The sequence below is a fragment of the Bos indicus genome, chromosome X, assembly GCF_029378745.1.
Source record: "Bos indicus isolate NIAB-ARS_2022 breed Sahiwal x Tharparkar chromosome X, NIAB-ARS_B.indTharparkar_mat_pri_1.0, whole genome shotgun sequence".
In the NCBI taxonomy this organism is placed as follows: Eukaryota; Metazoa; Chordata; class Mammalia; order Artiodactyla; family Bovidae; genus Bos; species Bos indicus.
This window is the reverse complement of record NC_091789.1, coordinates 59,791,782-60,080,139: the sequence shown is the minus strand read 5'-3', so window position 1 is coordinate 60,080,139 and position 288,358 is coordinate 59,791,782. Positions and strand designations below refer to the sequence as shown.

General features: G+C 37.6%; 3 protein-coding genes and 1 non-coding gene across 17 annotated transcripts; 3 read left to right on the top strand and 1 right to left on the bottom strand.

The window, feature by feature from the left end:
• The first annotated feature begins 23,133 nt into the window (after positions 1-23,133).
• TRNAY-AUA (transfer RNA tyrosine (anticodon AUA)) lies at positions 23,134-23,205 on the top strand. Its single transcript has one exon. It is a non-coding gene; the product is annotated as a tRNA-Tyr (tRNA).
• A 31,191-nt stretch (positions 23,206-54,396) lies between these two features.
• DNAAF6 (dynein axonemal assembly factor 6) lies at positions 54,397-102,391 on the bottom strand. Of its 3 annotated transcripts, none has more exons than XM_070784618.1 (7): positions 102,167-102,391; positions 95,274-95,414; positions 90,442-90,505; positions 88,108-88,213; positions 85,266-85,362; positions 59,645-59,730; positions 54,397-54,595 (listed from the first exon to the last, which is right to left on the bottom strand). In XM_070784618.1, the coding sequence occupies exons 2-7, from the start codon at positions 95,409-95,411 to the stop codon at positions 54,466-54,468; spliced, it is 621 nt and encodes a 206-aa protein (XP_070640719.1). In that variant the 5' UTR covers positions 95,412-95,414; positions 102,167-102,391; the 3' UTR covers positions 54,397-54,465. The 3 variants fall into 3 exon arrangements, with proteins under 3 accessions (XP_070640719.1, XP_070640718.1, XP_070640717.1); XM_070784617.1 differs by having other exon boundaries at positions 95,277-95,414; positions 102,167-102,298; XM_070784616.1 differs by lacking the exon at positions 102,167-102,391 and adding an exon at positions 101,452-101,583.
• On the top strand, positions 102,387-206,715 carry NUP62CL (nucleoporin 62 C-terminal like). 6 transcript variants are annotated; one of them, XR_011565352.1, is made up of 12 exons: positions 102,387-102,553; positions 114,737-114,819; positions 153,463-153,566; positions 155,103-155,201; positions 159,930-160,086; positions 162,509-162,692; positions 162,950-162,999; positions 163,140-163,271; positions 166,485-166,596; positions 177,535-178,489; positions 179,746-179,812; positions 205,578-205,646. XR_011565352.1 is itself a non-coding variant. In XM_070784613.1 (10 exons), exons 2-10 carry the CDS (start codon positions 153,509-153,511, stop codon positions 205,664-205,666), a joined length of 948 nt encoding a protein of 315 aa, XP_070640714.1. In that variant the 5' UTR covers positions 102,391-102,553; positions 153,463-153,508; the 3' UTR covers positions 205,667-206,715. The 6 variants fall into 6 exon arrangements, 2 of the variants coding, with proteins under 2 accessions (XP_070640714.1, XP_070640715.1); XR_011565351.1 differs by lacking the exon at positions 114,737-114,819 and having other exon boundaries at positions 102,388-102,553; XR_011565354.1 differs by lacking the exon at positions 114,737-114,819 and having other exon boundaries at positions 102,391-102,553; positions 162,542-162,692.
• A 4,073-nt stretch (positions 206,716-210,788) lies between these two features.
• On the top strand, positions 210,789-286,388 carry RBM41 (RNA binding motif protein 41). Of its 7 annotated transcripts, none has more exons than XM_070784121.1 (9): positions 210,789-210,866; positions 214,087-214,203; positions 214,765-214,957; positions 215,429-215,633; positions 217,494-217,565; positions 251,388-251,791; positions 276,525-276,672; positions 279,160-279,340; positions 285,680-286,388. In XM_070784121.1, exons 1-8 carry the CDS (start codon positions 210,859-210,861, stop codon positions 279,324-279,326), a joined length of 1,314 nt encoding a protein of 437 aa, XP_070640222.1. In that variant the 5' UTR covers positions 210,789-210,858; the 3' UTR covers positions 279,327-279,340; positions 285,680-286,388. The 7 variants fall into 7 exon arrangements, with proteins under 7 accessions (XP_070640222.1, XP_070640221.1, XP_070640224.1 ...); XM_070784120.1 differs by lacking the exon at positions 285,680-286,388 and adding an exon at positions 280,377-285,604; XM_070784123.1 differs by lacking the exon at positions 285,680-286,388 and having other exon boundaries at positions 276,597-276,672; positions 279,160-285,604.
• Positions 286,389-288,358: the final 1,970 nt, after the last annotated feature.

Genomic DNA, 288,358 nt, shown 5'->3' with positions numbered 1-288,358 from the left:
ATGTTTTTTATTATAATTGGGACAATTTTGGCAATTATTTCTTCAAATATTCTTTCTACACCACCATCTCCTTCAGTGACCACTCTTATGCATATGATTGTACACTTAACAGTGTTCCATAGGTCTCCAAGTCATCATTCATTTTTCTTCATTCCCTTTTCTTTTTGCTCCTCAGACTAGATAAGTTCAATTGTCCTATCTTCACCTATTCATTTTCTTGAATGAATTGAAATTTCAATTCATAGTTGATTAAATAGTGCTATGAAATCTACTGATTGAAAATCTACTATTTGAAACTGATTGAAATCTACTATTCAACTCCTCTAGTGAATTTCTAATTTCAGTTGTTATAATTTTTAACCTGAGAATTCCCATCTGGTTCCTTTTTATAATTTCAATCTCTTTATTCATATTATCTATTTGGTGAGACAGGGCTTCCCAGGTGGCACTAGTGGTAAAGAATCTGTCTGCCAATGAAGGAGATGTAAGAGACATGGATTCATTCCCTGGGTTGGGAAGATCAGATCCCCTGGAGAAGGAAATGGCAACCCACTCCAGTATTCTTGCCTGTAGAATTCCATGGACAGAGGAGCCTGGTAGGCTACAGTCCATGGGGCCACAAAGAGTTGGAGATGACTGAGGGACTGAGAACATTTGATGAGACATCATTCTCGTGGTTTCCTTTATTTTGTTATACATGGTTTCCTTTATCTCTTCAGTATATTTAAGTTAGTTGATTTAGTCTTATTCTAATAAGCTCAGTGTTTGGGCTTCTGCAGGGACAGATTCTATTAATTCCTTTTTTTTTCTTGTAAGAGATCTACTTTTATGTATGCATGCATTTATTTATTTTGCATGCCTTGTAATTTTTTTTGTTGAACACTAAACATTTTGACTATTATGGAAACTCTTGAAATTATGTGTCCCCTCTCCTATGCCACATAGTTTTCTGTTGTTCCTTGTTGTGTTTGCTCTTGTTTGCTTGTTTAGTGACTTTTCTGAACTAATTTTGTAAACTCTATATCCATTGTTCTACATGGCTATTGAAGTTAAAAGTGAAAGTAAAAGTCACTCAGTTGTGTCTGACTGTTTGCAACCCTATGGACTATACAGTCCATGGAATTCTCCCAGCCAGAATACTGCAGTGGGTAGCCTTTCCCTTCTCCAGAGGATCTTCCCAACCCAGGTATCGAACCCAGGTCTCCCACATTGCAGGCGGATTCTTTACCAGCTGAGCCACAAGGGAAGCCCAAGAATACTGGAGTGGGTAGCCTATCCCTTCTCCAGGGGATGTTCCCAACCCAGGAATCGAACCAGGGTCCCCTGCATTGCAGGCTGATTCTTTACCAACTGCACTATGACGGAAGCCCATGGCTATTGAAGTTTCTGTTAATTTAGCTTAGTAGTTGGTTAGTGAATAGAAAGTCACAAAGCTCTTCTACAAAGATTCATTCCCCAGTTTTTCTTGATTAAGCACTTGCTTGGTTGCTATAAACATTTGATTAGGTTCCAGAGCTCCAGTAGAGTAGCTTCTGACACTTTTTGCCCATTTATTTGCTGTTTTGGTGGAAGGATGGGCCCTTGAAATTCCCTACTCTGACATTTTCACTGATAAATTTAACTTGTTCAGTTTACTTCACCTCTCTGGCCTCAGTTTATTTATCTGACAAATAGGAAGAATGTAACATCTCACCAGGTTGTTGTAAAAATTAAACAGTGCAATTTAGCATGGTAAGCTAGCAATGTACGTTTTCCAAAATGCTATTTGGAAAGAGTATCCACACTAAGCCACAGTTGGTAAAGAATCTGCCTGCAATGCAGGACACCTGGGTTTGATCCCTGGGTCAGGAAGATCCCCTGGAGAAGGAAATGGCAATCCACTCTAGTACTCTTTCTTGCTTGGAAAATTCCATGGACAGAGGAGCCTGGAGGGCTACAATCCATGCGATCACAAGGGTTGGACACAACTTAGCCACTAAATCACCACCACCATCACACTAAGACTTAGAGATCATAACCACTTTAGCTTTAATTGGTTTCCAAGGAGAAGGTGGATTTTGAGAAAAATGTGGACATAGGACAGGTGAGTTGGGTTAAATAGAGGGCAACAACTTGGATGCTATCCCTTATCTCCTAGCTATCTTAAGAAGTATTAGACACTGTCTAGGGAAAAGGATAGAATGAAAAGGCAGGGAAGACAAATTTTTACTTTATAATTTTGCACTAGATCAATTACCAGTGGCCATCACTTGTGACTTGGCCTCACAGTAAACCTTTGAGACACACAAAAAACATTCATTCTTTGCTTATTAACACCTCATTTAATTTCTTATCCCCAAAACTTTTCTGATTTGTCCCATCCACAGAGATTTCTCCATTTTTATCCTGACTTGTTTGTATTATTTTTCTGTCACTAAATCATGAATTGCTTTTGTACCATTGTAGTGTTAACACTTCACGTATGCCAATTCAACTCATCCTCTACTGCCCCTCCTGAATTGTACTATAATCTCCTTGAGAATATATTTTGACATCTATTTCTTTGTATTTGTTATAGAATTCAAGAAGTGCTATGCACATAGTGGGTCTCCAATAAACATTTAAAAATATTTCTAGCCTGATAAAAACTGTCTCAAAAAATAGATGAAATTCAACATCTCCATGTTAAGGCAAATCATTTGAGTGATAATTAGTTTTCTGAGCTCAGTTACCAGCTTTGACATGCTTTAGCAGAGAGCAAGCATCCTATATAATACTCAGATTGGAGCAAAATTCATGACTCAAATCAAAGAAATTCTATTTCAAGGAGAACCCTTCAATCTCTAAGTCCTTCTGCTGTCTGTTAATTGAGAGTTACCTCCTGCTAGTTTCAAAAGCTCCAGAAGCTCTTTTAGTCCAAACAACCCTGGTTTCAAAGTCAAAATTCCCAGTATGTTGTGTTGTTTCTCTATCTCAGACCTTTTAGGAAGCAAGAGAAACTTTGCAATTGTCCGTTTCTCCACAGCCTATCAAGTCAGTTAACTCTGGGATGCATCTGTCCATTTCTCTAATATTCAGGCAGTCAGAAAGTGATAATAATGATAGGGGCTCCTCCCCAGCCTGTTGGCTTCATGACCCTTCTTCATTATATAGGGCAACCTGGCCCATTCTACAGAGCTTCTTCCTGCCATCATTTTATTGGCCCTTAGTTATGAAAGCTTTTGCCTGGAAAGCTGTGTCAGAGGTTAATGTGGCTATTTTTTTCTCCTCAGATTCACTTTACTGGAAACAAACTCCCTAGAATGTGGCTTAGATAGTTATTTATCTTTATAACTTGAAAAGGCCATGTTCCTGCTAGGGGCTTTGGGTGAATCTTACTATTGTTATTTTCCCTCTGTCACCTCCCACTAGTATCATCAGCTAAAAAAGAACCAGAACAGACTGTGAAAGAGAGTAGGTCAATGGGATGCAGGGCTTGGCCTTCTAAAGGGCATGCTTTTTTTCCCAAAATGTTTTGTCACTGAACACTGGAAGACAAGGACATGGATGTCTCTCTAAGGGCTTTTCCATTTTGAATTTGAATGAGTCTGGTCCAGGGTAAATCAATAATGGTCTTTGCTTTATGTTTTTCATCCACCCTAATATGCTGCTCAGAGCATCATAACTGTTAAAACACAGGATGGAGGGCAGTTTCTTTCTATTGGAAGGACAGTCACATTTTCTTTCCAATTCAATCTTCACCTCAGGATTTCAGCTTTCTAAGGCTTGAAGTTTGGGGGACTAATAGGTGACCCACTCTACTATTTAAGAAACCACATTGTAGCTTCTCTGGAGATGCCTCTGTCATCTGAAAGGACAAGGATACAAAAAAAATTGAGCTATGTTCTAGACATGGTAGAGCCACAGGGCTGGATGTAGAGCAAAGACTAGGAGAGCCCCAAAGCCTGGTTCAAAAGCTACCTCTTCTGCAAAGATTTAATGTTCTTTCCTTTGTATTTCCAGAGTACTTAAAAAATCTTAAAATAGCATTTCTTTCTTTTTAGTTGCTCAATTAATATATGAATATATTCTTAAAGGATTCAAATAGTTCAGGAAAAGATAAAGGCTCATTTATCTACCTCCTTACCCTGCAAACTAACCCCTTATCCAGAAGTAACCCCTATTATCAGAGATGTATTATATATACCTACAAGTATATATATGTATGTATATTAAAATACATATTGAAAGCATTCAGTTAAGGTTAAGTCAGTGGTTTTAAATGAAATTTGAAAGTGAAATTTAGTCACTCAGTCATGTCTGACTCTTTGCAACCCTGTGGACTGTAACCCACCAGGCTCCTCTGTTCACAAAATTCACCAGGCAAGAATGCTGGAGTGGGTTGCCATTTCCTTCTCCAGGGGATCTTCCAAACCCAGGGATTGAACCCGGATTTCCTGCATTGCAGGCAGATTCTTTACTGTTTGAGCCACAGGGAAGCCCCTACACACACACACACACACACACACACACACACACACACATATGTAGAATCACACTATTTCATTCCATAGCCTTGTTCCTTTTAAAGTAGTGATTCTCAAATATTAGTATGCATAAGAAACACTTGGAGTGGTTTGTTAAAACACAAATTTCTGACTCCCACCTCCAGAATTTCTGATTCAGTAAGTCTGTGATGAGACTCAAGAACTTGCATTTCTAAAAAATTCTCTGATGAGCTGAAACTGATGGTTTAGGGACCACACTTTGAGAACCACTGCCTTAAATTTCACTTTATTCTAAAAACTGCTACACCACATTTCATAATAACATGATGGACATAGACCTTCTTTAGTGTTTATCATGCAGCATTATAGTGAATAATCTCTGCCATCATTGCCACCCCCCAACACACAAACACACTCGCAATATATTGAGCTCTGTGAGAAAAGAGATTGCATCTTTGATTTTTATAGCCTTCATAGTGCCTGACATATAATATATACCAAATAAATTAGTGAATGAAAAGAATGAATGACCAACTGATCTGAAGGGTTATTTGAAGCTGAGTATTTGTGTTTGGGTATAGGTCCGGTAAGATTTAGGAGCACTAGACATCTTAGACTTCATTTGAACTCTGATGAATCAATCACTGATGTATTGATGGAAAGAGTGTGTGTGTGTGTGTGTGTGTGTGTGTGTGTGTGTGTGCATGCATGTGCACGCTTGTGTGTGATAGAGTGGGGATGGAGAATGTACACTAGGAAAATAAACTGTAAGTTGATTTCTTCTCTCCACCACATTTTCCTCACCCTAACACCCCCTCCAACACTGTCCACTGTCTTGTTTTTGTTTTTGTTTTGAAAAGCAGTGGCTTATATGAGGCAAAATAAATGGCCTCTGTCTGTGCTCAGATGCTAATAATTTGCTGATTACACATTTCCAGAGGCAGAAATCACTCATCTTGTACTTTAATATTCTCATCTATAAAATGGAATGGCAGTGGAAAAGGATACTCATTTTACACTTTGAATTTAGCACTTTTCATTTTAGAATCATAAGGCATTCTTATCACTTTGGTCCTTATCTCCTTTGCCTGAGGTCTGATAATTTGCTATCAGAGAAACATTTACAGCAGTCATATGCAGATGGCTGACATATCTCCAGTGGACTTGCGGTATGTTTCTCAGTCACATTTCTTTACTAAAGTGTGAATTACAACCCTATGCACATTCTATGATGCAATCAAAATCACTTATTCATGCTATTACCTTCTATTAGCATTGCTGTTGTTCAGTCACACTAAGTCATGTCTGACTCTTTGTGACCCCATAAACTGCAGCACACCAGGCTTCCCTGTCCTTCATATGTCCTGGAGTTTCCTCAAACTCATGTCCATTGAATCAGTGATGCCATCCAACCATCTTATTCTCTGTTGCACCCTTCTCCTCCTGCCCTCAATCTTCCCCAGCATCAGGGTCTTTCCCAATGACTCAGTTCTTCATATCCAGTGGCCAAAGTATTGGAGCTTCAGCTTCAGCATCAGTCCTGCCAATGAATGTTCAGGGTTGATTTCTTTCAGGATTGACTGGTTTGATCTCCTTGCTGTCCAAGGGACTCTCAAGCGTCTTCTCCAGCAACACAATTCTAAAGTGTCAATTTTTCAGCACTTAGCCTTCTTTAAGGTCCAACTCTGATATCCGTACAAAATTACTAGAAAAACCACAGCTTTGACTAGATGGACCTTTGTCGGAAAAGTAATGTCTCTGCTTTTTAATACGCTGTCTAGGTTTCTCACAGTTTTTCTTCCAAGAGGCAAGTGTCTTTTAATTTCGTGGCTGTAGTCACCATCTGCAGTGATTTTGGAGTCCAAGAAAATAAAATATGTCACTGTTTCCACTTTTTCCCCTTCTATTTGCCATTAAGATGGTAGGTGTTGCAAGAGGGCATCAGAGGGCAGACACACTGAAACCATACTCACAGAAAACTAGTCAATCTAATCACACTAGGACCACAGCCTTGTCTAACTCAATGAAACTAAGCCATGCTCATGGGGCAACCCAAGATGGGCGGGTCATGGTGGAGAGATCTGACAGAATGTGGTCCACTGGAGAAGGGAATGGCAAACCACTTCAGCATTCTTGCCTTGAGAACCCCATGAACAGTATGAAAAGGCAAAATGATAGGATACTGCAAAAGGAACTCCCCAGGTCAGTAGGTGCCCAATATGCTACTGGAGATCAGTGGAGAAATAACTCCAGAAAGAATGAAGGGATGGAGCCAAAGCAAAAAGAATACCCAGCTGTGGATGTGACTGGTGATAGAAGCCAGGTCCAATGCTGTAAAGAGCAATATTGCATAGGAACCTGGAATGTTAGGTCTATGAATCAAGGCAAATTGGAAGTGGTCAAACAAGAGATGGCAAGAGTGAATGTCGACATTCCAGGAATCAGTGAACTAAAATGGACCGGAATGGGTGAATTTAACTCAGATGACCATTATGTCTACTACTGCGGGCAGGAATCCCTTAGAAGAAATGGAATAGCCATCATGGTCAACAAAAGAGTCCGAAATGCAGTACTTGGATGCAATCTCAAAAACGACAGAATGATCTCTGTTCGTTTCCAAGGCAAACCATTCAATATCACAGTAATCCAAGTCTATGCCCCAACCACTAACGCTGAAGAAGCTGAAGTTGAACAGTTCTATGAAGACCTATAAGACCTTTTAGAACTAACACCCAAAAAAGATGTCCTTTTCATTATAAGTGACTGGAATGCAAAAGTAGGAAGTCAAGAAACACCTAGAGTAACAGACAAATTTGGCCTTGGAATACAGAATGAAGCAGGGCAAAGACTAATAGAGTTTTGCCACGAAAATGCACTGGTCATAACAAACACCCTCTTCCAACAACACAAGACAAGACTCTACACATGGACATCACCAGATGGTCAACATCGAAATCAGATTGATTATATTCTTTGCAGCCAAAGATGGAGAAGCTCTATACAGTCAGCAAAAACAAGACCAGGAGCTGACTGTGGCTCAGATCATGGACTCCTTATTGCCAAATTCAGATTTAAATTGAAGAAAATACGGAAAACCACTAGACCATTCAGGTATGACCTAAATCAAATCCCTTATGATTATACAGTGGAAGTGAGAAATAGATTTAAGGGCCTAGATCTTACAGATAGAGTGCCTGATGAACTATGGAATGAGGTTCATGATATTGTACAGGAGACAGGGATCAAGACCATCCCCATGGAAAAGAAATGCAAAAAAGCAAAATGGCTGTCTGGGGAGGCCTTACAAATAGCTGTGAAAAGAAGAGAAGCAAAAAGCAAAGGAGAAAAGGAAAGATATAAGCACCTGAATGCAGAGTTTCAAAGAATAGCAAGAAGAGATAAGAAAGCCTTCTTCAGCGATCAATGCAAAGAAACAGAGGAAAACAACAGAATGGGAAAGACTAGAGATCTCTTCAAGAAAATTAGAGATAGCAAGGGAACATTTCATGCAAAGATGGGCTCAATAAAGGACAGAAATGGTATGGACCTTACAGAAGCAGAAGATATTAAGAAGAGATGGCAAGAATACACAGAAGAACTGTATAAAAAAGATCCTCATGACCCAGATAATCACGATGGTGTGATCACTGACCTAGAGCCAGACATCCTGGAACGTGAAGTCAAGTGGGCCTTAGAAAGCATCACTACGAACAAAGCTAGTGGAGGTGATGGAACTCCAGTTGAGCTATTTCAAATCCTGAAAGATGATGCTGTGAAAGTGCTGCACTCAATATGCCAGCAAATTTGGAAAACTCAGCAGTGGCCACAGGACTGGAAAAGGTCAGTTTTCATTCCAATCCCAAAGAAAGGCAATGCCAAAGAATGCTCAAACTACTGCACAGTTGCACTCATCTCACACACTAGTAAAGTAATGCTCAAAATTCTTCAAGCCAGGCTTCAGCAATACATGAACCGTGAACTTCCAGATGTTCAAGCTGGTTTTAGAAAAGGCAGAGCAACCAGAGATCAAATTGCCAACATCTATTGGATCATCGAAAAAGCAAGAGAGTTCCAGAAAAACACCTATTTCTGCTTTATTGACTATGCCAAAGCCTTTGACTGTGTGGATCACAATAAACTGTGGAAAATTCTGAAAGAGATGGGAATACCAGACCACCTGATCTGCCTCTTGAGCAATTTGTATGCAGGTCAGGAAGCAATAGTTAGAACTGGACATGGAACAACAGACTGGTTCCAAATAGGAAAAGGAGTACGTCAAGGCTGTATATTGTCACCCTGCTTATTTAACTTCTATGCAGAGTACATCATGAGAAACGCTGGACTGGAAGAAGCACAGGCTGGAATCAAGATTGCCGGGAGAAATCTCAATAACCTCAGATATGCAGATGACACCACCCTTATGGCAGAAAGTGAAGAGGAACTAAAAAGCCTCTTGATGAAAGTGAAATTGAACAGTGAAAAAGTTGGCTTAAAGCTCAACATTCAGAAAACGAAGATCATGGCATCTGGTCCCATCACTTCATGGCAAATAGATGGGGAAACAGTGAAAACAGTGTCAGACTTTATTTTTCTGGGCTCCAAAATCACTGCAGATGGTGACTGCAGCCATGAAATTAAAAGACGCTTACTCCTTGGAAGGAAAGTTATGACCAACCTAGACAGCATATTCAAAAGCAGAGACATTGCTTTGCCAACAAAGGTTTGTCTAGTCAAGCCTATGGTTTTTCCTGTGGTCATGTATGGATGTGAGAGTTGAACTGTGAAGAAGGCTGAGTGCCGAAGAATTGATGCTTTTGAACTGTGGTGTTGGAGAAGACTCTTGAGAGTCTCTTGGACTGCAAGGAGATCCAACCAGACCATTCTGAAGGAGATCAACCCTGGGATTTCTTTGGAAGGAATGATGCTAAAGCTGAAACTCCAGGACTTTATAGCTACCTCATGCAAAGAGTTGACTCATTGGAAAAGACTCTGATGCTGGGAGGGATTGGGGGCAGGAGGAGAAGGGGACGACAGAGGATGAGATGGCTGGATGGCATCACTGACTTGATGGACGTGAGTCTGGGTGAACTCCAGGAGTTGGTGATGGACAAGGAGGCCTGGCGTGCTGTGATTCATGGGGTCGCAAAGAGTCAGACATGACTGAGCGACTGAACTGAACTGAACTGAACGGAATGGGACCGGATGCCATGATCTTAATTTACTGAATGTTGAGTTTTAAGCCAGCTTTTTCTCTCTCCTCTTTCACCCTCATCAAAAGGCTCTTTAGTTCCTCTTCGATTTCTCCCATTACAGTGGTACCATCTGCATATCTGAGATTGTTGATATTTTTCCTGGCAATCTTGAGTCCAGCTTGTGAATCTTCCAGCCTAGCATTTCACATTATGTACCCTGCATATAAGTTAAATAAGCATGGGGACAATATACAGCCTTGATGTACTCCTTTCCCAATTTTGAACCAGTTCATTGTTCTCTATCTGGTTCTAACTGTTGCTTCTTGTCCTGCATACAGGTTTCTCAGGAAATAGGTAAGGTGGTCTGGTATTCCCTTCTCTCTTTAAGAATTTTCCACAGTTTGTTGTGATCCACACAGTCAAAGGCTTTACCATAGTCAATAAAGCAGAAGTAGATTTTTTTTTAATTCCCTTGGTTTTTCTATGATCCAATGGATATTGGCAATTTGATCTCTGGTTCCTCTGCCTTTTCTAAATCCAGCTTGTACATCTGGAAGTTCTTGGTTCACATACTGTTGAAGCCTAGCTTGAAGGATTTTGAGCATTACCTTGCTTCTGCTGCTGCTGCTGCTGCTGCTGCTAAGTCGCTTCAGTAGTGTCTGGCTCTGTGCAACCCCAGAGACGGCAGCCCACCAGGCTCTGCCATCCCTGGGATTCTCCAGGCAAGAACACTGGAGTGGGTTGCCGTTTCCTTCTCCAATGCATGAAAGTGAAAAGTGAAAGTGAAGTCGCTCAGTCATGTCCAACTCCTAGTGACCCCATGGTCTGCAGCCTACCAGGCTCCTCTGTCCATGGGATTTGCCAAGCAAGAGTACTGGAGTGGGTTGCCATTGCCTTCTCCATTACCTTGCTAGCATGTGAAATGAGCACAATTGTGTGGTAGTTTGAACATTCTTTGGCACTGCCCTTCTTTGGGATTGGAACGAAAACTGACCTTTCCAGTCCTTTGGCCACTGCTGAGTTTTCCAAATTTGCTGGCACATTGAGTGCAGCACTTTAACAGCATCATCTTTTAGATTTAAAATAGCTCAGCTGGAATTCCATCCCCTCCACCAGCTTTGTTTGTAGTAATGCTTCCTAAGGCACACTTGACTTCACACTCCAGGATGTCTGGTTCTAGGTGAGTGACCACCATCATTGTTATCTGGGTCATTAAGACTGTTTTGTATAGTTCTTCTGTGTATTCTTGCCACCTGTTCTTAATCTCTTCTGCTTCTCTTAGGTTCTTGCTGTTTCTGTCCTTCATTGTGCCCACCTTGCATGAAATAGTCTCTTGGTATATCCAATTTTCTTGATGAGACCTCTAGTCTTTCCCATTCTATTGTTTTTGTCTATTTCTTTGCATTGCTCACTTAAGAAGGGTTTCTTGACTCTCCTAGCTCTTCGCTAAGTCTGCTTTCAGTTGGGTATATCTTTCCTTTTCTCCTTTGCCTTTCACTTCTCTTCTTTTCTCAGCTATTTGTAAGGCCTCCTTGGACAATCATTTTGCCTTCTTGCATTTCTTTTTCTTGGGGATGGTTTTGGCCACTGCCTCCTGTACAATGTTACAAACCTCTGCACATAGTTCTTTAGGCACTCTATCTATCAGATCGAATCCACTGAATCTATTTGTCACTTCCACTGTATAATCATAAGGAATTTGATTTAAGTCATACCTGAATGGCCTAGTGGTTTTCCCTGTTTTATCCTATTTAAGCCTGAATTTTGCAATAAAGAGCTGATGATTTGAATCACAGTCAGCTTCAGGTCTTATTTTTCCTTACTATATAGAGCTTCTCCGTCTTTGGCTGCAAAGAATATAATCCATCTGATTTCAGTATTGACCGTCTGGTGATATCCACGTGTAGAGTCATCTCTTGTGTTGCTGGAAGAGGGTATTTGCTATGACCAGTGCATTCTCTTGGCAAAACTCTTTGGCCTTTGCCCTGCTTCATTTTTGTACTCCCAGGCCAAACTTTTCTGTTACTCCAGGTATTTCTTGACTTTCTACTTTTTTAGTGTAATACCATGCTAAAATTTATTTTTAAATTTTTGTGAGGTATAGTTGATTTACAATGCTGTGTTAGTTTCAGGTGTACAGTGAAATAAGTCTGTTATACATATACATATATACACAGTTTTAAAGATTCTTTTCCCATATAGGCCATTACAGAATATTGAGTAGAGTTCCCTGTGCTATGCAGTAGGCCCTTAGTAGTTATCTATTTTAAATATAGTAGTATATATGTGTCAATACCAATTTTCCAATATATCCCTCTCCCCCTACCCCCTGGTAATCACAAGTTTATTTTCTACATCTGTAACTCTATTTCTGTTCCGTAGATAAGTTCATTTGTAGCCTTTTTTTTTTTTGATTCCACACATCAGCTATATAATATGATACTTGTCTTTCTGTGTCTGACTCACTTCCCTCAGTATAACAATCTCTAGGTCCATCCATGTTGCTGCAAATGGCATTGATTTGTTCTTTGTATGGCTGAATAATATTCCATTGTATATATGTACCATAGCTTCTTTACTTTTCTTCTGCTGATGGACATTTAGATTACTTCCATATCCTAGCTACTGGAAATAGTGCTGCCATGAACATTAGGGTGCATGTATCTTTTTGAATTATGGTTTTCTCTGGATATATGCCCAGAAGCGTGCCATAAAATAGTTTTAAGGTGACATTTCTGTTCTCAAGGAGCTTACATGTTAGGTGGAAAAGTTACACATTTACACATGAAACATTTAAGTAGCAATATATCATGATATATGATTAGGTGCCAATGTATATAGTATAAATTTGTGCGGTTTAATATGTAGCCATGGCTATTCAGCAACAGACATGTGACTAGTTAAAACTGAGTTGTGCCATAAATATAAAATTCACACCAGATTTCAAAGATTCAGGACAAAGAATGTAAACCATCTAAGAATTTTTATATTGGTTATAGTTTAAAATGATAATTTTAAAATATATTGGCTTAAATAAAATATGTTGAATGTATTTCTCCTGTTTCCTTTCATTTTAAAAAATGTAGCTATTAGAAAAATTAAAGTTATATATAAATGTGGTCATTGCCCTTCTATTGAACAGAGCTAGGAGCCTGGTAGGCTGCAGTGCATGGGGTCGCTGAGGGTCGGATGTGACTGAGCAACTTCACTTTCACTTTTCACTATCATGCATTGGAGAAGGAAATGGCAACCCACTCCAGTGTTCTTGCCTGGAGAATCCCAGGGACGGGGCAGCCTGGTGGGCTGCCATCTATGGGGTCGCACAGAGTCAGACACGACTGAAGTGACTTAGCAGCAGCAGCAGTATAGATAGTTGGGTTGTAAGAATTCATAGAAAGCTGAAGCAGTCACAGAAGAGATGGGGCTCTTGGTAACAAATGATGAAAACTCAACTCATCTTAATTAAACACACACACACAGAAGATGGGGATGATACTTTATTGGCTCAATTAACTGGGAAACCTACTGCAGGAAGCCATCTCATGCACCATGTGAATATAACATAGCCAAGACTGCAACAGCTCTGATGATGCTATAGGAGCCCCAGACTCGCAATGTCCTAGGTAAGCTACCCGAGAAGGGAAAAGAGTCTCTTTTCCTCTAGCTTTAACAAGCAAGTCCTAGTTCTATTTTGTATATAAATTCATTTGTATCTTTTTTTTTTTGTTTCCACATCTAAGCGGTATCATATGTTTGTCTTTCTCTGTCTCACTTACTTCACTTAGTATGATAATCTCTAGTTGGATTCATGCTGCCGCAAATAGCGTGATTTCATTCTTTTTTCATGGCTGATACAAAAAACAGAAATAGACCCACAGACATAGAAAACAAACATATGGTTACCAAAGGGGAAAAGTCGTGGAGGCATAAATTAGGAGCTTGGCATTAACATATATACATAACTATATATAAAATACAAAGCCAACAAAGACCAAGTGTATAGTGCAGAGGACTGTACTTAATATTTTGTAATAACCTATAAGGGAAAAAGATCTGAAAAAGGATATATATGTGTGTGTGTGTATAAATGAACCACAGCGCTATATACCAAGAATTAACACAACATTGTAAATCAATTATACTTCAAAAAAAAAAAAAAAAACAAGACAGGTCCTGAGAAGGATCCTCACTGGCTCAACTACACCTGTGGTTGGGGGAGGCCAGAGCCCTTGTGAGCTTTACTAGGGTCATATGGAGAGGGAGAAGTGTTCTCCAATGGAACCAGAAGAAGAGAAGTAGGAAAAAGTAGACCAAAACCATAGTTAATATGTCCACTACAGCTGGACTATATGTAAATATAATTTAGATAAGAATATAAATATATTTAGATAAGCTAATGTGCTACACAATGCCAGAGGCAGACTTGTTTTTCCTTTTAGTTAACTTTATTTTTTGAAAATCAATGTTAAGGTTGGGAATTCCCTGGTGGTCCAGTAGTTAGGACTCAGTGCTTCCACTGCAGGGAGCACTGGTTTGATCCCTGGTCAGGGAACTAAAATCCTGCAAACCATGTGGCACAGCCAAAAAAAAAAAAAGAAAATTAACATCAAGGAAAATTTTTAAGTTTTGCCTCATTACTTCTCTCTGATATATAATGTCTCCTCCTCTCTAGAGAGCCAGTGTATTGAGTTTAGACTATATTGAGCAAGACTGAATTAGGGCTCGGATATTTACTTGACATGTAACATTAATAATATACTTAATGTCTTGGAAATTCCCTGATGGTTCAGTGGTTAGGCTTGGTACTTTCACTGCCATGGGCCCTGGTTCTATCCCTGGTCAAGGAACTAAGTTCTTGTAAGCCATAAGGCATGGCCAAAAACAAGCAAAGAAACAAAACGTAATGTCTTTAATCTCAGTTTCCTAATCTGCAATATGATAAAATAATACCTATCTCATAAAGTTGTCATGAGAATTATATGAGCTAACAAATATAGTAGGTGCTCAATTAATATGTCCTTATCTTCTTCCTTTTAATGATTGAGAACATGCTTTGGAAAGAAATGCACAACATTGTGCTAATTAATGTTTACCAACCAATTCCCTGGATAAAAAAGGTGCTCGGATTTGTTGTGTTTACCAATTTCTGTGGTGTAAATACTCCCACCATGGCAGTTACCAACACAAGGTCACTGAATACACAGTTCAGAATACATGTGCAGAATCAGCTCTCTTCATGTTGCCTTTACAACTCAGTTCTCTCCTGGAGCATATAAACCATCCTGCTGTCCCCCTCAGAGGAGAATATGGAATAAAATGGGGAAGTTATCATTTGTGAATATAGTCCTGGAAAATCTTTCCTGATATCCCTTCTTTGCCTGGCTCTTCTGATTACCTCAGATGAATCTCCTGTAGTTTGCTCAGTTTTTCTTTGGGCCTAGTAGAAGCTACGGAGAAGGCAATGGCACCCCACTCCAGTACTCTTGCTTGGAAAATCCCATGGACAGAGGAGCCTGGTAGGCTGTAGTCCATGGGGTCGCTAAGAGTCAGACACGATTGAGCAACTTCACTTTCACCTTTCACTTTCATGCATTAGAGAAGGAAATGGCAACCCACTCCAGTGTTCTTGCCTGGAGAATCCCAGGGATGGCGGAGCCTGGTGGGCTGCCATCTATGGGGTTGCACAGAGTCGGACACGACTGACGCGACTTAGCAGCAGTAGCAGCAGTAGAAGCTAAGCAATTAGTTTGTGGTTTTAGGGCTCCTGGCTCCTGAACGAGTGGAGATCTTTAATTGCAAAGTTCAAAATGGCTTCCCAGCCAAAACCAGTCAGGATGCTTAAACTGAAACAATAAGAGGTCTTATCTCAAAGGAATTTCAAAACAGCTTCTCCTTTCAAGTCTGTTTTTAAAAAATAAAATATTGACATCACTACACATGTATTCAAATGACTAACAACAACAGCAATGACAACAAAAAGGTAGTGAGACCACCAAATACTGGTGAAGATGTAGAGAAACTGGATCACTCATACATTGCTGATGGGTATATAAAATGCTACAGCTACTCTGGAAAACATTTGGCATTTTCTTAAGAAATTAAACATGCCACTATAAAACCACCCAGTGAGTGCACTTCTGGGCATTTATCCCAGAGAAATGAAAATTTATATTCACACTCAAACCTGTGCATGAATGTTCATAGCAGCTTTTTTCATAATAGCCAAAAATTGGAAACGCAGATGTCCTTCAACAGATGAATCGTTAAACAAACTGTCATACATCTATACCATGGAATACTACTCATCAATAGAAAGAAGTAAACTATTGATATACACAGTAACTTGAATGAATCTCCAGGGAAATTATACTGAGTAAAAAAAGCCAATCACGAAAACTTGCACACTATACGATTTCATTTATATGACATTCCTGACAAAAGTATGGAGATGGAGAACAGGTTAGTGATTGCCAGGGATCGGGGATGGGACTATGGTGAAAGGTGAAGGTGAGCTTGGCTATCAGTGGCCATAGGAAGGATCTTTATGGTGGTGGAAGTTCAGTGTCTTGAGTGTGATGATGAATACATGGCCTTACACAAATGATGAAATTGTATACAACTATACACACACACCGGAGAAGGCAATGGCACCCCACTCCAGTACTCTTGCCTGGAAAATCCCATGGACAGAGGAGCCTGGTAAGGTACAGTCCATGGGGCCCCTAAGAGTCGGACATGACTGAGCAACTTCACTTTCACTTTTCACTTTCATGCATTGGAGAAAGAAATGGCAACCCACTCCAGTGTTCTTGCCTGGAGAATCCCAGGGACGGGGGAGCTTCTATGGGGTCACACAGGGTCGGACACGACTGAAGAGACTTAGCAGCAGCATACACACACACACACACACACAAAATTGGGGAAATCTGAGTAAGATTGGTAGATTATATCAATGTTGACATTTTGATTGTAATATTATAATTTTGCAAGATGTCACCCTTTGGAGAAACCAAAGTATTATTTCTTACAACTGCATGTGAATTTACAATTCTGAATTAAATGTCCAATTAAAATGTCAGAGAAGCTTAAAAAAAAGAAAGAAGAAAAGAAGGTGCTTGACCTCAGAGTTCTCCAATGTAATAAAGTCCCTTCATCTATTTGCTTCTGCCAGATGTCTCATCCTCTAGCGCCGACCTTTTTCTTCATTAATGTCTTCACTTATGTGCCTATACTTTTTCAGTTGCCTTCATTTTGCTGATGTGTGTTGTGTGCATCTTGCCAAGCATTTCTTGGTCATGTTTCCTGTCTCATTTCACACACTTCTTACATATAGTATTCTTATTGATGAACTCTGTCTTTCTATAAATCTAGTGATTTTAAAACAACGACAGTATAGAAGTCACTGGCCCAGGGTCTTGCACTGACAGGCTATCTCAGATAGATCTGGCAGCCTTACTTAGTCTTCCAGGCTAGTCCTTTCTTAAGCCATTCTGCTTTCCTGCATTTTATTTATACAGAGGTCATCTAGAAAATACTGTTTTTTCATCATTTTTAGAGCGTACTGTTTTAGAACAAGAGCTTTGGCATTAGATCTAGGTTTGAATGAAGGGTTTGGCACTTTCTAGCTGTGACCTTCGGAGAAGGCAATGGCACCCCACTCCAGTACTCTTGCCTAGAAAATCCCATGGACGGAGAAGCCTGGTAGGCTGCAGTCCATGGGGTCTCGAAGAGTCGGAAACGACTGAACGACTTCACTTTCACTTTTCACTTTCATGCATTGGAGAAGGAAATGGCAACCCACTCCAGTGTTCTTGCCTGGAGAATCCCAGGGACAGGGGAGCCTGGTGGGCTGCCGTCTATGGGGTCTCACAGAGTCGGACACGACTGAAGAGACTTAGCAGCAGCAGAAGCACCAACTGTAACTTTAGGCTACTGAGTCTGTTTCCTCATCTGTGAATGAGGGTAATATTAATATCTACCTCATAAGTTGCTTTGAGGATGAAATGAGATAACATATGTTAAATGCCTAGCATACAGTAAGTGCTCATTTACTATTTTCTGAAATCTTGAATCATCTTTACTATCATTAAATTCTTTTTTAGGTTGGTTGCCTATCTCCTCTTCATTTATTTGTTCTTGTGGAGTTTTATCTTGTTCCTTTGAAACACATTTATCTGTCATCTCATTTTGTCTAATTTTCTGTGTTTGTGGTCTCCTTTCTGCTGGCTGGATGCTCATAGTTCCTCCTGCTTCTGATATCTGCCCTCTGGTGGGTGAGGTTGGTTCTGAGGCTTGTACAGGACTCTTGGTGGGAGGGACTGGTGCCTGCCCACTGGTCGGTGGATCTGGGTCTTGTCCCTCTGGTGTACAATGCTGTGTCAAGGGGGGATGTTTATAGGTGGCTGTGAGCTCAGTATCGCTTCAGGCACTCTGTCTGCTGATGGGTGGATTTTCGTTCTTATCCTGCTGGTTGTCTGGCATGGGTCATTCCAGCACTGGAGGCTGTAGGTTGTTGGGTAGGTCTGGGTCTGATGCAACCTCCTGGGGGCTCACACTGATCACTATTCTCTGGGGCCTCTGTCAGCAGTGTCCTTGCCCCCTCTAGTGAGTGTTCATTTATGATTATTCAATTACTCTTGAACTTTCTGCCTTTAAACTTCACAGCATGCCAGTTTTTCCCTCAGGCTTTTGGCATGTGTATCCTAGGCCAGGATCAATTTTTCCAGTCTTCTGCCTCCCACTGCCCTGCATGCTTTTGCTACTTAGTGCCTTTATAAAGCTGAAACAGATGACTATGAGCAGTGTAGAGGAAGGATGTGACAACTGTCAAAGGGATATCTTTAGGTTCAGTCCCCTCCTTGTTTGAGTCCTAAGACAAGACTACCCTGAAGCCTTTACTTGCCTTCTCAGGCTTTGGATTGGTTTAGCAGTGTCCCATCTAGGTTATCGTAGGAGTGGAGTAAACATCAAGGAGCTGGTAGGCACATCATTTTCCCGAGTCCCATCATATCCCTCAGGCCCTAGAGCTCAACTGATCTCTCCTATACTAGTCAGAAATATGGGTGCTTTACTCAGATACTTCTAGACAGGATGGTATGCTAATTCTTCCCCCACAAACTAAGGGAGAAACTTTCAAAGCTAGTTGGAGAAAGCAAGCAACACCAACGTTATCACAATGTATAGAAGATGTGCGAGATAATGTACAGAAGGATGGTCATTCTCAAGGTGTGGTCTTGGACCAGCAGCATCAGTATAACTTGGGAGTCTGTTAGAGAAGCAAGATCTTGGGCCCCATCCAAGACCTTCTGAATCAGAAACTCTGGAGGTGGGGTTCAGCAATCTGTTAACAAGTCATTCACATGACTGATAACACTACAGTTGGAGAACCACAGATGTAGTGGTTTGGAACACAGACTCTGCAGTCAGACTGCTTGGGCTTAACTCCCTCTCCTCTGTTACTAGCTATGTGACATTGGGCAGATTACTAATACCCTCATGCCTCAGTTTCCTTACCTATAAAATGGAAATAATTGTATTCTCTCTCCTTGAAACTCTCACTTTTTTTTTTCCTCCAGGCTTCCTCTTGTTTTCTCCAACTAGCTTTGAAAGTTTCTCCCTTAGTTTGTGGGGGAAGAATTAGCATACCATCCTGTCTAGAAGTATCTGAGTAAAGCACCCATATTTCTGACTATGCTTTTCTGGTTCCTCTTACACCTTACTGCCCCTCAGCCTCTTTTGCTGTTTACTTGACGAGCAAAGTAACTCTTTGCTGTAACCGCTCAAAGTGCTCTGCTTGACCTCTAAATGTTAGAGGCTCCACAGTTCAGTCCAGGAACCTATTCCTTTTCTCTGTTCCATTCTCTTCCTAGACAAGGTCACTTAATCACAGGGCTTTAGCTATTATCTACCTGTTGTTGACTCCAAATTTAATTTGTATCTCCAACTCTCATATCACCCAGAAGTCAGAATGTATATCTGATTATTTGACACCTCAATTTAAATTTTATTAGGCACCTCAACCTTTACATGTCTAAAGCTGAATTTTTGATACCTGACCAACTCTTCTTTGAGTCTTTCCATTTTGGTAAACGATCTCACCACTCACCCAAGTCTTCTATTTTCTTTTAGAGCCAACATCCAGACCATCACCAAACCCTAACTCCAAAATACATACAGAATAATTGTCCTTTGCTCTACTCCCTATCACCTTACTCCAAGCCACCACCACCTCTGACATTGGCTACTGCCAATAGTCCCCTAACTGGTTTCTCTGCTTCTGCTCTCACTCTATGATGATTTATTCTCTGAAAATATCAAAGAGATCTTTAAAAATGTCAATCTGGCCATTTCACTCCTCTGCTTCAGACCTTCCAATATCTTTTCTGAACAAGTATTCAGAAAAAGAATGAAATCCAGGCCTCCAGATTTAGACACTTCCTGCCTCCCCAGACTTCTCTCATATGACTCTTCCTGTTGTTCATGACACTCCTCTCACACCAGCTTTCTTTGTATTTCTCCAACACGTTAAGCGCTTTCCTGCCTTCAGGCTCCTGTACCAGCTATTCCCTCTGTCTGGAACATTTCTCTCCCAGCCTGCAAATGTCTGGCTTTCTATCATTTAGAGCTTGGCTCAAATGTCACCTCCTCAGAGAACCATTCCCTTATCAGCCAATCAAAAGTAGATTCTCCATCTCAATCTTGTTACTCTATTTTATTTTGTTCATAGCATTTATCAAAGCTCCTGTCATAATATATTTCTTTGTGGATTGTTTCCAGGACCCCTGGCAGATACCACAATCTGCTGATGCTCAAGTCCCTTATATAAAATGGTGTAGTATTGGCATATGTCCTATGCACATCCTCCTATATACTTTAAATCATGTCTAGGTTATAATGCCTAATAACAATGTAAATATTATGCAAATAGTTGCCAGTACATGGCAAATTCAAGTTTTGCTTTATGGAACTTTCTGGAATTTTTTCAAATATTTTTCAATATGTGGTTGGTTGAATATGCAGAGGCAGAACCTGTGGATGTGAAAGGCTAACTGTAGTTGTAGTTCTAGGAAAGTTCTCCATCTGTATGCTGGAACATGCCAGACATAAATCCCTACATAGATGCCTATATTCACACCTCAACTTAGGCTCTTTTCTCTGAGGAACTTATGGCTCTCTCTCTCTCTCTCTCTCACTCCATATATATATATATACTAAAATATATATACATATTCATATACATACATACATATATATTATACATCTTTTCCAGTAAATATTCCTAGAATGAATAGATGAAAGAATGAACTTCTACAATCTCTTCTCTGTTTCACCTCACACGTAGATACAAGCAACAGTGATGATTCTGATATTTGCTTGGTCATTATATTTCCCTAAAAGCACCATCCTCCAAATGAAGGAGGAGGGCCACCTACATGTCAGTTAAAGCAATTAGCCAAGGCAGTGAGTGCCACAGTGAGCCAGCTGCAGGCTTTGTGTGTGTGTGTAGGCAGTGGTCTTCAGTGGGGAGAGAAGGAGGTGGAGTGCTTTGCTCCTTGCAGTGGTTCTCAAACTTCAGTATTGATAAGAAAGAAGTGATTCTGATTCAGGAGACCTGGGGTAGGGGTGACGACCCATGAAGGTTTGTCTGACACTTTCCCAGTTTTAGTACTGAAAGTCCAACGTTTGGGTAAGCCCCTTCGTCTTGGGAAAACCCAGATGATTGGTCACTCTGGTTCTGAATGAGTTGTTTTAAAACAACAGCCCCAGGTGTTCCTGGCGCAGGTTGTCCCCAGGCCACACTCTGAGGCACTGCAACAGGAATCAAAAGGTTTGGTGGAGGCCCAACTTGCCTCACTAACTCTGATCTCCATTCTGATACCAAATAATAGGGTTGGCTCAGCTGCTGCTGTTCTCTTTCCAACCTTAGCTAAAAGGAACACTTTGTAAGGCTTCAATTGATTCAAGAAGATTGAAAATGCAGGGCTAAGTGATTAAACCTCTTACAGATGGAAGAACATTTAAATGCCTAAATTGCCTGAGTACTTTAAAAATAGGGAGAAATGGCCAAATTGTATCACCAAAAAGGTCTAAAATAATCAGCTAAAAGGAACCACTCAGAATGTGAGTGGCAGAGTGTCGTTTCTTCCCAGTCTGCTGACCTCTTCACTTCAATGGCTATGGGCAGAGTTGTTAAGTGATCTATGAAATGTTAACCTTTCTATCACGGCTGCAGATGCTGTCACCGGAATAAATTTGAATTCCGTTGATGAAAGGGTGTCAAAGGACACCAATCTCTCTTTCCTCAATCATCTCCAATTCTTTCAAAGATTTTCTGCTCAGTTGTCACTATGACCTGAAATCCATTTCAGTTTTTCCACCTTAGATTTCGTGGTTGAAATGTGTACAATTAAGGATACCATCTTTAGTTTTAGGTAAGCCAGTCTGGATAGTAAAGGTGTATTTTCCAATACAGGTGCTATCCACAGTTTGTGGTATGTGTTGGTGAGGATGTGGAGAAATTGGAGCCCTCGTGCATTGTTGGTGGGAATGCAAAATGGTGCAGCTGCTATAGAAAAGCTTTGCAGTTCCTCAAACAGTTCAACACAGAATTACCATATAACCCCAAAATTCTTTTCCTAGGTATATGCCTCAAAGAACTGAAAACAGACTCAAACAAATACTTATATGCAAATGCTCACAATGGCCAAAGGGTAAAAACAATCCAAATGTCCATAGATGGATAAATGGATAAATAAATTATGGTATATTATGGTATATATATACATACAATGGAATATTATTTGGCCATAAAAAGAAATGAAATCCCTTCAAGCAGAGTGGAGATAAGACACATGTTACAACATGTGTGTGTGTGTGTGTGTGTGTGCATTTACTCATGTCCAGCTCTTTGCAACCCCATGGACTGTAGCCCTCCAGGCCCCTCTGTTCATGGAATTTTCCAGGCAAGAAAACTGGACTGGACTGTCGTTTCCTACTCCAAACATACATGAACCTTAAAGACATTATTCTGAATGAAATAGGACAGACACAACAGGACAAATATGGTATGATTCCACTTATATGAAATATCTACAATAGGCAAATTCATAGAGATGGAAAGTAGACTAGAGGCTACCAGGGGCTAGAGTAAGGGAGAAATGGGGTTATTGTTCAGTGGGTGCAGAGTTTCTGTTTGGGGTGATGAAAATATTTTAGAGATAGGTTGTAGTAATCATTGTACAATAATTTGAGTGTAGTTAGTGGCACTGATTGTATACTTAAACACGGTTAACATTTTATGCTATATGTATTTTACTTCAATTAACAACAACAACAACAAAACCCTGATAATGAGTAGGCACTAGGTAGTCGGGGTGGTGGTAAGTTGGAGGAGAGGATGGGAAGCATGATGCCCTGAATGTAGTTGCCTGATAAGCCTGAAGCTTTGAAGATAAGGATTATGTAGGGCCTGGACTTCCCTGGTGGCTCAGATGGTAAAGTGTCTGCCTATAATGCGGGAGACCTGGGTTCGAACCCCGGGTTGGGAAGATCCTCTGGAGAAGGAAATGGCAACCCACTGCAGTACTCTTGCCTGGAAAATCCCATGGACGGAGGAGCTTGGTTAAGCTACAGTGTGTGGGGTCGCAAAGAGTCGGACATGACTGAGCCACCTCACCTTACCTTACCTCACCTCAGGGCCTGGAACACTGCAACAAAAATACAGAAGTTAGTATATGAGATGCCACTTAGGTGAGTGGTGCAGGTAGTCCTTGGAGCACATTTCCATAAGCTACAGAGTACAATGATGGGTAAGTGATCAGCAAAGTCTTGTTAAGTGGAAATCTGGGTGAATGAACAAGCATCTAAGAGCCTAGCACAGCACCCAGTAGATGCTCTAAAAATTGTGTGGCATCATTTTTTAACCTTTTATTTTATATTGGAGTGTTGCCAATTAACAATGTTGTGATAGTTACAAGTGGACAGGAAAGGAGCTCAGCCATACATGTATCCCTCCTCACCTAAACTCCCCTCCATCCAGGCTGCCACAATAACATTAAGCAGAGTTCCCTGCACTATAAAAATTGTGTTGCATTACTGACTGATGGGAGAAAAAGGAATGCTCAATAAATATTTTTGAATAAATAATTTCATATTATTGCTTCTTTTTGAGATGCCTTTTTCTTCCATCTCTGGGGAAATGCCCTCCTCCCTCAAAACTTGATATAAACACAGCCTCCTTTGTGAAGCCTTTCCTGATTCCATGTCCTCTACCTTAAATGGATGTGACCTCTCCTGTGACCATGAGGAGTTATGGCAGGGCATTAGTGCTAGGGTTCAAGGGAGTATTGACACTGGGAGAGCTAGGCTAGAAAGGTCAGGAAGGAGCACAGCTTTGCATATAGTTTGTACACAGAAGTTAGGGTTGCTCTAAGGGAAGGGAGTTGAGGGGCAACCAACAACAAAGTTAGTGAGCACAAGTTCCCACCTCAGTGCTGATTAGAAAAATGAACATAAACTACAATTGGAAGGAAACCAATAACGAAGTAACCCAGGCCTAGCCTCCCGATTTGTTCCAGTGACAAATTCAGTTTCTGCAGCAACCCCTCTCTTTACATTAATGTTTTTGGCCTTAGCTCCTTTCTCCTTCTGAAACATTCTTTCTTTTCCCATCTCTGCATGTGGAAATCCTGTTTGTTTTCCAAGGCCCAGTCCAGGTTGAAGCCCCTGTTATGAAGCTTCTCTGTTTTCATATCTCCCATCCCCAATAGGAAGATGAGCCCACTCAAAATGCAATGAAAAGGAGAAATAGGGGCACCAGACCCGGGGTGCAGGGCATTGTTGGAGGCACTGGGATAAGAGAGATGAGATAGTGCTGGAAGGAAGGACTTAGGTTTTGCATTAAGATTTTGCACCTGGGTTTATTCATTTACATTGTGGTCCCTGTATATAACAAGTAATCAACCCTGGTCTCAGAGGGTAAGAACTAAGCCAGTGAGATAGGAACACAGATGTGAAGGCAGGGAATTAGCAGTGACACCTAAAAAGAGAAGGTAAAACTACTAATTGGCAGAGCTGAGATTTGAACCCAAGTTCTTCTGGCTCTAAAGCCCATGTAGTTGTTCTTTACATCAGTTGTTCTCAGACTTCAGTATGCATTTGAATTACTTAGGGAGCTAGTTAAAATGCAGATTCCTGAGCCTCAAACCTGATTCACTATATTAGGGCCCAGGAATTGGCATTTAATTTTTTTTAACTTTTATTTTATATTGGAGTATAGTCGATGGGTTTCCCTGGTGGCTCAGATGGTAAAGAATCCACCTGCAATGCAGGAGACCTGGGTTTGATCCCTGGGTTGGAAAGATCCCCTGGAGGAGGGCATGGCAACCCACTCCAGTATTCTTGCCTGGAGAATCCCCGTGGACAGAGGAGCCTGGCGGGCTACAGTCCACAGGGTCACGAAGAATCAAACATGACTGAGCGACTAAGCACATCACAGCAGAGTTGATTAGGGCTTCCCAGGTGGCACTAGTGGTAAGGAACCCACCTGCTAATATGCAGGAGACATAGAAGACTCAGGTTTGATCCCTGGGTCAGGAAGATTCCCCAGAGGAGGGCATGGCAACCCACTCCAGTATTCTTGCCTGGAGAATCCCTCACAGAGAGGAACCTGACAGGCTACAGTCCACAGTGTCTCAAAGAGTCAGACACAACTGAAGTGACTTAGCATACACACATGCGTAACTGATTAACCATGTTGTGTTAGTTTCAAGTGTACACCAAAGTGACTGTTATGCATATACATTTATCTATTCTTTTTCAAATTCTTTTCCCATTTAGGTTATTACAGGATATTGAGCAGAGTTTCCTGAGCCATACAGTGTTTTTTTTTTTTTTTAACTTTTTATTTTGTATTGGGGTATAGCCAATTAACAATGTAATGATAGTTTCACGTGGCCTGTGAAGGGACTCAGTTATACATATACATGTATCCATTCTCCTCTAAACTCCCCTCCCATCCAGGCTGCCACATAATATTGAGCAGGGTTCCCTGTGCTATACAGTAGGTCCTTATTGGTAATCCATTTTAAATATAGCAGTGTGTACATGTCCTTCCCAAACTCCCAATCTGTCCCCAACTGATTCTGAACTCAGTTGTCCAAGGACCACATTCTGAGAATCTTTCTCTTTCATGGTGCTGTGACCTCAATCCTCAACCCATCTTCATCATTTATCTTTAGCAATGTGATAGACACCTCATTTTTTTCCCCATTGATGGGTCTTCGCACTGTTGTAGGAAATCAATTGACCACATATGTACTGGTCTATTACTGAACTCTCAATTCTTTCTCAATGTATGCATGCATGCTAAGTCTCTTCTGTAATGTCTGACTCTGCAAACCCAGGGACTATAAACCACCAGGCTCTTCTGTCCATGGGACTCTGCAGGCAAGAATGCTGGAGTGGGCTGGAATGTCCTCCTCCATAAGATCTTCCCAATGCAGGGATCAAAACTGCATCTCTTATGTCTTCTGCATTGGCAGACAGGTTTTTACCAATCTCAATTATCTATATGTCTATCTTTTTGCCAGTACCACATATCCTTTTTATATTGAGGTAGAGTTCACATCACTTATAAATCACCATTATAGCCACTTTAAGTATACATTTCAAATGCTTTTAGTTTATTTACAATATTGTGAAACTGTTACCAACATCTAATTCCAAAACATTTTTCACCTACCAAAAAGAAACCTGTACCCATTAAGCCATCAGTGTGCATTCCTCTTTGTCTACCCCCAGCTCCTGGAAAGCACTAATCTGCTTTCTGTGTCTATGGACTTGCCTACTCTGGATATTTCATATTAAAACAGAATCATATACTGTATAAACTTTTGTGTTTTCAAGGTTCATCCATGTTGTATCAATAACATGTATCGATACTTTATTCCTTCTTGTTACTGGATAATATGCCACTGCATGTAACATACCCTATCATAGGCAATTGAATTATTTCTGCTTTTTCACTTTTGTGAATAATGCAGCTATTAATGTACAAGTTTTTGAGTGGACATATGTTTTCATTTCTCTAGGAGTGGAATTGCTGGGTCAGATGGTAACTCTATGTTTAACTTATTGCTGCTGCTAAGTCGCTTCAGTCGTGTCCGACTCTGTGCGACCCCATAGATGGCAGCCCACCAGGCTCCCCCGTCCCTGGGATTCTCCAGGCAAGAACACTGGAGTGGGTTGCTATTTCCTTCTCCAATGCATGAAAGTGAAAAGTGAAAGTGAAGTTGCTCAGTCGTGTCCGACTCTTCGAGACCCCATGGACTGCAGCCTACTAGGCTCCTCCACCCATGAGATTTTCCAGGCAAGAGTACTGAAGTGGGGTGCCATCGCCACAATGGCTCCCCTACTTTACATTCCTATCAACTGTGTGTGAGAGATCCAATTTCTCCACATCCTTGCCAGCACTTGTTATTTTCTCTTTTTGGTTTTAATTATAGCCATCCTTCCAGGTGCAAGATGGTATCCGAGTGTAGTTTTGATTTGCATTTCCCTAATGACCTTGATGCTGCGAGGGATTGGGGGCAGGAGGAGAAGGGGATGACAGAGGATGAGATGGCTGGATGGCATCACTGACTCACTCGATGGACATGAGTCTGAATGAACTCCGGGAGTTGGTGATGGACAGGGAGGCCTGGCGTGCTGCAATTCATGGGGTCGCAAAAAGTCGGACACGACTGAGCAACTGAACTGAACTGAACTGAACTGAATGACTAATGGTGTTGAACATCTCTTCATGTGTTTATTGGCCACTGGTATACTTTATTTCAATAAGAAACTATTCAACTCCTTTGCCCATTTAGAAATTGAGTTGTCTTTTTTTGTTGTTAATCAGATCAGATCAGATCAGATCAGTCACTCAGTCGTGTCCGACTCTTTGCGACCCCATGAATCGCAGCACGCCAGGCCTCCCTGTCCATCACCAACTCCCAGAGTTCATTCAGACTCACGTCCATTGAGTCAGTGATGCCCCCCAGCCATCTCATCCTCTGTCGTCCCCTTTTCCTCCTGCCCCCAATCCCTCCCAGCATCAGAGTCTTCCAATGAGTCAGCTCTTCGCATCAGGTGGCCAAAGTACTGGAGTTTCAGCTTTAGCATCATTCCTTCCAAAGAACACCCAGGGCTGATCTCCTTTAGGATGGACTGGTTGGATCTCCTTGCAGTCCAAGGGACTCTCAAGAGTCTTCTCCAACACCACAGTTCAAAAGCATCAATTCTTCGGTGCTCAGCCTTCTTCACAGTCCAACTCTCACATCCATACATGACCACTGGAAAAACCATAGCCTTGACTAGATGAACCTTTGTTGGCAAAGTAACGTCTCTGCTTCTGAATATGCTGTCTAGGTTGGTCATAACTTTCCTTCCAAGGAGTAAGCGTCTTTTAATTTCATGGCTGCAGTCACCATCTGTAGTGATTTTGGAGCCCAGAAAAATAAAGTCTGACACTGTTTTCACTGTTTCCCCATCTATTTCCCATGAAGTGGTGGGACTGGATGTCAACATATGTATATGTTCTTGTGTATAATATATACATATATGTATAATATTTATATATAAATTTATACATAATATTTATGCTAAACCTTTATCAAATATATGATTTGTAAATATTTTCTCTCATTCTATGTGTTGTGTTTTCACTTCCTTGATAGTGTTCTTTGATGCTCCAAAGTTTTAATCTTGTTTAAGTTGAATTTGTGTATTTTTTCTTTCATTATTTATGTTTTTGTCTTATTTAATAATAATTCACTGCCAAATTCAAGGTTATACAGATTTTACCTTTTATGTTTTCTTCTAAGAGACTTATAATTTTAGCTCTTGCATTTAGGCATTTGATCTGCTTTGAGTTAATTTTTGTATGTGATGTGAGATACGGGTCCACCTTCTTTCTTTTGCAGGTGGAAGTTCAATTGCCCCAGCACCACTTGTTGAAGAGACTATTCTTTCCCCATTGCACCATCTTGGCACCTCTTCAAAAATCAGTTGAACATAGAGTGTATGGGTTTCTATCTGACTCTCAATTCTATTTCATTGATCTACATGTCTGTCCTTATGCCAGTAACAGACTATTTTGATTACTATAGTTTGTAGTAAGTTTTGAAATTGAGAAGTGTGACTCCTACAATTTTATTTCAAGATCATTTTGATTATTCAGAGTTTCTTGAAATTCCATATAAAGTTTAGGATAATCTTGTTCAGTTTTGCAAAAAAAAGACAGTTGCCTTTTTAAAAAATTAATTTATTTTTTTATTAAAGGATAATTGCTTTACAGAATTTTGCTGTTTTTTGTCGAACCTCAACATGAATCAGTTGCCTTTTGATAGGGACTGCACTGAATCTGTAGATAGCTTTAAGTGATATTATCATCTTAATAATATTTAGAGTTCCAATTTGTGAACATAGGATGTTTTTCCAATGATTTATGTCTTGTTAATTTCCTTCAACAATGTTTTGTAGTTTTCAGTGTATAAGTCTTATACTTCCTTAGTTATATTTATTTCCAAGTATTTAATTCTTTTTGATCCTATTGTATAATAGTTTCCTTGTTTTCAGATTGTTCATTTCTAGTGTGTATGTGCTTAGTGGCTCAGTTGTTTCTGACTCTTTTCGACTCCATGGACTGTAGCCTGCCAGGCTCCTCCGTCCATGGGGATTCTCCAGGCTAGAATACTGGACTGGATTGCCATGCCCTCCTCCAGGGGATCTTCCCAACCCAGGAATAGAACCCAGGTCTCCTGCATTGCAGGCAGACTCCTCACTGTCTGAACCACCAGGGAATTGTTTCCTTAATTTTTTTTTCAAATTGCTCATTTCTACTGTATAGAAATACAAAGGATTTTGTATGTTTTAAAAATTATTTATTTATTTGGCTGTACCAAGTGTTAGTTGTAGCATGCAAGATCTTCGATCTTTGTTGTGGCATGTGTGTTCTTTTATATTTAGTTGCAGCATGCGAGATCTTTAGTTGTAGATCTTTAGTGGGATCTAGTTCCCTGACCAGGGATCAAACCTGGGCTCCCTGCATTGGAAGCATGGAGTCGTAGCCACTGGACCACCAGGGAAGTTCCATGATTTTGTATGTTGATCTTTTTTTTTTTTTTTAAACTTTACAAAATTGTATTAGTTTTGCCAAATATCGAAATGAATCCACCACAGGTATACATGTGTTCCCCATCCTGAACCCTCCTCCCTCCTCCCTCCCCATACCATCCCTCTGGGTCGTCCCAGTGCACCAGCCCCAAGCATCCTGTATCCTGCATCGAACCTGGACTGGCAACTCGTTTCATACATGATATTATACATGTTTCAATGCCATTCTCCCAAATCTTCCCACCCTCTCCCTCTCCCACAGAGTCCATAAGACTGTTCTATACATCATTGTCTCTTTTGCTGTCTCGTACACAGGGTTATTGTTACCATCTTTCTAAATTCCATATATATGCGTTAGTATACTGTATTAGTATTTTTCTTTCTGGCTTACTTCACTCTGTATAATAGGCTCCAGTTTCATCCACCTCATTAGAACTGATTCAAATGTATTCTTTTTAATGGCTGAGTAATACTCCACTGTGTATATGTACCATAGCTTTCTTATCCATTCATCTGCTGATGGACATCTAGGTTGCTTCCATGTCCTGGCTATTATAAATAGTGCTGTGATGAACACTGGGGTACATGTGTCTCTTTCCCTTCTGGTTTCCTCAGTGTGTATGCCCAGCAGTGGGATTGCTGGATCATAAGGCAGTTCTATTTCCAGTTTTTTAAGGAATCTCCACACTGTTCTCCATAGTGGCTGTACTAGTTTGCATTCCCACCAACAGTGTAAGAGGGTTCCCTTTTCTCCACACCCTCTCCAGCATTTATTGCTTGTAGACTTTTGGATCACAGCCATTCTGACTGGTGTGAAATGGTACCTCACAGTGGTTTTGATTTGCATTTCTCTGATAATGAGTGATGTTGAGCATCTCTTCATGTGTTTGTGAGCCATCTGTATGTCTTCTTTGGAGAAATGTCTATTTAGTTCTTTGGCCCATTTTTTGATTGGGTCATTTATTTTTCTGGAGTTGAGCTGTAGGAGTTGCTTATATTTTTGAGATTAGTTGTTTGTCAGTTGCTTCATTTGCTATTATTTTCTCCCATTCTGAAGGCTGCCTTTTCACCTTGCTAATAGTTTCCTTTGATGTGCAGAAGCTTTTACGTTTAATTAGGTCCCATTTGTTTATTTTTTCATTTCCAGTATTCTGGGAGGTGGGTCATAGAGGATCCTGCTGTGATGTATGTCAGATGAGATGGTTTTTATTTTTCAATTTGTTAATGTGGTATATTACATTGATTGATTTGCGGATATTGAAGAATCCTTGCATCCTTGGGATAAAGCCCACTTGGTCATGGTGTATGATTTTTTTAATGTGTTGTTGGATTCTGATTGCTAGAATTTTGTTAAGGATTTTTGCATCTATGTTCATCAGTGATATTGGACTGTAGTTTTCTTTTTTTGTGGGATCTTTGTCAGGTTTTGGTACTCATATCACATAAAATAGACTTTAAAACAAAGGCTGTGAAAAGAGACAAAGATGGTCATTACATAATGATCAAAGGATCAATCCAAGAAGAAGATATAACAATTATAAATATATATGCACCCAACACGGGAGCACTGCAGTATGTAAGACAAATGCTAACAAGTATGAAAGGAGAAATTAACAATAACACAATAATAGTGGGAGACTTTAACACCCCACTCACACCTATGGATAGATCAACTAAACAGAAAATTAACAAGGAAACACAAACTTTAAACGATACAATAGACCAGTTAGACCTAATTGATATCTTTAGGACATTTCATCCCAAAACAATGAATTTCACCTTTTTCTCAAGTGCAGATGGAACCTTCTCCAGGATAGATCACATCCTGGGCCATAAATCTAGCCTTGGTAAATTCAAAAAAATAGAAATCATTCCAAGCATCTTTTCTGACCACAATGCAGTAAGATTAGATCTCAATTACAGGAGAAAAACTATTAAAAATTCCAACATATGGAGGCTGAACAACACGCTGCTGAATAACCAACAAATCACAGAAGAAATCAAAATTTGCATAGAAACGAATGAAAATGAAAACACAAGAACCCAAAACCTGTGGGACACTGTAAAAGCAGTCCTAAGGGGAAAGTTCATAGCAATACAGGCATACCTCAAGAAACAAGAAAAAAGTCAAATAAATAACCTAAATCTACACCTAAAGCAACTAGAAAAGGAAGAAATAAAGAACCCCAGGGTTAGTAGAAGGAAAGAAATCTTAAAAATTAGAGCAGAAATAATTTGTTTCTTTGCAAAAGAAACAAAAGAGACCATAGCAAAAATCAACAAAGCCAAAAGCTGGTTCTTTGAAAGGATAAATAAAATTGACAAACCATTAGCCAGACTCATCAAGAAACAAAGGGAGAAAAATCAGATCAATAAAATTAGAAATGAAAATGGAGAGATCACAACAGACAACACAGAAATACAAAAGATCATAAAAGACTACTATCAACAATTATATGCCAATAAAATGGACAATGTGGAAGAAATGGACAAATTCTTAGAAAAGCACAATTTTCCAAAACTGGACCAGGAAAAAATAGAAAATCTTAACAGACCCATCACAAGCACGGAAATTGAAACTGTAATCAAAAATCTTCCAGCAAACAAAAGCCCAGGTCCAGACGGCTTCACAGCTGAATTCTATCAAAAATTTAGAGAAGAGCTAACACCTATCCTGCTCAAACTCTTCCAGAAAATTGCAGAGGAAGGTAAACTTCCAAACTCATTGTATGTTGATCTTGTATCTTGAAACTTTGCTTAATTCATTTACTAGATCTAGAAGATTTTTTGTTATTTAGAATTTTCTGTAAGATTGATTCCATCAGTGAATATAGTTTTCTCTAGTTTGGATAACTTTTATTTCTTTTTCTTGATGGACTGCTCTGGTTAGAACTTTCAGCAAATCCTAACCCTAATCTTAACCCTAACCCTAAGTACAGTGTTGAATAGAAGTGGTGAGAATGGACATATTTGTGTTGTTCCTGTTTCACGGGGAAAGCATTTCAGCCTTTCACCATAATATAAGCTGTATTTCATGCATATTCTTTATCAGGTTGAGGGGTTTCCTTTCTATTTCTTGACTGTTGAGTGTTTAAATCAACCTTACATTCATGGGATAAATCCCACTTGGTCATGGTATATATGCCTTTTTATATGTTGTTGGATTCATATTGCTAAGATTTTGTTGAGTATTTTGCTTCTATATTCATAAGGGATATTGGTTTTTAGTTTTATTTTTGTGTGTGATGTCTTTGTGTTCAGTATCAGAGTAATATTTCATAAATCTGTTAGGAAGTTTTCCTTCATTTCAATTTTTTTTAAAAGTTTGAGAAGGATAGGTGTTTATGTTTCTTTAGACATTTGGCAGAATTCACCATTGAGGCCATCTGGTCTTGAATTTTCCTTTGTGGGAAATTTTTTTATTACTAGTTCAATCTCTTTACTTGTTACAGATCTAAACAGATTTACTACTTATTCTTAAATCAGTTTCAGTAGTTTATGTTTCTAGGAATTTGTCTATTTCATCTAGATTATCTACTTTGCTGACATACAGTTATTCATAGTATTCTCTTGTAATAATTACTTCTATGTAGGTTGTTGGTAATACCCCTTCTTTCATTCCAATTTTAGCTCTGTCAGTCTTCTCTCATTCTCTTTTTATTAGTCAGTCTAGCTAAAGGTTTGTCAATTTTGTTTGTATTTTCAAAGAGAAAATTTTGGTTTCGTTGACTTCTATTGTATTTTTATTCTCTATGTTATTTATTTCTCTTTTAATTTTTATTATTTCATTCCTTCTATTTGCTTTTGGTTTAATTTGCACGTGCGTTAGTGTGTGTGTGTGTGTGTGTGTTTCTCAGGATGGAAGGTAAGATTTTTAGTTTGAGATCTTTTTTAATGTAGATATTTACAACTATAAATTTCCTTCTCAGTACTGAGTTAATTCCATCTCTTAAGTTTTTAAATGTTGTGTATTCACTTTCATTCATCTGAAATTCATCTTAAATTCATTCAACTTGCTTTGCAATCCTTTTTTGGTCCATTGGTTGTTTAATTTCAACATAATTGTGAATTTCCCCAAATTTCCTTTGGTTATTGATTTCTAATTTCATTCCACTGTGTTCAGAAAGCACATTTTCTATGATTTAGATACTCTTGAATTTATTGACACTTGTTTTATGACCTAATACATCTTCTATCCTGAAGTATGTTCCATGGACACTTGAGAAGAATGCATATATTTTGTTATTGGATGGAATGTTGTTCCCATGTTTGTCATGTCTGCTTGGTTAATAGTGTTGTACAAATCTTCTTTATCATTGCTGATCTTCTGTTTAGTTATTCTAACCATAATTGATAATGGTGTATTAAAATCTCCAACTATTATTGTTGAATTGTCTATCTTCCCCTCCAATTCTGCCTGTATATGCTTCAAATATTTTTGGATTTCTGTTGTTAGATACATATATATTTGTAACTGTTGTATCTTCTTTTTGGATTAATCATTTTGTTCTTATAAAATATCCTACTTTGTCTTTCTAAATAATATTTGTTTTCATGTCTATTTTGTCTGTTACTAGCCTAGCCACCCTAGCAATCTTTTGGTTACTGTTTGAGTGATATATCTTTCCCATACTTTTACTTTCAACATATTTATCTTTGAATCTAAAATGAGTCTCTAGAAGACAACGTGCAATTGGAGTTTGATTTTTATCCATTCTGCTAATCTCTACCTTTTGATTGGAGAGTTTAGTTCATCTACATTTAATAACTGTTAAGAAAGATGATACTGTGAAAGTGCTGCACTCAATATGCCAGCAAACATGGAAAACTCAGCATTGGCCACAGGACTGGAAAAGGTCAGTTTTCATTCCAATCCCAAAGAAAGGCAATGCCAAAGAATGCTCAAACTACCACACAATTGCACTCATCTCACATGCTAGTAAAGTAATGCTCAAAATTCTCCAAGCCAGGCTTCAGCAATACATGAACCGTGAACTTCCTGATGTTCAAGCTGGTTTTAGAAAAGGCAGAGGAACCAGAGATCAAATTGCCAACATCTGCTGGATCATGGAAAAAGCAAGAGAGTTCCAGAAAAACATCTATTTCTGCTTTATTGACTATGCCAAAGCCTTTGACTGTGTGGATCACAATAAACTGTGGAAAATTCTGAAAGAGATGGGAATACCAGACCACCTGACCTGCCTCTTGAGAAATCTGTATGGGGTCAGGAAGCAACAGTTAGAACTGGGCATTGAACAACAGACTGGTTCCAAATAGGAAAAGGATTACATCAAGGCTGTATATTGTCACCCTGCTTATTTAACTTATATGCAAAGTACATCATGAGAAATGCTTGGCTGGAAAAAGCACAAGCTGGAATCAGGATTGCCGGGAGAAATCTCAATAACCTCAGATATGCAGATGACACCACCCTTATGGCAGAAAGTGAAGAGGAACTAAAAAGCCTCTTGATGAAAGTGAAAGTGGAGAGTGAAAAAGTTGGCTTAAAGCTCAACATTCAGAAAACAAAGATCATGGTATCCATTCCCATCACTTCATGGGAAATAGATGGGGAAACAGTGGAAACAGTGTCAGACTTTATTTTTCTGGGCTCCAAAATCACTGCAGATGGTGACTGCAGCCGTGAAATTAAAAGACACTTACTCCTTGGAAGGAAAGTTATGACCAACCTAGAGAGCATATTCAAAAGCAGAGACATTACTTTGCCAACAAAGGTTCGTCTAGTCAAGGCTATGGTTTTTCCTGTGGTCATATATGGATGTGAGAGTTGGACTGTGAAGAAGGCTGAGCACCGAAGAATTGATGCTTTTGAAGTTGGAGAAGACTCTTGAGAGTCCCTTGGACTGCAAGGAGATCCAACCAGTCCATTCTGAAGGAGATCAGCCCTGAGATGTCTTTGGAAGGAATGATGCTAAAGCTGAAACTCCAGTACTTTGGCCACCTGATGCGAAGAGCTGACTCATTGGAAAAGACTCTGATGCTGGGAGGGATTGAGGGCAGGAGGAGCAGGGGATGACAGAGGATGAGATGGCTGGATGGCATCACTGACTCGATGGATGTGAGTCTGAATGAACTCTGGGAGTTGGTGATGGACAGGGAGGCCTGGCGTGCTGTGATTCATGGGGTGGCAAAGAGTCGGACACGACTGAGTGACTGAAGTGAACTGAACTGAAGATAGGATTGTTTCTGTCACTTAGCTATTTTTTCTGTGTCTTGTGCTTTTTTTATTTCATTATTTCTCAATTAACACATTATTTTGTGTTAAATATTTTCTAGTGTGTTATTTTAATTCCTTGTCTTCTTTTCCCAGTATATATATTTTAGAGTATATTTGTGGTGATTCTAGGGAGTATAATTAATCTCTTAATCTGTAAGAAAATAGTTTAGATTAAAACCAATGGAGGGCTTTCCTGGTGGTTCAGTGGTTAAGAATCCACCTGCCAATGCAGGGGACATGGGTTTGATCCCCAGTTCAGGAAGATTCCACACACTGTGAAACAACTAAACCCATGTGCCACAACTAATGAAGCCCATACATCTTAGAGCCCGTGCTCCACAACAAAAGAAAATACTGCAGTGAAGATTCAGAGCAACAAATTTTTTTAAAAAATATCAAAACCAATGGAATTTCAATAGTATGAAAAACTGCTCCCACATTGCTTCATCCACCCCTCTTTTATTCATATTGTTGTCACAAACTACATCTTTCTATAGTGTGTTCTACATAGATTTATAACTTTTGCTTTATGAAGTTGTCTTTTAAATCAGATATGAAAAAATGGAGTTACATGCAAAAATACATTTGCACTGTCTTTTATAGCTTTTTATATGGTTGTGAGCATCCTTTATTTCTTCATCTTGATTTAAGTTAAAATCTTGTGTCCTTTATTTTCAGCCTGTGAAACGCCATTTCATGTTCTTGGAGAAACAATTCTGCTAGAGATGAATGCTCACGATTTTTGTCTCTCTTTGAATGTCTTCATTTCCCCTTCATTTTGAAGGTAGTTTTGCCAGATATAGAACACTTGGTTGACTTAAAATTTTTCCTTCAGCATTTTGAATGTGTCATCCCACTGCCTTCTTTCTTCCATTGTTTCTGATGAGAAATTGGCTGCTTATCTTATTGAAGAGCTCTTGTATTTGCTTAGTAATTTCTCTCATTCTGATTTCAAAATTCCTTGTCTTTCGACAGTTTGATTATTCTGTGTCTCAGTGTGGATCTCTTAGTTTGTCCTACTTTGATTTCATTGAGCCTCTTTTATGAGCAATACTCTTCATCAAATTCAGAAATTTTTCAGTTATATTTCTTCAAATATTCATTCTGCCTCCTTTTTATCTCTTTCCTTTCCTTCTGGGGCTCACAGTATAAGTATGTTGGTATACTTCATCATATCCCACAGATCTCTGAGGTTCTGTTCAGTTTTCTTCTTTCTTTTTTCTTACTATTCCTCAGACTTCACAATTTCAATATATCTATTATCAGGTGCATTTACTCTTCTATTCTAATATGCTATTGAACCCCTCTAGCAAAAATTTTATTTCACTTATTGTACTTTTCAACTTTAGTGTTTCCATTTGGTTCATTTCTATAATTGCTATCTCTTTATACTATCTATTTAATGAGACACTATTTTCCTAATTTTCTTTAGTTTTTTAAGAAATTGTTTCCATTAGTTCCTTGAACATATTTAAAATAACTGATTAAATGTTTGTCTCTAGTATTGCCAATGTCTGGGCTTCTCATGGACAATTTCTATTGCTTGGTGTTTTGCCTGTGTTATGGCTATAGAATTTTTTTCATATCTTATAATTTTTCATTACATACTAGACATTTTAAATAATATAATTTGACAGTCCTGGGAATTATGTTGTTGTTTCCTCTCTCCAGGGTTTTTTTGTTGTTGTTGCTATTGCTGGTTTTTGTAGTTGTTTGCTTGTTAAGTGAGTTTCCTGAATTAATTCAGTAAGCTCTGTACTCTTTGTCATACATGGCCAGTGAAGTCTGTGCTCAGTTAGCTTAGAAGGCAGCTTAATTGCCTAGATCTAAAAATCTCTGAGTTTTTGCAAAGGGGCTCTGCAAGCATGTTGGGCACACCTTCAACTGTTATTTAAACACTTTACAACAACTCTGCATTAGCTTACACTTCCTGTTTGCACAGAACCACAAATCAGCCGGGAGTGGATGAAAGCTTATGGCTTTCTCAGGTCTTTCCTGGGTATGTGCACAGTTCTACATATGTGCCTGGTCTTCTAGATTACAAGAAATATGTACTAGCTTTTCAAAGTCCCTATGGATGATTCATTTTCCAGTTTTTCCTTTTAAGCTCTTTAGGTAATCTACTGTTTGCTCCAACTGTTATCCATTATCTCAGGCATCTATTCCATTAAAACAATTGCTAAAGTCGTCACAAAATTACTTTCTCAATACTTCAAGGCAATATATCATTTTGTTTACATCATTTCCTAGAAAACCAATGAAAGGTAAATTTTAGCTCAATTCAAGTCAAACTACTTTAAAAAAAAATTTCTAAGCATTTTAAATGTAACCGAGGATCAGGTTAAGCTTTTCCAGGGTCTTGTTGCTAAATCATTTAGGCTTAAAAAAAGAATATTTAAAACAAGCAGTAAGTGGGAGAATGCTAGCACAGTTAATGAGAGAAAGTGACAATGATGTCTTGCCATATCGAGATTCAAAGGCATGACCTAACTTCAATGCTGTGAAATAGTAAAGATACAGTATTCATGGTGGAAATAGTCTGAACCACAATTTAGTTCTAAGTTTCTCTGACTCTACAGGCTATTCTCTTTAATTACTAAGTTATATGTTGCCTCTTCTCTCCATATCATGTCAATTATGTGATAAAAATCTGGATTTACCGAATCAAAGCTAAAGTCTTCTGCTGACTTTCAAACTCCTCTCTAATTTTTCTTCTACCTACCTAGCCAGATTTATTCTCTGCTAATCCCTAAAGCAATCATCTAATTTAGTCAGATCAGTTTGCATATCATGCTTCAAATCTGTCAAATTCACTTCTCATTCTGGGCCAAGAGTGCTCAAATCTCAGCCATCCTTCAAAAGCCAGATCAAGACTCAACTCCTATACTAAGCTTTTCCTGATCTATTCTTCTAAAAACCTATAGAATTTATCATCAATCACATGTAAGTTTTTCATCTGGTCTATTTTTCAATGATTTAAAAATTGAGTTATAATTTACATACCATAAAATCCACTCTTTTAGAGTGTACAGTCCAGTGATTTTTAGTATAATTCACAAAGATGTACAATCATATTTTTATTGCCTGCTCTTCACTCCATTGGGGAGAGAGGGCATCCCACCCCAGGTTTATGGGGATGGCCAAGCACATGACATCTGACACTGGACAAATGAGATTAATAGCAGTTTATTAATCACGTATACTCAGTCCCCATGGGAAGACACAGCATGTCACACAAGGCCACAGAGTTGTTCTTGGGAACAGAATGAATAAGCAGGGACTGTGGGAGACAAGCTTTGTAATATCGGGAGGATGGGGTGATCCTTGATTCCCACATGAGAATGTGATTGATCTGTTTAAATAATTTCACAGACTGGCAGGGAGCTGAAACCTTTTACTTAAAGATAAGCAGGAATTTTGCCTGGTCCCTGTGATAAGGAGGGTTATTTATTCAGGGAACCTTATCCACAGGAGTAGATTGCAGAGGATGACTTACCATTAGACTATTAGATCCACACCTTCCTCCTCATTTTAGATATCAAGGAAGTACATAATACTGAGCACAAGCCATATCCACTTTTTAGAACATTTTTATCATTCCAAAAAGAATCCCCATTCCCATTAGCCCATTCCTCCACATTCCTCCTTTTGTCAGACATAGGCAACCATAAATCTACTTTCTATCTGTAGATTTGAAAATTATTGATCAAAGTAGCTTTCTAGTAAGATTTGAAATTGGAACATGTGAACATGTTCTCCAACTTTGTTTCTCTTCTTCAAGATTGTCTGGGCTATTTTGAGTCCCTTGAATTTCCACATACAGTTTAGAATCAATCTACCAACTTCTGGGATTGGTAGAATCCTAGGTAAATAAGCTACCTGGGATTCTGATAGGATTTGTGTTGAATTTGTAGATTAATTTGAGGGAATATTATCATCCTAACAATATTGTCTTCTAATCCATGACTGTGGATTGTCTTTCCACTTACGTAGGTCTTCTTTAATTTCTTTCAACAGTATTTTATAGTTTTCCATGTACAAGTCTTACAGTTTTTTTTTAATTATTCATAATTTTTTTTTTAATTTTTGATGCCAGGTGGTACAGTCATAAAGAATCCACCTGCCAATGCAGGAGATGCAAGAGACATGGGTTTAATCCCTGGGTTGGGAAGGTCACCTGGGGTACGAAAAGGCAACCCACTCACATATTTTTGCCTGGAAAATCCCATGGACAGAAGAGTCTGATGGACTATAGTCCATAGGGTCGCAAAGAGTCCGACATGACTGAGCACAAATGCATGCCAAAGTAAATGCTAATTGTTTACTTGATTCATTTTCACGTTGTTCATTCCTAGTTTATAGAAATACAACAGGTTTTTGTAGGTTGATCTTATTTCATACAGCTCTGGTTAACTCAGCTATTAACTCTACGAGTTTTTTTGAGGGGTCTTGGTTTTCTATATACAAAAATCTGTCGATCTGGCTCTATATACAAGACCATGTTATCTGCAAATAGTTTTACTACTTCTTTTCCAGTATGGATGACTTTTATCTCTTTTTCTGGAGGTTAGAACTTCCAGTCAACTGTTGAATAGAAGTGGTAAGAGTGGACCTCCTTGTTTTGTTCCAGATCTTAAGGGAAAATCTTTCTGCCTTTCACCATTAAGTATGTTGGCTGAGGGTTTTTCATAGATGCCTTTTATTAGGGCGAGGAAATTTCCTTCTATTTCTGATTTGTTGAATGTTTTTGTCATGAAGAGTATTTAATTTTGTCAAATGCTTTTTCTGTATCTATTGAGATGATCATGTGGTTTTTGTCCTCTATTTTATTAATATGTTATACACTGATTTATTTTCATCTGTTGAACTAACCTTCCATTCCTGGGATGAATCCCACTCAGTCGTGGTGTATGATCCTTTTGATATGTTGCTAGATTTAGTTTGCTACTATTTTGTTCAGAACTTCTACATCTATATTCATAAAGAATATTTATCTGTAGTTTTCCTGTGATGTCTTTGCTTGTTTAGGTATCAGAGTAATACTAGGTGTGGAACTTGAAGCAGTCCTGCATTAATTAGAGCCTTTCTCAGCCTCTGTAATTGTCTAAGCCAATTCCTTATAATAATCTACATCTATACACACAATTGTCTGAGGAATTGGCTTAGACAATTACAGAGGCTGAGAAATCCCATGATCTGTCATCTGCAATGTGGAGACCCAGGAAAGCCAGTAGTATATTTCAATCTGAGTCCTAAGGCTTGAGAACCAGAAGAACTAGTGACATAAATTCCAACCTGAATCTGAAGGCCTGAGAACCACAGGAACACAGGGGACAAGATAAGATTCATGTTCCAGCTCAAGCAATCAGACAAGAAGGGCTGAATTCTTCCTTCACTTTTTTGTTCCATTTAAGCCCTTAATGTATTGGATGATGCGTACCCACACTGGGGAGGGCAAACCACTTTACTGAATCCATAGATTCAAAATGCTAATTTTAACCAGAAATACCCTCACAGACACACCGAGAAATAATGATTAGCCAAATATCTGGACACTCTATGATCCAGTCATGTTGACACATACAATTAATCAACACAAGCTCCAATCTAATTTTGCTCCCTCCACTGACTTCTAGGCTGCTTGTTTTCACCGTGATTTTGGCCACTGATTTTCAAAGTTACTGTGAAATCAGGGAAAAGGTGGAGGTAGGAATACGGTAAGTTATAGTGCCACAAATCTTTCTATTTTTATTCAGATACAGCCATGTTCCTTAAATTCCCTGGATTATTGCAAGGTTTTGTTAAATTTCTAGAGTTCTTAGTTAATCCTTAAGAATTTTTGCTAGTTTTCTCACTGCTTTTATGGAGAAGAGGATTTTCAGCAGTCCTTATACTACCACTTTTGCTGCTGCTGCTGCTGCTAAGTCGCTTCAGTCGTATCTGACTCTGTGCGACCCCATAGACGGCAGCCCACCAGGCTCGCCGTCCCTGGGATTCTCCAGGCAAGAACACTGGAGTGGGTTGCCATTTCCTTCTCCAATGCATGAAAGTGAAAAGTGAAAGTGAAGTCGCTCAGTCGTGTCCGACTCCTAGCAACCCCATGGACTGTAGCCTACCAGGCCCCTCCGTCCATGGGATTTTCCAGGCAAGAGTACTGGAGTGGGTTGCCAGACCACTTTTGCTAACATCCTGAAATTTAACTCACACACACACACACGTGTGTGTGTGTGTGTATAAAATTTGTTTGCTTTTGTATCATGTGCTGCTCCTATTTTCCAAACTATACTGTAGGTTTTTTGACTGTATACTTCTATACAGCACCTCTAAAGTGTCTAGCAAGAATTGAGATTGAGCTCATTGTGTTTTTTTTATGTCTTTGTATTGAACAGATTGTATTTGCAAAATAAAATCAGCTGTCATCTACAAACATATTGGCCGAGTATATTCAGCAAAACTTGAAACACTCCACAGGTAAAAAGGGAAAAAAATAAAGAGAGCCCCAAGCTACAAAAGGCAGACAGAGCAGTGTTGCTATAATTATAATTCTATAGCTGTTTTTCTCCTCCGAAGGTGTTACTCGCTCAGTCATGTCTGACTCTTTGCGATCCCATGGACTGTAGCTTGCCAGGTTGTTCTGTCCTTGGCATTCTCCAGGCAAGAATACTAGAGTGGGTAGCCATTCCCTTCTCCAGTAGATTTTATCCCCTACTGACTTTTTTTAAAAATTGTTTTTATTCATTTATTTGGTTGCACTGGGTCTTAGTTGCAGCATGTGGGATCTTTAGCTGTGGCACATGAATTCTTAATTGCAGCATTTGGGATCTAGTTCCCTGATCAGGGATCGAACCCTGGCCTCCTGCACTGAAAGCACGGAGTCTTAGCCACTGGACCACCAGGGAAGTCCCTCCTCTACTGATTTTTAGAACAAACTTTTTATTTTGAAAGAGTTTTAGACTCACAAGAAGTGTCATAAAAAGTGTAGAGGGTTTTCATAGTTTACCTAGGTTCTCCTAATGTAAAGATCTTGGATTACCATAGTACAATTATCAAAACTGAAATATTAACCTTGGTAAAATAATATTAGGGCTTCTCAGGTGGCACTAGTGGTTAAGAACTTGCCTGCCACTACAGAAGACATAAGAAAAGCAGATTGGATCCTTAGGTCAGGAAGATCCCCTGGAGGAGGACACGGCAATCCACTCCAGTATTCTTGCCAGGAGAATCCCATGGACAGAGGAACCTGGCAGGCTACAGTCCACAGGATTGCACAGAGTTGGACATGACTGAAGTGACCAGTATGTATGCATGCACACTAATATTAACTGAACTATAGACTTCATTCAGATTCCTCAACTGCCTTTTAGTACAACAAGGATTGTAAAGAAAAAAACGGAGGATGTAGAGGAAGAAGGACTGCATGAAGTTGTCTAGGGCCAAAGGCATTGAGTAAAAGGGAGCAAATTGAGCCCCAAATTCATGATAGGCCCTGTATAGTGCCTCTTCCTAATTGGCTTCTGGGGAGTGTGACTTTTTGTTACTGGTCTTTTGGGGAGGATGCTTTTGGGGGGCTTTTTTATCAATGCATGAGGCAGGGTAGCTTTTTCTTATTTGCATAAAGATTCCATGTTAACCTTGATCTTGCCTTTCTCTGTGTCCTCTCAGTTATTCATAAGGTTTTAAACAAAAAAATTACCTTTGCTCTTACTACCTATCTGTTCAACTCCCTCCACCACATACCACTACTAAATGTGGAAATATTCAGACAGTATATTTAGATTAAAACCCTGCTTAGGTTGAAAGGTGATACGGTCCTTTTCAACATGCAGGATGAAACAAACAAAATAATACATAGTCAGGATGAGGAGAAAAGGTTGCTTTTCAGCACCTCTCTAGTTGAGTGTTTATAATGAAGCTTCTTAAATTTGTACTAGTGTAAATTCAGTGTAATACCTATTCATACATATGTGAATGCATTTTAAAGTCAAATAGAAATATTGAAAAATTATCTTGTCAGAAGAGTTGACTAAAAGTGCATTGCAACTCAAATTCTGTTACTGTAATATATTACAAATCATCAACTGTTCTTCTAACAGCATAATTTATGGGTGATTTCATGGTAAAATTAAATGGGAGAAGCCAGAGTGTGACAGTGAATGTTTTAAATGTATCTTATAATGCTCAAATCTAGTATTAGAAGGCTGAAATTTAATTGTTCTAAAATAAACTTCTAACGGCTATAGTTTAAAAGTAGAAGATGAAACCTTAAAAATCACCAAAATAAAATGGATAATCTGTCTACAAAAATGACACATAACAATAAAAACTTTCTACTAAAATACTAAAAATAAAAAGATAAATAATATTCTGGGGGAAATAGGTGATACAGTGGTAAAGAATCCACCTGCCAATGCAGGAGATGCAAGAGATGCAAGTTCAATCCCTGGGTTGGGAAGATCCCCTGGAATAGGAAATGGCAACCCACTCCAGTATTCTTGCCTGGAAAATCCCATGAACAGAGGACCTGGCAAGCTACAGTCCATGGAGTCTCGAAGAGTCAGACATAACTGAGTGACTGAGCATGCACGCATTTTGTAAAATAACCAAATTTGGCTGTGCTGGGTCTTAGTTGCAGCATTCGGGATCTTAGTCCTCCAATCAGGGGGACTGTGCCCACTGCATTAGGAGTGTGGAGTCTTAGCCATTGAACCACCAGGGAGTGTGAGAAAGTCGTTCAGTCATGTCCAACTCTTTGCAACCCCATGCACTATACAGTCCATGGAGTTCTCCAGGCCAGAATACTGGAGTGGGTAGCTTTTGCCTTCTGCAGGGGATCTTCCCAACCCAGGGATGGAACCCAGGTCTCCCACATTGCAGGCAGATTCTTTACCAGCTGAGCCACCACTAGGGAAATCTCTTGATATTTTTAAAATATAAGAAATTTTACAAATCAGTAAGAAAAAGTTAAATAGTCTAATAGTAAAATGATTGAAAGAAAAACAGTCCTCAAAAGCGAGAACATAAACAGCCAATAAATGTTATGAAACACTGTTCAACCTCACGAGTATGTCTGTAGTGTAAATGCCCAACAATTAGCTTTTTTGATTGTAATATGTGCTTGATGTTAAGCTTTCAATTGCTGTGGCATCCATTTCAAAGATATCCATCTTCAATAAACATAGTGCCAGCTCCACAAGTAGATAAAGAGCCAGGCCGCCCCACCTATGAAGTTCTCAATTTAGAAAGCCCTGAGTGACCTAGATAACTGATTGCTTACATTTCCTTTACTGTGCTTTAATTCTTGCTCTCATGTTTACCAATGAAGGATGAATCAAGGGGAACCTTGGGCACTTCATCCTTTAACCCAGCAAAGGCAGAATCCCAGTTCCACACACTCTTTTTACCCATGACTTCTCTCTGTGGCCCTTGGACATGCTGTGTACTGTCCAGAAACTTGTAACCTTGTCTAGAACCTAAGTAACATACCTTGTTTTTTCAAAGTTCCCTGATGGTTGTGGCAGAAGTGTGCCTTGCAATTATAATTATAACCACAAGGGTCAGTCTTGCCACAACTTTGGCTCCGGTTGGGGAATTCTCTGGGGCTTTCCTGGTGGCTCAGGGGTAAAGAATCGGCCTGCAATACAGGAGATGCAGGAGACACAGGTTCTATCTCTGGGTCAGGAAGATCCCCTGGAAGAGGGCATGGCAACCCACTCCAGTATTCTTGCCTGGAGAATCCCATGGACAGAGGAGCCTGGCGGGCTACAGTCCATGGGGTCGCAAACAATCAGAAATGACTGAAATGACAACACATGCATGGGGAACTGTCTATGGGGCCTCCTCACAGGTAGTACAGGCCCAAGTGAGTGCCACAGGCATCACTAGCAATAGGTGGAAAAAAACACAAAACAATGTCAAAGAAGGTCATTTGTGAAAATGACATGATGCTATTTTTTCTTATTAAACTGGAAATGATGAAAAGGCATGATGATTTTTCAGGATTTCTTAGAATGTAGGGAAATGGGTACTCATACATTTTTTTTGGGAAATACACACTAGTATAAGCATTTTGATAGGCAAATTGGCTAAAGAATAAAAATATTTTTAAATGTATGTATCTAATGATTTCAATTCTATGAATTTAACTTAAGGAAACAAGTGGACAAAGAGAAAGTACAATAATGTTCTTATCAGTATTATTGATATAGAAAAATTAGCAATAGCTAGTCCATTATTGACTTCCCTGGTGGCTCAGACAGTAAAGCATCTGTCTACAATGCGGGAAACCCAGGTTCGATCCCTGGATTGGGAAGATCTCCTAAAGAAGGAAATGTCAATCCACTCCAGTACTATTGCTTGGATAATCCCATGGACAGAGGAGCCTGGTAGGCTATAGTCCGTGGGGTCACAAAGAATCAAACACGACTGAGTCCATTATTATTGGTTATGTAGAATCAGTAAATTGTGTTAAATACATGTGATGGGATGCTCTGAAACCATTTAAAATCATTGTCATGGACACTATTATGTGCACACAGATCCTGCTGTAAGACAGAAGGCCTTATTCCTCCAGCAGCTAGCAGAGCTGCTGGCATACTGTCCTCAGCTGTCAGCTTTTTCTGGGAACTCAGCCGAATAGAGTGACCTACCTCAAGGTTACACTCTCTTCCAAGGAGCAGCTTGCATTCAATGACCAGTCAATGATGGAATATAAAGGTTCAGTCTTCTTTCTCCAACTGGGGACAATTCTAGGAGATTATTCCAGATTCAGAGCTCCCTAAGTGGTGTGCTAAGGCCTTGTGACTGCATTGCAGCCCAACTTCTCTCTTTGTCCAATCTGTTTTCCTTTCCTTCCTCCCACAGGTTTGATCCCAAGAGCGCTCGCTAATATACTGTTGCTGAATTGGAGTTTGATTTCTGGGAAATTCAATCTACAACAATTGTGTTGAAGAATATTAACATGGGAAGATATTAAAAATATTTTGCTAAATTAAGAAAGCTGATTGGCCATTTCTGGCAACATGACTGATTAAATTAACTGAAAATCCTTTTGATACAAACCTGTGTGTTCAGTTCAGTTCAGTTGCTCAGTCACGTCCGGCTCTTTGGGACCCCATGGACTGCAGCACGCCAGACGTCCCTGTCCATCACCAACTCCCAAAGCTTGCTCAAACTGACGTCCATCGAGTCGGTGATGCCATCCAACCATCTTATCCTCTGTTGTCCCCTTCTCCTCCCACCTTCAATATTTCCCAGCATCAGGGTCTTTTCCAATGAGTCAGTTCTTCGCATCAGTTGGACAAAGTATTGGAGTTTCAGCTTCAGCATCAGTCCTTCCAATGAACATTCAAGACTGATTTCCTTTAGGACGGACGGGTTGGATCTCCTTGCAGTCCAAGGGACTCTCAAGAGTCTTCTCCAATACCACAGTTCAAAAGCATCAATTCTTCGGCACTCAGCTTTATTATAGTCCAACTCTCACATCCATACATGACTACTGGAGAAACCATAGCTTTGACTGGACAGACCTTTGTTGACAAAGTGATGTCTCTTCATTTTAATATGCTGTCTATGTCTGTTATAGCTTTTCTTCCAAGGAGCAAGTTTTCATGGCTGCAGTCACCATCTGTAGCAATTTTGGAGCCCCCAAAAATAACTTTTGTGAGTGCAAGATAAAATACAAAAACATTTTTTTAATTGAATAACTAACTTCACAAGAAATAAAGGAAAACTCCTAGGTGCCAGAAATGAAGAGGAAACGGAAAATCAGAGTTATAATCTTGTGAGTGAGAGCTGAGGTTACCCTGGGAAGGAAGCTTCAGCTTTTAAGAACCACAAGGGACTTCCCTGGTGGTCCAGTGGTTAAGAGTCCACTTGCCAGTGCAGGGGGTGTGGCTTCAATGCATGGTCTGAGAAGATCCAACATACCACGGGGCAACTCAGCCCATGAGCCACAACTACTAAAGCCCACGTGTCTAGAGCCCATGCTCAGCAACAAGAGAAGCCACCACGATAAGAAGACCTTGCACTGCAACTAAGAGAACTAAGAGTAGCTCCTGATCACTGCAATTAGAGAAAGCCCATGCACAGACCCAGCACAGCCTAAAAAAAAGAAAAAAGAAAAGAAAAGAACCACAGGGATAGGAGATGAGGTCTTGGACCCAAGATCTTGGACCCATCCTAAAGATCCCCTGGAAGGGCTATGCTTTCTATAAAAGGTTGGAGTAGAAACAAAATCTGCATCTTTGGCATAGGCAAACCAGTAAGTTTATCAGCTGGTAAGTCAAAGATGGAAGAAAAAATTTCTTCTGAGAATTTAAAGCACAGGCCTGAAACTCATGTGAGCTTTGGGTTTTAATTTATACTACCTGCATGACCAGGAAAACTGTACCAAGGCTCTTGGAAAAAGCAAAGGTAAAACCACCTTGAAGGGCTGCTCCCTCAACACAGACTAAGAAATATTTTAAAGCCCAATTAAGGAAGATATTGCAAAACCCACAAGAATAAATGATCTACCATGAGTGGGGGGTCAGTGGACACAATCACCAGCAAGATTAGAATCCTGAGAATCACTGAGCTGGGGGATAATAGATTTGAGAACATTACCCAATATTAAGGAAAAATAGAGATGGAAAATATGACTGAGTATAGAATGAAAGGTCCAGCCTAAGAAGAGTTCCAGAAGGAAAACAGAATGGAAGAAAGGAAATATTTGAGTACATAATGGCTGGGGATTTTCCAGGACTGATGAAAGATTTAAAAACAAGTGTTGAACAAAATAAATACAATTAAATATATATTCAGACATATTATAATCAAACTGCAAAACACCCAAAAGAAAGAGAAAAATCTTAAAACTACCAGACAGGAAAGATAGATTACCTTCAAAGGAACAATGAGATTGACAGCAGACTTTTAAATTACAAAATTTAAGCCAGAACACAGGTAAACAGTATCTTCAAAATTCTGAAGGAAAATAACTGTCAACCTAGATTTCTAAGCCCAGCTAAATTATTGTCCAAGAGTGAGGGCAATAAAAACATTTCTAGAAATTAACTGAGAGAATCAAGAACTCATAAGCTGTTGCTGAAAGAAATACTTAAAGTATGCAATTCAGAAAGGAAGCACTGATGTGGAAAAAGGAATGGTGAGCAAAGCATTGATAGACATGTGGGTAGATCTAAATAAGCATTGGCTGTAAAAAAAAAAAAAAAAAAAAAAAAAAAAAAACCAATAATGAGGATGATGGATAATTCGGGGTATGAAAACAAAATTGGAGAGGTACACTTTAGTCAAAACTTTCTATGTCCTTAAATTTTGTTAAAGGTGGGTAGAACTATCAAGAAACTGTAGACATTTGAAGTTTTAAAAAATGTATATGTAACTTTCAAATCAGTAGAAGGAAAAAAAGATTCTGAAAACTAATAGAAAAAAGGCAAGAAAGGAGAAAAAAGGCATAGAAAAAAGCAGAATAAGACAGAAATCCCATGATAAGGTGACAGAAATAAATCGTTAATAAGTCAAGTGTATCATTAATCAAAATAAATGTAACTGGACTAAAACATTGACTTTAAAGACAGAATCTTTGTTGCATTTAAAAATCCAAGGGCTTCCCTGGTGGCTCAGTGGTAAAGAAACTGCCTGCCAATGCAGGAGACACAGGTTCAATCTCTGATCTGGGAAGATCCCACATGCCATGGAACAACTAAGCCCATACGACACAGCTATTGAGCCTGTGCTCTAGAGCCCAGGAGCCACAACTACTGAAGCCTGTGTGCCCTAAAAAGCCTGTGCTCCTCAACAAGAGAAACCACTGCAGTGAGAAGCCCGCATACCACAACTAGAGAGTAGCACCCCCCCTCCCATCACCACTAGAGAAAAGCCTGCACCGCAAAGAAGATCCAGCACAGCCAAAAATAAATACATGAAATTATTAAAGAAGAAGAAAATCGTATAAAATATAAGAGAAATGCTAAAATGTGGAGGATTAAATAATATTAAAAATTGTAAAAATCCAAAATTTGGGACTTCCCTTGTTGTCCAGTGGTTAAGATTCTGTGCTGCCAATGCAAAGGGCCCAGGTTTGATCCCTGGCTGGGGAATAAGATCCTGCATGCTACACAGCACAGCCTCAACCCCCATCCCCAAATCCAGAATGTATCTAAATTCTGTTCATAAACGTCATGCCTAAAACATACAGGCATGGAAAGTGATGGGAAAAGATACGCCAGGCAGGTACTAAAAAGTTGATGTAGCTATGTTATTGTTAATCACAAAATATTTAAAGCAAAAAATATTATTAGAGATAGAGTGTGTCACAGAATATTGATGAAAGGAATAATCCACCAGGAAGATAGAACAATTTTAAGTCTGTCTGCACCTAAATATATTGTCTTAAGATATATAAAGCAAACAAGGAGATTTGACCAAATCTATCATCATTGGTAAATTTTAATACACCTCTTCATGTTGCTACAGAAAGCAGGCCAAAAATTAACAAGAATGTATAAGATTGGAACAACACTGTTTTAAAATATTTAAGTTGAAACACAACATTATAAATAAACTATACTTCAATAAAATTAAAATATTAAAAAAACCTTGAATTTATATATATGTATAGAATTCTGTACCCAATAATTATTGAATATTCATTATTTAATATTCATTCTTTAAAAATACACACGGATCATTTATCACACTCTTTTACCACAATGCAACACAACTGGAATTTCCAGAAACAGATGATAAAAAAGAATGCAGTTGGAAATTAAAAGAATGTAGGTTATAAAACCAGTTTGTGTGTTATCTTCCTATTTGCAGAAAAATAATATCTATATTATGCATTAGAAAAAAGGGTTAGAAAGAAGCATTAAAAATGGTTAAGAGTGGTTATTTATGGTTTGTTTGCTTACAGGTGATTTTAATTTTTGCTTTATTTTTCCTTTATTTCTTTTTCTAAAAGAAAAATAAAACTTTCTGGCCGCTCCCCCTGTCCCAGGACGAAGGGCTCTTTGCACTGGACCCTGGTCCCGACCCATGGTAGGAAATTTTTGCTTTATTTTTGAAGAGCTTTTCTGTATTGTTAAAGTTTCCTGCTTGGACTGTGTAAGCATGCAGTTTTTTTTCTAATTAGAAAAAAATTAACAATGAATTTTACTTAGGATGAAGTGTAGAATAACTTGCCTGGGCTATAGTCTCCTAAGTGGTCTCCCCATTTCCATTCTTGCCTCCCAATACATCCTCTTCTCCAAAACACTTAGAATAAATTCAAATTCCTAACCTTAGCCTGTAAAGTTTACATGACATTGCTGCAGCCTGCATTTCCAACGTTACCACCAGTCATTGCCAGGTTCATTCTACTCCAGCTACACTGACTTTCATTTCCTTGAACTCTGTGCTCCAGGTTGTTTCCATTCTGGGTCTTCACATTTGCTACTCCTAGCATCTAGAAGCCCTATTACCTTCCTTCCCTCAACACTCTCCTTGCATGGTTAAATCCTAGGTGTTCTCCATGTTTCAGTTGAGTATCAAATCTTTTGGGAAGCCTTTTCTTCTCTCCTTTCCCAGACTAGGTTTGGTTTTTCTGATATTCTCAAAAGCACCCTTTCTTTTCCTTCATACTAATAATAAATTTGAAAATATGTGTTTATGTGTTTACTTGGTTATTGTTGGGTCTCCTTTGCTAAACTACTTGCTCCATGAGGACAATGACCACATCTAGTTTGCTCATTGCTATATGCCTAGCATCTAACATAGTGCCCAGCATGTGATAAATGCTAAGTAAATATCTGTTGAAAGAATTAATTAATGAGTGCATGAATGAATGAATCTGTACAAACTCAACCAGAGATTATAAAACCAACAAGGGAGGTAAAGTTCATGAAGGAGAAGGTTAATAATATGCCACAATCCTGGTTTTAACTTCCAGTTCTCTGGGTCATGGCTGAGAGGCCATGAAAAATTCTGAGAAGATAAATTTCCTTTTATATTCTCTTTATCTACACTTGCTTTAGTGGAGGATTTCTATTTAAAGGAGAAAAGTCCTGTGAATTAGTTTAAAAACAAACAACAGTGATAATGAAGTTGTTACTTCTGAAGCCAAAGACAGTGAAGTAGGATGATTTCTGGATGGGTATAAATTACTGGATCACGTTTCATTGTCTTGAAGCTCTGTTTCATTATAAAACTGATACAGTATCACATAACCAAATCCTGATTCAAGTTGACCTGGATATGCTCTATCTTCTCTTCCAGGGACAACTTGCACACATTGTCAGTTTGAATAATAATGGTCTTTGTAATTAGGGCCAGTACACAGGGGAAAAAAAGATACAATTTCCACTGACTCAGTGTTGCTCTCTAGAGAAGAAAAATATTGGTTACTGTTTAGCCTTATTCCAGAGTTTAAAGTTTAGGGCGCAATCTTAAATTCTTAAAATGCAGCTTTTTAAAAAGATCTTATGAAAGCAAAGTAGGACACTCTTCATTCTGTAACATCATGGACTTAAATTCACAGACACCAATTTCCTTTCAGTTAATACCACCCTCAACTCCTGCCTCCAGAGAAGTCATGGTGGTAATTTCAAAGTCAAATTCTCTGCAAGAATTTAGTGTTTTAACACAACCACTTTTCCCAAAATCTCAGTCTTTTCCTTTTACTTGATCTAGTCACAAACTAGATGCTTAATAGTTGTCTGTATAATTAAGCTTAGAAAATATCTGGATGAAACTGGAACCTATTATACAGAGTGAAGTAAGCCAGAAAGAAAAACACCAATACAGTATACTAACGCATATATATGGAATTTAGAAAGATGGTAACAATAAGCCTGTGTACGAGACAGCAAAAGAGACACTGATGTATAGATCAGTCTTATGGACTCTGTGGGAGAGGGAGAGGGTGGGGAGATTTGGGAGAATGGTACTGAAACCTGTATAATATCATGTATGAAACGAGTTGCCAGTCCAGGTTCGATGCACGGTACTGGATGCTTGGGGCTGGTGCACTGGGATGACCCAGAGGGAGGGTAGGGGAGGGAGGAGGGAGGAGGGTTCAGGATGGGGAACGCGGGTATACCTGTGGCGGATTCATTTCGATATTTGGCAAAACTAATACAATTTTGTAAAGTTTAAAAATAAAATAAAATTTTAAAAAAATCAAAAAAAATTAAAAAAAAAAAAGAAAATATCTGCTTGAGTATTTAGCTCACATCACATCATAATAGCTCACATCTTTCCATGATCTCTTTTCAAAACTTACCCCCAGGTAACTCCAGATTTCTGCAATGATGTGTAAGACTAAGCCACGCAAGTTTTAAAATATGATTTATTAATAAATAATTATAAAATAAACTTATGCTATATAGTACAGAAGAGGTAGGGCACATTGACATAATTCACAAAATAAGTATGTCCAATTATGAATAAATATAGGAAATGAGAGAATAGCATTTGTAAATGCACACATTTTTCTTTGTATTCAAGTGTCAAGGAATTCAACTACTAAATATAAACACAGTACCCAAAGAGGCATTGTTAATAATTATTAGTGCACAAAAGGAAAATATTTTAACCTAAATAGATCCAAACACTGAGAACAAGACTGAGGAAGCCGAATAACACTGTGGTTCAAGAGTATTTCTTATTCAAGTAAAACAGGTTGTTAGTATGGTGCATCAAACTATTTATGTGTTAGTTGTGTGTGTTAGTTGCTCAGTCGTGCCTGACTCTTTGTGACCCCATGGACTGCAGCTCAACAGGCTCCTCTGTCCATGAGATTTTCCAGGCGAGGATACTGGAGTGGGTTGCCATTTCCTTCTCCAGGGGATCTTCCAACCCAGTGATCCAACCCTGGTCTCCTGCACTGCAGGCAGATTCTTTACTGACTGAGCTACAAGGGAAGACTTGTATATTTATAATCTTCTGTTATTTGTATGTTCCTGAACAATAGTGAGAGCCTAAACAGAGAACACTAGAAATCCTTTGATTAAATGAAAAAGGAAATCAATTAAACTTTTCTGGTGATCATAATGACCAATTCCTATGTTACTGATTGTATCATGGTATAATCAAATGGCTTAAGGCCTTTAGACTATTGAAGTAAGTGAACCAACCATTTCTTGGTCATATTTCAGTTATTTAATTGGCATGTAGCAATCTAACTGGTTAACCTGTAAATTCCATCCAGCTATCACTATAAAAATGGGATAGCTTATTAGTATGAGAAAACACTATTTCCTACTAGATTAATAGAAATGACTGTAAATGATCAGAATAGCACTAGAATTGAACAGAAGCCCATTTTTCAATATGTCAGAATAATAAAGAGAAGACAGAAAACATTAACTAATTTTGTCAAAGGTTTTTATTTTTTAATCGGTGTTATTTGCCACTTTTCATCCTTCTCCACACCGTTTCATAAGAAATTAATGAAATCCAACTCTCGTTTCATAGTCATGGTGACTTCGAGAGTCTCAACATCAAGTATATAGAAGGCGTTGGCACTGCTGCAGTCCACAGGATGGGGAAGGGTTAGCAGCAGCTTCCTGAAAAACAAAATAAAAACCTAGAACCAGTGACATCAAGAAGATACCACTTTTAATAAAGGCAATGGGAAGCAATATATATCATCGCAATGTTAGGAACCAAAAAACTAGACAGTATGAATACTGGATCAAAAATATGCCTAATTAACACAAATAGTATACCTTTTTTTTTCTTGGCCCTAAAACTCCAAGCAGCGGTTTGGACCACCCCTCAATGCAGGAGACTTAAAAGACTCGGATTTGATCCCTGGGTTGGGAAGATCCCCTGGAGGAGGGCATGGCAACCTACTCCAGTATTCTTGCCTGGAGAATCCCATGAATAGAGGAGCCTGGCGGGCTACAGTCCATAGGGTCACAAAGAGACAGACAAGACTGAAGTGCCTTAGCAAGCAAGCAAGCTTATTTTTTCTAAATTGACCTCATTTTGCATTATATAAACATAGTCTCAGGCTATGTTTATTGGCATAGAAATAGAACCACTGCAACTTTAAGTTGTTTGGACAGATCTCTTGCCAGTCATCCTTATGTGTAGAAGAAATGTGACTGCCTGACAGAAATCTGAAATTCGAATAGTTCTACAATAATTCTGCTAACATTACTTTAAACTGAGTCTCTACTCCAGGTGTAGTTATTGAAATTCAGGCCTGCAGTGATTTCAATACCCAATCAATGAAAGTGCTTTCTTTTGCTTGCCTCTGGTTCTTTCTACTTTACATTGACAGAAATTTCCTGTGAGAGACTGCTGAGTGTAGTTTGTAGTTTATGGCTCAGTTGCTGGATAGCTGTATGCTTCAGACGCATGGCTGGGATGAGACATCCATAAATATGTCATAGTGGTATGAATCGGAATTATGCATGGGGTCAGCACATGCTGGTATCTGAAGAAAATTAAATACATGAAGCACTTGTTACCTCACATTCTCAACAGAGAAGGCTTGAGGATCTCTATAAAAAGTGGACAGAAAAGCTCTTTTAGGAGGTATAAGACCCAAACTGGTAAAGGAATATGGTAATTTGGGTAATTTTTAGGGGGTACTTATTGAATACTTGTACAAAAAACTAGTATTTGAAAACAAAATCCTCGAAAATCAGTCTCCTCATTATTCATTTGCAAAGACCTAAATTCAGGAAACTGGGCTCATTAAAATTATTTATCACACAGCTCTGGAACCTAAAGGAGAAGTTTTCTGTTACTTTTGTTCCATTCCAGATATTTAGGGTAGGAGAAACAATTCTCTCCACTTGAAGTAATGAAATCGCAATGTATTTTAATATACCCTGTAATATTTGGAATCTTAAAAAAAAAAAGTGGGTGCAAAAACCATGTAGAGTCCATCTTTTTTTTTTTTTTTTTGACTGTGCCATGAAGCTTGCAGGATCTTAGTTCCCCGACCAGGGATTAAACCATGCCCTTGGCAGTAAAAGTGCCAAGTTCTAACCACTGGACCTCCAGGGAGTTCCTGAGAGTCCATCTTTTTAAAGTTGTTTACAATATAGGTTGTACTAGAGTTAGATTTGCTTCATCCCTTATTCTACAAATGATAATATATTCACTTTTAAAAGAAAGCAAAGCTCAGTGGTGACAGTTTCATTGCACCAAAAGACAACTATAAATCAGCTGAAGAAGTTCCAATGATAATGTGCACTTCTCTGTCCAGACAGAAATAAATTAAAAAAAAAAAGACAGTTAGTGGCCATTGGAATGATCCATCCATCCCTGCATTTTTGTCTAGTCCTTAGTAGTATAGCTTCACATACAAAAATTTTGAGTAGAAACTGTGTAACTTATTTAGGCTTTTAAAAGAAGGAAAGTATTATTTGTTGAGTGAATGAATAAATGAATTAAAAGCAAATAGGTCACTACAAAATGATATTTGAATAACTAGTATAGATCAGTACTATAATAAAATATGAATGAACATTTAAACCCAATCTCTCTGCCTTTACATTGAAAAATATTTGCTTTTTAAAAAGCTAAAGTTTAGTCACTGATCAAATGTTTATCCAGTGTTAAATGGATAACCAACAAGGTCCTACTATGTAGCACAGGGAACTCTGCTCAATGTTATGTGGTAGCATGGATGGGAGAGAAGTTTGGAGGAGGATGGATACATGCATATTGGCTGAGTCCTTTTGCTGTCCACCTAAAACTATCACAACATTGTTAATTGGCTATACTCCAATACAAAATAAAAAGTAAAAAAACAGTCTCTCCAGTGTTGCTTTTCTTTAGAAATTATTTAAATGCATATAATAATATATGAAAGTAAAAACAAAAAAATATCTATACAGTGAATTCTAGTTTAGAGACTTATATGCTTACATTTATATTAGAGAATTCAAGTTGATGTTTCTTGCCAAGAGATTTAAATATACAACAACCTTGTTCTGTGCATATTCACATAATGTACTTTTTATTTTATGTAGTTTATGAATTATTTGATTTACATATCTGGGCTTAAAAAAGATATGGCCTTTTTAAGGTTTCCTGTTGGAGATATAACTATTTTCAAAGAAAGCAGAAACAGCTACTGAGCTGCAATTCACTATTGCATTTAGAAAACTTTTTTTTAGGTGTTTATGTCTTTGAATATCAGTCAATTCAATCTAAATCAAAGGAGCACAGCAAAAGTGAGATAATCTAAAGTAACAAACAACCAGAAATTAACTCATGTTTATCTTTAGAATGTGTTTTTATTATCACATTCAAGGAATTCATTGAAGATATTCTTAGAATCCATCTTAAAAAATAATGAAACCCCATATGAAGATAAAGTCCAGAGATTTTGAGACATTATACAATTTCACCTATCTTTCTTCCTTTCTACCTACCCTGTTGGGAATCTATATGCCAAAACAACCAGTTTTTTTAAAATGAAGGATTCGGCAAACATTTCTTTTCATTCTATAATGCTAAAAATCTGGGTTTTATTCATAATTTTAATGCAATTGACTATCAATAGATTGATATCTAGTCAATTTAGTTAAAATAATTCCACTCATTTTCCCTTATAGGTACATGAACAGAATGTCCACTGTTATGCTTCTTGAAACCAGTAAGCATAGTGTTACAGGGTGTCAAAGTTAGAAACTAAAGAAAGTAGATGTGAATATCGGCAAACTCAAAGCAAGACACATTTCCAATAATACTAGTTCAGATAATATCAGGGCTCCAAAGAATGTTTGAGTTTTTAGGAAAAGTAATAAAAATTTTAATTCTTTCTTCTCCCTTAATTAATGACCTTTTTCTTAACAGACAGTACTTTTATGTGCTGAGCATTTAATATATTAGTACTGTATGATCCAAATGACCTACTGCAGCCCACATTCTATTTGGAAAAATATCTCTGTGTGAGTCTTTCATTTAGTGGGCTTTGAAAGGTATCTGGAATGACAGCATAGCCAGAGCAGCTGCCTAAAGATTGATGGAGACAGTGAGAACCGCTACGGGAATGGAAATTAACTCCATGGTGTGTAGATGTCTGTGCTTTTAACAAGTGCACAAATATCATGGAAGATTGACTGCTCATTTAACCAACTTCCCTTGCAAAGGTTGTGTGGAAAGAGTAAATGTGTGTATAGCATGTAATGAAAAAATTACTATACTCCTTGATGTCAATGGTGAAAATAAGGAATGTGATTTTCATAACATGAGACAATTTTTGAGTGAATACATTTTTAAAATTATATTAAGGAGAAAATATTTGATATGTATTCCTCTGTAGGTCATTTGTGGTTAAATTCCTCTATTGTAGAAATCAAAGTTAAGCTACTCATGTACATTGGTGTGTTTACACATAGAAGTCTTTTGTAGCAGAGATCGAATTTTGTTATTTTCTCAAAGCCCTATGATCAACAGAGAAGAACTATAGGTACTGATAATGGAAGGAAGATAATATGCTAGCATCTGACTGCTCCCCACACCCATTTTGAAATGTCTATGAGTTAACAAAGGTCCACTGCAGTCAACCAAGTGTGCTAACTGCTATACATCCAGCTGAAAAGTGAACAAAGCAATGAGATATTCAGATATTTTATCTAGCACATGCCAGGTTCTATTGATTCCTTCCTTATATAGTTAGTTTTGAGAGACAGGGTTGATTTATCCAGGTTTCAGGATAAACATTTTATCAGAATTTTACCTTATATACTGTGTTTGGGGAACAGCATATGAACTTGTATAATAACAAGACTATTTTTGAACATATCAAATGTTTAATTGAATTATTCCATTATCATCTGCATTAATTTAAAATGTATTCATGCAACTTGAGGATCCAGTGATAAATTAGCTGTTAGATTTTTGTTTTAGGTAATTGATAAGTCTTTTCATTGATTTTTAGATGAATATAATCAAACAACCTTATGCTATGCTATGCTAAGTCACTTCAGTCGTGTCCGACTCTGTGTGACCCCATAGACGGGAGCCACCAGGCTCCCTCGTCCCTGGGATTCTCCAGGCAAGAACACTGAAGTGGGTTGCCATTTCCTTCTCCAATGCATGAAAGTGAAAAGGGAAAGCGAAGTCGCTCAGTCGTGTCCGACTCTTAGCGACCCCATGCACTGCAGCCTACCAGGCTCCTCCATCCCTGGGATTTTCCAGGCAAGAGTGCTGGAGTGGGGTGCCATTGCCTTCTCCGCAAACAACCTTAGAGCCCCACAATATCCAAAACGCTTAAAGATTGCTTCTTTCATGCCATCACTGTACAAAAAAATATCACACGCAAGACTTACAACTTAAAAGATTTTCACCTCCAGCTGTTTTTCGTCACAGATAAGCAAACTGTATCTGAATGTCAGGGACTATGTTTTGGTGGTATCAACCTACTCCAAATCTATGCATGTAAAGTGGTAAAAAATCTAGGTATTTACAAATATATTTATGTTTATATTAACCAGATCAAACATCTGAATGATTAACTGACTTTTTCACTTTTCTTCTGACTTTGGGGGTGATACAAAATAACTACATACACTTTTATAAAGGATATTGACAAAAGATTCATTAATATTATAACATTCATTATTCTAGCTCCAAGTTTTACTCACTTATTAGGAGTACGGAGGTCAAGGATCGTCTCCTGAATGTCAACTTTAATATCAGAAGGGTTGGTGTTTGGTAGTTTAATTTTCACCTGAAAGAAAAAATGAGAAGAAAAATACTGTTGTCTTGAAGAACAATTTGAAGAGTCCAATAAAATAAGAGGGAATGAGAACTAAAATTTATTTAAATGCCAACTATGTGCCAGACTCTGCTCTTATAACAATCTTGAGAAGCAGTGTTTATTATCTTCATTGTACAGATGGAGAAACCAAGATACAGAGAAGTTTAGTGAGTGAACCAAGGCAACCATCTATAATTTGACTAAGATTCTTCTTCTTCTAAGTCGCTTCAGTCGTGTTCGACTCTGTGCGACCCCATAGATGGCAGCCCACCAGGCTCCCCCGTCCCTGGGATTCTCCAGGCAAGAACACTGGAGTGGGTTGCCATTTCCTTCTCCAATGCATGAAGGTGAAAAGTGAAAGTGAAGTCATTCAGTCCTGTCCGACTCTGAGCAACCCCATGGACTGCAGCCTACCAGGCTCCTCCATCCATGGGATTTTCCAGGCAAGAGTACTAGAGTGGGGTGCCATCACCTTATCTGCCTTCAAAGTTATTATTGAAACACTTTGGTTACATGCCAGTACCTTCATTGCTTGAAGGTGCATGCTAGTACACCTGCTAGAGCTGGGAACCTTCCACTGCCTTTATATCACTGGGTACTTTGTATAAAAAATGGTTAGTTCTCATGTTGGGTGTGGGTTGGTGATGCTATGTTGTAGTCTCCTGGCATTAATTCCCATGCCACATTTCCTAGAGAACTGTAGGAGTCCAGAAAACTTGCTAATATAACAAAAGAGAAATAACAATATGACCACTACTCAAAAAATGGGACTATTTATTGATTTAATAAGATTTCACTCAAAACTTGTCTCATCTCAATTACCACACGGCCCAGCAATTCAACTCCTGAGTATATATATATGTGTGTGTGTGTGTATTCAAGAGCATTAAAAACAACCAAACAAAATTATGTACATAATGTTTTTTGTTCAGGGCAGCATTATTCACAATAGCCAAAAGGCATCAAAGACCCAAATGCACATCAACCAATGAATGGATAAACAAAGTGTAGTCTATCCCTACGGTGGAGTATTATTCAGCTATAAAATGGAATGAAATACTATAACATGTATGATCCTTGAAAACATTAAGCTAAAAAGTCACATATTGTAGGATTCTAGTTATCTGGAATATCCAGAATAGGCAAATCTATAGAGAATGAAAACAGATTAGTGGTTACTGGAGGGACTAGGGAAGGAGAAAAGAGGTGTGACAAAAGGATTTCCTTTTGGGTTGATGCAAATGTTCTGGAATTAGATAGTGGTGATGGTTGTGCAACATTGTGAGCACACTACATGTCACTATGGTAAATTGTATATTATGTGTATTTTATCACAATACAAAGTCTAATCTCTAACTCTAATCCATTCTCTTTTCAATAGAAGTTGATCTCTCTCTCAGCATGTAGTTTCCATAAACAACTTTAAGTTAAATTATGAAGTCTTCACTAATATGAGCTAGAAGACTTGAAATTCTGAACATCTGTTGAGTTCAGAGCTGGAATAACAAGGATAAAAGCAATACATTACAAAGGAAATACCTATCAAATAAATAGTGGGGAAAAAATCAGAATTTCTTACAAGAAGCTTAAAATAGGCGATAGTGTTTTCACAATATAAAGTATGTGAATACATACATGTCTGTGAGTTATATTTTACTTTATTAAATCTGTATATAAACAAACATTTGTAAATAGAACTCTAGAGGTCCTACCATCTAAATGTATCCTTTGGTTCATATTTTCATTAAACAATTACCTCCTAATTTATATTTTGAAAATTCAAATCTACTAAAAAAGAGATGCTTTTAATGAGAGAAACAGAACATTTCTCAAAGAGGAAGTTATAGGGGCTCTACCTCAAATTAAATGAGCAGTCTATTGGATAAGAAAGACCAATTTTTACCACAAAAACATTCAGATAGGATAGTCCGGTTGAGATGTTCTTTAGTTGCCAGATGATTCATTTCACTTGGACTCAGAAATACAAAATTTTTTCTTTAGTTTGAAATGTTTATATCTTTCAAGGTAAAAGATTATTTCCCCAGTGTTGAAATGACATTTGAGTTTAAAAAAATGACTTACATGAAATTTTGATACAACTTTTGGGTAGAAACTTCAAAGTTGTTCTTAAAATTGTTTGCAAGTCTAATTAAGGGTAATTCAGAAACAACTCAGTAATTTTTCCTTTTGAGGAAATTAAAATTGTGTACTAAAATGGTTTCACAGGAGAGACAGGAGAAAGAACAAATTAAGTGGAATGGTACACATTAATATCTCATAAAGTAGAAGATTTGATGAAGAGTCAACAGAAAGACTCCTCCTGAAACATGAATCAGACTTCCTCAAAAATACTTTTAATGAATACCTGGAAAACAGACATGGCTACTATTGACTTAGAACTGACTGTACCCAAGACCTAACGTGTCCAGTATTAGTAAACACAGTATTTCACTGACCAAAGGAATTGATGTTCCTCTCTTTACATAGGATACAAATGGAATTCATTTAAAAATTTATTTTAATAGGTAACTAAGGAAAACTGATAAAAATTTCATTGGCAAATTTTTGACCTTTTGGGAGATCAACCTTTGGAATCAAATTTGGGCTTGAATTCTGGTTCTGTTACCTATTGTTAGGGTGGTGCAAAAGTAACTGTGGTTTCAGACTGAATTTTAAATAATTATAAATAGGCTCAAACACATCTTTATTAATCAAAATAAGAACCATTACAATCAACACATTTTTGCCAACAAGAAATAAGTTGATTTAATCATGTAGCATAAAAATCCATGCTTCGAGATTTGACGAACTCTTGGAAAACATTTTCTACATCCTACTGGTTGTGGAAGCATATTCCCTGCAAAAAACTGTCAAGATGCTTGAAGACAGTTGGCAAGAAGTCAGGGGAATATGGCAGATGAGGCAAAACTTCATAGCCCAATTCGTTCAACTTTTGAAGTGCTGGTTGTGTGACATGTAGTCAGGCATTGTTGTGAAGAATTGGGTCTTTTCTGTTGACCAATGCCTGCTGCAGATGTTGCAATTTTCAGTGCATCTCATTGATTTGCTCTGAGCATACTTCTCAGATGTAATGGTTTTGCCGGATTCAGAAAGATGGATCAGGCTGGCAGCAGACCACCAGTGACCATGACTTATTTTGGTGGAAGTTTGGCTTTGGAAAGTGCACTGAGCTGGTCGTTGCCAGTTTGTCATATACAATTCACTTTTCGTCACACGCCACAATCTGATGGAGAAATGGTTTGTTGTTTCGAAGAATAAGAGAAGACAACACAACAAAATGATTTTTTTATTTGCAATCAGCTCATGAGACACCCACTTATCAAGCTTTTCCACTTTTCCAATTTGCTTCAAATGCTCAACGACCATAGAATGGTCGATGTTGATTTCTTCGACATCTTGTGTAGCTGTAAGAGGATCAGCTTCAATGATCCTTTCAATTGGTTGCTGTCAACTTCTGAAGGGTGGCCACTATGCTTCTCATCTTCAAGGCTCTCATCGCCTTTGCAAAACTCCTGAACCACCAGTGCACTGTACATTCATTAGCAGTTCCTGGGCCAAATGTATCGTTCACGTTGTGAGTTGTCTCTGCTGCTTTACGACTCATTTTGAACTCAAATATGAAAATCACTTGAATTTGCTTTTTGTATAACATTATTCCCATAGTCCAAAATTAATATAAAATAAACAGCAAGTAATAAGTCATTTCCCTGGGTTGAGAAGATTCCCTGGAGAAGGGCATGGCAAGCCACTCCTGTATTCTTGCTTGGAGAATCCCCATGGACAGAGGACCCTGGTAAGCTGCAGTCCATGTGGTCACAAAGAGTCAGACACGACTGAAGTGACTTAGCATGCATGCAAAGTCATTAGCAAAAAAAGCATAAAGTGAGAAATGTACATTGAAATGATGTACAACATAACCACATTTATTAAGAATGTATTTTAACATCAAAAGGCAAATTTCAACAATGCAAAAACTGCAATTATGTTTGTACCAACCTAATAGTTACTGTTTATTAGTTATCTATTGTGGTATAACCAAAACCAATTATACTTCCTCCCTCCTTAATTTATGACTCAAAAACAACAATTAACATTTATTATCTTATATATATTCCATAGGTTAGGAATTCAGAAGAGGCTTAGTTAGGTAGTTCTGTCTTAGGTAGGGTTTATCATGAGTTTGTGTTCAAGATATTGGCTGAGCTGCAGATATCTGAAGGCTTTATTGGGGCTAGAGAATCTGCCTCCAAGATGACTCACTCACATATCTGATGGCAAGAGAACTCAGTGTTAAGGGAATCACTGACCAAAACCACCTACACTGGCTAGGCACCACAGTAACCATGTGTATGAGTTATCTTACAACAGGAGGTCCTGGTAAAGAATGTGGAACTAACAAGCTACCACGAACAGGAAGAATTCAGGAAAGGTCAAAAGGAGAGAGGGGATGCTAGTTCATATGTCCTACCAACCTCCCAGAATCCTTCTCACTGGAATCCATCTTGGCTGAGTGATACACCATTAGGAAGGACCCTGAGTCAGAATGATTGGCCAGAGACTATCCAGAAACTAACTCCATTACTATAAACTGAAGACTGTGAGCCACGTGGCAGAGAAGTTCTTCTATGTTCCCTTACCCTGCTACTCTCCACCCAGGCACCCCTTTCCAATAGTCTCTTGCTTTGTCAGCATGTGTGTCTCTTCAGATAATTCATTTTCAAGTGTTAGACAAGAGCCCATTCTTGGGCCCTTGAAGGAGTCCCCCTTCCTGCAACATCAGTTCTTCAACACATGGACTTCTCAATAGGACTTAGAGCCTTGACTGTCCTTATGACACAACAGCTGTCTTCTCCCCTGAGTGAATGATCCAAAAGTGTGAGACAGAAGGCATGCCTTTTTCAGAAATGTAGCCTCAGAAGATGTATACTTTCATTTCTATAATATCCTAGTGGTTATACAGGTCAGCCCCATTCGATGTGAGAGTGGAATACACAAAGGGAAGAATATCAGAAGGTGAGAATCATTGTGGGCCATCTCAAAGCCTGACTACCGCTGTACCCAAGACTAACTTTAGTTTACACTTCTGCCTTCCAGCCATGTGGATAAAACAGGAAAAGAGTCCACTAATTTAAAGTTTGTGAGATTCCTTCTTTCCACCTTCAGCTTTTCTTCAGGAGAGTAGTCAAAACTACTTCTTCAGGCTCTTTAGGAATTCACTTTGAGGCTTTCCTGGAAATGGGTAAATGTAGGTCAAATTGCTTATCAATTGTTTTCACTGTCTTTCATTTATTCTCCCCTATGTGTTGTAACAGAGCTAGTTTAACATCCCTAAGCTTTTGGGAGTGGGGTCATTAATGTGAGATTTTCATTTTGAGGTTTAGATTTCCTCTTTATTGTCTTATTCCTATGTTAGATTTACATGACAAGATGGTTCTTAAAGACAGTATATTCCTATAATCTGTAGGTGATTAATATAGACTTTCCAGTTCCTCTGATAAGTGTCTTTGATCATATTCTAAGTTGTTTGAAAATCAAAATGAGAAAGTCAAATAGCAAGTGTTTGTTAGAAATCAACGATTTTAGGCTTTCTCCTGAACTATCCCTTCCTGAATGCCAGAACATAAGAATAAGTGATGCATACCTTATATATGTGACTTGACCAATCTATGAGCTCTACTGAAATTTTAGTGAAGCTTAATATATACAGAAAAATTTGAAAAACAGCAGCCATCTCCAGTATATTTGATTCTTGACAAAGAAGTTAAGACTATATGAGTTTCCATTTGAAACACAAAAATATTAGGAGATTTTGATTAACAGAAAAGTTTGGTTAAGTCTCATTTTGAATTGCTTCAGTGATTTAACTTCCCATTGTTTACCTATGGAAACACATGTGAGATATTTTTTTCAGTGCAACCATAGTATTTTATAAAAACTCTCAGGAGCAATGATAATCTATAGGAAAATGAAAAAAAAAATTAAAGGGATAGATCCCCGTACTTTGAAATTGTATAAATATTTACCTCTGGATATAAAAATATGGAGGTATATGTTCTCAAAAACTAAGATATGAAACCAACAGATATCTTTTAAAAGTAGTGGATACATTTTCTATAACATTCCAGTACCATATGGCCATGTCTGTTTCATAAGATCATGAGCATGATTCCTCTCCTTTCACAGGAGTCCAGAGTAAGCCCAGCTCATTCTGGAGTAAGAACACTCATCTAGAGGACCTTCATACTTCTGTTGGTACCCACATTTATCCCCAAACACAGCCTCACTGCCATTATCTGTTTTGAGGCTGTTGGAACTAAATTCATTATACTTTTTATCTCTGCTGCTGCTAAGTCGCTTCAGTCGTGTCCAACTCTGTGCGACCCCATACACGGCAGCCCACCAGGCTCCCCCGTCTCTGGGATTCTCCAGGCAAGAACACCGGAGTGGGTTGCCATTTCCTTCTCCAATGCATGAAAGTGAAAAATGAAAGTGAAGTCGCTCAGTCGTGTCCAACGCTTAGCGACCCCATGGACTGCAGCCTACCAGGCTCCTCCAACCATGGGATTTTCCAGGCAAGAGCACTGGAGTGGGTTGCCATTGCCTTCTCCCTTTTTATCTCTATTTGTCAATAAACACAGGAAGCCTCAGATTTCTAAGTCTTTCCTTATCACTTAATAATTACCATCTGGTCTTCCTAGCTTCTATTTTGTTTCCATTTCCTACCCCTTACCAACTCATGAAACCCTTCCATTAGATCTTCTGGAACACTAGTACAACATCCCTTATCTCATTAGCCTCTCAATATTCTCTGCAATTTTTCTTAAACTGATGGTTTACCTTAGTTTACCTTGATGACACTGATTCCCTTATAGTCTTCTCAATTTGTGCCTGTCTTTTTTTTTCCCCCTCCCAATTTTCGTATATCATTAGGCCTGCCTCCGCTTCCTTGCATCTTTTTAAAAATAAATCTCATGTCTTCATACTATACCACCAATTACCCTCCTTGTTGGCACCATCTACCAATTCCTGAGTCAGATTTCCTATACCTATTTCTCTAAGAATAGTTCTTTGTTCTCTATTGATATTTCTAACATTAACTGGTATCTTAAACATTGGTGATTTAAATATCCACTTAGATAACTTTCCAGCATCCTAGCCTCACTTCCTGATGGGGAGAGATGCCTTCAAGTCTTTGCACAAATTGCCTTCTCAGTAAGGTCTTCCCTGATCACAGAATTTAAAACTGCAGCCACTAGCTTCCCTAGTACATGCTATCACTTCGCCTTGCTTTTTCCCCTTCATAGCATTAATCACCTTCCAATGTAAAATACAATTTTGCATTTATTTTGTTCATTCAACTCTCCCACTGAAAGTATGCTTTGTGAATACAGTGATATTTATGTTTTGTTTATTACTATGGGATGTCATAGGTAATCAATAAATAAGTGTTGAGTAAATGAATTTATATAAAGATGTTTCAATATTAAGAAACTGAATATACCAGTAGATCAAAAAGTAAAAATATCATGCTGTTGCTGCTAAGTCACTTCAGTCGTGTCCAACTCTGTGCAACCCCATAGATGGCAGCCCATCAGGCTTCCCCATCCTTGGGATTCTCCAGGCAAGAACACTGGAGTGGGTTGCATTTCCTTCTCCAATGCATGAAAGTGAAAAATGAAAGTCAAGTCGTTCAGTCATGTCTGACTCTAGCGACCCCATGGACTGCAGCCTACCAGGCTCCTCCATCCATGGGATTTTCTAGGCAAAAGTACTGGAGTGGGGTGCCATTGCCTTCATTAAAAAGGCATTTGATCAATCAGAATAGATGAACAGGTTCTTAACACACAACACAAAAGTTAGTATCAGGGTGAATGAGGAAACATCAGAAATATTCTAAAGGGGAGAAATAAATAAAACCATTATTTACTACTATTATGTAACATAGTTCTGGAGGTACTAACTCATGCAATTCAACAGGAAAGAATTAGGAGGTAATTATCACTGTCTGAAGGAAGAGCGGCAGCAGCTGTACGGTGCTGGAGCTGCTGCAGCTGCGTGGCGCTGGAGCGACTGTGGGGAGATACCCCACACCAAGGGCAGAGAAGCCCCAGCAAGACGGTAGGCACTGGAGCAACTTTGAGGAGATACTCCATGTCCAAGGGCAAAGGAGAAGCCCCAGCAAGACGGTAGGAGGGATGAAATAGCGTTTAGAATTAAACCCCATACCCGCCAGAGACGCTCAGAGGAATCAAACAAACCTTATGCGCACCAGGACCCAGAGACACCACAGAGACCAAGACAGAACTGTGTTTGAGTGTCTCCTGTGAAGGTACGGGTCAGCAGTGGACTGCCGCAGGGGCAGGGGCTCTGGGTGCAGCAGACATGGGCTGAGTGCAGCTGACTTGGGTATGGCATAAGCCCTCTTGGAGGAGGTCACCATTAACCCCACCACAGAGTTGCCAGAACTTACACAGGACTGGGGAAACCAACTCTTGGAGGGCACAAACAGAACCTTGTGTACACCAGGACCCAGGAGAAAGGAGCAGTGACCCTAGAAGAGACTGACCCAGACTTGCCTGTGATTGTCCAGGAGTCTCTGGTGGAGGCGTGGGTTGGCAGTGGCCTGCTGTAGGGTTGGGGGCACTGAGTGTAGCAGTGAGTGCATGGAACCTTTTGAAGGAGGTCGCCATTATCTTCATTATCTCCACCACAGTTTGGTCCCAGGTAAATAACATGGAGGGAACACAGCTTCACCCATCAACAGAAAATTGGATTAAAGATTTACTGGGCATGGCCCTGCCCATCAGAACAAGACCCAGTTTCCCCCTCAGTCAGTCTCTCCCATCAGGAAGCTTGCATAAGTCTCTTATCCTTCTCCATCAGAGGACAGACAGATTAAGAACCACAATCAGAGAAAACTAACCAAACTGATCACATGGACCACAGTCTTGTCTAATTCAATGAAACTATGAGCCATGCCTTGTAGGGCCACCCAAGATGGACGGGTCATGGTAGAGAGTTCTGACAAAACATGGTCCACTGGAGAAGGGAATGGGCAAACCACATCAGTATTCTTGCCTTGAGAACCCCATGAATGGTATGAAAAGGCAAAAAGGTAGGACACTGAAAGATGAACTTCCCAGGTCGATAGGTGCCCATTATGCTGCTGGCGAAGAGTGGAGAAATAACTCCAGAAAGAATGAAGAGACAGAGCCAAAGCAAAAACAACACCCAGTTGTGGATGGGACTGGTGATAGAAGTAAAATCCGATACTGTAAAGAGCAATATTGCATAGGAACCTGGAATGTTAGGTCCATGAATCAAGGCAAATTGGAAGGGGTCAAACAGGAGATGGCAAGAGTGAATGCTGACATTTTAGGAATCAGCGAACTAAAATGGACTAGAATGGGTGAATTTAACATAGATGACCATTACATCTACTACTGTGGGCAAGAATCCCTTAGAAGAAATGGACTAGCCATCACAGTCAACAAGAGTCTGAAATGCAGTATTTGGATGCAATCTCAAAAACGACAGAATGTTCCTTTCCAAGGGAAACCATTCCATATCACAGTAATCCAAGTCAATGACCTGACCAGCAATGCTGAAGAAGCTGAAGTTGGATAGTTCTATGAAGACCTACAAGACATTCTAGAACTAACACCCAAAAAAGATGTCCTTTTCATAATAGGGGACTGGAATGCAAAAGTAGGAAGTCAAGAAATACCTGGAGCAACAGGCAAATTTGGCCTTGGAGTACAGAATGAAGCAGGGCAAAGGCTGATAGAATTTTGCCAAGAGAACTCACTGGTCATAGCAAACACCCTCTTCCAACAACAGAAGAGACGACTCTATACATGGACATCACCAGATGGTCAACATCGAAATCAGACTGAGTATGTTCTTTATAGCCAAAGATAGAGAAGCTCTATACAGTTAGCAAAAATAAGACTGGGAGTGGACTATGGCTCAGATCATGAACTCCTTATTGCCAAATTCAGACTGAAATTGAATAAAGTAGGGAAAACCACTAGACCATTCAGGTATGACCTTACGATTATACAGTGGAACTGAGAAATAGATTCAAGGGATTGAATCTGATAGGCAAAGTGCCTGAAGAACTATGGATGGAGGTTCACGACATTGTACAGGAGGCAGTAATCAAGACCATCCCCAAAAAAAGAAATGCAAAAAGGCAAAAAGGTTGTTTGAGGAGGCCTTAAAAATAGCTTAGAAAAGAAGAGAAGCTAAAGGTAAAGAAGAAAAGGAAAGATATACCCATTTGAATGCAGAGTTCCAAAGAATAGCAAGGAGAGATAAGACCACCTTCCTCAGTGATCAGTGTGAAGAAATAGAGGAAACCAATAGAATGGGAAAGCCTATCTCTTCAAGAAAATTAGAGATAGCAAGGGAACATTTCATGCAAAGATGGGCACAATAAAGGACAGAAATGGTATGGACCTAACAGAAGCAGAAGATATTAAGAAGAGGTGGCAAGAATACACAGAAAAACTATACAAAAAAGATCTTCATGACCCAGATAATCATGATGGTATGATCACTCACCTAGAGCCAGACATTCTGGAGTGCGAAGTTGAGTGGGCCTTAGGAAGCATCACTATGAACAAAGCTAGTGGAGGTGATGGAATTCCAGTTGAGCTACTTCAAATCCTAAAAGATGATGCTATGAAAGTGCTGCACTCAATATGCCAGCAAATTGGGAAAACTCAGCAGTGCCCATAGGACTGGAAAAGGTCAGTTTTCATTCCAATCCCAAAGAAAGGCAATGCCAAAGAATGCTCAAACTACCACACGATTGCACTCATCTCACATGCTAGTAAAGTAATGCTCAAAATTCTCCAAGACAGGCTTCAACAGTATGTGATCCATGAACTTCCTGATGTTCAAGTTGGTTTTAGAAAAGGCAGAGGAACCAGAGATCAAATTGCCAACATCTACTGGATCATCGAAAAAGCAAGAGAGTTCCAGAAAATTATCTATTTCTGCTTTATTGACTATGCCAAAGCCTTTGACTGTGTGGATCACAATCAACTGTGGAAAATTCTTCAAGAGATGGGAATACCATACCACCTGACCTGCCTCCTGAGAAATCTATATGCAGGTCAAGAAATAACAGTTAGAACTGGACATGGACCAACAGACTGGTTCCAAATTGGGAAAGGAGTACGTCAAGGCTGTATATTGTCACCCTGCTTATTTAACTTATATGCAGCGTATATCATGAGAAATGCTGGGCTGGATGAAGCACAAGCTGGAATTAAGATTGCCAGGAGAAATATCAATAACCTCATATATGCAGATGACACCACCCTTATGGCAGAAAGAGAAGCGAAGATCATGGCATCTGGTCCCATCACTTCATGGCAAATAGATGGGAAACAGTGGAAACAGTGTCAGACTTTGTTTTTTTGGGCTCCAAAATCACTGCAGATGGTGACTGCAGCCATGAAATTAAAAGACAATTTCTCCTTGGAAGAAAAGTTATGACCAACCTAGATAGCATATTAAAAAGCAGAGACATCACTTTGCCAACAAAGGTCCATCTAGTCAAAGCTATGGTTTTTCCAGTCGTCATGTATGGATGTAAGAGTTGGACTATAAAGATAGCTGAGCACCGAAGAATCGATGCTTTTGAATTGTGGTGTTGGAGAAGACTCTTGAGAGTCCCTTGGACTGCAAGGAGATCCATCAGTCCATCCTAAAGGAAATCAGTCCTGAATATTCATTGGAAGGACTGATGCTGAAGCTGAAACTCCAATACTTTGGCCATCTGATGAGAAGAGCTAACTCATTTGAAAAGACCCTGATGCTTGGAAAGATTGAAGGCAGGTGGAGTAGGGACGACAGAGGATGAGATGGCTGAGTGGCATCACGGACTCAATGGCATGCTGCTGCTGCTGCTAAGTCGCTTCAGTCGTGTCCGACTCTGTGTGACCCCATAGACGGCAGCCCACCAAGCTCTGCTGTCCCTGGGATTCTCCAGGCAAGAACACTGGAGTGGGTTGCCATTTCCTTCTCCAATGCATGAAAGTGAAAAGTGAAAGCGAAGTTGCTCAGTCCTGTCCGACTCCTAGCGATCCCATGGACTGCAGCCCACCAGGCCCCACCGTCCATGGGATTTTCCAGGCAAGATTGGTACTGGAGTCGGGTGCCATCGCCTTCTCCGACTCAATGGCATAAGTTTGAGTAAACTCTGGGAGTTTGTGATGGACAGGCAGGGCTGGTATGCTGCAGTCCATGGGGTCATAAAGATCGGACATGACTGAGCAACTGAACTTAACTGAAGGAAGAGCCTTCCAACTGGAATGAACAGAAAGAACCAGGTAATAACTTGACATACTGAAGGAACAGAAAGAAGGCCAGGGTGGCTAGAACATAATGAACAAGGAAGAAAATGTGGCATTAGATGAAACTGAAGAGGATGCAGGGGCAGATCATCTAAGACCTCAAGGATTAAGATAAAAAATTTGGATTTTGTCCTAAGTGCAATAAGAATCCACCGGGGGTTCTGAGTGAAGAATTCATGTGATACACTTTTTATTTTTATTTTTTTGTTTTTATTTCAGATCTGTATTCCATCTAGAAAGTATTTTTATTTATGGCATGACATAGATATATAACTTAATTTTTCCCCATATGTTAAACCTATTGTCTTAAAACCATATGTTGAACAGTATACCTTTCCCCATAATTTGTAATAAATGCTGCATTCATTACAAACTGGATTCTACATTTATGTAGGTCTGTTATTTGACTATGCATTGCTCCATTGATCTGGTTTTCTATCCCTGTAGTCTTTCACTTGCCCCTCTGGCAGGCATATCTGGGGCTCTGATTCTCTTTGATTTCATCTCCGTTTATCTAATTCTATACAACAATGAAATTAAAAGACACTTGCTCCTTAGAAGAAAAGTTATGACCTACCTAGACAGCATATTAAAAAGCATAGATGTTACTTTGCCAACAAATTCCATCTAGTCAAAAATATGGTTTTTCCAGTAGTCATGTATGGATGTGAGAGTTGGACTATAAAGAAAGCTGAGTACCAAAGAACTGATGCTTTTGAACTGTGATGCTGGAGAAGTCTCTTGAGAGTCCCTTGGACAGCAAGGAGATCCAACTAATCCATCCTAAAGGAAATCAGTCCTGAATATTCATTGGAAGGACTAACGCTGATGCTGAAATTTCTCTGGACACTGTGGGAAGTTTCCAAAGGAGCAAGAGTGGGAGCAGGGAGATGAATCAAAAGAGAATCATAATGGTCCAGTTGAGAGGTGATGGTGGTTTGAAAGATGATGGTAGTTGTTGTGGTAATAACAATTAGATGGATTTAGAATATATTTTGAAAGCAGAGCCAATGAGACTTGCTGATGAATTGCACATGAGGTATAAAGAAGAGAGAAATAAGAAATGATTTAAATTTTTAGCTTGTGTAATTGGGTGAATGTTGTCTTCTCTTGAGATGAGTAAGATCAATAGGAAATAAGGTTGGGGAAGACAAGAGTTCTGTTTTGGACATGTTAGGTTTGCACTGCCTATTAAACAAGTGGGAGATGTCAAGTGAGAGGTTTGTTATAGGAATCTGAAGCTCACTGAAGGGATTAAGACTATACAGATGAGCAGCATTTAAAACCATGGGACTAGATAGAAATATATTAGAGAAATAATACATAGGTCTTTTTCAGAGACCTAGAGAACTTCAGGCAGGAGAAGAGCCAGTGATCTGGAAGCAAAGGAGATGAGGAATGTCCAGAGATTTTGGAGGAAAACCAGGAGAGTGAGGTCATTAAAGAGAAAAAAAGTGTTTAGGGTAAAATAGAAAGTGTCTTGCTACAGGGAACTAATGAAAAAGTGGTCAACCACAGAGTCTTTAAAAAATAAGAAATTCTCTACCATCTGAAAGTAGTTCTTGTTGGTGCCTTCATTTTAAAAAAGCACTCTTTAAGATTAAAATGAAATGTTTTCTGACAAAATAGACTTCATTTAGTTACAGAGTCTTAATATAAAACAATTAGAAATTGAGTGCTGTTTGTAAAAGAGTAACATCAAATCAGCTAGAGAGATAAATGTATCATGTTTTGAATTAGGTTTTGTGAGTAGACAGATTAAAATTCTATTTTAAATATAAAGTTTATTAAAATAAATACTTTTGTATTCAAAAAAAGAAGGAAGGAGTAATCAACAGGGTAGAATATTGCTGAGTGGTCAGTCTCATGTCTTCAACCTCTCTTTTTCTAATTTTATCTAGGACAACTCTTCATTTTTTAGGATTGTTCCTCTTATTGCAGGATTTAGAGAATTCCTGGCCCCTGAGTACTAAAGGTCAATAACATCCTGTAGCCAAAAATGCCTTTACCCATTTCTGTGTGCATGCTGGTCATGTCCAACTCCTTCCAACCCCATGGACTGCAGCCTTGCCAGATTCCTCTGTCCATGGAATTTTCCAGGCAAGAACACTGGAGTGGGTTGCCACTTCCTACTCCAGGGGATCTTCCCCACCCAGGGACCAAACCTGAGTCTCTTGCATCTGTTGCCTTGGCAGGCAGATTCTTTACCACTGAGCCACCTGAGTAGCCTCTACCCAATTCTAGAAGTCCCCTAAGGGCCTGTACCATGACTACTTCTTTATGGTTTGTTCATTAAGTCTAATGACATATAGTAGTCACTCAATAAATATTATATGAGTAAGTGAATGGATTCCTGTCATTAACTGAAAAGTACTTTCAAAAATCCCTAAATCAGGCCTCCTCTTCACCACCCATCTCCTCTCTCTCCTCCCTTTCACTGGTAAACTGTCTCAAAGAATAATCTATATTTACTGCCTTCTCTTCCTCATTTCTTCTCCACTTCTCAGCTTTCTGCAACCCAGTGTTAACCCCTATCATGCCTCTGAAGCTGCTCTCTTTCAAAAATCACCAGACTTCTTAATCCTGCTTTACTTCTCTGCAGCCGTAGATACTATTATGGTTTTCCCCATCTCTGTATATCCTTTTCTGTTCCTTTCCTTTATCCATCCCTCAAATATTTATATTTTCTATGGTCTATCTGTGAATCCACTTGCATGGATTCAGAAGGTTCTTCCAGTTCTGGTTCAAGAATTCTGGACCATATATTTAAAATATTTGATGAAACCGCCTCCAAATGACATAATCAAAATGTAAAATTACTGATTTTGCTACCAAGTAATATATATAGGACATCTTTCACCCTTATTCAATCCATGACCTTAAGCCCATTTCAAACTCCCTCCCTCCCTCTCTCTCTCTCAATCTATCTATCTATACCTTTCTCATTACAGGGAACTTTTTTTTTATTACATACTGCAGCTAATGGGATCTTCCCTAACCAAGGATCAAACTTGCATTCCCTGCAGTGGGAGTGAGGAGTCTTAACTACTGGACCAGTAGAGAAGTCTTATAGGGGACTTTTATTTTCAACTCTACTAATTTTGGTATTATTTAAAACTTTAAATATATATAACTTCCATCATCAGATATATATTAAGTCTACACAGTTAGATTAGCTATTAAGGAGGTATTCATCCCCCTACCATCATTGTGGAAAAATATTATGATATTAACCATAATGTATGTATATTACTGAAAGAACTATTAGAAATTTAATTGAAGGTTTACTGTGCTGCCTGGAGCTGATAATGAGGAATTGTATTACAGCTCAAATATCTTTCTCCCTGCCACACAGTCTGATATATAACCAATCAAGTAAAGTTAGCATAATCAGAAAGCCTAGAAAAAAAGGTGTCCATTCTCCAGAATTTTAAATGGAAAAGAGAATCCATTCCATTATCAAGCAGCCAAATCTATTTATTTATAAGAAGTAAATGAAAATGACTGTTTTAACCTTGAGAGAAATTGGGATTTGAGAAGCATACCATTCAAAAAACAAGTGAATTCTCAGAGGATGTGCAGACACTTTGCTCAGAATGATTGCTAGCTCCTTCTGAGATGAATACATGTGATAAACATGTGACTCCTGATTGTGTCTGCCAGATGGTGACTGACTCCCATCCTATCCCTGACTCTCACTCCATTCCCAGTTAGATTTAGAGATGGAGTAAGGCTCATATCCCAGTGAGGAGGTGACAATGAAAAATAAAAACAGGCTTAATGTCTTGTTTTCAAAGTCACATCAGCATGTTCCCTTATCAATAGAAATCCATTATAGTAGGAGCACCAAAATATTATATATCCATTGCAGCTCAAAAAGAGTATGAAGCCATCTGCTGGCTTGTTCCTGCTCCTAGAACAAATGATGGGCCATTTGGCAGAAAATCAAGAAACCTAGTCATTCATTTTTGGATTTTAGAGATAGTGAGCTGTTAAACACCCATGGGTAAAGATGGAAATCCACTGACCTACCTCTCCACTGCACCCATCCTCATTCCTGCCATCAACAGTCCTATGGGGAGGCCTCCTTACACATCTTTAACACCTAAAATTCCTTTTTAACACTCCCCAGCTTACACCCAAGAGGTCAGGTACCACAGACATCCCTGTTTGTCAGGGATAGGCAGGCTCCCATTCTTCTCACCTTGCTTCTATGACAGTTTCCTGGCTTCTCCATCATCGTCTGTATCTCTAAAGCCATGCCACAATTCCAACCTCATTTTGTTGACCTAACGTCTCTCAGTTTTCAATACCTAGCCTGGAAATTGACTGATAATTTACAATGTCTATTTGAACTTTGATTATTGAGCCTTCCCAGGGATCATCTATTCTGTCTTCAATTAGTCCCATTTCTGCAAGTTTCCTAGTATCCCTCTCCATACTTCCCCCTCTCCAAACACACACACTTACTACTTAAAAACAGTTCTACTTCATTCCAAGCCAGACGCAAAGCCAGCAAGCAGTCTGTGGTAGTATATTCTAACCCCTACAGAGAATAAACAGCAATCTGAAAATCAACATCTCTAGTCTCTATCTTTGAATTCCATACATATTTGTATTTCAAACTCAGTATAGCCCAAACTTAATATTTTTGTTCTAGAACTTGTCTTCTTTCTTTTGCACTCCATACCCGATCCCTAAAAAACAAATAAAGCCACCTTTTGTTTACTCTCATTCTAGAAGTAATACAGAGTAGTTATACAAAATATAGAAGATTCAGATGAGCAAATATGAATTAAAAAACATAAGCCTGCTATCCAGATATAAACCACTTTACCTTCGCATATCTTGATTAATGCCATCACCATTCACCCAGCCACCCAAGCTAGAAATCTGACTCCTGTTTCTCCCTTGCACACCACATTCAACCACTTTCTAAATACTATCAATACTACAATTGAGAGCTTCCCTGGTGGTTCAGTGGTAAAGAATCCGCCTGCCCATGCAGGAGACACAGTCCAATCCCTATCTGGTAAGACCCCACATGCTGCAGAGCAACGAAGCCCACACACCACAACCACTGAAGCCTGCCCACTTAGAGCCCATGCTCTGCTTCAAGAGCATGGGCTGCATGCAAGCCACCTCAGTGAGAAGCCTGCACACTGCAACAAAGAATAGCCCCTACTCACCACAACTATTAAAAAAAAAAAAAGCCCACGTGGCAACAAAGACCCTGCATAGCCATAAATTAATTAATTAATTCAAAAAATACTACAATTGATCCTTGAACAACATTGAGTTTGAACTGTGTGGGTCCACTTATCTGTGTATTTTTTTTTAAAAATACATACATACTACAGGACTACACATCTGCAGTTGGTTGAATCCATGGGTGCAGATTCACAGATGTAGAGGGCCAACTATAAAGTCAGAATTAGATTTCTGACTGTATGGAGTGTAGGCACCCCAAACCCCCACATTATTCAAGAGTCAACTGTATCTCCAAAATGTCTACTGAAACCACTTTTTCCTCTCTGTCCCCACAGCCATAGTCCAGGCTCTTATTTCTCTTACCTGAACTAGTGCAACTATCAGCTGGTTTTCCTATCACCAGTCTCCCAAACTCACACTCATCTTTTACCATGATGCTGCTGCTACTACTGCTAAGTCGCTTCAGTCGTGTCCGACTCTGTGCGACCCCACAGACAGCAGCCACCAGGCTCCACAGTCCCTGGGATTCTCCAGGCAAGAACACTGGAGTGAGTTGCCATTTCCTTCTCCAATGCATGAAAGTGAAAAGTGAAAAGTGAAAGTGAAGTCGCTCAGTCGTGTCCGACTCTTTGCGACCCCATGGACTGTAGCCTACCAGGCTCCTCCATCCATAATCTCTACCAAATTCTACACCATAATCTGCCAAAATAGAGTTGTTCTGAAATATACATCTACTCATTTAACTCACCCACTTTAAAATGTCTAAGAACTCTAAACCCCACAGTAAGTCCAAATTTCATGGCATCTGAGTCTGCTCAGGCTACCAAAACAAAGTACTATAGACTGGAAGTCTGAGTATGCCAGACATGCCAGCATGATTGGCTTCTGGTGAGAGCTCTCTTTCTGGCTTATAGATGGCTACCTTTTCATTATGCTCACATGGCAGGGATAGAAAGCAAGCAGAGAAAGCACTCTGGTGTCTCTTTTATAATGGCACTAATATCATCATGATGGCCCTACCCATGTGACCTCATCTAAACCTAGTTACCTGCCAAAGGCTCTATCTCTGAATACCATCACGTTGGGAGTTAGGGTTTCAAGATACAAACTGAGGGCGACACAATTCAGTCTGTAACATATGGTATGATATCCAAAGACTTTTACAACTAGCTCTAAGCTGGGTATTCTGTTTTATTACTCCATGCCAAAGAATCTTGGGGCTCGAAGACCATTACAAATAGTTCTCAAAACACATTGTATATTATACTTCCACAGCACTACACCTTTGTTCACCCTATTTACGCTTCTTAGACAGCTCCAACCTGGCAAACCATTATGTCCCTCAGATGTCATCAGATGCCACCTGTATTGTGAAGTTTACCCCAATTTCCTCTTTTTTGTACCCAGATCACTTTGCATACACTTCTATCAAATTCAAACTGGGCCTAGGTTCAAACTGTAGTTCTGCCAGAGTCTAAATGCATGACCTTAAGCAAGTTACTTAACTTCCTTGTGCTTCAGGAACTGTATTTATAAAACAGGAATAATAGCACTTATTTTGTCGAGTTTTGATGTGAAGATTAATGAGTTACTATGTGCAAAGTTCTTAGGGAAATGCCTGGCACATAGTAAGCATTGTATCAATTGTTTGTTGTTATTATATCATGTTAAGTGAAAACAACCAGGATAAAAACTTTTATTTATGGACTGCAAATGTAGGGAAATGGCTTCACCATGGCACTCTGGCAATCTTGCACTATTCACATAGGCCATGTAGGCAAGGCTCAGCTGCAGTCTGCCCGAGGTCTTGGCAGAACATCCTGTAATTATCTTGGAGCTTGAGAAGACAGGTGGTCTTGTGAGGAGCTGTCTCAAGGCTGTTTCTTATCTGTCTTTCCACTTTGTGGGAAGCTCCCTATCTTGCAGGAGGCTGTCATGAGGTTCCAACAAAGCAAAGGACTTTCCACCTCCCTTGCCCTGGGTATAGATGCAAGCTATAAAACCGCTTAGCTGCAGTCTAGAGTTGGTTCTTCAGCAAGAGTGTCTCACTACTCATGTTACCTGTCATCTGGCTCCTGTAGTTCACTGTTGTCCTGTGGGGCAAAGGGACATGGGGATCTGACACCATGGTGATTCTGCTTATGCCATTTGTGTAAATCATAAACTACATCCTTTGGGGCTTATTTCCTTATTGGATGGATCTATGAAAATCTGTGCTGCTTATGGACTGTTTGATCTCTTAACAGTAATCACCTGGAGAGAAGGAGAACCTTATATTTATTTTGTTTAACACTGCAAGTATCTGGCCTACAGTAAATGCTCAATAAGTATGTGTTGAATTTTAAAAATTACAGAAAACAATGATAAATATGTATTCAAAGATAGGTATCAAATCCATTATAGTAGAAGTCTTGTGGGGAGGAATGGAGAGTATAGAAGATAAAAGATAAAATATGATTTAAGATAAAATAAAATAGAAGGATTCTACTCACGAGGATTAAAGAAAAACATGCATGCCATCTAGGAGAAAAGGCCCTCTAGACTCTCTTATGTTAGTATAAGAGACCTTGTAAGCTTGACCTTATTTTCTCAACTGTAATATAAGGAGGAAATCCTAAATCAACATCTTTCAAACTGTGTTCCAAAGAGCCCCAATTTTTCTCCTAGGAGCTGTGTCATGGATGATAGTACCCGTTTAACTAAGGCAGCAGTATTTGTTTTATATGTTTGGCTTTCTCATAGAATTTTGCTTGAAGAAAAGGGCTGGCAACCCAAAACAAAACAAACATGCAAACCACTGGCCTAGTTCTAGCTCTAAAATTAATGTACAGCATGATAATAGTTGATAATGCTGTACTGAATACTGGGAAATTGCTAAGAGAGTAGACTTAAGGTGCTCTGCCCACACACACACACACACATAAATGGTAGGCAAGGAGATGGTATGTTAATTAGCTTGACTGTAGGAATCATTTCACTATGTCTATATATATAAAATTAACATATTATATGCTTTAAATATACACAATTTTATTTAAAAATAAGATGCCTAAATATAGATTAAGGCAAGGGAAGCTTGGTAGCTACAAACTCAGAATTGGAGCAGCAGGCATAATTTGGATAATGGAACTCTCTGGTTGGGGTTAGAAGGAAAGGGTGGAAGGTTTGCTGAAAACATGCATATTCCTAACTCTGATTTTTGTTTAGGACTCACTCTTTGATTTAGGACTCATAAATCTTGCTTTCTTATAAGGAGTCTGGAGAGGGTAAAGGAAAGGTGGCTCTTATACATTTTTAAACCCCAAATCAGTCCTTGTATTTAAATAGATTGTTTATGGTCCTATTATTGGGTTGGCCAAAAAGTTCATTCAGGTTTGCCTGCAAGATGTGATGGAAAACACGAACGAACTTTTTGGACAACCCAGTACCTTCCTCAGCTTTAGCAGATGGCTTCTTCTTAAAGTCTCTGTGTCAGATTGTTACATAGAAATCAGATCCAGGCCCCAAACATCATATTTAGCTAATTCTAAGGTGCTATTTTCCTCACATTTTTATGTTTCTCTTATTGGGATGAATCACACAATCAATGTTCATATTTAATGTGGTAGTATACGTATTTTTCCTTTGTTGCTAAACAAATGGCATATCTACAATTTGATGATGTCGTAGAGTTGAGGAAATGCCATATTATTAACAGAAATACTAAGCTTAAAATTTGTGCAAGAAATGTTTGAGATGAGGTCATCAACCTCTGCAGTCAGAGCCTTCCCAGTGGGGTTAAGTAATGACAGTGGATGTCATCATAAAATTCAAGCAAAAGATTGTTTTTTTTTTTTTTCTTTTTTGAGAGACAGCTTACCAGTACACCATTGTCCACAATTATTCTTTATTCTTGCTTACACTCAATGCTTACCCAAATAGGCCATGCTATTTCATGCCTGGATACCTTACCATGTGCTCTTTCTTCTGCTTGGAATGCTCTTCTTGGAATGTTGTCCATTGGAGAAATCCTATCCACCCAACGTTGATCCCTTTCTACTTTGTCACCAAATACCTGGTATTGCCTCTAAATATGTACTTACCACACTGAACTACAATGATTTATTAGGTTTCCATTCCCTTAACTGTAAATTCCTTGATGGTAATTGACTGTTTATTATTTGTCTTTGCATTCCTAATACTTAAGGACAGTGCCTAATAAGCAGTAGTATTCAATAACTATTTAAAGATTGAATGTATGAATAAAAAGAATGCTATACATGTGGTGTAGTGCCATAGCATGAACAAATATTTCATTTGTTGCTGGCATTCAAAGGTATTCATGTCTTGTCCAAACCTTCTGAACTCCTGGTAAAATTACAATTGTCAACACAGAGCATAATTGTTAGTAATAAAATGAGTTAATTTATGCTAGTTTTATTTCTCCAATCAATTATAAGATCATTAGAGGGGGAGATCAAGTCTTTTTCTGTACATACCTGTTTCAGATAAACTATACACTCCTATTCTGAGGTGTGATTTAGTTTCCAAGATTCTTCACTCAGAATACCTTTATTATTGATGCTAGTCAGGACTGGAAAAGGTCAGTTTTCATTTCAATCCCAAAGAAAGGCAATGCCAAAGAATGCTCAAACTATCGCACAATTGCACTCATCTCACACGCTAGTAAAGTAATGCTCAAAATTCTCCAAGCCAGGCTTCAGCAATACGTGAACCATGAACTTCCAGATGCTCAAGCTGGTTTTAGAAAAGGCAGAGGAACCAGAGATCAAATTACCAACATCTGTTAGATCATCAAAAAAGCAAGAGAGTTCCAGAAAAACATCTACTTCTGCTTTATTGACTATGCCAAAGCCTTTGACTGTGTGGATGACAATAAACTGTGGAAAATTCTGAAAGAGATGGGAATACCAGACCACCTGACCTGCCTCTTGAGAAACCTGTATGCAGGTCCGGAAGCAATAGTTAGAACTGGACATGGAACAACAGACTGGTTCCAAATAGGAAAAGGAGTACGTCAAGGCTGTATATTGTCACCCTGCTTATTCAACTTATATGCAGAGTACATCATGAGAAACGCTGGGCTGGAAGAAGCACAAGCTGGAATCAAGATTGCTGGGAGAAATATCAATAACCTCAGATATGCAGATGACACCACCCTTATAGCAGAAAGTGAAGAGGAACTAAAAAGCCTCTTGATGAAAGTGAAAGAGGAGGGTGAAAAAGTTGCCTTAAAGCTCAACATTCAGAAAACAAAAATCATGGCATCCAGTCCCATCACTTCATGGGAAATAGATAGGGAAACAGTGGAAACAGTGTCAGACTTTATTTTTGGGGACTCCAAAATCACTGCAGATAGTTTGCAGATAATTCTCCAATCAATTATAAGATCATTAGAGGGGGAGATCAAGTCTTTTTCTGTACATACCTGTTTCAGATAAACTATACACTCCTATTCTGAGGTGTGATTATTCTGAGGTGTGAATTTTTCCAAGATTCTTCACTCAGAATACCTTTATTATTGATGCTAGTCAGGACTGGAAAAGGTCAGTTTTCATTCCAATCCCAAAGAAAGGCAATGCCAAAGAATGCTCAAACTACCACACAATTGCACTCATCTCACACACTAGTAAAGTAATGCTCAAAATTACTGGACACCAGATTTACTAGTGTATATTGCCAAAGTGAGTTGCATTTCACACTCTTGGTTAGATCCAGTAAGGTAGTCTCACTGATATCACTGGTATCGCCATTGTTACACAGAAAGAAACATCCTTTGCTTGGCAAATGATTTGATTTAATTTCATTGCTGAGCCATGAAATTAAAAGACGCTTACTCCTTGGAAGAAAAGTTATGACCAACCTAGATAGCATATTCAAAAGCAGAGACATTACTTTGCCAACAAAGGTCCGTCTAGTCAAGGCTATGGTTTTTCCAGTGGTCATGTATGGATGTGAGAGTTGGACTGTGAAGAAAGCTGAGCACCGAAGAATTGATGCTTTTGAACTGTGGTGTTGGAGAAGACTCTTGAGAGTCCCTTGGACTGCAAGGAGATCCAACCAGTCCATTCTAAAGAAGATCAGTCCTGGGTGTTCTTTGGAAGGAATGATGCTAAAGCTGAAACTCCAGTACTTTGGCCACCTGATGTGAAGAGCTGACTCATTGGAAAAGACTCTGATGCTGGGAGGGATTGGGGGCAGGAGGAGTAGGGGACAACAGAGGATGAGATGGCCGAATGGCATCACTGACTAGACGGATGTGAATTTGAGTGAACTCTGGGAGTTGGTGATGGAAAGGGAGGCCTGGCGTGCTGCAATTCATGGGGTCGCAAAGAGTCGGACATGACTGAGCAACTGAACTGAACTGAACTGAGCAATTTTCATGGGAGAAATAGAAAGGCTCATAATAGTTTTATTTATTTAGGGCCTAAAATTTCTTTAGAGTTTAGAGTAATTCGCAATATCAAACATCAAAAACATAATCTTACAGTCATTTAAGAGAGAGAAATTTGAATATTACTGGTAAAACCCTGGGAGCTAATTACTTCAAGATCACTTGAAACCTAACTCATTAGAGCTTGAAAAATCTCCTGAGGTCCTTAAAGATGCTATTCTCATTATTTTATTTGATCCATTGAATGTCTTAGATTTTGTTAATAAGAGAAAACCTGAAATTTATGCAAAAGAGAATCCATTTACCATTTGCTTAAGGAAAAATCTTAAGCATCTCCTATGGGCACCTCAGTATTCTATGTCATAGAGTATTCTAAGAGAGGGATGGGAAAATACAGATGCACAGCCTCTACTCTCAAAAAATAAACTCCCAGCACCAAACACCATAATTACTAGTGTATATTGCCAAAGTGAGTTGCATTTCACAGTCTTGGTTAGATCCAGTAAGGTAGTCTCACTGATATCACTGGTATCGCCATTGTTACACAGAAAGAAACATCCTTTGCTTGGCAAAGGATGCTCTCCAACATGCTGTACGTCATTCAGATAAGGGAGCCAAAAAACAATTTGGATGTCTTTTTAGAGTGTTAAGTCAGTAGTTCAGATCCAAAATTTAAGGGAAAAAAAATCCCCTTTTACATTCCCTAATGTAAGCTGAGTCATTAAAAGATATAGTATATTAATGCATATATATGGAATTTAGAAAGATGGTAACAATAACCGTGTATGTGAGACAGCAAAAGAGACACAGATGTATAGAACAGTCTTTTGGACTCTGTGGGAGAGGGCGAGGGTGGGATGATTTGGGAGAATGGCATTGAAACACGTGTAATATCATATATGAAACGAATCGCCAGTCCAGGTTTGATGCGGGATACAGGATGCTTGGGGCTGGTGCACTGGGATGACCCAGAGGGATGGTATGGGGAGGGAGGTGGGAGAGGGGTTCAGGATGGGGAACACGTGTACACCTGTGGAGGATTCATGTTGATGTATGGCAAAACCAATATAATATTGTAAAGTAATTAGCCCCCAATTAAAATAAATAAATTTAAATTTTAAAAAAGATACAGATATAAGAGATAAGACAGATTCAGGGAAGGAAATATTTCATTCTGATTGACTGTCAACTCATCAGAAATTAATAACCAATCAGATGGTATGGATAGGACAGAACTAGGATGAAAGAAAATTCAGTCCAGATTGGGTGGTGCTATTAGGCTAGAAACAGTGTGTTACATCATACGATTCTATTTATTTGTAAATCTTATCCACATGTGTAAACTTTTTATTTTGTACATGTTTACCAATTTTAAACAAATAGTCTATTCTATTATTTCCTTAGTGCCTCAAACATAGCAACCACTATTTTTAAAGGGCTTACAGCCTTGCATAACAGTCAATTTAACTATAATGGTCATATGGAAAATGGGGAAGAGGGGAGAGGCTTACCACCAGATCTTTGCAACATGCAGTTGACGCATCCTTTCTGGTCAATCCTAGGAACATATCTTCTGTTCCCACTTGCTGTTTGTACACAATTTCATATCTGAAAAAAAGCCAGTGATATAGAGACTCAAATGAAAGAGCAATTTCCTGTCACAGAGCAGAAAACTAGAAACTTATGAGGACATAGTACTACAAAAAATAAAAGGACAAAATAAATAAAGTGCTTGCAGTTTTTCAGGCATAAAGAAAATAGAAGTCAGAAATTTAGTCAAAAACACCTAAAACTGTAAAGCAGGATTTATGTTGTATATACTTAGTTGTCTAAAAATAAAAGTTAACTGTTTCAGAGCTATACAAACAGTAAAAGTAGAAGGAAAAAGGAAGGTCCTTTCCTGGAAAACAATGGCTCAGAAGAATAGTGGGCCCATAATCTAGGGTTTCATGGATAGAAAGAAACCTTATGCCAAATTTAAGCCACAGAGTGAGAAAAAATCCAGGCTTAGTACTCTTTCTGTCATTAACTGTATGATCTTGGTCAAGTCCCAAACTCATGTGGTCTCAGCTTCTGGATTTGTACAATTTATGGAAAGGGGTGAGTTTGAACTAAATGATCTCTATTGTCTTTTCCACCTCAAAAATTCTACAGTAGAAATACTGATCATGTAGACAACACAGCTACAACTACAGTGTTTAGAATCTACAGAATCCTTAGTTCAAGGAATGATTTTCCTGGTATTTTACCTCACACAAGACAATCCACAAACTTTCCTAGGCCCCAAATTTGGGACCCTAGGGATACAGTGGTTTACAGAAACCCCCAGCCATAAGTGAACCCTATCTTTTTAGATGGAATGAAATAAGCAAACATTTACAAATAATCTTGTCTGTTTAATCCTACTCTAATGAAGAAATGGCAAATCTCTGGATAGAAAGACTAAAGGACAACATTGAACTTCTGACCACTTGCGAACTGGAATACCCAAGGATGAAAGAGGGATTTCTCTGAGTTGGAACAGGACTAAGAGTAAACAGCATTTTGAGATGGAACACTTTTTTCTTAATAGACTATAACAGCTCCCAGGTATTTACACAGGTGAAACCGGGTTAAAACAAAACAGAAAGATATTGATCTACATGCCCTGAACTCCCACATGGATTTGCTCTAGCTGTTGCCCTTCCCCTCATCTCCAGATGCAATTTTCCAACTGCCTTCTATGTATATTTGCCTGAAGGTCCCACGGCACCTCACAATCCACACACCCAAAATCAAACTCCCACCACTTCTACTTCACTACATTCCCAATCGCAGTTAATGGCTTCACTCTTCATCCAGTCACCCAAGCGACTAATCTCAGCATCATCTTTGATGTTTTCCTCTTATTCATCATATCTAATCAAATACCAAATCTTCCTTCAAATATCTCTCAGATAAAGACCCTCATATTTCTCCCTAAGGTCAGTGACTTAGCTCAGCTCCTTATTATTTTTATTTGGTAACTTGTTATTCTTCTTTTGTGACCTGCCTGTTCCCATTCTCTATCCATTTTGTTCTTTATCAACTAGGACATTTTGAAATGTATTTGCATAAGATAGAAAATAAAGATTAAAAAATCTTATAAAGCAATTTTCTTCATATCCTTACTGGAGTTCTTGTTCATTTAAAATTTTGAGGGATATTCTTTCGCAGAACATCAAACATCAGGATGAAAAGTAAAAATTTACTCAGATTTGGAGCTTGCCACATATGGCTGTTTGACATTCACTAAACTATATGACAAATGAATGATTTAATTCTTACTTTCACAGGAATGTGTGGGCACTGTATAAACATAACCTGGGATTCACTCCCTTGATATTTAAGATGCAGACAGAAACGTTTTAAAATCCCCTTTGATTTCTCTTTTTATGAGATTTATTTTTTTTAAACATTGTTTATTTGAAAGTTGACTACTTTTTTTCCAGTTAATTATCTGCAGCCTCCCACTGCTTCTATTTTCAGAACTGAGGTAGAAGATAGAGGCACAGTTTTTTTTTTTTTTTAATATTGGACACAGTTTTACAGTTGGAATTAGAAAATTTCTCAGATCACTTACCATAGAAGTTTTCAATAAATTTTAATGTACATTGTAATTCAATAAGTATTGCCTTTGTTTTTCAAGCTATTCTAAATATTCAACCAAGATTTTATTTTAAAATACATATATTTAAAGCTTAGTGTATTTAATTGTTAATTTCAATTATGTATGTAAACATACTTTAATCTTAAAAGAATGAGTGATTTCATTTATTAGTATGCAAGGCTTTTATGATAATTCTAAAATTCATATTTATGATTCCTATTGAAAAGGCTAGAAAGCAAGCCTTTAATCCTGCCTGCAAAATATACTAAACACAATACTAAAATAAGTAGTAAATAGGTCCAGGTAACAGCTGATAATTGGTGGGAGAACATAGCATTTTACTCAGATTATGGAACACTGAGTAATTAAAAGCAAGTCTTTGACACAAAAACATGGCATAATAATTTAGTTTGTATGAATGCCTGTAATTTAATGGGCTGGTTTTATCCACTGTTACACACTATACAACTAAATGATACTAAATTTATAATGGAAGTGACTGTATTTTTCATCTTTTGCTAGATAATAACTGAAAGAAAGGTATTATGTTTTATTGTTTCTGCTCTAGAAGGAAAAAAATAATCAATTACACATGCCTTCTGTGTGTCACCATAGTTTTATCTTTTATGTGGTAGAAATTACTTTGTGAATCTTGTCAAAAATAGAACAGTATTAGATGACACATCTAAAACTCCCAAACATGTTCCTGACTTCATTTGACTTACTCTGGTGTGTCTCTAACATCGCACACATCATGATGCTCTGCTCCTTCTGAAACTTCCTCCGGATTCCAGATTTCTTCACAATTTTCACTACTAGTTTGAGGGATGACTGTGAAGAAAGGGGAGATAACACTGAACCTCCTGCCCCTTTTACTCCTTGAAATTCCCCCTGTCCTTCTTCACATTAAGTTTGGGATCACTGAAGTGAAACATTTTCTATTTGTAATCACTAGCTTGTTTTTTGGTCAAAGGAAGCTAAATTAGTAACAATTGACTTAAAGTTTTTAATTAACACACAACCAATACGTTGAAGAGTTGTAATAATATATGTAGAAAATTTGGAAAAGATATATAAGCAAAAAAGAAGAAAATAAAATAATCTATAATCTATAATCCAACCACTCATGTTAGTCAATGATAGCATTCTGGTGTATATCTTCCTAGTCTCTCTCTGTATATGTGTATATACACATATCTCTCTATATCTACAAATATATATGTACACATACATATATGTGTATATACACATATAAAACATATAATATATAAATATTTAGTACATAAAATAACATTGAATATTAAATATATATTATAGATAATATATTGCACGACATATGTGCAAAGAAATATTACACTGTTTTACAGAAACAAGTAGGATCATATGTAAAATATTTTTACATCAAAGAACAAATCAAACATGCAATCAAGATGATTTGGGTAGAAATATTTTATCTTGTACTAAGCTATATTATTGAAGGCAGGAGAAGGGGACAACAGAGGATGAGATGGTTGGATGGCATCACCAACTCAATGGACATGAGTTTGAGCAAGCTTCAGGAGTTGGTGATGGACAGGGAAGCTTGGCATGCTGCAGTCCTTGGGGTCGCAAAGAGTCAGACATGACTGAGCAACTGAACTGCATGCAAGCCTGATATAATTCTTTAAAAATTCTATCAGTGAAAGAAATTGAAAACAGTTGAGACAATGATCGTTTTTAATCCAGTATTTTACTCATGTAGACGTGAGCTCTAAAGAAAATGTCTTTTACTTGTCTTTTATGTCAAACTGAGCATATTCCTGGGTTTCTACATGTCATATTCGAATGTTTAAAAGTAAATAAGCATGCAAAATCCTAGCTTGAATTTGTTCCAACTATTGGGGCAGCAAATGGCAACTCACATTAGGTGCAGAACAGTATTTTGAGTCTTTCAAGCATTCTCAGAAATGTACCTGGTTGTCAGGTTTTCAATACTGCCAGTTCTTTTGAAATGATCTGTGTCTATTTAACATGGGCTTTGTAAAGCATAATTACAGTTTTATATATAAAGTTTTATGTATGACTCATTGTTCTCAGAATTTCGAGATTATTAGACATAACATTATAAGAAATACAGGCAGCACAGAAATACATCCAAATTTGAACTAGTCTTCTATGAAGTGAATATCTCTTGAATAACGCAAATATACTCTTGAGTATGTAGAATAATAACTAGTGAAATTTTAAAATTGTCCACTCAGACATCATTTTAGTCATTATTTTAAACATTTTTCCAGACAAATTTTTTTACAATTACCTAAGTACTTCATTTCCTTTCCCAGTCCATCCTCTGGTAACTGTGATCATGAGCAATAGAATTAGAACTTTCTAGATTTTTAAAGTTGTGTAAAATGTTCAACTCTGTGAAAATGTACAAGCCAAAACACAAGTAAAACATCCAAAAAATATTTATTCTAGTTTATTGGACCCATGACTTTATAAGTCACCCAATGGGCTTTAATTTATGTTTTTCAACATTAGATGAAATCTTGTGGTTATTTGTTTTATTGTGTTTTCCAGAAGACTATTAGTTCAAAGGGGGCAATGACTCTATTTTGATCTCCATAATAGTCTCAGAGATGACCATACTACTTGGTACATAATAGGCCCTCAACAAATATTTATTTAATGAATTCATGAATGAATTCTGTGAAACTGCCTGAATACAGCAGCACAGAAGGTGAAGAAGCTAAGCATCTTGGTAACTAGACCCTAAATAATTAAAAAAAAGTTCTCTAACCACATGGACTTTCTTGTTTTTCCATCTCAGGAAACATCCCCCAAAATGTGAATAACTCAAGGCAAATTAACTTCAATTACTAGAAAAACAACTTACCTGCAACATAGAGTAAAAACTGCATCTTTATATGTAAATAGCTGTTCATCATCCCCACAATTATTTGAGTTCATCTTTGATAAGTGCTAGTGTTAGCATTACTCTCCCTATAATTTTGCTCCCAAAGAAGAGAGTATACTGATTATATTGATCTATATGCTATACTTCTTATAGTATAACTTACCTGTATTCTCTTCTATTTTTGGTGGTCCAATATTTCCGGGTCCCATGGCTCCCATTGCTGATGACTGGAGGAGAAGAAAAAAGTCCAATGTTCTATAATTACTACTTGTATAACTTATATGACCAGTAATACTTTAAATTTTATAAGATTTCCAGGTACAATTTAATTGAGCTACCCAGTTTAATTATCCATTGTTGTTATACAACCAAGAGACAGATGTCAAGTATTATTTTGAATAGGCAATGGCACCCCACTCCAGTACTCCTGCCTGGAAAATCCCATGGATGGAGGAGCCTGGAAGGTTGAAGTCCATGGGGTTGCTGAGGGTCAGACATGACTGAGTGACTTCACTTTCACTTTGCACTTTCATGCATTGGAGAAGGAAATGGCAACCCACTCTAGTGTTCTTGCCTGGAGAATCCCAGGGACGGGGGAGCCTAGTGGGCTGCCATCTATGGGGTCACACAGAGTCAGACACGACTGAAGTGACTTAGCAGTAGTAGTAGCAGTAATAAGGCAGAATTAATCTTTGATCAGACTAAATCCCCAGTTCCAGACCAGTGAATCATGTATTTCTGGGGATAGGAGAGTGAGCGACATTCATCTCTTTGAAGATTATAACCAAGCATTAGTATAACATGGATTTTGGATTTTGGCAGTTGTCTGGTCATAGTTAGATGGGGAACAGAAGGATGGGAAAGTTTTATAGAAATGGAAACAAACAACTAAATAGAGTCCAACTATTTAGACATCAAACAACTCATTTAAAAGTCTTAATAGCTTTTACTTCTTTCCACCGTGGGTATGAAATACTTCGTCTCACCACCTCATGACATTAAATGAGTGAATTTAAACAGCAATCCCAAAGTAATAGTGTCAAACACATGATGAACCACTTCAGTCTTCATGCAAATTCAGATTTACTTCACCATCTTCTGTACAAGCATACATACCCCCCAACACACAGCTTACAGGACTGCCTCTGGCTCACCAGCAGAACAGTTTTCTTTTTTCAACTAGGTATACCACGCATTCAGTTCAGTTCAGTTGCTAAGTTGTTTCTGAATCTTTTTAACCCCACAGACTGCAGCACGCCAGGCTTCCCTGTCCATCACCAACTCCCGGAGTTTATTCAAACTCATGTCCATCCAGTCGGTGATGCCATACAACCATCTCATCCTCTGTCATCCCCTTCTCCTCCCGCCTTCAATCCTTCTCAGCATCAGGGTCTTTTCCAATGAGTCAGTTCTTCACATCAAGTGGCCAAAGTATTGGAGTTTCAGCTTCAGCATCAGTCCTTCCAATGAATATTCAGGACTGATTTCCTTTAGGATGGACTGGTTGGATCCCCTTGCAGTCCAAGAGACTCTCAAAAGTCTTCTCCAACACCATAGTTCAAAAGCATCAATTCTTCGGCACTCAGCTTTCCTTATAGTCTATCTCTCACATCCAAACATGACTACTGGAAAAACCATAGCTTTGACTAGATGGATCTTCGTTGGCAAAGTGATGTCTCTGCTTTTTAATATGCTGTCTAGGTTGGTCATAGCTTTTCTTCCAAGGAGCAATTGTCTTTTAATTTCATGGCTTCAGTCACCATCTGCAGTGATTTGGAGCCCCCCAAAATAAAGTCTCTCACTGTTTCCATTATTTCCCCATCTATTTGCCATAACACACATTACACCTTCAATATACTGGCAACCACTTCATTGGTCCCTCTCAGGAGTTCTTCGATATTTCAAGAAAATCCCAATTTTTTTTACTTATTGTTCTTGCTGATGTCAGATTCTATGGCTCCAATTCACTCCGTTGCTGGCAGTCAAAACTTCTTATCACTTGGCCCTGGCCAACCAGCACCTCTAACTCTCCCTTTCCAGGATCCTGCCCTTATCTCCCAAGATTTCAGACAAGTACAAAAGTTAAAATGTCCTGTTTGGGCGAGAGAAATAGGGTCTGTCCTTGAAAGGTGGTGGAAAATCTCACCTGTCTTTATTATGCTAAATTATTCCAACAGCTGTAGGTTATTAGTTATAAATTAATCATAACATTCCAACAGTTTCTCAGGCAGTAACTATTCCTTTCCAGAAAGTTGCTTCAAAAGTGCTATGTCTGTGGTTAAGGTGTTGTTGTTTAGTTGCTAAATTGTGTGATTCTTTTGTGACCCCATGGACTGTAGCCCGCCAGGCTCCTCTGTCCATGAGATTCTCCAGGCAAGAATACTGGAGTAGGTTGCCATTTCCTCCTCCAGGGGATCTTCCTGACCCAGGGATTGAGCCCACATCTCTTGTGTCTCCTGCATTGCAGGCAGAATCTTTACTACTAAGCCACCAGGGAAGCCCTTAAGGTGTTACAGGCATTTTAATGTGCAACTCTGTACTTTTTTTTCTTTTAAATCACTAAAGTCATATAAAATTGCAGTGCTTTTCTTAAGTTATTAATCACCAGAATACTAATAATACTAATAGTCAATCAGGGTAAAGAATTTTTTGGAACATGAGGGCCTCTTGTTTTGTTGAGTGCTTCCTTCCATAGCAAATAAAAATCCATAGAAATAAAAACTTGAACATTCCCGACAAATATTGGTATGCCCCCTATGAACACTGATGATTGGATCAGTATATCAGAACAGAGGGGGAGTTTAAGTTGATTAACATAATGAAAATAAATAATTAAAAATAAAATTTTCACGTGAAAAGATGGATCAGGATAATAAAAAACAGTAAAACCATCTGGCAATTGTTTCTATAAGATTATCATTTCAGCCTCTACCATGAATCTACACCCAATTATCAGAGCAATTTATCATTGCAATTCATGCCACCCTGCAATATGTAAGAGAGTTAGAACATCCTTGGTATGTTATCTGTGCAAAGTGGTGAACCTTATTTCCCAAGGTCTTAAAATCCCCTTGTGAGTTTAAAAGATAACAGACACATTCTTTCCCAATCTCCTATATTCTTAACAATTCATGGTGAGGATAGTGTAAATAAACCAATGTGTATGCAACAGTTCTAAATGCTGTTTACAGTAAGTGTATTTTCAAAAAAACATCACTCTTGTAATCATTCTGCAGTTCCCAAGATTAATGCATGTTAAAAAATGAAAAGCTATTTCTCTCCTGGAAAATTTAATAGTTCATTAGAAACATTAATTATTCTCCCACTGTTCTGATACTCCAATTCTATATCCTCTAATGATATCTGTACTGTGGTGTCTGAATGACCAATTATCTCAAAATTGCTTATAACCCAGATATACAGAATTGTACATTATTATAGTAATTTTCCTCTATAAATTGTACAATTTGGTAAAATGATTCTAGTGTCTTTATTCTCATAAGCACTCATCTTTCCCCTGAAAACGCCTCTAGTTGCAAATAAACATCACCATGCATAAATGCCAAAGGAAACAGGCTTTGTAACCAGGATAAATTCTTATCTATGAATCTGTTCCAGTTACAAGTTCCATTTCACTTTATTCAAGATCACTATTTCTCAAGCACTGACTATAATTTTTCTATATGGCATAACCTTACCTTTCCCAGGATGTACCACTCTATCTCAGCTAAGGTAGCAAAAATGAGTTTGCCTTCCCAACTTATTGGTATATTGCTCTTAACTTTTTCTTCTGTGTCTTATTTGTTGTATATCTTCAATGCTGTTACTAATGACCTGATTTTTCTTTCTTTGGCCTCTACTAAGAATTTTCCCTGATTAAAACTTCTTGGTTACTAATTCTGGCTTGGCTCCAAGCCAACTCAGTTCCCCTCTTCTACAAATTTTATTTCCATCTGCAAGTCTTACTTGCCCGGTTCCACCTAACTTCTTCCTGGAGGGTAGAAGCTCAATCCAGTGTCAACCTGAACCACTGAACTGGCTGCCTATTTAGATTATACTATTTGTTTTTCCACACTATGGGAAAAAAGAATTTGGGGAGGAGAAAGTTGATATGTATGTTCATGGGAGATGGTTTATTCATGGTAAACTGGCCATGATAACAAAGAACATTAAAATAATTTAAAGCAAATTGATATATTCTGCTATACTAGGAGATTTATGCCTTCAAAGAAATTTTGTGTGCCTTCACATTGGCAGTCTGATAGTCAAAGTTTGCTAATGTCCACGGAGATGGAGAATGGAGACCAAGGGGTTACATGGAAGTATTTTGAGTATTCTGAGCATACTGGCAGTGAGTGTGAAATAGTCAAAAGTCAATTCATGCAACTCTCCTACCCAAAATGAAGCCCATCTTGCTGCTGCAAGACTCCCCAAGGTTCCCTTTCCTGACCCCAAATGCTATTTGGCTAACTAGATTCTGCAGCTCTATCTGAGCATACAGCTGGAAACCAATTTTAATAGGCTGAAGCTAGTTTGTCCCATTATTTGGCTCAAAATATTTTCTGTTCTGCTTTCATGTGTAGACAAATCAAAAAAATTAAGGGTTTTGGGGGTTTAATTAATACTGCCTAATTAAAATTATTTGTTTTATAGAAATATTGTCTAGGCTTAAAAATCCTAGCTACCACTCTTTGCATTGGTTGTCAAGCATTCTCTGGCCATAAATATAAATGACAAACATTTTGAAATGTGGCTATTGCTACCATAGTTACAGAACTATTTTCCTATTCAGTGTTCAGGTAGTTTAGAAAAAATATAATTATGTTTGCTAGAAAGGTACTAGAGGTTATACTCTCATGCATAATGAGCCCTGCAACCTCCTGTGAATATATTAGATGACACAGCCCTGCTCTCACAGCAAGGTTGGAACAAGTTGTTCAAATACAGTTTCATGACTTAGTGTGATCAGAACTAATTCATCTGTAAGTATACAACCACCTGTCCGGACTCAAAGTCATCCTCTTCAGGATAGAGTAGCTTAGAGAGAGCCTGTAATGCGGAAACGGAAGAAATTGTTTCAAAGTCCATATTTTCTGTTTCCATATTTTCATTTTCTGCATTTTCAGATTCCATATTCTGAGGAAGAAGATAATCAGAAAGAGGTTTTTAGTTTTCTATTTTATTTAAGACATGAAGATTTTTCTAAATTGTCCTATCTCCCTTCTTTCCCTGGGTCACTCCATGATCTCTTATTCCTCCTTGAAAATCCTTGTAAACTCCTTCAAATATATATATTGTGCTGATTCACAGAGACTCACAGACTCACAGGGCATCAAGTAGACAGAAGTATTCAGCTTGCTTTATTAAAACTTCATGCTTAATCTAACAAGCATTTCTTGAGCACCTACCTAGTGGTTCTCAGGTTTTAGAGTGCTTAAGAATCACTGGGGAGTTAACTAAAACTGCACATTCTTAAACTCTATCTCTAGAGAAAAGGTATGTCAGTGTCATGTAGAAAGTACATCATTATTTAGAAAGGAACTTATGTAGACTACCTTTTTACCTTGTCTCTTTTACGCTAAGTTGTATATTCTATTTAGTGAACTGAAAAGGATGTTTGCTGGGGTGAATGTCTCAAGGAAAGTTACTCATTTCACACTTTTGCCTCAGGCAGCCCTGTACTTTCTGTTATTTAAAATTTTAATCAACCCTTGATGATGCCTCGCATTATATGGCTGTTTGAGGCCTCTAGTGAGTTGGTTCATTAATTTTAGTGAAAGTTCATGGAAACATATTTGTTTTCTCTTGATTATAATAGTGATACTATGTATGTCTATTGTGGAAATTTTAGGAAATAATACATTAAAAGTAGAAATAAGAAAATCACAAATACCTGTACTCCTACCAACCAGACATCAGTCTTTCAAAATACTCTCTACCATTGTATTTAGAGTAGGAGTTCAGGATTTTTAAAAATCTCGAAAGTGTCAGACTCTAATGAAAAACCTGAATAAAGACTGTAGAATTAGGCTTATTATTAGTGATTTGGGCATAAATATAATAGGAATCTTTTCTACACTTCTGCTGATATTTTTCAAACATTATTCCATAAAATTAATTGATAGGAAAAATTTCTTTAGCACTTATATTAAATGATCCATTAAAATGTTTCCATTGTGCACAGAAAAGTAATATAAAAGGATTCTCAAAAGAGTGCTGGTACAATCTCCTGTCAAAATCAACTGCATGTAATGGCAGTTTACAAATCTATTGTTTTACTCTTGTGTTTTACCATTATTATGACTTTTCTTTTTAAAAGAAAAACTGATCTGAATACTTATTGGAGATGTCAAGGGTATGAAACAAATGTTAAATAACTCTGTACATCTAGCATAGAGGCAAGTATATCACAGTGGTTAAGGGTAAGGGCTCTGGAGTCATGCTGCCTAGGTATGTATCTATCATTTACTTCCTACTCTGTGACTCTGGACACATCATTTAATCTCTCTATACCTCATTTTCCTTATCTATAAAATGGGAATGATAATAGTGCTACTTCATAGGGTTGTTACAAGCATTAAGTAGCTTAATACACATAAAAGAGCCAGGAAAAGTGCCTGGCACATAGCAAGTACTCAACACATGTTAGCTATTATTGGTTCTTTAAAATTTTAATTTTGCTGGGCATGAATATCATTTCTAATAATGATGTCAAATAACTTAATGATAAAACTCATTACACTGAAAACTCATTAAATTGGAAAAGGTGAAATAAGAGGCAATAAAACAATCTTCTCTCACAGTATGGTCTGGTAGTCTGCTATGGAAATGAATAATTGACACATTAAATTAAATGAAGAGGCTCCTGTTTATATTTTTAAAGTCCTAGCTGATTATGTGTTCATTAAATATTTACTTAACATTAAAAGCAAAAAGTTTACTGAAACATTTTCTACCTTAGACAATGAAAGAGAAAAATGGATCCAGATATCAGATGCAATGATATAAGTGGCATTTTGAGTTGAGATTGTACAATGAGACTTTTAAAAAACAAATATAGCAGAAAGTGCTTTATTATTCCAGCATTATCTACCTCACAGTATTGTTGTGATGGCTATATTATGCAATGTGGGTGAAAGAGTTCGCTAAAATATGAAAAGCTTTCTAAAAATATCATTATTATTTGGTACATAGTGCCAGAACCACAGGTACACAATGATGAAGACTGCTAGAGATCAATGGTGGGCTGGTGAGAGAGGAAGAAACTGGAACCAGTAGAGCTAACCCAGAAGAAGGGCATTCAGAAGTCCCAAATACAGCATCTGAGATAGCAATCAGAACTTCTATTCATGCATGCTCATCAGCTTGACAGTGACATGGCAGCGAGAGTTTCAGGACATGAACACTGTTTCAGCAGAAAGGTTGAATAGCCATGGTTACAGCGAGGTCTATTTAGGTAAAGCAGGACCCTGGTCCACAGGTAGGGGTACAGGAGGCAGGGTGGGGTTCTTGAGGTGGGAGTTGGCAGCCAGAGAAAGGTTCAGAATATGGTAAGGTTCAACATCACAGCTAGAAAAGAGAAGAGGAACCAGAGACTCCATCAGAGGCTTTCTAATGTCCCAGGAGAGGTTATGAAAGAAGGCTGCGGTTCATTAGGTACATTGGATACTGTATTTAGGAAAAGCAGATTAATTCTAAATGCACATCAGTGGGGAAGTACCTCTGGCCTTGTTCTCATTTGGTGAGAGACAGAGCAGTGTGGGCAATGGGAAGCTACACCTGGAAGCTGAGTGTCTTCAGTAACTAGAGCCGGCATGTAGTCAGCAGTTGGTGAATACTGAACAAAACATGATTAAATTCATACAAAAGTTGATTTCCTAGTCATCTTGGAAGGTTATACATTGACGGAAATTATGCTATCAATACTCAAAATATTTTGGAATTGTGCTTCATATGTATCACCAAAAAAACAGGTGTTGCTATGGTATCACTCAGTTTGATTACACATCAGATTTGTCTCCAAGTGATTTCTAGCTATATCTAGATATCACATCTACTTTCAAACTATGAAGATCTGATATTTGAGGATATTCAAAAGAATGAGCTACAAGCCTTAAGGCGATTCTAAAAGAGTAGTTTCAAAAGTAATTTGAGCAATAACAACAGCATTATAATAAGTGGATAGTCTCCCAAAGTGACTGCTTTGAAGGGAATACCACTCCTTGGGATGTAATACAAATCACAATAATTTATAATAATGCTCTTTATATCTGAAGTATATTAGGAATCAGACTTCTTAAATTTCAAATCATGCTGGCATAGAATGGCATAGATTCATACTTAGATAGATTGAAGTAGAAATATCAAAATAAAGTTGGTATGCCAGCAAAAATAATTTTTACCATAGCAACTATAACAATCACCTATAAGCACAAAATAATAAACCATGACAAGCTTCTTGATATTGTATTCCAACAAACAAAAGAATCAGCAATATTAATCAAAGAACAAAGTCTCTAAAGAGAAAAACAAGAATTTGAATTGTTAGAAAACTATATTCTAAGTTCAATGGAAATGAAGATTCTACTAGCTTTTTTAGAAGTCTAACAAATCAAGAATAATTCATTAAACTATTAAAAACTTATTGTAATTCATTTGATATAAATAGATCACATTGGAAAAATCAGAGCAAGATGCCTTTTTATGAGTTATGCACTGTTATTTATTTGTAGGACTATCTTTTATTTGTAAATTTCATATAAAATTCATTTTGAGCCTGGCAATCAAGGACCTTCAGGATATAACCCCAGCCTAATTTTCTGCCTTTGCCTCCTATTATTCTCCTACATGTAATCTGCATTCTGCTAAAAACTGAACTTCTAATTAAACATACCCTATAATCTCCTGCCTTTGTACTTTGGAATGTATTCTTCCTTTTGCTTACAGTAGTTGAGAGCATAGTGATTTTTCTGGCATGCCACTTAAACAGTCCAGGAATAAATTTAAGGCCAGTTTAAGCACGAATTTCATTTTAAAAATATATTGCTAAATGTTTTCTTTGAAGTTTGGTTATATAGAAAATAAATTTTCTAGACCTCCCCCCCTTTTGTTTTCTCTCACTCGCTTTTCAGAGAAGGCAATGGCACCCTACTCCAGTACTCTTGCCTGGAAAATCCCATGGACCGAGGAGGCTAGTGGGCTGCAGTCCATGCGGTCGTGAAGAGTCGGACACAACTGAGCGACTTCACTTTCACTTTTCACTTTCATGCATTGGAGAAGGAAACGGCAACTCACTCCAGTATTCTTGCCTGGAGAATCCCAGGGACGCAGAGCCTGGTGGGCTGCCGTCTATGGGGTCGCACAGAGTCGGACACGACTGAAGCGACTTAAGCAGCTGAAGCAGCAATAGCAGCACTCTCTTTTGTTGGCCAGTTCCAGTGGCAGAGTTTTCTAGACAATACCTTTCATTTTTCCCATATCAACTTGAAACCTTAGGGCCTTCACAGGTAATGGGGGGGATCTCTCTTGGTACTAGCCACAGTGAGCTAAAGGGGCAAATGCTTCAGGATAAGCTCTTTAACCAAAATATTGGAGCCATTTAGGGACTGCTGCTGCTGCTGCTAAGTCGCTTCAGTCGTGTCTGACTCTGTGCGACCCCAGAGACGGCAGCCCATCAGGCTCCCCCATCCCTGGGATTCTCCAGGCAAGAACACTGGAGTGGGTTGCCATTTCCTTCTCCAATGCATGAAAGTGAAAAGTGAAAGTGAAGTCACTCAGGTTGTCTACTTGAAAGTTACACAGTCGTGTCCGACTCCTAGCGACCCCATGGACTGCAGTTTACCAGGCGCCTCCGTCCATGGGATTTTCCAGGCAAGAGTACTGGAGTGGGGTACCATTGCCTTCTCCAATTTAGGGACTAAACAAGATAAAATAGGATTACTCCAGACTCATAGTACTGAAACAATAATATCAATAACTTGAGATTAAGTCAGACTGTAGTTAAGAGGGCTGGGGTCATGCTTCCTTTTTATTTTTACCTTTTATTTCTTTTTATTTTTACAGTGTCAATAGGAATGGCTCTCTGACTTGAACTAATTGGAGGAAAGTCTAGGTTAAATTGGTGAAAACTCTGAACTACACACTATTCAAAAAGAAATGATATCTTATTGATTCAAGTTTATATAGCAAATAAAATTAGAGTAATAAACACTTATCAAATATTATCATTTGGGAACTTGTTTAATAGGTAAACACATATCCCCATGTAGAGTGCTGTTTACAGCTGAATGATTTGAAAACATTAAAAATTCATTTACCCTCAAAATTAGCATATCTTCTGCAACTTTATTTACACAGTGCCTTATTTAACAATTCCTGTATTAAAATTCTTCCAAAAACACAAAAGTAAACATCATCGCTGCCTATGTCTGAGTTAAACTATAATGTACTGGTTAACTGGGTTTTTTTTTTTTTCCTTCCATTTTTGACAACTATACACTTCAATGCTTCCCTATTTTTGTTTTCCTTCTTTTTTGGCTGCACCATGCTTGTGCATGCTTTAGGAACTTCCCAACCAGTGATGGAACTGGTGACCCCTTCAGTGAGAGCATGGAATCTTAACCACTGAACGACCAGGGAAGTCCCTCCCTGACTATTAAAACTAATTCATTTTGACTTTGTTTTTAAAATACCAAGAATAATTTTCTTATTTTAGGTCTCTAACTTTCACTGCCGTCAAGTGTACTAAGTCGTAAGTAACTAAGGGGACTTAACAGAGTTTTAATTACAATTTTAAAATATTTAATGGAAGATGATTTTTGAAAGTACCTGGGATATTTCATAAACATAAAGGTCAAGAAATGAGCTGCTTGATTTAGCATTTCCTATATCCATTATTTTTTATTTTAGCCAAACTTAATACACTTGCCAATAATTTTTGTTCTTTCTGTCCCATTCCCATACTTCATCTTTATCTGAAAAGTTGAGATGGCTCATTGTCCTTTAGTACTTTTAAATTTTCTCCCCAAGTCAACAGGTCTGTTTTATTCATTTCTTCAGGAAATAGACTCTATTCTGAATCAAAGCTCTTAGGAGAAATGACCCCTAACTCTAGGCTCAAATTCTATTCTTTACCCTCACTCAGATTTTATTTTTTGTCACAGTCTGTTTTTACCTTTTGATGCGACCAGTTCAACAACAATATAATGCTATCTCAATCAGCCCTTGGTGAGTAGCAGGTTTGGTAGGTACAAGTAGTCTTTTACACACCACGCTCCAGACCTCCAAGTGCCGTCTGACTGCTTCTCACTCAACTGATCTGACCAACATTCGTCAGAGCTCTCAGGCCACAGCGTTCACATTCCCTCACAAAGGGCATTGTCCACGTAGCAAGGGACAGTCTGAACAGCAAAATATCCCCTAAAAATATATCACAACCAAGCATGCTGGTCCAAGATAAATCATGCCTATACGTATAAAACAAAAAGTACACTGGCTGCTCCAACTTGGAGCACCCAGATCTACATACAAGGAAAAAGTTTTCACTCTCAAATTAGCGATACAACCATTAAGTGCGTGTGAGTGTCTAAAGACATGGGTAAGGCGTCACAGGCTCATTTTGGCCTTCTGACATTCAAGAAGCATCCATCCCTTGTCTAGTAAAACTGGCTCATATCACTCACATTCTAATACACTGAGTTTTGTTAAAGCTGAATCCTGCTTCTAGCAAGGCTGGGGGCATTTAGAACAAGACTGTTCTATCTGCAACTTGTGGCGTTTGCAGGGTATCTCTCAGAGCCATTAGTATTTAGAGGCCTCCCTAGTTTCTCGGATAGCTAAAGTATCTGAGGACCCCTTCTTTTCCCCTCCTAAGGGTCAGGTTTCCTCACCTGTGTCACTTTTGGGGTGACTCTCTTGGCTCCGAAAATAAACTGCGGAGAGCTCTGCGTCGCTCTGTTGCCTGGGTAACAACTTTGTTTCCCAACTCCCCCAACCCCCACCTCCGGGTTCCCGCTTGACTTTGCTGGCCAATCATGGAGGAGTCTTCTTTGACCCCCCTCATGGGAATCAACCAATCGGAGCCCGTGCCTGTTGGGGTCTGTAGCCGCCCTTTCTAATTAACTAGGTCTACCCCTTTAAGCGTCGGTCTCAGTGAGCGTCGCTCCAGAGGGAACGCGCCCACTGCGGAGACCGGTTTTTTCCGGCCCCAGAAGGCCCCGACCCCGCCTCTCTCGCTGTCTCGGCCGCTTCACGATTTACTTCGAAGTGCCACCAGGGTAAGTTTGCGGGGTTTCGTTTGTTACGGGCATCAGCCAGTTCCCTCTTTACTTTTTTCCTGAGCGTGAATTCTAGGTCGGACTGTTTGTTCTCCCGCCGATCTGGAGCAGGGGGATGGAACGGTGGGCTCGGTGGCCCGGGGGTTGAGATTTTGCTGCGGCTTCGCTCGCGCTCTCCACGCCCCCTTTCTGCCCGGTGTTAGAGACGCGTGTTGTGATAACATCCTGATTTAAACCGTTTGTGTGTATGTGATGGCACCCCACTCCAGTACTCTTGCCTGGAAAATCCCATGGATGGAGGAGCCTGGTAGGCTGCAGTCCATGGGGTCGCTAAGGGTCGGACACGACTGAGCGACTTCCCTTTCACTTTTCACTTTCATGCATTGGAGAAGGAAATGGAACCCACTCCAGTGTTCTTGCCTGGAGAATCCCAGGGATGGCAGAGCCTGGCCCGCGGCCGTCTATGGGGTCGCACAGAGTCGGACACGACTGCAGCGACTTAGCAGCAGCAGCAGTGTATATGTGTGTGTAGGGTGGGATCGCGTTCCCCCCACCTCCGCTCTCGTGGTGTGCAAGCCTTTGGGATCCGGAGCCCCATTGGGGAGCGCCTTTTCTGCTGCTGTGAGGCTACTAGAGGGCAGGAGCTACGTGTTGGTCCCACTCCCAGGAACGTCGCCGGACTCTGTGCCCCGCGTTTCCCGCCTTGGAATGGAGAAACGCAGGCATTCCGTGGGTTTGTCATTGCTTGACTATCCGAGTGTTTGCCCTTCGTCTAGAAGTTCCGTTGTGACCCTCGTTTCTCCAGAATCCCGTGGTTTGTTTGGCTTAATAAATATTTGGAGTGTTCGGAACTGACCGGCTATGTTCGCTAGTGGGTCGCTTCATACAGTATTTGTGTGTTGTAAGTGAGGAGAAATAGGGCGGCTTTAATGGATGGTTACTGTTGGTTTTCCAGGGCTTGGAATTCAGTTATAAATTAACTAAATTGTTTTTCTTCTTTCTGCTCTCTGGTAAATAGTAAAGCTTGAGTAATTTGTCTATTCTACTTGTTATTAGCACAGAAAACAAAAAGCGAACGTAGAACATTTAAGTTTTGCCTAACTTTTGGCTTTTTGGCCAAGTTACCTATGCCGTAATTCCCTTTATTACTGTAGGTGATCAGAGTTGAAGTGTATTAAATATTATGTCTCTCAGGTACTTGTGGAGCTTAAGTTATGTAAGCTATGCTGTCTCTTCTTTCTTGATTGCTTTTATCTTTCTTGTTCTCCCGCCGACCTGGAGCAGGGGGACTGAAGGGTATAGGCTTGGTGGCCTGGGGGCTGAGGAGATTTTGCTGTGGTTTCTTTTTTTTTCATTATTATTATTTTTTAATTTAAATTTATTACTTTACAATATTGTATTGGTTTTGCCATACATCAACATGAATCAGCCACGAGTGTACAGGTGTTCCCAATCCTGAACCCCTCTTCCACCTCCCTCCGTGTACCATCCCTCTGGGTCATCCCAGTGCACCAGCCCAGAGCATCCTGTATCCTGCATCGAACCTTGACTGGAGATTCGTTTCTTATAAGATATTATACATGTTTCAATGCCATTCTCCCAAATAATACCACCCTCACCCTCTCCCACAGAGTCCAAAAGACTGTTCTATACATCTGTGTCTCTTTTGCTGTCTCGCATACAGGGTTATCGTTACCATCTTTCTAAATTCCATATATATGCATTAGTATACTGTATTGGTGTTTTTATTTCTGGCTTACTTCACTCTGTATAATAGGCTCCAGTTTCATCCACCTCATTAGAACTGATTCAAATGTATTCTTTTTAATGGCTGAGTAATACTCCATTGTGTATATGTACTACAGCTTCCTTATCCATTCATCTGCTGATGGACATCTAGGTTGCTTCCATGTCCTGGCTATTATAAACAGTGCTGCGATTAACATTGAGGTACACGAGTCTCTTTCAGTTCTGGTTTCCTTGGTATGTATGCCCAGAAGTGGGATTTCTGGGTCATAAGGCAGTTCTATTTCCAGTTTTTTAAGGAGTCTCCACACTGTTCTCCATAGTGGCTGTACTAGTTTGCATTCCCACCAACAGTGTAAGAGGGTTCCCTTTTCTCCACACCCTCTCCAGCATTTATTGCTTGTAGACTTTTGGATCACAGCGATTCTGACTGGCATGAAATGGTGCCTCATTGTGGTTTTGATTTGCATTTCTCTGATAATGAGTGATGTTGAGCATCTTTTCATGTGTTTGTTAGCCATCTGTATGTCTTCTCTGGAGAAATGTCTATTTAGTTCTTTGGCCCATTTTTTGATTGGGTTGTTTATTTTTCAGGAATTGAGCTGCAGGAGTTGCTTGTATATTTTTGAGATGAGTTGTTTGTCAGTTGCTTCATTTGCTATTATTTTCTCCCATTCTGAAGGCTGTCTTTTCACCTTGCTTATAGTTTCCTTTGTTGTGGAGAAGCTTTGAAGTTTAATTAGGTCCCGTTTGTTTATTTTTGCTTTTATTTCCAGTATTCTGGGAGGTGGGTCATAGAGGATCCTGCTGTGATGTATGTCGGAGAGTGTTTTGCCTATGTTCTCCTCTAGGAGTTTTATAGTTTCTGGTCTTACGTTTAGATCTTTAATCCATTTTGAGTTTATTTTTGTGTATGGTGTTAGAAAGTGTTCTAGTTTCATTCTTTTACAAGTGGTTGACCAGTTTTCCCAGCGCCACTTGTTAAAGAGATTGTCTTTAATCCATTGTATATTCTTGCCTCCATTGTCAAAGATAAGGTGTCCATAGATGTGTGGGTTTATCTCTGGGCTTTCTATTTTGTTCCGTTGATCTATATTTCTGTCTTTGTGCCAGTACCATACTGTCTTGATGACTGTGGGTTTGTAGTATAGTCTGAAGTCAGGCAGGTTGATTCCTCTAGTTCCATTCTTCTTTCTCAAGATTGCTTTGGCTATTCGAGGTTTTTTGTATTTCCATACAAATTGTGAAATCATTTGTTCTAGCTGTGTGAAAAATACTGTTGGTAGCTTGATAGGGATTGCATTGAATCTATAAATTGCTTTGGGTAGTATACTCATTTTCACTATATTGATTCTTCCGATCCATGAACAGGGTATATCTCTCCATCTATTAGTGTCCTCTTTGATTTCTTTCACCAGTGTTTTATAGTTTTCTATATATAGGTCTTTAGTTTCTTTAGGTAGATATATTCCTAAATATTTTATTCTTTTCGTTGCAATGGTGAATGGAATTGTTTCCTTAATTTCTTTTTCTATTTTCTCATTATTAGTGTATAGGAATTCAAGGGATTTCTGTGTGTTGATTTTATATCCTGCCACTTTACTATATTCACTGATAAGCTCTAGTAATTTTCTGGTGGAGTCTTTAGGGTTTTCTATGTAGAGGATCATGTCATCTGCAAACAGTGAGTTTTACTTCTTCTTTTCCAATCTGGATTCCTTTTATTTCTTTTTCTTCTCTGATTGCTGTGGCCAAAACTTCCAAAACTATGTTGGATAGTAGTGGTGAGAGTGGGCACCCTTGTCTTGTTCCTGACTTTAGGGGAAATGCTTTCAATTTTTCACCTTTGAGGATAATATTTGCTGTGGGTTTGTCATATATAACTTTTATTATGTTGAGGTATGTTCCTTCTATTCCTGCTTTCTGGAGAGATTTTATCATAAATGGATGTTGAATTTTGTCAAAGGCTTTGTCTGCATCTATTGAGATACTCATATGGCTTTTATTTTTCGATTTGTTAATGCGGTGTATTACATTGATTGATTTGCAGATATTGAAGAATCCTTGTATCCCTGGGATAAAGCCCACTTGGTCATGGTGTATTACCTTTTTAATATGTTGTTGAATTCTGATTGCTAGAATTTTGTTAAGGATTTTTGCATCTATGTTCATCAGTGATATTGGCCTGTAGTTTTCTTTTTTTGTGGCATCTTTGTCAGGTTTTGGTATTAGGGTGATGATGGCCTCATAGAATGAGTTTGGAAATTTACCTTCGTCTGCAATTTTCTGGTCGAGTTTGAGTAGAATAGGTGTTAGCTCTTCTCTAAATTTTTGGTAGAATTCAGCTGTGAAGCTGTCTGGACCTGGGCTTTTGTTTGCTGGAAGATTTCTGATTACAGTCTCAATTTCCATGCTTGTGATGGGTCTGTTAATATTTTCTATTTCTTGCTGATTCAGTTTTGGAAAGTTGTACTTTTCTAAGAATTTGTCCATTTCTTCCACGTTGTCCATTTTATTGGCATAAAATTGCTTATAGTAGTCTCTTATGATCCTTTGTATTTCTGTGTTGTCTGTTGTGATCTCTCCATTTTCATTTCTAATTTTATTGATATAATTTTTCTCCCTTTTTTTCTTGATAAGTCTGGCTAATGGTTTGTCAATTTTATTTATCCTTTCAAAGAACCAGCTTTTGACTTTGTTGATTTTTGCTATGGTTTCTTTTGTTTCTTTTGCATTTATTTCTGCCCTAATTTTTAAGATTTCTTTCCTTCTACTAACCCTGGGGTTCTTCATTTCTTCCTTTTCTAGTTGCTTTAGGTGTAGAGTTAGGTTATTTATTTGACTTTTTTCTTGTTTCTTGAGGTATGCCTGTATTGCTATGAACTTTCCCCTTATCACTGCTTTTACAGTTGCTGCGGTTTCACTCGCTCTCCCCATGCCCCCTTTCTGCCTGGTGTTAACAGACGTGTGTTGTGGAATTCTGGAAAATTCTCTGAAACTTCCAATTTTATATGTGTGTGTGTATATATATATGTGTGTGTGTATATATATATATATATATATATATATATAATATGTATATTTAAATGTGGACCACTACCCACTAATGAATTGTCATTCACACTTTGAAAACTCTGGTCTTAAATCATTGGTTTTCAAACTTATGTGTGTTTAGGAATTATTTAAGATGTTTGTTACAAATGCAGGTTTCCCTAGCTTACTATAGGAACTGGTTCTGTCCCTCTGTGGTGGGCTCCCCCCAAAGGTTCATATAACAAATATAAAGTGCTGGGCAAGGTACTAGATGCACAAATATTTAACAAATAATAGTTTTCTTCTTGGGAAACAAATGCTATTTATGTTTAGGGCTATAACTGTCTCTTCATTTTGCCCCTGCAAGGTTGAATCCATCAGTTCAGTTCAGTTGCTCAGTTGTGTCCAAGTCTTTGCTACCCCATGGACTACAGCTGCCAGGCTTCCCTGTCCATCACCAACTCCCAGAACTTGGAAATAATTCAAATTCATGTCCATCCAGTCGGTGATGCCATGCATCTATCTCATCCTCTGCCGTCCCCTTTTCCTCCCACCCTCAATCTTTCCCAGCATCAGGGTCTTTTCAAATGAGTCAGTTCTTCCCATCAAGTGGCAAAAGTATTGGAGTTTCAGCTTCAGCATCAGTCCTTCCAATGAATATTCAGGACTGCTTTCCTTTAGGATTGACTGGTTTGATCTCCTTGCAGCCCAAGGGACTCTCAAGAGTCTCTCCAACACCACAGTTCAAAAGCATCAATTCTTTGGCGCTCAACTTTCTTTGTAGTCCAACTCTCACATCCATACGTGACTATTGGAAAAACCGTAGCTTTGACTAGACAGACCTTTCTTGGCAAAGTAATGTGTCTGCTTTTAAATATGCTGTCTAGGTTGGTCATAACTTTCCTTCCAAGGAGTAAGCATCTTTTAATTTCATGGCTGCAATCACCACCTGCAATGATTTTGGAACCTCAAAAAACAACGTCTCTCACTGTTTCCATTGTTTCCCCATCTACTTGCCATGAAGTCATGGGACCGGATGCCATGATCTGAGTTTTCTGAACGTTGAGTTTTAAGCCAACTTTTTCACTCTCCCTTTTCACTTTCATCAAGAGGCTCTTTCGTTCTTTTTCACTTTCTGCCATAAGGGTGGTGTCATCTGCATATCTGAGGTTATTGATATTTCTCCCAGCAATCTTGATTCCAGTTTGTGCTTCTTCCAGCCCAGCATTTCTCATGATGTACTCTGAGTATAAGTTAAATAAGCAGGGTGACAATATACAGCCTTGATGTACTTCTTTCCCAATTTGGAACTGGTCTGTTGTTCCATGTCCAGTTCTAACTGTTACTTCTTGACCTGCATACAGATTTCTCAGGAGGCAGGTCAGGTGGTCTGGTATTCCCATTTCTTTAAGAATTTTCCACAGTTTATTGTGATCCACACAGTCAAAGGCTTTGGCGTAGTCAATAAAGCAGAAGTAGATGTTTTTCTGGAACTCTCTTGCTTTTTCAATGATCCAACGGGTGTTGGCAGTTTGATCTCTGGTTCCTCTGCCTTTTCTAAGTCTAGCTTGAACATTTGAAGTTCACAGTTCATGTAATGTTGAAGCCTGGCTTGGAGAATTTTGAGCATTACTTTGCTAGCGTGTGAGATGAGTGCAATTGTGCGGTAGTTTGAGCATTCTTTGGCATTGCCTTTCTTTCTGGCTTTGACTGCTAGTTTGATCTTAAAGTAGGGAAACTTGAGAGATCCGAAAGATAAAAAAGACAACTAAACGTTTCTGTGAGTTATAGGTGTGACAAAGGGATATAGTTTAGCTAATTGTAATTCTTTTATAATATATAAACTGTTCTGAAACACTAATTAAATAATTTATTAAACCAGAATTAAAAGAAATTAAAGACGAAAGATTTCCCTCAATTCTGTTACCAAGATAGAACTGATATTTCTGTTTCTCTCCTATTTTATCCAAATGTATTGATTTTTTTTGCATGACCTTAATCCCTGTTTATACAATGCTTTGTTCCTTTTATTTAATACAGTTCTGGGAATTTTTTCTGTGTTGTTTATAGTCCTCATGTTTTTCATTATTGATGGCACCTTGATATTCCATAAAGTGAGATGTCCATAATTTACTCAGCCTAACTAAACCAACAACAGAAGATTTAGTTCTGATTATTCCATGTTATTGATAACACTATAAAGTCTTGACTATTTAAAATCATTTGTATAGCTTTTACCTTCCATACACTCAAGAGGAATCCTAACAGGAAGGCCAGTGATCTGGACCTGAGCTGTGAGTTTTTGCCCCGTTGGATGTATGGATTTGCCCATCTATGTTTCTATGTGCTGGAGCAGCGGTTATCAACCAGGATATTCATTTTACGTATGAGTTAGGTTGAATATATTTTTAAACTAATAAATATGGACATTTTTAAAAGGATACACTTTAAGAAAATATATGAATCAAAGCAGATTCAAGTGCCGTAATAACAGTCATGGTGATTAGCTTTCTTTTTGAATATCTTTTCCAAAGATTATATGAGTGTGTATTCATTTGTAATTTAAATTTTTATAAAGGAAGCAATTAAGTTGACTGGGAGAATAAAATCTGTAATTGGTCTGTATTAACACATTCCCCGTTTTCAAAGCATACGAACTGTCTTGTTTTCTGTCATTCTAAAACATTAACTAGCCACTCTTTCTAAAGTTGTAAAATATTTCAAACAAAAAAGTACAGGCTGTTATACATTATCATCCATGTACTACCAAAGATTTAGCAAGTGTTAACCTTTTGCTATATTTTCATTAGGTACTGTTTTTTTTTTAAAGAACCAAGCATTACACTAAAATTAAACATAAAGCTAAAACACTACTTCTTTGTACCCCTTCCCAGCCACATTTCCTTCCCATCCCAGAGATATTTGTCCTTCCGAAGTTATTAAATATTTTTCCTTGTTTTTAAGTGCTCTCAAATATAGATGACCCATAATTGATTTGTAATATATTGTTTTGTATGTCCTTTAACATTTACAAAAACAGTCTACTGTATTTACTCTTCTGCAACTTTTTTAAGGTCAACATTGTTTTTGAGATTTATCTGATATTTATCAGTTTATATTGATAAATGTAGATAAAGTTAGTAATCTGGGGGTAAGATAGATTGGTAGATTGGGATTGACTTATACACACACTACTATATATAAAAGATAACAAGAACCTATTCTCTATATAGCACAGGGAACTCTATTTGGTGCTCTGTAATGACCTGTATCAGAGAAGGCAATGGCACCCCACTCCAGTACTCTTGCCTGGAAAATCCCATGGATGGAGGAGCCTGGTAGGCTCCAGTCCATGGGGTCTCTAAGAGTCAGACACGACTGAGCGACTTCACTTTCACTTTTCACTTTCCTGCATTGGAGAAGGAAATGGCAACCCACTCCAGTGTTCTTGCCTGGAGAATCCCAGGGACGGGGGGCCTGGTGGGCTGCTGTCTATGGGGTCCCACAGAGTCGGACACGACTGAGCAACTTCACTTTCACTTTCACTAATGACCTGTGTAGGGTTCCCAGGTGGTGCTAGTGGTAAATAACTCGCAGGTTTGATCCCTGGGTTGGGAAGATTACCTGGAGGAGGGCATGGCAATACACTCCAGTATTCTTGCCTGGGAAATCCCATGGACAGAGGAGCCTGGCAGGATACAGTCCGTAGCATCGCAAAGAGTTGGATACCACTGAAGTGACTTAGCTCGCAATGACCTATATGGGAAAGAAATCTGAAAGAGTGTGGATATATATACACTATAATCATGTATAATTGATTCACTTTGCTATACAACAGAAACTAACACAACATTGTTAATCAACTATATGCCAATAAAAATTAATTAAATAAAAATTTTAAATTATATAACATATATATAACTCACATAAATACTAAAATGTGAAGTGGTTTTTTATTTTTCAAACAGTTATTTCCATAACACAAAATATTCAAAAATGCTATCTTGCCATTTAATATGTACAATCTTCATAGGCTTCTCCCAGTGAAGTTATTGCACAATCCAGGAATAAAGCTTAAAACAGAAAATCACTTAGGAGTAATAAAATCTAAATTAACTAAAAAAACACTTAGTTATTTTTATTACTGTAAGGTAGTCTTTATATAACTATGCCACTTAAAAATTCCACTGTTGTTGTTAGACATTTAGGTTGTTTCAGGTATACAAATGTTCATGTAAATCATACAAATATTGTATGATTCCACTAAAAGAGGTCCCTAAAATAGGCAAATTCATAGAGACAGAAAGTAAAATAGAGGTTACCAGGGGCTGGAGGAGTGGGCAATAGGGAGTTATTGTTCAATTGGTGCAAAGTTTCTGTTTGCAGTGATAAAAAAGTTCTTAAATAGGTAGTGGTGATGGTTGAGCAATGTTGTGAATGTATTAATACTTAATGCCACTGAATTGTATACTTAAAAATGGTTAAAAGGGTAAATTTTACATTATGTATATTTTGCCACAATAAAAAGTTACAAACATAAGAATTACACTTATTTTTTGGAGACATATACTCTATGACTTGTTTTTTGTGGAGTAAAGCCCTGAGAAAAGTGAAATGTATTTTAAAAATAAACAAATTAAGTTGTATTAGCCAGATCTGTTTTTCCTGGTAAAATCAAATTTTTTGAAATCTTTAGATAATGCTTGTGAAATCTTTACACAATGCTTGTGTAAGATTTTTATGAATACTGTACTTCAGAAGTCTCCAGTTTTTTTTTTGGTTCTTTTTGCTTTTTTCCCTCTAAGGTTTTGTGGGAGGATACTTCTGAAAGTGAGTAGGCCTTTGAGGCTGTATTTTGCATTAGAATACCATTCCTCTTTCATTTCTTGGGCTAGTTTTCTCCAGTGATTTACTTTCCTTTCTCCTCCCCTCTCCCCCAACCCTGTTCTTTCATTGCTGCCCCCGCCCCATACTCTGCCAGTGCCTCCCCCAAGCTCTGCCCTTTTGGATCCCTCTGCCTTCTTTCCACTTAGCCCAGCCTTCTCTTTGGGTTTCTCCACTCTCCACTCTCGTCCTCTCTTGAGTACCACCCCCATCCCCCCACCCTTCCCCACTCCTGCATCCTTCTCAGCTCCTCCCAGATTTCCCCTCTCTTGAGTCCTTCTGCTCACCCTCCCCTTTGATCCCATCTCTGGTCTTTTCCAATTTTGTAACTGCTGAAGGCATTTGCTGAAAATAAGACCTGTTTTATGGAAAGTTACAGTCTTCTGAGGTGTCAGACTTGTAATATTTGGAAAATTTGGTCTTAATTTGGGGATTTGAAAAACTCTTTCTAGTCCTTCCCTTCAAGGGGGCTTCCCTTGTGCCTCAGCTGGTAAAGAAACCGCCTGCAATGCGGGAGACCTGGGTTTGATCCCTGGGTTGGGAAGATCTCCTGGAGAAGGGAAAGGCTACCACTCCAGTATTCTGACCTGGAGAATTCCATGGACTGTGTAGTCCATGGGGTTGCAGAGAGTTGGACATGATTGAGCAGCTTTCACTCACTTCTAGCCCTTAAAATAAGATTCAGACATTATGGCCTTGACAAGTTAAAGTAAAAAGGAAGAGAAAAGCACTTAATGTGAATGATAATTAATGTGTTACATTGCTTAAGATGTTTAATATGAACTGAAATCATTTTCAGTAGCTCTATATTTTAGTTTGGCATAAAGTACAAATGATCACCATTAGAAGTTTGACCCCTTCCTATTTCCTTTACAGTGGCTGTACCGATCTCACCTCTCCCTATCCATTTCTCTTTGGGGACTCAAACATTTAGGATAAAATATTGGTAACTCAGTTTATACTTCCAGAGTTGGCATCAATGACTGTCAGTGCAAATAAGGACCCTGCTGTACTTTGAGGCTTCAATTTTCCTAGTTTTTTCTTTAGTTCCATTTCTGTAAGGCTTTTCTTGGTGGAACAAGAGGTTTCTTCAGTGATTTTGTACTTTTCCTTTGCTTCTCTGCGTTTCTCCTTAGTTTGATAATTAATGATATGTTAAGGAACTGTATGTATCATCAGAAGTGACTATTTATAGGAATGGTTTTATAACATGACTAATCACATTGCATGAATTTTCAGACCAGATCGTTTAGTCATGATGTTCTTGAGAAGGTGAAGTGAATTCATGACACTTAATGGTTATCAAGTAACTAGGCATTTTAGGGAGAATACTGTCTCCAAAGATTTGCTTCCAAGAAGGTGGGGAAGTTTTTAAATCAGTTACAGGGCTGAACTTTTATACTAGTCATGTCTTGACAGTCATTTCTCAAAGTAATGTAGGGAAATAATGGCATGAGTGATCCCCCCAAATCATTTGTACTTTGTGAGACAGACGCCTGTAAACATTTATGCTGAAATGGCTTATAATAGGTACCCAGACTTGAACTTACTTTGAATCTGCCCTTTGAGAATCAAATTTATCTTCCTAATCTGTGTTACTTAAACTAATATCACAGTGAAAGTATTATGTCCAGTTCCTTCACTTGCTACTTGTTTGACCTTCGGAAAGTGATTTAGTATCTTAGAGCCTCAGTTTCTTCAGCTATAATATGGAGATCAAAATAGTTTGTTGTAGGTAATTCAAAGATGAGGAATTTTAGATTCAATAAGTGATTTTGTCATTTTCCTTTTATATAAGAGATTCAAGAACTTAAGAGAAAAATGGTGTATCCTGAAATGACCTACCATTATTTACTGATCCTCAGTCAGATTTCTTACTACCCAAAAGACTCCCGGGATCTATAAATGACGATTGATAGTATACAGAGAAGATAATTTGCATGCTGATAAATGAGATAGTCATGTAGTAATATTTTTAAATTGTAATTTGAAATGCAATTTATGTTCACTCTCTGGGCCAGCTCAGAGAGTGTTCAGTAAATATCCCTGATTGACTAATGCTTCACTGATAGTGAGGAGAACCCCAGCATTATATTTTGGAAAACTTTCGTATAGCACTTTACATTAGACAAGACAATATATGTGGAGGGCCCTTTGTAAACTTATTTTTAAGAAAACATTTTGGTTTCTTACTTAGTGGAATTGCCAGAATTTTAGAGGTGATTAAACTGAGATTCTAATGCATTTAAATGACTAGCATGGTCAGATAAGCAGTGTTACTCAGTTGTGTCTGACTCTTTGTAATCCCATGGACTGTAGCCTGCCAGGCTTCTCCTCTCCATGGAATTCTCCAGGCAAGAATACTGGAGTGGGTTGCCGTTCCCTTCTCCAGGGGATCTTCCCAACCCAGGGATCAAACCCGGGTCTCCTGCATTGCAGGCAGATTCTTTACTGTCTGAGCCACCAGAGAAGCCCTACGATAGGCAGTAACACTCATTGAATTGTTTTCTTCCTATCCAGGTATTTAATTAATTAATTGGACTACCAGACAAGGATCATCTGCCCATTTCCAGGAGCCTTTCCAGGGAGCTCTGGTGATTTCTGTATGCCTAGTGATTTTTCTGCAGAAGTCCTTTGCATGTATGAGAGTGTGTGTGTGTGTGGCGGGGGGCGGGGGTGTGTGTAAAGGACTCAGTTGAGTCGTTTACCACTTATCATTTCTTTATTTGAACATGTGTGCTTGCATTAAGGCATCCAGGGTGGAACTGTAAGCTGAGTTCAACATAAAAAGCTGTAGTTTTATGAACTTTAGGCTCCTACTCAGACAGTGTGGATAAGGAGAGAGCTTTGAAGAGGAATAGAAGTTGGCTAGAGGAACTCAACACTGAAAAAGACTCATAGCCTACTCATAGCCACATAAAGGGAGTACAGACTTGTTTTCCATTTTTTTTTATTAAAGCATTGATATGCAGAGAGAAGCTGAAGTGTGCTAAGATCTTTTTTGTTAAAAATGATATAGAATACTCATTGATTTCAGGTTTTGTTAGAAGAACATAAATTTAAACATGTTAAAATAAAGAATTCAAGAGAAACTCATACAAATAAATATACTTAGAATATGTAACTTTTCCAAAGTATGGGGAAAATGAAGGAATACAGAAAATTTCATCAATCCAATTATGCAGAAAAAGATAAAAGATAATCAGTTCAGTTCAGTCGCTCAGTCATACCCAACTCTTTGTGACCCCATGAATCCCAGCACGCCAGGCCTCCCTGTCTATCACCAACTCCCGGAGTTAACTGAGACTCACGTCCATCGAGTCAGTGATGCCATCCAGCCATCTCATCCTCTGTCGTCCCCTTCTCCTCTTGCCCCCAATCCCTCCCAGCATCAGTCTTTTCCAATGAGTCAACTCTTCCCATGAGGTGGCCAAAGTACTGGAGGTTCAGCTTTAGCATCATTCCTTCCAAGAAATCCTAGGGCTGATCTCCTTCAGAATGGACTGGTTGGATCTCCTTGCAGTCCAAGGGACTCTCAAGAGTCTTCTCCAACACCACTGTTCAAAAGCATCAATTCTTCAGCACTCAGCTTTCTTCACAGTCCAACTCTCACATCCATACATGACCACTGGAAAAACCATAGCCTTGACTAGACGGACCTTTGTTGGCAAAGTAATGTCTTTGCTTTTTAATATGCTATCTAGGTTGGTCATAACTTTTCTTCCAAGGAGTAAGTGTCTTTTAATTTCATGGCTGCAGTCATCATCTGCAGTGATTTTGGAGCCCAAAAAAATAAAGTCTGACACTGTTTCCACTGTTTCCCCATCTATTTCCCATGAAGTGATGGGACCAGATGCCGTGATCTTCGTTTTCTGAATGTTGAGCTTTAAGCCAACTTTTTCACTCTCCTCTTTCACTCTCATCAAGAGGCTTTTTAATTCCTCTTCACTTTCTGCCATAAGGGTGGTGTCATCTGCATATCTGAGGTTATTGATATTTCTCCTGGCAGTCTTGATTCCAGCTTGTGGTTCTTCCAGCCCAGTGTTTCTCATGATGTACTCTGCATATAAGTTGAATAAGCAAGGTGACAATATACAGCCTTGACATACTCCTTTTCCTATTTGGAACCAGTCTGTAGTTCCATGTCCAGTTCTAACTGTTGCTTCCTGACCTGCATATAGGTTTCTCAAGAGGCAGGTCAAGTGGTCTGGTATTCCCATCTCTTTCAGAATTTTCCACAGTTTATTGTGATCCACACAGTCAAAGGCTTTGGCATAGTCAATAAAGCAGAAATAGATATTTTTCTGAAACTCTCTTGCTTTTTCGATGATCCAGCGGATGTTAGCAATTTGATCTCTGGTTGCTCTGCCTTTTCTAAAACCAGCTTGAACATCTGGAAGTTCACGGTTCTATAATTCAAGCCACGTTGTAATGTGGCAAATAAATAAGACAAAATAGGGTGGACTAAATAAGTGTCAAGTTGTATCAGTAGTCATATAAATGTGAATAAATTAAACTCAGCTCATTAAATTTCAGTGTCTCTGTCTATTCTATTTGCTATGTTGTATTATCTTTTATCTTTTTCTGCATAATTGGATTGATGAAATTTTCTGTATTCCTTTATTTTTCCTATACTTGGGAAGTTACATATTCTAATATTTGTATGAGTTTCTCTTGAATTCTTTAACATGTTTAAGTTTATGTTCTTCTAACAAAGCCTGAAGTTAATGAGTATTCTATATCCTTTTAAACAAAAAAGACTTTATCACACTTCAGCTTTTCTCTGCATATCAATGTTTTAATTTAAAAAATGGAAAACAACTCTGTACTCCCTCTGGGTGGCTAAGAGTAGGAATATCTGTCTCTGTCAATGTTGAGTTCCTCTAGCCAACTTCTGTTTCTCCTCAAAGCTCTCTCCTTATCCACACTGCCTGACTAGAAGCGTAAAGCTGGCAAAACTACAGCTTTTTATGTGAAACTCAGCTTACATTTCCACCTTGGATGAGATTCTTAGACTATATTTTAGGGTCTCCAAGGTGCCTCAGTGGTAAAGAATCCATCTGCCAAGTAGGAGATGCAGGTTCAGTCTCTGGGTTGGAAAGATTCCCTGGAGAAGGAAATGGCAACCCACTCCAGTATTCTTGCCTGGAAAATCCCCTGGACAGAGGAGGCTGGTGGACTATAGTCCATGGGATTGCAAAAGAGTTGGACATGACTTAGCGATTAAATGACAGCAAAAACAAAACTATATTTAAAAATTTTGAGCTTTGATATTTATAAAAAACACACTGAAAATGACTCAGAGAGATTGAAAACAAAATGATGGGAAAAGATACACTAGGCATATGCTGAACCAAAAGAAAAATGGTGAAGCAACATTAATGTCAGATGAAATACTGTTTAAGGCAATTTAGTATTAAACAGATACTTCACACTGATGAAAGAAGGGAATCTACCAAGAGACTATCGACCATGAATCTGTGGCCCTTACAACATAGTCTTGAAATATATAAAGCAAAAGCAATGGGATTATAAGGAGAAATTGACAATCTCTAATAATAATGAGAGACTTAAAACACTTTTGTCAGAAACTGGTTAAGCAAAATAGATTAAAAAAATTTTTTAAGTACAAAGATGTGACAGATATATGATCTAAATGAGATGGAAAGTAAATAATCTTTAACTCCAAATTCTTAATGACAAAGAGCCATTTTTAATCCAAAGGTGATTTTCATTTATTTTATTTTTCAAATTCCTAAGGAAGAAAAAATTTGAATGTACATGCTACATTAAATAGAGAAATTCTAATAAGATAACTCTTAAATTACTTCCAAATGAAAAGAAAGTCCAGAAATGCAAGAGCACAGAAAAATTCCACCTTTTGGTGGCTACCAGAAGTTTTAATTTGACCTACAGTATCACATTGATGACAGTACCCAGTCTGAAAGGATCAGTTTCTATGACAGTATCAGAACAATGGTTTGACAACAGTAGTTTTTCTATCAGCATTTGTAATATTACCATATACTTGCATATCATAAATATGTATATATAATTATATAACATGATAATGTAATATTATAATTTATAACGTAATGCCTATAATCTCAGGAGATTAGTACCTTTGGGAATAGAAGACTAAATCCATGAGGACTTGCCTGTCAGTCTAGTGGTTAAGACTACACTTTCAGTGCAACGTTTGATCTCTGGTCAGGGAACTAAGATCCCACATGCTGGCCAACAAAAGAGAAAAGAGAAAATACAGCAAGGGCCCTTATTCTGTACAGAATACCTTTCTTTCTATGCCTTTCAGGACTGAGTTATTACATCATTGAAATCACCCTTTGGAGCTCACATTTTAAAAGTTTTAAGATGTGTATGACATAAAAATAAGCATGTCATATTAACATATTTAGATAAATTTTGTCCCTCAGAGTTCCCCTTGGGTAGGTGTTCACTTGTAACACTAACACTACTCAAGATACTGTGTTTAATCAATTTTAAGAGGTACAGTTTTCCATATTTTAACATCTCTGAAATAGAAATGAGTCTTAATAATTGTTAGTGTCTTACAATCCCTTTTGGCTCGGTGGCAGTTGTGAATGTCATAGTTGTTTCCATATGCACATATAATATCAGCACATTTAGGATCAAAATCTGCATAATGGGTGGCTTGAGTGAAAATCCCAGAGAAAATAGGCAATTGCCTGAAACTCCTAGAAACCAGTGGTTGTGGGGAGTCAATGGAGAAGATGGTTAATCAAGTTTAGTTATTGATTATGCTGAAGTGGGAGACAAAAGGAAGCTAGTCTACATACTGGCAAAGCTTACTTGAAAGCACAGCAAAAAATGGCTTTTAGTTCTCTTGTGAGTTCTTTTAAGAATTGCTGCAGCAACAATGCTCCTGGTGGCACAGAAGACCTCAAGAAATTTGAGTTGAAAATTGGATTCTGAATATTTTTCTTAATATATGCACATTTGATTAAAATCTGTGTCTAAACTGAAAGAAGCTCTTTCAAAAAGTGTGGGAAAATGTAAATGATAAGAAATTGTGACAGGTTGGTATATTTCTTTCCTTTTTACTGGTGCATAAAGTAATGGGGCTCTTAAATTTGATGAAATATTTTTGATACTAATTTCTTAGAATAGCCTTTCAGAGCTATTGTGTAAAAATTGATTGTTAGTCACAACCCATTTTATAAATCTTGACTGAGATAAAGTTATAAGTACACAGTGATTTTATCCTTACATTTTAAAGGATATTTAGAGATATTATTTCATCTTCTTCTAACATTTATGTTTGCTAATGAAGAGCCTGCTGGCAACCTGGTTGTTACTCCTTATTAGGTAAGTGTTTTTTTCTCTTTAGTAACTTTTGGATTTTTTTTCTATACTTAATATTCTAGGGTTTCATTGTAAAGGCTGTGTGTGCGTGTGTGTGTATGGTGATGGGAGGGGTTACCTCCTTGCACTTGGTGGGTCTAAACGTGAGCACTCATTTTTCTTCAGTTTTAGCAAACTCATTTATTAACTCTGAATATTGTCTCTGCTATTCTGTTATTTTCCTTCTGATATTTCTTTCTGGATATATATTTGAACTTCTCTGTTATATTCTCATTATCTCTTTCTCTCTCTCTTCTTTCCCATCACTTTATCTGCCCTATGTTCTGGCAGGTTTCTTCTGTTCTCTCTTCCTCTTTAATGATATATTTTTCCTCTTCAGTTATGTCTAGTCTACTATTTAAACCTGTTCTTTGAGCCATTTTATTGCTAATACTGTAACTATTTCTTGGATATCTCCATGGTCCTTTTTCACATTCACTTGTTTGTTTTTATGGATATTATTTCTTTCTTGAGCTCCTTGAACACATAAAACATCTTAATATGCCATTCATATTGGTCTATTATCTCTAATTCCTTAGATGAGAATTTCCTCAATTTTCAGGTCTATAGACTACTTACTTAGATGTTTTATAGTCCTTTTTTAATATAAATTTATTTATTTTAATTGGAGGCTAATTATTTTACAATATTGTATTGGTTTTGCCATACATTGACATGAATCCGCCACGAGTGTACATGTGTTCCCCATCCTGACCCCCTCTCCCACCTCCCTCCCCATACCATCCCTCTGGGTCATCCCAGTGCACCAGCCCCAAGCATCCTGTATGATGCATCGAACCTGGACTGGCAATTTGTTTCACATATGATAATATACATGTTTCAATGCCATTCTCTGAAATCATCCCACCCTCGCCCTCTCCCACAGAGTCCAAAAGACTGTTCTATACATCTGTGTCTCTTTTGCTGTCTCACATACAGGGTTATCGTTACCATCTTTCTAAATTCCATATATATGTGTTAGTATACTGTATTGGTGTTTTTCTTTCTGGCTTACTTCACTCTGTATAATTGGCTCCAGTTTCATCCACCTCATTAGAATTGATTCAGATGTATTCTTTTTAATGGCTGAGTAATACTCCATTGTGTATATGTACTACAGCTTCCTTATCCATTCATCTGCTGATGGGCATCTAGGTTGCTTCCATGTCCTGGCTATTATAAACAGTGCTGCGATTAACATTGGGGTACACGTGTCTCTTTCAGTTCTGGTTTCCTTGGTATGTATGCCCAGAAGTGGGATTTCTGGGTCATAAGGCAGTTCTATTTCCAGTTTTTTAAGGAGTCTCCACACTGTTCTCCATAGTGGCTGTACTAGTTTGCATTCCCACCAACAGTGTAAGAGGGTTCCCTTTTCTCCACACCCTCTCCAGCATTTATTGCTTGTAGACTTTTGGATCACAGCGATTCTGACTGGCGTGAAATGGTGCCTCATTGTGGTTTTGATTTGCATTTCTCTGATAATGAGTGATGTTGAGCATCTTTTCATGTGTTTGTTAGCCATCTGTATGTCTTCTCTGGAGAAATGTCTATTTAGTTCTTTGGCCCATTTTTTGATTGGGTTGTTTATTTTTCAGGAATTGAGCTGCAGGAGTTGCTTGTATATTTTTGAGATTAGTTGTTTGTCAGTTGCTTCATTTGCTATTATTTTCTCCCATTCTGAAGGCTGTCTTTTCACCTTGCTTATAGTTTCCTTTGTTGTGGAGAAGCTTTGAAGTTTAATTAGGTCCCATTTGTTTATTTTTGCTTTTATTTCCAGTATTCTGGGAGGTGGGTCATAGAGGATCCTGCTGTGATGTATGTCAGAGAATGTTTTGCTTATGTTCTCCTCTAAGAGTTTTATAGTTTCTGGTCTTACATTTAGATCTTTAATCCATTTTGAGTTTATTTTTGTGTATGGTGTTAGAAAGTGTTCTAATTTCATTCTTTTACAAGTGGTTGACCAGTTTTCCCAGCATCACTTGTTAAAGAGATTGTTTTCTCTCCATTGTATATTCTTGCCTCCTTTGTCAAAGATAAGGTGGCCATAGGTGCGTGGATTTATCTCTGGGCTTTCTATTTTGTTCCATTGATCTATATTTCTGTCTTTGTGCCAGTACCATACTGTCTTGATGACTGTGGGTTTGTAGTATAGTCTGAAGTCAGGCAGGTTGATTCCTCTAGTTCCATTCTTCTTTCTCAAGATTGCTTTGGCTATTTGAGGCTTTTTGTATTTCCATACAAATTGTGAAATCATTTGTTCTAGCTCTGTGAAAAATACCGTTGGTAGCTTGATAGGGATTGCATTGAATCTATAGATTGCTTTGGGTACTATACTCATTTTCACTATGTTGATTTTTCTGATCCATGAACAGGGTATATTTCTCCATCTATTAGTGTCCTCTTTGATTTCTTTCACCAGTGTTTTATAGTTTTCTATATATAGGTCTTTAGTTTCTTTAGGTAGATATATTCGTAAGTATTTTATTCTTTTCGTTGCAATGGTGAATGGAATTGTTTCCTTAATTTCTCTTTCTATTTTCTCATTATTAGTGTATAGGAATGCAAGGGATTGCTGTGTGTTAACTTTATATCCTGCAACTTTACTATATTCATTGATTAGCTCTAGTAATTTTCTGGTGGAGTCTTTAGGGTTTTCTATGTAGAGGATCACGTCATCTGTAAACAGAGTTTTTTCTTTTCCAATTTAGATTCCTTTTATTTCTTTTTCTTCTCTGATTGCTGTGGCCAAAGCTTCCAAATCTATGTTGAATAGTAGTGGTGAGAGTGGGCACCCTTGTCTTGTTCCTGACTTTAGGGGAAATGCTTTCAATTTTTCACCATTGAGGATAATGTTTGTTGTGGGTTTGTCATATATAGCTTTTATTATGTTGAGGCATGTTCCTTCTATTCCTGTTTTCTGGAGTGTTTTTATCATAAATGGATGTTAAACTTTGTCAAAGGCTTTGTCTGCATCTATTGAGATACTCATATGGCTTTTATTTTTCAATTTGTTAATGTGGTGTATTACATTGATTGATTTGCAGATATTGAAGAATCCTTGCATCCCTGGGATAAAGCCCACTTGGTCATGATGTATGATCTTTTTAATGTGCTGTTGGATTCTGATTGCTAGAATTTTGTTAAGGATAGTCTTTGTCTTTGAGTTAATTTTCTCAGGGCTTTTTGGATTATGGAATTAGAAACATAGAGATACCTCTGATAAGTGATGTCGTGCACAACCTGCTTGGGCCCTGAAAGTTTCATCAGCTCCTAACTAGTGTTTATGCTAACATCTTAGTTTGAAGTTTCCACACCACAAAGGTAAATTGAATTCAGGCCGTCTGTGTATATCTTCTGTATCAGCTTGGGGTTCCTATGTGTCTCCATTGTCTTTTCCATCCTCCTATACGGATTTCTCAGATTTAAGCTTCACTAGGGCTCTATTGATTGAGGAGCCTGTGACCTTACACTGTGGCCTCAGATTTACCCTCAGTCTAGCATAATTCCAGCTTTTAGGGCATATATTCATTCAGGTCACCCCCTTGGATTAAGCAGCTTCAGCTTCTGCTCATAGATATGAATTCCCTGTCTGGCACCTGGAAATTTGTCTTTCTTTCTTTAAAAACTCGGGTTAGTATTTTTAAAATGTCTTTTAGCAAGTGCATTTAAACTGATACTTCATGGAGTTTGGAGTAGAAGAGAGTTGATTCCAGTGTGGATCCCAAAGTCTCCTTGAGATCTCTAGAATTTCTCTTTTTCCACTCCTCTCTTACTCTCATTTAGGGTTTGGAGTCAGGTGCTGGCTTATTTTTGGAGGAACTGGTACCCCTACACGTTGGTTCACTTCTGGCTCTGCAAAGACAACCACTTCAGCTACAGGGTTTGCTTTCTCTACTCCTGGTATAGTAAGATTTAACTTGCGGACTCCATTCCAAACAGTTTCATCTTCTGCCAACCTGTTTTCATTCAGTAACACAACTCCAGATAGGCAGAATACAGGATTCAGCTTTGGAGTACCAGTTGCCTCAACTTCTATCCCAGTAGGAACTTGATTTTCCATGGGGTAAGAAGAGGAATATGATTCTTTTAGTGGCTACAAAGGTAATCATCTTTGAAAGACAAACTTTCAATTCAGAGTGTGGAGAGAGGGTAAAGGGATGGTATGGCATTTCTAAGTAAATTATTAGGAATTATGTCACTCATTCCCAAGATAGCCCTATAAATTGAAGTCATTTCTGATTTGAGACACAAGGCACATTGAATTCTGATCTGTAGTATCCTTTCATTTAATGTGAGCCATAGGAAGAGTATTCACTGGTTTTGAACATATATCATCTTGAAATTAGACCGCTTGCTTGTTAAATGTTTCTCTCTAGAGAGATCTTTGTCTATTGATCATTGTAATGACCTTGGATATACATTCTTTCCTCCTGCATCTCAGAATTTTTAAAGGGAGCATTTTTTAAAATGACTTTCTATGTAAATTCAGTTGGATCCAGCCCTTCCTTTCAGTAATACCTGATAGCGTGACAAAAACTGGAGTATTCCCACTGGAATTCTCCTCTATACTGTTAGTTATCTAATAACTTGTAATTGAGTGTTAAATAACCTTCCTTAGGATGGGTAATTTAAATACTGAAGCACATTTTTTCATGGGTCATGAAATACATTTAAAGTTTTCTAGAAACTCTATTAGAGGTATGCCTCTTGTATGACTTTATGATTCAGTGTCTAAAACAAAAAATTACATTTTTAATAAAATCTGTCAGATTCATAGAAGGAGTGTAGGTTCTTTTGTTGCTACTGAAAATAAACATTTCTGAACTACTCCTTCCCCATTAAAACCTTTAAATCTTTTAGTTCACCTTAAAGTAGACCAAATGAGGTACTTTAAGGTAAACTAAAAGATTTAAAGGTTTTATCTGTGGATGAACCTTTATCTGTGGATGAACAGATAGGGAGCTCTGTACATGTATTCCTGGATTAATATCTGGTTGTCTTTCCTTCTGTATTGAGATGAAATAACCAATAGAGTAAAATCTTATAAAATGTTCATATTTAAAACTTAATTTGGAAGGGAGAACAACATGGTGGAGGTGTAGGTGGAAGTGGAGTACATCTCTCTCCACAGATACAACAGGAATACACCTTCAGACACAGAAGTGCATGCAGAACACCAGCTGAGAGAGGACAGGAGTACCTGACCAGCAGAAAAGAACATATAGACCCATGCAAAACTCGGTAGGATGAAGGAACTAGGGGGAAAAACAGGAGTGTTAGTAGGACTAAATGTGCCCTTGGCAGGTGGGGGAACTGGAGCAGGGGTCCGATCCCCACATTGGGGCAACTGTCTGAATCAGAGGAGAAACATTTAAGGTTGAGGGTGAAACAGCTGATCTGTGGCAGCCTAAATGGAAGGAGAATCAGTCCTTGCTGCAGCCATACATACCCCAGATGGCACAGTGGCTGGGAGCTGGAGTTTAGGGATTGTGGAGCAATCCTAGGGAGAGGGCTGCTGTTGACTGTGGAGAGATGGATTGAGGGGATATGAGGGAGGAGATCGTGTTGGGAAATGCCTTTGGAGGAAAGCCAGGCAGCCATGGAAGCAAGGCGATACTGCTGAGTCACACATGGGGGTGGAGCCATCACCATAGTGGGAGCTTCACCTCTCTCCCACAACAGGCCAGCACTGGCAGTTGAACAATAGAGAGGCTGGCCCATGAAATACCTGATGCAACCTGTAGGGTTGCTTCAGTAGTGTTTGACTCTTTGCGACCCTGTAGATTGTGGCCTCGGAGAAGGCAATGGCAACCCACTCCAGTACTCTTGCCTGGAAAATCCCATGGACAGAGGAGCCTGGTGGGCTCCAGTCCATGGGGTTGCTAGGAGTCGGACATGACTGAGCGACTTCACTTTCACTTTTCACTTTCATGCATTGGAGAAGGAAATGGCAACTCACTCCAGTGTTCTTGCCTGGAGAATCCCAGGGACTGTGGAGCCTTGTGGGCTGCTGTCTATGGGGTCACACAGAGTTGGACACGACTGAAGCGACATAGAAGAAGCAGCAGCAGCAGACTGTGGCCTGCCAGGCTTCTCTGTCAGGGAGGGGAGTTCTCCAGGTAAGAATACTGTAGTGTATTGGCCAATACTGGTTGCCATACCCTTCTAGAGCACTATATTCCCTGTTGCCCTAGCCGCCAACTCCCCTCAGGACCTGATCCTGCCAGAACCCCTGCAACCCAAGCAACTGCACCACCTCCACACCTGGCCTGCACAAAGACAAACTGAAGTCCTCCAGGGAAGCCTCAGGAGCAAATACCAGTGGACAACCCACATACAGAGGTGGAAATAAAACCACAATTGAAACGCAGTGTCAGTGTGACTAAGGAAGAAGACCCAACACCCTCGCACCAGCTGTATCAGTTCAGTTCAGTCACTCAGTCGTGTCCAACTCTTTGCAACCCCACGAACTGCAGCACGCCAGGCCTCCCTGTCCATCACCAACTCCCGGAGTCCACCCAAACCCATGTCCATTGAGTTGGTGATGGCATCCAGACATCTTATCCTCTGTTGTCCCCTTCTTCTCCTGCCCTCAATCTTTCCCAGCATCAGGGTCTTTTCAAATGAGTCAGCTCTTTGCATCAGGTGGCCAAAGTATTGGAGTTTCAGCTTCAACATCAGTCCTTCCAATGAACACCCAGGACTGATATCCTTTAGGATGGACTGGTTGGATCTCCTTGCAGTCCAAGGGACTCTCAAGAGTCTTCTTCAACACCACAGTTCAAAAGCATCACTTCTTCGGCACTCAGTTTTCTTTATAGTCCAACTCTCACATCCATTCATGACCACTGGAAAAACCATAGCCTTGACTGGACGGACCTTTGTCGACAAAGTATTGTCTCTGCTTTTTAATATGCTATCTAGGTTGGTCATAACTTTACTTCCAAGGAGTAAGCGTCGTTTAATTTCATGGCTGCAGTCACCATCTGCAGTGATTTTGGAGCCCAGAAAAATAAAGTCAGCCACTGTTTCCACTGTTCCCCCATCTATTTCTCATGAAGTGATGGGACGGGATGCCATGATCTTAGTTTTCTGAATGTTGAATTTTAAGCCAACTTTTTCACTCTCCCCTTTCATTTTCATCAAGAAGCTCTTTAGTTCTTCGCTTTCTGCCATAAGGGTGGTGTCATCCGCATATCTGAGGATATTGATATTTCTCCTGGCAGTCTTGATTCCAGCTTGTGCTTCCTCCAGCCCAGCGTTTCTCATGATGTACTCTGCATAGAAGTTAAATAAGCAGGGTGACAATATACAGCCTTGATGTACTCCTTTTCCTATTTGGAACCAGTCTGTTGTTCCATGTCCAGTTCTAACTGTTGCTTCCTGGCCTGCATACAGATTTCTCAGGAGGCAGGTCAGGTGGTCTGGTATTCCCATCTCTTGAGGAATTTTCTGCAGTTTATTGTGATCTACACAGTCAAAGGCTTTAGCATACTCAATGAAGCAGAAGTAGACATTTTTCTGAAATTCTCTTGCATTTTCTGTAATCCAGCAGATTTTGACAATTTGATGTCTCTGCCTTTTCTAAAACCAGCTTCAACATCTGGAAGTTCATGGTTCACGTATTGCTGAAGCCTGGCTTGGAGAATTTTAAGTATCACTTTACTAGCATGTGAGATGAGTGCAATTGTGCTGTAGTTTGAGCATTCTTTGGCATTGCCTTTCTTTGGGATTGCAATGAAAACTGACCTTTTGCAGGCTTGTGGCCACTGCTGAGTTTTCCAAATTTGCTGGCGTATTGAGTGTAGCACTTTCACAGCATCATCTTTTAGGATTTGAAATAGCTCAATTGGAATTCCATCACCTCTACTAGCTTTGTTCATAGTGATGCTTCCTAAGGCCCATTTGGCTTCACATTCCAGGATGTCTGGCTCTAGGTGAGTGATCACACCATCGTGATTATCTGGGTCATGAAGATCTTTTTTGTACAGTTGTTCTGTGTATTCTTGCTGTATAAGCTACAGATTAAATCCACATGATCAACTAGGCAGACTCTGTGTCTATGGAATACATAAAATGTCATTGAGAGCTCCCACAAAAGAAAACACACTAGTTCTGATAGCTGTGGACATTGGAGGCAAGAACACAGAGGAGTAGGGCAAGAACAGAATCTGAGCTCCCCCCAACAGCAGGTCCAGAGATCAGCACAGTGTTAGAGGGCATCCTAGGGAGGTGAAGTGGACTATGACTCCCAGCAAGGGAAAGGAATCTGACAGCAGTGGCTCAAGAAAAATATTTATTATTCTTATGTTTTGACTTGTTTTATTGATTCCTTTGGATTTTTTTCCTCCCCTCCCCCCCGCCCCCCCGTTGTAGTTGTCAATTTTATTGGCTGTATGAAATCTAATTAAGCTTTTGAGCTTTCTTTTTTTTCTGTTTTTTTTTTTTTTTTTCTCAGTCACATTTTTTACTGTTGTTATAAACCTCTGCCTCTATCTTTTGCAGTTCTGGGGACTTTTTTTCCCCCCCCTCTCTTTTTTAATTTTAATTTTTTATTTTTTAAACCTATTATTATTTCTTCTGCATTTATTCCCTTGTTTGCTTTTCCTACTGTTCTTTCCCCCTTACAGTTACTCTTTAATATATATAAATCTTCTTTATCTACCACTATTTAACTTTACATATCTATTCTTTCTTTCTTTTCTTTCTTTCCTGTAGTCTCAACATATTTGTTAGTTTTATTTTCATTGCTTTATTCCCCAGTTGACACCTTGCTTTAGTTTTGTTTTCCAGTTTGTGCTTTAGTCTTGTTCTTAACTGGTAAATATAATTTTTTATTTCTTTTGTTCACCATGTCAATCTCTTGTACTTTATTTTTGTTGGTCTCTTTTGACTTTGCTTATGGGTGTGTATGTATATGTGTATGTTCCATTATTTTAATTGTTATTTGCCTTATTTTGTAAATGTAACTTGTCTGGGGTTCATCTTTGGTTTCTCAGTTTTGGATATTTGTTTTAATCTTACTTGATGCCATAACAAACCACACGTGGAATCTTCATACCTGACAAGATCTAGCCCTGAGCCTTTGGAGTGGGAGCACTGACTCCAAGACCCTAGATTACAGAAAACTAACCCTAGGAGGTTATCAAATAGTGAGAACTAACACAGAGGAAACCGCTGGAATACAAGACCTGACATCACCCAGCCACCAGTAGCACTCTGTGCAGGACGCCTCATCTAAACAACAACAAAACAAAAATACAAACCAAATCATCAGCAGACGGGATAACCACCTGACTCAGCATTGCCCATCAGAGGAAAAACAAATGAACAAACAAAAACTCAACTTACACAAACCACTGGACCAAACTTAGGAGGGCAGAAACCAAAAGGAAGAAAGAATTCAACCTTGAAGTCTGGGAAAAGGAGACCTCAAACACAATAAGTTAAAAAAAATAATGAAAAACAAACAAGGGAATACAAACAAGAGAAATAATACATAAATGAAGGAACAAACTAGAAACACAGAAGTCCAAATAAATGAAGAGGAAATAGGCAAACTACCTGAAAAAGAATTCAGAATAATGATAATAAAGATGATAAAAAAAACCTTGAATGCAAAATGGAGAAAATGCGAGAATCAAATAACAAAAACCTAGGAGAATTAAGGTATAAACCTGCAGAGAAAAACAACACAATTACTGAAATTAAAAATACTATAGAAGAAATCAGTAGCAGAATATCTGAAGCAGAAGAATGAATCAGTGAGCTGTAAGATAAAATGGTGGAAATAACTTTTGAAGAGCAGAATAAAATAACAAGAATGAAAAGAACAGAGAATAGTCTCAGAGACCTCTGGGACAATATCAAACACACCAACATTCGAATTATAGGGGTCCCAGAAGAAGAAGAGAAAAAGAAAGGGTATGAGAAATTTCTTGAAGAGATTATAGTTGAAAATTTCCCCAACATGGAAAAGGAAATAGTCAATCAAGTCCAAGAGGCACAAAGAGTCCCATACAGGATAAACCCAAGGAGAAACACGCCAAGACACATATTAATCAAACTAACAAAGACTAAACACAAAGAAAGAATATTAAAAGCAGCAAGGGAGAAGGAACAAGTAACATACAAGGGAAACCTCATACACGTAACAGCTGATCTTTCAGCAGAAACTCTGCAGGCCAGAAGGGAATGGCAGGATATATTTAAAGTACTGAGAGGGAAAAATCTACAACGAAGATTACTGTATCCTGTAAGGATCTCATTCAAAATTGATGGAGAAATAAAAAGCTTTTCAGACAAGGAAAAGTTAAGAGAATTCAGTACCACCAAATAAGCTTTACAACAAAGGTTAAAGGAACTTAGTCAAGAAATACAAGAGAAGAAAAAAGATCTTCAAAATCAACCCCAACAATTAAGAAAATGGCAATAGGAACATATATATCAATAATTACTTTAAATGTAAACAGATTAAATGCTCCAACCAAAAGACACAGACTGGCTGAATGGATACAAAAACAAGACCCATATATATGCTGTCTACAAGAAACCCACTTCAGACCTAAAGACACATATAGACTGAAAGTGAGAAAATGGAAAAGTATATTCCGTGCCAACTGGAAGCAAAAGAAAGCTGGAGTAGCAATCCTCATATCAGACAAAATAGACCTTAAAATAAAGATTACAAGAGATAAGAAAGGACACTACATAATGATCAAGGGATCAATCCAAGAGGAAGACATAACAATTGTAAATATCTATGCACCCAACATAGGAGCACCACAATACATAAGACAAACACTAACAGACATAAAAGGAGAAATTGAGAGTAACACAATAATAGTAGGAGACTTTAACACCCCACTCACACCAATGGACAGAGCATCAAAACAGAAAATTAATAAGGAAATACAAGTCTTAAATGATACATTAGATGAAGTGGATCTCATTGATATCTTTAGGACATTCCATCCAAATGCAGAAGAATACACCTTCTCAAGTGCACATGGATCATTCTCTAGGATAGACCACATCTTGGATCACAAATCAAACCTCAGTAAATTTAACAAAACTGAAATCATATTAAGCATTTTCTCCGACCACAACACTATGAGACTAGATATCAATTACAAGGAAAAAAGTGTAAGAAACACAAACACATGGAGATTAAACAACACGTTTCTAAATAACCAACAGGTTACTGAAGAAATCAAAAGGGAAATAAAAAAATTTCTAGAAACAAATGACAATGAAAACATGACAACTCAAAACCTATGGGATACAGTGCAAGCAGTTTTAAGAGGGAAGTTTATAGCAATACAATCCTACCTCAAGAAACAAGGAAAACATCAAATAGACAAGCTAACTTTACACCTAAAACAACTGGAAAAATAACAACAACAACAACAAAAAAATAGTAGAAGGAAAGAAATAAAGATCCAAGCATAAATAAGTGAAAAAGAAATAAAAGAAACAATATTAAAGATTAATCAAACTAAAATCTGGTTCTATGAGAAGATAAATGAAATTGACAAGCCTTTAGGCAGACTCATCAGGAAAAAAGAGAAGAATCAAATCAACAAACTTAGAAATGAAAAAGGAGAGGTTACACCAGACAATGCAGAAATACAAAGGATTATAGGAGACTGTTATGAACAACTATATGGCAATAAAATGGATAACCTGGAAGAAATGGACAGATTCTTCGAAAAGTTCAATTTTCCAAGACTGAACCAGGAAGAAATAGAAATTATGAACAACCCAATTACAAGCACTGAAATTGAAGCTGTGATTAAAAATCTCACCAAAAACAAAAGCCCAGGACCAGATGGCTTCACAGGAGAATTCTATCAAACGTTTAGAGAAGAGCTAATGCCTATCCTTCTAAACCTCTTTCAAACAATTGCAGAGGAAGGAACATTTCCAAACTCGTTCTATGAGGCCACCATCACCCTGATACCAAAACCAGACAAAGACAACACAAAAAAAGAAAACTACAGGCCAGTATCACTGATGACCATAGATGCAAAAATCGTCAACAAAATTTTAGCAAACAGAATTCAGTTACATGTCAAAAAGCTCATACACCATGATCAAGTTGGGTTTATTCCAGGTCTGCAAGGAGTCTTCAATATATGCAAACCAATCAACATGATATACCATATTAACAAATTGAAAGATAAAAATCATATGATCATCTCAATAGATGCAGAAAAAGCCTTTGACAAAATTCAGCACCCATTTATGATTAAAACTCTTCAAAAAATGGGCATAGAAGGAACCTACTTAAACATAGTAAAGGGTACATATGATAAGCCTACAGCAAACATTATTCTCAATGGTGAAAAACTGAAAGCATTCCCCCTGAGATCAGGAACAAGACAAGGATATCCACTTTTGCCACTATTATTCAGCATAGTTCTGGAAGTCCTAGCTATAGCAGTTAGAAAAGAAAAAGAAATAAAAGGAATCCAGATTGGAAAAGAAGAAGTAAAACTCTCACTGTTTGCACATGACATGGTATTGTACCTAGAAAACCCTAAAGACAGTATCAGAAAATGACTAGAGCTAATCAGTGAATTTAGCAAAGTTGCAGGATACAAAATCAGTACCCAGAAATCACTTGCATTTCTATATACAAACAATGAAAAATCAGAAAGAGAAATTAAGGCATCAATCACATTCACCATTGCAACAAAAAGAATTAAATATCCAGGAATAAACTTACCTAAGGAGACAAAAGATCTATACACAGAAAATTATAAGACACTAGTGGAAGAAATCAAAGACAACATAAACAGATGGAGAGATATTACATGTTCCTACGTAGGAAGAATCAATATTGTGAAAATGACTATACTACCAAAAGCAATCTACAAATTCAGTATGATCCCTATCAAATTACCAATGGCATTTTTCACAGAACTAGAACAAAAAATTTCACAATTCATATGGAAACACAAAAGACCCCGAATAGCCAAAGCAGTCTTGAGAAAGAAGAATAGAGCTGGCGGAATCAACCTTCCTGACTTCAGATTATACTACAAAGCTACAGTCATCAAGACAGTATGGTGATGGCACAAAAACAGAAACACAGACCAGTGGAACAAGATAGAAAGCCCAGAAATAAACCCATGCACCTATGTGTACCTTATTTTTGACAAAGGAGGAAAGAATATACAACAGGGCAAAGAGCCTCTTCAATAAATGGTGCTGGGAAAAGTGGACAGCTACACGTAAAAGAATGAAATTAGAACACTTCCTAACACCATACACAAAGATAAATTCAAAATGGATTAAAAACCTAAATGTAAGACCAGAAACTGTAACAACCCTTAGAGGAAAACATAGGCAGAGCACTCGATGACATAAATCAAAGCAAGATCCTCTCTGACCCACCTCCTAGAGTAATGGAAATAAAAACAAAAGTAAACAAGTGGGACCTGATTAAACTTAAAAGCTTTTGCACAGCAAAGGAAACTATAAGCAAGGTGAAAAGACAACCCTCAGAATGGGAGAAAATAATAGCAAATGAAACAACTGACAAAGGATTCATTTCCAAAATATACAAGCAGCTCATACAACTCAATGCCAGAAAAACAAACAACCCAACCAAACAGTGGGGAAAAGACCTAAACAGACATTTCTCCAAAGCAGACATACAGATGGTTAAACACATGAAAAGATGCTCAATATCACTCATGATTAAAGAAATGCAAATCAAAACCACAATGAGGTATCACCTCACACAGGTCAGAATGGCCACCATCAAAAAGTCTACAAACAATAAATGCTGGAGAGGGTGTGGAGAAAAGGGAACGCTCTCGCGCTGTTGGTGGGAATTGGTGGGAATGTAAATGGATACAGCCACTATGATTCCTTTATTTTTTTTATTTTTTTGAGATTCCTTTATTTTTTTATTTTTTATTTTTTTGAAATTCCTTTAAAAACAAGGAATAAAACCACCGTATGACCAGCATTCCCACTCATAGGTATATATCCTGAGGAAACCAGGGTTAAAAAAGACACATGTATTCTACTGTTCATTGCAGCACTATTTACAGTAGCTAGAACGTGGAAGCAACCTAGACGTCCATCGACATATGAATGGATAAAGAAGCTGTGGTACGTATACATGATGGAATATTAATAAGTATAAAAAGGAACACATTTGAGGCAGCTCTGATAAGGTGGATGAACCTAGAGCCTATTATACAGAGTAAAGTGAGTCAGAAAGAGATAAATATCATATTCTAACACATATATACAGAATCTAGAAAATGGTACAGAAGAATTTATTTACAGGGCAGCAGTGGAGAAACAGACATAGAGAATAGACTTATGGACATGGGGAGAGGGGAGGAGAGGGTGAGATGTATGGAAAGACTAACATGGAAACTTACATTACCATATGTAAAATAGATAGCCAACAGGAATTTGCTGTATGGCTCAGGAAACTCAAGCAGGGGCTCTGTATCACCTATAGGGGTGGGATGGGGAGGGAGATGGGAGGGAGGTTCAAAAGAGAGGGGATATATATATATTCCCATGTCTGAGTCATGTTTAGGTTTGACAGAAAACAACAAAATTCTATAAAGCAATTATCCTTCAATTAAAAAAAATTGACAGGAGCTATGCTATAGTACAGGAGACAGAGATTAAGACCATCCCCATGGAAAAGAAATGCAAAAAAGCAAAATGGCTCTCTGGGGAGGCCTTACAAATAGCTGTGAAAAGAAGAGAAGCAAAAAGCAAAGGAGAAAAGGAAAGATATAAGCACCTGAATGCAGAGTTCCAAAGAATAGCAAGAGATAAGAAAGCCTTCCTCAGCGATCAATGCAAAGAAATAGAGGAAAACAACAGAATGGGAAAGACTAGAGATCTCTTCAAGGAAATTAGAGATCCCAAGGGAACATTTCATGCAAAGATGGGCTCAATAAAGGAAAGAGATGGTATGGACCAAACATAAGCAGAAGATACTAAGAAGAGGTGGCAGGAATACACAGAAGAACTGTACAAAAAATATCTTCATGACCAAGATAATCATGAAGGTATGATCACTCACCTAGAGCCAGGCATCCTGGAATGTGAAGTCAAGTGGGCCTTAGAAAGCATCACTACGAACAAAGCTAGTGGAGGTGATGGAATTCCAGTTGAGCTATTTCAAATCTGAAAGATGATGCTGTGAAAGTGCTGCACTCAATATGCCAGCAAATTTGGAAAACTCAGCAGGGGCCAGAGGACTGGAAAAGGTCAGTTTTCATTTCAATCCTAAAGAAAGGCAATGCCAAAGAATGCTCAAACTACAGCACAATTGCACTCATCTCACATGCTAGTAAAGTAATGCTCAAAATTCTCCAAGCCAGGCTTCAGCAATATGTGAACCGTGAACTTCCTGATGTTCAAGCTGGATTTAGAAAAGGCAGAGGAACCAGAGATCAAATTGCCAACATCTGCTAGGTAATCGAAAAAGCAAGAGAGTTCCAGAAAAACATCTATTTCTGCTTTATTGACTATGCCAAAGCCTTTGACTGTGTGGATCACAATAAACAATGGAAAATTCTTCAAGAGATGGGAATACCAGACCACCTGACCTGCCTCTTGAGAAACCTATATGCAGGTCAGGAAGCAACAGTTAGAACTGGACATAGAACAACAGAATGGTTTCAAATAGGAAAAGGAGTACATTAAGGCTGTATATTGTCACCTTGCTTATTTAACTCATATGCAGAGTACATCATGAGAAATGCTGGGCTGGAAGAAACACAAGCTGGAATCAAGATTGCCAGGAGAAATATAAATAACTTCAGATATGCAGATGACACCACCCTTATGGCAGAAAGTGAAGAGGAACTAAAAAGCCTCTTGATGAGAGTGAAAGAGGAGAGTGAAAAAGTTGGCTTAAAGCTCAACATTCAGAAAACGAAGATCATGGCATCTGGTCCCATCACTTCATGGGAAATAGATGGGGAAACAGTGGAAACAGTGTCAGACTTTATTTTTCTGGGCTCCAAAATCACTGCAGATGGTGACTGCAGCCATGAAATTAAAAGACGCTTACTCCTTGGAAGAAAAGTTGTGACCAACCTAGATAGCATATTGAAAAGCAGAGACATTACTTTGCCAAGAAAGGTCTGTCTAGTCAAGGCTATGGCTTTTCCAGTGGTCATGTATGGATGTGAGAGTTGGACTGTGAAGAAAGCTGAGTGCTGAAGAATTGATGCTTTTGAACTGTGGTGTTGGAGAAGACTCGTGAGAGTCCCTTGTACTGCAAGGAGATCCAACCAGTCGATTCTAAAGGAGATCAGCCCTGGGTGTTCTTTGGAAGGAATGATGCTAAAGCTGAAACTCCAGTACTTTGGCCACCTCATGTGAAGAGTTGACTCACTGGAAAAGACTCTGATGCTGGGAGGGATTGGGGTAGGAGGAAAAGGGGATGACAGAGGATGAGATGGCTAGATGGCATCACCGACTTGTTGGACGTGAGTTTGAGTGAACTCCAGGTGATGGATGGTCAGGGAGGCCTGACGTGCTGCGATTCATGGGGTCGCAAAGAGTCAGACACAACTGAGCGACTGAACTGAATTGAATGAACTGATGCTATCTAGCTGCCATTTAATGTATCAGAGAACTGCTTTATTTTTTTAATTATTTATTTATGGGTGTGCTGAGTCTTTGTTGCTATGCCTGGGCTTTCTGGGCTTTCTCTTGTTGCACGGATGGGGCTGCTCTTCATTGCACTGTGCCAACTTCTCATTGCAGTGGTTTCCCTTGTTTTTGGAGCAGGGCTCTTAGAGCACATGGGATTTAATAGTTGTGTCATGTGGGCCCAGTAGTTGCAGTTCCCCAACTCTAGAGTGGGGGCTCGGTAGTTGTGGCCTACAGGCTTAGTTTGTCCTTAGCATGTGGGATCTTCCCGGACCAGGGATCAAACCCATGTCTCCTGCATTGGCAGGCAGATTCTTAACCACTAGACCACCAAGGAAGTCCGGAGAACTATTATGCTAATTTTTGTTCTTTTTCTATTTAGAATAAATGCACAAAAATAAACAGGCAACACAGTTTTTACACAACCTACAGTAATTATAGGGGCTTTTAGGCTGGGTGAAGTGAATTGAAGTGAAAGTTGCTCCATCGTGGCCGACTCTTTGAACCCCCATGGATTATGCAGTCCATGGAATTCTCTAGGCCAGAATACTGGAGTAGGTAGCCTTTCCTTTCTCCAGGGGAAAATCTTCCCTACCCAGGGACCAAACCCAGGTCTTCTGCCTTGCAGGCAGATTCTTTACCAGCAAAGCCACAAGGGAAGCCCAAGAATACTGGAGTGGGTAGCCTATCTCTTCTCCAGCAGATCGTCCCAACCCAGGAATCGAACCTGGGTTTTGTGGCTCAGCGGATATAGAATCTGTCTGCAATGTGAGAGACCTGGATTCAATCCCTGGATTCGGAAGATCCCCTGGAGAAGGGAAAGGCTACCCACTCCGGTATTCTGGCCTAGAGAATTCCATGGACTATATAGTCCATGGGGTCACAAAGAGTCGGACACGACTGAGCAACTTTCACTTAGTCTGGGTGCCAGCATCCATACTAATGCTATAATAAGCAGAGCCCTATCACCCCAGGTAACAGCATCTACTCCTTTTGTTTTTGGCCCTGCTATCTCTGTTACTCAGTTACTCAGTGTGCAACTGCAACAGGCTTCTTATTCACATTGGTGGAAGTGCACTGCAGACTGGTTGCACCAGTTACAATATAGTCTTGATGAGGAATGCAGCATTTGCAGGATTACTCTTCACTCCTGCTACATGGGCATCTAGTGGAACAATTGTTACATAATCAATTGCTCTTTTCAACCATAGTGGACAGTCCACTGGTAGGGTTTGAACTGTGCTTTCTAATGGAGAAGCACAATATTGGATAATGGAGAAGAAGATTGATTTTGAGATTCTAATTTGATTGACTCATCCAAATATGACTTCCTTCTCTTTTTGGAGATTAGTAGTATTGAAGAATGTGATAGAAATTAAATCTAAACTGCTACTTCTGATTTTGCAGTTTTAGGTTTAGAACCGAGGAATGTTTGAGGGGGAAAGTTACAACCTTCTGAGAATGAGTAGTCTAGAGTCTAGACAAATTTGCCTCTAGTAATAATAGAGTTACCCTGAAGTGTTTTGTTCAACTTGCTTAATGCTTGTATTTACCAAGTATATATTTTTTCACAATCTGTTGCTATGTTCTGTTTTCCTTTTCAAAAATAAAACTTCCTAAATGAAATTGATCAGGAGGTACAATAGAACAGAAAAGAACTTTTTTTTTGCAGTAGTATAAAATTTTAGAGAATATTAAAATAATGATGCAATAATAAAGTGAGTTATATGGCATAGTTGGGAGATGGTAAAATATTTAGGCTAGTAGAGACATCTTACATGCATGGGTTATAGTTTCTAAATAAGTAGGATTCAGTAAAATACATTTAACCTAACTGGAAATTATTAGAAGAGATTTAGGATCTTACTAAAGCAAAATGCAACTAATAAAGAGTACTGGTTTATAAGCCATGTAAGCATGGTTTTACTGTAGATGCCTCAGATATTTTTTTTTCTCACCAACATTATTTGACAATTTATTCTTTTTTTTCCCCCAGTGGACTGTGAAATTTTCCAGTTTTTATTTTTATTTTTGTACTTTACAATATTGTATTGGTTTTGCCATACATTGACATGAATCCACCACGGGTGTACACATGTTCCCCATCTTGAACCCCCCTCCCAACTCCCTCCCCATACCATTCCTCTGGGTCATCCCAGTGCACCAGCCTCGAGCATCCTGTATCATGCATCGAACCTGGACTGGCGATTCGTTTCACATATGATAATATACATGTTTCAATGCCATTCTCCCAAATCATCCCACCCTCACCCTCTCCCACAGAGTCCAAAAGACTCTTCTATACATCTGTGTCTCTTTTGCTGTCTCGCATACAGGGTTATCGTTACCATCTTTCTAAATTCCATATATATGCATTAGTATACTGTATTGGTGTTTTTCTTTCTGGCTTACTTCACTCTGTATAATAGGCTCCAGTTTCATCCACCTCATTAGAACTGATTCAAATGTATTCTTTTTAATGGCTGAGTAATACTCCACTGTGTATATGTACCATAGCTTTCTTATCCATTCTTCTGCTGATGGACATCTAGGTTGCTTCCACGTCCTGCTGAGTGAGATATTTAAGCATTTTACTTTATGGTATATTTTTTTAAATTACATATTCATAGTCATGATTTCAGAGCTTTTAGAATCAACCAAAAAGGTAAAGTATTTTTATAATTACAGATAATAGAGAAATAACTTACTTATCATTTGTAATAGTGGTTATTGAACCAATTTTAATTGATTGGTTTGGCATTGTAGGACACAAAGATATGAAGTAGAGCATTAAAATCATTATGATGCTGAAATAGTTGGTCACTGTCTTGGGGCATTATTTTAATTATGCAGAAATGAATTTTTGATACTACAAATAATACATATCTGTTATCAAAAAAATAGCTACAAAATAAATGTTTGAGTCTTGGCTCTGATATTTACTAGTTCTCTGACCTTGGAAAAGTTACTCTAATCTCTTAATATTCGGTTTGCTCATCAATAAGTGCTCAACATTTTACCTTGTAGGGTTATTGTGAGGATTGGGCATGTTAAGTGAATATAAATAAAGTAAATGCTTAGAACCCTGTCTGACATGCATGTAATAGGTACTCAATAAATAGTAGCTATGTTTGTTATTTTTATGAAAGTATACATTTCCCTGCAGTATTAAATATGTTGGATATTATCCCTTTTGTTTGTTTGTATTTTAAGCTTTGGTAGTTTAACACTGAAAATAGTATCATAGCATCGTGTTCATCTACATTTTCTTTAATTATTAGTAAGACTGACTTCTCTTCAAATTATTGATTAATTGTACTTGTGTTCTTTTTTTTTTATAATTCTTTTTTTTTCTAATTTTATTTTATTTTTAAACTTTACATAATTGTATTAGTTTTGCCAAATATCAAAATGAATCCGCCACAGGTATACATGTGTTCCCCATCCTGAACCCTCCTCCCTCCTCCCTCCCTATACCATCCCTCTGGGTCGTCCCAGTGCACTAGCCCCAAACATCCAGTATCGTGCATCGAACCTGGACTGGCAACTCGTTTCTTACATGATATTTTACATGTTTCAATGCCATTCTCCCAAATCATCCCACCCTCTCCCTCTCCAACAGAGTCCATAAGACTGTTCTATACATCAGTGTCTCTTTTGCTGTCTCGTACACCGGGTTATTGTTACCATCTTTCTAAATTCCATATATATGCGTTAGTATACTGTATTTATGTTTTTCCTTCTGGCTTACTTCACTCTGTATAATAGGCTCCAGTTTCATCCACCTCATTAGAACTGATTCAAATGTATTCTTTTGAATGGCTGAGTAATACTCCATTGTGTATATGTACCACTGCTTTCTTATCCATTCATCTGCTGATGGACATCTAGGTTGCTTCCATGTCCTGGCTATTATAAACAGTGCTGCGATGAACATTGGGGTACACGTGTCTCTTTCCCTTCTGGTTTCCTCAGTGTGTATGCCCAGCAGTGGGATTGCTGGATCATAAGGCAGTTCTATTTCCAGTTTTTTAAGGAATCTCCACACTGTTCTCCATAGTGGCTGTACTAGTTTGCATTTCCACCAACAGTGTAAGAGGGTTCCCTTTTCTCCACACCCTCTCCAGCATTTATTATTTGTAGACTTTTGGATCGCAGCCATTCTGACTGGTGTGAAATGGTACCTCATAGTGGTTTTGATTTGCATTTCTCTGATAATGAGTGATGTTGAGCATCTTTTCATGTGTTTGTTAGCCATCTGTATGTCTTCTTTGGAGAAATGTCTATTTAGTTCTTTGGCCCATTTTTTGATTGGGTCGTTTATTTTTCTGGAGTTGAGCTGTAGGAGTTGCTTGTATATTTTTGAGATTAGTTGTTTGTCAGTTGCTTCATTTGCCATTATTTTCTCCCATTCTGAAGGCTGTCTTTTCACCTTGCTAATTGTTTCCTTTGATGTGCAGAAGCTTTTAAGGTTAATTAGGTCCCATTTGTTTATTTTTGCTTTTATTTCCAATATTCTGTAGAGGAGAACATAGGCAAAACACTCTCCGCCATACATCACAGCAGGATCCTCTATGACTTGTGTTCTTTTGGTATATGTTTGTGTGGGGAGGAGAGTGGGAATTGAATGAATTCCCTTTTCCCTTTTTGTATCTTTTGTTGCTCAGTTTTCTTTCTTTTTTCTTTTTTGGCCATACTGCGTGGCATATGGGATTTTAATTCCCTGACCCAGGATTGAACCTGAGCCCTCAGCAGTGACAGCATGGAGTCCTAAGCATTCAACCACCAGGGATTTCCCTGCTCAGTTTTCTAATATAGTGCTTATCTTTTTTCTTGTTTATATGCAGTTGCAATATCTTAACTCTGATATTTGTATAAGAAGTATTTTCATACCTGTGATTTCTGTTGGTGACAAAAATCACAGGTAATGCTAACCTTTGTAATTTGTTGCCTACCTTTATAATTAAGGGAAATGCTCAATTTCTGCTAGACATTAGTGAAGAGAGATGTAATTCCCCCCCAAAAAAAATAATTATTTTCCCCCATTTGTTTGTTTTATTTTTCTTAGAACTTTATGGATATTAAAATATTTAAAAATTTTAAATTAAGCTTTTTATTTTGATATAGATTCTCATGCAGTTGTATGAAAAAATACAGAGACCCCACCCACATCCCCTTTGTCCATTTTCTTCTGGTGGTAACATATTGCAAAACTACAGTACAGTATCACAACCAGGATGTTGATATTGGTAGTCAAGATATAGAATAGTTCTCACTACTACGATTCCCCATTTTACCCTTTGATAGCAACACCTACTTTTCTACTGCTCCCATACTCTTTAATCCTGGCAGCCATTAATCTGTTCTTCATTACTATGATTTTGTCATTACAAAAATGTTGTATGGGGCTTCTGTGGTGGTGCAGTGGATAAGAATCTCGGGACACAGGTTCGATCCCTGGTCCAGAAGATTCTACATGTCGCAGAGCAACTAAGCCTGTGTGCACCACAACTACTGAGCCCATGCTCTAGAGCCTGAGCCACAACTACTGGGCCCACATGCCCTAAATACTGAAGCCCATGTGCCTAGAGCCTGTGCTCTGCAACAAGAGAAGCCACCTCAGTAAGAAGCCTGCACACCACAACAGAGAGTAGCCCCCACTCGCCACAACTAGAGAAAGCCCACACACAGCAAAGAAGACCCAGTGCAACCAAAAATAATAAATAAATTTTAAAATGTTGTATGAATGGAATCATATGCATATAATCTTTTGGGAATGGCTTTTTTCACTCAGTATACTTTTCTTTAGATCATCCAGATTGTTACATGTGTATTTTTTGTTTTATTGCTTCATGGTGTTCCATGATACGGATGGACCTCAGTTTGTGTAACTATTTGTCATTTGAATGATTTTTCCTCTATAGGTCAGATGCCGGCTTTCTCTTGCTATTTTCAATATTTATTCTTTGTCTTTAATTTTCAGAAATTTAATTGTTATTAAGTGTCTTGGTGTGGATTCCTATCATTCTGTCATCAAGTTCACTAATCTAGGATATCCCCTCTAGTTGACTGCTGAGTCCTTTTGCTTAGCTTTAACTTTGCATTTTGGTTATTGGTTATCTGGTTATCTCAGATTTCCACTTGGCTCTTTTTTCTGTCTTCTGTTTCTCTGTAGAGATTTTTATTTCTTCTTCTTTTTTTTTTTTTTTTTTTGCTAAGGCTATTTTTTCTTGTGTTTTAAGTGTGTTCATAATTTCTTTTTGATGCATTTTTATCATGGATGCTTTAACATTTGTCATCTTGGTATTGTCTTTTAAAATTCCATCTAAGATCTTTCTGGTTCTTGGTAGGATGAGTGATTTTTAACTGAAACTTGGACATATTATGAGACTCTAAATCAGATCAAAGATTTTTGCTTTAGCTGGGTTTATTTGTCATGATAAAGAAGAGTTTCACTGTGTTACTGTAAGGTGGGAGTAGAACTTTGTTTTCCCCAGTTCGTCTCCATTGCTACCCGAGCCAAGTTCTGCTAGTTCTTGCTGGGCAGGAGTGGGAGTTCCTGCTTCTGATGTGGTTTCCACTGACACTGTGAGGACATGGTTCATTAACTGCTGGCAGAGATGACATCCTGGCTCCCTACTTGACCTCCTCTGATACTATCCTGGCTGGGATGTTGAGACACCTCACTGTAGCTTCACAGTGGCAGAAGTTTAGGCTCCTCGCTTACTGTTCTCTGGGATAGGTAGGTTGTGGGGCCACACATCTTTTCTGTGATGTTTGGTTACTGGAGAGTGGTTATTGTCTAAAAGTTTTCTTATTGCTCTGTCTCTTTCTTTGTCTTTTGTCTAAAGAGCAGGCTTTTGTTGGGTTTTGTTTTTCTATACCCATTGTTGTTTCTTGCTGGCCAGCCTGTCTGACTCCATGCCTGGGAAGTATGAGACAGAAAGAAAACCTATGGAATTCGTTACTACAGTGTTTCTTGGGTCTCAAGATCCCTAGCTGATTTGCCTTCTTCTCTCCACCTTTCGGTGTTTTCTTGTTTGTTTTATATATAATGTCCATGGGTTTTAGCTGTATGTAGGAGGAGGAATAGGGAAAAGTACATTTTCCTGGAAATGGAAATCCTTAAGATTTAAATTTTCATGTTTTCAAATCTCTCATTCTTCTGAATTTCTCTCTCTGGACTTCTTTGTATAGACATTTTTCATCTTAAGATTTAATTCTTTTTGTTCTTTTGTGGTTTATATTTTTAGGAATTTCTTGCCTTCCTATTGATTACTTGAACATCTTTAGGAATCTGATTTTTTCTAAATGATCAGTGAATTAAACCATCGTATTTAATTAAATAACCATTCTTTCCCTACTGATTTGAGATGCTGCCTTCCTCATACACCAAATTATTATATATGGTTAGTTCTGCTTCTGGGTGTCCTATTTTGTTCTATTGATTTGTCCTTTCTTGTTCTAGTATCACCATTTTGTTATTGTAGCAAGTGCCACTATCTTGTAAGGTATGGCCACCTTCCCCTATTCTGTTAAAAAAAAATCATGCTTACTTTCTATGGTAAACAATTTATTAAGATAGTTGATATTTTCCTGTGTTCATAAACATGAAGACATTAAGGCTGATTTTCTTACCCTTATAACACTAGATGGATAAAATTGTGATATTGAACTTTTCCTCTTGTCCAGTAGAGGCGATTTTCACCCCCTCTCCCAGAGGATGTTTGGCATTATCTGGAGACAATCTTTTAAAATAATATTATTTATTTATTTATTTTTGGCCACGTCGAGTCTTATTTGGGGCCCTGGGGCTTCTCTCTAATTATGCACATGAGCTTAGCTGCCACGCTGCATATGGTATCTCAGGTCCATGACCAGGGATCAAACTCTCGTCCCCTGCATTGGAAGGTGGATTCTTAACCAGTGGACCACCAGGGCGGTCCCTCTGGAAACATTTTTGGTTTTCCAAACTGTGTAAGTGTTCCTGCATCTAGTGAAGCCCAGGGATGCTGCTAAATACTTTGCAGTGCACATAAAGGAAATTTTTACTGTCCTTGACACACAACACTTTTGACATCAAATATGTGGGGGTTCTTCCCATACCAACTAATTCTCTCAACTCTCCAGACTCCATCTGGGTATTCTACAGTTCAGTTATGATGCTCACCACCTCAAAGAACTCTGGAAAACACTTGACTTACAATTTCTGGTTCATTATATATGCTGCAGTTTAGGAACAGCCAAATAGAGAGATGCTGTAAGGCTGAGTATGGGGGAGCAGCACAGATCTTTCGTGTCCTCTCCAGGCACCAACACCGTCCTAGCACCTACACCAACCCAGAAGCTCTCCAAACCCCTTCCTTTAGGGTTTTGATGGAGGTTCCATTATGTTGGCATGAATGATTAAATCTTTTGCCTCTGATGATTAGACTCAGTCTCCAGTTCCTCTCCTCTCCAGGGAGGTCAGAGGGTTAGGCTAAAAGTTCCAACCCTCTAATCACTTTGTTGGTTCCTCTGGTAACCAGCCTCTCAGCCTGAGGGGCTTTCTAAAGTTCACCTTTTTAACATAAATCAGATGTGGTTGAAACCTTTATTGCTCTTGGAGCTGTTTCTGGAACTGTGAAGAAAACTCAAATAAGCTTCTGTCTCTCTCATTACTTAGGAAGTTACAAGGGGTTTAGGATCTTTGTCCCAGAAAGGGGACAAGACCAAATATACATGCCTTATATCTTACCATGGGACAGCCCTCTGCCATAAAGAATTATTGGGTCCAATGTCACCAGTGCCATGTTGAAAAACTCTGCTGTAGTCCTATGATTAGGAAAATGAGACTTTGTTTTTTAAAAGAAGAGCTATTGGTTTTGCATTATTTATTTAGTAACTGGCCCGTATTACTGAAACCTCTTCAATAAAGAGTAAGGCTTTAGCTTGAAAGCAAGTCTTATTAAACGGTATTTGTTTCCTTAGTTACCTCTGGGTATGTGATTTAAGGTCAGGCTCCTGAAATTATGCCAGTATCCGAGACACATGATCAAGATTTTAAAATATGGGCATAAATCAAGTGTAAATTTAATTAGTGCTAGTGAAGAGGTTTAAGTAATGCAGCCAGTTACAAAATAAATAATGCAAAAAACAATAGCTTTCCCATGTTTAAGCAGTAGTAATTGGGAAATATAATGGAGGAAGTTCCCATTAACAATTTCAACCAAAAGTATGAAGTACCTAAGAGTGAACTTTAAAAATGTGCATAACCTATATGAAGATGACCATAAAAGTTTACTGAGGCATATAAGAAAAGACATGAATAAATGAAGACTACACGGACTCAATAGTATAAGAATGTCATCTAGCTCCAAATTAATCAATGCATTTAATATCATTCTTATAAAACCACAGTGGGAATCTTTGGGGGAAGGAAAAGAAGGAGGGTCTCGACAAGATTCTGAAGTTTAAATGGAGGGGATAAATGCATGAGATTAGTGATCTCTTGTTTTTTAAGGAAAGTAATGATAGCTTGCTTGTAGAAAAACATGAAAATATAAGTTTATTATCTGACTGTAAATTTAAAATATTTGCTATAAAACTAAATGAGTTCTAGTGCTTCAATAATTGGAAATCTCTTGTAGAACAAGGATAGAAAGAAAAATCAGTGAAAAATTTTAAAGTACAGAATCAAACCTGGGTTTATGAAGATGACATTTCCATTCTGGAGAGAAAGGATGGAATAGTGAATAAATCAATTGCAGTAGCAGGCTAGCCAGGTGATCTGGGGGAAGCGGGTTATGTTTTGCCTAAAGAGGTTAACTGAAATAAATACTAGGTGAATTAAAGCTAGAAAATGAAACCATAAATATTTAAATTGTATAAATATGAATATGAAAATGTATAAATAATAATTGTTGGGTTGGAGAGAGGACCACTTATTGAAGTATAATTTAAAAATATATAATATAGTCAGTCAAATGGTTCAAGAATAAGACTATAAACATAGTATAAATAGGTATACTGTCCCCCATCTACCTTGTATTACTCCCTCCCCCCTCCCCCCATCTATTCGGCTAACCACTGTAATTGTATATATCCTTCAAAAGTTTCTTTATGGCTTTGCTAGCAAATAAAAATATGTATTCTTAGCCCTCTGCTTGTTTTAAAAATATAAATAATAGTATATTCTACACACTGTACCTTGCTTTTTATTTTTTTTATTTTTTTCTACTTTAAGTTTATTTATTTTAATTGGAGGCTAATTACTTTACAATATTGTATTGGTTTTGCCATACATCAATATGTACCTTGCTTTTTAAACTTAAAGCTTTATACACTTATTTTAAACATTTTGTAGCTCTTTTCACATCAGTCAGTATATGAAGAGCTTCATCAGAATTTTTATAGCATCACACATTGTCTGCATGTGCTATAGTTTATCTAGACCCTTGCCGGTGGGTGTTTGGGTTGTTTCCTCTTCTGCTAATATAAACAGTGGTGCAATGGATATCATTTTACATGTCATTTTACAGATGTATATCTTTGTAGATAAATTTCCAAAAGAAGTATTACTGGTTCAAAAGATAGATGCATTTGTACTTCTTAAAACATTGGCCACTTATTTTCCATAGGGATTATACCAGTTTACACAACCATTAGAAGTCACAGAAGTTGCCCCTTTCTTCACAGTGTCCTCAAACAGTATATTACTAGATTTTTAAAAAAATATTTCTTCCCATATATTAGGTAAAATTGTTCTTAAGGTAGACATAATTTGTGGTTTTCTCCTAAAAATGAGGTTGAACATTTCATGTTTGAAGGAATTTTGAAACATGATATGGAGACATAAACCATAAAGGAGAAAACAGTGGAAAGATTTGACTACATAAAAAATAAAAACAAAATAAGAAAAGCAAATGACAAACTGGGGTTGGGAAATACTTGCAACATTTGACTAAATAGTTAAAAATCAGTAATAAGAAGATATTAATCCAGTGAGAAAATGGGCAGATGATATGAATAGGCAATTTTGAATGAAGAAATTAAAGTAACCATTAAACCTATGATAAAAATTTAGTCTCACTGATAGGTATTGAATTAGAAATATTAAAACACCTTTGTGATAATTGGTTATTTCTTTAAAAGTATATATGTTATACATGTGGTGCTTCTCTTAAGTGAAACATAGGGATATTCTATGATATACATTTTATTTTATTATATTTTTAAATAATGCAATGCTACCATTAAAATTTTTTTCTTGTTATTATTTTATTGAAGGATAATTGGTTTAGAGAATTTTATTGTTTTCTGTCAAGCCCCAACATGAATCAGCCATAGGTATACATATATCCTCTCCCTTTTGAACCTCCCTCCCACCTCCCTCCCACCTCCCTCCCAATCCCACCCCTCTAGGTTGATACAGAGCCCCTGTTTGAGTTTCCTGAGCCATACAGCAAATTCCCGTTGGCTATCTATTTTACAGATGGTAATATAAGTTTCCATGTTACTCTTTCCATACCTCTCACCCTCTCCTCCCCTCTCCCCATGTCCATAAGTCTATTTTCTATGTCTGTTTCTCCATTGCTGCCCTGTAAATAAATTCTTCTGTACCATTTTTCTAGATTCTGTATATGTGCATTAGAATATGCTATTTATCTTTCTCTTTCTGACTCACTTTACTCTGTATAATAGGCTCTAGGTTGATCCACCTTATCAGAGCTGACTCAAATGTGTTCCTTTTTATACTTATTAATATTCCATCGTGTATATGTACCACAGCTTCTTTATCCATTCATATGTCGATGGACATGTAGGTTGCTTCCATATTCTAGCTATTGTAAATAGTGCTGCAATGAACAGTGGGATATGTGTATCTTTTTTAACCCTGGTTTCCTCAGGATATATGCCTACGAGTGGAAATGCTGGTCATATGGTGGTTTTGTTCCTTGTTTTTAAAGGAATCTCCATACCATCTTCCATAGTGGCTGTATCCATTTACATTCCCACCAATTCCCACCAACAGCGCGAGAGCGTTCCCTTTTCTCCACACCCTCTCCAGCATTTATTGTTTGTAGACTTTTGGATGATGGCCATTCTGACCTGTGTGAGGTGATACCTCATTGTGGTTTTGATTTGCATTTCTTTAATAATGAGTGATGTTGAGCATCTTTTCATGTGTTTGTTAACCATCTGTATGTCTGCTTTGGAGAAATGTCTGTTTAGGTCTTTTCCCCACTGTTTGGTTGGGTTGTTTGTTTTTCTGGCATTGAGTTGTATGAGCTGCTTGTATATTTTGGAAATGAATCCTTTGTCAGTTGTTTCATTTGCTATTATTTTCTCCCATTCTGAGGGTTGTCTTTTCACCTTGCTTATAGTTTCCTTTGCTGTGCAAAAGCTTTTAAGTTTAATCAGGTCCCACTTGTTTACTTTTGTTTTTATTTCCATTACTCTAGGAGGTGGGTCAGAGAGGATCTTGCTTTGATTTATGTCATCGAGTGCTCTGCCTATGTTTTCCTCTAAGGGTTGTTTACAGTTTCTGGTCTTACATTTAGGTTTTTAATCCATTTTGAGTTTATCTTTGTGTATGGTGTTAGGAAGTGTTCTAATTTCATTCTTTTACGTGTAGCTGTCCACTTTTCCCAGCACCATTTATTGAAGAGGCTCTTTGCCCTGTTGTATATTCTTTCCTCCTTTGTCAAAAATAAGGTACTAATAGGTGCATGGGTTTATTTCTGGGCTTTCTATCTTGTTCCATTTTGTGTTTTTGTTTTTGTGCCAGTACCATACTGTCTTGAAGACTGTAGCTTTGTAGTATAATCTGAAGTCAGGAAGGTTGATTCCGCCAGCTCTATTCTTCTTTCTCAAGACTGCTTTGGCTATTCGGGGTCTTTTGTGTTTCCATATGAATTGTGAAATTTTTTGTTCTAGTTCTGTGAAAAATGCCATTGGTAATTTGATAGGGATCATATTGAATTTGTAGATTGCTTTTGGTAGTATAGTCATTTTCACAATATTGATTCTTCTTACACAGGAACATGGAATATCTCTCCATTTTTTAAAATTAATCTATTTAAATTGGAGGCTAATTACTTTACAATATTGTAGTGGTTTTTTGCCATACATTGACATGAATCAGCCATGGGTGTACGTGCGTCCCCCATCTTGAATCCCCCTCCCACCTCCTTCCACATCCCATCCCTCAGGGTTGTCCCAGTGCACCAGCTTTGAGTGCCCTGTTTCGTGTGTTGAACTTGGACTGGTGATCCCTTTCCCATGTGGTAATACACATGTTTCAATGCTATTCTCTCAAATCATCCCACTCTCGCCTTCTCCCACAGAGTCCAAAAGTCTGTTCTTTATATCTGTGTCTCTTTTGCTGTCTTGTATATAGGGTCATCATTACCATCTTTCTAAATTCCATATATATGTGTTAATAGACTGTATTGGTGTTTTTCTTTCTGACTTATTTCACTCTGTATAATAGGCTTCAGTTTTTTTAATTAATCTATTTATTTGGCTGCACTGGGTCTTAGTTGTGGCACCCAGGATCTTAGTTGCTGCATGTGGGATCTAGTTTCCTGACCAGGGTTCGAACCCAGGCCCCTCACATTGGGGACTCAGAGTCTTAGTCACTGGGCCACCAGGGAAATTCCCCATGATAGTTTGAGGTTGGTGGTAATGTTCCCAGTTCCTTCCCAGCATCTCCTCCCTGTCCCCAAACCCCCAGTGGCCTTACATGTTTTGGATAGCAGGGTCTTATTTATTGTCATAAATTGTTTAACAGTTGGATGTAGGCAGCAACAGATTCAAATGCAGTTACTTATTAAGAACTTTTTTTCCCTTTGAAAAGGAAGAAGAATATCTGTAATTATGTATTGGAGTCTGGAAACGGTTGGTTAAGGTCAGCACAAATATTTATTGAGCACTTAGTATCATGTGCCCTGTGCAGTGATCTATAGTGAAGATGAAAAGATAAACTGTTTTCTGTTAACCAGTTAATCTTATTTGTGTCTTCATGTACTTGATTTCTCAAACTTTATTTCTTTTATAGTTTTTATTTTAAATTTTCAAGCAAGCGGCCAAGTAATGTTTTCTGAAACTTTATTCCAGACTTCTATTTATTATTTTTTCTCACAGACTTATTGTATAATTCACATACCACATAATCTACCCATTTAGAGTGCACAGTTGATTGGTTTTTAGGATAGTCACAGAGTTATGCAGTCATTGCTGAAGTCCGTTTTACAACATTTTCATCATCCACTGAAGAAACACCATGCACATTATCAGTCACTGCCCATTCTTTCTTCACCCCAGTTCTGGCAATCACAAATCTGCTTTCTGTGTCTCTAGACTGCTCTGTTCTGGACATTTCATATAAATAGAATCATACAATATATGGTATTTTGTGATTAGCCTCAGCATGTTTTCAAGGCTTATCCATGTTTTAGCATATATCAATACTTCTTTTCCTTTTTATGGCCAAATAAAATTCCATTGTATTAATATACTACATTTTATTCATCATCTCCTCAGTTGATATTTATTTGGATTGATTTCTTTCATCTTTTGTTATGAATAATGCTTCTGTGAACATTCATGTACATATTTCAGTGTGGATCTCTATTATCATATCTTTTGTTTGTGTTCCTAGAAGTGGAATTACTGGGTCATATGGTAACTTTATGTTGAACACTTTGAGAAAATGCCATACAATTTTATTGAAGAGACTACACTGTTCTACATTCCTATCAACATTGCATGAGGTTTCCAATTTCTCCATCTCCTTGCCAACACTTGATATTATCTGTCTTTTTTACTTTAGCCACTCTTTTTTATTTTTTGATGTGAAAGTTGCTCGGTTGTGTCTGACTCTTTGCAACCCTGTGGACTATACAGTTCATGGAATTCTGTAGGCCAAAATACTGGAGTGGGTAGCCTTTCCCTTCTCCAGGGGATCTTCCCAACCCAGGTATTGAACTCAGGTCTCCTGCATTGCAGGCAGATTCTTTACCAGCTGAGCCACAAGGGAAGTCCTTAGCCATTCTAGTTGCCATGACATAGTATCTCATTGTGGTTTTGATTTGCAAGTTCCTAATGACTGATGACATTAAGTATGATTTCAAGTGTTAGGTGGCCCTTTGTACCAACAACTTTGCATCTTTCTGACCATTCTTGTTTAGTCACCATCTTCTTCTGACCACAGCCTGGAAAGGATCTCTACATTTAAGGATTCATGTCCTTAGTTTTGCTTACCTGGATAATCCAGGATAAACTCCCTATATCACGTTACTTAACCAATTTGACCATTACCTCATCTGTAAAATCTCTTTTGTCAAATAAGGTAATGTGCTCACAGTCTCTGGGTATTAGGATGTGACCATCTTTGGGGGACCATTTTTCTGTCTACCACACCATCTTAACAATATAAAAATTTCTGATTCATGCACATGAGATCTTTCCACTTATTTAGGATGTCTTTCTTTTAGTACTATTTTATGTTTTTCTGGATACAAGGCTTGCACTTCTTTTGTTAGGGTTGTACATAACTATTTTATTCATTTTGAATAATCATAAATGGAATATTCTTAATTTCATTTTTGGATTGTTCATTGATAATATATAGAATTGAAATTTATTTTTATATTGATCTTGTATCCTGCAACTTTGCAGAACTTGTTTATTGTTCTAATAGATTTTTTATGGATTCCTTAGGTTGTTATGTATTCATGATCATATCATCTGTTAATAGAGATAATTTTATTTCTTCTTTGCAATCTGGTTGCCTTTGTTTTCTTGCTTAATTGTCGTGGCAAAAACTTTCTATGTATTATTGAAGTGGTAAGAGCAGACATCCTTGTTTTGTTTTTGGTGGCAGTGGAAAAGTATTCAGTCTTTCACTATTAAGATTGATGTTAGCTGTAAGTTTTTCATAAATACCCTTAATCATGTGTAAGAAGTTCCCTTCTTTTTCTAGTTTGTTGAGTGTTTTCATCATGAAAAAGTGTTGGATTTTCTCAAATGCTTTTTCTGCTTCTATTGAGATGATCATGTATTTTTAAAATGATGAGATAATTAAGGTATAATTCATATATTTTAAAATTCACCCTTTTGAAATGTACAATTCAGTGTTTTTTTTAATGTATTCACAGAGTGTGTAACTATCACTACTGTGTAATTCAAGAACATTCTCATCACCCCAAGAAGAAACCCTGTAACCGTCAGCAGTCACTCCTCATTACTCTCTCCTCCCAGCTCCTGATAACTAACCATTATTATACTTTCTGTCTATGGATTTGCCTTTTCTGGACATTTCATATAAATAGAATCATACAGTATGTAACCTTTTGTGTTTGAAAGTGAAAGTGTTAGTTGCTCAGTTGTGTCTGACTCTTTGTGACCCCATGGACTGTAGCCACCAGGCTTCTCTGTCCATGGGGTTTTCTAAACAAGAATACTGAGTGGGTTGCCATTTCCTTCTCCAGGGCAATCTTCCCAACCCAAGGATCCAACCCAGGTCTCATGCATTGCAGGCAGATTCTTTACCATATGAGCCACCAAGCCCAAGTATTCTTGCCTGGGAAATCCCATGGACAGAGGAGCCTGGTGGGCTACAATCCATGGGGTTGCAAAGAGTTGAACACAACAGAGTGACTGAGCACACACGTGGACTGTAACCCACCAGGCTTCTCTCAGTGGGATTCTCTAGGCAAGAATACTGGAGTGGGTTGCAATTTCCTTCTTCTGGGGATCTTCCTGACCCAGGGACTGAAGTCACATCTTCTGCACTGGCAGACAGATTCTTTACCACTGAGTCACCTGGGAAGCCAATACTAAGCAGTACTGATGAACTATTTTTTAAATCAGAATTTTACTATGTCATGACAGGACTTTCCCGGTGGCTCAGACGGTAAAGCGTCTGTCTACAATGTGGGAGACCTGGGTTCGATCCCTGGGTCAGGAAGATCCCCTGGAGAAGGAAATGGCAATCCACTCCAGTACTATTGCCTGGAAAACCCTATGGACAGAGGAGCCTGGTAGGCTACAGTCCATGGGGTCGCAAAGAGTCGGACACAACTGAGTGACTTCACTTTTACTATGTCGTATTTATTAATTTTCCTTGCTTTGTTGTTATTTCTCTATATAAGTAAAGTTTGTTATAATTGTGTTACTTGTTAAAAAATGATTTTGACTTTTTCCTTTTGCTTGTTACTTTAATTTAGGGTTACTCCAGCATCTACTTTTGCTGCCACTGCTAGTTCAAACACCATGCTATTTACCCCATTTTCAGATTCTTCTATCTGCACTGCTGCTACTGGGCCCTCATGTAAGTTACTAGTTGCAAAGAAAATACTATTATTTCGTATTAGGCCATTTAACTCAATTTGCCAGTATAAGCTATGGATCTCTGACACCTCATAAGTTATCATTATGCTCGATCCCATCTGTAATTGCTGATATCAGTACTAGCTTTGCTTAAGAACCTAATTGTCATGGCTTCCGTTGTGAATTTTATATTAACATGATTATTACAGCTTAACGTAATGATTTTAAGCATATAATTCATTAACATTGTAATGTTTTGAAACAACTTCTTGAAGCTAATGGGAATAGGAAGAGTGGGAGTTTTGCCAAGTATGTTTGAAGGTTAGAACTCTTATTATCCTTGTGAATCAGATAAAATGGGAAACAAATGTTGGAGCCTTGCTGTATTTTATTCTTCTATATAGACCAGGTTTGTGATCCTTACATTTTACCTATAAGAAGTGTTACATGACAAAAGGACTAGCTGTAGTATTGTACTTTTATGACACTGTGAGATGCCTCCTGTTCTCTCCTCTTAAAGATGAACACCTGGATGTTTTGAGCTGAGAAGTGGGACATTAATTATCTCATAACCCAACTTCTTTGCTACACATCTTCCATTAGTAGAGTAATAACAAATGTTGAGAATATTGAATTCTGTATATATCTTAGGTAATTATTTTTTACAGGTCCACATAAACTGCTGGTGCTTTGGAGGCATCTGCACAGTGCCATGATATTAACCATTAGACTTTGTTATTATAATCCTAGCAGTAATATGGTCCTCCCAAAGCTCTGTTATAGCAAAATTGTCACCATTTCTGGTAATAAAACTTGCCAGGAATTGCTAATACGTAGTTCAGCATGAAAAATGGTGGCTTGCCATTCCCATCATCTTGTGCAGTTGGCATAGGTGAACATTGGTTGAAATTGCAGGTTGCCACTTGAGTTGTATTTTCTTCCAAGTAGGGATGATTTTAATCTTGAGACATGACTGAGATTCTGGAAACCTCTTGATATATAATATCTTTCTCAAGTATAATAGATGTTGTGAATATGACCCTATCTGAGGTTGGGAGTTAGAATTATTGAATGAATTCCATTTTCAAAGTCTTGACTTCTGACCTTTGATAGGTTTTTTTTTTTCTTTCCTGTCCTTGATGTCCTTGCCTAGAAAATGAAAAGAAATCTTGACCACATTGTTTTTTAAAATTAACTTTAATGAGGAGGTATAATCTACATGTCATAAAATTATTTTAAGTGTATATTTCAGTGATTTTTAATAAATTTACTGAATTGTATAACAATCACAATAATCCAGTTTTAGAACATTTGTATCATCCCAATGAGATCTCTCAGCCCCAGACAACTACTGATCTACTTTTTGTCTCTATCTATGCCTTTTCTGCACTTTTCATTTAAATGGGTTGACTATAGTTTTTTTAAGTTTAGCCAAAGTTACTAAAGGACTCCTCAGATGAAAAATACTCTATATAAATTCTTCATTCACTATTTTTGATTAAAAGGGTAATAGGTAGTATTATGTTATTCTCTGCAGTTGATGCCCCAGTAACTTCCACTGGAATGTTTGGTGATACATCTTTGGGATTTGGATTAAGTTTCTCTGGAGCATATGGAGCAGCTGCTGTTGCATCTAGTAAGATTTTACGATTATTGGGATGTATTTGGATGCTCACTGGAAATGTAACAACAGTAAGTAGGTTGTATTCCGTAGTTTCTAGGATTCAGTTGGTTTTGATCATCTCATCAGAGTATCCAAAAGGTACATCAATGTTGAGAATTGTCGAAGCGTGGAAGGACATAGTTGATACCAATGATATTACTTCTTTTAGATGACTATAATCAGAGCTGCTATCAAACTCTTGTCAACTTTGAAGCTTAAACATTTTTATTATTGATCATACTGTTTAAAGTGACCCAATATATTGGGATTCCTAGTTTTAGTCTCTAAAAATTAATCTAAGATTTGACCTGTGTTGATCCTCTCCTAAAGTTAATTACAAGAGTTTCTGTAGATGTATCCTAAATTTATTTCTGCCAGTTAGGTCCTAGGTAGGTTGTAAATTAAAGAAAACTTAGTTATCCATTAGTGAAAGTGTTAGTTGTTCAGTCGTGTCCTACTCTTTGCAACCCCATGGACTGGAGCCCACCAGGCTCCTCTGTCCATGGAATTCTCCAGGCAGGAATACTTAAATGGGTAGCCATTCCCTTCTCCAGGGGATCTTCCCAACCCAGGAATCAAACACAGGTCTCCTGCATTGCAGGCAGGTTCTTTACCATCTGAGTCACCAAGGAAGCCCCTAGTTATCCATTGCCTATTACCTATAGTTATCCATTGACTGTTACCTATTGTGAGCTGGGTGGTTAGAGGTCAGTTACTACTTAAACCTATCATTTAAGTTAGACTCCACTTTAGGGAAGTGTTGTTTGTTTTCACTTTAAAAAGTTTACTTAGGGCTGAAATGAATCTTTCTTCAAACCTGTCATAAGCTAAAAGTCAGCCCCTCTTAAGTTTAAAGTAATTATTCATAAACGGAGATGTACACCATCTTTTGCATGACCAACACTTAACTGAGTTTCTTCTGTGTATTTGGCTAACTGGCCATCCTATGAGCATTATGAAGGGTATGGCTTGAGAACTTTTTAAGTTATTGTATTTACAAAAAAAATGTAACACATAGTTTCCCTTATAAAATGCTGAACAAAAAATTGATTCTTTCAGTCCTGGGTTGAGTCAGTGAAGTATGAATTTGCAAGCTCTTTGATGACTCTGCCGTACCTCACCCCCACCCAAGTCTTCAAATTCCTTCCTGCATACTGGCACCACTGCTACAAGCCCATGTATCTACCATTGCCTTGTGTTGTTAACCCACCTCCCATCAGATATGTTTCAACTCAGTACACCCAGCCCAGAGTTGTTTTTTTCCCTACTCACCTTTCTTTCTCCCCAAGTATATTTACTTGCTCAGATTCATCTCACAAATTAGCCCTGTAGGGCAGCTCTCAGATATCTGGGTCTGTAAATCTATCACTGTTTGGGATTGTTTTCTGTCCTAGATATAATCAGCAAGTTTTAAGAGAAGCTTGTTTGTTGTCAGTCTCATCTTTTGCATGAGTCTTAAGAAAGTGAATCTAAAGTGAGTCTTAAGAAGTGAGTAATGCTGTCCATTCCTAGCATGGAATAAGGTACATAGTTGTTGATCAGACAGGATAGGAAAATTGAATTGTGGGGTCTTTTAAAGGATGGTCTCACTATTTTAGGCTTCCCAGGTGGTGCAGTGGTAAAGAATCCACCTGCCAGTGCAGGAGGTGCAGGAGATGTGGTTCGATCCCTGGGTCAGGAAGATCCCCTGGAGGAGGAAATGGCAACCCACTTCAGTATTCTTGCCTGGAGGATACCATGGACAGGGGAGCCTGGTGGATTACATACAGTCCATGGGATGTCAAAGAGTTGGACACTACTGAGCACACTGAGCATAGCACATTGAGCACTCACTTTGTTATGTATTGATTTTTAAGATGATCAGAATGAGATTTATTTAAATGTAAATCCAAATTTTTTATGTAATTATTTTCTATTATTTGTAGAACAGTGCTTTCCTTTTAGTACACAGATAACATGGAGTTGACTCGTATTTAGTTTTGACCAGAGCTGTAACTTGTAAAATCAGACTGTGATAGAACCTTTATTCTCAAAACTATTGCTTCTTTTGGAATTAGTTGAAATATTATTGTCATTTTAATATTGTATACTATGACAGAGCTAATTTATACCTTTTAAAAATACCATAAAAATAAGGAATAAAAAAATACTATATAAAAAAGTTTAAAATAATCATACTATTTTTTATGACTTGATTCCTTTGTGTTTAGACTGACAGGTATTAATTTTCCTGAAGGTATCACACAGCATCTTTGGAGAGGCATTGATTTATGTTAATTTCTTTGTTTAGTGGTAGTGATGGTAGTTGCTTTTCTAAATATTACAGAAACCATATACACATGCATACATACATATATCACACACTCTAGAGGGAACAGTATGGTTCTTTCCTTAACAGCCTTTTTTCCAAACACATACAAACATACATTAAATGTGTTTGTTGTTGTTGTTGTTGTTGTTGTTGTTTTCAAAAAATGGGATACACACACTTAATCTTAGAATTTGCCATTTTCTTAAGTATATATTATCTTTGGACATCTGTCCATGTCAGGAAGTGCTGACTTAAAAAAATAAAAAAACTTCTTTGGGTGAAGATAAGCTCCTTTACAAGAAAGACTTGTGTTTTTCTTGATGGTTTATCTGTTTTTCTGTCTTGAATGTAGTAATTATACAATGTTAGAATGATTAATCAGTAAAGGGGGGGTCTTGATAATGGCATTAATTTTCAGCATTTCTGAAGAAGGAATTCTTTTCAGATCAGGTTTTTTATTCTTAGATGAAGAAGGTGATGACATGTGTCAGTAAAGAATGCTATGTGGGATCTAGTCTGTAATCTCTGCAGTGTTTTAAGTGATGATGACCCCAGAGATCTTTGGTATTTGGACATGATCTTCTCTTGCCCATTCCACTTTCTAACACAAAGAATGGGAGAATTATTGTAAGGATCCTTGTGGCCAAAAGGGAAATGAAATCTTGTGGAAAGCTAATACAGGTATTATCATGGCAATGAACTTTAAGGAAATTAGAATTTAGAAGTTGTTTTAAAGTCAGCTTTAGGGACCTCCTGAATTTAATGTTGCATAAACATAATTTAGCCATTCTCCTTTTGTCTTTTTTAAAATCTTTTTTAACTTCTTTTTGGTTTCTCTACCCCTTTTTCTGCCATACTATTTTAGCTTATTTTTAATTTTGACTTGCTCATGACTCTTTAATTTTACTTCACGTTTTCCCTCTGTCAGTCCTTTCAGCTCCCCTCTGTCTATTGTCTGATTCTTTCTACATGTTTGGAAATATTTCCAAATTTCTGCTTAGAGTCTGATGCTTTCCATATTTCTGGAAATACTTCCATATTTTTACCTGCCATCTGATTCTTTCCACAGTTCTAAATTTTTGAAACTGAGATTTTGACCCATCTTTTATCCCTGTTTGGCTAGAGCTTTTTGTGCCAGACCCTCTCATAGGCTGCCAGTAGTGTAGATGCCCACTCTTGTGATCTAGGATCAAAGGATAGAGTTTTAGTAACTCTGTCCTTCCCCATGTTTATTGCCCACTTCTCTTCTACCTGTAGTTCTCTCTTAGTTTTCTGAACTTTTATGTCAGTTTTGGTTCCTTCTTACACAATGAGCACTTAACAAACAATGCACAAAACAGTGGGGCTTTTAACTATAATACTGGCTAAGATGTATGCCAATTATGAGCTATGGTGTAGAGAAGCAGCAGTCTTCCCTACTGATAGGAGTACAAATTGGCAATATTTTTTTGACAGGGGAATTTGGAAAGAAATAATTACAATTTAGAGCATGCTGACCCTTTGGTCTAGCAATTTCATTTCTAGGATTAATTACACAGATATATTCAAGTAAGTATGCAAGGTTAGAGATGTACAGAGATTTTGTGTAAGATTGCAATTATTCTTTTCTTCAAAGTTTAGCAGAACTTACCAGTGAGGTTGGATGTGAGAGTTGGACTGTGAAGAAAGCTGAGCACCAAAGAATTGATGCTTTTGAACTGTGGTGTTGGAGAAGACTCTTTGGAGTCACTTGGACTGCAAGGAGATCCAACCAGTCCATTCTAAAGGAGATCAGTCCTGGGTGTTCATTGGAAGGACTGATGCTGAAGCTCAAACTCCAATACTTTGGCCACCTCATGCAAAGAGTTGACTCGTTGGAAAAGACCCTGATGCTGGGAGGGATTGAGGGAAGGAGGAGAAGGGGACTGACTACAGAGGATGAGATGGCTGGATGGCATCACTGACTCGATGGACATGAGTTTGAGTGAACTCCGGGAGTTGGTGATGGACAGGGAGGCCTGGCGTGCTGCGATTCATGGGGTTGCAAAGAGTCGGACACGACTGAGTGACTGAACTGAACTGAATGAACCAGTGAGGTTATCTGGGTCCGGAGTTTTCTTTATGGGAAGAGTTTAGAGGATTGATTCAATTTCTTTAATGGTTATAGGTCTGGTTAGGTTATAAATTTTATTTTTCTACACATTTATCCAAGATTTTCAGTTTTTAGCAGGAAGCTTAATCCAGGTAACTGGCCTGCCATATATTATAACAATGTTGAGTTAAAACCCATTACAACTTTGAATTCAAATTCACATTAAAAAGCACTTCTATGGTTTTTTTATCCTGAATGATCAAGTGCTGAGTTTTAAAATTTCTTACTTATTATTAACATTATACACTTCATTTTCCAGCTATAGCATCAACCACCACTACCACCACTGTTACCACCACCACCACTACTACTGCCACTAGTAGCTTTACCTTGAACCTAAAACCACTGACATCAATTGGGATTAATAACACTGTTCCAGTCAGCATTACATCTATACCTTTTACTCCGACTGTTAAGTAAGTATTCATTTGAAAATTTGTATCATTTTCATTTTATTTGTCATACACAAGACATAGTTTGCTTGTATATCTTTATTTTTTTTTTTTTTTTTTTTGAGTTTCAACTTGGATCAAGTTCTTTTAAGCATATAATTCTTTTTTTTTTTTTTTTTTATTTTTATTTATTTATTTTTTTTAAATTTTATTTTATTTTTAAACTTTACATAATTGTATTAGTTTTGCCAAACATCAAAATGAATCCACCACAGGTATACATGTGTTCCCCATCCTGAACCCTCCTCCCTCCTCCCTCCCCATACCATCCCTCTGGGTCGTCCCAGTGCACTAGCCCCAAGCATCCAGTATCGTGCATCGAACCTGGACTGGCAACTCGTTTCTTACATGATATTTTACATGTTACAATGTCATTCTCCCAAATCTTCCCACCCTCTCCCTCTCCCACAGAGTCCATAAGACTGTTCTATACATCAGTGTCTCTTTTGCTGTCTCGTACACAGGGTTATTGTTACCATCTTTCTAAATTCCATATATATGCGTTAGAATACTGTATTTATGTTTTTCCTTCTGGCTTACTTCACTCTGTATAATAGGCTCCAGTTTCATCCACATTTACCTAACTTTCAAACACTATTCTATATCTTTAGAATAGTGTTTGAAAGTTAGGTAAATGACTCAGAGTCAAGGAGCAGTTAGAGAAAGGCTTTCTGTTTCTTAGAAGTTGAACAACTAAAAGGATACTTTTGTCTTCTGAATATCATTATAATACAATTATTACTGTTGCGAATAATAGATAATATTTATTATGTGATTACTATATGTTGAGCAATATGACAGTGCTTTACACAAACATCATATCATTTAATCCTCACAATAACTTTATGAGTTAGGTACTATTTTGTTCTCACTTTATAGATGAGGAAACTAGACCACATTAAGATTTTATAATCTGCCTCTGGTCATATACTTGGTAATGGTTGAGCCAGGATTAAAATTCAGGCAGTCAAGCTCTAGAGCCTGAATTCTTATAATTTATGCCAGTTTGGGGCTATTATGAGTAAAGCTGCTATGAACATTTGTGTACAGGATTTTGGTGAACCTGGTCTTCTCTGGTAGCTCAGATGGTAAAGAATCTTCCTGCAATGCAGGAGACCCAGGTTCAATCCCTGGGTCGGGAAGATCCCCTGAAGAAAGGAATGACTACCCATTCCAGTATTCTTGCCTGGAGAATTCCATGGACAGAGGATCCTTTGGGGCTATGGTCCATGGGGTTGCAAAGAGTCGGACTTGACTGAACAACTAACACTTTTCGTGAACCTAACTCTCATTTCTCTGTACAGCCCATCTGTACAGTTACTGGGTGGTATGGCAGTTGCAAGTTTCGTTTTTAAGGAAATTGCTATAAATTTTTTCCAGAGTGGCTGTGCCATTTTACCTCTCCAACAACAATGTATGAGAGATCCAGCTTGTCCATATTCTCACCAGGATTTGGTATTGTCACTATTTTTTCATTTTTGTTGTTCAGTTGCTCAGTTGTGTCCGACTCTTTGCCACCCCATGGACTGCAGCCTGCCAGGTTTCCCTGTCCTTCAGTCTCTCCCAGAGTTTGCTCAAACTCATGTCCATTGAGTCGGTGATGCCATCCAGCCATCTTATCCTCTGTTGCCCCCTTCTTCTCCTACCCTCAATCTTTACCAGCATCAGGGTCTTTTCCAGTATTCAACTCTGCATCAGATGGCCAAAGCATTGGAACTTCAGCTTCCAGTATCAGCCCTTCTAATGAATATTCAAGGTTGATTTTCTTTAGGATTGACTTGTTTGATCTCTGCAGTCCAAGGGACTCTCAAGAGTCTTCTCCAGCTCATAGTAGTTTTAATATGCATTCCCCTGATGACTAATGATGTTGGACATCTTTTCATATGTTTATTTCCCATCTGCATATCCTCTTTGATGAAGTGTCTGTTCATACCTTTTGTCCATTTCTACTTGAATTTTGTTTTTACTAAGTTTTGAGAGTTTTATGTATTCTAGATACCTGCCCTTTGTCAGATATGTGGTTTATGAACAGTTTTTTCTAACTCTGTAATTAAAGAGTGTTTCACCAAACAAAACTTAATTGACAAGGTCTGATTTATCACTTTTTCCTTTAATGAATGTGCTTTTAGTGTCAAGTTTAAGAACTCTTTGCCTAGATTCCAAAGATTTTCTCCTAATTTTTTTCTGAAAGATTTATCGTTTTACATTTGCTGTATTTCCTTAGGATAACTTCCAGAGACTTTGAATGGTTGTTTTTGAAATAATCTTTACCAGTTTTGGTGGTTTTGTTAGGGAGCAGGTTGGAGAAATGTCTGTAAAATGTGATATTTTTTCCTCTAAGTTCTTCTGTGTTATACTTTTAAAAATCTGATCATACTTTGGAAAGTATGATCATCCGATCATACTGTATCCTTTTTAGTGCAATCATAACTCCTGTGATGACATATGGTCAGCTGGACGGTCTGGTAAACAAATGGAACCTTGAGTTAGAGGATCAAGAGAAATACTTTCTTCACCAGGCCACCCTGGTCAATGCTTGGGACTATACATTGATGGAGAATGGTGAGAAGGTAAGAAGATGTTCTCATTAATTTACCTGCATTGTGTAAGTATTTTCTGATGAACACAGGAAAATAGACCCATGTTTCATGGTTAATTTTTCTTTTCAATATTAGTGATAAACTTAAAAATATTTTCCTTAGATAATAAGTGCCCTGAATTAGGAACTCTTTCATACTTGAAGTGTGTATTACAAAATAAATATTGCCTTACAGTTACAATATAAATTCAAATATTTATACTATTATATTCTTATTTTCCTTTATAGATAACTGCTTTACATGGAGAAGTAGAAAAAGTGAAACTGCATCAGAAAAGGTAGAACCTTAGCTTCCCTAGGTTGGAAGATTAAAGATCTATGTCTTTGTATGGTTGTTTTTCCTTGTTATGGTTTACTGACATTTATTGTGTCACTCAAAATTCGTTTCATTAGCCTTTCTATTGACTTTTTTTTCCAGGCTGGAACAAGAATTGGATTTTATCCTATCACAGCAGAGGGAACTGGAAGATCTCTTTATCCCTTTGGAGGAGTCTCTAAAGGACCATAGTGGGTCTGTTTATCCACAGTATATAGATGAGCATGAGAAGACGTAAGTAACTAAATAAAGATTGAGGAATAGGGCAGGTCTTAGCTACTAAACAAAGATAAAAATGACTTTGAAGGCAGGGAATAAAAATTGGGAGAAAAGTGCAAGTTCTGGTAGTTGCCATTTATCAACTTATTTGATTGCTGTTTATATTTTCAGGATGCTTGAAAGTGAAGTAGTCATTCTGGCAGTTTTGTTTTGTAGCATTTTGTAAACTGTTATTAATCTCAGGATTAGACATGACCACTGTTAAGTTTTTATATTTGTCAAGTTTGTTCTTAAATTAGAAATACAAATTTTATGTGTGTGGTATCATGATATTACAGAATATTTATGACCTCCTATTTATACTGACTCTTTTAAACCTAATGTTGATGCAGTTGCTTCAGTGATAAGTCCATTTCTTATTCTAAAGGAAATTTGTTAATCTAGGCGCAGACTGTGTGGCTTTTAAACATTGAATGGTTTTGTCGATGTCTTAGATTGAATATATTTTATTTGTGTGTGATTTGGTCTTTACCTGAATATATTTTATTTGTGTGTGATTTGGTCTTTACCTGAATATATTTTATTTGTGTGTGATTTGGTCTTTACCTGAATATATTTTATTTGTGTGTGATTTGGTCTTTACCTTTGGTCAATATATTGCCAATATTCCCACAGTAACTTTATTTCTTTAGAACTGAGATTTGGTAATAAGGCCAAATTATAAAATGTTATTAGAAGAACATGTATGAATGTGCTACGTAAACTAAATCTGATTGATTTTATGAATGGCTTATTAGTGAATTAAGACTGAGCTTATTTTTTAAAACCTTGCAAGTTAACTTTTTGTAGATGTATTAAATGTGGTAAGTACAGCTAATCTGTATGAACTCTAGCTCTCTGTTTCTTCTATTGTATTTCAGCCTTTGTGAATCTTTTCATTTCACTGATTATCCTATGCATTCTATCATTTTCTTGGAAACAGAGTTACATTTTCAGCCATGTGATCCTACCTGTAGGTTGAAGAAACACTCACTTCAATTCAGTTCAGTCGCTCAGTCGTGTCCGACTCTTTGTGACCCCATGAATCATAGCACGCCAGGCCTCCCTGTCCATCACCAACTCCCGGAGTTCACTCAAACTCATGTCCATCGAGTCAGTGATGCCCTCCAGCCATCTCATCCTCTGTCGTCCCCTTCTCCTCCTGCCCCCAATCCCTCCCAGAATCAGGGTCTTTTCCAATGAGTCGGTTCTTCACATCATATGACCAAAGTATTGGAGTTTGAGCTTCAGCATCAGTCCTTCCAATGAATACCCAGGACTGATCTCCTTTAGAATGGACTGGTTGGATCTCCTTGCAGTCCAAGGGACTCTCAAGAGTCTTCTCCAACACCACAGTTCAAAAGCATCAATTATTTGGTGCTCAGCTTTCTTCACAATCCAACTCTCACATCCATGCATGCCTACTTGAAAAACCATAGCCTGGACTAGATGGACCTTTGTTGGCAAAGTAATGTCTCTGCTTTTTAATATGCTATCTAGGTTGGTTATAACTTTGTTCCAATAAGTAAGTGTCTTTTAATTTCATGGCTGCAGTCACCATTTGCAGTGACTTTGGAGCCCAAAAAAATAAAGTCCGGCACTGTTTCCCCATCTATTTGCTATGAAGTGATGGGACCAGATGCCATGATCTTCGTTTTCTGAATGTTGAGCTTTAAGCCAACTTTTTCACTCTCCTCTTTCACTTTCATCAAGAGGGTTTTTAGTTCCTCTTCACTTTCTGCCATCAGGGTGGTGTCATCTGCATATCTGAGGTTATTGATATTTCTCCTGGCAATCTTGATTCCAGCTTGTGCTTCATCCAGCCCACCGTTTCTCATGATGTACTCTGCATAGAAGTTAAATAAGCAGGGTGACAATATACAGCCTTGACGTACTCCTTTTCCTATTTGGAACCAGTCTGTTGTTCCATGTCCAGTTCTAACTGTTGCTTCCTGATCTGCATATTCTTTCTGATTGCTTTTAGGTAGTCAGATTTATATTGCATTGGAATCTTTACTAGAATCTTCAACAATCTAGGCAGCCAATTATCTATAAGTAGTTTGGGACAGAAAGGCAGTAGTTACAAATAAATTTAATTGAATTATTTAGTCTTTATAGACAAAGGTCCGTCTAGTCAAGACTATGGTTTTTCCAGTAGTCATGTATGGATGTGAGAGAGAGACTATAAGGAAAGCTGAGTGCTGAAGAATTGATGCTTTTGAACCATGGTGTTGGAGAAGACTCTTGGGAGTCCCTTGGACTGCAAGGAGATCCAACCATTCCATCCTAAAGGAAATCAGTCCTGAATATTCATTGGAAGGACTGATGCTGAAGCTGAAACTCCAGTACTTTGGCCACTCGATGGGAAGTACTGACTCATTTGAAAAGACCCTGATGCTGGGAAAGATTGAAGGTGGGAAGAGAAGGGGACGACAGAGGACGAGATGATTGTATGGCATCACCAACTCGATGGACATGAGTTTGGGTAAACTCCAGGAATTGGTGATGGACAGGGAGGCCTGGTGTGCTGCAGTCTATGGGGTTGCAAAGAGTCGGATATGACTGAGCAACTGAACTGAACCAAACTGAACTGATAGACATTGAAAAGTCCTTTGCTCACTTTAATTCTCATAAACATATTCATTGACTAGGTTAACTGTGTGTGTGTACACACACAAATACTTGGGATGGAAATCTTGAGAATTTAGCCAAATAATCGACTTGTTGTGAACTCAACAGATTTTTCTGACTTTGATTGTTATGAGTCTCATTTCTTAAAATATCTTTTCTTGGATGATGGTATGTATTTGTATGAGATTTTACTTTGAAAATTTATGTATTCAAAATTGTTGCAGACATTTCAGCATTTCTTAAAATCACTAAACACCAAAATAACTTCTCATATAACTAAGTAACCTATGGATTTATTCTGATATCTAATAGGTGAGGTAATGGGTGACTGTAAAAATGGCAAAGTGCATAAAAGCCTTCATCTATGTAGTCTTTTTAGAATATAGTCGTGAATGTTACATCCATAAAAATGTGCTGTTAGTTGTAACGGAGACACAGTGAGAAGATAGGGGAACGAGGGCAAATTCAATTGGCAGTATCATTCTTTGTATGTCAGTAACAGTGCATAGTGGAGAAAACATTTTTTTGTTAATCCCTTTATTTTACCTTCCTTTTCAGTTACAAGTTTGCAGAAAATGTAGATGCTCAGATGAAACAAATGACCCAAGATCTCAAGGACATCATTGAGTACCTGAATATATTTGAAAGTCCTGCTGACTCTACTGACCTGGTGTGTTAACTGCTTTATCTATTTAGACAACCAAAATTTAGTATGAAATTAGCATTCTGTTGTTCCTTTACCTAGTCACCTTCTCCTGTCCTCTATAGTGTTCCTTACATGCCTCCAGAGGTGCGAAGTTTTGGGTGTAGTTAGTGGAGCAGGAAATATTCAGGAGCACAAAAAGGTTGTGAGTTTTTTGTGATTATTTCCAGGAGGGTAAAAAAATTAATGGTCTCCCAAAATTTTCAGGGTTTTCTTTCTGTTCTTCCAATAAGTATGTCTCTATTCTAATTTTTCTATTCACTTACTCATTAGCTAGTTTATTTGCCCTTTTACATATTCATCTACATGTTGATATAATTGTGAGTATATGTGTGTATATATACATACACATGTTCTGAGTCTTGTAGGTATATCCAGGCAATCCTTAATTTATAATTAGCTTATATTTCAAAAGTTCAAAAAGTCAACTACTCAAGACTTACAGTATATTTTTCCATAGAAATTTTAAGTATAGTTATTAGGTTTCCACCTGCCTTGTGGAATCCTAGTTAACTCATAATGTAAATTTATTATAACATGAGAAAATACAGCCGAGGCTCCAGTTAGAGAGTTGAGATGTTTTAAATTAATTTGGTGGTAAGAAAAGATTGATTTATTTTCCTTTATCTATACTCTAATTAAAGAACTTATTTCCTCTGCCTTTCCCTATTGTCTTAGTAGCTACATGGAGCCCTTTTCCCCACTCCCACCCCATGACAGTAATGGTAAGAGAAGTCTCCTGTTGTGGGAGCTCAGGCTGTACTTTCTTTTTTTGAATACAAATTTATTTATTTTAATTGGAGGCTAATTACTTTACAATATTGTATTTGTTTTGCCATACATCAACATGAATCCACCACGGGTGTACACATGTTCCCCATTCTGAACCTCCCTCCCACCTCCCTCCCCAAACCATCCCTCTGGGTCATCCCAGTGCACCAGCCTCGAGCATCCTGTATCATGCATCAAACCTGGACTGGCGATTCATTTCACATATGATATTATACATGTTTCAATGCCATTCTCCGAAATCATCCCACCCTCGCCCTCTCCCACAGAGTCCATAAGACTGTTCTATATATCTGTGTCTCTTTTGCTGTCGCATACAGGGTTATCGTTACCATCTTTCTAAATTCCATATATATGTGTTAGTATACTGTATTGGTGTTTTTCTTTCTGGCTTACTTCACTCTGTATAATAGGCTCCAGTTTCATCCACCTCATTAGAACTGATTCAAATGTATTCTTTTTAATGGCTGAGTAATACTCCATTGTGTCTATGTACTACAGCTTTCTTATCCATTCATCTGCTGATGGACATCTAGGTTGCTTCCATGTCCTGGCTATTATAAACAGCACTGTGATGAACATTGGGGTACACATGTCTCCTTCAATTCTGTTTTCCTTGGTGTGTATGCCCAGAAGTGGGATTTCTGGGTCATAAGGCAGTTCTATTTCCAGTTTTTTAAGGAGTCTCCACACTGTTCTCCATAGTGGCTGTACTAGTTTGCATTCCCACCAACAGTGTAAGAGGGTTCCCTTTTCTCCACACCCTCTCCAGCATTTATTGCTTGTAGACTTTTGGATCGCAGCCATTCTGACTGGCATGAAATGGTTTTGTGGTTTTGATTTGCATTTGCATTTTATTTGCATTTCTCTGATAATGAGTGGTATTGAGCACCTTTTCATATGTTTGTTAGCCATCTGTATGTCTTCTTTGGAGAAATGTCTGTTTAGTTCTGTGGCCCATTTTTTGATTGGGTCGTTTATTTTTCTGGAATTGAGCTGTAGGAGTTGCTTGTATATTTTTGAGATTAGCTGTTTGTCAGTTGCTTCATTTGCTATTATTTTCTCCCATTCTGAAGGCTCTCTTTTCACCTTGCTTATAGTTTCCTTTGTTGTGGAGAAGCTTTGAAGTTTAATTAGGTCCCATTTGTTTATTTTTGCTTTTATTTCCAATATTCTGGGAGATGGGTCATAGAGGATCCTGCTGTGATGTATGTCAGAGAATGTTTTGCCTATGTTCTCCTCTAGGAGTTTTATAGTTTTTGGTCTTACATTTAGATCTTTAATCCATTTTGAGTTTATTTTTGTGTATGGTGTTAGAAAGTGTTCTAGTTTCATTCTTTTACAAGTGGTTGACCAGTTTTCCCAGCACCACTTGTTAAAGAGATTGTCTTTTCTCCATTGTTTATTCTTGACTCCTTTGTCAAAGATAAAGTGTCCATAGGTGCGTGGATTTATCTCTGGGCTTTCTGTTTTGTTCCATTGATCTATATTTCTGTCTTTGTGCCAGTACCATACTGTCTTGATGACCGTGGCCTTGTAGTAGAGCCTGAAGTCAGGCAGGTTGATTCCTCCAGTTCCATTCTTCTTTCTCAAGATTGCTTTGGCTATTCAAGGTTTTTTGTATTTCCATACAAATTGTGAAATTGTTTGTTCTAGCTCTATGAAAAATACCGTTGGTAGCTTGATAGGGATTGCACTGAATCTAGGAAATGGCAACCCACTCCAGTGTTCTTGCCTGGAGAATCCCAGGGTCGGGGGAGCCTGGTGGGCTGCCGTCTATGGGGTAGCACAGCGTCAGACATGACTGAAGTGACTTCGCAGCAGCAGCAGCATTGAATCTATAGATTGCTTAGGGTAGTATACTCATTTTCACTATATTGATTCTTCCAATACATGAACATGGTATATTTCTCCATCTATTAGTGTCCTCTTTGATTTCTTTCACCAGTGTTTTATAGTTTTCTATATATAGGTCTTTAGTTTCTTTAGGTAGATATATTCGTAAGTATTTTATTCTTTTCGTTGCAATGGTGAATGGAACTGTTTCCTTAATTTCTTTATTTTCTCACTTTTAATGTATAGGAATGCAAGGGACTTCTGTGTGTTGATTTTATATCCTGCAACTTTACTAAATTCATTGATTACCTCTAGTAATTTTCTGGTGGAGTCTTCAGGGTTTTCTATATAGAAGATCATGTCATCTCCGAACAGTGAGAGTTTTTACTTCTTCTTTTCCAATATGGATTCCTTTTATTTCTTTTTCAGCTCTGATTGCTGTGGCCAAAACTTCCAAAACTATGTTGAATAGAAGTGGTGAGAGTGGGCACCCTTGTCTTGTTCCTGACTTTAGGGGAAATCTTTCAATTTTTCACCATTGAGGATAATGTTTGTTGTGGGTTTGTCATATATGGCTTTTAATATGTTGAAGTATGTTCCTTCTATTCCTGCTTTCTGGAGAGATTTTATCATAAATGGATGTTGAATTTTGTCAAAGGCTTTCTCTGCATCTATTGAGATACTCATATGGCTTTTATTTTTCAATTTGTTAATGTGGTGTATTACATTGATTGATTTGCGGATATTGAAGAATCCTTGCATCCCTGGGATAAAGCCACTTCGTCATGATGTATGATATTTTTCATATGTTGTTGGACTCTGTTTGCAATAATTTTATTAAGTATTTTTGCATCTATGTTCACCAGTGTTATTGGCCTGTAGTTATCTCTCTTTCTGGCATCTTTGTCTGGTTTTGGTATTAGGGTGATGGTGGCCTCATAGAATGAGTTTGAAAGTTTACCTTCCTCTGCAATTTTCTGGAAGAGTTTGAGTAGGATAGGTGTTAGCTCCTCTCTAAATTTTTGGTGTAATTCAGCCGCAAAGCCATCTGGACCTGGGCTTTTGTTTGCTGGAAGATTTCCGATTACAGTTTCAATTTCCGTGCTTGTGATGGGTTTGTTAATATTTTCTATTTCTTCCTGGTTCAGTTTTGGAAAGCTGTACTTTTCTAAGAATTTGTCCATTTCTTCCAAGTTGTCCGTTTTATTGGCATATAATTGCTGATAGTAGTCTCTTATGATCCTTTGTATTTCCGTGTTGTCTGTTGTGATCTCTCCATTTTCATTTCTAATGTTATTGATTTGATTTTTCTCCCTTTGTTTCTTGATGAGTCTGGCTAATGGTTTGTCAATTTTATTTATCCTCTCAAAGAACCAGCTTTTGGCTCTGTTGATTTTTGCTATGCTCGCTTTTGTTTCTTTTGCATTTATTTCTGCCCTAATTTTTAAGATTTCTTTCCTTCTACTAACCCTGGGGTTCTTCATTTCTTCTTTTTCTACTTGCTTTAGGTGTAGAGTTAGGTTATTTATTTGACTTTTTTCTTGGTTCTTGAGGTATGCCTGTATTGCTATGAACCTTCCCCTTAGCACTGCTTTTACAGTGTCCCACAGGTTTTGGGTTGTGTGTTTTCATTTTCATTCGTTTCTATGCATAATTTGATTTCTTTTTTGATTTCTTCTGTGATTTGTTGGTTATTCAGCAGTGCGTTGTTCAGCCTCCATATGTTGGCATTTTTTAACAGTTTTTCTCCAGTAATTGAGATCTAATCTTACTGCATTGTGGTCAGAAAAGATGCTTGGAATGATTTCAATTTTTTTGAATTTACCAAGGCTAGATTTATGGCCCAGAATCTGATCTGTCCTGGAGAAGGTTCCGGGTGCACTTGAGAAAAAGGTGAAATTCATTGTTTTGGGATGAAATGTCCTATAGCTATCAATTAGGTCTAACTGGTCTATTGTATCATTTAGTTTGTGTTTCCTTGTTAATTTTCTGTTTAGTTGATTTATCCATAGGTGTGAGTGAAGTATTAAAGTCTCCCACTAATATTGTGTTGTTGTTAATTTCCCCTTTCATACTTGTTAGCATTTGCCTTACATATTGCGGTGCTTCTATGTTGGGTGCATATATATTTATAATTGTTCTATCTTCTTCTTGGATTGATCCTTCGATCATTTTGTAGTGTCCTTCTTTGTCTCTTTTCACAGCCTTTGTTTTAAAGTCTATTTTATCTGATATGAGTATTGAAACTCCTGCTCTCTTTTGGTCTCTATTTGCATGGAATATCTTTTTCCAGACCTTCACTTTCAGTCTGTATGTGTCCCTTGTTTTGAGGTGGGTGTCTTGTAGACAACATATATAGGGGTCTTGGGTTTTTTTTTTTAATTTAAATTTATTTATTTTAATTAGAGGCTAATTACTTTACAATATTGTATTCGTTTTGCCATACATCAACATGAATCCACCATGGGTGTACACGTGTTCCCAGTCCTGAACCCCCTCCCATCTCTCTCCCCATACCATCCCTCTGGGTCATCCCAGTGCACCAGCCTCAAGCATCCTGTATCCTGCATCAAACCTGGACTGGCGATTCGTTTCTTATATGATATTATACATGTTTCAATGCCATTCTCCCAAATCATCCCACCCTCTCCCTCTCCCACAGAGTCCAAAAGACTGTTCTATACATCTGTGTCTCTTTTGCTGTCTTGGTTTTGTATCTATTCAGCCAGTCTTTGTCTTTTGGTTGGGGCATTCAACCCATTTATGTTTAAGGTAATTATTGATAAGTATGATCCCATTGCCATTTACTTAATGGGTTCGAGTTTATACACCCTTTCTGTGTTTCCTGTCTAGAGGAGATCCTTTAGCATTTGTTGGAGAGCTGGTTTGGTGGTGCTGAATTCTCTCAGCTTTTGCTTGTCTGTAAAGCTTTTGATTTCTCCTTCATATTTGAATGAGATCCTTACTGGGTACAGTAATCTGGGCTATAGGTTATTTTCTTTCATCACTTTAAGTATATCTTGCCATTCCCTTCTGGCTTGAAGAGTTTCTATTGAAAGATTAGCTGTTGTCCTTTTGGGAATCCCCTTGTGTTATTTGTTGTTTTTCCCTTGCTGCTTTTAATATTTGTTCTTTGTGTTTGATCTTTGTTAATTTGATTAATATGTGTCTTGGCGTGTTTTGCCTTGGATTTATCCTGTTTGGGACTCTCTGGGTTTCTTGGACTTGGGTAATAATTTACTTCCCCATTTTAAGGAAGTTTTCTACTATTATCTCCTCAAGTATTTTCTCATGGTCTTTCTTTTTGTCTTCTTCTTCTGGGACTCCTATGATTCGAATGTTGGGGCATTTAACATTGTCCCAGAGGTCTCTGAGATTGTCCTCATTTCTTTTCATTTGTTTTTCTTTTTTCTTCTCTGATTCATTTATTTCTAACATTCTATCTTCTACTTCACTAATCCTCTCTTCTGCCTCCATTATTCTACTATTTGTTGCCTCCAGAGTGTTTTTTATCTCATTTATTGCATTATTCATTATATATTGACTCTTTTTTATTTCTTCTATGTCCTTGTTAAACTTTTCTTGCATCTTCTCAATCCTTGTCTCTAGGCTATTTATCTGTGATTCCATTTTGGTTTCAAGATTTTGGATCATTTTCACTATTGTTATTTGGAATTCTTTATTAGGTAGATTCCCTATTTCTTCCTCTTTTGTTTGGTTTGGTGGGCATTTATCCTTTTCCTTTACCTGCTGGGTATTCCTCTGTCTCTTCATCTTACTTATATTGCTGAGTTTGGGGTGGCCTTTCTGTATTCTGGAAGTTTGTGGAGTTCTTTATTGTGGAATTTCTTTGCTGTGGGTGGGTTTGTATGGGTGGCTTGTCAAGGTTTCCTGGTTAGGGAAGCTTGTGTCAGTGTTCTGGTGGATGGAGCTGGATTTCTTCTCTCTGGAGTGAAATGACGTGTCCAGTCATGAGTTATGAGATGTCAGTGGGTTTGGAGTGACTTTGGGCAGCCTGTATATTGAAGCTCAAGGCTGTGTTCCTGTGTTGCTGGAGAATTTGTGTGGTAAGTCTTGTTCTGGAACTTGTTGGCCCTTGGGTGGTGCTTGGTTTCAGTGTAGGTATGGAGGCGTTTGATGAGCTCCTGTCGATTAATGTTGCCTGGAATCAGGAGTTCTCTGGTGTTCTCAGGATTTGGATTTAAGCCTCCTGCTTCTGGTTTTCAGTCTTATTTTTACAGTAGCCTCAAGACTTCTCCATCTATACAGCACCATTGATAAAACGTCTAGGTTAAAGATCAAAAGTTTCTCCACAGTGAGGGACACACAGAGAGGTTCACAGGGTTACATGGAGAAGAGAAGAGGGAGGAGGGAGATAGAGATGACCAGGATGAGATGAGGTGAAATCAAAAGAGGAGAGAGCAAGGTAGCCAGTAATCACTTCCTTATGTGCACTCCACAGTCTGGACCACTCAGAGATGTTCACAGAGTTACACAGAGAAGAGAAGAGGGAGGAAGGAGACAGAGGTGGCCAGGAGGATAAAGGGGGGAATCAAAAGGAGAGAGACAGATCCAGCCAGTAATAAGTTCCCTAAGTGTTCTCTACCATCTGTAACACACAAAGAGATTCACAGAGTTGGGTAGAGAAGAGAAGAGGGAGGGAGGAGATAGAGGCGACCTGGTGGAGAAAAAGGAGAGTCCAAAGGGGGAGAGAGCATTCAAGCCAGTAATCTCACTCCCAAGTAAAAATGGGTACTGAAGATTGGGTTCTTAAAGGTACAAAATTGATCCGAAATACCAAAAAGCCAAGATTAAAAGTCTAGAGTAGAAGTTGGATTTTCAAAAATACAATATTAACAACAAAAAAAATAATAAAGTCACAAGAACTATAATATATATATATATGAAGATTGCTTTAAAAAATAGGGTCTCTTTTTTTTGCAAAGTAACAGTAGGTTATAAAAATGAAAATTAAAGGAGTAATAGAGGACTTAAAATTAAAAAATTTTAAAAAATAAAAATTAAAGAATGATAGGAAAAATAGTAAAAATATATGTAGGACTTTTTCTGGTGTTGTGGACAGTGTGGGGTCAGTTCATTTTCAGATAGTTCCTTGATCTGGCTTATATTTCTCAAGATCTATAGGCCCCTTCCTATGTAGTTGGTACTATCTACAGGGTTTTAATCTATTGCACCTGTCACTTCCAAGGAGGGTCCCTCTGTTTTAGCTTCTTCTGTTTGCTGGTCTCTTCAGTGTCTAATTTCTACCCTGACACAAGGGGGCAGTGGTGGACACTTTTTTAGGCTCACTTGTTCAGTCGTGCTGTGGGGAGGGAGGGACGCTGCAAACAAATAACACTGGTGCATGCTTGCAGTGTCTTGGCCACACTGGGTTTTCCCCCACTCAAGGCGTGTGTGCTTTCCCTGTCTACACTGCTTAGGCTCTAGGTTGCTCTGCTGGGAACTGTCCGAGGCCGGCCCTGGGTTGTATGCACTTCCCAGGTCTAAGCTGCTCAGGTTCAGGTACTCGGGTGGTCCTCAGAGGGGCAAACTCAGTAGGGCCTGCGTTTTGTGCCCTTCCCAGATCCAAGCAGCTCAGGTGACCAGGTGTTTGCTGAGCACGGTCACTGTGACTTATCACCTCCCCTGTCCCTGCCGCTCAGTTTTCTGGGTGTACAACTGGCACACCTTCTCAGGCGGATGTTGACCGTCCAGAATTCCAAGAAGTCTTAGTTAGCAATGAAGCCTGCTTGCAGTTTGGTAGATAATGCCTCTCTGGGGCCTCAGTTGCCCCCTTCCGGCTCTGCTGCCCTCGCCTGCCTGTCACCAGAGGGGGATAGGCCGGTCTGCAGGCGGCTAGCTCTGCTCAGTCCTTTGTTCTGTGAGCGGGCCTGACGGTGTCTTAGGTTATGGCTTTTCTCGTAGCTCTAGTCAGTCCTTTGTTCTGTGACCGGGTCTGGTGGTGTCTTAGGTTAGGTCTTTTCATGTGGTAGCTATCCCACAGTCTGGTTTGCTAGCCCAAGTTAGTTCCCTCAGATTGCCCTCGGGGCATTCAGGCCCGGTCCTTACGCTAAGCAATGCAGCCCTCGCCTCCCTGCCCAGCCCCCACTTGCTAGTGGCGGGTGCAGGCATCTGCGCTGCTTCTCCACTGGGGGAGTTACCGTTGGGCATGTAATCTGTGGGGTTTAATTATTTATTTATTTTTCCTCTCAGTTGTGTTGCCCTCTGTGGTTCCAAGGCTCACCACAGACTCGGCAGTGAGAGTGTTTCCTGGTGTTTGGAAACTTCTCTCTTTTTTAAGACTCCCTTCCCGGGATGGAGTTCCATCCCTACCTCTTTTGTCTCCCTTTTTATCTTTTATATTTTTTCCTACTTCCTTTCGAAGACAATGGGCTGCTTTTCTGGGTGCCTGATGTCCTCTGCCAGCATTCAGAAGTTGTTTTGTGGAATTTTCTCAGTGTTCAAATGTTCTTTTGATGAATTTGTGGGTGAGAAAGTGGTCTCCCCATCCTGTTCCTCCACCATCTTAGGACCGCCCCCCCCCCCAGACAGTTGTTTATATAACATTTTACTAGCTTTTTTAATTAGAAGGAGACAGCATGGTATAGTTGAGAAAATACTAGAATTTTATTTAAGTCACTTAATCTAAGTCTTGGACCCTTTTGTAGAATGTCAAGGGTGGACTAAATGATCTTGAATTTTCCTCCAACTATAAAAATTTGCTATTCTCTACTTCAAGTGAATCTAAAATTGAACAAAAACAAATATAAATTAGTCTGAGTTTACACATGCTACCATCTTCCTGCAAGAGTTAACATTATAGACCTTCTTAGATCACCATTGTGATTCCAAAATTCAAGATTGTTTTGTCATAGAACTTTGATGCATAAATAAATACATATAGATTTAGACATAAGGCAGAGCTGATGTCTTGTCTCTATCTTGAATTAATGTAAGATAAGTGTTCTAAACAGAGTACGTGAAAGGAAACTGTAATCCTATCCTTATTCTTTATCTCTACTAAGCCTTGGATTGTTTTATTTTGTTTTAGTAGTAGGGAGTAAATGATTTGAGTCTTGCATTTCTGTTTTTCCTGGCAAGAGTGATTGAGATGTTTAAGATGAGTGAATGCAAGGATAATTGCTTCTTGATAGCAGGACAAAAGTAGCAAGAAATCAGCAACAATTCATCTCTTTTCTCAGATAGCATAAATCATTGGACAGGAAGCAGGGAAAACATTTGCTGAACAATGAAATTCTTGTAGATAATTAATTATAACCAGATCAACAAAGCCTTATTACTGTAGGCCAATACACTAGGGTAGAAAAATAGCAAGTATGTTCAACAATATTCACAGTGATGGGATTTACTTGTTTATTTTTACCATTTTCAGGGGGACATAGGAAAGACCACTTACTTTCTGGAATTTTTATCAAACAAGTTTATATTATGGTATATGATATTCAGCCATAGATTTTTATAAAATTTCATTGTTCCTACTACAAATCTTATTTCTGTTTGTTATATTAATATACACTAAATCTGTTATTTTTATTACATACCACTTAAGTGTGGTAACATTTTCGTTTCTCCTTGTTTTTCCATATTATCCTGGACTTTGCCAGTATATTTGTCTATTTGTCAAAATTATTCTAACATTTTTAAAAGGATTAGTATTTTTGTTACAAAATAAATACATATGCTTATTCAATGTGTTAAGCTTAGAAAATATGAGAATCTGTAAAGAAAATTAAATCCCCTGTGTTACCAGTATTCTGCTAATACATTAGTATATTTCTTTCAAGTATTTTTGCTATACAGGTAAAAATACTTATTTTCTTTTAAATGGTATTGGAAACACATCTATATAAAGTTTTGGATTCTGTCTTCATTTAATATTCTTTCATGGTATTTTCCCCAAATTTTAACCATTCTTTGAAAATATGGTTATAATAACTGTATAATATTTCATTAGAGATGACTTTACCATAATATATTCAATTATTTTTTATTGATGGAGATATTGTTGCAAAATTTTACCATTATGAAATTAACCTGGTGTATGTTTAGATCTCATTATTTCTTCTGGACAGATTTCTAGAAGTAGAGTATACTGAGTTAAAAGGTAAGACTTTGATGTGAAAGTCACTCAATCGTGTCCAACTCTTTGTGACCCCATGGACTGAATTCTCTAGGCCAGAATATGGGAGTGGATAGCCTAACCCTTGTCCAGGGGATCTTCCCAACCCAGGAATTGAATCTAGGTCTCCTGCATTGCAGACGGATTCTTTACCAGCTGAGCCACAAGGGAAGCCCAAGAATACTGGAGTAGATAGCCTGTCCCTTCTCCAGAGGATCTTCTCAACCCAGGAATCGAACCAGGGTCTCTTTCATTGCAGGCAGATTCTTTACCAGCTGAGCTACCAGGGAAACCCTGATAGCTCAGGGTTTGATATATATTTATAAATATAAATATTTGATATATATACACACATATATATATCAGAATTCTGATATATATATAATATATATTATTTGATATATATCATAGTTTGATATATATATATATATAAGACTTTGATATCTATTGCAAAAATTTACATTTTGAAGGGCTGGGTCAATTTATATTATCATAGGCTGTGTATGAATGTACCTATTTTCCACACACACTTGACAACTGAATATTACCACTTATTAAAAGTTGATGATTTGGAAATCTTGCTATTTGAGATAACATGGATGGACCTTGAGAGCATTATGCAAAGTAAAATAAGTCAGTTAGAGAAAGACAAATACCATATTATCTCACTTATATATGGAATTTTTGAAAATAAAAAACTAAAACTAAACCAAGCTTGGACTGCAAGGAGATCCAACCAGTCCATTCTGAAGGAGATCAACCCTGGGTGTTCTTTGGAAGGAATGATACTAAAGCTGAAACTCCAGTACTTTGGCCACCTCATGTGAAGAGTTGACTCATTGGAAAAGACTCTGATGCTGGGAGGGATTGGGGGCAGGAGGAGAAAGGGACGACAGAGGATGAGATGGCTGGATGGCATCACTGACTCGATGGACATGAGTCTGAGTGAACTCCGGGAGTTGGTGATGGACAGGGAGGCCTGGCGTGCTGCGATTCATGGGGTCGCAAAGAGTCGGACACAACTGAGCGACTGAACTGAACTGAAACCAAGCTCATAAATACCCAGAACAGATTGGTGATTGCCAGAGGATGGAGGTGAGTGGTGGGCAAAATGGCTGAAGGGAGTCAAAAGGTACAAACTTCTAGTTACAAAATGAAAAAACCATGGTAGCTACAGTTAATAATACTATATTACATATTTGAAAATTGCTAAAAGAATAGATTGGGAAAGTCCTTATCACAAGAAAAAAATTTTTTGTAACTGTATGGTGAATGTTAACTAGACTTAATGTGGTAGTCATTCCATAATATATATGAATATCAGATCATTATTGTATACACCTGAAACTAATATAATGTTATATGTATCAATTATACCTCAATTTAAAAAGTTAGTTTGGTTGATAAAAGGTCATATTTTAAAAGTTTTATATGAATTTCTTGTTCTGTCAAATGTCTCTTAATGTTCTTTACTTATTTTTGTACTATAGAAGTTAGGTGTTTATTTTTTTACTGAATTGTAGGAATTGAATTCTTGACAGTTGAAATAGGTTGAACTAATATATGAACATTACAAATATAAAATAGCAAAAAAACCCATGCAATTAATACTTAGCATATTCTCAGTAAATTTCTTATCAGAAGAAATGTAAATAACTTCCCTAATTTCATTTTTTATGTTTATTTTTTGTTTACCATATCAGAATAATCATAATCTAAGAATCCTTTGTGGCTTTTTTGTGTGTTTGTTTGTTTTTCCAGTTTTTTAAATTTAATTTTTTAGTTGAAAGATAATTGCTTTACAGAACAGTTTTTTAATTTTATTTTATTTTTTGGTTATTCAAAAATTTTATTTTATTTTAATATAAATTTATTTATTTCAATTGGAGGCTAATTACTTTACAATATTGTAGTGGTTTTTGCCATACATCAACATGAATCAGCCATGGGTGCACATGTGTTCCCCATCCAGAACCCCCCCCTCCCACCTCCCTCCCCATCTCATCCCCCAGGGTCATCCCAGCACACCAGCCCTGAGCACCCTGTCTCATGCATTGCACCTGGACTGGCGATCCGCTTCACATATGATAATGTACACGTTTCAACACTACCCTCTTAAATAATCCCACCCTCGCCTTTTCCCACAGAGTCCAAAAGACTGTTCTTTACATCTGTGTCTCTTTTGCTGTCTTGCATACAGGGTTATCATTACCATCTTTCTAAATTCCATATATAAGCATTAGTATACTGTATTGGTGTTTTTCTTTCTGACTTACTTCACTCTGTATAATAGGCTCCAGTTTCATCCACCTCATTAGAACTTATTCAAATGCATTCCTGTGTGTTTTTAGCTCCAGTGGATCTGCAGAATTCTGAATGTTCATTTGGACTTTCTACAGTGGATTAATCATACTTCAGGTGGGAGTTTATTTGTACCCCAAGTTATCTGTAAGTAGAAAATGTGATACAAGTCAGATTTTGTGCACCATGACCACACTCAAATAAGAGCTCAGTTGTAAGAGTACTATTTAACACGTGTTATGTCTGTATTAATTCTGAGGAACTGTAATTGCTTATTTTTATAAAATGAAATATAGGAAGGATAAACTAGAAACTAATGAAAGTAGGGGGTGTTTAGGAATGGAGTGGAGAAGGTAGGAATGGAAACAGGACTTTTCTGGGTATGCCTTTTTATACAGTTTTGGCTTCTGGACCATGTAAAAGTTTAAATATTCAAAAATTAAAATTAAACCAAAAATAATGGGAAGAAAGACAAATGCTAAAACTGAATACAAAATGAAACCAAACAAACCTGTGTAACTAATTTATAACATAAATATGCAGTTCAGATAACTTTTGTACATTGTGTTTTTGATGGTGCATCCTTACTAGGATGTAATCTTAATGATAAAAAGAACTACAAAGAAATCTTAAGCTTTCTTAATAAGTTTATCATTAGTTTCAGGATGATGCTATATATTACATATGTGTATGCTTGCTAAGTCACTTCAGTCGTGTCCCAATCTTTGAAACCCTATGGACTGTAGCCCACCTGGCTCCTTTATCCATGGGATTCTCCAGGCAAGAATACTGGAGTGGATTGCCATACCCTCCTCCAGGGGATCTTCCCGAACCAGGGATCAAACCTACATCTCTTACATCTCTAGCATTGGCAGGCTGGTAGCACCTCCTGGGAAGCCCATCATTATAAATATAGTAGAAAGCAAATGCACACATTTATTAATAATAGAAACCAAGATTTTCATTAAAAGATAAAGCAGAAATAAGATATTTTTCTTCCATATTTTGTTATAAATTTGAATTGCAAACATCAGTATGAATTACTGTTCCCTTTTTCTATACATGGAAAGGGCTAAGAAACAATGATATACCCTGATAGCAGTGAGCACATCTAGCACCTTGATCTTGGTTTCTAGATACCATTACCATTAAAATGAACCAAGGCTTCTTAAAGAAATATCTGATGTCAGGTCTTACACAGGGAAACTACAGGATGAGTTTGGCACTTTTTATGCCAGAAAACAAAGATTATTCAAAAACTAATGAGATAGTCAGGACACGAGATGGTGCTTTAATGGGCTTCTACTGGCCAAATCAGTTTTCAACATTAAAAAGGAATAATGGCAGTGATGTATTATAATACACTGAAGGAGAAAAACCTCATGAGACTACAGTGAAATTCCCAAAAAGACAGAGACAGAGAGAGAAATGGGAGATGCAGTGAAGAATCTTTATAGAAGCATGGAAGCTAATAATTATAGAAGGAATGATTGTACAGCTAATAATTGTAGAAGAAATAGAGAACCACCATTTAAAACATTTTCAAAAGAATACTTTCATTAAGGTTTCCATGATGTTGAATACCCTACCTCATTTATATTTAAACTGTTAGTCATTTCTTGGCCAAAAATATATATATATATACAGATAGGAAATGGATCAAATATGGATTACAAGTTACTGAGTGATTTTTAACTTTATTTAGGTATAGTTTATATACTCAATTTATATGCAGTCATTTTAATTGTACAATTTAATGAGAAAGTTACCATTTTGTAGCCCTGGCTTATCGATTGATTCTGGCAAGGGTCATCGAGGAATGCTAAAACCACTTAGTAATGCTAAAACTCTACCCATTATTTAAAAATTACAAAGGAGAAAATGTACCTTTGCAACAGTGCTATCTGACAAGTACCACTTTCATCAAGTGATCAAATTTAATATCACTAGTATTGCAATGAATTGACATTGTGTGCGTCTTGATCTGATGTGAGAAGTGCATAATATCCCATATGTAATATTCTTATTAAAAATGTTTAACCTGAATCTAATGATAAGAAGATAATCAGACATTCTATGGATAATATATTCTGAAAGATAATTGACTTCAACTCTTGAAAAATCAGTCATGGGTATCTAGAAAATTCAAAACAAAAAAAATTAAGGGGATTGTTATAGATTAAAAGAGATATAACAATCAAGTCTACCATGTTAACTTTGATTAGATACTGGATCAAAGCCAAGAAGACATTATTTAGAACATTTAGGGAAACTGAGTATGAACTGCACATTAAATATTAAGGGATTTTTTATTTTCCTATGTATGTTATTATGGTTATGCAAGAAAATATTTTTACTCTTAGAAGCTGCATGCTACATTTAGAGAATAAAATTAGCTGCGTGCTAATTTTATTTCAAGTGGTTCAACCAAAATCATTTGTGAAGAGAAAAAGATGGAGAAATTTGTGGCAAAATGGTAACAGTGGGTTAACCTAGGGAAAAGGTATTTAAATTTGTGACTTTTACTACTCTCTCAGCTTTTCAATAGATTTAAAATAAAAACTGGTTGGAAATGATTGTCATAGACCTTTGCCTAAATATGGAATATATTGAGATGTCAGTAATTGAGACAAATGGGAGCTAGTTAACCAATTTACTATTGGTAAAATAAATAGCTAGTTAACTATTTTTAAAGATGTGGTATGAAAATAATACAGATCTTCTTTGGCTTTATATATTCCTCATTCTCTGCATTACTAGAGGTCATCAACCATGAACTTCTGTTTCTTTCCCTTCCAAATATACCTATATCATCATCATCCATGTTTACTTCCTTCTTTCCTGTGTTAAAAGAAAAAATGTCCTATTTTATTCTAAACTATGGTTTGAATCATCAGAGGGAGGTTAAATTCTATATTGCTTTAGTTTGTGGTTCAGCTGGTAAAGAATCCACCTGCAATGTGGAGACCTGGGTTCAATCCCTGGGTTGGGAAGATCCACCAGAGAAGGGAAAGGCTACCCACTCCAGTATTCTGGCCTGGAGAATTCCATGGAGTGTACAGTCCATGGGGTCGCAAAGAGTAGGATACGACTGAGCGATTTTCGCTTTAGTATTAATTACCTGATGGGGAGAGCTTTCTGAATCAGATAGATATGGATTCAAGTCAAGGGATGTGTGTGTGTGCATTCTCAGTCGTGTCCAGCTCTTTGTGACCCTATGGACTGTAACCTGCCGGGCTCCTCTGTCCGTGAGATTTTCCAGGCAAGAATACTGGAATGGGTTGCTATTTCCTACTCCAGGGGAATCTTCCCAACCCAGGGATTGAACCCCCATCTCTTGCATCTCCTGCATTGGTAGGCAGATTCTTTACCACTATGCCACCTGGAAGCCCTCAAGTCAAGGTATTACCACTTATAAGTTGTGTGACCTTAATTGTAACTCAGTTTCTCTGAGTCCGTTTCCTCATTTTAAAAATGAGTAATATTTACCTTTTAGGGCTTTTGTAAGGATTAAAAGAAGCAACATTGACGTTTCCTTAAGCAGTGCCTCTTCTATGATTGGTGGTCGGTAAATGATAGCGGCAGAACTGGTTGTCAGAGTTTGCTATGGGTGGAGATGGGTTGGGGGAGAAAGACAAAAAGGGTCATATGGTTCAAAAGGTAGCTATTAAATTGAGTCTAGAGAAGTCAGTTCCACACATTATCATTGAAAACCACTTACCTAGAGAAGTGGTTAAGAACAGCTGTGATGTGGAAGCCTGTTGGTGGCTAGAGAACACTGAGGAATGAGATCACACAAAGTTTGACTCAGTTGTATTCCTGTCTGTTGCATATTTTCCTACAGTGAACAATGCTTGGATAGAGTTGGGGGGATGTCAAAATGTAATTAGGTAAAGAAAGATTATAATGATTTTTTTTTCTCTTGGCTGGGATCCTCTTTGTCATAAATGAAATCTCAAGGCTCTCAGCCACTGTTTTCCTACTAATAAAATTAAGGTTGTTAGTGCTACCAAGAACTTACTGTATTATGTAAATGAAGGAAATGTGGTTCAGAGAGGTTAAACGACTTCCCTAAGAACACACAGTTAATTAGTGGCAGAGCTCAGACCAGAATAATAATCAGAATAGTATTCTTTCTACTGGTATGCTCTTAAAACAATTCTAATGTGGGCATCACTGGATATAAAAACAAATCCCAATCATTTACTTAACAGTAGAGGACATGGGTTTTCAAAATATAATGGTAGTACTTGGGTAGGATGTAAATTCTAGTGGTCTGGGTAAAGCTTCAGTCAACACAGTAAAAAGGTAAGACAATAGAGAGTAACGATTACTTGGAGTTACTTTTCTGCTAAAATTGAGTTGAGCTGAAGAGGCAACGAGAGCTCATACAGGTTCTCAAATGAGATGGAGAGGCCATGATAATGGGAAAAAGCCTAGAGATTCTTGATACTGTGGGCTCCTTTTTTCTGTTCCCACAAGAAACCTTTCTTTTTCATATCAGGAAAAGACTTGATCAGGGAATGGAGAGTGGCAGGATTTAATTATGCTAAGAGGGTTTTTTTGTTTTTTTTTTTTTTTTTTGGTGGTGGTGGTTTATTTTCCTTCTTAATAATTAATGGCATCATGTCTGCTGAAATGGTCTGTGGACTGAGAAATTTTAAGGTTAAACTTTTCAATGAATCTCTTTATTCACATCCAAATAACAGTTTTTTTAAAACCCAAAACATATGTTATTTTAACAATAGAAATTTTAATGGAATTTAGAAAGATGGTGACAATAACCCTGTATATGAGACAGCAAAAGAGACACTGATGTATAGAACAGTCTTTTGGACTCTGTGGGAGAGGGAGAGGGTGGGATGATTTGGGAGAATGGCATTGAAACATGTATAATATCATATATGAAACGAGTCGCCAGTCCAGGTTTGATGCACAATACTGGATGCTTGGGGCTGGTGCACTGGGACAACCCAGAGGGATGGTATGGGGAGGGAGGTGGGAGGAGGATTCAGGATGGGGAACACATGTATACCTGTGGCGGATTCATTTTGATATATGGCAAAACCAATACAATATTGTAAAGTAAAAAAATAAAATTAAATTAGAAATTTTAAAAATTGTAAAGAGAAATCTCTAACTGGCAGTTTTTTCTAAAAAAATATTTTAAAGCTGAAATCTATATTGAAACATTTCTGGGAAATATTTTTATGATTTGGTATCTTTAATGACAGTACAGAATTCTTTCCTGCTATGAAACATAACTGTTGTGCTATATATTTAACTTAAAAATCAGCTTATCTTTAAAAGTGATTTGAAAATCACACATTACACTTTATATATGTTAAAATATTATACTGTCCAGTCAACTTTTCAATATCCATGAGTAAGTAGAGAACTAGGCCCCTTTCTTCCTCTAAATTACATAGAACTTCACTGATGGAACCAAACCAGGAAGAGGTAAGTATAAGAGTTTTGAGTGAGAGAGTGGCTTCCCAGGTGGCTCAGTGGTAAAGAACCCACCTGCTCAGTGCAGAAGACACAGGTGACGCAAGTTTGATTCCTGGGTCAGGAAGATCCTTTGGATGAGGAAATGGCACCCACTCCAGTATTCTTGCCTGGAAAATCCCATGGACACAGGAGCCTGGCAGGCTACAGTCTATGAGACGCAAATAGTCGGACACAACTGAGTGACTGAGCACACTGAACATATATGCTGCTATTGTTGTTCAGTTGCAAAGTAGTGTCTGACTCTTTGCAACCACATGAACTGCAGCATGCCAGGCTTCCCTGTCCTTCACTATCTCCTGGAATTTGCTCTAACTCATGTCCATTGAGTCAGTGATGCCATCCAACCATTTTGTCCTCTGTCGTCCCCTTCTCCTCTTGCCCTCAATCTTTCCCAGCATCAGGGTCTTTTCCAATGAGTTGGCTCTTCTCATCAGGTGGCCAGAGTATTGGAGGTTCAGCTTTAGCATCAGTCCTTCCACTGAATATTCAGGGTTGATTTCCTTTAGGTTTGACTAGTTTGATTTCCTTGCCATCCAGGAGACTCTAAAGAGTCTTCTCCAGCACCATAGTTTGAAAGCTTCAATTCTTCAGCACTCAGCCTTCTTTATGGTTCAACTCTCAGATCGTACAGGACTACTGGAAAAACCATAGATTTGACTAGATGGACCTTTGTCAGCAAAGGGATGTCTCTGCATTTTAATACACTGTCTGGTTTTGTCATAACTTTTCTTCCAATTTTTTCAAATTTGATATTTATCTATTTTAGAAACATTTTCTATGTCTCTTTTCCCCATGATTAATATAGCTAACTGAAAATTAATAGTAACTATAGTCAAATACTGGTTCCCTCTCTTGTCTTTCTCTTTGTGCAAACTTATGTCATTATTTCAAGATTGGCTTGATGGCAGTGCTGCAGTCACACATCTGTCTTCTCAATTGGCAGTCACTGAAACTGCAGCAGCTCCAGCTCTGCTGGGACCACTTATGACAGGGTTGGCAATCAATCTGAGCCAACTTGTTATTCATTTTAAATGTATGAAGCTACTTCTTTTAGAGCAGGGAGGTAGGGCTGAAGGTTAGGTGTTTTGTATTTCTTCATTTAACCAACCTTGTCTTGTCTGTTAATATTTATCAAACACCATAATAAAGAGACAGGCAGTGGAAAATCTTATGCTTGTCATTATTTGAAAGTTCCTTGAGTATTTTGATGGCATTTGCTTCTTTCATGAAGTGTCCCAGAGCTTTATGATGATAATAAGTGACTAAAACATATTTTACCCATAATCATTGTAGTCTCTCATGGATTACCCCATAATTATTTAATAGTTGCTCACAACATTTAGACTACTATTTATGACAGAAAGAGAAGAATCCTTAGAGTAACTAAAATGCCATGAGTTTTGTGATATTTCTCCAATATAGTTCTATTAGCACTGATCTGTGAACACCTTAATTATTTATTTTTGACATAAAATATATTTGGTCATCTAGCATGATTCTACTAACTTGCATAAAATACCCTCAGGATCATTTTAGAGAAGCAGCTTTTTGTGATATGTCATAATCATACTTCACTTTTACCCAGTGTTAGCAGTTATTGTTTGAGAGATTATTTTAAATTGGATTTTTCAGGTCGGGGCATGTTTTTATCTTTTTTAAAAAACTGAGGTATGTTTGACATGGAGCATTATATTAGTTTCAGATGTACCACATGATTCAATATTTGTACACATTACCAAATGATCACCACAACGTCTAGTTAACATCCGTCTCCTTACATAATTACCAAAACATTTTTTTCTTGAGATGAGAACTTTTAAGATCTACTCTCTTAGCGACTTTCAAATATGCAATACAGTATTAGTAACTATCCTGGAGAAGGAAATGGCAACGCATTCCAGTATTCTTGCCTGGAAAATCCCATGAACAGAGAAGCCTGGTGGGCTACAGACCATGGGCTCGCAGAGTTGGATGTGACTGAGCACTCATGCATACACACATTAACTATAGTTACCGTGCTGTATTTTTAAAGAAGCTTTGGCCCAGATAAGAAATGGTTAAAAAAAATTTTATTAATTACTTTTAGCCCTCTCATATCTGAAGCATATCTAATGCTGAGATACCAAAAGACACCTTTGAATTTCAATCAAAGTGTCTTTTTCCTATTTCATCTTCTAGAGCAGAATCTGATTTACAGATTGAGCTGGTTTCTTTTACCTCTTTTTCTGAAATTCCTTGGGAAATCTTTGTGACACATTGGTTGATCGATGAGATCATCTCTTGCATTCTGGAGTATAATGTTCCACTTCAGATACTTCAGAGGTGAAAGCTCTTGATCTGTCAGAGATGTGGCAACAACACAAAGACTCATTTTAAAGGTCTCTTTAAGCTCAACAGACAGCTACTTACTTGCCTGTTCCCATTGCCTATTAATTGAAAGGTATTTTATATCTTTCCATTGTTTAATGAGCTACCCACTCATCTCTGTTCCCCATTACAGACAAAATAGATTTATTGTCACACGATTTCTCCTTGATCCTGAAGAATTTCTTGTAGGTTAGATTAGAGTACTAAGATTAAAAATGATCAAGTCTTTAGCTCCTGTTAGCAAAGAATGCATGATGGTTAACATTCTCAGAGCTCCTCTTCCCAAACTTCTTTTCTATATGTAAATCCAGATTTGAAATGCACTCAATACATCTGCAAAATTAGATTTCCACTAATCCTCCTTGTGTACATTTTGTGCCCAAGTGAATTTCCTCAAGCTGGAGCGTTTCCCCAGATGAATTATATGTAACATCATTTAAATCACTCCCAAATAGCAGAATTTATATTGTTTGTGAGATATACAGATTTTTGTCCAAAGCAATTTTCTTCCCGTTAGTGACTAAAAACTATAAATATACTGGAGCCTTGCTATAATGCAGTTTAGGGGCCCACACTCTATGGCTACCTCATCTATGAGGTACTTTATCTATATAGTACTTTATCTATAAAGTGGACTGATAGTATTTCACCAATGAAATTTCCCCAGTTGGAGTTTAGATAGGACTGCCCTATTTTGAGCACTTCACTATGTGAAGGAATAACAAATAATGTTATGTTGTGGTGCCAGTTAGTACATTTTATTTAAAATTTTCATAGCATTTGACATACAGATGCATTGTAATAGATAAAGCATTATTAGATGGGAGTCTGAAGATATGAGTCCTGTTACCAATTTTCATTACTTTTGGCTTTTGGGAAGCCACTGAGTATTCTGGAGTTTTTAGTTATTCTCTTCATCCTAAGCTATTGTGGGAACCAAATAAGGTAATATGCTTAGGCATTTTGCTCAAGTGCTATATAATGGAAAGTGTTCTTTTAGATGCAAGTCAAAACCACAGAGTAGTGATTCTCAATACAAAGCACCTACTATGTGTCAAGGTGTTCTCTTAAATCGGTGTAGGAGATATAAATATCAATGGCATGCATCTCTGCCTTGAAAAGTTTCAAAGTGCAAGTGTGGGGTCAGTAAAGAAAGAGAAACCTATCTTCTGTTGGTTTCCTAGAAGAGCTAGAATTTGAAGTGAGACTTGAAGATTAAATAACATTTCAACAGGTCTGAGGACCACTTCAAATGTAATAATTCTACTATCTTTCTCCCACCCTGGCCTCCAAGAATTGACAATACCTTTACCATCTTTTGTTTTTATTCCTTTCCTTGAAACATATTTTTTATTAATTTTGAGTAAGCAGTAGTGCTATATACAAGCAGACTGTGTTATCATCATCACCTTAATGTATCAATGATAAGATCAAGATGAGAATTCTCATGGCAGAGTTGAGAGCTTTGTATGTCCCTATAAACACTCTTCTTTCCATCAGGCCATAGTTAGCACTAAGAATTCAAGTGTGTTTATTCTGAGTGTTACTTTAGTTTCAATAACCTGGGAATCTTCTTAAAAGTACCAATGACAAGTAGGAGGATAGTGTTCTCTCTCTCTCTTTTTCTCCCTCCTTCCCTCTTTCTTCCTCTCTCCCTCCACCTCTCTTCCTCTTCCTACCTCCTTCTTTTTGAATGAGAAATAAACCTTAATTAGGTTAAGCTCCTGAGATTTCAAGTTTGCTTTTAAACAGCAGCCTAACCTAGTATATACTACAGTAACTAAAAACCTTTAAATGTGCCTTTGGCTTAGCAATCGTACAGCAGTGAAGAAACCCATATTGGAAGCTGAAAAGATGGCCAACCATACTAAGCAGTGAGAATAAATTTGTTAAAGCAGTTTGTTGCCTCACAAAAATTTGGGGTCATATTATGTGCCTAATCAGCAGGCACTTCTAGAAGTTGGGACTCAAAATCTTATTTGTGTGGCTTAGTCTTTTACACTAATGAAATTTTTACTGAGGTAATTGTGGATTCACATATAACATAAGAAATAATATAGGTAATAAAGGAATAATGTAGAGTTCCTATTTCTTGTTACCTAGTTTTCGCCAGTGGTAACATCTTACAAAACTGTAGTACTATATCACAACTGGGATATTAATATCAGTAAAATCTGTCTTGTTCAAATTTCCAGTTTTACTTGTGCGTGTGTGTGTTTAGTCATAAACAAGTTTATATCCACAACCATAGTCAAAAATGCAGAATAATTCTATCACCACAAGAATTCCTCATATTCCCCTTTTATTGCCACACCCACCTCTAATCCCCCTAATCGCTGCTCCCCAGTTCTTGGCAACCACTAATCTAGTCTCCCTTTCTAAAATTTTGCCATTTTATAATACTATATAAAATGAAATCATATAGCATGTAAAATTTCGGGGCTGGATTTTTATCATTCAGCTTAGTTCCCCAGAGATTCATCTAAATTGCTATGAATATTAATATCAATGATTTGATCCTTTTAGTTGCTCAGTACTTTTCCATGGTTTGGATGTACTGCAATTTGCTTACACATTCACCTGTTATAGTACATCTTAGATGTTCTCAGTTTGGGGCTACTTATGAGTAAAGCTTCTATGAATGTTTATGTACAGAGTCTTATGTGAACATAAGTTTTTATTTCTCTGGGATAGATGCTCAAGAGTGCAGTTGCTAGGTCATGTGGTAGTTGAGTGTTTAATTTTATAACAAACTGTTACACTGTTTTCCAGAGAGACTGTACCATTTTTTACATGCCCACCAGTGATGTACAAGTGATCTAATTTGTCTGTGTCCTAAACATTTGGTACTTTCACTATTTTTTTTTCCATTTTAGCCATTCTGATAGATTTGTAGTGATATCATTGAAATTTTAATTTGCATTTTCCTGATGACTAATGATGTTGAACATCTTTTTCATGGGCTTATTTGTCATGAGCATATCCTTTTTGATGAAATGTCAGTTTTCATCTTTTGTCCATTTTCTAATTGGATTTTTAAAAATTCATTGCAGTTGTTATTTGTAATGACATAGAACATATAGCAACCCAAATATCCATCAATAGGAGCATGCATAAATAAGTTGATGTTATATTTGTTCAGTGGGATATTGTACAAGTATTTAAAAATTCACATGAACAAACTTGACTTACATCAACATAGGTTAATTTTAAAAACATAATGTGTGAAATGTGCGAGTTGAAGAATTATGTGTAGAATATATCTATTGTATCAAATATAAAAGTCTTCTGAATCACATTGTGTAATTTTTATGAAGATATATATATTCAGCAAAATATAGTACCATTGCTGGCAATATTTAACCACAAATTCAAGTCTGTGATTATGGCAGGAAAGGTAAGAAGTATATGGTATGATTGTGGGAAGTTACACAAAGGGCATCGTTGCTAGCTGGAATCTCATTTTATTAAAAACAGGAAAAGAAATAAAGTTATCAGGGTAAGATAAAATAAACCTTTATGTGGCATATAGCCATATTTATTATATCATTATTTTTCTACTATGTGTCATTAAAATATTTTAAAATAAGAAAGCACTTTTTAAAAATAATAAATTAATACCAATATGTAACAATATATTTCAACTTTATATGTTTATTTATTTAGAACATTATGAAGCTTGATTAGATGATTAATTTGGTTACTGAGAATTATATATTGTTGGTTACTATTTTTTTAAACTTTTTATCTTGTATTGGGATATAGCTGATTAACAATGTTGTGATAGTTTCAGGTAAACAGCAAAGGGACTCAGCCATACATATACATGTATCCTGCTGCTGCTGCTGCTAATTCACTTCAGTCGTGTCTGACTCTGTGTGACCCCATAGACGGAAGCCCACCAGGCTCCCCCGTCCCTGGGATTCTCCAGGCAAGAACACTGGAGTGGGTTGCCATTTCCTTCTCCAATGCATGAAAGTGAAAAGTGAAAGGGAAGTCGCTCAGTTGTGTCTGACTCTTAGCAACCCCATGGACTGCAGCCTACCAGGCTCCTCCCTCCATGGGATTTTCCAGGCAAGAGTACTGGAGTGGGGTGCCATTGCCTTCTCCGATATATGTATCCATTCTCCCCCAAATCCCCTTCCCATCCAGGCTGCCATATAACATTGAACAAAGTTCCATGTGCTATACAGTAGGTCCTTGTTGGTTATCCCTAACTGGATTTTTTAACTGTTGTTTTGAGAGGTTATTGTGTATTCCAGCTACTACTAGTCGTTTGCTAGCTATGTGGTTTGCAGATATTTTCTCCTACTCTGTAGCTTGTCTATTCTTAACAGAGTTGTTCATAGGACAAAAATTTTACAATTAAGTCCAGTTTATCAGTTTTTCCTTTTATGAATCATGCTTTTGGTGTCAAGTCTAAGAGCTTTTTGTGTAGTCCTATATCCCACCCCCCCCCCATTTTCTACTGTTTTTTTCCTACAAGTTTTATTGTTTTATATTTTACCTTTAAGGCTATGATCCTTTTTGAGTTAATTTTTGTATAAGATGAGAGGTTTAGATCAACTTTTTTTCCCTTTATGGAAAATTTTCCCTTATCAAGTTGTTTCCTAAAATCACTGTTCCATAGATCTATGTCTTTCCCTCCACCAATGCCACACTCTCTTCATTAATGTAGCTATATACTAAGCCTTAATATCTTGGAGACTGATATCTCCCACTTTGTTTTTCTCCATCAAGGTTGTTTTTGCTATTTTAATTTCTTTGCATTTCTATAAAAGTTTGCTGGGCTGTGATTTGATAGGGATTACATTAAATTTATATCATTATGAGCTACCAGGGGCTTCCTTGGTGGCTCAGATGGTAAAGAACCACCTGCAATGCAGGAGACCCGAGTTCTTTCCCTGGGTTGGGAAGATCCCCTGGAGGAGGGCATGAAAACCCACTCCAGTATTCTTGCCTGGAGAATCTCCATGGACAGAGGAGCCTGGTGGGCTACAGTCCATAGGGTCACAAAGAGTCAGGGACAACTGAGCAACTAAGCACCCACACATTAAATTTATAGATCAGTTTGAGGGGAAATGGACATCTTTCCCATGTAGAGTCTTCTCATGCATGAACATAGTATGTCTAAATATTTATTTAGGTCTTCTGTGATTTCTTTTATCAGCATTTTATAATTTTCAACACTCACATCATATATATGTTTTGGTTTTGTTAGACTTACACTTAAGTGTTTCATTTTATTTGTAGTGATTATAAATGATATTGTGTTTTAAATTCTGGTTTCCACAGGTTCATTTTTACTACATAAAATCACAATTTTTAATGTTGATCTTGTATGCTTGCTGAATTCACTTCTTAGATCTAAGAGTTTGATTTGGGGAGTTTTGTTTTTTGTTTTTGATTCTTTGGGATTTCTACAGAGGTAGTTACATCATCTGCAAAAAGGGACGGTTTTCTTTCTTTCTTCCAATTGGTATGCTATTTCTTTCTTTTTGTTACATTGCACTGGCTAGAGCTTCAGTACCATGTTGAATAAGAGTGATGAGAGCAAACATCTTTGCCTTGCCTCTGAGTTTAGTCTTTCACTAGAAGTATATGATTTTAGCTATAGGTTTTTTAATAGATGCTTTTTATTTTTTTTTCATGTTTTAACTCTGATTTAATACCCTTTTAATACAGAGTTTGATCTGAAGGTAAAGATCACAAATCAGTTTCCACAAAATTAAATTCTAAAATACTGGTTCAATTCTTCTAAATCAATCTTTTGTTCTTGTGTTCTAATAGATGCTTTTTAAATCAAATTGAGTTAATTCCACTCTTTTCCTGACTTCTTTTTAATCATTAATTTTTATCATTCATGAATATTGGATTTTGTCAATGCTTTTTCTACACAAATTGATATAATCATATGATTTTTCTTCTTTAACTTATTGATATGGTGGATTACATTGACACATTCTTTAAAAATATTTATGTATTTATTTGGCTGTATCAGATCTCAGTTGCAGTACACAGGATCTCTGTTGGGGTCCAGAACATGCAGGTTAAGCAGTTGCCGTGTGTGGGCTTGGCTGCCTCTGCAACATGTAGGGTCTTAGTTCCCTGACCAGAGATCAAACTTGCATCCTTACATTGCAAGGCAGATTCTTAACCACTGAACGACTGGGGAAGTCCCTACATTGACATGGTTTTAAACATCAAATGAATCAGCCTTACATTTACGGAATAAATTCTACTTGGTCCTAGTTTTTAGTTCCTTTTTTATATTATTGGATTTGGTTTGCTAGAATTTCTTGAGGATCTTTAAGTGTTTGAGAGATTTAAAAAATTTTATTTTACATTGGAATATATTTGATTTACAATGTTGTATTAGGTTCGGGTGTACAGCAAAGTGATTCAGTTATATATATCCATATATCCATTCTTCTTCAGATTATTTTCCCATATAGGTTACTACAGAGTATTGAGTAGAGTTCCCTGTGTTATACATAGGTCTTTGTTGATGATCTGTCTTTTATATAGTAGTGTGTATATCTTAATCCCAACCTCTTAATTTATCCCCCTCCATCTCTCTGCTTCGGAGAAGGCAATGGCACCCCACTCCAGTACTCTTGCTTGGAAAATCCCGTGGACGGAGGAGCCTGGTAGGCAGCAGTCCATGGGGTCGCTAAGAGTCAGACGCGACTGAGCGACTTCACTTTCACCTTTCACTTTCATGCATTGGAGAAGGAAATGGCAACCCACTCCAGTGTTCTTGCCTGGAGAATCCCAGGGATGGCAGAGCCTGGCCCGCGGCCGTCTATGGGGTCGCACAGAGTCGGACACGACTGAAGTGACTTAGCAGTAGCAGTAGCATCTCTCTGGTGAGAGATTTTTAAATGTTCATGAGAGGTGTTGAGGAGAAGGCAATGGCAACCCACTCCAGTACTCTTGCCTGGAAAATCCCATGGACCGAGGGGCCTGGTAGGCTGCAGTCCATGGGGTTGATAGGAGTCAAGACACGACTGAGCGACTTCACTTTCACTTTTCACTTTCATGCATTGGAGAAGGAAATGGCAACCCACTCCAGTATTCTTTCCTGGAGAATCCCAGGGATGGGGGAGCCTGGTGGGCTGCCGTCTATGGGGTCGCACAGAGTCAGATACGACTGAAGTGGCTTAGCAGCAGCAGCAGCAGAGAGATGTTGATCTGTAGTTTTCTCCTTTTTTATACTGTCATTTCTAGTTTTGTTATTAGGGTAATACTGGCTTCTATTTTTAGAAGCATTTATGAGCTGTTCTTGATTCTTCTTTAGGTATTTAGTATAATTCTCCAGTGAAACCATCTGGGCCTGGATATTTCTTTTGGGAAAGCTTTTTACATACAAAGTCAATTTATTTAATGCTTCTAGGTCTATTCAGATTAGCTTGGTTGAATTTTCATAATCTGTGGTTATTATAATTTGTGGTACACTTCTGCTAGGTCATTTAATTTATAAGCATAAAGTTGTTCATAGGATTTTTATCCTTTTATTGGCTTCAGGGTCTGTAGTGATATACCCTGTTTTATTTCTATATTGGTGATTTGTGTTCTCTAATTTATTTTTCTCTATTTTGGTAAAGGTTTATCAATTTTACTGATATTTTTTTGTGAAGAATTAAGCTGCTTGTTTCATTGCTTTTACTCAGTAGTGTTCCTGGTTTCAATTTCATTGATAACTGGTCTTATCTTCATTATTTCCTTCCTTTTGCTTGCTCTGGGTTCATTTTGCTCTTTTTCAGTTTTCTGGAATTAGGAAGTTAGATTTTTATTTGCAACCTCTCCTTGTTTCTAAAAGTATTCTCTTCTAAGGCTTTCCTGATAATCAGCATTTTTGAAACCTCAGTTGTCATCTCTAACCATCAGTTTCACTAATGTTTCTCTGACTATCTGTTCTGAAGCTTCATGTTAACAAATATCTGCACATAAGATATCCCATGGCACCTCAAATTAAACTTATGTAAAACTAAATTCATTATCTTCACTCTCTCCTGGGCCTCCCAGGTCTGTAACTCCTTCTACTTTTCTTTTTTTTCAGTTGATTGCTGCTATTTATTCAGGACTTAAGGTAGGCTGAATAAATTTCATTCAGTTGAATCAGTTCAGTTGCTCAGTCATGTCCTACTCTTTACGACCCCACGGACTGCAGTGTGCCACTCTTCCCTGTCCATTGCCAACTCTCTGAGCTTGCTCAAACTCATGTCCATTGAGTCAATGATGCCATCCAGCCATCTCATCCTCTGTCATCCCCTTCTCCTCCCACCTTCAATCTTTCCCAGCATCAGGGTCTTTTCCAGTGAGTCAGTTCTTTACATCATGTGGCCAAAGTATTGAAGTTTCAGCTTCAGCATCAGTCCTTCCAATGAACACCCAGGACTGATATCCTTTAGGATGGACTGGTTAGATCTCCTTGTAGTCCAAGGGACTCTCAAGAGTCTTCTCCAATACCACACTTAAAAGCATCTATTCTTTGGTGCTCAGCTGTCTTTATAGTCCAACTCTCACATCCATCCATGACTACTGGAAAAACCATAGCTTCAACTAGATGGACCTTTGTTGGCAAAGTCATGTCTCTGCTTTTTAATATGCTGTCTAGGTTGGTCATAGCTTTTCTTCCAAGGGGCAAGTGTCTTTTAATTTCATGGCTGCAGTCACCATCTGCAGTGATTTTGGAGCCCCCCAAAATAAAGTCTCTGACTGTTTCCATTGTTTCCCCACCTATTTACCATGAAGTGATGGGACTCTACGCCATGATCTTAGTTTTCTGAATGTTGAGCTTTAAGCCAACTTTTTCACTCTCCTCTTTCACTTTCATCAAGAGGCCATTTAGTTCTTCTTCACTTTCTGCCATCAGGGTGGTGTCATCTGCATATCTGAGGTTATTGATATTTCTCCCGGCAGTCTTGATTCCAGCTTGTGCTTCATCCAGCCCAGTATTTCTCATGATGTACTCTGTATATAAGTTAAATGAGCACGGTGTCAATATACAGCCTTGACGTACTCCTTTCCCAATTTGGAACCAGTCTGTTGTTCCATGTCCAGTTCTAACTGTTAGTTCTTCACCTGCATACAGATTTCTCAGGAGGCAGGTTAGGTGGTCTAGTATTCCCATCTCTTTAAGAATTTTCCACAGTTTATTGTGATCCACACAGTCAAAGGCTTTGGCATAATCAGTAAAGCAAAAGTAGATGTTTTTCTGGAACTATCTTGTTTTTTTGGTGATCCAACAGATGTTGGCAATTTGATCTCTGGCTCTTCTGCCTTTTCTAAATCCAGCTTGAACATCTCGAAGTTCATGGTTCACATACTGTTAAAGCCTGGCTTGGAGAATTTTGAGCATTACTTTGCTAGCGTGTAAGATGAGTGCAATTGTGCAGTAGTTTGAACACTCTTTGGCATTGCCTTTCTTTGGGATTGGAATGAAAACTGACCTTTTCCAGTCCTATGGGCACTGCTGAGTTTTCCAAATTTGCTGGCATATTGAGTGCAGCACTTTCACAGCATCATTGTTTAGAATTTGAAATAGGTCAACTGGTTTCCATCACCTCCACTAGCTTTGTTCATAGTGATGCTTCCTAAGACTCACTTGACTTCACATTCCAGGATGTGTGGCTCTTGGTGAGTGATCACGCTGTCATAGTTATCTGGGTCATGGAGATCTTTTTTGTATAGTTTTTCTGTGTATTCTTGCCACCTCTTCTTAATATTTTCTGCTTCTGTTAGGTCCATACCATTTCTCTCCTTTATTGTGCCCATCTTTGCATAAAATGTTCCCTTGGTATCTCTAATTCTCTTGAAGAGATCTCTAGTCTTTCCCATTCTATTTTTCCTCTATATCTTTGCATTGATAACTGAGGAAGGCTTTCTCATCTCTCCTTGCTATTCTTTGGAACTCTGCATTCAAATGGGTATATCTTTCATTTTCTCCTTTGCCTTTAGTGTCTCTTCTTTTCTCAGCTATTTGTAAGGCCTTCTCAGACAACCATTTTGCCATTTTGCATTTCTTTTTCTTGGGGATGGTCTTGATCACTGCCTCCTGTATAATGTCATGAACGTCCATCCATAGTTCTTCAGGTACTCCGTTTATCAGATCTAACTCCTTGAATCTATCTATCACTTCCACTGTATAATCATGAGGGATATGATTTAGGTCGTACCTGGATGGTCCAGTGGTCTTACCCACTTTCTTCAATTTAAGTCTGAATTTGACAATAAGGAGTTCATGATCTGAGCCACACTCAGCTCCCAGTCTTGTTTTTCCTGACTGTATAGAGCTTCTTCATGTTTGGCTGAAGAGAATATAATCAATCTGATTTCCTTATTGACCATCTGGTGATGTCCATGTGTGGATTCATCTCTTTTGTTGTTGGAAGACAGTGTTTTTTATGACCAATGAATTCTCTTGGCAAAACTGTGTTTGCCTTTGCCCTGCTTCATTTTGTACTCCAAGCCCAAATTTTCTTGTTACTCCAGTTATCTCTTGACTTCCTACTTTTGCATTCCAGTCCCCTATAATGAAAAGGACATCCTTTTTTGGTTTAGTTCTAGAAGGTCTTGTAGGTCTTCATAGAACCATTCAGCTTCAGCTTCTTCAATATTACTGGTTAGGGCATAGACTTGGATTTAGTATTGATATTCAGCAATGAGTAAACCTATGTTTCTTGTGTCTCCTGCACTGGCAGGCGGATTCTTTACTGCTCAGCCACCAGGGAAGCCCATTGATGATTATACTTTTTAAATAGCTCTTGAATCTTTTCTTTTAAGTAGATTTCTGTTACTGCCTTATTTAGGGTCTTCTTCATGTCCTACCTTAAAAATAGAGCAGTTTTATTAGGTTTATGAAAAATATCAGCCCTTTGTCCACATCACATTTCCCATTCCCCGGAAACATATTCATTGTTTTAGCTGTTTTTAAAAAAAAAAACATTTCTACATCTGTAAAAACTGTATATACTATTACTTTGTAGTTTTTCCATTTTAGGCCTTCTTTTTACCACACCCATTTCTTTCTCTCTATCCATGTGTAATATATTATTAATAAAATATGAATGCAATATACAATTTTATATATATATATATAATTATGCAATACATATAATATATGTGGGGCTTCCCTGGTGGCTCTAATGGTAAAGAATCTGTCTGCAATGCAGGATACCCCAGTTCAATTCCTGGGTTGGGAAGATGGCAACCCACTAGAGTATTCTTGCCTGGAGAATTCCATGGACAGAGGATCCTGGTGGGCTGCAATCCATGTGGTCACAAAGAGTCAGACACGACTGAGCGACTAACACCACCTTTCATAATATGTATACCACCATGGGTATATGGCGTTTATATTTTATACACACACACACACACACACACACACACACACACACACATATATATATATATATATATATATATATCCCCTCCCGCCCCCCCATCCCACCTTTCTGCTACTGCTACTACTGCTAAGTCACTTCAGTCATGTCCCACCTTTCTAGATGATCACAAAGTACCAGGCTGGGCTCCCTGTGTTATACAGCAGCTTCCCACTAGTTACCTGTTTTACACATGATAGTATACACATGTAAATGCTAGTTTCTCAGTTGATCTTACCTTCTCCTCCTTCCCCCACTGTGTCCACATGTCTGTTCTCTATGTCTCCATCTCTATTCCTGGCCTGCAAATAGGTTCATCAGTAGTATTTTTCTAGATTCCATATGTATACATTAATATATGGTATTTGTTTTTCTAACTTACTTCGCTCTGTATAACAGGGTCTAAGTTCATTCACCTCACTACGACTGATTCACATTCATTCCTTTTTATGACTGAGTAATATTCCATTGTATATATGTACCACATCTTCTTTATCCATTCATCTGTCAGTGAACTTCTGGGTTGCTTCCGTGTCCTAACTGTTGTAAATAGTTCAGCACCGCTTTAAATTACCTTTTCCTGCTAATTCCAAATCCTTTCTAGGGTTCAGATGTTACGGTTCTCAAAATTTTGTTCTTGTCTACTTTATTACATCTTTGTCCTTGTGGTTTTGTGCTTTTATGTTTTTCTTCTTTTTTTTTTTAATCTCCTTACTGCCATTTCACAAGTGTTTTGGAATGCAGCAGCAATAAATGCATGTTTACGTCTTTAATTAGTCTTTTATTGGTCTCATTTTCCCAGTGTTACCCCAATCCGATTCACTTTTACACAACTGCCAGATTGATTTTGATATAATGATACTGTCTGCTAATCATGTCTTCAGTACTTCCCATTGCTCTATATTTTTATTTGCATAATATACAGAGTGCCATGTATAATCTAGCCCCTACCTATTTTTCAGCCTCATCTTTTGTTTGCAGCATTACTTTTTCAAATTGAAGTATAGTTTATTTACAATATTGTGTTAGTTTCAGGAATACAGCATATGATTCAGCTATCTTGCAGGTTATGTTCCATTATAGGTTATTACAAAATATTGAGTATGGTTTCCTGTGCTATGCAATAAATCCTCACTGCTTAACTGTCTTATGTATAGTGGATTGTATCTGTTAATCTCATACCCATAATTTGTCCCTCCTTTCCTTTCCACTTTGGTAACCATAAGTTTGTTTTCTATGTTTGTGAGTAATATTTATGGTTTTGCAAACACTCAGTTTTTGTTTATCCATATTTTTAGATATTTAGTTGATTCTCCCAGCATACCCCACCCCATCATTGTCTGCCTGGTAATTGCTCCCATGTCAGATCATCTCTTCTATGAAGCCTTCCTTGACTCCTGTTTTTAATAGCTTGTTCTATATACAATAATGTCAGCATTTATCATACACTGTTATAGTTATTTATTCACATATTTACCTTCATTACTGGGATTTGAGCTTCTTGATGATAGAGGTTATATTTAGTTATTTCTCTATCTTCAGAACTTAGCATTGTCTGAGATGAACTTGAGCTTCCCTGGTAGCTCAGACAGTAAAGCGTCTGCCTGCAGTGCAGGAGACCTGGGTTCAATCCTTGGGTCAGGAAGATCCCCCTGAAGAAGGAAATGGCAAGCCATCCCAGTACTCTTGCCTGGAAAATTCCATGGATGGAGGAGCCTGGTAGGCTACAGTCCATGGGATCGCAAAGAGTCAGACATGACTGAGCAACTTCACTGGTTTACTGGAGATGAACTTGCGGGCCAGTATATATGTTTTTAATTTATTTGTCCCCTGGTATTTACACTGCACACTGTACTCAGTCTTTGATCGTAAAACAGATACAGAGGTAACAGACATGTGTACATGAATATTATTCCATGTTATTAAATAGTCTACATTTTAATGGTTGTTAAATTTTACATTATAAGGATACACTATTATTTAACTAGTACCTGTTGTTACATATTAGTTAATGTTTCTAGCTTTTTGCTTTTTTAAATTGTGCTTCAGTGAGCCCCAATGCAGGTAAATTTTAGGATATATCCATGGTTATTGGACGTAGATAAAGTTCTTAGAAGTTAAAATGCTGAATTAGGAGTAATATTTGTTTTAAAGGCTTTTGACTTAGGGTTCTTTCCAAGTAAGGTGCCCTAATTATATTTTCAACACCAATTCATTGTTGTTGTTCAGTCACTAAGTCGAGTCCTACTCTTTGTGACCCCATGAACTGCAGCATGCCAGGCTTCCCTGTCCTTCACTATCTCCCAGAATTTGCTCAAACTCATATCCACTGAATCAATGATACTATTCAACTGTCTCATCCTCTGTTGTCCACTTCTCCTCCTGCCTTCAAACTCTCCCAGCATCAGGGTCTTTTCCAGTGAGTCAGTTCTTCACATCAGGTGGCCAAAGTAATGGAGCTTCAGCTTCATCATTAGTCCTTCCAATAAATATTCAGGGTTGAATTCCTTTAGGATTGACTGGTTTTATTGCCTTGCTGTCCAAGGGACTCTCTCAATAGTCTTCTCCAGCATCATAATTCAAAAGCATCAATTCTTTGGTGCTCAGCCTTCTTTATGGTCCAACTCTCACATCCATACAATTCATTAGGTACCCATTTTTCTGCACCTGAAAGCATCATCACTACCACCATCATCATTGTTATCATTCTTTGCTCAAAGTTATAGATTAAAATAATATTTCCCTTGTTTAATTTACATTCCTGTCATTAATGAGGTTGAGTCTTTTAAAAATGTTTATAAACAATTTCCTAGGAAACTTCATTTCCTAAGTTGCCTATTTGTGTCTTTTGATCATTTTTTGTCAGATTATTTTTTCCTTTAATACCTCAATTGTTTTTCTAAAAGGAGAATAAGAGGTATACTATAGTAATGTTTATGAGAATACTTTGCTTCTGTTGGTAGTGAATTTAATAGCATCTATGACACACCCTTATGGCAGAAAGTGAAGAGGAACTAAAAAGCCTCTTGATGAAAGTGAAAGAGGAGAGTGAAAAAGTTGGCTTAAAGCTCAACATTCAGAAAACGAAGATCATGGCATCTGGTCCCATCACTTCATGGCAAATAGATGGGGAAACAGTGAAAACAGTGTCAGACTTTATTTTGGGGGGCTCCAAAATCATTTCAGATGGTGATTGCAGCCATGAAATTAAACGACGCTTACTCCTTGGAAGAAAAGTTATGACCAACCTAGATAGCATATTCAAAAGCAGAGACATTATTTTGCCAACAAAGGTCCGTCTAGTCAAGGCTATGGTTTTTCCAGTGGTCATATATGGATGTGAGAGTTGGACTGTGAAGAAAGCTGAGTGCCGAAGAATTGATGCTTTTGAACTGTGGTGTTGGAGAAGACTTGAGAGTCCCTTGTACTGCAAGGAAATCCAACCAGTCCATTCTAAAGGAGATCAGCCCTGGGTGTTCTTTGGAATGAATGATGCTAAATCTGAAACTCCAGTACTTTGGCCACCTCATGCGAAGAGTTGACTCATTGGAAAAGGCTCTGATGCTGGGAGGGATTAGGGGCAGGAGGAGCAGGGGACGACAGAGGATGAGATGGCTGGATGGCATCACCAACTTGATGGACGTGAGTTTGAGTGAACTCTGGGAGTTGGTGATGGACAGGGAGGCCTGGCATGCTGCGATTCATGGAGTCACAAAGAGTCAGACACAACTGAGTGACTGAACTGAACTGAACTAATATTTATAGGTATAACTTAAAAGTAATTACAGTAGAAGGCTATGCTTGTGTTTAATGACCAAATTGCTAATTTTCATAAATTTCTGTGAAAATCTTGCAATCTTTATCTGACATATTTGCAAGTAGACTAAGTAAGGTAAAGAAAACGTCTGTCCCTAAACAGAATGGAGCTAGCTGGAAGCAGTTTTACCAGAACCTTTTTGGGGGAAGTCATTTTTAAGAAATGTTTTAAACACACAAATATACTGTCTTAAACAATAGCTGTTTGAAGATATAGGCCTGTGCAAACATCACACCATCCACTTTTAGAACATTTCCATTACCTCTAAAAGTTCTCTCTAGCTTGTTTGTTGTTAATCCCCATTCCTACTCTGAACCCTAGGCAGCTACTTATTTACTTTGTCTTTATTGATTTGCCTTTTCTGGAGAGTTTAATTAAATGGAATCATATTATATATGGCCTTTTCTGTCTGACCTAATGTTTTCCAGGTTCATCTGTGTTGTAACATATCTCTGCATTGTATTCCTCTTCATTGCTGTGTAGTAGTCCAGTGTATGGACATATCATATCTTGTTTATCCATTCATCAGTTGTTTGACGTTTGTGTTTTGTCTTCCAAATATAATTTTAGCTCTTTAGGTTTAACCAGTAGTCCACCTTGTTCACAGTTAGAGGTAGGAATTCAACTTCATTTCCATGTAGACATGCAGTTGTACTTGTATTATCTGTTGAAGACTATGCTTCCCCCATTGAATTATCTTGGCACCTTTGTTAAAAATGAATTGACAATAAATATAAGATTTTTTCTGGACATTTTTTCTGTTCCATTGATCTCTGTGGCTATCCTATGATAATACCATACTGTCTTGATTACCGTTGCTTTGTAATAAGTTTTAAAAGTGGGTGATATAATTCCTGTAATTTATTATTCTATTTCAGATTATTTTAGCTGTTTTGGGTCCTTTGTCTTTCCATGTAAATTTTAAAGCTTGTTTATTTCTACAAAAAATAGCCCGCTGGAATTTTCATAGGCATTGCATTGAATTTGTGGATCAATTAGTGGAGAATTGACATCTTAAAACTATTGAGTCTTTCAGTCCATGAATATGGACTATCTTTTCATTTTTTTAGATCTTCTTAGTTTCTCTTAGCAGTGATTTATAGTTTTTATTGTACAAGTCTTATAGTTCATTTGCTGTTTATTCCTAAATTTATCTTTAGTTTATTTATTCCTGAGTATTTTAATTCTTTTTTATGCTCTTGTGAATGGAGTTGTTTTATTAATTTCAATTTCATATTGTTCAGTACAGTTCCTTTGTAAATAATGGCAAATGTGTATGGTGTATTTCCCATCAAATTTCAACTATTACTAGCATTTTACTTCTAGTATATCATATAATTTAATAGGCCTGCAGCAGTAAAAGAATCTGCCTGCAATGCAGGAGACACAGGAGACTCAGGTTTGATCCCCGGGTTGAAAAGATCCCCTGGAGGAGGAAGCAGCTACCCACTCCAGTGTTCTTGCCTGGGAAATCCCATGGGCAGAAGCGCCTGGTGGGCTACAGTCTATAGAATCACAAAGAGTTGGACACCACTGTAGTGGCTTAGCATGCACATGTGCAGGGACTAATCACTGATGCATATCATGGGACCATTACTCTGGGCGGTTAAGTGCCTAAGTGCAGTTTTTGCCCTTAAAGAATGACACTTCTGAAAAATATGAAGTATGTTAATACAGAAATAGTCTTGAGAATTCAATTTGAAAACATGACAAAATATTTATGGTAAAGCTTTCTTAATAATGCTGACTTGTGTTTCTCAACATTTCATTGATTTTTAAAAATGTTTATAAATTTACTCCTTTGCATTTAATATATATCAATCAGCAAATTAAGTAGATTGTGCTTATGTTGACACTTCTGGCCTCAAGTTAATGATTTGTTGTAGTGCTCATTTGTGCTTTTATCACATTGAAAAATGTTATTTAGGGGGAAAAATTGCACCCTGCAGTTTGTTATTTCAACAGAAAGGAGATGTTTTTTGCCAGACTGTTTTCCTACCCTTTCAGTAGACAACCATCATTTAAATCACTTGTTCTTAAAAGATGTGATCTTATAGTGCCTGTATGTCATAAGATAAAATGAGATATTATACTTCAAAAACTCTGTAACATCTGTTCTTTTCCAGTTGGCTGAAGAAAAAGTATAGTGCTCTACATTTTTTAGTTTTTCTCTTGTAAAATTTTTCTTAAATTTTTGGGCCCAGTTATTGCTTATCAGCCAGTGAGCATTAATGAACACTAAAACAAATGACCACATTTATTTATGCACATTAATAAAAAAACTCAGATTATCACACTTACTTCAACAGCTTATTTTTACTACAGAAAATTACTGTTTTATATTGTAAAACTAATGGTATTTTGTGTTGCTCTGCTCTGAGCAGATTTAAGGACCACCAAGTTAAATTAATCATTAAAATGAAATAGAAATATGAAGCTACTCAGTGTACTAATTTGCTTATAGGCAACAAAGATCTGCACATTCAATTTCATGGCAATCCTGTATGGCACTTTTAGGCTGTAATGAGTAAAAAGCAGTTAACACTTCTCTTCAGCAAAACATAAATATCAGGATAGACCATAATTTCCATGAAAGCTAGGGAGAGAAAATCAAGAACACTCTTGTCCAGTAGTTTCCTACCAGATAGACACATGTTTTTCTCATCTTTTAATACTTAACACTATTAAAATTGACATGTAAAGTTTTATCAATCATATGTTGAAGGGAGAATTAAGTTATTATGTTCCTGGGATATTTCTACCTGTGAGTAATGTTGTGTGCCTTTTCCCCTTATAGACATGCTGCAGAGGAAGGTAGAAGAGGTAACACAAATTCTAGAGGATCATCGTTGGGAAGAATACAACGTCAAGATGGCTTTTGATTAAATGACCCTATTTTGAGCATGTTGTTTTTGGATTATACATTACCTTCAAATTTTGATGGTGTTCATTAGAATAGTATTTACAGCTACTATTCCCTCTTTGGTACAATAAAGTATGCGTGCATTTTTTCCACTTAAATATTGTGCTGTTTGAAAATGATACTGTAGTTTGGCTTTTAGTATTAGCAAATCAAAACTTTATCAGCTCTTCTGTCTAGGCAGCAACCTCTTTGATGTTGACCCTGTGTGTCTAATTCATGGCTTACTCTCCCAGATTCCATATCTTACTGCCAGTACACATTGTCCTTTTCACTCCAGCCAGATCATAGAGAAATGTTTGCCAAAAAATAGATGCCAGCCAGTCTTTACTGGGTGCTTGTTAACATTCAGCATATAGTGTTAGCTACTGTGAAGTCTCTCTCCTCAAAGGCACTTACTGTCTCCTTTGAGATACAATTAATACAATTAATTTTCTATATGAAAATAGTATACACAATACAAGAAAGTGTGTTATGAATTACAGAAAGTATGCTATAGAAATTCAGAGAAGTGGGACTTTCCTAGTGATCCAATGGCTCAGTCTCTGTACTCCCAATGCAAGGGGCCCTGGTTTGATCCCTGGTCAGGGAACTAGATCCCACATGCTACAGCTCAGTTCACATGCCACAACTAAAGAGTTCATGTGCCACAATTGGAAGTCCTTGCATGCCACAACTAAAGACTCTGCCTGCCTTAACTAAGACCCAGCTCAGCCAAATAAATAAATAAATAAAAATATTAAAAGAATTTCAGAGAAGGGAGGAAAAGTTAGAGTGGATTTAGGGCTTGAATTAGGCTATTTTTAAAGGGTATGGTTCAGGCAGTTTATTTTTAATGTGCAAATTATCTGGCATTTTACTTGATTTTAGCATGTGATTAATACTTGTGGGGTTTATGTATTTATTTGTTTTTCAAGCAAAAGCCTTGTTCTTAGCTTCTGATTTCTTGTGTTTTGTGTTTTACCTAAGTCATAAATAAAGGCAATGCTCTGAAAAATAAACTACTTAAAAAGTTTTTGAGTGACTAGTGCTAGTTGCTTGTCATTACTGTGCTGAATTTCTGTTGTACTGACTGAACATGACCATCCTGAGGGAGACATATTATGGAAAGAAAATATTTTTGAAATGAGTATTAGCGATTTACATCACCTTATGAGTAAGCCAAATATCAATACTTACATGGCCTCTTTTTTTTCCTACCCACACTTCTCAAAGTAGCAGCTTCTAATCAGATAAGTTTTTATTACCTCTCAAAGTTATAGAATATGAAAATTCAGAGGCCATTTAATTTTATGGATGATTTCTGTAGGTATACAGCTTTTGAGTATAATCTTGAGTAATCTTTAATGTTTGAGTACAATATTATTACTACTGTACCCTAGATAAAGAGATTTTCTGTATTTTTTTGGCAGTTCAACTCTTGTAGTCTGTGAATACATTGTTTCACATTCAGGAAAGAGAACATAATATATAGAAGAAAACACTGGGTTTATTCTTGTCCCTGCTTGATTAACTGGACAGATACTTTCATTTGGAGAATTATCTTTTGTCTACAACATAATAGAGTTGGACCATATGAAAGTTTTCTCAACTGGAATAAACTAGTTTCCACTTCTCTCAAGTTTTGTGGTTCCTTTATATCTTTTCACTACCAGTACATGCTTACTATAAAACTTCCTCAGTAAAATAAGGAGGGGGCTATAGTTTTCCTGTTGACTTTGCATTGAGAGGTCTAATATTTTTTTTCTAGGACATAAAAGAGGCAAGTGAATGGCAAGTGACTTCTAAATCAGTGCAGTTACACTGTAAGTTTACTGGTGGATCTCTGTACTGTTTGGAGCCTTGGACTAATTTGTCTTTAAGGCTTCTGACTGTGGTTCTAACATGTATCTAAAAGACGTGGCTTCCCTGATAGCTCCGTTGGTAAAGAATCTGCCTGCAGTGCATGAGACCCCGGTTCGATTCCTGGGTTGGGAAGATCCCTTGGAGAAGGGATAGGCTACCCACTCCAGTATTCTCGGGCTTCCCTGTGGCTCAGCTGGTAAAGAATCCAATCCTGCAATGCAGGAGACCTGGATTCGATCCCTGGGTTGGAAAGCTTCCCTGGAGAAGGGAAAGGCTACCCTACCCACTCCAGTATTCTGGCCTAGAGAATTCTGTGGACTGTATAATCCATGGGGTCGCAAAGAGTCGGACATGACTGAGTGACTTATACTTTCACTTTTTCACTGACTGTGGTTCTAACGTGTCTAAAAGATGTGACATTGTTGAGCAGACATGAATTACAAGATCAGAAATAACCTATTCATGCCAGTAATTTTAAGTCTACATTTTTGCTAGGTACTGGATTCTTGAGACCCCTCCACCCCCCAACCATTGTTAAAGACCAGCTGTATTAGCTGAAGGAGAATTCTTAAATTTGTCATGCTGACACTTTCCCAGTGCTTATCTACTTTTTTTTTTTTTTGTCCTTTGAAAAAGATGCTATATTTGTTCTCTCTGTAATGGCATTTATGCTATCTAATTTGGAGAATTTGAAAGACATGCACAATTGTTTACTCTTAATATTAGATGAGTGATGTTCTCCCTCTTCAAGAGAAGATTTTTGGTTTTAGCATCTTTCATATCTGGAAATTATAATTGCTTCATAATATATTCATCAAAAGTGTGTTGTGAACAAAGCACCTAAAAAGGACAAAGCCTGAAAATATGTCTATGTTAAGGAGGAACTTCTGGCTTAATTAAACTAACCTTGTTAAATTGTCAGAAAGACAAATGAGGCATATTTTTCAGCTTGTCATAAATTATTCTGGGGTGAATTTGTGAAATTACCTCATGATAAGATCTCTGTGCCCATGAATAACATCTGGAAATCTCAAAGCTTTTTATATACTGTCCAATATCCTTATGAACTAGGGAGAGGATGCTGTGGGAAATGGAATAGCTATTATTCCACAGTTAATAAATTTGGCAGAGCTAGAAATAGCCCAGTTTTCCTTTTAGTGCAATTTTCTAAGTGTTTGTCCCTTGGTACCTACCACTAAACTGGCTACAATTATACACAGGTACATAGAGCACTTCCTTATGACCTTGCTTTCTAGTAATTCCACTTCGTATATGTCTTTTTACCCATTCATTCTCCACTCATCCCACCTAGTGGATTTGTAATGTAGTGTGTATCACTTCAGTACAATTAGGATATATGTTTTATTAGAAGTTGCGTACAAGTCTGGTGTGGTGGTCAGTGTAGTATTTGTTCCACCCTTTGCCACCTTCCCAGGGGACAGACACACTAGCAACCTTGGTGTATTTTTCCATTTCATCGTTTATCACTCTGTCAACTGGACAGTTTGGTTGAGCAGCAGAATTCAGCCCCACCACCACAGAATTTACCTGATGTGGACTATGATATGACCCACACTGTTTTTGCTTAGATTCTGACCCTGTTCTGTGCAAAAGCCACAAAAGGGCATGTTAAAGCTGTATCCATTCACCTGTGTGCTTCAGAAGCACAGTTGTTTGCATATGCCAGGTTTTGCTTGGTGGATCAGACAGCAGTAAAAATCTGTCTGTAATGCAGGAGACTGGAATTTGATCTCCAGGGGACAAGAAGATCCCCTGGAGAAGGGAATGGCTACCCACTCCGGTATTCTTACCTGGAGAATCCCATGGATATAGGAGCCTGGCAGGCTACAGTCCATGGGGTCACAAAGAGTTGGACACGACTGAGTGACTAATACACAAGGCCAGGTTTTGGATAACTAGTATTTGCCATGACAGTCTCATCTTTTAGAAATTCTCAGGATAGGAAGTATGTCTTTCTTTCCCACAAGGTATTCTGCACATACAAGCAAGCACACACAAGATAGGTTGCCTAGTACAGAATTCTGTATTCTTCCACTTAGTTTTAGTGTTTACATCATATATAACTTCGTATATTTGTCACAGCTAATGAACCTTACTATTAACTAAAGTGCATAGTTTGCTCATATTTCCTTATTTTTTATTCAGGGCTCTTTTTCTGTTTCAGAATCCCGTCCAGGATACCACATTACATTTAGTTATCATGTCCCTTTGATTCCTTTAGCTATGACAAGGACTTTTAATGCTTTGGTCACCTCGACAATTTGGAGGACTTTGACTTTTCACTTTCATGCATTGGAGAAGGAAATGGCAACCCACTCCAGTGTTCTTGCCTGGAGAATCCCAGGGATGGAAGAGCCTGGTGGGCTGCCGTCTATGGGGTTGCACAGAGTCGGACACGACTGAAGCGACTTAGCCGCAGCAGCAGCAGCAGCAGAGGTCAGATATTTCATAGTCCATGTACTTTGAAATTTACATGTCACTTATGAGTGAGATTAAACGTTTTTCTTTTCACATACTTAAGGACATAGTGGAGAAGGAAATGGCAACCCACTCCAGTATTCTTGCCTGGGAAATCCCACGGAGAGGAGCCTGGCAGGGTACAGTCCATAGTGCAAGAATTTGACACAACTTAGCAACTAAACCACCACCACCAAGGATATATGTATTTCCATTTCTAGAAACTAGGAGCCCATTATCTTAACTAGTATGCTCTACCAGTCTCTTGAGTTATCTTAATTATCAATAAAAACATTCATGGGCTTGAGTATATGTGGTTGTCTGATTCTCAGGAAGTACAATGTCTTGTAAGCTTCTGTTAGAGATAGAGGTGAACCATTGATGCTAGTGATGTGGTCACTCTCTGATCTCTCTGGCTACACTGCAGAGGGTGGACCAGAGACTCGACTGGAAATAGCAAGTAGGCAGAATGTGGGATAAGAAGTCCTTGAAAGCAGAAGCAGGGTTGATATGGACACGTTCGAGGAAAATTAGAAGGGCCGGGATCTGGTGATACTGGATGAGAGAGTTAAGAAGTCAAAGGCGACTCCTAGGTTTATGAGCTGGATATTTTGGGTGTTATATTTAACCTATTCGAGAAATCCAAGAGAAATATTCGGGCAATTTACAATATACCGGTTGCTCAGTACGGGCTTTCGATTTCTAGCTCCGCAAGACTACAATTCCCAGAGCACCACGCTCCACCACAAACCCCTTCGAGTCGGCCGCGCAGAGTTCTGGGACTTGAAGTCCGCGGCCTGTTTTACCCAAGTTAGATCTAGGGGCCTTTGGAAACATGAAGAGGTAAGGGATTGTCTGAGAACAGACGGCGAAGGGCGCTCTGTTCTACCTTTTGACTTTTCAAATGGCTTTTGTTACTTTGGGTTTGGGGTATGTCACGTTCTGAGCATAGGTTTTCGTGTGAGCGGGAAGACAGAGGAGGAGGGAAAAGGGGAGACGGGCTGGACAGGCCTGTAAGGCGAAGTTCAGGAAGGGCCGCCGCCGCTGCCGGTCCCCGTAGGGTTGCCCTCCTGGCACAGGCACCTAGGCAGCGGCGCTGGCCCCGGGACAGATGCTATGGCTCCTTTATGTTTCAGACCGACCCACTCAGGTAAAAGGGTCTTGATCGATTGATGAAACCAGTCTGTGCCGTAGAAACCCGGGCCAGATCCTTCCTGTCCCGCCCGACCTCCTCTCCCTCCTCAGAAATGGGCTCAAGGTGGGCGCGTTTATGTGCAGTGTTTGTGTTTATAGCGGATTTTTTCGGGCTCAGAGACTGTTTAGTACTTTCAGACCTGAAAGTAAGCAAGTGATACTTTGTTTCTACAAATTTGGAAGCAAAGTAACAAACCCGTATCCATCTATTGTAAGAAAAGAAAGGCACCGCTGCGAGCAGTTCCCCCTACCGGTTCTGCAGGAAATGGCAGCTTTAACGTGGCTGATCTTTGTTGGAAGCCTGCGCTGGCAATCGAGTACTGACGGTACACGAAACCTTTTTTAAGACTCCTTATCAAATTAGTTTTGTATTCATTCTGCAAGTAGAATAATCACTGGAATAAGGCGGTGCATTTAAATTCTTACAGGTATGATGCTGTCCTGCACCGTTAGTTTCTGCATCTTAAAAAAGTAGTTTCTGATTTTCCCTGCTTCAAAATGCCTTTAAAATTTTGTTTATAATATCTCTCATACATGCAAAATTATGAATATATACAGGTTAAAAAATAATAATAGAGTCGTCCTCACTACAATAGAACATTACCAGTATCAGAAGTCTGCTTGTGTGCTCCTGAGTGTTTCTCTTCCCTCCCTGAGAGGATCACTATCCAGTATTTTGCCTTAATCAGTTCTTTGCTTTTTTTCTTTTTAAATAGTTTTGCCACATATGAATTTATATCTAAACAAAATGTCGCTAGTGTTATTCCATTTTCAGCTCTATATAGACACATATTGTATGAATTTTTCTGGCACTATTTTCACTGTACATTTCTTTTTGAAATTTATGTGTGCTGATGTATTTAGCTATGATTTATTCATTTCAAAGCAACTTCAAATTTAGCAAGAACTTTCAGAATTCTAAATAATAAGGAAATATTAAGATACTTGAAAGGAATTTTTTAAAACCCTGGGCCTATGGATCTTAAAGTTGTTATAAGTCTTTCTAGAGTGTGGGAATTTTCTTTATAACTATGAGAGATATATCTTCTGTTGCTGCTAAGTCACTTCAGTCGTGTCCAACTCTGTGCGACCCCATAGATGGCAGCTCACCAGGCTCCCCCCTCCCTGAGATTCTCCAGGCAAGAACACTGGAGTGGGTTGCCATTTCCTTCTCCAATGCATGAAAGGGAAAAGTGAAAGTGAAGTCGCTCAGTCCTGTCTGACTCTTAGCGACCCCATGGACTGCAGCCTACCAGGCTCCTCCATCCATGGGATCTTCCAGGCAAGAGTACTGGAGTGGGGTGCCATTGCCTTCTCTGATACATCTTCTAGGTCTCATCATAAACCCAATAGTAAAGGGCTAAGAAATGTATTTAGTATTTATTTTCCTCATCGAGTTAACTCACTTTGCTTTTTTCTTTTAAAATCTGTTCTTGCACACTTAAATGGTCCTGCTATTTCTTTATGCTCAGAGTTTTTCGTTATTTAGCATTACCTAGATATCCACACAGTAGTGCTTAAGCTATAAAATGTTATGATCCCCTTCACCTTTGCTTCTATACTCTATCTTTTGGAGATCTCCTCTCTCACAGCTCCAGATCCTGACAATACAGATGACTCAAGATTTCCATGCGCAGCCTCAGACTCTCATCTATACAACACTTCTTCTCTCTCTCACTTTCCTTCTAGCCAATATCACCTTCTGTCACCTCAGGCTCAGTATGTCTTTGAAGCATTCCTGATACTTCATGCTGGTATTTCAATTGTAATAGTTAGTTGACTCAACATGGCTAAAAGAAGAATGACTTCCCTTTCCCAAACCATTTACTCCATTTGGAACTTCCTCTTTAGTTCATTGGTCCCATCGCTCAGTTACACAGCTTGAAATTTGGGGTTATTTTTCATTTCTTCCTTACCCCTATGTTCAAAAGGCCTTTCTCATTTAAGCCTTCCTTTCTATTGTCACTATTAGCACTCCACTTTGAACTTTCATCACCTCATGTTTGATAAATTATATAGTTTCCTAACTAGTTCTTCTGGTTTTGTTCTTACTAATTCATAAGGCTTATTATAACCACATTCGTTTTCCTAAACCATCGCTTGTACCATGTCACTTAACTGCCTAATAAATTGCCTTCTAATACCTGTCCATTAAGTTTGAGACCTCTTAGTTGGTGTATTTAAGGCCATTCACAGTCTAACTATCCCTCCAACATGATCTCCCAAGGTTGCCATACATGAATGCCAGATAAATTAAATTTCTTATTATCCCCCAGAACATACTTCTGTCTCTTCATGCTCTCTCTCCCTGTTCTTTCCTTCATCACACAGAGTCCTTCAAATGCCAGTGTAAGAATTACCTTTCCAAAGTCTTCATTTACTACCTTGCCTCCCAGTTATTTCTTCTGTGAACTCCTACTGATTTGGCATATGCTTCTTTATATCGTTCTTCTCTTCTTTCTTTCTCTTTATATCGTTCTTCTCTTCTTTCTTTCTCTCTCCTCTCTCTGTCAGTCTCTCCCTGTGCTTTTCATTCTCCCTCCCTCCCTCCTTCCTGCTCTGCCCTCACCCCAGGCACCTGTATACAACACATCCATATCTATTACTTTTCCCTAAATAAATTGCAGGCTTCTTAATGAGAGGGACTGTGTCTTGTGTATCTTTGACTCCATCAGTACCCAGCAGAGTGCATTCATTGTGTATAAACAGGTACTTAGTTAATGTTTGTGGAATGAGTGATAAAGGGCAACAAATAGAGAAGTATCTTTGAACAAATGGGATCACTAATGGTAGATAATATAGCTAAAGAATATATTTTGAGATTCAGTGTCACTTCTACTTTCTGTATATATCCTTGTATCTATTCCAGGGTAAATAGCTGTGTCAAGAGTGATGAGCATGTCCTGGAGGAGCTGGAAACAGAAGGGGAGAGGCAGCTGAAAAGCCTCCTTCAGCATCAACTGGATACCTCTGTCTCCATTGAGGAGTAGGTATTGATTTTGCAAAAAGAGTATCATAGACCCTCAGCTCCAGGTGACAGATAGCTCTTCAAGTCTGGGTGGAAGACTGCTCTCTCACCCCCCCTTTCCTTGACAGATTTCTACTGATTAGTCAGGGTTTTACTTCTGTGTCTCTTCTAGGAAGCCTTCCATATCCTACTCTGTCTGGGCTGAGTACCATTCCTGTGTCTTCCTTTAACATTCATAGTACTTATAATCCAGTAGTGTTATTGCCTGCTTACTTGCCTCTCTTCTACAGTTCCTTGCACAAAGCAGAAACTGTTGTCTTTTTTACTGTTAAATCCTCAGTACCTGGCACAGTGTCTGATGCATAGTAAGTGCTCAGTAAATAAATATTTGATTCAGTCATTTGTTAGTCGCGGACTACTGGTGGAATTCCATATCATTGTAGTAGTGCTTTAACCTAGAAATAGGATGTAGGAGAGAAATTGCCCCTGAGTTTCATTGTGCCTTCTAATGGCAAGCCCCATTTCTGTGCATTGTGGTAACTTGAAGATGTTCTTACTCTCTTCCTGCTTGTTTTGCAGATGTGTATCTAAGAAAGAGAGCTTTGCTCCTGGTACTATGTATAAGCCCTTTGGGAAGGAAGCAGCTGGGACTATGACTTTGTCCCAGTTCCAGACACTGCATGAGAAGGACCAGGAGACTGCTTCTCTCAGGGAACTGGGGCTTAATGAAACAGAAATCTTGATTTGGAAGAGCCATGTTTCAGGTGAAAAGGTGAGTGGGGCAATTTTTTTTTCTGGAGAATAAAAAGGACAATTTCTTCATTTGATACTGAGAACATTCTCATTTTGAGTTCTCAAAACACTGAGCTTGTATCTAAATCTTCTTTGGTTTTTAAGGTAAGGACCTTGGTAAAAGAGATGCTGCTCCTTGACTTTTTTTTTTTTAACAAATAGGATTTTATTTTTTTAATTTTATTTATTTTTGGCTGTACCATGTGGCTTATGGGATCTTAGTTCCACAACCAGGGATTGAACCTGTACCCTCAGTAGTAAAAGCACAGAATCCTAACCACTGGACCACCAGGGAATTCCTGCTCCTTGACTTCCTAGCTGACATATCTATAAATGACCATTTTGGCACCCTGATCATTTTCATTCTTGTTTAAGGCATCAGATTGTCACTTTCAGGGTGTGTCCTCTGTGATATACACCATCTCAGGCCGTCTCATTTCTCCAATTTCAGAGAGCGAGACTTAGGGCAACCCCTGAAGCAATACAGAACCGTCTTCAAGATATTGAGGAAAGGATCTCAGAGCGTCAGCGCATCCTTTGCCTGCCACAGAGATTTGCAAAGAGCAAACAGCTGACCCGGCGAGAAATGGAAATAGAAAATTCTTTATTTCAGGGAGCTGATCGTCACTCTTTCCTCAAGGCTCTTTATTACCAAGGTATGTGATCACCACTGACTTGATATACGCTTTCACTGGCAGAAAGATTTAACATCAGGGCCTTAACTATGAAGAGTTAGTGGAGGGAGTGGGGGAAAAATGAACTATTGCTACTCTTGAGGAATGTATATATAGTCCCACGAGAAAGACAAATACGTACCTAGTTAGTTGCAGTACACCCTGGAAATTGCTATTGTAGAGATGTAAATGATGCTGAGGGGACCTAAGACATAGAGCATCTAAGTCTAGTTGGGGGAGTCAGGAGTTTATATTTGTACTTGTACCAAGTCTTGATGGATCAACAGGCATTTGTCAGTAAATAGTGGGAAGAGGGTGTTTATGGATAGTAGGTGAGTAGGAACAAGATTGTGAAAGAACCTGGTGTGTCTAGGGAACAGTGAAAAGTTCATTGTGGCAGGACGTGTAGGATATGGTGAGGACTGGCAGAAGATGACACTGGAAAAGGTAGGTGAGGCTAGATTGTGAAGGGTCCTGAGGTGGAACTATAAATTAGCACAAAATATACAGATAAATGTGTGTCTTAGCCAGAAAGAGTGGATTTAACAGAGAAGTTTTGCTAGGCGCTATGGAAGGTATGCAGAAGTTTAAGAAATGACTTCTTGACTTTGTGCCAGTTGGAATCTAGTTGGAGAGAGAAGTGCACAGCATTTAGTAACAAGGCTAGATACAGTTGTTAAGTGCTGTAGGAGTTCAGAGAAGGGAAAGGTCACTGTGCATTGATGTGACTAAAGATGGCCTCTCAGAGGAGATAAGATTTAAATGTTCTTTTAATACTACCAAGTCTTCAGGAAGGAGAGGGAGGGGCATTTCACTTGTAGCAGATGTCATGAACTAAGTCATGTTTGGAGGTATTGTGAGAGACAAAGTTAAAAAGATAGCTAAAATTTTTGAACTTTATTTGGCAAGTAGTATAGATCTACATGGAGTTAGTTATTCAGTTAGTCATCTTGGGTATAGTTAAGGTCTTTGAACCAGGAGTAACATAATAAAAGCAGTGTCTGAACTTGATGAATCTGGTGGCCAGTAAATCAAATACATGAGCGGGAGAACTGGAAGCAGGGAAAACAATTTAGGAGTAATCACGGTCATTTCTTCAGGAAGAGCTGCACTAGGATGATGACAAAGAAATTGGAAAGAGAAGTAGGTATGGTTATAAGAGACATTACAAAAGAACAATTGGTAAAACTTGTTGACTGAGAATGAAGGTTAGTGGAGATCCTGTGTCAAAGATATCCCAGGTGTTTCAAGGCTGTGTGACTTAACAGTTGGCAAAATTAAGAAAGCCTTTATGGGAAAATTTTGAGGAAAGATGATGAGTTTGATTTTAAACATGTTAAATTTTTGAGACTGCAGGATCATCCAGTGCAGATATTGAGGAGGCTGATGGAAATGTAGCAGTGAAACTCCAGGGAGAGGGCAGAACTAGATCCATAGAATCAGGACTCCTCTATGCTTAGACAATAAAGTCAATAGAATGAGTGGTTTGTTAGAGAGAGAGACCATAGACATGGAAGAGCAGTGGTGAAGGAAGGAATGAAGAAACAGCTTTTGTGGAGAGACACTATAGCTTGCTGATCAAGAACATGGGCTGTGGAGACAGACTGCTGGGAACATCCTGGCTCCCCCACTTACTATCTAAAGATGTGGGGCAAGTTACCATACTGTGCTTGATTTCCTTCAAGAGAATATTAATAGTAGCTGTATTGTAGGGTTGTTAGGATTAAGAGAGGTAATACATGTAAATCACTTAAAGCAGTACATGGTATTTGGGGTGGGTGGGTAGTGTATGAATCTGTTCTGTTTCCTATCTTTGAAACTCCTTGCTTTACACCTTCACAGCATACCACAAAAAGACAAGTGCAGACAAGTACATGACCTCAATGAAGAGGAAGATAAAATTAGGCACAAAAGGCAAGTCGAGAGTTTTCTTACAGTGTTAGATTTAGGAATGTAACCTAGGGTCCCAGACTTCTAAGTTGAGTTCTTATTTAATTTCATATTCAGTATATGACAATGTTTGTAGGACATGATCCACAGGGAGCATATAATCCTGATACAGAATATTAAAGAGGAGTTAGAAGTTTAAAGCTTTAACATTTAGTGTTGTTGATTTTTTTCTCTATACCTTTTAAGTTATTGTACCAGACATAAAATGACCTTAATGTCTTTTTGATCCTATTTCATAATCCTGAATATTTTTAATCAGTAAAGTATAACTATTGATGATGATATAGTAGCTAATATTTTACTTTATTTTTGAAATGAACTTACAATAAAATTGCCTGTTTATTTGGGGGGGAGGTGTGTGTACAATTCTGTGAATTGTAAATCATGTTAATCACATAGATTCATGTAATCACCACCACAATCAGGATAGAGAACAGCTCCATCACCCTCAAACTCCTTCATACTATCCATTGAAGTCACTCCCAATTCCACTCGTAATCTCTGGCAATCAATCACTGATCTATTCTCCATCACTGTGATTTTGTGTTTTAGAGAATGTCATACAAATAGAATCATACAAAATGTAATCTTTTGAGAGTGACTTCTTTCATGCAGTGTAGTGCTTTTGAGATTCATCCAAGTTGTGTGTATCAGTAGTTCATTTTTGCTGAGTAGCATTCCATTGTATGAATGTTCCAAAGTTTGTCTATCCACTCACCCATCAAGTGCATTTGGGCTGTTTCCAGGTTATGGTGATTATGAATAATACTGATATGAATATTCTTGTACAGGCTTTTGTGTGAACATGAAATTTTTATTTCTCTAAGGTAAATATCTAGGAGTGGGATTACTGGGTCATATGGTAAGTGTTTGTTTAACTTTATAAGAAACTGCCAAACCATTTTCAAGAGTGGCTGAATCATTTTACATTTTCACCAGCAATGTATGAGAGTTCCAATTGCTCTACATCTTTGTCAGCATTTGGTATTGTTGGTATTTATTTTAGTTATTCTAATAGCTGTGAAGTGGTATCTCATTGTAGTTTTAATTTGCATTTCCTTAATGGCTAATGATATAAAACATCTTTTCATATGCTTATGTGCCATCTTTATATCCTATTTGCTGAAGTGTCTGTTCAAATCTTTTGCTGTTTTTCATTTAGTTGTTTATTTTTTCCTGTTGACTTTTGAGAGTTCTTTATACAGTCAAACACAATTCTCTGTTGGATATATGATTTACAATATTTTATCCCAGTGTGCAGCTTGTCTTTTCATTCTCTTAACAGTGTCTTCTGCAGAGCAAACTTTCTTTTATTGTGGTAAAATATACCTAACATAAAATTGACCATTCTAACTATTTTTTAAGTGTACAGTTCTGTGGCATTAAGTATATTCACATTGTTCTGCAGCCATCATCGCCATCCATCTCCAGAACTTGTTCATCTTCCCAAACTGAAACTCTGTACCCATTAAACACTAACTCCCCATTCTCCCCTTGCCTTACCTTCTACCAACCACCATTCTGCTCTCTCTCTCTATGAATTTGAATATTCTAGGTACCTCATGTAAACAGAATCATAGTTTTTGTCTTTTTGTGTCTGGCTTATTTCACTTAGCATCCATATTGTAGCATGTATCAGGATTTCCTCCCTTTTTAAGGCTAAATAATATTTTATTGTATGTATCTAGTACATTTTGTTAATCTCTTCATCTGTCAATGGACACTTATGTAATGTCTGTCTTTTCGCTATTGTGAATAATGCTGCTATGAATCTGGATGTACAACAGTCTGTTCCGGTCCCTGCTTTCATTCTTTTGAATATGTTAAGTGGAATTTCTGGATTATATGGTAATTCTATGTTTAATCTTTTGAGAAACCACCATACTGTTTGCCATAGAGACTATACTGTTTTAAATTCATACCAGCAATGTACAAGGATGTCTTTTGCCCGTTTTTAAATGGGTTGTTTGTTGTTAAGTTGCAGGAGTTCTTTATGTATTCTGGATATTACTCCCTTTTCAGATATGTGATTTGCAAATATTTTCTCCTATTCTATGGTTGCCTTCTTATTCTGTCAATAGTATCCTTTGATGCACAAAAGTTTTTATTTTTGATAAAGTCCAGTTTGTCTATTTTTTTGTTCCCTGTGCTTTTGTTGTTATATCCAGTAAATCTTGCCAAGTCTGATGTCATAAACTGTTTTTCCTATGTTATCTTCAAAAAGTTTTATAGTTTTGGCTCTTATGTTTAGGTCTTTGATCCATTTTGAGTTAACTTCATATATAAGGGGTCCAACTTCATTTTTTGCATGTTTGATATCCAGCTTTTCCAGTACTACTTGTTGAAATGACTGTCTTTCCTCATTGAATGGTCTTGGCACACTCTCTGAAAATCATTTGAGTGTAAATGAAAGAGTATATTTCCAGACTCTCCATTCTATTCCATTGATATACATGTCTGTCTTTATGTTAGTACCACACTTTTTAAACTACTATAGATTTGTTGTAAACTTTGAAATCAGAAAGTATGAGACCTCCAACTTTGCTCTTCTTTTTCAAAATTGTTTTCATTGTTTGAGTCCCTTGAGATTCCATATGAATTTTAGGATAGATTTTTTTATTTCCTTTTTTTCTGCCATGCCACATGGTTTGTGGGATCTTAGTTCCCTTACCTGGAGAAGGCAATGGCACCCCACTCCAGTACTCTTGCCTGGAAGATCCCATGGACGGAGGAGCCTGGTGGGCTGCAGTCCCTGGGGTCGCGAAGAGTCGGACACGATTGAGCGACTTCACTTTCACTTTTCACTTTCATGCATTGGAGAAGGAAATGGCAACCCACTCCAGTGTTCCTGCCTGGAGAATCCCAGGGACGGGGGAGCCTGGTGGGCTGCCATCTATGGGGTCGCACAGAGTCGGACACTATTGAAGCGACTTAGCAGCAGCAGTTCCCTTACCAGGGATCAAACCCAGGCCCACAGCAGGGAAAGCACCGAGTCTTTAACCACTGCACTGCCAGAGAATTCCCAGATTTTTCTATTTCTGCAAAAAACATCATTGAGATTTTGATAGTATTGCTTTGAATTTGTATATCACTTTGGGTGGTACTGACAACAATGCTAAATCTTCAATCCATGAACACAGAATGTCTTTGTATTTGTTTATGTCTTTTAGCAAAATTTTGTAGTTTTCTGTATGCAAATTTTTTGCTTCAGAGCAAATATTTTAAATTTTGATACAGTCCAGTTTATCCATTTTTTCTTTAATGTATTGTGCTTTATTATGTCTAAAAACACTAGATTTTATGAAAAAGGTTTATTCCTTTATTTTCTTCTAACAGTTTTATAATTGTATATCTTACATTTAAGTCTATGATCCACTTTGACTTAATGTTTATATAAGGTGTGAGGTTTATGTTAAGGTTCACTTTTTTGCTTATGAATATCTGATTATCCAGTACTAATTGTTGAAAAGAGTGTTCTTTCTCCATTTACTTGTCTTTGCATTTTTGTCAGAAATCTATTGGCCATTATTTGTCTTAATAATTAACATCATAGTTAATGGTGAAAAGATTGAAATTGTCCTTCCAATACCAAGAATAAGACAAGGATGTCCACTCTCACCACTTCTGTTTACAGTGAAATGAAATTAGAAATCAATAATAGATGGACAGAGGAAATTTACAAATATGTGGAAATTATTTAACACTCTACCAAATAACCAAGGATCAAAAAGAAGCTGCAAGGGACATTAGAAAGTACTTTGAGATGAATGAAAACAAAATATACAAAAACTTCAGGAATGCAGTAGAAGAGGTACTCAAGGGGCTTTTTAAAGCTGTAAATGCCAATATTAATAAAGAGGAAAAACCTCAAATTTATAACCAAAACTTCCACCTCAAGAAACTACAAAAAATTGTCCAAACCCTTTGGATATATGATACCAAGAGTAAATGGTAAACTATAGACTTGGAGTAATTATGATGTGTCAGTGTAGGCTCATCAGTTGTAACAAATGTCCCACTCTGGTGGGAGGTAATGAGGGAGACTAAGCATGTGTGGGGTCTGGGGAATAGGTGGGAAATCTCTGTAACTTCCCCTCAATTTTGCTGTGAAGCTCTAAAAAAATTGAAGTTTAATGAAAAAAGCTACAAAAAGAAGGCAAATAAACCCATATCTAACTTAAGGAAAGAAAGAAAGATTAGAGCAAAAATAAATGAAAAATGAATAAAAAATAGAGAAAATCAAGAAAACCAAAAGTTGGCTCAATGGAAAAGGCAATAGAATTCACAGTCCTTTAGCTAGAATTACCAAGGAAAAAAGACTCAAATTTCTTGTACTCTGCTTTACTTTCTTTTTTGCATAGAGTATCTTTTTCTGTCCTTTTACTTTCAACTTTTTAAAAAACCAAAGTGTCTCTTATAGACAGCAAATAGTTATTTAGAGCATGTTTTTCTTAAATCCCTGCTTCCAATTATGTAGAGTGTTAATTTATATTTAATGCATTTAAGTGGAGTCTGTTGATAAGGTAGGTTCTACATCTGCCATTTTGCTATTTATTTTTGATATGTCTGTATCTTTTTGTTACTCTATTACTCCATTTATTCCTTAATGTTAAATCAGCTTTTACAGTGTGTCATCTTAATTAACTTGTTGCTTCTTTTACTATTTTTGTTACTCTTTTAGTAATTTGCCCTGGGGATTATAATTAACACCTGAGCTTGAATAATTTTGTTTGTATTAGTGCCAACTTAATTTCAATAATGTTCAAAAACTGCATTCTTATTTACCTGTGTTCTGTCCTTCCTCCTTTGTACTATTATTGTCATACAAATGACATCTTTCTAAATTTTAAGCCTACCAACAGAGTTTTCTAATTATTGCTTTATGCGGTTATCTTTTATCTTTTAAGTCAGATGGACAACAACAAAAAAAAGAGCACAGGGATAAAAACGTTTATACTGTCTTTAATGTTTACCTATGTAGTCAACTTTGCTGGTGTCCTTTCTTTGGGTAAATCTGAGTTACTATTTAGTGCCCATTTATTTCAGTCTAAAAGACTCCGTGTAGTTTTTCTTACAGGGCAGATCATCTTGTAGTAAACTCTGTTTATCTTGGGATGTTTTAATTTCTCCTTTAGTTTTACATTATAGTTTTTTCCTGGACATTGAATTTTTGGTTGGCAGTCTTCTTCTTTTAGCAGATCAAATGTATCATCTCAACTGCCTTTTGGCCCCTTCTAATTTCTATTGAGACGTCAACTATTAATCTCAGGACCCCTTGTCCATGGTGAGCCTCTTCTTACTGCTTTCAAGATCTGTTCTTCATCTTCTACTTTTGACAGTTTGACTACTTGTTTAAGTGTCTCTTTGGACAGACTTCACATAGGTATCTTCGAATTCATCCTTCTTGTAGTCTGTTGAAGTTCCATGATGTATGGATTAGTGTTTTTCATCAATTTGGGGAAGCTTTTGACCATTAACTCTTCAAATATTCTTTTTGTTTCTTCTTCTTCTGAGAGTCCATTATGCATGTGTTGGTATGCTTGCTTGTCTCCCATAGGTTCCCAAGACTGCATTGTCTTCTTCTTTACTCTTTTTTCTTTCTGCTCCTAAACTTTAGTGAGCTTCCTCAGATTATGTAGTTGACATATCTTCAGGTTTGATGATTCTGCTGTCAATTCACATCTCCTGTTGAGCCCCTCTAGTGTATTTTTCATCTCAGTTATTATACTGCTTGAAAATTTCTATTTGATTCTTTATTATAATTTCTATCTTTTATTTTTATTCTCTATTTGGTAAGATATTCTGAAACATTCTTTAGTTCTTTATACGTGGTTTCCTTTGTTTGAATAACTTATAATAACGATTTAAAGTTGTTTTTTTTTTGTTTTTTTTTTTCTGAGAAGCCCAATGTGACTCCTCAGGAGAGTTTCTATCAACTGTTTCTTTTTTCTGTGTATGGATCATACTTTCTCGGTTTTAAGGTGGGGGGTTGTTTTTTTTTTTTTTTCCAATGCCTTTGTCATCTGAGGCTGTTATAACAAAGTACCAAACTGGGTGACTTATAATCAACAGAGATGTATTTCTCACAGTTCTGGAGGCTGGAAATCTAGGATCAGGGTTCCAGCATGGTCTAGTTCCAATAAGAACCCTCTTATGGGTTTCAGACTGCTGAATTCTTACTGGATCCTCACCTGGTAGATAGCAGAGAGAAGAAGCAGGCTCTCTGATGACTATAAGGGCATTGATCCCATACATGAGGGCTCCACTCTTAGGACCTTATCCAATCCTAATTACTACTCAAGCATCCCCACTTCCTATTACTATCATATTGAAGGGTGGGGATTCAACATATGAATTCGGGGGTGGGGGCACAAATATTCAGTCCCTTACAGTCTTATAATTTTATTGTTGAAGATTAGACATTTAAAATAATATTATGTAACAACTCTGAAAAGTCAATCAACCCCTCCCCACCCAGGGTTTGTTGGTTGCTATTTGTTTGTTTAGTGATGTTCCTGGACCAATTCTGTCAAATTTAATTCTTTGTCATGTAAAGTCACTGAAGTCTCTATCCACTTAGCATGCTGCTGCTAAGTCACTTCAGTCGTGTCCAACTTTGTGCAACCCCATAAACGGCAGCCCACCAGGCTCCCCCTTCCCTGGGATTCTCCAGGCAAGAACACTGGAGTGGATTGCCATTTACTTCTCCAATGCATGAAAGTGAAAAGTGAAAGTGAAGTCGCTCAGTCGTGTCCGACCCTCAGTGACCCCATGGATGGCAGCCTTCCAGGCTCCTCCGTCCATGGGATTTTCTAGGCAAGAGTACTGGAGTGGGGTGCCATTGCCTTCTCCAGTTAGCATAGTAAGCCACTAATGATTGGAGAGTTTTTCTTAAATGTCTTAAATCAAAAAGTATATGAGCCTTTATCAAGGGGCTCTGTGTGAGTGTGTTAGGTTACTCTTTCAGTGTTCAGGGAAGCAGTTTGCAACTCTGTCTTAGACTTCACTTCCCGCTTATGCTGAGCCTCAAGATCAGTTAGAAGTGAGAGATTAGGGACTTCTGAGGGCCTCACTTTCCTTGGCATACACTTACACATGCACATGTATCTCATTGTGACTTTGATTTGCATTTCCCTGATGATTAGTGATGGTGAGCACCTTTTCATGTTACCTGTACAAATGTTGGCCATTTGTATATCTGCTGTGGAGAAATGTCTATTCAAATACTTTGTCCTTTTTTTAATCAGGTTTTATTTTTATGCCATTGAGTTGTAGGTATTTCCTATACGTTTTGGATATTAACCCCTTAACAGATATGTTGGAGAAGGCAATGGCACCCCACTCCAGTACTCTTGCCTGGAAAATCCCATGGATGGAGGAGCCTGGTAGGCTGCAGTCCATGGGGTTGCTAGGATTTGGACACGACTGAGCGACTTCACTTTCACTTTTCCCTTTCATGCATTGGAGAAGGAAATGGCAACCCACTCCAGTGTTCTTGCCTGGAGAATCCCAGGACAGCAGAGCTTGGTGGGCTGCCATCTATGGGGTCACACAGAGTCGGACACGACTGAAGCAACTTAGCAGTAACAGCAACAGATATGTAGTTTGCAAATACAGTTGACTCTCGAACAACATAGGGGTTGGGGGCACTGACACTCCAAGTAATCAAAAATCCATGTATGACTTTATAATCAGCATTCTATATCCATGGTTTCACATCTATAGGTTAAATCAACCACAAATCTTATAGTACTATAGTGTATATTTACTGCAAAAAAAAAATCTGCATTAAGTGGACCTGTACAGTTCAAACTGGTGTTGTTCAAGAGTCTACTATATATTCTCCCATTCTATAAGTTTCCTTTTTACTCTATTCTTTCTTTTGCTATGATAAAGCTTTTTAGTTTGATGTATTCCCACTTCTCTATTTTTGCTTTCATTACCTATGTTTTGGAGGTTATAGCCAATAACATTGCCAACACTAATGTCAAGAGGGTTTCTCCCTATGTTTTCAATAGGAGTTTTAGAATTCAGGTCTTATGTTTAAGTTTTTAATCCATTTTGAATTGAGTTTTGTGAAAGGCATAAGATAAGGGTACAGTTTCACTTTTTTGCATGTGGATATAGACTTCCCTTGTGGCTCAGACGGTTAAGCGTCTGTCTACAATGTGGGAGACCTGGGTTCGATCCCTGGGTCGGGAAGATCCCCTGGAGAAGGAAATGGCAATCCACTCCAGTACTATTGCCTGGAAAATCCCATGGACAGAGGAGCCTCGTAGGCTACAGTCCATGGGGTCACAAAGAGTTAGACACAACTGAGCGACTTCACTTTCACTTTCGTATACTTTTCCCAGCACCATTTGTTGAAGAGACTATCCTTTCCTGATTATGTATTCCTGGCACCCTTGTCAAACATCAGTTGACTATACATGTGTAGTTTAATTCTGGGCTCTCTATTCTTTTCCACTGGTTCACATATCTGTCTTTAAGCCACTACCATATTGTTTCAGTTGCTATAGCTTTGTAATCTATTTTGAAATCAGTGTGATCCTTATTCCCTATGTTTCCTTTTAAGTTTTGTTTGTTTGTCAGCCTTCTCTTAGCTCTAGCTGGTAATGCCACTCAAGTAGCTGCAGGGTTAAAAAAGCTCCATTGATCGCTCTTGACATGATCTAGGTATGAACCAAGTCAAAGACAAACCCTCAGAATGTAGCTTTTCAGTTCAATTCAGTCGCTCAGTCATGTTCAGCTCTTTATGACCCCATGGACTGCAGCACACCAGGCTTCCCTGTCCATCACCAACTCCCGGAGCTTGCTCAAATTCATGTCCATCAAGTTGGTGATGCTATCCAACCATCTCATCCTCTGTCATCCCCTTCTCTTCCTGCCTTCAAACTCTCCCAGCATCAGGGTGTTTTTCAGTGAGTCAGTTCTTCGCATCAGGTGGCCAAAGTACTAGTGCTTCAGCTTCAGCAGCAGTCCTTCCAATGAATATTCAGGACTGATTTCCTTTAGGATTGACTGGTTTGATCTCCTTGCAATCCAAGGGACTCTCAAGAGTCTTCTCCAACACCACAGTTCAAAAGCATCAATTCTTTGGTGCTCAGCTTTCCTTATAGTCTAACTCTCACATCCATACATGACTACTAGAAAAACCATAGCTTTGACTAGATGCACCTTTGTTGGCAAAGTAATGTCTCTGCTTTTCACTATGCTGTCTAGGTTTGTCATAGCTTTTCTTCCAAGGAGTAAGCGTCTTAATTTCATGGCTGCAGTCACCATCTGCACTGATTTTGGAGCCCAAAAAAGTGAAGTCTCTCATTGTTTCCATGGTTTCCCCATCTATTTGTCATGAAGTGATGGGACCGGATGCCATGATCTTAGTTTTTGGAATGTTGAGTTTCAAGCCAGCTTTTTCACTCTCCTCTTTCACTTTCATCAAGAGGCTCTTTAGTTCCTCTTCACTTTCTGCCATAAGGGTAGTGTCATCTGCATATCTGAAGTTATTGATATTTCTCCTGGCAGTCCTGATTCCAGCTTGTGATTCATCCAGCCTGGCATTTCTCATGATGTACTCTGCATAAGAAGTTAAATAAGCAGGGTGATAATATACAGCCTTGATGTACTCCTTTGCCAATTTGGAACCAGTCTGTTGTTCCATGTCTGGTTCTAACTGTTGCTTCTTGACTTGCATACAGATTTCTTAGGAGGCAGGTAAGGTGGTCTGGTATTCCTCTCTTTAAGAATTTTATTGTAAAGTTAAAAAATAAAATAAATATAAAAAATAAAAAGAAACAGGTGAAATTAAAAAAAAAACAATTTTCCACAGTTTGTTGTGATCCACACAGTCAAAGGCCTTGATGTAGTCAATAAAGCAGAAGTAGAAGAAAATCAAATAGTGATGTTCTCTGAGAATGGAAGCTCTGGAACTGCTCTGCTTCCTTCAATGTAAGTTAGGCTAATGCTTTTCACAACTATCATAGTAGCTGCTGAAAAACTGGAGAGAGGGAAATGGGATTATGAAAAGTTAAAATGCAACAAATCTTACTATTCTTACTGCAACTCAGCTATTTTTCTTGAATACTGTTCCTCGTATTGTTATAAGGCTTAATTTAATTTCCAGACTTACCAAAAGTTTTATTTTGACTTTTCCCAGTGTTCTTTTTGCTTTTATGGAGCAGCAGATTTTCAGAGGTCTTTACTCCAACATTCCAGAATTACTTTTCATTTTACTTTTATCCTATTTATATTATATTTGAAAGTGAGTTTCATATTTTGAAAAAAAAAACAAGTTTCTTATAGAATGTAATTGGATCCTTTTTTTCACTTCTTTATTGAGTTATCTTTTACATACCATAAAACTCATTTTAAATGTACAATTGAGTGGTTCATAGTAAATTTACAGAATTGTTCAACCGTCACTACAATTGAATTTTAGAACATTTTCATCACCCCAGAGATTGTTCTCAGTTACTGTTTTTACTCCCAGCCCAGAGAGCCACTAATCTACTGCCTATCCATATGGATTTGCCTATTCCAGACATTTCCTATAAATGGAATCACATAATATAATCATCTTATATAATATATGGCCTTCTTTAGTTTAAATTATTAACAGTGTTTTAATTATTTCTAGAACTAGTATTTTTCCCAGTACTGAGGGATTTCCCAGTTCTGAAGGACTTTGTGTGCAAGCCAAGGACATCATCAACAGTCAACCAGGCAATTAACTCCATTGTAGCCTTCACTCCCTGCTTGCACAGAAACTCAGTATTAGTCAGCGGTGAGAGCTCAGGGATTTTTCAGGTCTTTCCTGAGTACACACAAAGCTTTGGCCATGTGGACAGCTCTGTGCATGTGCATGGCCTTTTAGATTCTTCAAAATATGTCAGGGCCCCTAATGACATTTTATTCTCTAGGATTTCCTTCTAAGCATATTGGTAACCTATTGTTTGTCTCAACTCCACCACCTCAGCTAGCCACAAAATTCAACAAGTGTCTCTGATTGTTTTTGACAGAAGTTCTCAGGAAAAAGGCTGTTAGCACTGGATGAACTTTGAGCCAGGTCAGATTAAGAGAATAATGCTTGTGAGATTTACTAGATAGATCAAGTAATGACAGTTCTCTAGGAATGGGGCTTTGAAGGAACTCCAACTCTGTTTTCCTTCTTTACTGGTTTTCTCTGACATGGGATTGTTGGTTTCAAGGTTACTACAGACCTGGGGAAAAAGGATGAGGAAAAGGCAAGTTAAAATGCTATAAAACTTATTATTCTTACTGATATTCAGCTATTTTTCTTCAATAAATGTTTCCCAGATTACTACAAGCCTTTGATTAATTTTCAGAGTTCTGAAAACAAGTTGATTTTGACAGTTTCTGTCAGTGTTCTCCTTTAAGAGATTCTTAACTCTGCCATTTTCACTGATACCACCTTTCCTAACAGCATTTTCTGAAGCTTGAGAGTTTGTGATTTTGATGAAGTGTAATTTTTTTATGACTTCTGCTTTGATCTTGTAACTAAGATTTCTTTCTTTCTTTTTTTTTTTTTTGATCTTGTAACTAAGATTTCTTTCTAACCCAGGATCATAAAGATTTTCTTCATATGTGTTCTTCTAGAAGATATATAGTTTTAGCTCATACATTTAGGTCTATGAACCATTTTGAATTAATTTCTGAATTACACATAGGGTGTAAGGTTGTGTGTGTGTGTGTGTGTATGCTCAGTTGTGTCCTACTCTTTGCAACCCCTTGGACTGTAGCCCGCCAGGCTCCTCTGTGCATGGGAATTCTCAGACAAGAATACTAGAGTGGGTTGCCATTTCTTTCTCCAGGGGATATTCCCAAACCAGGGATCGAACCTACATCTCCTGCATTGCAGGTAGATTCTTTACCACTGAGTCACCTGGGAAGCCTGGTGTAAGGTTGCAGCTACTGCTAAGTCGCTTCAGTCGTGTCCGACTCTGTGCGACCCCATAGACGGCAGCCCATCAGGCTCCCCCATCCCTGGAATTCTCCAGGCAAGAACATTGGAGTGGGTTGCCATTTCCTTCTCCAGTGCATGAAAGTGAAAAGTGAAAGTGAAGTTGCTCAGTCATGCCCGACTCTTAGTGACCTCATGGACTGCAGCCTACCAGGCTCCTCCATCCATGGGATTTGCCAGGCAAGAGTACTGGAGTGGGGTTAGGGTTACATTAATCTCTTTGCATATGTATGTCCAATAGTCCTGCCACTTTTCACTGAAAAGATGATCCTTTCCAAATTAAACTGTCGTGGTACTTTTTAAAGAAAATCAATTAACCATAAATTTATGGGTTTTTAAACTTTTTGTCCTTATTCCTCTACTTGCTTTACTTTTCAGCAGTTTGATTATGATTATGCTGTGTCTGGGCATGAGTTCTTTGTTATTTCAAGTTCTAAATTTCTTATCTATTCCAACTTTTGCTTTGTAGTTTTCACCATTGTCATGTACTCTGTGTTCTCTTTAGTTTTATAGCTATATTCAGTGGGAGAGGCAAGGTGAAGAATCTTACCTGGAAAGAGAATTCCTAATAGCTAATAATTTTGAGGGTTTATTTGTGCTTAGTCCTTGTGCTTAGCATTTTTCACATTAACTCATTTAAACATTACAGTAGCCCTATAATATAGTATCTATATTACAGATAATGAAATAGAACTTCTGAAAGAATGAATTTCTCAAGGTCAGTTATTAAATAACCAGGCTAGAACTTAAATCTAGATCTGTTCTTAACATGAAAGTCTGTGCTCTTGATCATGGTATTTGTATACATGATTTTTAAAGATTTTTTGTTTTTTTTTAAGTGTGATTTTACTGTATCTTGAGATAACACTGTATTTATGTTTAAGTATTACATATCCCATTTTCTAACCTTAAACCAGTGGGAAAACAACATATAGTCTCCCTAGAAATATACTTCTTCTGAAATCTTAAACTCCAGTATACTACTCTTAACCATAACCTTTCTCTTATCCTTCTGGCTCTCACAACTCTCTTAACAATCATTTTACCATTCCTTCAACCCTGTTAAAATCTCGAGGTCCTTGACCTTTGTTTTTTTTCTCCCAATCTGTCATCCCCTTCCTGTTTCCTCTTCCTTTCACATCTCGCTTAGACTCCATCATGCATTATTTACCCAAGTTCTTGCCACTGAGTCATTTTCCTTGCTTCTTTTTTTGTGCATCATACCCACCCAGCAAATCCTCAACCCTGAATCAATCCAACTGATGACCTTCTTTATTGTTGCATGATGGATTTTGAGCACTACTAGAGAAAAGTAGTATAATTGTGTTGATTAGTGCCTCTACAAATTCCTCATCTCTGGTATCATCTAGAGTCTTCTTTCTTGTTTGGCAACGTCTCCTAGTCTCTGGTCAGCTCTCTGTTTCATTCCTTAAAAATACTATTTTATATCTTCATTACTATTTCCTATCCAACTGCTATTTTATTATTTTTAGCAGGTAGTCTTCTTTCCTATTTCAAAGGAAACAATGCCATCAGTAAGAACCTTCATCTACTTTCTGCCTGACTCTGCTAACTTCTGTATCCTAGCCATCATTTTCTTCCATTTCAACTCAGTGCTGAGGACATCCTTCCTGCCAAAGGTTACTATTTATTCCTTTGTTCTAGGTCCTCTCCCTCTTATCTCCCCAGGGACCTCAGTCAGCTATCCCCAATATTACTTCTTTCCTTTCAAGAATTTCACATGATTTGTACCATTTGCCAGTGTCCATCGTGTACATACTCCTACTGTGAACTATCTTTTAAAAAGTGATAAAAACAAAAAATGCCCTTCAGTTGTTTTGCTACTTGAGCAAATAATACGTTTAGATTCCCTCCCTTCACTGTATACTGTAACAAGTAGCAATTGGTTTAAACAATGAAATATAAAAATTGAAGCCCAAAAAAGATAGGGTTAAAGTACATGTGTTAATATTTTTAATATCCAAATGGGAAAATATTTTTCCAGTATTTAATGAAAAATTTTAAACCCACAGAAAGGTTGAAAGAATTTTATCACAAACACCCAGTGATGGCTGGCTAGATTATATCATTAATATTTTACTGATTTATCACATCTGTCTATCCATCTAGTAAACCATCTTACTTTATTGATTTATTTAAATGGATCACCAATGTAAACACATGTACCCCTAAATATGTCAGTATATATATTGTTAGCTAAAAATGTATATGAACATTTTTTCTTTTGATGTAAAATTTCCATGCAATGAAATGCACAAACCTTAAGTATTCATTTGCTAACTTTTGACTTGGGTATACATCTTTGTAGTGATGTGTTGGCAAATATTTAGCAGCCAGCTCTCCAGGAAAAAAGATTCTTATCTGTATTATTTGCCAGTCCATGATATACATATTCCTACAATGGCCAATTTCAAGATACCAATGTGTTATCACACAGTCATTGGACCAACCATGTTCAACATACCTGCATCTGTGTGACCTAACACGTAAAAGGTTACCATCACCCCCAGAAAGTTTCATCATACTTCTTCTCAGTAACTCCCACTCCACTCTCCCAGAGGCAACTAGTATTTTTATTTTTTTCCATTATAGGTTAGTTTTGCCTGTTATAGAACTTCAGATAGCTGTAACCATACAGTTATATTCTTTGCATAAGATTCCTTTAACTTACACAATGTTATAATGTATAATGTTTTTGAGATTCATTGATACCATGTGTATCAATAATTTTGCCTTCTCTCTATGAAGCAAAATTTCTTGGAAGAGTTTTCTAAAATCACTGTTAGTTTTCTAATGCTGCCATAACAAATCTAGTGGCTTAGAACAACAGAGATTTATCCTCTCATGGTGGCTAGAAGTCTGAAATCAAGGTGTTGACAAGGCTATGCTCTTTCCTAAGGTTCTAGAAGAGGATCCTTCTTCATCTCTTCTAGCTTCTGGTGATTGCCAGCATTCCTTGGTGTTCCAAAAGCATCACTGTAGTCTCTGCCTCTGTTATAACATGACAGTCTCCTTGTGTGTCTGTGTTTCTGTGTCTGCACATGCTTAGTGCTCAGTCACATCTGACTTTTTGTGACCGTGTGGACTGTAGCCCGTCAGGCTCCTCTGTCCATGGCATTTCCCAAGCAAGAATACTGGAGTGGGTTGCAATTTCCTCCTCCAGGAGATCTTCCCGACCCAGGGATCGAACCCGAGTCTCCTGCTTGGCAGATGAATTCTTTACCTCTGTGAGCCACCTGGTAAAACATGTCTTTACATAGCATTCTTATTAAGGACACTAGTCTTTGGATTTAGGATCCATCATAATCCAGTATGGCCTTATATTAACTAATTACATCTGTCAACCCCCTATTTCTGAATAAAGTCACATATTGAGAAACTGAATGGACATGAATTTTGAGGGTTCACTATTCAACCCAGTATAATCAGCCCTCTGGCCTCCTCCATGAATTCATATCTGTCTTACATGCAAATACATTCACCTCATCACAATATCCCCTAAAGTCTTAACCTATTTCAGCATCAAGTCTAAGTCCCAAATCTCATCTAAATATTAACTCAAAAAGTCTGAAATCCCATTATCTAATTCATCTAAATCAGGTGTTGGTAGACTCTGAGTATATTACATTGGGAAAATGCCCTTCTGTCCAGAAACCTACGAAACTAGGCAACAGTGAGACAGGCGTAAGGTGGGCATTCCCATTCTAAAAGAGTAGAAAGGAAGGAATAAGGGGGTTACTGTTCTAAAGCAAGTTAGCAGCCCAGCAGGGCAAATTCCATTAGATTTCAAGGCCTAAGAGTAATGTTTTGGCTTCAGGGCTCTGTCCTGTGGTCGCCAGGGGTAGCCTTGCTCTCTAGGTACTCTGGGACAGCTCCATCATCTTAGCCTACCAGGGCAGCTGCAGCCCCACCCTCTCTGGCTTTTGTGGCTTCATTTTACCTTCCTTCATTTTAGCTTGTCTCTGTCACTTTTACATCAGGCTGCACTGTTTCTGCTCGTATAAAATCCTTATAAACCTTCTTGGTTTCTTGTGTATGTCAAGAGAGCCACACCATTACATATGAGGATTGTTGACAGATCCTTTCTGGATAACGCCTTGTCTGTTCCTGGCTTCTGCTGAAAAGGTTGACTGGATCCATGAGTCACATACATAATCTCTTCAGTGAAAGATTGTCTAAAGTTTGTCTAGCCACATACCATTGGCCCTTTTTCTAGGGCTATCTAGATTGGCTCAGAATTCTCCAGATCATCAAGTTCTGAATTTCTTTTTAAACAGGTACTTACTCAATTTAACTCACTCCTCTCTCATTTTACAACTGTCAGTGAGAAACCAGGCTACATCTTTCACACTTTGCTTGGAAATCTCTTCAGCTAAATATAGAAGAGATACCCACGTCCAAGGTAAGAGAACTCAAGTAAGATGGTCGGCGCTGAGAGAGGGCATCAGAGGGCAGACAGACTGAAACCACGATCACAGACAACTAGCCAATCTGATCACATGGACCACAGCCTTGTCTAACTCAATGAAGCTAAGCCATGCCGTGTGGGGCCACCCAAGACAGAGGGGTCATGGTGGGGAGGTCTGACAGAATGTGGTCCACTGGAGAAGGGAATGATAAACCACTTCAGTATTCTTGCCTTGAGAACCCCAAGAACAGTATGAAAAGCCAAAAAGATAGGACACTGAAAGATGAACTCCCCAGGTCAGTAGGTGCCCAATATGCTACTGGAGATCAATGGAGAAATAACTCCAGAAAGAATGAAGGGATGGAGCCAAAGCAAAACAACACCCAGATGTGGATGTGACTGGTAATAGAAGCAGGTTCAATCCTGTAAAGAGCAATATTGCATAGCAATGTGGAATGTTAGGTCCATGAAACAAGGCAAATTGGAAGTGGTCAAAAGGAGACGGCAAGAGTAAACATCAACATTTTAGGAATCAGTGAACTAAGATGGACTGGAATGGGTGAATTTAACTCAGATGACCATTATATCCACTACTGTCAGCAGGAATCCCTTAGAAGAAATGGAGTGGCCATCATAGTCAACAAAAGAGTCTAAAATGTAGTACTTGGGTGCAATCTCAAAAACGACAGAGTGATCTCTGTTCATTTCCAAGGCAAACCATTCAATATCACAGTAATCCAAGTCCATGCACTGACCAGTAAATCTGCAGAAGCTGAAGTTGAACGATTCTATGAAGACCTACAAGACCTTCTAGAACTAACACCCCAAAAAGATGTCCTTTTCATTATAGGGGACTGGAATGCAAAAGTAGGAAGTCAAGAAACACCTGGACTAACAGGCAAATTTGGCCTTGGAGTATAGAATGAAGCAGGGCAAAGGCTAATAGAGTTCTGCCAAGAGAACACAATGGTCATAGCAAACACCCTCTTCCAACAACACAAGAGAAGACTCAACACATGGACATCACCAGATGGTCAACACAGAAATCAGATTGATTATATTATTTGCAGCCAAAAGTGGAGAAGTACTATACAGTCAGCAAAAACAAGACCAGGAGCTGACTGTGGCTCAGATCATGAACTCCTTATTGCCAAATTCAGACTCAAATTGAAGAAAGTGGGGAAAACCACTAGGCCATTCAGGTATGACCTAAATCAAATCCCTTATGACTATACAGTGGAAGTGAGAAATAGATTTAAGGGACTAGATCTGATAGAGTGCCTGATGAACTATGGACTGAGGTTCATGACATTGTACAGGAGACAGGGATCAAGACCATCCCCAAGAAAAAAAAAATGCAAAAAAGGAAAATGACTGTTGCACAAGGCCTTACAAATAGCTGTGAAAAGAAGAGAAGCAAAAGCAAAGGAGAAAAGGAAAGATATACCCATTTGAATGCAGAGTTCCAAAGAATAGCAAGGAGAGATAAGAAAGCCTTCCTCAGTGATCAATGCAAAGAAATAGAGGAAAACAATAGAATGGGAAAGATGAAAGATCTCTTCAAGAAAATTAGAGATATCAAGGGAACATTTCATGCAAAGATAGGCTTAATAAAGGACAGAAATGATATGGACCTAAGAGATGCAGAAGATATTAAGAACAGGTGGCAAGAATACACAGAATAACTGTACAAAAAAGATCTTCATGACCAAGATAATCACAATGGTATGATCACTCACACTCACTAAGAGCCAGACATCCTGGAATGTGAAGTCAAGTGGGCCTTAGGAAGCACCACTACAAACAAAACTAGTGGAGGTGTTGGAATTCCAGTTGAGCTATTTCAAATCCTGAAAGATGATGCTGTGAACGTGTTGCACGCAATGTCTGTAAATTTGAAAAACTCAGTAGTGGCCACAGGACTGGAAAAGGTCAGTTTTCATTCCAATCCCAAAGAAAAGCAATGCCAAAGAATGCTGAAACTACCGCACGATTCCACTCGTCTCACATGCTAGCAAAGTAATGCTCAAAATTCTCCAAGCCATGCTTTAACTGTACGTGAACCGTGAACTTCCAGATGTTCAAGCTGGATTTAGAAAAGGCAGAGGAACCAGAGATCAAATTGCCAACATCTGCTGGATCATCAAAAAAGCAAGGGAGTTCCAGAAAAACATCTATTTCTGCTTTATTGACTATGCCAAAGCCTTTGTCTGTGTGGATCACAATAAACTGTGGAAAATTCTGAAAAGATGGAAATACCAGACCGCCTGACCTGCCTCTTGAGAAACCTGTATTCAGGTCAGGAAGCAACAGTTAGAATTGGACATGGAACAACAGACTGGTTCCAATTTGGGAAAGGAGTACGTCAAGGCTGTATACTGTCACCCTGCTTATTTAACTTATATGCAGAGTACATCATGAGAAATACTGGGCTGGAGGAAGCACAAGGTGGAATCAAGATTGCTAGGAGAAGCATCAATATCCTCAGATACGCAGATGACACCACCCTTATGGCAGAAAGTGAAGAGGAACTAGAGCCTCCTGATGAAAGTGAAAGAGGAGAGTGAAAAAGTTGGCTTAAAGCTCAACATTCAGAAAACTAAGATCATGGCATCGGGTCCCATCACTTCATGGGAAATAGATGGGGAAACAGTGTAAACAGTGGCTGACTTTGTTTTTCTGGGCTCCAAAATCCCTGCAGATGGTGATAGCAGCCATGAAAATAAAAGACGCTTACTCCTTGGAAGGAAAGTTATGACCAACCTCAGATCAGATCAGATCGGTCACTCAGTCACGTCCGACTCTTTGCAACCCCATGAATTGCAGCACGCCACGCCTCCCTGTCCATCACCAACTCCCGGAGTTCACCCAGACTCATGTCCATCGAGTCAGTGATGCCATCCAGCCATCTCATCCTCTGTCGTCCCCTTCTCCTCTTGTCCCCAATCCCTCCCAGCATCAGAGTCTTTTCCAATGAGTCAACTCCTCGCATGAGGTGGCCAAAGTACTGGAGTTTCAGCTTTAGCATCATTCCTTCCAAAGAACACCCAGGACTGATCTTCTTTAGAATGGACTGGTTGGATCTCCTTGCAGTCCAAGGGACTCTCAAGAGTCTTCTCCAACACCACAGTTCAAAAGCATCAATTCTTCGGCGCTCAGCCTTCTTCACAGTCCAACTCTCACATCCATACATGGCCACAGGAAAATCCATAGCCTTGACTAGACGAACCTTTGTTGGCAAAGTAATGTCTCTGCTTTTGAATATGCTATCTAGGTTGCTCACTACAGCATATTAAAAAGCAGAGACATTACTTTGCCAACAAAGGTCCATCTAGTCAAGGCTATGGTTTTCCCAGTAGTCGTGTATGGATGTGAGAGTTGGACTACAAAGAAACCTGAGTGCCGAAGAGTTGATGCTTTTGAACTGTGGTGTGGGAGAAGACTCTTGAGAGTCCCTTGGACTGCAAGGAGATCCAACCAGTCCATTCTAAAGGAGATTAGTCCTGAGTGTTCATTAGTAGGACAGGTCTTGAAGCTGAAACTCCAATAGTTTGGCCACCTGATATGAAGAGGTGACTCATGTGAAAAGACTCTGATGCTGGGAGGGATTGGGGACAAGAGGAGAAGGGTACGACAGAGGATGAGATGGTTGGATGGCATCACTGACACGATGGATATGGGTCTGGATGGACTCCGGGAGTTGGTAATGGACAGGGAGGCCTGGCGTGCTGCAGTTCATGGGGTCGCAAAGAGTCGGACAGGACTGAGTGACTGAACTGATCTGAACTGAAATATGCAAGTTCATCATTTATACTTTCTACCCAGCACCAGAACTCAATTCAGCCAAGTTTCTGCCACTTGATAACAAAGATCACCTTTCTTTCAGTGTTCAATAGCATGTTCATCATTTCCTTCTAAGGCTTCACCAGCAGTACTTTTAATGTTCATATCTGTAGCAAAATATTGTTCATGACGATATTGGTGTTCTCTAAGATGATAGAAGTTGATAGAAGTTTTCTTTACTGTCCTCTTTACTTCCTTCTGAGCACTCACCAGAACTGGAATTAGCATTCTTTTTTCTACCAATGGTCCCTTCAAAGTAACTGATCTTTTACTATCAAGCACCTCAAAAATTCTTCCAACCTCTACCCATTACCCAATTTCAAAATCACTTCTACAGTTTTAGGTGTTAGTTTCCCAGGACTGCTTTAACAAAATACCACAAACTGGATGGCTTTAAGCAACAGAAATTTATTCTTTCACTGTTCTGGAGGCTAGTTCAAATCAAAGGTGGCAAGGTTGGCTTCTTCTGGAGGCTGTGAAGATGAATCTGCTCGACACCTCTCTCCTAGCTTCTAGTGGATGCTGACAGTTCTTGGCTTCTAGATGTTTCACCTGTCTCTGCTCCTATCATCATATAATATTCTCCCTGTGTGTCTGTGTCTTCACATCGTCTTCTTAAAAGGATATAAGTCATTGAATTTAGGACCCACTCTAATCCACCATGACCTCATCTTACCTAATTATATATGCAAATACCCTATTTCCAAATAAGATTACTTCTGAGGTTCTGGACATGTGGATGTTTCCATTTGTGGTGGTGTAAGTATCCATGCTGCTACTGTGATCATTCTTGTATATCTATCTTGGGACACATGTGCAGGAGTTTCTGGGGCTCTAAGAGTGGAGTTAAGGCGTGAAGAGTTTACACATCTTCAGCTTTAATAGATATAAACTCTTTTATGAAGGAATTGTCCCAAGTTAAAATTCCACCAACCATGTGTGAAGGTTCAGGTTGCTCCATATCTTTGTCCTTACTAGGTATTGTGAGACTCTCATAGGTATTTGCTTGTATTTTATTGTATTCTTTTTCCCCTTTCTGAACACTTAGCATTCATTTATATTACTTTTTATTTTCTTAATCTTTAGTAAAGTGTTATTTTCCATGCTTTCTATTTTTAAAATTTTAAATGTGGAGAAAAATAGAAAGAATAATACATCTATACCCCTCACCTACATTTAACAACTGTTGGCATTTTGCCACGTTTGCTTTATGTCTCTGTTCATCTGCATGAAAATGGTGTATAAGTGTATGTGTGGTTTGTTTATTGCTTAAATATTTGAAAATAAGAGGCATTAAGTTTTACTCCTAAATACTTCATTATATATTTCCTAAGAATACATCCTCCTATGTTATCACAGTATTATGATCACTCTTAAAATATTTAACACTGTTAAAATAATATTATCTAAAAGTTTATAATTAGATTTCTCAATTTTAAATCCAGGATGCAATCAGGGATCACATATTGCATTTAGTTTGCTTAAGGACAGTTTCCCTGACTGTGTGTGTATGTGTATGTGCATGCAAGTGACTTTCTGTCTGTGTGTCTGGTTTTCAGGACATGGATATTTTTCAGGAGTCTAGGTCTATGTTGTTTGTTTCAACTGATTTTAATTTTATTTTCTTGATAGCTAATGAGGTCAGAAACCTTCTCAGACATTTATTGACCATTCAGATGGCCTCCTTTGTGAAATGGCTCTTTAGTTATTTTGCCCATTTAGGAAAAGTAGAAATGTCTTTTTCCTGCATGAATATCTTTCCATCTGTTTGTATCTGTGTCCAGATACAGTCTCTTTTCTCTTTTAAAAACTTTTTAAAATTTTATATTGGAGTATAGCTGATTAACTATGTTATAGTTTCAGGTGGACAGCAGAGACTCAGCCATACATATACATGTATCCATTCTCCCCCAAATTCCCATCCTATCCAGGCTGCCACATAACATTGAGCAGAGTTCCCTGTGCTATACCTTGTTGGTTATTCATTTTAAATATAGCAATGTGTATAACTAGTGAGGACCTACTGTGCAGCACAGGGAACTCTGCTCAATGTTAGATGGCTGACTGGATAGGAAAGGAGTTTAGGGGAGAATGGTACATGTATATGTATGGCTGAGTCTCTTTGCTGTCCACCTGAAACTTTCACAACATAGTTAATTGGCTATACTCCAATACAAAATAAAAAGTTCAAAAATAAGTAAGTAAAGTGATGTGTACATGTTCATCCCAAACTAACTAAATATTCAGATGCAGTCTTGTTTCAGAGGTCACTAAGCATATATCAAAACAATAGTTCAACCCCAAAGCCCTAGGATATGTATAGCAGATCTCAGTGATTACTACTTACTTCAGTACTGCTATAGAGAAGAGGATGTTAGAAATATGTTGTGATTATATGTCATGAATAGTCCATCTCCAAATTTCATCTCTAATCTTATATGCATTTCTTATAAATTTGTACAAGTTCTTTATCATTTTGTATACTTACACTTTGTCAACTTATATGTGTTGAAATTATCTATTCCCATTCTTCGGCTTTTCATTTCACTACCTTTATGGTATCTTTTGATGAATCAAAAGTTCTTCATTTTTATGTAATAAAACTTATTAATTTCTCATTTCTCCTTAGTGCTTTTGTGTTTTGATTAATCAAGCCTTCCCTACATAAACTCAGGAAGATACTGTCCTTTATTCTAAAAGCTTTATGATTTTTTCTTTCACATTTAAGTCATTAAATTGATTGATTTATATGTATAATATGAAATAAGGATTCCAGTTTCTTTTTTTTTATATAGATAACCCTCTATCCCAACACCATATATTGAAAATATTGTTCCTGCACTGTTATAGTATTTCTAGCTCTGTCATATATCAGGTATTCATATATGCATGGGTATTCTTCTGGGTTCCTTTGATCTTTTTAACTATTACAGAATCAGTATCATAAGTTCAGCTTTTTTATGTCTTGATACCTTGTACAGTGGAAGGGCAATTTCTTCCACCTTGTTCTTCTTCAAAAGAGTTTTATCTACTTTTGGCACTTTGCTTTTCCATGGAAATGTTAGAATCAGCTCATCAAGTTACACACACACACACACACACATATGCATGCACACGTTTACACAAAAACATATACTCTCTCTGATGTGGTTTTGATTGAGTTTCCATCAAAGAAATCAGTTAAGGACAATTGACATTTATAATATGTATCTTCAAATCTTGGAATGTAAATATGATATATCTTTTCATTCAATCAATTGTTCTTTAATATTTCAGTATATTTTCTTTATTCTGTTTCTTATAACATTTTATGAAAATGATTAGTTTTCCTTAATTTTTAAAGCAGCTTTTGTTGTTTAGTCACTGAACTGTGTTCTCAACTCTTTGGGACCCCATGGGCTGCAGCACGCCAGGCTTCTCTGTCCTTCACTATTTCCTGGAGTTTGCTCAAACTCATGCCCATTGATTTGATGATGTCATCCAATCATCTCATCCTCTGCCTCCCTCTTCTTTTGCCTTCAGTCTTTCCCAGCATCAGAGTCTTTTCCAAACAGTCTCCTCTGTTATCAAGTGGCCAAAGTATTGGAGGTTCAGCTTTAGCATCAGTCCTTCCAATGAATATTCAGGGTTGATTTCCTTTAGGATTGACTGGTTTGACCTCTCTGCAGTCCAAGGGACTCTCAAGAGTCTTCTCCAGCACCACAATTCGAAAGCATTAGTTCTTCAGTGCTCAGTCTTCTTTATGGTCCAGCTATCACATCTCTACATGACTACTGGGAAAACCATAGCTTTGACTAGACAGAACTTTGTCAGCAAAATGATGTCTCCGCTTTTTAATATGATGTCTAGGTTTGTCATAACTTTCCTTCCAAGGAAGTTTTTTTTCATTTCATGACTTCAGTCACCATCCTCAGTGATTTTGGAGCCCAGGAAAATAAAATCTGTCACTGTTTCCACTTTTTCCCTTTCTATTTGCCATGAAGTGATAAGAGCAGATGCCATCATCTTAGTTTTTTCAATGTTGAGTTTTAAGTCAACTTTTTCACTCTTCTCTTTCATTCTCATCAAGAGGCCCTTACTCCCCCTATAAAGAAGTATAAGGCAGGTAAGGTAGTCTGGTATTCCCATCTCTTTAAGAGTTTTCCACAGTTTGTTATGATGCACACAGTCAAAGGCTTTAGTGTAGTCAACAAAACAGAGGTCGATGTTTTTCTGGAATTTCCTTGCTTTCTCTATGATCTAGTGAATGTTGGCAGTTTGATCTCTGGTTCCTCTGCCTTTTTGAAACCCAGCTTATACATCTGGAAGTTCTCAGTTCATGTACTACTGAAGCCTAGCTTGAAGGATTTTTTTTTTTTTTTTTTTTACTTTACAATATTGTATTGGTTTTGCCATACATCAGTATGAATCCACCATGGGTGTACACATTTTCCCAATCCTGCCCCCCTCCCACATCCCTCCCCATACCATCCCTCTGGGTCATCCCAGTGCACCAGCCCCAAGCATCCTGTATCCTGCATCGAACCTGGACTGGTGATTCATTTCTTATATATTATACATGTTTCAATGCCATTCTCCAAAATCATCCCACCCTCTCCCTCTCCCACAGAGTCCAAAAGACTGTTCTATACATCTGTGTCTCTTTTGCTGTCTCTCATACAGGGTTATTGTTACCGTCTTTCTAAATTCCATATATATGTGTTAGTATACTGTATTGGTGTTTTTCTTTCTGGCTTACTTCACTCTGTATAATAGGCTCAATGGAGTATTACTCAGCCATTAAAAAGAATACATTTGAATCAGTTCTAATGAGGTGGATGAAACAGGAGCCGATTATACAGAGTGAAATAAGCTTGAAGGATTTTGAGAATAACCTTATAGCATGCAAAATGAGCACAATTGTGTGGTAGTTTGAACATTCTTTGGCACTGCCCTTCTGTGGGATTGGAATGAAAACACCTTTTCTAGTCCTATGGCCATTGCTGAATTTTCCAAATTTGCTGACATATTGAGTGCAGCACTTCAACAGCATCATCTTTTAGGATTTGAAATAGCTCAACTGGAATTCCATCACCTCCACTAGCTTTGTTTGTAGTAATGCTTCCTAAGTCCCACTTGACTTCACATTCCAGGATGTCTGCCTCTAGGTGAGTGACCACACCATTGTGATTATCCTGGTCATTAAGACCTTTTTCATATAGTTTCTTCTGTGTATTCAATTTACATATGATGAAATTCACCTATTGTGTTCAATTAGGTACTTTTTATTAAGTTTATTGAATTGTACAGTCATTAATTACTACATCCAGTTTTAGGACTTTTCCTTGACTTTGCAAAATTCCCTTGAACTGATTTATAGTAAATAAATTCCCATGTCTACCCTATATCTTTGTCTCTATGAATATATCATTTCTAAATATTTCATATAAATAGAATCTTACAATATTCGATGTTTGAAATTTTGCTTCTTTCAGGTGGCATGATGTTTTTTAAGTTTGCTCATGTTGTAGCATGTATCAGTAATTCATTCCTTTTTATTGCTAAATAGTTTTCCATTGTATAGATATACCACTTTTTGTTTATCCCTTCACCACTTGATGACACCAAGTTGTTTCCACTTTGGGGCTATTATGAACAATGCTATAAACATTCATTTACAAGTTTTTGTGTGGATATGTTTTCATTTCTCTTGAGTGAATATTTTCTGGATCAAACTCTATGTACAAATGTTTGAGGAACTGCCAAATGGTTTTCCAATATGAAAGTATCATTTTACCTTCTCATCAGTGATGTATGAGCATTCCTACGTCTCTACATCCTTGGCAACAATTGTTATTGCATATTTGTTATTTGGCTCTTCTTATGGGTGTGTACTGGTATCTAATTTTAGTTTTATTTTTAATTTCTATAATAAATAATCTTGATGCTATTTCATGTTTTTATGAGCCATTCGTATGTCTTTTTTGATGAAATGTCTATTCAAATTTTTTACCCAGGTTTTTTTTTTTTTTGCTTTTTTATTATAAATTTATTTTCTTAATTGAAGGATAATTGCTTTATAGAATTTTGTTTTCTTTGAAACTTCAACATGAATCAGCCATAGGTATACATATATCCCCTCCCTTTTGAACCTCCCTCCCATCTCCCTCCCCATCCCATCCCTCCAGGGTGATACAGAGCCCTGTTTGAGTTTCCTGAGCCATACAGCAAATTCCTGTTGGCTATCTATTTTACATATGGTAATGTAAGTTTCCATGTTACTCTTTCCATACATCTCACCCTCTCCTCCCCTCTCCCCATGTCCATAAGTCTATTCTCTATGTCTGTTTCTCCATTGCTGCCCTGTAAATAAATTCTTCTGTACCATTTTTCTAGATTCCATATATATGTGTTAGAATACAATATTTATCTTTCTCTTTCTGACTTACTTCACTTTGTATAATGGGCTCAAGGTTCATCCACCTCATTAGAACTGACTCAAATGTGTTCCTTTTTATGGCTGAGTAATATTCCATTGTGTATATGTACCACAGCTTCTTTTATCCATTCATCTGTCGATAGACATCTAGGTTGCTTCCATGTTCTAGCTATTGTAGATAGTGCTGCAGTGAACAATGGAATACATGTGTCTTTTTCAATTTTGATTTCTTCAGGGTATATGCCTAGGAGTGGAATTGCTGGGTCATATGGTTGTTTTATTCCTAGTTTTTTAAGGAAACTCCATACCGTGTTCCATAATGGCTGTATCAATTTATATTCCCACCAACAGTGCAAGAGGGTTCCCTTTTCTCCACACCCTTTCCAGCATTTATTGTTTGATGATAGCCATTCTGACTGGTATGAGGTGATATCTCATTGTAGTTTCAATTCGCATTTCTCTAATAATGAGCAATGTTGAGCATCTTTTCATGTGTTAGCCATCTGTATGTCTTCTTTGGAAAAATGTCTGATTAGGTCTTTTTCCTCCTTTTTGAGTGGGTTGTTTGTTTTTCTGACATTGAGTTGTGTGAGCTGCTTGTATATTTTAGAAATGAATCCTTTGTCAGTTGTTTCATTTGCTATTATTTTATCCCATTCTGAGGGTTGTCTTTTCATCTTGCTTATAGTTTTCTTCGCTGTGCCAAAGCTTTTAAGTTTAATCAGGTCCCACTTGTTTGTTTTTGTTTTTACTTCCATTACTCTAGGAGGTGGGTCAGAGAGGATCTTGCTTTGATTTGTGTCATCGAGTCTTCTGCCTAAGTTTTCCTCTAAGAGTTTTATAGTTTCTGTAAATCTTTTACCCAGTTTTTGATTGGGTTGTTTGCTTTCTTAGTATTAAGTGGTAAAGGTTCTTTGTATATTCTGAATGCAAGTCTTTTACAAGATATATGCTTTGCAAATATTTTCTTCCAGTCTATTTCTTTTTATTTTCTTAATAATGTATTTTGAAGAACAAATTTTTTAAATTTTAAAGAAGTTCAATTTATTAATTTGTTCTTTTTTGACTTATGCTTTTGGTATCGTATCTAAGAAATCTTTGCTGAATTCAAGGTCAGAAAGATTCTCCTATGTTTTCTTCTAGAATATTTAAGTTTTAGCCTTTATAGTTACATTTATTATCTATTTTAAGTTCATTTTTCTGTGTTAAGTAAAGGATTGAAGTTCATATTTTGTGTTTGAATATCCAGTTGTCCCAGCATTGTTTATTGTAAAGATTATTATGTCCCCATTGAATTGTCCCTGCACTTTTGCAGAAAAACGGTGATGGTTGTGTAGTCACTAAGTCATGTCCAACTCTTGCAACCCCGTGGACTATAGCCACCAGGCTCCTCTGTCCATGGGATTTCCCAGACAAGAACACTGGAGTGAGTTGCTATTTCCTTCTCCAGGGTATCTTCCTGATCCAGGGATTGAACCTGGGTCTCCTGCAGTGCAAGCAGATTATTTACTGACTGAGCCACCAAGGAAGATTTTTTTGTAGAAAAATCAGTTGATCAAAAATATAAGTTTATTTCTGGACACTCAGTTTGGTTTCCTTGATCTATATGCCAATATATATGCCTATCCTTACACTCTGAACCTCCTTACCTTTATAGTAAGTTTCAAAATCAGATGGTATAATTCCTCCAATTTTGTTTCTCTTTCTCAAAATTGTTTTGGTTATTCTAGGTCCTTTATATTTCCATGTAAATTTAGAAGCAGCTTGTCAATTTTTCTACAAAAAAAAAAAAAAAGGCCTGATGGAATTTTTATAAGGATGTACTGAATCTGTAATTCAATTTTGGGGAAATTTCCATTTTAATAATATTGAATATTCTAATCCATGAATATGGAAGGTATCTTCCTTTATTTTGATTTTCTATAATTTATTTCAGCAATAGTGAGAGCAGACATCCTTGCCTTGTTCCCAGTCTTAGGGGGAAAACATTCAGTTTTTAACCATTAACTATGATCTTACCTCTAAATTTTTTGCGCATGCCTTTAGAAATGTATTACTTTCTTATGGATGCTGTAACTAATTACCATAAATTTAACAGCTTAAAGCAACACAGAATTTTTCTCTTACAGTTGTAGAGGTCAAAAGTCCTAAAATCAAGATGTTCACAGGGCTGTATTCCTTCTGGGGTTCTCTAGGGGAGCCTTTTTCAGCTTCTGGAATCCACCTGCATTTCTTGGTTCATGGCCCCTTCCTCACATTACTCTTACCTCTACTTCCATCCTACATTTCTACTGTTTCTGACCCTTCTTCCTCCTTCTTGTAAGGACCCTTATAATTACATTGGGCCCACCTCCATAATCAGTGACAATCACATCTGCAGAGTCCCTTTTACCATGCAACATTTTCAAAGATCACAGGGTGCAGACATCTTTGGTGCCTACCCCATGCAGGTTGAAGAGGTTCCCTTCTATTCCTAGTTATTTGAGAGTTTTTTGAAAATCTTGAATGGGTGTTAGATTTCGTTTGCTGCTTTTTCTGCATCTACTGTAGTGAGTATGTGGTTTAAAGTTTTAGTCTATTAATATGACATTTTATTACTGCTCTTTATATGTTAAAACAATCTTTCATTCCTGGGATAAACCCACTTACAAGTATATCATAATAATCATTTTTATATGTTGCTGGATTAGGCTTGCTAATATTTTATTGAGGATATTTTTTGTCTATTTTCATGAGAGATATTGGCCTGTGATTTTTCTTTGCTTGTGGTATCTTTTTAAACTTTGGTTTCAGTGTAATAATGACATAATAGATAAGTCGGAAAATATTACCTCCTCCTTTATTTTCTGAAAGTGTACAGGATTGATATTATTTCTTAAATATTTGGTAGAATTCACCAGTGAAACCATCTGAATCTGGACTTTTCTTTGTGAGCAGTTTGTTGACCACTAATTCAAGCTCTCTTATTATAAGGTTTTCAACTATACTTTTTCTTCTTAAGACTGCTTTGGTAATTCATATCTTCCTAGGAATTTGTTCACTCATCTAAGCTTTCTCATTTGTTGGCCTAAAGTTATATATAATTTTCCCTTTTAATTGTTTATATTGGTATAGGATCAGTAATGATGCCTCCCTTTTAATTCTTGACTTTAGTCATTTTTGTCTTCCTTATTTTCTTGGTTTGTCTAGCTAAGAATTTGCCATTTTGTTAATCTTTACAAAGAACCAGCTTTTGGTTTCATTGATTTTTCTCCATATTTCCCCTGTTTTCTGTTGCACTGATTGTGTAATCTGCAATCTGTAAAACTGCCACTGACATGTGGTATTGGTATTCTTTTTTATTTTTTGCCAATATGGTATTTCCTTCTTAATTAGTATTTCCCTGAATTCTGATACTGAGCACTTTCCTTGTATTTATTAGCAAATGTATTTCCTCTTTTGCAAGGCACCTTTTTCTGTCTTTTGCCCATTTTCCTAGTGATTCTCTTCTTTATCAATTATTTGAACAACAAATATCTTTTCCCATTCTGTGAGTTTTTTCTTTAGGATATTTTTGATGAACAGAAGCTTTTAATTTTAATGTAGTTGAATTTGTCAATATATTCCTTAATAGTTACTGCTTTTTAGGTCTTAAGAAATCCTTTCATAACTATTCTTATACCTTGCTGGTGGAAATACAGAATAATACAGTTCTTACAGAGTGAAATTTAGAAATACATAGAGAAAAATTTGTTATACATTTACCCTTTATCTCAGCAGTGCCGGTTCTTAGAGTCAATTTTAAAGATATACTGAGAAAATACAAAATCCTGTATGCACAGGCTGTTTGTCAGGGCATTATTCACAGTAGCAGTAAAGACTGGAAACAACACCAGGGTGCATCATTAGGGGAGTAGTTGAATAAACTCTTGTACATCCACACAGTGAAGTACTTTGCAAATATAAGAAGGAAAGGGAAGAGCTCTATACATTAACATGGAATTATTGCCAGGTTATATTGTTAAGTGCAAAGAAGTAAGTTGTAGAACAGTGTTTATAGTAAGTTACCTTTTATATAGGAGAAAGGGATATACTGAATTTTGTGTATATATATATATATATATATATATATATATATATATATATATATATGAAGGAAATAGCAACCTACTCCAGTATTCTTACTTGGGAAATCCCATGGACAGAGGAGCCTGGTGGGCTACAGTCTGTGGGGTCGCAAAAGAGTTGGTTGGACATAACTGACCAACTAAAAAAAAACATAAACACACATACGTGTGTGTGTGCATGTGTTATGTGTTTGTGCCTATTTATTATATTTCAAAAAAGAAACAATGGAACCATAAAACCAAAACTAGTAAAATTATTATTTATGGAGAAGGAAAGGAGTGGGATGAAGTTTACAGAGATGGAAAGCGAGACTTCTTTGAAGGTACTGTATAATACAGTTTTCACTTTAGTGAAGTGAAAGTTGCTCAGTCATGTCTGACTCTTTGTGACCCCGTGGACTATTCAGTCCATGGAATTCTCCAGGCCAGAATATTGGAGTGGGTAGTCTTTCCCTTCTCCAGGGGATCTGCCCAACTTAGGGACTGAACCCCAGGCTCCCGCATTGCAGGTGAATTCTTTACCACCTAAGCCACAAGGCAAGCCCAAGAATACTAGAGTGGGTAGCCTATCCCTTCTCCAGCAATTCTTCCCAACCCAGGAATCAAACCGGGGTCCCCTGCATTGCAGGCAGATTCTTTACCAACTGAGCTATGAGGGAAGCCCTCGTTTTCATTTTAGACCCATGTAAATGTTTTGCATAATTTTAAAAATTAATCAAAAGGGAAAAATAAATCCCTAAAATTTATAAACAGCCTGAAGCAAATTAGCCTAACTATGAATAAAGTTGGTATCATAACCATACAGAGAAAATGATTTAAAATAATATTTGCATATTCCTAATGGGATATAATTTAAAAGACAAAAGTAACTACAAAGAATTTTAAAACTGTATTCAGTAGTTTTATTGTTGATAATCATGTTAGTATTGTTTATTGACATTTAAAAATTCTATATATTGTAGGAAAAAGCTAATAAATAATTTTGTTAATATCATTAGGAGCCAGTATCCTAAGCACATGTGAGAGAGATACAAGTCAAAAATCATGGACTTGAGTAATAATCTTGTAATCTTAATTTGAAGTGGAAATACCAGTATAAATTTATGGTTTATTTTTCATAAAAATTTTCCTACTTTTGTTCACTGAAAAAGGCCTAGAAGCAACAACAACTCAACATTTATGAACAGATTTAGCAACATATTGTTGTTTCTAAATACTATTTCACATTAACAGGAGCCAGTGATCCTTAGAGAAATATTTCAGTTTTGAGTCAGGAAATATGTAAGATGAACTTAAGATATCTTGCTATGCCAGAAAGCTAGAAAGCAGTACAGGAGCCAATTTTAAGGGACTTTCACTGATCCTAGGGCTTCCCCGGTAGCTCAGTGATAAAGAATCTGCCTGCAGTGCAAGATCCTCAGGAGACATGGGTTCAATCCCTGGGTGGGGAAGATTCCCTGAAGGAGGGCATGGCAACCCACTCCAGTATTCTTGCCTGGAGAATCCCCGTGGACAGAGGAGCCTAGCAGGCTACATTCTATAGAGTTGTAAAGAGTTGGACACATCTGAAGCAACCTTGCACACATGCACTGATCCTAAGTGGAATGACTTGATCACTAAAAAGAATGACTACATTTAATTGAAACACATGAAATATATGAAAATACATGTCTCACAATTATACTAAAAATAATCATTGGTCACCATTGGACACTTTTAAAGTACCAACTCATTAAACTCTTATAGTTGAAAAATAATGGGAAACAAATCAAGCATTTGTCCTACTTTTCCTATATGAACTTATGTAGCGAAACCAAATAGTTGATGATGGTAAGTCCATTATAGGATTCCAAATAATTAATACAGAAGAAATAATAGAAATAATAAGTACAAAATAAATAATAGAATTAGGGGAGCCCCTCTTTACAACTCTGAATAAATTAATGGATTTAAGCAATGGTCATCAATGGATGCAAACCCCTTAGTTAAAAAGCAAATGGGAAAACTTAATAATGGAAGGATCAGACCAAAAGCACCTGAATCTACTGATCAATTTTAACATCACTAGAAATGGGACCACTGAACATTATGTGCCTAACGATATGATGTAATAGGAAATACACATCTATATAATATATGGAGGATTCTTGCCTAAAAATATTGAACTCAAATCTAGACCAGCAATATCCAATACAACTTTTCACAATAATGTAAATGGTCTTTATTCTGCCCAGAATGATATCTAGTAGCCACATGTGCTTTTTGAACATTTGATATTCGTAGTTTAACAGAGGAACTAACATTTACAAAATCAATTTAAATAGACTCATGTGGCTAGTGGCCACATGGTAGCATAGCTCTAGATTTGACTACCAGTTTGTAAGAAATAGAGGGGATTGAGGAACAAGTTAAATAATATCATGAGGAACAACCAATTAAATTCATTTGTTCTGAACAAATGATGTGGCTTCTCTAATGAATAAGTGGGATTGGGGGAAAAAAGGTTTGAGGGCTGAGAAAGAAGGGAAGCTCTGTGTGTGTGTGTGTGTGTGTGTTTTAATGAGGCTTTAAAGACAACAGCCAATGGCTGGTTTAGATCTTGAACCAAGTGTAAAAAGACATCTTTGAGATAATCAGGGCCATTTGAATATGAATTCAGTAGTAGATAATGGTAAGGAATTATTATTAATTTTGTGAAGTGTGATAATGCCATACTAGTTACATTTTTTCAAATGCCTTTATCAATTAGATGCATGTACTTGCATGACCCTGAGAGTGAGCACCTCAAATTTTGGACCCCAGGTGCCTCACTTGCCTCACCATAGTCCCGGGCTTGCCCAAGATGCACTGTAATAACACAGCTATATATCATTGTCATTTTTCACAGGTTGTAAATACCTGTCCCAGCAGAGTTTCATTATCTGAGATTCAAGATTTAATTTTTATTAATTTGTCAAAGGTTGTTTTGGTAGGCTTTGTAGAACTTCCGTATCTCTTTGTCTTGATCCAGATGAACCCCAAAAGAAGAACAAAGGTGATCCCATGAACAAGCTGGAAAGTTTTTACCAAGAGATGATAATGAAAAAACGTCTTGAAGAGTTCCAACTAATGAGAGGTGAACCCTTTGCTTCCCACTCACTGGTCTCAGCTACATCAGTGGGAGATAGTGGCACAGCTGAGAACCCGTCATTACTCCAGGACAAGGGAAAACAGGCAGCACAGGGTAAAGGTCCCAGTCTCCATGTGGCAAAAGTTATTGATAATTCACCTGAGCAGTGTTGGACTGGGCCTAAGAAGCTGACGCAGCCAATAGAATTTGTCCCAGAAGATGAGATCCAGAGAAATCGTTTGTCAGAGGAGGAGATCCGAAAAATTCCTATGTTTTCTTCATATAATCCAGGGGAGCCAAACAAGGTATAGGCCAAACCAAGAAAAAAAATGGGTTGTTTTCATTTTTATTAACCTCTACTTAAAGTAATACTTTTGTATTAGCTTTGATTATACCAAAGAATCATGACATAGGCACAGTGACTGTGTTTTTCTTTGACCTTTACTATTAATTCTCTGCTATATAAGTAGCTCTGACTCTAAAAGTAGCCTATTTCCTATGATGTTCATTGTGGTTTTCTAACGTCATAAGCTATCCTTAGAATTTTATTTAAAAAACAAGAATTTTAAAGAAATCTTGATCAGACTCTAATCCATGCCCACTAGAAACCCTAAACTAAAGAAAAACTCATAGGCCCACCATATCTAGTAGCCATGTGCCTGGTTGTGAGTAGGGTTTGCTATACCACATGAGTTTTCTCTTCAGAATGCTTCACCTGGCTTTCATATGACATATGACTTAAATTGCTGGTAGCTTAGCAGCAAAGTGAAAGCACAGGGCCTGTAAGCCTTGAGGAATTGGCGAATATCTAAGAAAAGTTGTAAATAATCCTCATTTGGTTGGTCAGATCATTATGTCATATTCATGGTATGTGTTACATCCAGAAGTGAAAATTTCATTATCATGTCACTAAAAACAACACAAGCCCCTGGAGCATATACTTGTGTTCAATTTAAAAAACAAAACCAGAAAAATAATGTTAGCTTCTGGCTGTCCCTAAATTTTTAAAAAGGTGTTGTCAAGGATTATTAAGCAGTTTCCTTTGAGTGATTACATTTCTAATATATTCTTGATGTTCAAGGATAGCTAGATTTTTATTTTTTATAATGAAAATTATTAATTATGAAAAGTTATAGAGAATAATATAGCAAGAATCTTTGTACCTAACCAACTCTCTTTACCAATTCTTGCCTTTTTTTTTCCCTTGGCTGCGCCACACAACTTGTGGGATCTTAGTTCTCTGACAAGGATTGAACCCAGGCCCTTGGCAGTGAGAGTGCGGAACCCTAACCACTGGATTGCCGGGGAATTCCCTATCAATTCTTAACAATTTCCATATTTGATTGATTTTTAAAAATAAGGCCTTACAGAGACACCTGGAAACTTTCATGTATCCCTCACTACTCCCATTCCCCTTTCTCTTTTCCAATGGTAACCACCATCCTGTGTTTGCCATTTATCATTCCCACGCATGTTTTATACTTTTACTATAAATCTGTATATTCATAAACAACATGTAATTTTATTTATTTTTAAACTATCCTTCTACAACTTGCTTTTTGACTCAATATACATGTTTTTTAAATTTATTTCTAAAAAAAAATTTATTTCTAAAGATGTGAGAACTATGTAGTATTCCATTGTAGAAAGATACTATAATTCATTTATCCATTCTCCTGAAGATTTTTTCTTTTCTTTTTTTTCCATTATAGACAGTTCTGCAACAAATACTATTGTACACATCTCCTGTTGCACATGTACAGGAGTTTCTCTAGGGCAGTTTTTCAAACTTTAGATTACTATTAGTAGGTCACAAGCAGCAATTTTTTAAAGAAATAGAAAATATCAAAGTGCAGTCCATAGATTACTAAGGATAATTATTGTTTTTTTGAAGCTTTTGTTTATTGTGCTTTTGTGTGTGATATGTGTGTGGGCCAGAATATAAAATGCATTTCTTCCTATATATCTCAGTCAAAAGGGCCAGAAAAACATTGCTCTGTTGCAGTGATTCTCAAACGTTAGCATGTACCAGAATCCTCTGGAAGGCTTGTTAAAACACAGATTGCTGGGTTCTGCCCCTAGAATTTTTTGTTCTGTACATCTGGAGTAGGACCTGAAAATTTGCATTTCCATGTTCCCAGAGATACTGATGATGATGCTGGTCTGAGTGACGTTTTAAGAATCACTGTTCTAGGTTATATATCTAAGAGTGGAATCATGGTAATATAAGATACATATATTTTCACCTCCATGAGCAGAGTTTAAGAAATCTCTTTCACATCTTTGCTAAGACTTTAAAATATTTGACTTTTTATTTTGGCCAGTCTAATATATTCGAAAGGTATCTCATGGTTTTAATTTCAATGTTCCTGATTTCCAATGAAGTTATGCATGTATTCATACATTCATTAGCCTTTCAGGAACCGTCTGTGAATTGCCTGTTCTGTTTCTTTCCCATTATTTATTTAGTTTTTAATAGTATTTATAGATTTTGATTGTTTAGGTTTTAGTATTATCTATAGATTTTATTTTAGAATTCTAGATACAAACCTTTGCTGCACCAGGTGAGTAGCTTGTATTTTTAACATTGTTTCTGATGTCTTTTGTTAAGCAGAAGTCTTTCATTTTGACATAATTAAATCATCAGTATTTTTTTGATGGTTTGTGCTTTTTGAGATATTTGAAGGAAATCTTTCTCTATAAATCAATAAGAAAGAGACAAGCAATCCAATAAAAATGGCCAGAAGATATGAACAGGCAGTTCATAGGGGAGAAAACACAAATGACCAGTTAACGTATAAAGTCTCATTAGTAATCAAAGAAATGCAAAATAAAACTACAATGAGATACTATTTAATATCATTTGATACCTTTTTTACATTTGGCATACATTTAAAGGCCTGACAATGCCAAGTACTGGTGAATGTATGGAATAGTAAGAATTCTTTAATATACTGCTGGGTGAATATAAATGAGTATAACCACTTTCAAGAACATTGTGGCAATACTCAGTAAAATGAAAGATGCTCAACACTGTAGGTCAGTAATCCCACTTCTTGGTATCTATCCTAGGGAAACTTTTACACATGCACATTAGGAGATGTTATAAGGATGCTCATGTTCATAAGCAAGAGAATGAATAAAGCATGGTGAATTCATAAAATAGAATATGATATGGAAGAAAAAAATGAATGAAACACAACTACAGGTATCAACATGGATGAAACAATGTTGAATGAAAAATGTTTTGTTTGAGACTTTGGGTTTCAGTGCCAACATGTAAACTGCTTAGAAATCATCACTACTGTCTACAGTAACTACTACAACAGGAAGAACAGCTGAACAGACTAAAAAATCAATGACTTTTCTTGGATTCATCAAAGATTTGAAGTCAGAGAGCAAACTGCAACCATGAAATCTGGAGAGACAGGCAATTACAAAGAATCACTTCCCAGATCTGCTTATCAGAAGCAGAAAGCACTGAGCCATAAATTGGTAGGAACACTTAAGTGGTAACTTTGACAAATTGCAGGAAACAGAGTATAGATTAGTGTTTGAGTAATAAACTTCTGGAGGCCACAGTCTAAGGGGGCCCCCACATTTTCACGACTTTTACCTCCGGGAACCCCACTGGGTTCTCAATGTAAAGAGCCAAGAATAAGTCTTCTGTTTCTGGCATGTTGATAGGAAAAGGAATCAACTTGAAATACATCCAGAGCGTCTACCTAACAAAGAGCTATCTAGAAAGTAAAACAACTTAACCAAAGCCTTCTCTAGTGTGGGAGAAGAGAAATAACTGAACTCCAGGCCCCTCTAGTCTTACTGTGTCATCTACGAGAAAGAGAATAAAAGCTGTGAAATACTTGTGAAGGTTACAGGCTGGATACATGGGCACAGTAAATGCCTGAGACTTAATTATAAGATGCAGAATGTTTTCCCATACCCTGCACCTTACTACCACATCAACAGGTCTTCAGTATGATAACTATGAATTATAGCTGCAGAACCTGCAAGGCTCAAACTCTAAAATGGTTTTAGGGAAACTCAAAGAAAACAAGGGAGACAAAAACAAGGATATTAGAGGAAACTGAAAAACTTCTGACACCTACAGCTAAAGCAAACATTAAACATAGCCCAACTTCTAGCCAGATTAACATCAAACCTCACATGAAGGGCCTGTTTATCTCAGTTTCTACCGTGTTACATATAATGTAACAAAAAATAAATGATTTTTTCCTTTCAACAAAAAAGAAATGATATGGCTTACCAAAAGATAAACCACAGACTCAAGAGACAAAACCAACATCAGAACCAAGCTCAGATATGACACAGGTTTTTTTAAAAATAGCTATAGCTAATGTGCTAATGAGTCTGCTAGAAATAGTTTACAACATGCAAGAACAAATGGCTAATATAAGCAGACAGATAGAAACTCTAGAAAGAGATGTAAGAAATCAAAAACAGTGTAACAGAAATGATGCCTTTGGGAGTTCCCTGTGGCCTAGTGGTTAGGATTCTGTGCTTTCATTGTCAGGTTCAATCCCTGGTCAGGGAACTGAGATTCTGTAAACCATGTGGCATAGCCAAAAAAAAAAAACAACAAAAACAATGCCTTTGATAGGCTTATCAGCAGACTGGATACAGACAAGGAAAGATTGAATTAGTAGCTTGCTGCTGCTGCTAAGTCACTTCAGTCATGTCCGACTCTGTGCGACCCCATAGACGGCAGCCCACCAGGCTCCCCCATCCCTGGGATTCTCCAGGCAAGAACAATTGGAGTGGGTTGCCATTTCCTTCTCCAATGCGTGAAAGTGAAGTCGCTCAGTCGTGTCTGACCCTCAGCGACCCCATGGACCACAGCTTTCCAGGCTCCTCCATCCATGGGATTTTTCCAGGCAAGAGTACTGGAGCGGGGTGCCATTGCCTTCTCCGGTTAGTAGCTTGAAGACATGTCAATAGGAACCTTCCAAACTGAAATGCAAAGATTGAAAAAAAAGAGACTTTAAAAATGTAACAGAATATCCAAGGACAATTTCAAAAGGTGTATCATGCATATTATTGGAATAGTGGAAGAAGAAATGAGCAGAAGGGGAAAAAAAGAAATATTTGAAGTAAGAATGACTGAGAATTTTCTAAAATTAATGACAGACACTGTATTACAGATCCAGGATCCAAGCAAAGAACACAAAGTAGGATAAATAGCCCCCCCCCCAAAAAACACCTAAGCATATTATGTTCAAACACAGAAAACTGAAGACCAAGAGAAAATCTTGGAAACCACCAGAGAAAAACTCTTTTACCAATAGAGAAATAAAGATAATAATTACATTGGATTTCTCCTCAGAAATCATGCAAGCAAGAAGAGATTGGAGTAAAATATTTAAAGTGATGAAAGGGAAAAATACCTACCTATAATTCAGTATCCAGGAAAAACAGTCATTCAAAAGTGGAGGAAAAATAAAGACTATCAAAGAAAAACTGAGGGAACTTGTCACCAGGAGACCTGCCTTAGAAGAAATATTTCTGTTTAAAAGTTCTCCAGAGAGAAGGAAAAATTATATATGTCAGAAAATAAGATCTCTATAAAGAAAGGAAGAGTGTAGGTGAAAGGATACATGAAGGTGAAATAGAATTTTTAATTTCCTATTTTTAAATGATCTGAAAGATAACTGTTCCAAGTAGTAATAGCAACATGATAGGTAATTAGAGGATATGAATAAGTGTAATGGATGGCAGGAAAGATAGAATTAAGTATGGAAAGAAGGAATTTTATTTGGTGTGTATAACTGTTACAGGATATCTCTACTATCTGTCAAGTGGTATCATATTATGTGATAGTGGACTTAGTTTTAAAGCTATATTACAAACTCTAAGGTATTTTACTAACAGTTATAAAAAGATATAATTGATACACTAAAAGAGAGCAGAAAATATCCATTCGCTACAGTCTTTTCCAGAAAATAGAAGCAAAAGAAATACTTTCTTACTGACTTTGAAACCAGCCTTAGGTTAATACCAAAATCAGATAAAGATATTACAGTAACGAAGGACCATGAACCAATATCTCTCTTGAGCATAGATGCAAAAGTCCTAAATAGAGTAGTCCCCTATTATCTTCGGGAGATACATTCCAAGACCCCCAGTGGATGCTTGAAACCACAGATTGTACTGAAACTTAGTTTTGTTTTTGTTTTTTTCTTATATATGGATGTGAGAGTTGGACCATAAAGATGGCTGAGTACCGAAGAATTGATGCTTTCAAAATGTGGTGCTAGAGAATACTCTTGAGAGTCCCTTGGACTGCAAGGAGATCAAACCAGTCAATCCTAAAGGAAATCAACCCTAAATATTCATTGGAAGGACTGATGCTGAAGCTCTAATACTTTGGCCATTTAATGTGAAGAACTGACACACTGGAAAAGACTCAGAAGCTGGGAAAGATTGAGGGCATGAGGAGAAGGGGGCAACAGAAAATGAGATAGATGGTTGGATGGCATCATTGACTCAATGGACATGAGTTTGAGCAAACTCCCGGAGATGGTGAAGGACAGGGAAGCCTGGCGTGCTGCAGTCCATGAGGTCATGACAAGTCAGACTTGACTGAGCGACTGAGCAACAATACCTACCTATGAAAAATTTTAATTTATGGAATATCCAAATTGGCAGCATCACTAATCTTGAGCTTCGTGGCCATTATTAACTTATGTTTAACTTATTAAACATAAGCACTGCAATACTGTGATGGTTGATCTGATAACCAAGATGACTATTTAATGGGGCATACAGGGTGGATATGCTGAACAAAGGCATGATTCATGTCCTGGGTGGGACAGAGCAGGATAGAGTGGGATGGTACAAGATTTCATCGTACTACTCAGAATAGTGTACAGTTTAAAACTTATGTATTGTTTATTTCTGGAATTTTCCATTTAATATTTTCAGACCACAGTTGACCTTTGTAACTGAAACCACAAAAATTGAAACTGGATAAAGAGGGACTGTTCTATTAGGAAAATCAAAATATTTTGATTAAAAAGTGAAATATTAGGAAATCGAATCCTACAATGTATCAGAAGAATTATATATCACTATTAAATGGGATTTCTTCCAGATATCCAAGACTGATTCAACTTTTGGAAACCAATTAATGTAATCCACCACACCAACAGACTAAAGAAGAAAAATATTATTTCAGTTGATGTAGAAAAGGCATTTGACAAAATACAAACACCCATTAATGACACAAACTCTCAGCAAACTAGGAATAGAGGGGAACATTTTCAACTTGGTAAAGTATATCAACAAAACCCCGCAGCTAACATCATACTTAATGGTGAAAGCCTAGGTGTTTTCCCCTTTGATCAGAAACAATACAAGTATGTCCCCTCTTTCAATTTCTTTTCATCTCTGTATTGGAAATTCTAGCTAGTGCAAAAAGAGAAGGAAAGGAAATTAAAAAGCACACAGATTGGGAAGGAAAAAATAAAACTATCTTTGTTAACAGGTGACATGTATGTCTTTGTAGAAAATTCCAATCTATCAACAAGAACATGAAACAATTACTGGAACTAAGGAGTATGTGAAAGTTGGAGGATATAAGATTTGTATTTGAAAAATCAATTGCTTTCCTGTATACCAAGAAATGAACCATTAAAATTGAAATAAAAAGCACAACACCCTTTATAATACCACCACAAAATAGTGAAATACTAAGGTACAAATCTAACAAAATATGTGTGGGATCTATATGCAGAAAAATATAAAACCCTGGTGAAAAATTAAAGACATAAATAAATGCAGACATATCCTCTGTTCATAGATTGGAAGACACAGTCCCAAAAAATATCCCCAGCAAGCTATTATGTGGATATAGACACACTAATTCTAAGTTTATATGGGAAGAGAAAATATCCAGAATGCTCAACACAATACTGAAGAAGACAAAGTTGAAAGACTGATGTTACCTAACTTTAAGACTAACTACAATCAAGTAATTTGATGCTGGTTGAAAACAAAAGAAATTGAGTAAAATAAAGACTCCAGAAATAAACTTTCACAAATATAGTGAACTGATCTTTGATAAGGGAGCAAAGGCAACTAAATGGAGAAAGGATAATCGTTTCAACAAATTTTGTTAGAACAACTGGATATCCACATGCAAAAAAAGAATCTAGACACAGATTTTACATTCTTCAAAAAATTAACTCAGACTAGATTATAGCTTTAAATGTAAAACATAATATTATGAATCTTCTAGAAGAAAACAGAAAATTTAAGTGACATTGTGTTTGGTGATGTATTTATAGGTATAACACCAAAAGGATGATTTATGAAACAAAAAAATTGATAAATCCTACTTTATTAAAATTATAAACTTTGCTATATGAAAGATGGTTTTAAGAGAATCAAAAGACAAGCCACAGACTGGAAGAAAATATTTCAAAACACATGTCTCATAAAGTATTTATATCCAAAATACAACAAAGAACTCCTAACACTCACCAGTAGTAAAACAAACTACCCAATTTATAAATGAGCAAAGGAACAGACACCTCGCCAGAGAAGTTATATACGTGTCAAATAGGCATATGAAAAGAAGCTCATCATCATTTGTCACCTGGAAATTGCAAAATAGAATAATAATGAGATGCAGAATGGCTAAAATTGACAATACCAAATACTATTGAGGATGCTAAACAACAGGAACTTTTATCCATTGCTCTTATGCAAAATGGCACAACCTCTTTGGAAGATAGTTTGGCAGTATCTTACCAAGTTAAACATGCTTTGCCATACAATCCAGTAATGAAGTTCCTAGTTATTTACTCAATTGATTTAAAAACTTTCATACAAAAACCAGCATGTGACTGTTAACAGCAGTTTTATTCATAATTACCAGAAACTGGAAGCAATCAAGGTGTCCTTAAGTAGATGAGTGGATACATTCATCTGTGCTACATCTATACAATGGGATATAATTCAGCAATAAAAAGAAATAATCTGCCAAGTCACAAAAAGACAGAGGGACTATAAATGCTTATTAATAAGTGAAGGAAGCCAGTTTGAAAAGACTACATATTGTATGATTTCAATTATATGACATTCTGAAAAACACAAGACTGTAGGAACAGTAAACAATGGTTGTCAGGACTTCAGGAGGAGTGGAGAAGAGAGGAATGGGTGAACACAGAGGATTTTTAGGGCAGTATAAGTTTTCTGTATGATAGTATAATAGTGGATGTGAGGAATGCATTTGTCAAAGTCCATGAAACTGTACAGCATAAAGAAGGACCCTTAATATAAATATTTTTTAAAAAATCATTTAGGAGATTGAGTAACCCCTGGAAAGAATGCAGACTGTGATGAGAATTTAACTATTACAAATATATAACACAACCTCAATGAAGGAATGGGAGAAAAGATGCTGAACATCTTGTAGTGCAAGAAAGTAAGCAGGTGCTCAAAATAATGTAAAAATATTGTTGGGGATATGTCAAAGGCACACAGGAGCCAACTGAGAGTTTCCAATAACTAAAGATAGAACAATTTGTACAACAAACTGAGTAAATTAATATTGGATTATAACCCAAAGTATAGAATATCTGTGAGTCAATACTGATAATAAAATCATTGAGTGAATCAATAAATGAGGGAGAGGAGACAAATATCACATGAAGAAGAATTGGAAGCAACCTAGATGTCCATTGGCAGATGAATGAATAAGAAAGTTGTGGTATATATACGCAATGGAATATTACTGAGCTATTAAAAAGAATGCATTTTACTCAGTTCTAATAATGTAGATGAAACTGGAGCCTATTATACAAAGTGAAAGAAAAGCACCAATACAGTATATTAACATATATAGAATTTAGAAAGATGGTAACAATAACCCTATGTGCAAGAGAGCAAAAGAGACAGAGATATAAAGAACAGACTTTTGGACTCTATGGGAGAAGGCGAGGGTGAGATGATTTGAGAGACTAGCATTGAAACATGTATATTACCATATGTGAATCAGATCCAAGTTTGATCACCAAGTTGGATCACCAGTCCAAGTTTGATGCATGAAGCAGGGCATTCAAAGCCGATGCACTGGGACAACCCAGAGGGATGGGATGGGGAGGGAGGTAGGAGAGAGGAGGAGGGCTCGGGATGGATGGACACATGTACACCAGTGGCTGATTCATGTCAATGTATGTCAAAAACCACCACAAAATTGTAATTACCCTCCAATTAAAACTAATTAATTAAAAAATAGTTTATGTACTAGCAGATTCTCTGCCTCAAGGAAAGGAAGCATAACTCCCAACCACTTAATTTTGAGCTACTCTTAGTGACTTCTTTCCAAAGAGTGCAGTATGGAAATACAGGAAAAAAAAAATCATGTTACAGTGTAGAAACCTAACAAACATTGCCTCAGTCAGGCAATCAAAGCAAAAGTCAGTCATAAATCATGTTGATAGTATGTATGCTTGATATAATGTGATCAGAGTTGCTTCTTTTTCTCTATAATCTTCCTTCTAGTAATCCATAACCACAATATAACCATGAGAAAACAGCAGAAAAATTCTAGTAGTAGAACATCCTATAAAATATCTGACCAGTACTCCTCAAAAATGCCAAGATCATTAAAAACAAGAAAAGTTTGAGAAACTGCCATAGCAAAGAGGAGGCTAAAGACATAGGAAAACTAAATGTACTATGATATCCTGGATGGAGTCCTGGAACACAAAAAGGATGTTAGAGGAAAACTAAGGAAATCTAAATCTAAATGGACTTTATTGTTTTGTGTTTTTTGGGTTTTGTTTTTGTTTTTTTTGGAGTATAATTGCTTTACAATGTTGTGTTGGTTTCTGCTATACAACATGAATCATCTGTAAGTACGTATATATCCTATTCCTGTTGAGCTTCCCTCCTACCCCAAACCCCATCCCACCCTTCTAGGTCATCACAGAACACTGGCTGAGCTTCCTGTGTTATACAGCAGCTTCCCACTAGCTATCTGGTAGTGTATATAATGGCAACCCACTCCAGTACTCTTGCCTGGAAAATCCCATGGCTGGAGGAGCCTGGAGGGCTACAGTCCATGAGGTCACTAAGAGTCGGACACGACTGAGCTACTTCACTTTCACTTTTCACTTTGATACATTGGAGAAGGAAAGGGCAACCAACTCCAGTGTTCTTGCCTGGAGAATCCCAGGGATGGGGGAGCCTGGTGGACTGCCGTCTATGGGGTCGCACAGAGTCGGGCACGACTGAGGCGACTTAACAGCAGCAGCAGCAGCAGCAGTGTATATATGTCAATCCAACTCTCCCAATTCATCTTACCTTCCCCTTCCTCTGCTGTGTCCACATGTCCATTCTCTACATCTGTATCTCTATTCCTGCCCTGCAAATAAGCTCATCTGTACCATCTTTCTAGATTCCATACATATACATTAATATACAGTATTTGTTTTTCTCTTTCTGACTTACTCTATATCACAGCCTCTAGGTCCATCCACATCACTACAAATGACCCAGTTTCATTCCTTTTTATCGCTAAGTACCACATTTGTATCCATTTATCTGTCAATGGGCATTTAGGTTGCCTTCATGTCCTGGCTATTGTAAATAGTGCTGCAGTGAACATTGAGGGTACATGTGTCTTTTTGCATTATAGTTTTCTCAGGGTATATGCCCAGTAGTGGGATTGCTGGATCATATGGTAGTTCTGTTTTCTGTTGTTTAGGGAACCTCCATACTGTTCTCCGTAGTGTTTGTATCAATTTACATTCCTACCAACAGTGCAAGAGGGTTCCCTTTTCTCCACACCCTCTCCAGCATTTATTGTTTGTAGATTTTTTTGATGATCATTCTGATCAGTGTGAGGTGATATATCACTGTAGTTTTGATTTGCATGTCTCTAATAATGAGTGATGTTCAGCATCAAACAACTAGCAGGATAGGAACCCATTATCAGACAGGCTGCCTAAAGTCATACTAAGCTCATAGACACCCTAAAGCACACCACCTGACATGGCCCTGCCCACCAGAGGGACAAGATCCAACCTTCACCCACCAGAACAAAGGCACCAGTTCCCTACCACCACCAGAAAGCCTACCCAAACCACTGGACCAACCTCACCCACTTGGGGCAGACACCAGAAGCAAGAGGAAATATGACCCTGCAGCCTGTGGAAAGGAGACCCCAAACACAGTAAGTTAAACAAAATGAGGAGACAGAGAAATATGTTGCAGACAAAGGAGCAAGGTAAAAACCCACAAGACCAAATAAATGAAGAGTAAATAGGCAATCTACCTGAAAAAGAATTTAGAATAATGATAGTAAAGGTGATCCAAAATATTGGAAATAGAATGGAGAAAGTACAAGAAATATTTAACAAGGACCTAGAAGAATTAAAGAACAAACAATGATAAACAATACAATAACTGAAATTAAAAATACACTAGAAGGAATCAATAGCAGATAGAGGAAGATCAAATAAGTGAGCTGGAAGATAGAATGGTAGAAATAATTACCAAGGAACAGAATAAAGAAAAAAGAATGAAAAGAATTGAAGACAGTCTCAGAGAAGTCTGGGACAACATTAAATGCAGCAACATTTGAATTATAGAGGTCCCAGAAGAAGAAAAAGAAAGAGTCTGATAAAATATTTGGAGAGATTATAGTCAAAAACTCCCTAATATGAGAAAGGAAATAGTCAGTCAAATCCAGGAAGCACAGAGAGTCCCAAACAGGACTTTAGTTAATAATAATACACTAATATTGATTTATTTATTTTAAGAAATGTACTGTAATAATGTAAGATGTTAATTATAAGAGAAACTGGGTGTGGGGTGTATGGGAATTCTTTGTACTATCCCCTCAATTTTTCTATAAGTCTAAAACTTTTAAAAATAAAGTCTATTTTTTAAAAATTTAAACAGGTAGATGCAGAAGAATGCATGCAGTATAACACCATTTATATAAAGTTAAAAAAATATAAAACAATAATTGCAGAGGAATACCAGGAAGAGTTTCATCCTCTATTATCACTTGAAGTTTCTGTTTTTCCCTTTCACAGAAATATTTATCTTGTTTTTGAGCCTAGTTTTGTCTTTGTGCGTATCTTTGTATATATGAATATGTATGTATGTTGTAGATACATACATACATACATAACCATGTATATTGTATGTATATATGCATGCTTATATGTATATTTTTGGAGCAGAGAAGATGCATCTATGCAAGAAGTGACCAAGCCATCTTGACCAGATGTCCTCTTGATTTTTTAAAAATGTTCATGTCAAAGGCAATAATTTCAGTATGGATCTTTCCTACTTGGTGAGAAACTTGCAATGTTTCACATACCTCTTCCTTTCTATGGTTATTTAATTTAATGATGCTTTTATAATGAGTATTTCAGAGCCAAAACTAGATCACCTGAAATTACTTAAGTGAACCACAAGTCAGTTATTCTATGCCCTTGCCTTTAAGAGTATAGTTAAATGCTAAATATGTGAATATCCAGCTTGTAAAGGGTTTGAGACATAGTCTACTGCTTATTGCAGTGTTCAACATATTTACTCATACGTTTCAGTGGATAAGTCATTTAAGTTGGTTCTGTTTTCTAGCTCTTTGCTTTTGCTGCTCCTATCTGAATTTTTTCTCAAGTTTTTTTAAGTTATAAAATAAGTAACTTATGCGTCTCTTTCTCCTCCAGTGTAGTAAAATACATGTAACCTGAGATCTACCTTTAACAGTATTTCGAGTGTATATTATAGTATGTAAACTATAGGCATAATGTTTTTTACAGCATATCTCTAGAACTTTTTCATCTTGCATGACTAAACTTTATACCCACTGAACAGCAACTCGCCATTTCCTCATCCTCTCAAGTTCTGGCAACTACTATTCTATTTTCTGTTTCAGTGAGTTTAACTACAATAGATACCATATAAAGTAAAATTATGCAGTACTTTTTCTTCTGTGACTGGCTTATTTCAGCATAGTGCCCTCAAAGCTCATCTACGTCATAGCATATTACAAGATTTCCTTCCTTTTTTCTAGCCAAACCATATTCCATTGTATGTATATGCCACATTTGATGTTGTTGTTTTAATTCATTCATCTGTGATGGACATTTAGGTTGCTTCCACCTCTTGGCTATTGTGAACAGTGCTGCAATAAACACGTGAGTTCAGATTTTCAAAATTCTGATTGTAATTATTGTGGATAAATAACTGGAAGTGGGATTCTTAAATCATATGGTAGTTCTATTTTTAATTCTTTGAGGAACCTCCATACTGTTCTGTATAGCAGCTGCACCATTTTCCATTCCTACCAAAAGTGCACAGAGATTCAATTTCTCTACATCCTCATCAACACTTATTTTATGTGTGTGTTCTTTGAAGAAATGCCTATTTATGTCATGTCCCCATTTTTTCAGTTTATTTGTCTTTTTGCTATGGAGTTTTTGTAGTTAATTATATATTTTCGATACTAACCTCTAATCAGATATATGGTTTCCAAATATTTTCTCCCATTCTGTAGGTTGCCTTTTCACTTTAGATTGTTTTCCTTTGCTGTGCAGAAGTGTTTTAGTGATATAATCCCACTTTACCTTTGCTTTTGTTACCTGTGCTTCTGCTGTAATATCTAAGAAATCATTGCCAAGGCCAGTATCATGAGGTTTTCCCCCTATGCGATCTTCTAGAAGTTTTAGAGTTTCAGGCCTTATGTTTAAATCTTTAATCTAATTTGAGCTGATTTTTGTGATGATATAAATGAGGCCAGTTTTATACTTTTGCATGTGGATATCAACTTTTCCCAACACTATTGGTCAAAGGGACTATCCTTTCCCCATTGTGTATTCTTGCCCCACCCACCTGCCATTAATCAGTTGACTGTATACGTGTGAATTTATTTCTGGGCTTTATATTCTCTTCTATTAGTCTACATGTCTATCTTTATGCCAGTATCATACTGTTTTGATCACTGTAGATTTGTAACATATTTTGAAATTAAGAAATGTGAGGCCTCCCCAGTTTTGTTCTTTTTTCTCAAGATTGCTTGGCTATTTAGGGTTCCCATCTCATTCCTTATGAATCTTAGGGTTGTTTTTGTACTTCTACAAAAAATGTCATTGGGATTTTTATAGGAATTACATTAAATCTGTAAACTAATTTGTATAGTATGTATATTCAACAATTTATTCTTCCAGTCCATGAACATGAGACATCTTTTCATTTATTTGTGTTGTCTTTAATCTCTTTGAGCAGTGTGTTGTGGTTTTCAGTATATAAGTCCTTCACTTCCTTGGTTAAGTTTTTTCTTTTTAATTGAAGTATGTTTGACATTATAAAAAAGCTGAGCATATTTAATGTATGCATTTTGTTGGGTTTGAAGGTACATATACACAATCACCAATACAATGCCCTAAACTTGACCGTCACCTCCAGAAATTTCCTCCCTCCAGTTTTTCTTTTGATAAGAACATTTAACATAAGATCTATCCTTTTAACAAAATTTTAATTATCAAATACAGTATTGTTAACTATCTATGCTATGCTATATGATAGATCTATAGGATTTATTCATGTTGCATATGTAAAACTATATACCCTTTGATGAACACTTCCTCAGTTACCCCTCTTCCTAGCCCCTGATAAGCATGATTCTCCTCTCTGCTTCTATGAGTTTGACTACTTTAGATTCCTGATATAAGTAGGATCATGTAGTATTTTTTCTTCTGTTTCTGGTTGATTTCACTTAGCAGGTCTTCCAAGTTCACCTACGTTGCAGCAAATGACAAGATTTTTTCATTTTTAAGGCTAGATAATATCCTTTTGTATTTATACACCGTATTTCCTTTATCCCTTCATCTCTCAATGGACATTTAGATGTTCCCATGTCTTTGCTTTTGTGAACAATGCTACGGTGAATATGGGAATGCAGATTTTTCTTCCAGATTCTTATTCCAGTCCTTTTAGATATATAGCCAAAAGTGGGATTGCTGGATTATATGAGTTCTAGTTTACATTTTTTAATGATCTTCCAACTGTTTTCCATTGTGGTTGTAACAGCTTGAACATTCCCACCAACAGTGCATAAGGGATAAAATTTCTCCACATCCTCACCAGCACATCTTCTTTTTTTTGCTTTTGAGTTTTAGGAGTCCCTTATATATTTTGGGCTTCCCACGTGGTGCTATTGGTAAAGAACCTGCCTGCAAATGCAGAAGAGACACGGATTAGATGTTAACCCTTTATTAGATATATGATTTGAAAATACTTTCTCCATTTTGTAGGTCACCTTTTAACTTTACTGATTGTTTTCTTTGCTACGAATATGGGTTTGAGTTAATGACACTTGTCTGTGTTTGCTTTTGTTCACTGTGCTTTTGATATCATATCTAAATTATTGCCAAGGCCAATGGTCAAGAAGATTTTTCTGTTTGCTTCTAGGAGTTTTAGAGTGTCACATCTTATTTTTAAGTATTTAATATTTTGAGTTGGGTTTTGTGTATGGTATAAGAGAAGCATCTAATTTCATTTTTTGTCCTGGATATCCGGTTTTCCAAACACCATTTATTAAAGAGATTGTTTTTTCCCCATGTGTATTTTTGCCCTCCTTGTCTAAGACCAGCTTACCATAAATGTGTGGTTAATTTCTAGGCCCTCTATTCCAGTTCATTGGTCAATATGTACTTTTTAATGCCAGTACCTTACTGTTTTGATTACTGTAGTTTGAAATCAGGATATATAACACATACTACTTTGTTCTTCTTCCTCAAGATTGCTTTGTCTATTCATGGTCTCTTGTGGTTCATATGAATTTTAGGATATTTTTTATTTACATAAAAACCATCATTGGTATTTTGATAAGAATTGCATTGAATCTGTAGATTGCTTTGATTAGTATCACATTTTGACAGTATTAATATTTCCAGTCCTTGAGTATGGGATGTCTTTCCATTTATTTCTCTTTATTAATTTCTTTTTATATTTTTTTTTACTAAAATATAGTTAATTTACAATGTTGTGTTAGTTTCTGGTGTACAGCAAAGTGATTCAGTTTTATATATATATAAAACAACTTTTATATTTATATTATATATATATATATAATTTTTAGATTATTTTCCATTATAGTTTGTTGCAAGATATCAAATATAGTTTCCTGTGCTGTATAGTAGGGTCTTGTTGTTTATCTTTTTTATATATAGTAGTTTCTACCTGCTAATCCCAAACTCCTAGTTTATCCTTCCTCCCTGCCTTTCCTCTTTGATAACCATAAGTTTGTTTTCTATGTCTGTGAGTCTATTTTTGTTTTGTGATTTGTATCATATTTTAGATTCCACATGTAAGTGATACCATATGATATTTTTCTTTCTCTATCTGACCTACTTCACCTGCTATGACAATCTCTTGTTCCATCCATGTTGCCACAAATGGTATTATCTCATTTTTTATGGCTGATTAGTATTCCATTCGGAGGAGCCTGTTAGGCTGCAATCCATGGGGTCACTAAGAGTCGGACACGACTGAGCGACTTTACTTCACTTTTCACTTTCATGCATTGGAGAAGGAAATGGCAGCCCACTCCAGTGTTCTTGCCTGGAGAATCCCAGGGATGGGGGAGCCTGATGGGCTGCCGTCTATGGGGTCGCACAGAGTCGGACATGACTGAAGTGACTTAGCATAGCATAGTATTCCATTGTATATATTAATATATACCACATCTTCTTCCCATTCATCTGTTGATGGATATTTAGTTTGCTTCCATATCTTGGCTATTATATATAGTACTACTATGAGCATTGAGGTGCATGTATCTTTTTGAATTAGTTTTTTCCAGATATATGCCCAAGAGTGGGATTGCTGGATCATATGGCAACTCTACTTTTAGTTTTTTAAGGAACCTCTGTAGTGTTCTTCATATACACCAATTTACATTCCCACCAACAGTGTAAGAGGATTTTCTTTTCTCTACATACTCCAGCATTTATTATTTGTAGACTTTTTGTTGAAGGTCATCCTGACCAGTGACATAATACCATATTGTAGTTTTGATTTGCATTTCTTTAATTAGCAGTGTTGAACATCTTTTCATGTGCTCATTGGCTATCCATATGTCTTCTTTGGTGAAGATCTTCTTTACTTAGATCTTCTGCCCACTTTTTGATTAGGTTGTTTGTTTTTTTGTTATTGAGTTTTATGAGCTGTATGTATATTTTTAAAATTAACCCTTTGTCGGTCACATCTTTTGCAAATATTTTCTCCCAGTATGTAGGTTGTCTTTTAGTTTTGTTTATGGTTTCCCTTGCTGTACAAAAGCTTATAAGTTTGATTAGGTTCCATTTGTTTATTTTTGCTTGTATTTCTATTGCCTTCAGAGACTGACCTAAGAAAACATTGGCACATTTTATGCCAGAGAATGTTTGCCTATATTCTCTTCTAGGAGTTTTATGGTGTCCTGTCTTATATGTAAATCTTAAAGCCATTTTGAGTTTTTTGTGTGTATGGTGTGAGGGGGTGTTCTAACTTTATTGATTTATATGTGGCTGTCCAACTTTCCCAACACCACTTGCTGAAGAGACTGTCTTTTCTCCATTGTATAGCTTGCCTCCTTTATTGAAGATTAATTGACTATAGGTGTGTGGGTTTATTTCTGGACTCTCTATTCTATTCTGTTGATCTATATGTATGTTTTTGTGCCAGTACCACTCTTTTGATTACTGTAGCTTTGTAATTGTCTGAAGTCTTGGAGAGTTATGCCTTCTGCTTTGTTCTTTATCTTCAGGATTATTTTGCCAATTCTGGGTCTTTTTTGGTTCATCATAAGTATTAGACTTATTTGTTCTAGTCTGTGAAAAACGTCATGGGTAATTTGATAGGGATGCATTAAACCTGTAGATTGCTTTGGGTAGTATGGCCATTTTAACCATATTAATTTTTCCAATCCAAGAATATTGTGTATCTTCCCATTTCTTAAAATCATCTTCTTTTATCAGTGCTTACAGTTTTCAGCATATAAGTCTTTCATTTCCTCGGTCAAATTTTATTCCAAAGTATTTGATTTTTATGCAGTCTTAAAAGGATTTTTTTTTTTCTATTTTCCCTTTCTGATATGTTTATTGTAAAGAAAGGAACAGGTTTCTGTAAGTTAATCTTGTATCCTGCTACTTTGCTGAATTTGCTTATCGGTTCTTATATCCTGCTAATTCGCTGAATTTGCTTAGGAGATTTTGTGTGGAGTCTTTCAGTTCAGTTCAGTTCAGTCACTCAGTTGTTTCCGACTCTTTGCAACCCCATGAACCACAGTACGCCAGGCCTCCCTGTCCATCACCAGCTCCCAGAGTTCACCCAAACCCATGTCCATTGAGTCAATGATGCCATCCAACCATCTCATCCTCTGTCGTTTTCAAATGAGTCAGCTCTTCTCATCAGGTGGCCTAAGTATTGGAGTTTCAGCTTCAACATCAGTCCTACCAATGAACACCCATGACTGATCTCCTTTAGGATGGACTGGTTGGATCTCATTGCAGTCCAAGGGACTCTCAAGGGTCTTCTCCAACACCACAGTTCAAAAGCATCAATTCTTCAGCGCTCAGTTTTCTTTGTAGTCCAACTCTCAAATCCATACATGACCACTGGAAAAACCATAGCCTTGACTAGACGGACCTTTGTTGGCAAAGTAATATCTCTGCTTTTTAATATGCTGTCTAGGTTGGTCATAACTTTCCTTCCAAGGAGTAAGTTTCTTTCAATTTCATGGCTGCAATCACCATCTGCAGTGATTTTTGAGCCCAGAAAAATAAAGTCAGCCACTGTTTCCACTGTTTCCCCATCTATTTGCCATGAAGTGATGGGACCGGATGCCATGATCTTAGTTTTCTGAATGTTGAGCTTTAAGGCAACTTTTTCACTCTCCTCTTTCACTTTCATCAAGAGGCTCTTTAGTTCTGCTTTACTGTCTGCTATAAGGGTGAAGTCTTTAGGGTTTTCTATATATAGTATAATGTCATCTGTATATAATGGCAAATTTACCTCTTCTGTTCCATTTTTGGATACCTTTTATTTTTCTTGTTTTATTGCTATGGCTAGAATACTATGTTGAATAGAAATGGTAATAGTGGGCATCATTGTCTTGCTCCAGATTTTAATAGGAAGGCTTTCAGCTTTTCACTATTGAGCAATGGCTGGGGGTTTGTCATAAATAGCTTTTACAGTAAGTCCCCTACATGCAAACCTTCAAGTTGCAAACTCTCAAAGATGTGAAAGTGTGTATCATCAATGTCAGGTGGGAGTGAAATTGTAACCTGCCCTCCATCTCCTATTTCTGATGATCCTTCAGCTCTGCCATCTCCTAGCTCCTCTCCCTCCTCTAGTCAGTAACTCTTCTTGCCTGTTCACTCAATGCCAGCCCCTATATGCCAGCTGTTGTACTGTACTACTGTACGTTTCAAGGTACTGTATTATAATATTAAAGATATCTTCTTTATTTTTTCTGCTTGTTTTTTATGTATTTTTTGTGTGAAAAGTATTGTAAACCTATTACAATACAGTACTATATAGCCAGTTGTGTTAAGCTGGGTACCTGGGATAACTTTGTTGGACTTATGAACAAATTGAATTTATAATTGTGCTCTTGGAACAGATTATGTAGGTAACTTACTGTATTATGTTGAGATATGTTCTCTCTAGACCCACTTTGATAAAGAGTTTTTTATCATGAATGGATGCTGAATTTTATCAAATGCTTTTCTGTGTATATTGAGATGATTATGTGAGTTTTATCTTTTCTTATGTTGATGTGATGTATCACACTGAATGATTTACATATGTTGAACCATCCTTATGACCCTGGGATAAATCCTACTTGATCATGGTGTATGATCTTTTTTTATGTGTTGTTGGATTTGTTTTGCTAATATTTGGTTGAGGATTTTTTGCATCTGTATTCATGAAAGTGAAAGAAAGAAAGTGAAGTCATTCAGTCATGTCCAGCTCTTTGTGACCCCATGGGCTGTAGCCTACCAGGCTCCTCTGTCCATGGGATTTTCCAGGCAATAGTCCTGGAGTGGATTGCCATTTCCTTCTCCAGGGGATCTTCCCAACCCAGGGATCGAACCTGGGTCTCCTGCACTGTAGACAGACGGTTTACCGTCTGAGCCACCAGGGAAGCCACCAGGAAGTATTCATCAAAGATGAATGTAATTTTCTTTTTTGGTAGTGTTTTTGTCTAGATTTGGTATCAGAGTAATAGTGGCTTCATAGAATGACTTTGGTAGTATTCCTTCCTCTTCAATCTTTTGGAAGAGTTTGAGAAGAATCAATATAAGTTCTTCTTTGTATGTTTGGTAGAATTCCCCAGTGAAGACATCCAGTCCTGAACTTCTGTTTGCAGGGAGGTTTTTTGTTGTTGTTGTTTTTTAATTACAGATTCTATTTCACTTGTAGTGATTGATGTGTTCAAACTATCTATTTTTGATTCAGTTTTGGTGGGCTGTATGTTTCTAGAAACTTATCCATTTCTTCTAGGTTGTCCAGTTTGTTAGCAAATAATTGTTCATAGTATTCTTGTGTTTTTTTTTTTTTTTTCATTTCTGCAATATCAGTTGTTATTTCTCCTTATTTAATTGGGGCCTTCTCTCTTACTGAGCATGGCCAGAGGTTTGTCAATTTTGTTTACCTTTTCAGTTCTTGTTTTCATTCATTTTTTTCTATTTTTATCTTTATTTTATTAATTTCCTCCCTGATTTTTATTATTTACTTCCTTCTGTTGACTTTAGATTGTTCTTTTTCTAATTCTTTTAGGTGGTAGTTTAGGTTGTTTATTTGATATTTTTCTTGTTTTGTTTTGTTTTTTTGAGGAAAACGTTTATCACTATGAAGTTCCCTCTTTGGACTACCTTTTCTGCAACTGGTTGAGTTTTCATTGTCATTTGTCTCAAGATATTTTTTAATTTTCTCTTTGATTACACTGTTAACCTATTAGTTTCTTTAGTAGCATGTTGTTATGTTTCTATGTTATCTTTTTTCCTAATTTCTCTTTCTGTGGCTGATTTCTAGTTTCATGCTATTGTAGTCAAAAAGATGCTTGAAATAATCCCTGGCCTCTTAAATTTCTTGAGGCCTATTTTGTGTCCTAGTTTGTGGTCTATCATAGAGAATGTTTTATGTGCACTTGAAAAGGATGTGTATTCTGGGTTTATTTTTAATTTAATGTCCTGAAAATAACAATTAAGTCTAGCTGTTCTATTGTGTCATTTAGTATCTCTGTTGCCTTACTGATTTTCTGTCTGGAAGATCTGTCCATTGATGTCTATTGAAATGATTTGTGATTTTTATCCTTCATTCTATTAATGTGCTATATGATATTGATTGATTTTCATATGTTGAACCATCCTTTCACCCAGGGATAAATCACATTTGGCCATGATCCTTTTAATATGCTTTTAAATTCAGTTTACTACTTTTCTGTTAAGAATTTTTACATGTGTATTCATCACGGATATTAGCCTTTAGTTTTCATTTCTTATAATATCTTTTTCTGTTTTGGGTGATGTTAATGCTGGCCTGATAAAATTAGTTTGGAAGTGTTCCTGCCTCTTCAAGTTTTTGGAAGAATTTTAGGAGGATTGGTATTAATTCTTTAAATATTTGGTAGAATTCACCTGTGAAGCCATCTGGTCTTGGGCTTTTCTTTGTTGGGAGATTTTTAATTACTGAATAATTTTATTGCTAGTTATAAGTCTATTCAGATTTTCTGTTTCTTCATGATTTCATCTTGGTAGGTTTATGTTCCTAGGAATTTATCATTTTCTCTAGATTATCCAATTTGTTGGCATATAATTGTCAGAGTAGTCTCTCATAATCCTTTTTTATTTCTGTGGCATCAGTTATAAAGTCTCCTCTTTCACTCTGAATTTTATTTGAGTCTTCTCTTTTTTCTTAGCCTAGCTAAAAGTAGTCAATTTTGTTGATCTTTTTAAAAAACAGCTCTTAGTTTGGTTGATTTTTTCTATTATTTTCCTAATCTCTATGTCAATTATTTCTGTGTAAACTTTATTATTTCTGTCCAATAACTTTGAGCTTAGTTTGTTTTTTTTTTCTAGCTCCTTGAAATGCAAAGTAGTATGAGAGCTTTCCCCTTGTTTAATGTAGGCATTTAATGCTATAAACTTCCTTTTTAGTATTGACCTAGTTGCATTCCATAAATTTTGGTATGTTGTGGTTTCATATTCCTTTGTATCGAGGTATTTTCTAATTTACCTTTTGATTTCTTCTTTGACCCATTGGTTTTTCTAGATTATGTTGTTTAGTTTCCACATATTTGTGAATTTTCTAGTTTTTCTTTTGCTACTGAAAGTGAGGTATTGAAATCTCCTAGTAGTATTGTGTTGCTGCTTATACCCCCCTTCAGTTTTCTCAATGTTTGCTCATATATTTAAGTGCTCTGATGTTGTGTGCATATATATTTATAGTCATTATGTCTACCCTTTTATCATTATATAATGTCCTTTTTCATCTCTTTTGAAAGTTTTTGACTTTAAGTCTATTTTATCTTGATTAAACATGGCCAACCTTATTCTTTTTTGGTTGCAATTTGCGTGGAATTTCTCTTTTTATCCTTTCTTTTCCAGCCTGTGTATGGCCTTAAATCTAAAGTGAGTTTCTTGTAGACAGCACTTAGTCACATTTTGTTTTGTGTTTGTTTAACCACTCTATGTCTTTGACTAGGGAGTTTAATCCATTTATATGTAAAGTAATTATTGATAGAGAGGATTTACTATTGCCATTTATTAGTGGTTTTCTGTTTTATAGCGCTTGTTGCTAATTTTTTGGTAGTGAATTGCCTTTTTCCTTTCTCATTTTGTGTGCCTTCTATAGGTATTTTAACTATGATTACAAAGGTACTTACTTAAAACACCTTGTAATAATCTATTTTAAGCCAATGAGAACTAAAGTTCCATCACATTTAAGAGCTCTTTTTGTTTATTTTCTTGAATGTTTCTTTTTAAAAAAGCATTTCATTCCTAATAGACGAAATATTTTCTCTTCTTTCTCTGAGGATATTAGTGATGGCTCTTTGAAGTTATTTTTTTTTTCTCCTTGCATAGTTTCTGTTTTCTCCCACTTGCTTTTATTTATTTTTTGTTCTGTCTTTTTCACATTAGTTGCTTTTTTCAGATGCCTGATAATTTCTGCTCATATTTATGAGTAGGAGCCAAAAACGGATTGGAAGCTCTGATCAAATGAGTGATCCTTATTGAATTTAAGTTTCACTTAAAGTCATCTGGCTCATTCATTTGTTGGAGAAATTCCCCATTCTAAATCAGCATTTTTAGACCTTTCCTCTTGGGGCTGATTAGATTTCCCAGAAAAGACTTCAGAACTCTCACTTGGGGAGGGTACCACCAGCATTGTAGGAGCCAAATGAAGGAAAATGTTTTGGATATCCTCATCATTCAGAATGCATCATTTCTCTTAAAGCCTAGTTTTCAGGAACAGTATTCACATCCTCAATGGTGTCTAACATTCCCCATGTTCAGAGAATGAACCTTCAGTATACAGCAGGATTGGGAGTGGTCTTTACCCAGTAGCATTTTGTAGGGGAGGGTGTTTAAAGATATAATCTAATCTTTTAAAGAACTTTTAACATAACCACTTTATCTTAACTCCAGCTCTTTATATACATTTCCAGAGACACTAGAATATATCAGTTCCTAAAATGTTTCAGGATTCTTAGATGTAGATTGGGTTAGTTCTTGGTTTCCCCCACTGCTGATTTAAGATTCAGCTTTCTCGAGTATGCTTGTTCAGTTATTTTACAGCTTCCAGAATATTGTTGCTATTGCCTCATTTCCTTGTTCTTCCTTACTTTTTTAAAAAGTCCCTATAGTTTTAAAGGTTTTTGGAGGGATTGAAATTAGATGCATGTATTCAATCCGCCACCTTTATCTGAAACTAAGTCCTTCCACAATGAAATAGTTTCCTTATCTCCCTAATGTGATATTTCTGTTGATCCTTGGTTTGTATTAGGTGTTATACCTGAAGAACCTTAGCCCTCGGGTGACTGAAAGAGATCTTGTCTCATTATTCGCTCGGTTCCAGGAAAAGAAAGGACCTCCAATTCAATTCCGAATGATGACTGGACGAATGAGGGGGCAGGCTTTTATCACTTTTCCCAGTAAGTAGCTTCATCTGGATAATTACTCAGTTATGGCTGAGTCACTAATAAATTCATTAGCAACTACATATGCCCTCTCTAATTTAAATATAGCCCACAAAAGAAGCATATCAGAGGAAGGAAAGAGAACTTAGGAAAACATGTTCTTTTTTTTTTTTTTTTCTATTCTCCCTTCTGTGTTTCCTCTCCTTCTTTGACAGTGCACCACCACCTTACACCATTGTTCTCTCTTTTCCCCAACTTGGCACTTCCTACTCACTGTATCAAAATTTACTTTCCCTCTGCTGAAAGTAATATTTCTAGTCCAAGTTATAATTACATCGATTATTAATATATTGGTATTCTTATCAGAACACTTATAGTTGCATTATGCCTTATTCCTTTAGGAGTAAGACTGCAAGCTATTGTGATATTATGCTATATTATGCTAATTAATTAGTAATTCATAATTAACTAGTGGGTGATATATTGTTTAACTGTTGTTTGCATCCTAATACATGACTTCAGTATCCTAAACCATAAGGAAGAATAATACAGGCATGTCTCAGGGATACGGCAGATTCAATTCCAGACCACTGCAATAAGGTGAATTATCTCAATAAAGTGAGTTGCATGAATTTTTTGTTTTCCTAGTACATATAATGGAGAAGGCAATGGCACCCCACTCCAGTACTCTTGCCTGGAAAATCCCATGGACGGAGGAGCCTGGTAGGCTGAAGTCCATGGGGTCTCGAAGAGTCGGATACGACTGAGTGACTTCACTTTTACTTTTCACTTTCATGCATTGGAGAAGGAAATGGCAACCCACTCCAGTATTCTTGCCTGGAGAATCCCAGGGATGGGGGAGCCTGGTGGGCTGCCATCTATGGGGTCGCACAGAGTTGGACACAACTGAAGTGACTTAGCAGTAGCGGTACATATAAAAGTTATATTTACACTATCGGAGGCAGATTATCACCATAGACTGGAAGAAAGGGTGCATGCATGCATGCACTGTCACTCAGTTGTGTCTGACTCTTTGTGACCCCATGGACTGTAGCCCACCAGGCTCCTCTCTCCATGGAATTTTCCAGGCAAGAATACTGGAATGGGTTGCCACTTCCTCCTCCATGGGATCTTCCCAATGCAGGGATCAAACCCACGTCTCCTGGATCTCCTGCAGGCAGATTCTTTACCTCTGAGCCACCTGAGCAGCCTTGTGTTTATACTATACTGTAGTATATTAAGTGAGCAGTAGTATTTAGTCCAAAAAAACAATGTACATATCTTGATTTAAAAATACTTTCTTAGTAAAAAATACTATCATCTAACAGTTCAGGGTTGCTAAAACCCTTCAATTTGGAAAGAACACATTATCTGCAAAGCATAATAAAACAAAGTGTAATTAAACAAGTTGTATCTCTATAGGAATTCCAGTTTCTATGACAGACCAGACTATCTTTCTTTTTTGGTGGAGGCTAGGTAGGAACTGTGCCTTTTATTATCCCTAAACTATCATAATTTATATACTGCATAGTAATGTATTTAAAGGCAAGTGCTTTTGCACATGAGCAATGCCAAATTCCCCTACAGTCTTCTTATACAGCATTGTACCATCTTTCCTATCTCATTGAACGTTTTTGTATCCTCAGCTCTAGTGATTTTCAGTCTTTTCAAGTGTAAGAACCCTTTTAAACTTAAAATATTATTTCATGTACCCCCCCCACCTAATATGATCCATTAGTTGAAAAAATATATAATAAAAAGGCTTTATACACTAAGTACTTTTAAATAAATAGCTGTTTTACTAGTTATGAATACATTTGAAAGTTTGTAGAGCATACATATAAGACATAAATTGGTTCAATCTAAAACCATTGCTTGTCTACTTAGGATCTGACAGACTCTGGGCGATAAGTCCATTCCTTCCTAATTTCCCACATCTAGACTCTGAGACCCATAAATTAAATCCTCCTGCTATACCCTATATACTCTTACACCTCAAGCTTCCATATGCCTACAGGGATTCTTAAACTTATCCAAGTGAGGGCTCTGACAACCACTCTCTAATCAAAAGGAAAAGTATTAATAGGAAAATGTCCCCAGTACCATAATAACTTCTTTTTGTGTTTTCTATTTTGAAAATTATTTCATTCTCTTAGCACCTATAATGTGTTATCTAAGATACAGGTTTGTGTATTATTAGATGTAGCTTAGCCCTCTTTAGCACACTGTCTGTGTCCTTGTTTTGTTTTGTTTTGTTTTACCTATATCCTTGAATTAGGAGATACTCAAGCATCCTTTTAAAGATTCTATTGTAATTATTCTTAGCTATTTAATCTTGCTGAGTTATACAAATTTGGGATTGTGGAAAACACAATAAACTCAAATAACTACATGACCTTATGGCCTACATTGTACTCCAAGGCAAAACAACATAAACTAGACTTAGAATAAAATTGAATTATTAAGCCATACATAAACTGGTGTTTTTTCTTTCTCTTTTAGATACAGAAATAGCATGGCAAGCATTGCGTCTAGTAAATGGATATAAGCTACGTGGGAAAATATTGGTGATAGAATTTGGAAAGAACAAAAAGCAACGGCCAGATCTCCAGGCTGCTTCTCTAATATCATCTACTACAGATAATACTACTGAAATCAGTGGCAGTTAGAAGATACAAAAAGTGTGAGTCCCAGGAGGTCTTTTTACATCAGAATTTAGGATCTAGGTTTTGTGTATAGAGAGCAGTTTGTTTGGAATTGAAGAAGAGAAACTGAGGGAAAGAAAGCAAAATTAAGACAATCCCTTTCAGCTTTTGGAAAGAATTGGCAGAATACACTTTCTATAATCAAAGATTATCTAGGATAGACAATATAATGAGTATAGAGGGTTGGTTATAAAGAGTATCATTTTCTCAGGATAAATTACAGTAGATTTCTTCCAAGGATTTTTTAAATCATTGTAATTTATATGAGGTCTTATATATTTGTCCCTAGAGATGACATTCTTTCTAAGACTGCCTCCTATATATATATATATATATATATATATAAAACTAAAAAAGCTAAGTAAATATTGAAATATTTATATCTGGAGCCCACTTGTCCCTAATTTTATTCACCTAGTAAATAAGTGACCAGGGGCCTAAACATCAGCAAATGCTGTTGAATTAGACCTTCAGCAGTAACAGTAGGTAGTTTTCATAGGTTAGTCAGAAAATATTTAATGCACACTCCCTATTAAGTTATCAGTATCTTCAAAAAGCTGTTCATTTTTTCTAATGAAAGAATTTAGATCAAAACATTAATGTTCTCACAATTATTTACACTAGCTACCATTGAATAATGATTGAATTCAAAGCAATAAGCATTGAATCATTGTCAGTACATGTTAGGAATTAAATATATGAATTTTAGAATAGGAACATACTAGCAAAGAATACCAAAGGAGGGTAGAAAGAAAGAGCTTTCTAGAAGAGAGGCAGCCAGCCCCAAGTCCCCCAGTTGTTTGTTTATAGTTGCTGGAGAATAGAAAAATGACATGATATGGAGGAAGTAGTATAAACTTTGGAATCAGACCTGTTTGAACTCCACAGCCATATTTAACCACTCTATGACTTTGGCAAGTCATTAAATCTGAGCCTCAATTTTTTTCATCTGTAAAAATGAGGATAGTAATATTACTTCATTGGATTGTGATAATTAAATTTGATCGTATCCAGGATGAAGATCAGAAAGAAAAAAGAATGAAAACATAAGAGGGTATACAACCATTAAGCACTCTAATGTACTTATAATGGGAATGTCAGAGAAAGAAAGGAGCAGAAAAAGATATTCCAATACATAATGGCTGTAAACACCCCAAATTTGATAAGAAACTATCTACACATCCAAGAGATCTCAATGAATCCCAAGTAAAATAAACAAGAAATCCACAAACACACCACAATAAGAATGCTAAAACCCAAAGATGAAACTTTTGAAAGCAAAATGAGATAGATGAAGCATCATTTACAAGGAAACTTCAATAACAGATAAGTTCTCATCAGAAACAAAGGAGGTGGTAGTGGGAAATTTTACTCAGTGTTGAAATGAAAAAGAACTGTCAACATAGATTCCCTATTCAATAAAACCGTTTATCAAGAATGAAGATGAAATGAAGACACTCCCACACAGTCAAAAACTGGGAGAAAATGTTGCTGTCAGACCTGACTAGCAGGAAATATCAAAAGAAGTTCTTCAGGTAGAAAGCAGGTGACCTCAGACAGTAATTTGAATCTACACATACAAAAAATTAGCACTGGTAAAGGTAATTGTGTAATTAGATAGTCAAAATACATTTTTCTTTCTTAATTGATTTTAAAAGCTATTTTATCAAGCAATATATATGTAATTGCATTATTGGATCTATTACATATAAAACTAATATATTTACCAATAGCAAGACAAAGGTAGAAACAAAGCTGTATTGAATTAATGACTCCAGGTGATAACTCAAATCCATAGGAACAAATGAAAGTAACAAGAAATAGGAAATAAGAAGGTTAATATAAAAAAGCTATAAATAATATACTTGCTCTTTCTTCTGTCAGCTTCTTTAAAAGACATAAAATTATACTAAGTAATAATTATAATGACATATTACTGGGTTTATAACATGTAGAGATAACACTACTAACAATAATATCACAAAAATAAGAAAAGGAATAGGTTTACATAGGAATAAGGTTTTTATATCTCATTGGAATTTAGTTAGTATATAGCTGAAGCCAGTTAAGACGTGTATGGTAAACCCTAGAGCAACCACTAACAAAATAGCTAAAAATATTTAGTAAAAATATTAAATACACTTAAATGTCTTATTAGAAAATGTCTAATGCAAAAGAAAGTAAAAAGAGGAATGGAGAAATAAAAACTTGAGACATAAGTATGAATGGATTAAACAATCTAGTCAAAAGGCAGAGATCATCAAATGGGAAAACAAACAAGACTTACCTCTATGCTATTTATTGTAGTCACACTTTAGATTCAAAGATACAGATTGAAGGTTAAAGGATATAAATATCAGGCAAATGGCAAGTATTAGAAAGCTGGAGTGGCTATACTATTCAGATCAGATCAGTCGCTCAGTCGTGTCCAACTCTTTGCGACCCCATGAATCGCAGCACGCCAGGCCTCCCTGTCCATCACCAACACCTGGAGTTCACTGAGATTCATATCCATCAAGTCAGTGATGCCATCCAGCCATCTCATCTTCTGTCGTCCCCTTCTCCCCTTGCCCCCAATCCCTCCCAGCATCAGAGTCTTTTCCAGTGGGTCAACTCTTTGCATGAGGTGGCCGAAGTACTGGAGTTTCAGCTTTAGCATCATTCCTTCCAAAGAAATCCCAGGGCTGATCTCCTTCAGAATGGACTGGTTGGATCTCCCTGCAGTCCAAGGGACTCTCAAGAGTCTTCTCCAACACCACAGTTCAAAAGCATCAATTCTTCGGTGCTCAGCCTTCTTCACAGTCCAACTCTCACATCCATACGTGAACACAGGAAAAACCATAGCCTTGACTAGACGAAGCTTTGTTGACAAAGTAATGTCTCTGCTTTTGAATATGCTATCTAGGTTGGTCATAACTTTCCTTCCAAGGAGTAAGCGTCTTTTAATTTCATGGCTGCAGTCACCATCTGTACTGATTTTGGAGCCCAGAGAAATAAAGTCTGACACTGTTTCCACTGTTTCCCCATCTATTTCCCATGAAGTGATGGGACTGGATGCCATGATCTTCGTTTTCTGAATGTTGAGCTTTAAGCCAACTTTTTCACTCTCCACTTTCACTTTCATCAAGAGGCTTTTTAGTTCCTCTTCACTTTCTGCCATAAGGGTGGTGTCATCTGCATATCTGAGGTTATTGATATTTCTTCTGGCAATCTTGATTCCAGCTTGTGTTTCTTCCAGCCCAGCGTTTCTCATAATGTACTCCGCATATAAGTTAAATAAACAGGGTGACAATATGCAGCCTTGACGAATTCCTTTTCCTATTTGGAACCAGTCTGTTGTTCCATGTCCAGTTCTAACTGTTGCTTCCTGACCTGCATACAAATTTCTCAAGAGGCAGATCAGGTGGTCTGGTATTCCCATCTCTTGAAGAATTTTCCACAGTTTATTGTGATCCACACAGTCAAAGGCTTTGGCATAGTCAATAAAGCAGAAATAGATGCTTTTCTGGAACTCTCTTGCTTTTTCCATGATCCAGCGGATGTTGGCAATTTGATCTCTGGTTCCTCTGCCTTTTCTAAAACCAGCTTGAACATCAGGAAGTTCACGGTTCACATATTGCTGAAGCCTGGCTTGGAGAATTTTGAGCATTACTTTACTAGCGTGTGAGATGAGTGCAATTGTGTGGTAGTTTGAGCATTCTTTGGCATTGCCTTTCTTTGGGATTGCAATGAAAACTGACCTTTTCCAGTCCTGTGGCCACTGCTGAGTTTTCCAAATTTGCTGGCATATTGAGTGCAGCACTTTCACAGCATCATCTTTCAGGATTTGGAATAGCTCAACTGGAATTCCATCACCTCCACTAGCTTTGCTTGTAGTGATGCTTTCTAAGGCCCACTCGACTTCACATTCCAGGATGTCTGGCTCTAGGTCAGTGATCATACCATCGTGATCTAAAGTCTATTTAAAATGAGCTTTAAAGCAAAAAAAAATTGCTGTAGATAGTGACATCTATTATAAACACATATGCATCTAACAACAGAGTACCAAAATACATGGATCAAAAACTGAAATGAATGGAGAAATATAAAAGTATACAACAAAAAGTCGGGGAATAAGTATCCCATTTTCATTAAGAACTAGACAGAATTATGAACAAAGGAATAGAAGACTTGAATAATGCTATAAATCAACGAAACCTTAAAGATACTTATAGAACACTTCACCTAACAAGAGCAAAACACACATTCTTCTCAAATACACATGAAACATCTCCAGGATGGACCATATCACATTTTGTTGTTGTTGAGTCACTCATTCTTGCCCAACTCTTTGCAACCCCATGGACTGTAGCACACCAGGCATCCCTGTCTTTGACTGTCTCCCAGATTTTGCTCAAATACATGTCCATTGAGTCAGTGACACCATCCAACCATCTCATCCTCTGTCACCCACTTCTCTTCCTGCCCTCAATCTTTCCCAACATCAGGGTCTTTTCAAATGAGTTGCCTCTTCACATCAGGTGGCCAAAGTATTGGAGCTTCAGCTTCAGCATCAGTTCGTCCAATGAATATTCAGGGTTGAATTCCTTTAGGATTGACTGATTTGATCTCCTTGTAGTCCAAGGGGCTCGCAAGAGTCTTCTCCAGCACCACAGTTTGAGAGCATCTGTTCTTCAGCACTCAGCCTTCTTTATGGTCCAGCTCTCACATCCATACATGACTACTGGAAAAATCATAGCTGTATCACATACCATTAATCAAATCATGGTCAATTAAAGTGTATCAAACTATGCAAAGTTTGTTCTCTGACCACATAGAATGAAACTTCTGTTAGAAATCAATAACAGAAAGTCAGGAGACACAAATAGAAATTAGATAGACTTTTAAATGACCAATATGTCAAAGGAGGAGTTACAAGGTTAATTTGAGATGAGTGAAAATGAACATACAACATCCCAAAACTTATGGGATGCACCTAAAGCAATGCTTACAGAAAATTTTATAAGTGTAAATGCTTGTAATTAAAAAGAAGAAATATCACATATCAATAACCTCACTTTGTACATTAAGACACTGGACAAAGAGAAGAAAACTAACTAGAAAAAGCAGAAGGAAGGAAATATGAAAGATTAGATAAGTAAATGGCATAGAGAATAAAAAGTTAATGAAACCCGAAGTTGGCTCTATGTAAAGACCAACAAAATTGAAAAAAAAAAAAAAGAAGACTCAAATTGCTAGGATCAGAAATGAAGGAGGGAAACATTACTACAAATCTTATAGAAATTTAAAGAAAATTATGAAGGAACATCATGAACAATTTTATGCCAATAGATTAGATAACTTATTTGTAATGAACACATTCCTAGAAAGACACAAATTACTGAAACCAATTGTTGAGAAAGGGAGAACAAAGAAACTCTGAAAATACCTATAATAAGAGGTTAATTAAAACTTTTTAAATACCCAAAAAGAAAAGCATAAACATAAATGGATTGTCAGATTAATTATCACAAACATTAAAGAAGAATTAATACAAATTCGTCAAAAATTCTTCCAAAAAGTAGAAGAGGAGGGAACATATCTGGTAAATATGCTATAATATGAAAGGATGCTGAAAACATGCTAAATGAAAGCAACTATTCCAAAAGACTGTATATTATATGATTCCAAATATATAGTGACAGAAAGTAGATTAGTGGTTGCTTAGGGCTGGGGCAATAGCTGAAGTGTATAGGGTTTCTTTAGAACTTGATGAAAATGTTCTAAAATTGATTGTGATGATGATTGTACAACTTGTTTATTATAGTACAAACCATGAATTATATACTTTAAATGGGTGAATTTTATGATATCCAAATTATATTTTAATAAAGTCACACACACTGAAATAGTGGGTACAACCTAAATGTCTGTCAGTGTGAGAATGGATAAATTATGATGCATCCATTTGGTGGAATACTGTACAGCCGTTAAAATAATGGAGGTATATCTATTAATGCATTCTGATCTGTATAGTGTCTAGGATTTTGTAATAAGTTAAAAAGTAATATATATGTATATGTGAATACTTTTTTTTTTATAAACAAAAGCATTTGTATATATATGATATATGTATATATAGATATTTCTGAATAAACTTAGGAAAAACCTGGAAAATATACATACCAAATGGTAAAACTTTTAGAGATGTGATTGGATAGACTGAAAAGGGACTTTTGCTTTATAAAATTTTTAAAGTGTGATTTGGGCTGATTTTTACTTTTTTCAGTTTTTTAATAAAGAAAAATTTAATACTCTGCCAATGATTTGCATTTCAGAATATTTGTCAGGCCTGCTCTGAGGATATCATCTAACTATACTCAGGAAAAACATCTATTCCTTTGATAAACTGCTCACTTTGGATTAACTCTAATTTTAAATATAGTTTAAAGGACAAGGAGTAAGTTATCCTGGTATAACCTTTTGCACATGTTACCTAGGAGCATACTTCTAAGGTGGACTTTTCAGAAGAAACTTCTTCCTGTTGTATAAAATCTCACCTCTGCCCTTTACTAGACCTACAGACCATTAACAATAAGGGAAAATAAAAATGTCCCTCAACTGGTGTGTAGATAAACTGTGGTATACCCATACAAGGGAATCCTACTCAGCAATAAAAACTATGATGAGCTATATGATACATGCAACAGCTTGGATAGAGTTCACATGCATTTTGCTAAGTAAAAGAGCCAAACTCAAAAGGCTACTTACTGTTAGATTCCATTTATATAACATTCTGAAAAGGACAAAACTATGGAACAGAACAAGTTAGTGGATGACGGGTTAAAAATAAGAGAGTAGCACAAGGAATTTATTTAATAATGGAAATTTTCTGTATCTTGATTATAATTACATGAGTGTATGCATTTGTGATAACTCCTAGAATTGTACACCAGAATGGTAACTCCTAGAATTGTACACCAGAATGGATGAATTTTACTGTATGTAAATGTTTAAATAAATGTAACTTTTAATGGAGGAAAGAAAGTTTCTTAAAGTCATTTCCATAAAATATTCCTATTCTGTTGTCTTTGGATTACTATTGAAAACTTAAAGCCACTTGACTACTATTTCTTATTTTCTGCCTACAGGTCAGCAGAAATCATTTAAAAAATCTATATACACATAAACACAGTAACCCACCATAAAAAAAAATCAAAGGTCAAACTGGAAAATAATTTGCTACATACAGGAGCTAATTTCTTCAATATAGAATTCATATAGTTTTCTTAGTATACTAAAGTCAGTAATCCAATTAAAAAGTGGGTAAACAAAAAGAAAATTTATAGAGAAACAAATATAAATGATAACCTTAGAAAATTTAGAATGTTCAGAGTATTAATACAAATTAGGACAATTAGCTCTCTTTTTTGTTTTTTGTTGTTGTTTTGGCCATGCCATGTGACTTGTGGGATCTTAGTTCCCCAACTAGGGATTGAACCTGGGCCCTCCACTGTGAAAGCATGGAATCCTAACTACTAGACTGCCAGGAAATTTACAATTAGCTCTTTTTTAAAAAGCCTTTTTCGGTTTATAGAAAAGTCAAATAGTAAAAGAGTTCCCATATATCCTTCACTTAGCTCCCCCGATGTTAACATCTTACATAACCATAGAAAAGTTAACTAAGAAAATAATATTGATGCAGTAATATTAGCTGATGTGCAGACCTTATTTGATTTTCTCCATCTGTCCAACTAATGTCTTTTTATGATCTAGGATCTCACATTGCACTTTGTTATGTATCCTTAATCTGTTCCTAACTGTGACAGTTCTCATTGGTCAGTTATTTTGTACAATGTCCCTAATTGGGGTTTCTCTGATATTTTGTCATGATTATATTGATGTTATGCATATTTGGTAAGGATACCACAGAAATGATGTTATGTCCTTTTTAGTACCTCATATCAAGAGATATCTGATGCTGACATGTCTTAATACTGGTGACATGTAACCTTGATCACCTGGTTAAGGTAGTGTCTGCTATGCTTCACTGTAAAGTTAATATTTTCCTCATTAGAATTAATAAATACCTTATAGGAAGATATATTCAGTTCAGTTCAGTCACTCAGTCATGTCCGACTCTTTGCAACCCCATGAATCGTAGCACGCCAGGCCTCCCTGTCCATCACCAACTCCCAGAGTTCACTCAGACTCACGTCCATTGAGTCAGTGATGCCATCCAGCCATCTCATCCTCTGTCATCCCCTTCTCCTCCTGCCCCCAACCCTCCCAGCATCGGAGTCTTTTCCAGTGAGTCAACTCTTCGCATGAGGTGGCCAAAGTACTGGAGTTTCAGCTTTAGAATCGGTCCTTCCAAAGAACACCCAGGACTAATCTCCTTTAGAATGGACTGGTTGGATCTCCTTGCAGTCCAAGGGACTCTCAAGAGTCTTCTCCAACACCACAGTTCAAAAGCATCAATTCTTCGGCGCTCAGCCTTCTTCACAGTCCAACTCTCACATCCATGCATGACCACAGGAAAAACCATAGCCTTGACTAGACGAACCTTTGTTGGCAAAGTAATGTCTCTGCTTTTGGTTTTTTTTTTTTTTTTAAAGGCTTAAAATGTATTTTAATAAGTTCATGTTGCATTATTCATTTCTCAGAAAAACTTCAAAGGTATTAGGGACAAATCAAACATGGTACACCATTAAAAAATGCACAGCATAACTACCTAAGATAGGCAAAGCTAAGAGCTACCGTCTGACACTCAGCATACAGCAACCCTGTTCTCAAGATTGTACTAGGCCTATCAAGAAAGCTGTGAATGGCAACATCACAGACATAAAAGGCCCATTTCTGGGTTGTCCTTAGCCAAGAAAAAGATGGAGGCAAGTTTAACACAAGATTTTTTAAAGATACACTAAATGAAAATCTCTAAGAGAAAATGTCTTCCTTGGGACATGAAAGGGTAATATATGGGACATAACAGAACCGTGTGTATGTTGTCTGTGACC

Coding starts and splice junctions, on each gene's coding strand:
- RBM41 (XM_070784121.1), top strand. Junction 251,792..276,524: donor ATCCAGGGGAGCCAAACAAG/GTATAGGCCAAA, acceptor GGTTTGTATTAG/GTGTTATACCTGAAGAACCT. Junction 276,673..279,159: donor GGCTTTTATCACTTTTCCCA/GTAAGTAGCTTC, acceptor TTTCTCTTTTAG/ATACAGAAATAGCATGGCAA.
- DNAAF6 (XM_070784618.1), bottom strand. CDS start 95,411: ATGGAATCTGAAAATGCAGAAAATGAAAATATGGAAACAGAAAATATG. Junction 59,731..85,265: donor CATGTTGCAAAGATCTGGTG/GTAAGCCTCTCC, acceptor TTTTTCTTTCAG/GTGAAAATTAAACTACCAAA. Junction 54,596..59,644: donor GACCTCCGTACTCCTAATAA/GTGAGTAAAACT, acceptor TTTGTTTTTCAG/GAAGCTGCTGCTAACCCTTC.
- NUP62CL (XM_070784613.1), top strand. CDS start 153,509: ATGCTATTTACCCCATTTTCAGATTCTTCTATCTGCACTGCTGCTACT. Junction 166,597..179,745: donor CTGCTGACTCTACTGACCTG/GTGTGTTAACTG, acceptor GTGTGTTTTTAG/CTCCAGTGGATCTGCAGAAT. Junction 179,813..205,577: donor GTGGATTAATCATACTTCAG/GTGGGAGTTTAT, acceptor TTCCCCTTATAG/ACATGCTGCAGAGGAAGGTA.